Source organism: Malaya genurostris, chromosome 3 (genome assembly GCF_030247185.1).
Source record: "Malaya genurostris strain Urasoe2022 chromosome 3, Malgen_1.1, whole genome shotgun sequence".
Classification (NCBI taxonomy): domain Eukaryota; kingdom Metazoa; phylum Arthropoda; class Insecta; order Diptera; family Culicidae; genus Malaya; species Malaya genurostris.
The window spans coordinates 197,575,822-197,864,179 of NC_080572.1; the positions used below are offsets into that span (position 1 = coordinate 197,575,822).

Consider the following 288,358-nt stretch of genomic DNA (forward strand, 5'->3'; position numbering starts at 1 on the left):
TTCGGTAAATCGTGAAAGAAAAAGTAAACAAAGAGAAACCGTCATTTGCAGTTAGGCCCTTTTGTCGTGGGACGGTCGATATCTCCGGAACCAGAAGTGTCAGCCATTTGATCTTTGAACTTGATCAATGGCCAATAGCACATAAAAAAAATGTTTACCCTTACCCGAAAGTAATTTCTTCCCAAACCCGAACCCGACCCGTACCCGATAAAAAAAATCTATCCGTACCCGTTTGATTCTAAGACAAGACCTGACAACTGGCTTCTTATTCTTCCTTCCGAATCATCCTTCTCGTCATTTTCGCCCTGTGGAATAAATACCAACGTATCGGCTACAGTGTAGCCATATTTACAGATATTTTTTTTAACTGTTCTAGGAAAAAAATATTACATTTAAATTTTTAGACTTTAGGTTTTTGATTTGAAATAAGCATAAAACATGTTTTGGTGAATGCATTTCTTTATTATATATTAATGCTTAAAAACAATTAATTGAGCTTTGATGACAAAACACGAAATATCTCATGTTGAATGAAAAATCGGATCCATTGTTGACGTATTACCGGATCTTTAGGAAACAGGAAAAATTCAGGTTTGGATAGAAATGCTTAATGCGACCACAGTGTGGAACACAACAGTTCATTCTTCTCGTAAAACTAAACACACTTTCGAGTTTACACTAATTTAACAAATCTTTTTTGGTTACACTTTAATTCACTAAAAAGAAAAACGGCTTGATGCCTATTTTAATTACACAGCCTGCCACTATAAACATTTATTACCAAAGAGATTAAAAAAAAAGTGAAACATTCTCCGAAAATTTTCATTTTCATTGGTGAGCTAAAATTATACATTTTAATGAATTTGTTTTCTGATTTTCTTTATACTTGGCATCATTGCTCGCGTACCCTGCAAAAGTTTTTTCTTTTCACAATGTGCAGGTGGCAACATCAAAATCAGCCAATCAGAAACTGGTCCATTTTGGAACAAAAGCAGCCCCCCCAGATGTCAGGTCTTGTCTTAGGTTTGATTGAAAAAAATCGGCACCCGTACTCGACCCGAACCCGACAAATGGTTTTTACTTTTAGTTAAAATTTAATAATCGAGCAGTTATTTTGTCATTGTTCAAAATAGTCTTGTTTGGGAGCAGAGATGCCAGATATTTTCATAGAAAATCTGTATTGCTATGTATAAAAAATCTGTATTAATCTGTATTCACTAATAAAATGAATTTCTTACAACAAAATGATGCCAAAAGATATTATTCCAATAAATTGTGGTTGTAGGATGATACATTTAATCAGTCATTGCTGCGCTCACAAAAGTATTCAACGACGAAATTTCATAGTTTTTTTTAATTTTTTTTTATTCACAACAATTGAATTGTAATTCCATATATTTATCTAGTTTGAAATCGTTGACTTCATAATTTGACATGGAATTTCAACGCCCAATATGCAACAGTAAAATTTCATGATGCCATTACTTCCTTGAATATCAGTTCAAATTGGTTTCAAACAGTGTTGGTGATTGCCAAAAATTTGACAGAAGCTGCTCGATATTTTTCTATATTGTATACAACATTTTCAATCCGATAGAAGATGCTACAAAAACTCGTGTCTCTCCATGCATGAACCGTGAGAGAATTTTTCTACATTTCTCTGCTCCTTGTAGTTTTACCTTGAAAGTTTTGCGAAGAGTAAAGCGTCAAATATAAAATCAGTTCGGTAAATCGTGAAAGAAAAAGTAAACAAAGAGAAAGTGTCATTTGCAGTTAGGCCCTTTTGTCCTGGGATGGTCGAAATGATTCCATCGCAATTATCCACTGCCCATGTAGAATCTGATCGAGAGACGAGAATAAGAGACCGTTTGTTGCTTCAGAGAGAATTCCCACAGCAGCGAGATAACCTTTGATTCTCAGACAGGTCATCGTAAGAAATTCGTTCTCGCACTCGTGTGTTAAACCAACCATGTCGAATTTTTGTTGCTGCGATGATATTCGTCTCTCTTTGATGGCACTGATTGAATCGTGTGAAGAGTTGTTTGATACGATAAAAGCCATCCTTGGTTTCAAATTATAATACAAATGGATTTCACAACTGATTTCCATATTAATTTGTGATTTGTCCGTTGATTGAAAGATTTTTATCTCATCCCTGTAATCAAATACTAAAACATAGCTCAGACAGAAAAGTTGAATTTTTTCGTTCTCACTTTTTGTGAGATCTGTATAAATCTGTATTAAATTGAGGAAATCTGTATAAAATCTGTACTCTGTATTAATCTGTATGAGCATGTAAAAATCTGTATAATACAGATAAATCAGTATAAATGGCATCTCTGTTTGAGAGTATGGTTTTATTGACAGCTCGATAGTTATTTTCCGACACTGAAAAAAAGCCTGCAAAAAATTCTAATTTCAGATTTTTAGTAAAAATTTTTTCTGTAATATTTTTTATACTTTCAGTCAAAATTAATATCCCAATAGAAAGTGAACGCATCATGATTAGAGTAGAAGTTTTTCTAGACCCCAAACGTTTCTGTCTGATTTTTTTTTTAAATTTTGGGTGGTTGTTCAAATTGAAAACTACGATTTTCCACGTTTTGTAGCTGTTAAACTTCCAAGTAACAAACAACGAAGAGGAAAACGTTGAGGTGTGGTTTTTTTTTATAGAAAGTGTTTGCTAAATTTGAAAAAAAAATTGGTGTAGTAGTTTTTAAATGACGATGGACACGGACTTTCAAAACCTGCTTTCGAGGAAAACGCGTTTAAAGGTTTTTGTCTATAAAATCAATGGAAACAATTAATAACTCCAGGGAGCCCGTTGGGTTCTAATATTTTCAAAAAATCATATTTTTTCTTTTATAATTTATTATAACGAAACATTTCAAGAATGTATTGTCAAGTTTTGAAGTCAATCGAAGAAGAAATCTTTTTCGTAGAATGAGATATCCATAAATAAAGGTCCATAACTTCCAGAGTTTCGTTCCAATAGACTTGAAAATCTCGCAGAAAATTCTTCAAATGCTTTACTATAAGAAAATATAAAGAAAATAATAAATGATTTTTCAAAAGTGTTAGACCGACGACACGACCTGCCACTCGCCTATCGAAACTGTATCGCAAATTTAACTACCCCTCAGTAACTGGTAATGTCAAAACGAAATCTCTAGAAAAAATGTTGAAACTGGCAGCACAAGTTGATAAATTATTGATTTTGAATAACAGTTACCATAACCATAAGATTTTACAATGTAAACAAAACAAATGTTGATGCCATTCCACAAGCCGAACATTCGATCGAGGACGATTTTGGCCGCTGCCAGAGGCTTGTTTCAATTGTAGTGGAAAATCTTGTGTCACCGTGTCTTGGAATTTTCCTACCAGCACAATTTTTATCAGCTGTCGTATAAACCGAGCTGAGATGGATGAATTCTGGTCTTAGTCAATTAAGTGTAAAGAAAAACAAGAAAAAAAAACAATATATGTCGATATACAAATCCGATCTATTTCACTATAGCTAGAGTGTTGAATTAACGCAACAACCGTTCATGACTAGCAAAGATCTATTTAGAGCAAGCCCGAACGATTGAAACATCTGGAATAAAGCTCTCCTATCCATGACGGAAGATTCCGAAAATTCTCTGAGAGAATAAAAACAGAAAGCCTACTATCAAATGTTATTACCAGACAAATATTAGCACAGTAATATAAGTTAATTATATAAAAAAACAAAAACCAAACAAATCATATCCATTACACCGATTTCTTGCTTATTATCGTTTACATGAGATATCGATTCAAGTTGTATGTGGAGTGTTTTGAACAATACTTCCAATGCTTTCGGAACCGGAAACCGAGTTTGCCATCAACTAACAAGACCAATTTGAGTACAAAAATCTGGAATAAGTTATTCCTATGTATTAATTAAAATATATTGTACAAAATAAACATATTCGCAAGGGATTTTATAGCATCAAATTATCCTTAAGCTGTAAATGTTCGTAGACAATCCGATTTCACGCTAAGAGTCACTGTTTGTTTATTTTAACACTGGTCACTTGGTAACTAGTTCGTAGCAACTAGAACAGTGTTGCTCAAAAGATTATTTTTTTATATTAGTAAGGGGTCACTCAATTTATGGTAACCGGTGGTAAATCGTTTACGAACACTTTTAATGCCGACTTTTCTTCGGAGTGTCAGGTCGTGTCGTCGGTTAGACCCTACCCGCCCCTTAAGTGACGAAGCTGTCGAAATTTGAGTATTTTTACTCAAAATAAGAATAAAATATTTTTTCAAAATTTGAGTGAGCTTAACTCAAAATTTGAGTTCCTTGCACTCAAAATAGAGAAATTATTCTTCGTTAATATGTATATACATGGATTTCTAGTTAAAGTCATTCTTTTTTTTCTTTAATGGAAAACTCAAAAAAGTGATTCAAAACCATTTCCTTTTGGCCAGTTTGGAGTTAAAATTGAATTATTTTGATATCCTTATGTTGGTAGTTTCAATTAGAATAATTGAAACCACAAAATTTCTATTGAAAACAACTATGATTGATGATTCCTTGTTTCAATAACCGGATCTAGAAACGGTAATGAAAAACGGCGTAATATTGCATTCCGAAATTCGATTAGAATATTCCGATATTGAAAATGCAATAAACTTCAAGAAGCATTTTTTTCTCTCATATGTTTGAAAACTAAACGCTTACTCTAATGTATGAATAAATGCGAGAGAACTCATGGCCTGAGCGAGGGGGACGACAGATCTGGTTTTTTCAAATAAAATACAAAAAGTCAATGGAAAGTGAAAAAAACTACATCTATCCAAACATCTAGATCGATCCGTTTAAAAGCGTTTCTAACCGTGTAAAAGAAAGTCAAAGAACATGTGATCTCTTAAAAAGTTTCTGTTACTGGTCTTGACATTCACTGAGTGTCAACATTGATTCGTCAGCAGATTGGTAAAATGAAATTAGGGTTAAACAACATTGAAAATTTGTTTTCTTGGTAGCTGGGAGCATGAAGATGGAATATAATAATTTTTGGTTCGAGTTGAATATAGAAACTGTTGAAAATGACGCAGATATTAAACGAGAATGGCCAACATTCCGATAGGATATGGCAGATAATCCGGAGCATACGCTCTCGGTGTGTGGGTTAGCTATGCACCAGAATATAACAAAACTGATTTTACAGGACGATAGTTCACAACTCTCCGAGCTGTCTGCATCTGGCATCTTCATGTGACATTTGCAACTTTCAGGTTTCATGGCCTATTACGATACATCATATCTCCATGATTATGTTTTTAACCAGCAAAAATCCATGAAAAGACGATCGATCCATATTCAACCGTTACTATGTGTAGCAAAGAGAAGCAAAGTGTGCATAATCGTATGCAGCGTGAAAAAGTCTAATCGAAGCGAAGTGCAGTTTTTTAGTGTCGTCCCCCTCGGCCTGAGTTCATTTTACTCAAATCCATACTCAATTTTTGACATGAATTTATGAATTTGAGTAGTCGCAACTCAAACCATGAGTTATGTTCAAAAAGCGTGCAGACTTCAACTCCTTTCATAAAACGAAAAATAAAAATTACTCGAAAAACAATTGCCCCAAATTACTGATGTAATATACGCCCTTTTCAAATATCCCAACATAATACATTTTCGTGTGATGATTTTTTCAGTGTGTATTGAAGCGTTATGCTCTTCAGTAACGCTCTATCTAGGGATGCCAGGTTCACAGATTTTAAACTCTTGCACAGATATTATCAGATTTGTGGAAATGATGACAGATTTTCACAGATTCTGAACTTATGTACGATTCAGACGATCCGGCTTCTTCCGTCACCGTCACCGGAACGTCAGCCTCCGTCAAAATTAGTCAAATGAGTTTTCCATTTGCGCATTCACACGATCCAGCAGAGATCCGGAACGTCAACGTCCGTCAACGGCAAGCTCCGTCAACATTTCTCCGAAAGAATATTTGACGGACTGTGATTATCGCACACATGCACGATTCATATGAATACCGTAATCAGCTGACGTTTGTTATGTATGTATTCGGTGTCAAGATCCCACTCTTAAACAAAATATACCACATATAAGTAATTAAACTTATCAGTAGTTTTGCGAAGTACGTTACGTTGTTGAGTGGAACTGATTGTTTTGTTTGTTCATCTTTCTAGTTAATTTTGGAAGTTATTTATTCGATTAAAAGGTAGGAAAACAACAGATCGATTGGCTTCAAAAGCTCCCAGGTTTTGTATTAGTGGAATAAAATTGTGCGAAACTAAGTTCTTCAAATTCTGCGTGTAATAAAATGACATGACGGACACGGATAGGAAACCGGATCGTGTGAATCAGAATGACGGTGACGTTCCGGTGACGGTGACGGAAGAAGCCGGATCATCTGAATCGTACTTTAATCACAGATTTTTTAAATCAAACACAGTTAAGTACCAAAAAGTACAGTGCTATTATGTGCACAGATTTTCACACACTGGTTTTTGGCCTGAGTACAGATTTGAAAAAATGACCTGGCATCCCTGGGTCTAACGGATCGCAATTTCAGTTTATTAAACAAACGTCAAATTGAGAACACGAGAAACTTGTTTTGTTTACTATCTCGCGTCGTTTACAATATCCTTGTTGATAAGTATTCGAAATATTTCCAATTGCCCTGTTTTCAAAACAATAAAAGTTCTATAAATCATGCAGAATATCGTAATTAAAGATATCTTTGATGGATTCAATGATTACTTGAACAAGGAGCAGGAACTTCGAGAGGTAAGTGTGTATACCGGTGTCATGCTTTCTCTTCATAATAGGGTTTGTCAAACCGGCGCATTCTTGAATTAGATTAACATTTTAACATAACTTTTTGAACATGTGTACTAAATATTCTCGCATTTTTACGTTGATGATTCCTGTGTTGAACATGTTTGCATTTTTTCTTAAACCAGCAAATTCGTGAAGTTGTTCGAGAAATAGATCAAGCCGCGAAGGAAGCAGCCATTGCTCTACAAGTAATTCACAGCAGCTTGACGGAGATTTCGGCGGCTTGCACTAACGCCCGTACCCATTTCGAAGTATGTCGCAAAGGGTACCAACGATTGGCCGAACTGATTCCAGACGGACAATACTACCGATATAACGATCATTGGCATTTTCTTACCCAACGGGTTGTGTTCCTGGTAGCATTGACCATCTACTTGGAGAAAGGGTTCCTTGTAAGCCGCGATACGGCAGCCGAAATTTTGGGCAGTAAGTTGAATGAAATGTTTTGTACATTTTCGCTAAGATATAGCTTTCTTGGTTTCAGTGAAGACTAAACAAACGGATGGTTTTCATTTGGACATTGAAGATTATCTTGTCGGAGTACTTCAAATGGCATCTGAATTGGTAAGTTCGGTAGGATTTTATGATCTTTCTTTATATTTATGAAAATTTTATAGAGCCGTTATGCGACCAATTCGGTTACCCTCGGAGATTATGATCGCCCTCTGACGATTTCAAAGTTTGTTGCGGATCTTAATTCTGGTTTTCGTTTGCTGAATCTCAAGAATGATAGCCTACGGAAGAGATTTGACGCACTAAAATACGATGTCAAGAAGATCGAGGAGATCGTGTATGACATTAGCATCCGTGGGCTTCGAGTGGACACCGGAACGACTGCTACAGCTGCCGCTGATGCTGAGCAGTAATATTAAATGCTTCTTGGATGTACATATTCTTGAATCTATATTGCTTTGTCTATTTGATACTATTTGAAATAAAAAGTTGAAACAAATATAAAACCTAAGAAAACAATTTTTGATGATTATGTCACGATTGTCACACAACTGAACTAAATAAATATATTTGGACTTCCGTTGAAACATTCAACTTCAGAGCTCGTCGTTTCTCATTCAGTACAACAAATTTTCACATATTCTACGAAAGAATTTACATTCGTGTTATGATGATGGCTAGTTTTCGCGAGATAAACGGACCTCGTTCGGCAGTGTCAAGTCTAGTCGAAGTTGCTGGACTGCCTACCTTATTAACTTGGAAGATGTTAGCGAATATGAAAGTTCTTCTCGGAAGCAGAATTCGAATTTAACCTTCTTCAATCCGTGAATATGTTAAACCAACGTGAAATGTTTAACATAGCAGTATAGCACACTTATTTCCGGATTTTCAGTTCGGTAATGCTTTTACAAAACAGTTCATCATCATTTCAATTTGGTAATTTTGCAGCGAAAAGTTTTCACTTTGAAATAATTTGGTAAGATTGAAAGAAATCCTTCCACTTATGTGAATTTAATTCGGACAACTACCGACGGAATCGATCACCGAAATATTTAACAATCTATCGATGCAAAGGAATTTCACTATTTGATCTTTCGGTGTATTCAACCAGTTTTTGAGGCTAACGTTCTCGTGAAGGTAGCGGAAGGAGATATATGTAATGACTGCTAGCGGACAACATTTGGGACAATCGTATCCACCTAGATTTCGTTCCGTCGGATCTGAGGGAGATCTGCAATATTGCTGGCAGCCAAAGTGGTGATTTACCCTTTTCATCTTTATTTTTCGTTCATGCTTTTGGTTTTGTTTGGGAAATAAATTTCGGATCAGAAAACAAAAGATATTTATCGTCCTCATACTTTATTTGGTTAGTATTTGTCATCTGTTAAATACTTTAGTATTCATTTTGTCATTAAACTCACATGTTTCGAGTTGCCGCCGAAACATATGCAGCGAAAAAAGTGAGTGGAAATGCGCGAATCACTAAAACACGAATATTTTATCTCTGAAATGGTTCTGGTGGCTTTATAGGGGAAGATGGGGTAAAACGCACCCCCGAGACATAATGCACCCTTTGCTTTTCTCAAAAGTTATCAATTTTTTTCACTGAAATTTTAATGAAACTGAAAGTCCGCCATAAAAACAGATTACTATACAATTTTGGTAGCGATGGTTCAATCATATCTGGAAAACTTAAAAAAAAACTAATTGTGTCTCTGTTATAAGTAATTTTTGATGTTCGTTCCATAGTAATTTTCTAGAGTGAAGAAGCCGATTTTAATTTTGTAACCAGTGAACTTGTTTGCCAATCATTCGAGTTTCTAAAATTAGTTCTAATACAGACGATGTATTAGCAATTTTATGGAAAAATCGTCAAATTTATCGTCTCATATTTTTGGGGACAAAACGACCCGAATTGTGTGAGGCAAAATGCTCAAGAATTCGCTTACAAAAATTATCCATAAGTTATCAATTTAATGAATAATAGTGAACAATCTTCCACCTGGCAAACATTTCGTCAACGAAAAGTATAAAGCTTTCTTTGAATAAGAAGAAGAAGCTTTATAAGGGTGCATATTGCCCCGTGGTTGTCATGAGGTTTAATCCGTGGTTTTGATGGATGTTTACCCGTTGTTCAAGATCATCCTGCCTCTATGTTTAGATAATTGTCACTTCGAGGAATTTAGAATGTATATTTTTCATGTTTTCCACGATCGGGCGTCATGCGCCGCATATATTTCAATAGACAATTTTTAAGGGTTTTAGGAAATAAAATATTTCATGTATTTTTCAATGTATTCAGCGAGTATTGGTACGTAATTTTAAGAAATAATGATTACGGAAGATAGTCATGCATGAAACTCTTCCGTGTTATTCTCTATAGTTAAGATATAGCTACATTTCCTTAGGGGATACATTTTACCCCATCTACCCCTAATGCCCGTGGCTGTCAAGGTATCGAAAAGTTCGTGTGGGTTAACGCTTGTTCGGGACAAAATCTGGACCTCTAGAAATACTTCAAAAAAGAAGAGCAAGTGCGAAAAGCAGTTGTGTGCGGTCGCAATGAAAATCCGGATCTGTCAGTAAGGAATCTTGCAAAAAGGCCTTCCTGCAAGCACCGTCCGTAACGTTCTTAAATCTTTCGATGCACGTTTGACAGTAGCCAAGAAGGTTGGGAGCGGAACAAAAACGGATCTTAGGAACCACCAGAAGGACGTAAAGTGAAAGGGAAAGTGAAGCAAATATTGCAGAAGAGACCTGATCTTTCGGTATGTATTGTGGCTAGAAAAATAAAAATATTTCCAACTTTTCTGCATACTTCAGCACTGGCAAGATATGACGCCGTTCAATGTGAAAACTGTTGGAAACCGTAATGATAAACAGAATGTGACGGCTAAAACCCGGCCCCGCAAGTTATATCACATGTATTTGACGAAATTTTTTTGCGAAATAATGGATGATGAAACTTATATGCTGAAAGACTTGAAGTAGCATCCCGGAATGTCATTTTATACTGCCATGAAACGGTCTGGCAGAACGAATATAAAGGCCAAACTTCCTAAAACCTATTCGGTTTGGCAGGCAATATGCAGCTGTGGTCGAGCAAACCAAAGCATTATCACGACTGAAACGGAAAATAAGGAATATAGGCTAACGGCTTCCTATTTCATCTAAGCTCCTATTTCCATCTCATCCCTTCACCTCATTACTTTGAACATGAATAATTTTACAACCTACCTGAACCAAACTGTGAAATGTTTTAAAATGATTATAAAAGCTATTGTCACACTTTCCTATTGAAAGAAATGGTTTTAAGTTCTTCGTTTATCGTTTTTTGCATTTAAAATAAACTCACTTTTCAATTTAGGACACATTTTCGTCTCAAGATTTACAGTTCATCATGTTTCTGATTATCTACTAATCGATTCGTCTCAAAACATGATCACTTGTTCGCACAATTACACTACCATTGAATGCTGAATGACTTCATAATTAGAAATGATCACTTGCCACTTGTTTAATTAACGATTTAAAACTTCAAAAACTACCCGACAAACAATAGAAGTCTTTAAAAATATGAGATGAAAGTTTTTCACCTAATTCACTTGATTGCGCTTTGTTTTCATCTCATTTGGTTTCGCAAAGTTGCCAAGTTTTCTCAAAATGATACAAAAAATGAATTGTTTTTCTTCTTCAAATTATTATCAAAAAGTATGTGTTTGGTATCCGTGACATTAGTTTAATTATATTATTGATATTAATACTTCAATAAAACTGTTTTTGCTTCGAATATTACCAGAAAGAGCGTGTTAAATACTAATGAAATAACCATTTTGGAAAATCTAGTAGCACTGGTTTCATTCCGCTTTACTTCAACATAACGCTGTAAAGTGTGTGTGTTTCATCGGCTGTGCACCAGGGCTTGCAAATTGTAGCAACGAATATGAACGAAAGGATTTCACCATCTGTGCTATTCACACACATTCGTATGTCAGGTAGAATTCACAGCGCAACCCAAGCCAGGAGAGCTGCTTCGTTCGTTCTTTAGTTCATGAATATGCCCGCTTGCTGAGACCTATGCTTCATGAGGTTAGCATTTGATGAATGGTTCTAATATTGTAGATGCCTATGAGGAAACTAGTTTCATAACTTTTAGTTCCGATGAATATTAACTTAAAGATCATTGCTTTTAGTGTTTCTCGGATATATACACAGTGTAAACTGCCAAGAAACAAATTGATCGTTTTGAAAATGGGCTCAAATGCAAAACTTCTGCTATTAAATGTTTAACGTATGTTTGAAATGTGATCAAATTTGGTCTTGGAATGCGAACATTATGTTAAAAATGATTTCTGTAAATCTACTTTTTAAAAATAAACCGTAAACACTGCCTATATGACTTTGCTTCGCGTCTTGTAGCACACCGTGAGGCAAGGTCTTCTTTCTCGTACAATACTAACGAGAGCGAACCCAGCATTTCATTACATTGTCATGGATTGCTTAGTTCATGTGTTAACTGAGACTGAGAGCACAGACAGTTTACTTGGCAAGGGGAATTGGTCTGCTCAGTAGCATATACTCTCACGCATCCAGTTTCTCTCTAATATAGATCTCTCATTCAGCTATGTCAAGCAAAGTGTTCACAGCAGATATTTTTTGTTGCTTCGTTCGTTTGAGGATTCACAATACAAGCCCTGCTGTGCACAGAGATGCCAGATATTTTCATAGAAAATATGTATTCCATTGCATAGAAAGTCGAGTCTATCTGTTTTCACTAATGAAATGATGTTAACAGATAGTTCTTTATATCTCCGTAAGTCATTGCCCCGCTCACGAGAATATTCAACGAGTTAATATATACAATAACAATATATATGTATATATATATATATATATATATATATATATATATATATATATATATATATATATATATATATATATATATATATATATATATATATATATATATATATATATATATATATATATATATATATATATATATATATATATATATATATATATATATATATATATATATATATATATATATATATATATAGTTATTGTATATATTAGTTCAAATTGGTTCAAAATTTTAATATAAATGTTTGTCAGTGTTCATAATCAATTATCTACATAAAAGATTTCCACTTTAACATGTGATTTGTCCGTTGATTGATAAGCTTTCAAAGAATCACTGCAATCAAACACTAATAGATACTCAGAGAGAAAAGTCTAATTTTTTACTTCTCACTTTCTATGAACCTGTACAAATCTGTATTAAATTTAGGAAATCTGTATAAAATCTGCACTTTGATTTAAATCAGTATGCGAACGCGAAAATCTATACAATACAAATAAATCTGTATAAATGGCATCTCTGGCTCTACACTTTGTTTTAAGAAGGGCTAATGATTAAATAGTAACAATTACATTTTGATTTTTATTTAAAGTTCACCAAATTAACTTTACAGTAAAGTTTTAAATTCAAAGCGAAAGGTTACGGAAACGACCGAAAAATTTTTAAACGTTGAAATGATTTCAAACTAATTCTAAAAATATCGTGTGTTGTCTCATAGTTTGCATTAGGCCGTTTTTAAATAGAATTCTGACATTTTGAACCTGAGAGTGTAATAGTGGAATATTTTGTTTTGATTGCTGTCGCCATTGCTAATTTATAGGATGAATAAAGGATCAACGATAGGATGGATAAAAATCCATTGAGATGGAATTAGGAGCAGAGTAGTGAGCAAATCATACGTGTTTCTAGCTGTTTCATGAATATTAGTTGAATTTTGAAGAAATGTGAATCAATTCTCAACGTGGAGCAAGGCGAATGAAGCAGTAATATGAAATAGTTATAGTGATTTTAGTGGCTAAATCGTGGTTTGAAGGCAAATGGGATGAAATAGGGAGTCCTTGCCCTACATTATGATCAAAAAAGAACCGGAATTTTATTAAAAAACGCAAAATTTCAATTTTTATTAAATTTCTTTATTATCGCCTTCAAAGTACTCTCCTCCTGCGGCAATACATGCATGCCAACGCTCAGGCGCGTAGCCAGAGAAAATTTTCGGGGGGGGTTTTAGAACATGGTGATAAATCAACACATGTACAATTTATATCACAATGTTTCCCATGGGTTATAATTTTTTATTTAGGGGAGGGGGGGGGTTGAACCCCTAAGCCCCCCCCCCCTGTGTACGCGCCTGCCAACGCTTGATCCAATTTTCCATACAAGTTTTATAGGCCGCCGAAGGTATGGCCTTTAGTTCACGCAGCGAATTCTCTTTTATGGTCTCTATGGTCTCAAAACGCGTTCCCCGCAATGGCAATTTGAGTCTGGGGAAGAGGAAAAAGTCACACGGGGCCATATCTGGAGAGTACGGTGCTTGGTTGATGATATTGGTTGAGTTTTGGGCCAAAAACTGCGACACAACAAACGCTGTGTGAGCCGGCGCATTATCGTGGTGTAAAATCCATGAGTTTTCCTTCCATAAGTCTGGCCTTTTTTGCGAATGGCCTCACGTAAACGACGCATAACGGCCAAATAATATTCCTCATTAACAGTTTGACCGTCCGGAAGGAATTCATAGTGCACCACACCACGAATATCGAAAAAAAAACAGATGTTGTTGGGTGGCCAGGGATCTCATCATGATCCAAGCTTGTACGACCACCTTTGAAGCGTTTATACCACTCGTATGCCTGTGTTTTTCCTAGACACGATTCACCAAAGGCCTTTTCTAATATTTTCAACGTTTCGGAATACTTAAATCCATTTGAAACACAAAATTTGATGCACGCACGTTGTTCTAAATTTTCATCCATTATAAAAATCGCCACACGAAATTTTTTCAACTTCTTTGTATAGACGCCAAACAAAAACTAATCGTACGATATGCGTCCAAATTTGACAGAATGTGTATAAAAGTGTTACCAACGTTGAAAGAAGTTTACCGATTGGACAAGCGCGGGAATTTTAAAATTTTAAAATTTTTTTAATTCCGGTTCTTTTTTGATCATAAGGTACCGTGAAGAATGGCCAAAGAAGCGATTGCTATCATTCCTAAGTAATCACGATGCTCTCTCGCTAATCTGGCCTGATTTGGCATATTGTCACAACGCCAAAGATGTTTTTGAATGGTATACAGCGAATGGAGTCCAAGTTGTATCGAAAGAGGCGAATCCACCTAACTGCCCGGAGTTGTGACCTAGTGAGCGACATTGGTTTCACGTGAAGAAAGAGCTCTCTTAATATAACCAACAAGCTATAACTATAGAAACATTTCGAAAATCTTAGACTAAAGCAGCTAAATCGGTTGCTGAGAGGTCTGCACAGACCCTAATGACTGGAGTAAACTCAAAAGCTCATAGTCTCTTACTGCAGCCTAATTAATTGAATTGAATTTTTCAAACCATTGTCAAGGCCGTTTCTTGGCCTGTATAGTATTTTTACCATTCTCATAAATAAAGGTTATGCAATCACTGGGAAACCCGATTTTTAAACCGAAGCCCGGAGATCCGAGTGCCATGTACCATTCGAATAACTTTGTCGAGGTCAGCATGTGTCTGTGTGTGACAAATAGTGTCACTCAAATTTCTCAGAGATGGCGTGACCGATTTTCACGAACTTAGGTTTAGATGAAAGGTTTTTTGGCCCGATACGAAGTTCTTGAACTTTATTCGGGCCCGACTCCCGGTTTCAGAATTACAGAATTACACTTAAAACGACAAGGCACGTGTAAAATATATTCAAAGCTTGGTTTCGGAAGCATCGAAAATGGAACTAGTTCACTTTACTCAAAGATGTCGTAACCGATTTTTTCGAACTTAGATTCATATGAAAGCTCTTAGGGTTCCATAACGTCTTGATTTTTGTTCTTTATCCGACTTCCGGTTCCACAATTGCAGTGTGATGAGTGTTTAAAATTTCAAGCCGTTGTTAACAGCGATGATGCAAAAGGGAGCGAAAAATTCTTAATTGGGCTCAAAACTGTTTCAATTTATGAGTCATATTTGTTGTTGACCATACGAACCAACCAAGCTTTACTGGTCCTCGGAATCCGGTTCCGAAATAACCAGAAATAGTGGTCCAAACCTGCATAAACGATCGAATTGATTCAAATGGAAAGTTTTACAGTCCCATACGGAAATCCTGATTTTGTTACAGACACGATTTCCGGTTCCGGAACTACAGGGTGTTCCGATTTGTAAGTTATGTTGGTTCACGCCAAAGAAAAAAAAACAATACAAAGCGACTCCATTTTTTCCGTTTCCTCGGTTTTGAAAGGAAGCTAGAAAGTAAATAAAAAATATTCGAAAATTAAATTTTCTTTATTTTCCTTATACGCAGTACACTTCTTCAAATCGTTCTAATCGTGTTACCTAATGTTTATATCTCTTATTTGTCACATAGTAGTTCTTTTGCATGATGTTTACACAAGTATTACTTTATCTACGAGCTAAATCATTATTGCAGTTTACTCTTCCGTCACGTCTAGTAGATTGTTGTTTGTTTTGTTTAAGGTTTAGCATTTTGCTGATAGCAATAAATTGCAATACGTCGATATCACCTTTATTGAGTATTTATCTTTAAAAATACAGCAGAATCATATGTACAGATAAGATTTTTTGTTTCAAGAATTTTAGTCGCTTAATTATCACCACCGATTTTTTTTGCTTGGTGGAGCACATTTCTTCCGCACTGACGATCCTCACAACAAGGACTGGCGTCAACTTTTCTGCCCGCACGCAGAAGGTTTGAGTAATAAATAATTTTCTTTTCTTTTTTTTCGTGAAAAAAGGATCGTGGTTTTCAATAAATTAAAAGAGTAGTTTTCTTTTGCGTTTTCTTGGCTCACGAATTCCCGTTTCGTGAACCCGTTCAATATTCATATTCGTACTCATATCGCTGGGCAGGATGTCCTCGGATTTGGCTCACGTACACGGTCGGATGGTGTTGATGGTGGTGCGCGATCATTGCCGGTGGAGGTCGGACAGCCGCTCGTCGAAACTCGGACGGTGCGTAACTGGGTTCGAATGGAACGAAAGCGGGATCTACGCCCTGGTACCGGTTGCGGAAGAAATTATGCGGTGCGCTTCGTGTCAGTGGTTTTAGGGTTGGATTTAAGGCATCGTTCAGTGTGACGTCAAACTCTTCGTCATACAGTTGATCGAGGGTCTTTACGCGTTCTTCATTTGGGCGAGTAGTACTGGTTCGCATGTCCAGCTGAATGGAACTGGGAGGAGAACTGTCTACGTCAATACGGAACGGTGCCGGCCGTTCGGCGTCATTGCTAGTAGGAGCGGGACGTTGCGGTTGACTTGCCACTTGTTTTGCAACGCCTACTGGCTGAAGTCCTCGGGCTGCGTAAGGATTACCTCCACGGCTAGGGAGGAATGGTCGCTTAGTGGCACGAAGGATTGGTCTAGAGACTTCTGGAGATTTATTCACTGCTTCCAAGTCGCGATTGCTTTGAACCGGAGCAGGTTTCCTATTCTCTAGCGAAATTGGAGGTTTTTTGTTTTTGAAATTGTTGAAAACAGATTGGGGTCTAGATTTCGATCGTTCAGCTGGTTCATCGTCGACGTATTCGGGTTTAGAATTTCGCGGAGGTTCGTCTTCGAATTCCGGCTTGGAGACACGTTGAGGGCTTCGAATTTTTTCGTTATATCTATTCGTCAGCTCGGAGTTATCACGTGTGTTAATTCGTTCAATGCCATCAGGCTTTTTTACGTTTCCTGGAATGGGCTTCTGAGGGAGAGATTCTTTCGGCACAATCACGTCATCGTAGTAAACTACATCTGAGGAAGCACTCTGTCGTTTGTCTTCTTTGTAAGTATACGTTCCTCGATTTCCCGGATCCACCGTTTTTGGCATGTCGACGACTGGCTCCGGTTTCTTGGGTTCATCTTCATATTCGTCATAATATTCCGGTTCGGGTTCATTGGAGGAAGCTGTCGTTGTCGTTGGTTTCTTTTTCGGTGCTTCTGGATTTGTGTATGAATATTTGTTCTTCTCATTCAGAGGCACTGGTCGATTAATTTTCGGTGCAGCGCGTGGTCGATCATAAATGGTTGATCCGGAGGGTTTTACGGTCACGACATCATTCAGAGGTTTCTGCCTTTTCTCCGGTCTGCGTGAATTGAAGTCTTCATCCTCCTCCTCATATTCTAACCGACGATCTTCGTTATACGGACGTCTACCACCTGCTCTTTCCTCTGGTATCTTTCTTCTATCATCCTCGGCAAAAGATCTACGATCTTCGTTCACCGGCCGATACTCGTCAGCGATAGGTCTGCGATCAGAAACTCTTCGTTCATCAGCAGGAATCGGTCTTCTTCTTCGCTCGTTCGGCGTTGAACGTTTTTCCTCTTCCATAGCTAAGCGACGATCTTCGTCGAGTGGCCTCCGTCTGTCGTCCTCAATTGGCCTTCGGTCACGATCTCTTCGGCGGTCATCGTATCCGTAACGACGATCTTCATCTTCATTTCTTCTGTCATTGTTACGATTTCTATTCTTCGGACGGTACGGTCTACGATCATCATAGTCGTCTTCCTCTACGGGAGGATCCCGATCACGTTCCCGATAGCGATCCGCAGGACGTCGATCGAATCGTTCATCGTCTTCGTATTCGTCGTCGTAAGTTGGGCGACGATTACGTGGTCGATTCTTCCTACGACGAGGACGTTCCTCATAGTAGTCGTCATCGTATTCTTCATCTTCATAGTAGTAGTCTACCTGGGGACGCCTCCTGCGAACTGGTTTGCGCAAAGGCTTCTGTCTAGAGGGAACAGCCGTTGGTGCCGGTGTTGTTGGTGTTGTTGGTGCTGGCTTTTGGGTAGTTGTGGTAGTTGCTTTGTACAATGGCTCATTTCTACAGAAATACGAATGATTATTTAAGCTGCTTTGGGAATGATAAACTTAATTTTTACCTAAACCAATATTTCGGCGAATTTTTGCAGTCTACTTCGGAAGCAAAATGGCAGATAAAGGTCTTCTGATCAAACGCTGTATAATTGGCACACAGGAAGTCGTATCGAATTCCATGGATGCAGTGATGGTACAGCTGAAACGAGAATCATTCATTCGGTTGTAGCATTGCATTCGCCAATGATGGTTGTGGCGCCCTACCTGGCAATTATATTTGATGGACGCGTAAAAACCGTCATGTAGTTTTGGATCGCAGGTGAATCCTATGTCTTCCTCCGCTGGAACCGAATCCAAAAACGGGTAGGTGGACAAATTGTATCTGCAGGAATCAAAGAAAAACACATATCTTACTACATTCCTTCACCCTAGATTGGTACATCTGGCAATAGTTACCCTCCCAGCTCTCGCGGTAAGTTAGGATCCCACACGTAGTCCACCTGTGGAATGCCGGTAAGTGGCGCTTTGGTGGCCGCTACTTCACCTTGATCGTCAGACTGGTGTTGGTTGTTTTCGGTTTTTGCGAGTCAAGAAAAAAGAAGAAAAAAATAAACGAAGAGCAAAGTAAATAAAAGTGTGGAAAAAATCGAATAAATTACTGGTCGTATTGATTGGTATGTGAGTCGTGTTTGGACCTAAATAAAAAAACAAAACAGTTCGAATACGTAATCGAAAATGGCAATTTGAATGCAACAATATCGATAATTGCGTTAGAGAGAAGCGAGGCGAATCGGCCCGATCGCGATGGGGCCACCGAAACGAGAAACCTTGCGGAGAAATTTCACTTGTGTTGCATCTAAACAGCTGCACTTTCGATCGCGGGTAGGTTTTTTTGATCGTGGCTAAACAAGCCGCACCTACTACGATCCGCAGATGAGGGGTAGCATGCGTCATTGGATTGTGGCGATTGAAGGCTGCACATTTATGTAAACTGATATATGGCCATCTGGATTGTCATATTCTAGCAGAAATTCGGAAAAGTGTGTTGTTGAGTTTATTTATTGGATTTGTCATAGGTATTACCCACATTATCTCTAAGACGGACTGAGTAATAAATTCTTACTCGATTGCTCGATCAATCATACAATGACATTTTAAATGTCATTGAATTAACGCTCACTTTTTGTATATGTTAATGTAAAAGCCAGGCGAGTTAGCTGAAGGAATGGCCGAATGCTGAGTAAGGTAGGTTTTTTTTTTGTAGGTAACCAGCAAATTTCAACAATTTCTGCTGGGAATCGAGGATGAACTGGTCATTTATCTGTTCGATGTATCCGAAAAACTTGAAGATTTAAATTTATATAATCAGTTATGTCTAATTTTTATTTCGAATTTATTCAAAAATCCAAGAAGAAAAAGAATTAATAATCCAGTTCACCTTTTCTCACTCAATTCCTACACATTTCCAAACATCCCAATATCGAAATGACGGAATGAGTAATGAATTCTTAGGCTGAGAACCATTTTGTGGGTAATTTTAAATTTTGGTTGAAATCTGACACTCGAGTGGTTATTTTGATAAAATACATTTTGTATTTGATTTTGATGTTGTCAGCTCGATGGTTGTTTTCCGACACTGGAAAAAATCTTGCAAAGACAATTCTAATATCAATTCTTTAGCCAAAATTATCTCCAGTGCAAAATAAACCCAAAAAACTTTCCATCCGTCAAACTTTGAAATGGGCAGCAGTTTTAGTTAAATTTAACTACTCGACACAAAAAAACACTTTAACCAAAAGTTAAAATTAACCGTGAAATGGGTTACAGCCTTAATCGACTGCTCGTTTCTGGGTGCTGAGGCAACCCGATTGACAGTGACATTATAAATGTCATTGATATTTCGCTCATTTTATGAATGTATTAGTGTAAAAGTTAGGCGACTTACAGCTAGAGGAATGCATGAGGCTGACTAAGGGAGGCCTTTTTGTTAATTTTCTGCGAATTTTAATAGTTTGTGCTGGAATTCTAAGTAGAACAAATTATTTACTAGTACTACATATCCGAAAAACTTGAAGATTTGAATTTATATATTCAGTTCTATAAACTTTTAACACGGGACCTTCGTTTGTCGATTTTGAAACAGACCATTGTACCGAGTGTCATTTTTTTCTTTTAACAAATCTGGCAGACATGAGACATTTTCAATATGAGGCGTTGGAGTCCCGTTGGACTATTTTTCCTGGAGAATCTTGGACGTTCCGGTGACGGTGACGGAAGAAGCCGGATCGTCTGAATCGTACATTATTCGGAATTCATCTAAGACACCCGCTTGTGAGGAATTCTGGCAACCGTCAGAAGGCTGGCTGCATTCCGGCTGCTGTCAAAATTGTCCAGGCGAAATTGCGTCATTGTCTCGCCATACACGCTTAAAAATAATTACTCAAAAACGAGTAAGACTCCACTCATCTATAGAAAAAGTGTAACAACTCTACTTTAGAGTAACTCCTTAGTTCTCAAATTTGAGTTCTTCCACAGGAAACGATTTTTGGATGAAATCTACTCATTTACTGAGTAATGCTTTATTTGCCCATGTGCCAAAAATAGAGTAATTAGTTAAATTCTGAATGAAATTTTATTCCACATATACCAAATTTGCGTAAAATTGCTCCTTTTTTTAATTGTATTGTATTAAAATATTAAGTAATTGACACGCAATACATAAAATAATCATACTGTGTTTATTTAATATTCCGTTTACAATTGATTTCTAGCTTCGAGATATCATATCAAGTGGCGATCGCTTGGAGTAGTGTGTCAATCGTAGCTTAACACACATGTCAGTACTGCTCAGACACTTGTTCCTCATAAATGCCACACTTGAGCATATTTGTTTCCATTCTGAAGCACAGTACGGATCCCTTCTGTAAACAATAACTGTGTCCATGGCACAACCAAGAGGACAGTCTAAAAATTGTGATTTTTGCAGACACAACACCGTTTGTGTTAAGCGACTCACTCTTGAAATACGCGATCTCACTAACAAAAAAGTACGGGTGTGTAATGTCAGACATTACTGGATGTCGTGAATACGAATAAAACTGACACGAATTCAAATTGGTAGTTGATCGATTGTGTGAATTGTGCAACTTTCCCCTTTTTCACTACTAGAATTTTAAACGATGCGCCTAGACTAAATTACAGATTAATTACATTAAACATTCTGAAACGCAATTAAATATTATGAAATAATTAGATAGTTGTTTTTAATAAAAATGGGCCGTATAAAGTACAGTAAAGTAAAATTTCGCATAATTCTTCGGGAGTATTATTATGGTTCTAAAAAACCGATTTGAAGAATTCTGGAATTAGGAACTGGACCTGAGTTCAAGAAATTCAGAGCTCAGAACTTAGAACAGACTCAGAATTCAGTTGGATTTTAGTTCTAGAACTAAAATTTCGAAACTGAAATCAGTTCCGGAATCTTTTTCCAGAATCCAGTTCAGCACACAGGCTCTGAATTCTAAACCCATATTCCGGAACTAAGCTCTGAAACTTTAAGATGATTTCTCTCCACGACCATCAAAATGGGTTGTATAGAGCACAGTGAATCATAATTTCGCATAATTCTTTGAGAGTATTATTATGGTTCTGAAAGGAACCGAATAGAATTCTAGAATAAGGAACTGGACCTGAGTTCAAGAACTAAATTTAAAACCAAGAACAGACTCAGAGATCAGTGGCAATTCTAAAACTATAATTCCAGAATCCAGTTTCAGCACGCAGGCTCTGAATTCTAAACCTGTATTCCGGAACTAAAATCTGAAACTTGAAGACGACTTCTCGCTACGACTACCGAAAAGCAAATAAGAACTGCTCTCATTATTGACGACCGCTGCGCTCCCGACGGTTGAAGTCCAAATGAGAGCACAACCAAAGCGTTTGAGGCTTTATACCACGCAAAAGGTCTGCTTTCATTGACGACTGCTCCACCTGACGACTAAATTCCAAATGAGAGTTGCGACCTGAGCGTTTGAAGTTTTTAACCACTCAGAAGGTGCACTCTCCAAAGCTGCTGGTCCCACGATGTCTGCTTGCATCTTACGCACAAGAAGAAATGATCGATTTTCGACCACCGTTTCTCTTTTTATACGCAGTCAGTTGAAGATATGTGCCTGACTACCTCAAAATCGTCGTCCTTGCGCGGAAAAGCCATGCAAAAGTGAAGAGTTTTCCGCGTTGTTTTCAAAGTTTGAGAAAACCTAATATTTGCATTGTTTGTGGTTATCTCACACTGTTCAAAATATTATCCTAAATTGCTGATCATATTTTTGATGAAACACAGATAAAAATATTTTGTGAATTTACATCTATTTTCATGCACATATTTGGAGTAGGTAATTAAACATAAAATTACTTTACAATTCTGTACGTTTCAATACAATTTATTCGAAAAATAAGCGTTAATTGAAAAATACAGTTATATTCATTGAAAATTCAATTCAATTCAATTTAGTTTTGCATCGATGGAGGTTTTCAATCAAAATTTCGATTCAACCCATGTCTATTCCATGTTACTATTGATTTACATCTCGTGTAAATTTCATTATTTCTTTCTGTGAATGGTGAAAGAATTATCTTGCTGCCTTTAATACAAGTCAAGATATTCACGATTAAGTTCTGCCCATTCTTCCATATGACTAATTTTGAAAAGGCACCCCATAGTAAAGTAAGTCGTATTCACGACAAAAATAGAACCTGTTGCTACAAATGGTTATTACAACTTGCGAATAGTAACTTAAAACGAGTTTTTGCGTTAAACTCAAATTTAGAGTAAGAGTTACTCATTATTATTAATGGTAACTACTCAATTTTTGACGTTTCCATGTAGCATTTGAAAATGAGTTACTAGTACTCAAACTCTGAGTAACTTTTTCTAAGCGTGTACGTACTTCTGAACTGTCAAAATGTGTTCATTCGATTGAGGTCAGCAGTGACGGTAAAAAACCTACTGTTAAAAAATTAACATGATTCATCGGCAGTTCATTCGTGTCGTCATTAGATTTTTTACCGTCACTGCTAACCTCAATCGGATGAACACATTTTGACAGTTCAGCAGTACTGTTTGTAAACATAAATTTCTTTTGTTTGTTTATTGACAATTTGGATCAGATCATTTACGGTCCGTATCGTCTAAATAAAGTTTTAAAACATTTGTTCACGATTGAATACGGTTCGTTTTTGATATTTATCAAATAAAAGTGACTAGTTGCAAAGTGTAAAGATGATTGTTTTAGATGTGCTCTTCAATTTTTGTTTAAGCTTGTTTGTAAACAGTACCGCTGAACTGTCAAGGATGAATACTTGTTCATTTGTGTCGTCACGATAAGAAACCTAATTAGGTTTTGCACGAACATGACATAACCTCACAAAAATGAACAGAATGAACTTTTTTTGACAGTCGAGGTGTACTTGTTTACAGTTTAAAAGTTCATCAGAAGTTCATCGTTGGAATGTAAAAATTGCAAGTCGCCTCACACTCAACAGATTCATACATAAATCGCTCCTTGATGCTGGAAACACATACAGCGCAATCTTTTTAGTTATTTTCACTGTGGAATACGTTTTTAACAGGCACTTTTTCATCATTTTTTCAAATTTTAACTTGCAGTCGCAAAACAAAACAAGTACACGGCAACTGTCAAAGATGAACTTGATTCATCGGCAGTTCATTTGTGTCGTCATCGTGCAAAACCTAATAGTGTAAAACCTAATTCACTGAATGAATATTATTTGACTGGATGAACATCGTTTGACAGCTATCACATATTCATTCCGTTCCATTTCATTATGTTTCATGTAAACAAACTAGCGATAGCTGTCAAAGATGAATTTGATTTATCAGCATTTCATTTATGTCGTCATCTTGCAAAACCTAATTAGGTTTACACGAACATGGCATAACCTCACAAAAATTACAGAATGACCATCATTTAACAGCTAACGGTGTTTTGTTACGTGTTCATCCTAATTGGAATACGTGTTATTAGATTTTGAGTAATTTTTGTGAGTTTATGCAATGTTCTAGTAAAACCAAATTAGGTTTTGTACGATGACCCACAAAAGTCGTGGGTCTGTCGATGAATCAAATGTAGCTTTCGGTGGTTTGTTTTCACTGGAATAACAAGGAACACAATGGAATGATATAAGAATATCATGGAATAGAAGGGAATGATACGGAATGAACAAGTTTTTACAGACCGATCTGTTGATCACACGTTTTGAAGTTTTTTTTTAAATGATTTTCAAGTTGTACGGTGAATATGGATAAAAGGCGAGTCGGTAATCGGTAATCGGTAAATATTTACCGAATTCTGTAAAATTCTTGAAACCATTCCTCATTCTCTGAATTGCAGTACTTAATACTTTTTTCATTGAGAAAAATATTTATTTCATTCAAGCACCATACATTGCACTTTATTGTAAAGGAGAGTCTTTGGAGACTTAAGCAAAAAGGCGCAAAGACCGTCATTATTTCGATCGGAAATGGCAACACTGACGACGCGGTTGGGTGAAAAGCGAACACACGTGGTTGAAAGATTTTCGTTAATCGATTTAGATCGATTTTAAAGTTTTTTTTACAAAATAAACAGTATTTGCGTATGGAACTAAACAGCCGCAGCTTAACATCCGAGGACCCGCGAGCCACAGGTTATCGGTTCCTCATTTAGTGTTATATAATATCCGAAATAAAGGGTGATTTTTTTGCTGGTATCTTTCTGGTAACACTGTTTTCGACAGATCACGCGTAAATCGTGTTTTGTACCATTGTCAAACTTGTTCAGTTTGGTCTACAATTTAGTCATGAATCGTCGTTTGGTTTACAATTTCATCGTGAATGAGCGCTGGAAAAGTTTGAGGAAGACCCACTTTCTTATCGAAAAATTGTGTTCAGCGACGAAGCTCATTTCTGGTTGTACCAACAAGCAAAATTGCCGCATCTGGAGTGGAAAACCATAATTTTTCTTAAGTTTTTTGTGTACTTATTTTTGAAAAACAAATCCTATACCTCTTAAAAAATCACCTTTTAATTTCAGTAAACTCGAAGAATAGAAATCTTCGGGGCCCAAAAAATTTTAACTGCAGCGACGCTGTCAATCGGGTTTCCGATTATGATGATTGTAAGGTTAGGACACGTACATGGCTGCCAACCTGCCCTGCTATAAATAAGCTAACATACACGCCATCTCTGAGAAACGAAAGGGTGGGTACTTAGCCCACAGTGACAAGCTAGGATTACCCTCCCCTATCGATCCAGGTAAACTTAATTAGAATAATCACACATAATGTGATGAAACCTTCACTTTTAAAAAGGAAGATCTTCAATCAACCATTGCCAATGCACACCGCGAAACGTCTAAAATAAACATTTTAGTTAGGTCCGTTTTGCTTGATTCACATCCATCCATCAAATTTGTATTCCTCACAAGACCGGTCTATAAATAATCAGGTGTTACGATAATTGTTATATAAGTCGGTCAGATGGTATCGCACACCTCACGCATATCCGAAGTGTTATTTGTTAGTTTTCCATACTTCAATGGTAGTCATTTTAATTGTTTTTAATATGCAAAAATGGTCTTGAGCGGTCTGACATCGATCCATTTTTTCAGTTCATGTATATTGACATAGTCTGATATATACATAAATAACAGTTTGATGGACTTACTGGTAAGTATCGAATGTGACTCCAATTTAAAGTACCGCTTTCCACTGGTGATGGAGACCGTTAGACTCGGGTGTTGAGCCCAGAGGCTTTCTTTTGGGACAATGGGTGTAAATTACTGCCTGATCACGCTACTCGATTGCACTGAGAAACTTTGAAAATACTCTTGCAATTACCCCAAAAAATGAGCTCAAACACTAACAAACCAAAAAATATTCATGGAGCTGTTTATTCACGCACGATAATGGATCAATTGTGGCCAGTATTGCTTGCATTTTGAAATTAGGCTCGCAATTTCTCATGCGTACCGCATGCATGCATCTGAATTGAATGGCGAATTGCTTTCGTGGAAAATTGTTGCCAAAAGGGTGCGTGCGATCGTATGTGTTATTGACCAAATTCCAACATTGCGATAACATTGTATATTTTCTGCTTGTAACTTTTTCACGTTGGAGCTTTCGATCGTAATCTCGAAAAACCTACTAAAATAGGAACAAGTGTATCTGGAAAACTTATATGGTATAGGTTGTAGGGATGTCCGATACCGAGTCGATACTTTGAGGTATCGATACTTTGTTTCAAGAATCGGGTATTTTTGGTATCGATATCGCATCAGAGCGATACCGTTAGTATCGATACTTTTGGTCTCGATACTTACAGTATCGGAACAGATTAAAGTCAATTCCCATTACGACGGAATTTTTTTTTGTTTCAATTATAGAGGCTTCAACCTTAAGGTCATTCGCCTCTTCGGGCCAGAAAAACTTTCTAAGGCTATGTTCGGGGTTAGGAATCAAACCCAGGTGAGCTGCGTGAAAGACATCGATTAACCCATCCCACTATACCCGTCCCCAATGGAACTTTTTTTTCTTTCTTCGGATTCGACGAAGCGCCAGGCTCGTGCATAGATTGGTATGACATAGACTAACCGTCGTTTAAATTCGTTCTCGACAATTTCGCTTCGTCCCACAAGTGCACTGAAAGAGAGTGAAATGAGCGAAAACTATCAACAAAATACACACATAAAGGCCATACTCTTAGAGGATTCAATCATTTCAATTTTTCTCACACATTGCACTCTCTCTCAGTGCGCCTGTGGGACGACGCGAGATTGTCGAGTACGAATTTCAACGACGGCTAGTCCACGTCATACTAATACATGCGCGAGCCTGGCGCTTCCGTTCCGTCCGTCCCTGGTCCTGTCGTAATAGCAATAGCAATTATTTATATTTCTTTGCGTTTTGCCTTCGGCTCATCAGTGCTTAAAGCAGTTCAAATTGAACGGTCATCTTGCGCCTAGTAGTTCAATTTAAACCGAAAGCTTAGCACTGATGAGCCGAAGAAATAGAAACAAAATATGTGCTTTTTACACAAACCAATAAAACTAATAAATGTTCAATAGGAATTGGATTTTAGTGTAGTATTCGTGTACTGACATAAGGGTTAGTACATGAAAATTTTTAAGAAAAAAAAGTGAAATGTGAAATCATGATGGCTCCAACACTCCAACAGTGGCTTGCGCAAATTCTTTGACTTGAACCAAAAGTTACGAAAGGCGAAGTGTAATCTATGTGGCGTATACTAGTGGCACAACAAATTTATGGAGAAACCTTTCTGTACATCATAAAATAATGCCACAGTCGACAATTTCATTTTATTTCGAAATTATTGCTGCGTAAGTATCAATTGATACTTACAGGTATCGATACTTTATCGCCTTTTGATACCATGTATCGATACCCAAAATTTTGGTATCCCGATACCCTAGGTATCGATACTTGACCTTCCGAGTACCATCCCTAATAGGTTGTACAATGGAAGCTTAGTTTCTAGATCCACACTTGGAAAAGATAGCAAGATTGAAATGTAAACAGAAAAAAGCGTTTTTCGTTCCGGTAAAGTAATTAAAAAAAACTGTCTCTTATTTCAATATGCGCTTGAAAAAAAATTTGCTTATAATTTTTTTTGCCATGACCAATAACATCTACAAAAACGTGCTTAATCCACCTATCAGTGAGATGATACCTTTTTTTTATCAATCCGCATGTGTTTTTTTCATGAATATTCTTCGGTTTTCATGACATTATTTTAATGACCGTCGTTTTAAGCTGCAATTTGACATTTTAATCACTCATTACTCTATCTAAAAAGGTTACAATCGATTAAACTTTTCATGATATGTCGAAGTGAGTTCCACTTTAGAATTTACGGTAATTTAAGGTACTTCCAGAGCCGGTATTCAGGAACCAGCATAAACCAAACCGATTCGTATGGCCATATGACGAATAAATTGCAATAGTTTTGAGTCCAACTTTCAAGCTTTTCGGGATTATCATCTTCTATATCGGTTTGAATTTAAAAATTCATCCTCCTGTAATTCCAGAATCGTAAGTCAGCATTGAATAAAATCATTTAATTTTGTGTGGGACTATAAGTTTATTTTAATTTGAATTTTTTTTTGAAATTCGATTTGGCTTTATTTGAGTAAACGATTGAGCTTTGAGAAACGATTCGATACTGGAGCCGGAATTCGAAAAACGGTGTAGCCGAAGTCAGACAAATTCACCTGATTAGTTTACATTTGTTTCAATATGTTTAAAAATCAGTACAGACATCTTTGAGAAATCGTAGTACGAGTTAAATTGTTGGGTGCCTTCCGAATCGAAAACTGAATACCATTAAAACTGAAATAAGTTTATTTGGTTGTCGACTATTCAAATCAGCAAATCTTAGATGATTCTTAGATATCATTTGAATCTTAGATCGGTTCAGCCATCTACGAGGAAAATAAGTTACACAATTTTAATTTCGTTTCACATATCATCCTGTAGTTCCGGAACCAGAAGTCGGATCCAAACATAATTCAGGAACCTTGTTTAGGAGCATACGAATTTTCATATGAATCTGAGTTTGTAGAAAACGGTTGAGTCATCTTCGAAAATCAGGTAAAAAATTGAGTGAAATTATTTGTCACATACGCATTTGCTGATCTCGACGAACTGATTCAAATGGTATATGGGTGTTTTGTTCTTCCAGCATTTATTGCTGTTAGCAGTTTAAATCAATATAATTATGAAATTGTTCAGAATTCGGAAGTACTGCCATCTTTCCAATATGTCATATTCGAACGATTATGTTGCCAAAAACGAACCGTGCTAAAATTGGTCCGAGGCAAAATGTCATGAAAAATAATGCTGTTCACAGTCTTTTTGGTACTTAGAAACTATTGTATGTAACAGTATAAAAAATCGTGTTTTACGTTGCTCCCAAGCCTTTCTTTGCCATACAGCGCTCAGAACTTCTACTGCTGGAATATGGGCGAAAAGTCGCTTACATAAAAAATTCGATATCTCCGTTAAAAATGGACGGATTTTAGCAATCTATGGCTTGTTGGATAGCTATTACCGTGCGGAATCTAAGAATCATATTCTGTTTTCAAGGTCAATTGTGACAGATACTGTCAAAAAACTGAAAATTTTGACATAAAACTTCGTATAACTCAAAAAGTAAACATCCGATCTCAAAACCATTCAATAGCATTCTGGGTGACGGGGAGACCTTTCATTTGCGACTAGTTTGATCAAAATCGGTCCAGCCATCTCTGAGATCTCGACCACTTAGTTGACAACACACATACAGACACACACACATACACACACAGACATTTCCTCAGTTCGTCGAGCTGAATCGATTGGTATATGACATTCGGCCCTCCGGGCCTCGGAAAAATTTTCGAAAGTTTGAGCGAATTCTATACCTATTTTTTATATATATAAAAAAGGTAAAAAGGCAAAATGTTATATATCATTGAAATTAAGAATTCCGTCTCCAGTTGTGATTATCAAAAATTGAAAGTTTATGGTGAAAATAGATAACATATTGTCATGGTATTGTCTATCGGTAACTAAAACTTTTACCCATCTTCACCGGAAGTCCAACAATTTGATAAATCACCACAACGCTGAACTCAAACTTTCTGGTATTTTGAGTGCGTGGTAGTCAAATATACATGATCGGGTAATCAATTTTCGAGTCCGACCCATACCCGATCGAAAATTTGCAAATTTTCAATGCATCACTTGCATAATTGTAACGGTACAATTATAAAGAGGAACACACGAAAGCAAAATAGGTTTTGTAGCGAACAAAACCGGCCGTGTTTGGGGTGGCAAATGAAACAAAAATGCAATGTTCAAATTCATTCATAAATTGAAAAATCTACATCAATTCGTTTATAGCCATCTCAGATTTCTAAATCTAAGTTGCATAGCGATTTGAAAGAATATCCACAAACCGAGTTTGAGAATTATAAAATCCTCACTTATCTCCGACAGATCAGGGGCTGGAAATCTGTCGTCGGCTGAGCGTGCACCCAGATTGATTCCTGTACCGTTCTCTGTATCTTGTGCTTAGCCATTCAGATGCTCGTCATAGTACTGCTTCCACCTGTCGATCATCTCCCGTTCGTTCGTGAGAAGGTTACCACTGGTATCTCTGCACATTTCGGCCTGTGGCGTGTAGCCTCTACGTGAGCGGTTCATCTTCTCATAAAACTTCCGTGTGTCATTTGCGCGGTACAGCTGTTCCATCGCTTCACGATCTTGGTTTCCCTGGTGGCGCTTTTTCTTCCGGAAAACAGTGTTCTGTCTGTTCCGTGCCTGTCTGTATCGTTCCTCGTTCGCTCTAGTGCGGTGTTGCAGCATCCTCGCTCTTGCTGCATTCTTCTCTTCGACCAACTGTTGACATTCGCCGTCAAACCAGTCAATTCCTTGGTTCGATAACGTTGTACCTAGAACGGTTGCAGCAGTGCTACTCACGGCGGACCTTATATTCCTCCAGCCGTCTTCAAGAGTCGCCGCGCCAAGCTGCTTTTCCGTTTGTAGCACTAGCTCCAGTAGATGCGCGTATTCCTCGGCAGTACGAACGCTACGTTGCTGCTCGAGGTTGAGTCCCGGCGTTCCTGTGCAACGAGTATTGTGCACCGTCGATAGTTTTGAGCGCATACAAACCGCGACAAGGTAGTGGTCAGAATCAATATTGGCACTGCGGTAGGTGCGGACATTGATGACGTCGGAGAAGAATCGCCCGTCGATGAGAACGTGGTCGATTTGATTTTCCGTATGTTGATCAGGTGATTTCCAGGTGGCTTTGTGGATATCTTTGCGGGGGAAGAAGGTGCTTCGGACTACCATTCCTCGGGAGGCTGCAAAGTTTACGCATCGTTGACCGTTGTCGTTTGTTACCGCGTGCAGGCTCTCCAGCCCGATCACGAGTCTGTACATTGCCTCCCGGCCTACCTGAGCATTCATGTCGCCGATGACGATTTTTACATCCCGCCGTGGGCAGCTGTCGTAGGTTTGTTCCAGCTGCGCGTAGAATGCTTCCTTCTCGTCATCGGGTCTCGTCTCATGTGGGCAGTGCACGTTGATGATGCTGTAATTGAAGAAACGGCTCTTGATCTGCATTACGCACATTCTATCACTGATTGGCTGCCACCCAATCTCGCAAGGGCGCATCTTGCCCAACACTACGAATCCTGTTCCTAGAACGTTGGTTGTGCCGCAGCTCTGGTAGAAAGTAACTGCTCGATGCCCACTTTTCCACACATTCTGTCCCGTCCAACAAAGTTCCTGCAGTGCTACGACATTGAAGCCGCGGATTTGAAGCCGTATACCATTCTACCGTTGATTTCGAGTAGTGGTAAGAAGCAAGATCTGGCCAGAAGACAACAGGATCCTTGTGGCTTCGAATCATGGGTAGAAGTCGTTTTTGTAAACATTCCTTAATATATATTTCGCTGTTCATTGAAGCAGTGGTGATGAAGGGTTTCGAAATCTTACCGCAGCTACAAATAGCTTGCCAGACCATAGCTTTCTTACCAAATTTTTCGACTTCAATCGATGTCTCGGACTGGTTTAACACTTGCCCTTCTCGCACCGTATAATATTGTGGCCCCGGCAAGGATTTGTAATCGAGTTTCATGTAGGTTTCTATTGTATATTGAATTCTTATTACTTACACTTTAGAGTGTATTCAGCAACACTTCGGCGCAGCGCGCAACACTGCTGTCATTATGAGCAAACTTAATAAATGAGCTAGAGGCTCACTTCTGTTATTTGCAACCAACTGTGTTAGACGTGTTTTAGTGAACTTAAAAGAAAACCATTATTAGAACGAGCGTTTCTGGGACATATTAGTGGCGACGAGGAAAAGGAAGCTGATTTCGGACACATTTCTAAGGCGCAAGGAAAATTTCGGCGTGAGGAAGCTGTTGGAGTAATTCCGGGCGGCGGATAAATTTCGGAATAGCAGCGGAACGGCGGAATCGATTTCTGGACAATTTTCAGAAGCTGTGGATAAATTCGGTGTCGACGCTTAAGGTAAGCGTGACTTTTTTATTAAAACAAAAGAAACTATTGTGAGGTGGTTTTTGGTTCGCGAATCCGCTTTGTTCGCAAATTATAAGCGCTTTTGTTAATTGTGATACGCCATTTTGATTTTTTTTTCTCGCGGCGTCAGTTTTGTGGACAATTAAAATTTTTTCCTGTAAAGTTTTCGGTGGAAAGAAAAGTTTTTGCACTATATTAAGAGTGTTTTTTTTCTCTTTATTTTGAGAGTTAGGTACAATTTAGCACAGCAGGAGAAATCTGGCTGCGGAAACAATTTAATTGCTGCTTTGGTTCTTCGGAAAAATTTCGTGACTTTGGCATTGCGTTTGTGTGAGTGACGGTTTATTCCGGTGAGTAACAGAAATAATTACAGTTTGTTGTTTTAAAATTTTGACTTTATATAACTTGTAATTTGTGGTGATTTGAAATTGATAGATTTTTGCCTTATATTTGATTTTGATCAGAATTTTGACAAAAATGTCCTACATGGTGGCCCCTAATATTGAACCTTACCGCAAGGGCCAATCTTTTGCTACGTGGATTAAGCGTTTAGCGGTTCATTTTCGTGTCAACAAAGTTAAAGATAATGAAAAAAAGGATCAGATGTTCATCTTGGGAGGAGATTTTTTGTTCAGTATGGCAGAAAAACTCTACCCCACAGAAGCAATGATGGATGAAGTGTCGTATGATGTATTAGTGCAAAAACTTAAGGAGAGACTTGATAAAACTGATTCAGTCTTACTCCGAAGATATAATTTCGGCACAAAGGTGCAACAACCGGGAGAATCGGCAAGCGATTTTATATTTTCGTTAAAACTCCAAGCGGAACATTGCGAATTTGGGGAGCAAAAGAATCGTCTTATTCTTGATCGTATTTTGGTTGGGTTGTCTGATGGCTCGCTTAAGCATCGTCTTTTTACGGAGGATAGCTCCAAGTTGACGCTTGAACAGGCGGAGAATATTATCGCTACGTGGGAAATGGCGGCGATGTCGATTTGGTAACTTCACTGGACACTAGGTACCCTTTGACTCAAGGTAGAGGTGCGGTTATTCAACGGATGAGGAGAGCTCAGCAAAATTTTCACGGTTCGGTAAAAAGTCGGCTTGGTGTTCGACCTGAAATACGACCGGCGGAAGATAGTCAGAGAGTACAGTTTCACTCACAGCGTTTTGAACATCGTGATTCGTCGGCTAGTTCAGCTCGTGGTCAATACAAAATGGACGACCAACAATGGCCGATTGATCAGCGTATCTGCTATCATTGCGGACGTAGAGGACATGTGCGAAGGAAATGCTACAAGTGGAAGAACGAGAGCGGCAAGACGGTTAATCGTGTTGACGCACAGGAATGTATTACCAGTGCAAACCATTCAGCAGAACCATTAGATAGCTTGAGGATCCAAGATTCGGACTCAGATGGTAATATTTCAGGTGATTTACAGTGTATGAACATTTCTTCCATAAACAAGATAAGCAATCCATGTTTATTGGATGTTAATATTGAAAATATTCCTGTACAGATGGAAGTTGACAGTGGTTCTTCTGTTTCAGTAATTGGAAAAGAATTGTTTGTTTCTAAATTCAGCCTTCCTTTATTTGAATGCTCTAAACAACTGATAGTGATAAATGGTTCCAGGTTGAAGATATCTGGGGAAGTTAAGGTTAGGGTTGAATATAAAGGAAGAAAAGCTAAATTGCGATTATTGGTCCTTGATTGTAGTTATCAGTTTATTCCATTATTGGGCCGACCATGGTTGGATGGTTTCTTTCCCAACTGGAGAAATTATTTCCTGGACGATTGGATGCCAGTGAACAATATTACAAAGATATACAATGAAACATTGATTACTGATTTAAAATTTCCATTTTCTGATAAACGTGTCAAGAAACTATGTAAACCGGTAAACAATTTTGGAACTGATTCGATTGGAAAAAGTATCGTTCCAAAGATTGAATCAGTATATGACGTTCGTTTTCTTTTGAAACAAACAGTTTTGAAGTATTTTGATAAGTTAATGGTGATTTTCGATAAAGAGGACATTTATTCAGTATTTGCAACTAGATTTCAAGCTGGGGTGATTATTTCACAAAATAGTCAAACCGATATAATAAAATTGGCAAATAGAAGTAACACTGGTGACGCAAAAATGAAAAGACGCATAGTTTACTGGAATAGGTTAAGCACTACTATTAAAAGGTTTTTTGCTGCTTGTTATGTTTGTGCAAGTATGGCAAGTGTTACAAAACAACAAATTATTTCAAAATGGACACCATATTTCTCTAAATGGGTGGAGGAAGAGATTATAAGAAAAGGAACCAGTATTCCAGAAGTTTTGATGGAACTGTTTGAATTCTTTGCTCGTTTTGGACTGCCAGACGTTTCAGTATCTGACAATGGTCCTCCGTTCAACTCGCATTCCTTTAAAAGTTTTCTGGATAGACAGGGTATAAAAGTTTTAAACAGTCCTTCATATAATCCTGCTAGTAATGGCCAGGCAGAGAGACTGATAAGAACGGTAAAATATGTTCTTAAAAAGTTCTTATTTGAACCGGGAATGCTAGAATTGAATTTGGAAGATCGGATAGATCTATTCCTAATAAATTATAGAAACCATAATATGACAATGGAGGGCAGTTTTCCTTCTGAAAAAGTATTTTTCTATACTCCAAAAATGTTAATCGGTTTGGTTAACTCTAAGAAACACTATAAAAAAATGTTAGCGACTTATATTTTAAATGATGATGATACAAAATCTGATCATGACAATAAGGCGGATCTGCCTGATCTAATAGATACTCTGACACCAGGAGATAGTGTGTGGTATAAACACAATATGTCTCATATACGTGGAAAATGGATTAAGGCATCAGTTTTAAAACATTGCTCTAAAAATTTATTGCAGATCATGGTTGGAAACGAGGCGACTACTACGGTTCATCGTAGCCAAATAAGAATCGTTACGGATAAACAAGGTTCACCATATCAGCCAAGACCATCGATGCGAGTGGTCAAGACTGGTCGGCCAATCCTGACTGTCAAGGAACCTGTAGTGGCAACACAAGATGGAAGCGATGTCCGGCAAATACCAGATCGAAATGCTATTCAACCGTCGAATGATCCTGATACACAAATTTTTAGATTAAGTAGGAAACGAAAATTCCCACCAGATCCGGTAGCGCTAACTGGCCTACCTAGGCGTTCGAAAAGAGCTAGAAAACCTAGAATCGAAAATGAATTCGAATATTTTTGAGTTTTGTTGTTACTTGAATTATTGTTCATTCTTTTTAAAGGAGGAAGAGCTATTGTATATTGAATTCTTATTACTTACACTTTAGAGTGTATTCAGCAACACTTCGGCGCAGCGCGCAACACTGCTGTCATTATGAGCAAACTTAATAAATGAGCTAGAGGCTCACTTCTGTTATTTGCAACCAACTGTGTTAGACGTGTTTTAGTGAACTTAAAAGAAAACCATTATTAGAACGAGCGTTTCTGGGACATATTAGTTTCGTCGTCCATGATTATGCAGTTCAAATTTCCAGCAAGAATCGTATTGTACAGCTTTCGAACCCTCGGCCTGATCGATGCTTCTTGTTTCGGACTACGTTTTGGTTGTTTCTGCTTCTTATAGGCTCGAAGACTCAAACGTTCTTTAGCACGAAGAACATTTGACTTTGAAGTGCCCACTTTTTTGTCCACATCCCGAACTGAAAGCTCCTTCTATTGCTCGAACGCCTTCAGTATACGTTTATCCAACTGAGGGTTAGCAGGACCTTTTTTTCGACCCGTTTTCGGTTTATCCTCAAAGGTGTTATCCTCACCGAACTTCCTGATTGCATTTCGCATGGCTTTTTCACTTACTCCTTCCATTTTTGCTATCTTTCTCAGTGACAGTCCGCGTTCTGTGCACTATTTGTACACAATTTTTCGACGTTGTTCTGCTGAAAGTCCACGCATTTCGAAACAAACTAATGAAAACGAATAAACAACTGCACAAGTGGTTAGAGAAGAGTGTAAACAACGGGACGCAGCCATGAAAATTGACAGATTCTGAACCATTGCGATATGGCAACGGTTTTTGGTTGCGTCCATACTTTCTGGGACAGTTCTTAGGCGAGAAAATCAGTTACAAGAGCATTTTGGTTATAAATTTAGTGAATAATTTGACCGTCTTTGACAACAAATTTTTGAAATTACTAGTGAATAAAACATATCGTAAGCCCACTACACTCAATTACTGAATTATTCCGTATTTCTATGTAGCAGTTGTGAGCGATACGCTTTGTGCGATGACTCGTTCTATTTATGCGAATGAGACTTTGCGCACCGTGTTCAGGCATTGAATTTCACCTTAATACTCGTTTATACCAAACATTTTAGAAAACATCAATTTTAAGTCAGTTGTGGTTATCTCATACTACTAAAAATTGTGTCATAAGTTGCTGACCATATCTTCGATGATATGGAGAGGAAATTATGTTGCTGCGTGAAATACAACGTTTTTGCAGCTTTTTCCCGTTTTTGCACCTTCGCTCTAAGAGATGGTTTATAATTCTTAGCACACTTCACTCTCTAGTTCCGGAATCGCGAGTCGAATCCGGTTGAATTTTAATAGTAGCTCGGTTCAGCCATCTCTGAGAAAATCAAGTGAGTTTTGAAGTTGTTGACCACTATTTCCAGCACATCCCGGATATCCCGTGTGGCGTAACACGAGATTCGGTGTCGGGTGAATTTTGTTCGTCGGGGAACTCTCCGTCGGCGTAGTCTAGATCCTTCGTCGGGGATTAGACGAGTAGATTGTGACGTAGCTCTGGTATGGATGGTCGGAGCGCCAGTGAACCGGATGCCATTCTCCAACCGGAATAACTGGACCGACCCAGGCATCCTGCCGATCGAACCGTTAACGGGTTTCGGGAGCGTCGGTAACGGGAAAACGGGTTGTAGGTTAGACCCATCGTCGGAGACTAGCCGAGTAGTTTCGCGACATAGACCAGCTTTGGGCCATCGAGGCACCAGCGAACCGGAAGCCATGCTCAAACCGGAATTACCTGACGTGAGGCGAGTGGTTTAAAGCATAGGAGAGAACGGTGCAGACGTCCATACTGGCGATGCATAAGGCCGGGAAGCCTTCCAGTCCGAAGTAATACCTAACGGTGGTAACGAAGAGGTAGGGTTGGAGGTTCAAGGTGTTTTAGTAAGTAGTTTCAATTATACAGTTGGGTAGTCCTGTGAAGAGTCCCACACTCTGTGCGTAAATGCAATTCACCTTGCAAAAATAAAAAAACTAATTGAACATTAGTTTGCAAAAATCGATCAAGTCATCTCTGAGGATAGTGAATTTTTTTTCCACTAATCACCCTCTAATTCTGGAACCGGAGATCGGATTTAAATAAAATTCAGGAACTTTGTATGTACTTTTATTTATTTTTGGCACAACACGAGATTCGATTAACTCTGTAATTCTGGAGCCGTCCGATTCGAACAAAATTCAGAAAATTTGTATGGTAGTTTGTCAAAATCCGTCCAGCCAACTCTGAGACCGCACAAAAATGTCAAATGGTATATTACATATTATAAAAGTTTATTGCGGATTTACTACGTATTGCAAATCTGATCTGGCAGGCGATTTGCGTCTGAAATAAGCGCTCCCTTAATGATTTCCGGAACAAGGGTAATATGCGAAAATTAAGTATAAAATGTGCACTCAATTTTTTCGGTAGCTTCTGACCCGATTTTTACAAACTGAGATTCATCCGAAAGGATTTAAAATTATTTAAAATTTTTAGACCATTTTATCCGTATTCGACTTCCGGTTGCGGAGCTAGTATTTTTCTATAAACGATGGAAAAAACAAGTACAAATCCCATGAAACTGACTTATAAATGCTTCTATTTTGCAGAACTTATTAGTTTGTGGGCAAAAAAACTTGCTTCGGCACTAATAATTCCCCATTTCCTGTTCCGGAAGCACCGAAGCTAGCGAAGAAAAACTCCAAAAGTATGACTTACTTCGATTTTTCAGCGATGTTTGAACCGATTTTCACAAATCTTGATTTAAATTGAAGCTCGTATTGTCTCAAAAGCTGCTGTGAAACTTCATCCGGATCTGACTTTCGGTTTCGCGGTTTACAGGGCGACCGCTTTCAAACCGTCGTATAAAATGACAATACAAAACCAGTACGCACCGGTACGAGCTGGCACGGAAGAAGAAAACACAACATGCCTTTACAAACGATGCAGACAGCGGGCTTTGTACTGTTTCGTACATGCTACATGCTTACTCACTTTCCTCAGATATGGCGTGATCGATTTTCACAAACTTAGTTGCAAATTAAAGGTCCTATGATGCCATATAAATCTTTAGAATTTCACTCGAATATAACTTTCGGTTCCGGAATTACAGGGTGAAGAGTGTTAAAAAAAGTAACGTTGAAAAAATCTAAACTGGGCTCGACGATTCCAACCGTTAGTCATTGTTAGTAGATGGCCTATCAAATTACTTCCGACTATCCTGGTTCCCGATTTGCGATTTCGGAAGCATCGAAAAACAGTTCAAATACGCCAAAATGAAACTCAAACTACACAGAAAGCAAAGATGAAACTTACACGACATGTAAACCGATAGTACTATGAAACGAAAATCTGAAAAAGTCTTACGGTTTCATCAGTGTTCTTGGGTCACGTGTTCGATGTTCTGCGAAACTGAACAATTTTGTGTTGTAATCAGAGATGCCATTTATACAGATTTATTTGTATTATACAAAAACTCAATAAAGAATTCTACAGATTTCACAAAAAATATGAAAAATCAAATTAAACTTTTTCGTCTGTGCTCTCTTTGGTGAAGACTGTCCCAGAAAGTATGGACGCACTTTGATTTCGCTGTAAATAATTCACAAGTGTTAGATATTCAAATTTTATTCGACATACTGATAATATCAGACTACAACAACAGAATATTATTCTCAACATTTGCTACTTAGCCATTGTAGACTAGCTGGCGCACCTTCTTGCGAACGTTTCTCATTAAATTCCGTACAGACTCCTTGGCGACAAGTTTTGACACTTTTTTCCAATCTTCTTCGAACTGTTGAATGGTTTCGGCTGCCGAGACATGTTTCCTAAGATGTGCCTTCGTTAATGCCCAAAATTCCTCAATCGGTCGAAGTTGTGGGCAATTTGGTGGATTCATGTCTTTTGGGACGAAAGTGACATTTTTGGTAGTATACCATTGTATTGTTAATTTCGAGTAGTGGTAAGAAGCAAGATCTGGTCAAAAGACAACAGGATCCTTGTGGTTTCGAATCATGAGTAGAATCCGTTTTTGTAAACATTCCTTGATGTATATTTCGCTGTTTGAAGCAGTGGGTTTTGAAATCTTACCGCAGCTACAAATTGCTTGCCAGACCATAGCTTTCTTACCAAATTTTTCGACTTCAATCGATGTCTCGGACTGGTTTAACACTTGCCCTTCTCGCACCGTATAATATTGTGGCCCCGGCAAGGATTTGTAATCAAGTTTCACGTTGGTTTCGTCGTCCATCATTATGCAGTTCAAATTTCCAGCAAGAATCGTATTGTACAGCTTTCGAACCCTCGGCCTGAACGATGCCTCTTGTTTCGGACTACGTTTTGGTTGTTTCTGTTTCTTATAGGTTCGAAGATTCAAACGTTCTTTAGCACGAAGAACATTTGACTTCGAAGTGCCCACTTTTTTGGTCACATCCCGAACTGAAACCTCCTTCTATTGCTCGAACGCCTTCAGTATACGTTTATCCAACTGAGGGTTAGCAGGACCTTTTTTTCGACCCGTTTTCGGTTTATCCTCAAAGGTGTTATCCTTACCGAACTTCCTGATTGCATTTCGCACGGCTTTTTCACTTACTCCTTCCATTTTTGCTATCTTTCTCAGTGATAGTCCGCGTTCTGTGCACCATTTGTACACAATTTTTCGACGTTGTTCTGCTGAAAGTCCACGCATTTCGAAACAAACTAATGAAAACGAATAAACAACTGCACAAATGGTTAGAAAAGAGTGTAAATAACAGGACGCAGATATAAAAATTGACAGATTCTGAACTATTGCGAAATGGCAGCGGGTTTTGGTTGCGTCCATACTTTCTGGGACAGTATTTAGCAGTGACAGTTACAATGAAACATTGGAATAACGTTCTCTCAACATCATTTAGTTTCGTCTTTGACTCATCAGTGCAGAGCAGTTTAAATTGAACTGCTTAGTGCTAAACTCGGCAGTTCAATTTGAACCGCTAAGCAGACGTAAAGTTTCTGTTATTTACAGAATACTTTTTGTTTTGCAAAGGGGTTATGTGCCCTAACACAAAATTTGGCTAACCCCTAAATGATCATTTAGTTGTAAATTTTTTTGGATTTAATAGAGAATACAGAGAAAAACAGATTATCTATTTAGGGTAATACACTGAAGTCTTTTTTATGTGAGTTCATGTACCGCATAAAACAAACCGCATAACTTTGAAAATTCGCATATAAAAAAAACCGCATAACTCTGAAAATTCGCATAAAAAAGTCGCATTAAAAACCGCATGAAAAAGACCTCAGTGTGCAGATTTTGTATGAAAATATCTGGCATCTCTGGTGTTCAATATAAGAATCGATCGAAGGTGGCAAATCTCGCGCACGTACAATATCAATAATTAAGTATTGAAAATATCGCCAAATCAATCAAAATTTGAATGACCTTGTTCTAAATCACTTGTTCAAACAACCCTACATAGCATCTCTTTGTAGCGGTTTTCTTTATTTTATTGGAATTGAATTTGGGAAAGAAAATAGTTTGATTTTGAATGAAGGATTTACACACTTTCTTGATCGTCTAATTTATGATCATACCCTTTTCGTGCAAAAAGGTCCAATAATATTGCACGAATCCTAACGCTGTATTAAACAAATCCTTCAAAACTATTTTGTACACGCAATACCTGCATATGTTGCAATGAATAGTAAGCGTGTTGATATAACCGTGATACAATTTTGCTTTGCCCGTCGGATCGGAATTAGCGGTTCGCTTTAGGTGCTGTATGTCCCACTTCCATTAATATAAAAGACAAACTAGCAGCTCGGGTTGCAAGGTCACCTTCAGTGACTCGTTGATTTGCAATATTTGTACCACCTATCATTGCAATTAGTTACCACCTGGGCACGCTAACCAATTAGCACTAATTGAGTGGCTCACGGGTTCGTCTCTTGATGGATTTTACGTGCGTTGAAGTTGTCCGACGTCAAAAACACGTGCAAATTTTCGGACTCTTTGAAGTGGCATCTGAATTTTCATTCGAAAAACGGCCATTGGTGGCATCAGACGCCAACGTTAGTCGCCAGTCGTTTATTACCAACAACAACAACAGAAACAAACAGCAGCTTTCGGAGATGAGCATTTTTGATGAGAAGAGAAGAGCCGCAAAAGGCCAAGATCATGAAGTACGCTGAAGAACAATGGATCGCCTCGGAAATCTGTTTGATCTCAGTATAAATCTGCCGAGGGAGAGAATGCAAATTAATGTGAAACAATCCCTTGAAATGAGTTCTCAGTGCGAATTGTGATGAAACTGAAACTCACGCAGAAGCAGCTCATCGCATTGCCTGCAAAGATGACATCAAAAGAACACTGAGAAAATGCTCATAAACGCACAGGTTTAGCTGAGGTGACTCGCACCTAACCTTAACCTATAAAAGGGGTTTCGTTTCATAATACGCGCTGATTAAAACCCAAACAAAACTAACACACATTCGAAGTCGTTGGCACTTCGACGGCTACCAACCTCCGTCCAGGCCGGGTGACCACTTCAGTGGGGATCATAGCCGTTGGTAGGACTAACAACAGACTGCCTCGAAATCGTCCAAGCATTCACAAAGATCATGTTTCGTGCCACGGCTGCCACTGAGGTTGAATTTATTAGCAAACACATATCACATCAATAAATGGTAAAAGGTGAACCATTCACTCCATCACTTGCCATAGACGTGTGCTGCCCGATTGTTTATGTTGTGATAATCGAAACAAATTGATGGAACCAATGTAAATCAATGAATAACGGCCGAAGGGTTGATGGCGCGAATACGTCGTACGGGCTATCATAACTACAAGTGGTTTTCCATTCAAGTTATGACACCTTTGTGTGTCCTAAGGCCGCGGACAGTCGAGCTGTCATTTTTAACCACTGCACAGATAAAACGGCAGAAAGGGAATTCGAGGTTTGTTCGAACATTTCCATATTCGAGATAACACGTAATAACACGGTTTCGTGGCACTATTGTGGTGTGCACACATCAACCTTGGCTTTCCCGTTGTTGAGTTATATGCACTACGCAAGGTGACCGCAAGCTGTAACCGATTGCAGCGGGTACTCCGTGCCGAGGTTCCGTTGATGTATGAACCGGTACATTACAATGCTGTCTCCACACTGTCGGATGATGACGGTGATGACGGCGATGATTTATGCTACACACGTGAACCGATGACCTAGAAAGCAAACAAAGACGATTTGTGACGTAAATGGGATCTTTGACTGGTTTAGCCTTGAGCTTGAAATTTTACGAGATTGGTTAATGAGTTGGAATGAATGATTGGAAGTTTACGGTGCTACTGTTGCCGTTGACTGGACGAATGGCTACTACACCCGTACCAAACAATGATTTTACGTGTCTACGAATTGATTGACTGGTAGAAAATTTAGAGCAGGAAATGTTTTAGACTTTGCTAACTATATGTCAAATGCGTTAAACACGATATTAAATATTTTGAAACAAGGAAGAATGATCGTTTGATTAGTTCTAGGCGGAATGAGTTGAGATTGTTTTTATTACTACCAGTGTTGGTGATTGCCGAAAATTTGAAAAAAGCTGCTCGATATTTATCAATGGTGCTCGACCATGTGGATGATATGGCTGTGCAGTTTATAAACCTATTGTTGGAGAGGTTCAATTCTAATTTGCCTTTCGTGAAGCTTCCAATTTCTCCTCCGTGGGCGAATTCTCGTCTCCGTGCATTGAAACGAGAGCGTAATCATTGGCAGCGAAAACACCGTCGATGGCGTTCTTCTGTAACTAAGCAAAACTTCAAAAATCCAGTGATATCGGTTGTTGAATGCTGGTTTATATAAAGCCTATGTAATGCGCGTCCAGTTTGATCTACGGTGGAATCCTAAAAAGTTTTGGAGCTTCGTCAACTCGAAACGAAAATGTTCATCAAACCCTCCACACGTTCGTCTTGATGGGGTAGAATCAACGGGTACATCAGATTCTTGTGAATTGTTGGCTAGATTCTTCGCTTCTGTCTTTGCTGATAGCACCGCATCTGCCAACCAGGCAGAGACCGCCGCGCTGGATGTTTCTGACAGTTTAGTGGATATAAGTACATTTACAAATACCTGACGGTATTCCAGCAGTAGTTGCAGTAGTGCGCCCACGTCCTGACCGATCCTTTATGTGCAATTTTTAATAAGTCGTTTGAGCATGGTATATTCCCGACAATCTGGAAACAATCTTTTATGTTTCCAGTTTTTAAAAGTGGAGATCGCCTGAATTTTCGAAGCTATCGGGGTATAACTAGTTTGCCAGCAGCGTCGAAACTATTTGAGCTAGTAGTTAGCGCTTCCATATTATCTCAAACGAAGACATACATATCCACCGACCAGCATGGTTTTATGCCTGGACGGTCAGTGAATACGAACCTACTGGATTTTAAATCGACATGTATTACGCGGATCGAAGAAAAGTCACAAGTTGATGCAATCTACACCGATCTAAAAGCTGCATTTGATCGAATAGATCATGGAATACTAATAGCAAAATTGTCTCGATTAGGCGCTTCGAGAATGTTTGTAAAATGGTTGAGCTCTTATCTATGCGACAGAGTACTACGTGTGCTGCTTGGCTCTTGTACTTCTTCTCCGTTCACGAATAAATCGGGTGTTCCTCAGGGCAGTAACCTTGGTCAACTACTGTTTGTGCTGTTCTTCAACGATGCTGCATTACTACTTGGCGTCGGATGCAGATTGGTTTACGCTGATGACTTGAAGCTGTACCTGGCAGTTCGTGCTGTTGAAGACTGTCTCCATCTTCAGGAGCTCCTAGATATTTTCGTAGACTGGTGTCGACGAAACTTTTTAATAATCAGTAACGTGAAATGTCAAGTTATAACTTTTCATCGCAAAACAAATCCAATAGTATTCGACTATCAAATTGATGGACAAACGCTTGATAGAGTCGAATTTGTCAATGATCTCGGCGTTTTGTTGGATGCTAAACTCACCTTTTATCTACACCGATCAACTTTAATTGCCAAAGCAACGCGGCAACTCGGATTTATTGCAAAAATTAGGGACTTCAAGGATCCGTATTGTTTGAAAGCGTTGTATTGCTCATTGGTGCGTTCACTAGTTGAAAATGCGTGTTTAATTTGGAGTCCTTACCAACTGGTTTGGAATTTACGGATAGAACGTGTACAAAAAAGATTTATTCCATTTGCTTTGCGGGACTTTCCCTGGCGGAATCCACTGGATCTCCCACCGTATCCTGACCGTTGTCGCCTGATTGGACTGAAAACACTAGAGCGACGTAGAAAGATACAGCAAGCGTTACTTGTGGCTAAAGTAATCAACGGCGATATTGACTCTCCCAAGATCTTATCTCTTTTCGACTTCCGTGCTTCTCAGTGACCTCTACGCTCGACTAGTCTATTTCAGCCCAGGTTACATCGTACTGCATTCGGTCACCATGAACCTATAACAGCGTGTATCCGAGCATTTTCCAAAGTTGAGCATCTATTCGAATTTGGAGAACCATCGCATAAGTTTGCACAAAAATTATCAGGTGTTTCTTTTTTATAAATTGACCGTTTGTACCTTTTTCCCTTCATTCAGACTATTATTTGTCAGATGAATTATTTTAACAAATAAAAAATTTTAACAAATAAACAAATATTGTATACAACATTTTCAATCCGGTAGAAGATGCTACAAGAACTCGAGTCTCTCAATGTATGAACCGCGAGAGAATTTTTCTACATTTCTTCGCTCCACTTCATACTCTGAGTATTTTACGGCCCTTAAAAAAATACAGTTTGATAATTATTGGTGCTGTGTGCAATTTACCAAGAGAGAATCGCAAGTTGACAATTATCGCGTAAAATCGAATCGATGATTTGACTTGATGATTCTCATACTAGGTTGCAATCTTTCAAATCCCACATACGTTTTCATAGACACAACTTTTACAAAGGTTATATGCACATGGTTAGAATAAGCGGCAATAGTAAAATGATTCTATCGCAATTATCCACTGCCCATACAGAATCGGATCGCGAAACGAGAATAAGCGACCGTTTGTTGCTTCAGAGAGAATCCCCACAGCAGCGAGCTAACCTTTGATTTTCAGACAGGTCATCGAGAGAAATTCGCTCGCGCACTGGTGTCTATTCTATGTTAAATGAACCATGCCGGTTTTTTGTTGCTGCGATGATATCCGTCTCTCTTTGATGGCACTGATTGAATCGTGTGAAGAGTTGCTAGTGAGCGTTATTTGATTCGATAAAAGCCATCCTTGATTACTACCGTAACAGTGTTGCTATATTAGCATACAACTTTGCTTACATGGACAGTTATGTAGTTATTCAAGGCATAGCTTTTTATTTTATGTTTGTTACTGATTCGATTGATTTTACCTTTTAGTCTATCATTTGTAATCTTTGTGGTTTATGGGAGTATGACATTAGTAAAATGATGATGAATCTACGGAGAATGGTGCAAAGATTTCTCGGGTATGCTTATGATTCTACAATTGGATAAAGTTAGTTCCGATTAGTTCTGATTCCTGAAATGTCTCACTGAAGTATGTGGTATTTCAAAATTTGTTTTAACAATATCTTCTATTGTTTTGAATGTAAAGTCTAATCCATGTCCTAATTAATGCATGCCGAAATAAACGATTTAGGTTATGTTTCCTAAAACTTTAAGTAACAAGAAGAATGGTCTATGACACACGATTACGTTTCCTAAGCACAGACAAAGGTTTTGAGATATCGAGCGTTTCGTTTCATTTCAATGTATCAATCTAATACTGAGTTGTTTTTGGATTACGGTCTACCTTAAGCGATTTTTTGAAACAAAACAGTTCTGTAACTGGCGACCGGAGAAATGAAATATCCTCGAAATCGGCTAGGTGTGGTCATAATGAGTGAAATTCGCCATCCAGTGAGCGATGCTATATCTACGAATATCTCTGTACGGATTTCAATATTTCAGGAAAGTTTTGATTGTTAAGGAATTAATACACCCAAACCTCCGTTTACGAACACTTTTTATACGTTGCCTGTTTTTACGTAACTCTTTTTACGAACCAAATCTCAAATAACGTTATAATCGTTTTTGCATACAATAGATTTCCAGCTCATTTATATTCCATGGAAACCACTACAATATGGGTATGTTTGGAACGGGTTCAAAGAGTAAAGACTGTCTCAGAAAGTTTGGACGCAACCAAAAACCGCTGCCATTTCTCAATGGTTCAGAATCTGTCAATTTTTATGGCTGCGTTCTGTTGTTTATACTCTTCCTTAACCACTTATGCAGTTGTTTATTCGTTTAAATTAGTTTGTTTCGAAATGCGTGGACTTTCAATAGAAAAAGGTCGAAAAATTGTGTACAAATGGTGCACAGAACGCGGACTGTCACTGAGAAAGATAGCAAAAATGGAAGGAGTAAGTGAAAAAGCCGTGCGAAATGCAATCAGGAAGTTCGGTGAGGATAACACCTTTGAGGATAAACCGAAAATGGGCCGAAGAAAAGATCCTGCTAACCCTCAGTTGGATAAACGTATACTGAAGGCGTTCGAGCAAAAGAAGGAGGTTTCAGTTCGGAATATGGCCAAAAAAGTGGGTACATCGAAGTCAAATGTTCTTCGTGCAAAAGAGCGTTTGATTCTTCGAACCTATAAGAAGCAGAAACAACCAAAACGTAGTCCGAAACAAGAAGCATCGATCAGGCCAAGGGTTCGAAAGCTGCACAATACGATTCTTGCTAGAAATTTGAACTGCATAATGATGGACGACGAAACCTACGTAAAACTCGATTACAAATCCTTGCCAGGACCACAATATTATAAGATGCGAGAAGGGCAAGTGTTAAACCAGTCCGAGACATCGATTGAAGTCGAAAAAGTTGGTAAGAAAGCTATGGTCTGGCAAGCAATTTGTAGCTGCGGTAAAATTTGGAAACCCTTCATCACCACTGCTTCAATGAACAGCGAAATATACATCAAGGAATGTTTACTAAAACGACTTTTTTTATTCGAAGCCACAGGGATCCTGTTGTCTTCTGGCTAGATCTTGCTTCTTGCCACTACTCGAAATCAACGGTAGAATGGTATACTACCAAAAATGTCACTTTCTTCCCAAAAGACATGAATCCACCAAATTGCCCACAACTTCGACCGATTGAGGAATTTTAGGCATTAACGAAGGCACATCTTAGGAAACATGTCTCGGCAGCCGAAACCATTCAATAGTTCGAAAAAGATTGGGAAAAAGTGTCAAAACTTGTCGCCAAGAAGACTGTACGGAATTTAATGAGAAACGTTCACAAGAAGGTGCGCCAGCTAGTCTACAATGGCTAAGTAGCAAATGTTGAGAATAATATTCTGTTGTTGTAGTCTAATATTATCAGTATATCGAATAAAATTTGAATATTCAATACTTGTGAATTATTTACAGCGAAATCAAAGTGAGTCCATACTTTCTGGGACAGTCTTTATACTCTGGGAAATGATGTTTGAGGTATTTTGGAAATCCAAGATGGCGACTTCCGGTTTATTGATATTCTTTAAGAACCGTTACAATATGGGTGTTTTTGGAACGGGTTTGATTGGTAGATGTTGGAAAACGATATTTGAGGTGGTTCTAAAATCCAATGAATAATTTCGAAACTACCATAACAGGTAGACGTCTGAAAAGCTTGTTCGAGTGTCTTGCATTATAATTCTATATTGTTATAGTCGTATTGTACTATTTCAATATTTTATTGAACAACTGAAAGTCTTTATTTAATATTCAAAAGTGACCTCAAACATAAATCATTTGCTTCAAGTCAATGTGTGTCAAGTGTTCTTAATATATTTTATTTTCAGTGTTACTTAAATCACAGTGTTTTTAGTGTACGTGATAAAATCTAATCTAGTATTGTAACTCTCATAACGACATATCCGTTCATCAAATCCTTCCCGAAAATACCCATATTGTAAGGGTCTTTTAAAAGAAATGTCAATAAACCGGAAGTCGAGATCTTGGATATCAGAACCACCTCAAATATCGTATTTTGACATCTACTCATCAAATCCAGTCCGAAAATACCCATATTGTGATGGCATTCAGGTATTATAAATAAACCGAAAGTCGCCATCTTGAAATTCAAAACCACTTCAAACATCATTTTGCAACATCTACTCATCAATTCCGTTCCGAAAATACTCATATTGTAGGGGTTTTTAAGAATAATAAATAAACCGGAAGTTACCATCTTGAGGCTCAGAACTACTTCCAACGTCGTTTTTCCCTATCTTCATATCAAACCCGGTCCGAAAACACCCATATTGTAGAGATTTCTAAGTAATATCAATAAACCGGAACGTGGCCATCATGGATTTTGAAACGACCCCAAACATCATTTTCTTATACTTATTACATCCGTTCCGAAAATGGCTATATGATTGGGGGTTTACACATTCATTGCAAAAAACTTTTTTTTACGAAATAAAATCCAAATAACGTGAACTTTTTTTACGAACCAAATCCCAAATTACATTTAACCTTTTTTTAACGAACTACCTGCATTTACGTACGTTTAGTTCGTAAATGGAGGTTTCGGTGTATTTTCTTGCATTTATCTATCTTCTATATCTTCGATGTATATAAGAATGAATGTCCAAATGTATGCGTTTTTTTTAGATTCCGAAAATACCCGTCCGTTTGACTTCCAATTTTCAGACAATGTTCCAAACTATATGATCATTATACCAATTGAGGGTTTGTTAGTATACACCTAAGCCTTCGTTTACGAACTGGACGGGGTTCGTAGATGGAGCAGGTTTACCTTATTTGGGATTTACTTCGTAAAAAAATTCATGGTGTACAGAACCATTGCAAAGCTGGTGCTACGATCCTACTGACACTACGAATCCTTCCAGGTCGGGGCTCGAACATAACGCAACTGGCTTGTAAGACTAGTGCCCTATGCATTAAACCACCAACCCGGGACGCTTAGGGTGTATGTCATTACTCAACTGTAACGTTTCATTACTGGAAGAAATTGAAGAGTATGCTCCCGATAAATGGACAAAAAGGAGGTAGCCATTATTGAGAAAAATCCCAATCTTTCTGTGCGCAATGTGACTCGCAAAGTTGGGGAGTAAAAATCATACGTAAAAAATTGGAGTAGGCAATATCAGAGACATAGCCGCGAGATTGACGTAGGACTGCATTTGAGATGTGTATAGATATTAACCGATTTGATACAATTTGACCGATTGTAGTCCTGAAAAAGTCTATTCCGTTTCGGAAAATTGCGTTTGTATTCTAGGAATTAGAGCGGCAATTTAAGACATTTTTACAAATGAGTTCTTTATGTTCCATTTGGGGTCCTGAAAATGATCGTTGGTGGCTTTGGAGTCTTGAAAATGCCTATTTGATTACGAACGATTACGTTTGTATTGCAGAAAATACATCTCAATATTTGAGTGAAAGAATCTATCAAAATGCTGGACGGGATTCATTTCCAGCTTTCGGAAGGGCAAAATTGTGCAAACAACCAGCAACTGGATGACGCAATCGCTCGAACTACTAACAGCGCAATTTTGATTTAGAGCTTTCTTTTTACGTGATTTGCTTTCAAGCTTTTTCACAAACGGGCGGTCCTAACGGCCACAAAAATAGCAACATACAGAACTTTGATGTAGATCGTTTCATTTCGGATTTGCATATTTCAGAGAAAGAAACTATCAAAATGCTGTACGGGATTTCGAAAGGGCTAAATTGTGGAATTCTCTACGATATTAAACACTTTAGTTTAATCAGCGTCACTATAGTAATATCGAAAGGAATGAGATTTTTCCCATATATTTTGTTGCAAATTGGTTCGAAACGTGGTTGTTGACAATCCTTTTGATAGTGTAGTGGAAACTACAAAAACCGTTCAATATTACATACAACTCTCCTTTGAATGTTTAGGTGTCGGTTGTAATATTGAATGCTCTGAACGATTGCTTTTGTCGAAAATTGAGGAAAGAACACTCTTTACCAATTGATTGATATATCGAAGCGGTATTGACAATAATAGCCCTTACACGAAAAAAACGTGAAATTTATGAGAGACCGATTGCTTTCAACGAATTCTATAGCGCGTCTCGCCATAGAACACTTGCCAACTGACAAGCTTCTTGGGATAAAGATGATCTGGGTCGGTGGATGCACTCAATTATTCCTAAAATATCGACAAAGGCTTCAGGGGACTGGATGTGAGTAGGGACTCATGTCCAATCACTACACGTTAGATGTACATCTCCTTCGAATTGAATTGGACTTTCCGAGACTAATCATTGTGCTTGTGGCGAAGGTTATCGCGATACTGACCATGTTGTTTGGACATGCGTGGAGTATCGTGATGTCAAATCTCAACTAATAAATTCTTTGCGTACACAAGGTAGACTATCCAATGTCCCAGTTCGAGACATTCTTGCTTGTCGTGACTTTCCTTACATGAAACTTCTTTATCATTTCATTAAGTCCATTGGAGTTCCAATTAAAATTTTATTTTATGTTAGACACCTTCCTCTTCCATGAGTTCAACCAATAGCCAGCTATGTTAAACGAATAAAATAATGAACTGATACAAACAAACCTAAATAGTTATAAGATCACGTACACAATAAATGTATTTTATTTATTGTAATTTATAAAAGCAAATCGCTTGATAAAAACAGTGTTTAGATGAACTAATGAATACCATCATACTAATATGATATTCGAAATGTATTAGGTTTAAAGTACTATGTATTGTGGATGCCATGGCAAAGTATAACTTATATATATTGCCTATGAAATAAACGTATTTATGGAAAAAATAGCATTGTTAAAATGTCGAGTATTGACAATTATATCGCCTCATGTGAGAGCCGCCAACAATATTGATTTGTGTAGTCCCACTAGTGACAAGAGACAAGAGACAAGAGACAATACAAAAGCGGACACTCAAGTCAGCACATGAACCAGCGCACGAGCCAGCCTCAATCCAGCTCAGGAGCCAGCACACGATTCGACTCGCGAGCTGGTACTACAAAGAATACGACAACACCGCACACAAGCGTGTGCTTCAGACTTCGTGTGCGTGTTTCGTATTTGAACGAGCCACGAGCTCTACCGATGCAGCTCTCTTTTCTTGCTAGCACACGCTCATGAGTCTGGCTTGGAAAAGCTCAGCACATGCGCTTCGTAGGCACTCACAGCAGGTACAGCGAAGCTCGTGTGCTTTGAGTGGACATCATTGCTATTAATACATACATTTAATTCATTGTGTACCATTTTTTCGATAGATAGCCGTAATTCTAGCAAGATTTCACTCGATCGCTATCAATCGAATAACAATGACTTACGCGATATGGAGTAATGTCGATGTCTACTCACTAACCAAAATAATGAAATACCAAACGGATCGAAATGAATATAAACTATATTTACATGCGTCCTAGTTAAGCTCGATCGCAAGAACTGAGCGTTTAACCCGAAGAAAAATAGATCCATTGATCAAACGTTCCCCGTATAATTGACGGAGTTTTAGGAAGGAGAAATATAATTAGACATTGTAAATTAGAAAATTGTTATTTTAATATTACATTTTCAGCTTTAATCACACGATTGACTTGTAAATTTTTACACATTCCAAATAGATCTGATAACATAAATCTGATAACATCGACAACCGACAAAATAACTGTTTTGACCAATTACTTTACTATAAGTTGTTTGATACTCTTTGAAATTGGACTGTTTTAAGAGCAACACTTAAGCATCGCCTCGTACTCCCGGTGATGCTAACTCTCTATTTTCATCAATGTGTTTAGGTTTAACGTAGGACAAAAACTCACTTTCAAGAATCACATAATAATCAAATCATGTATATAATATGGCTGAAATTCACTACTCGTGTTCTATAATCTATAATCTTAACAATTTAGACCACCATATTACATTAAAAATCACACAAAAGAACAACTTTCTGGTAGTTTGTGAAATCACGAAGCGGGCCAATTTCAAAAATTGTTGTAAGAACCGAAGTGTTGCTCGGAAAGTTTATTTTTACAATTTGTAAGTTGATTCCACTAGCAAAATGTCCTGCTGTAATTTTATTTTTAGTATTGACCTAGTAGCAACAATTATCAACCGGTAAACAAAAGTAAATCCGAAATGCTTCCGACCTACATAAACTTACCCATCGGGTAATGACATAACACCGAAGCCCGTTGCGTAGCGGATCCATCTGAACTTTAGCCAAATCGAAAACAAGAGCAAACGCACACACACGCTCACGAAATGCCAACCGAATGCATCGTTCGCCAAAACTGCAATACCGGTTACTGACGCAACATGCAGCTTACCTTACCGCCTCGTCTCGCCGGGTGATGTGGGGGTCGCATTTTCATACTGGAAACCAGTTATCGACTGTTCAAGTGCCTCACGACCAGTGACGACACAGCTCGGTAGCGATGGGTTCCTTCCCATGGGTCATATTGGGCATGAAAACATGAAGTGTGTCCCGTGGTTCGACCTCGATGCATAAATCTCTCGAAACAATTATCGTGCGAAACGATGCACACGTGAAGAAGCGGAAAGGTTAAGATTTTCAACGAAATTGTGAATGAGTTATGACCACTGTCAATTACGCATCGTACAAACACTGCTCATTTTTCCTCTGCGGGTTACGCTCATCCCTTAGTGGAAAGGGTTTTCGAGCTTGTAGCTACCTCGAAGGTAACTGTCGGCATTCTACGGTTTTAAATTGGGTCATTGTGCTGTGGTATGCAGTTATTATTTTTCACTTTTCTTTTGTATTTAACCTTGATATTATTGGTTAAATGAGAGCCAATTTCCAATTGAGGTCAAATAAGAGAGTTCACTTTATATCTGAATTCAATTGCGCTACTAGAGATTAGTCGAAGTTTTGTTATCATTTTTTTTTTGAATATTTTTATTGCTAGAAGCCGAATTGATTAAATCAATTATGGAAACAAAAGTTAGAAATCCATCTGGTTAGGTTAAAAAGTGCCGATTTGTGTTTGACTAAATTTATCATGGAAAGTGATCTAAAAACTGTCGTTAGAGAGAAGCACAGTAAGCTTCATAGTAGCAACCACGATTGACTTCTAAAACCAAAAGGTATTTATTTATTCTTTATTTAATAGCTCCATCTGAAATAAAACTTAAAACAATACACTGAAACAGTTTACTAAATCGTGACTTGAATCGTGAAATAAACCGGGATGATGGTTCTTCAAACTCATGAAACTTCTCGATGGTCGTTAAGGTTCAAATCATTGCAGTTATTGGTTTGAAATAACCAAAAGTAGTGCCATGAAACCGTGGCTTAAGTAAAGTACTATTGCGAATAACTTTCGGAGGAACACGAAAATTTAACATGGAGAGGAGCTCAGAGCTATAAACTTCACCATTGAATAACTTAGCCACAAAACTAGCTTGATGAATTCGTCGACGCCGTTCTACTGTATCCATGCTCAATAATCTGCATCGATCATCGAACTCCACGTCAATTGATAGGACAGTCAAACAAACAAAGGGCTTAGGTTACTACCTTGTGGCACATCAGATAAGTTCGTGAAATTCGAAGACGTTGTTGAGTCCAGGTTAACACAGAGGTCCTATCCATCAAGTGAGATTGCAGCAAATAGATAAATCGTTCAGATACCCCAAGCTTCGATAGCTTGGCTGTGAGAATTTCGTGGTTACTTGAATCTAAAGCTGTTTTTAGATTAGTATATATTGTGTTGATCTGGGATCCGAGTTCCAAATGTTCAAAACAAGTAGAAGTATCAATGGCGATTGGAGTAAACCCAGGCTGCTACTACGAACAGAAAACTTAAATTTTCATTGCAAATGAGTCTATGAATCGGAAAATCTTTGAGGAAGCCAAGGGTTGGCGGATCGATGCATAGGGCGCAGATCTTACAAGCCAGTTGTTGTATGTTCGATGTGCCCTGTGGAAGGATTCTTAATGTCAGTTCTCAATCAATGTCCGCGGTTGGGGACTGAACCCGAAGAGACGAGTCGATTTCGATATGTGATTGAAATAAGAATTAGTTCGTTATCTCTAGTATCCTAAATTTAAAGGGCGGGTATGGTCTAACACTTTTGAAAAATGTTTTTGGCATTAAAAATGCCTTACTCTTCACTATATGGGGCCGGGTGTCAATTAAAAGTTTCAAAAATAGTCGCGTAACCTTTTTGTGTCATAATTTAGAACGTTAATAACTAGGTCATTTGTTGATGTATTGTTATAATTTAACAACCAATCGATTCGGAAACTTTTAACTTAAACCTGTATGACGACGTCGTTTCAGTATTTCAATAGCATACTATAGAAAAAATGGTTGGAATCGACCTATGTTTTCATCCACCAATCCCTGTTGTACAAAATGACGTCAACTTCTTGTTCGGCATAGGAGGCTTTGCGTCATGCATAAAAAACACCGCATCGTTATGCGTAGTATGAAGAGAAATCTATAAATATAGGTTGTACAATATTTCTTTGCATAGGTGATGTTTCACTGTGAATGAAACAAGTAGCTTGTCCAGTCAGCTGATGACTAGATTATATATGCGTTCACTTGCTGGATTGTCGCTTTTGCATTATGTCTTGGTGAAATTTCCTGTTGTCTGCGCAACACCGTGTTCGCTTGAGTATCTTATATATCATCTAGCTATTGAAGAACCGAATTAGCGTGGTTACCGATTCTTTTGAAATATCCCTTGTATTCAGCAAATTTTTGGTCGATTTTGCCATTAAAAATGCCTTACACTTCGCTTCCCGAGGCTGGGTGTCAATTTAAAACATGCTAAGCCAATCGCGTAACATTTTTCTGTCATAATTTTGAACGCTTATAACTCAGTCATTTGTTGATGGATTTATATAATTCAACAACCAATCGATTCGGAAACATTTAACCTAAACTTGTGAGATAACGTCATTTGAAAATTTCAATTGCATACCATTGAAAAATTAGTTTGAATTCAGTATTTCTTTCGATTCTCTGGTAACTATCAGGACAATTTAGAACCATCTTATTATTAATCTTTTTCATTGAATGTAACTAAACACAATGAACTATCTCTCAGCATAAGCTCTCAGACAAAAGCAAAGTTTTGGCATTGCATTCCTTTTGTGGAATTTGGCCTTTCTGTTTCAACAGACTTCCCAGCTGATTCATAGCGTACAGGATCATTGCATGGCTAGTACTACGATCCTACTGACACTAAGAATCCTTCCAGGTCGAGGCTCGAACATACGACAACTGGCTTGTAAGACCAGCACCCTATACATTGAACCGCCAAACCGGGCTGGGGCCCTTACACACTTTAATTGAATCAAACAATAATCGTGTAATTTAATTGAATTGTGAGGAATGGATTTAATCTTATGAGGCATAATATTTTAGTCTAAGTTAGATTCCAAGAATCTCATAGAAGAAATTCAGACTAAGTGTAACAAAAACAATGCAATGCAATGCAAATCAATATGCAGTATCAATTTGAACAAGTTATTGTCCCACCAGGAATTAAACGCTTCAAAAGATTCAAAATTAAATTCTGAAACTAGTCTGAAAGTTTACTGGTACAACATTTTTCGTTAAAATAAATAAAATCTTCTCTTGTATCGATTAACTGTTTATAAAATTAATAAGTTTGTACGTTTCTCGAAAATTACTATCATAAAATAAAATAGTTTCATTTGTTCAGGTTTAAATCTTTAGGTTGTTTGTATCTAAAATTGAGCTTTCAAGTAACTTTGAAGTGTAGTGAAGTTTAGTGTATCATCATCATTATAATCTTTATTTTTGTATTTATTATGAAGACCATAGAAACGTTTCATTTTTAATGTTTTTATGCTCGGTCGTGTCTTGAATACAACCCTCTATTTTTTTTTTGTATTTTATGATAGTAAAACATTTCAAGAATGATTTTTTTTATTTTCAAATCACTCGAAACAAAACTTTGGAATTTTACCTTTATTTCCTCTTATCTTACACCTGGACCTGGAAGGATTCTGGATGACAGTAGGATCGTAGCACCAGCCATGCATTGATCCTGTACGCTATGAATCGGCTGCGAAGTCTGTTGAAAAATAAAGGCCAAATTCCACAAAAGGAATGATATGCCAAAAATTTTGATTTGCCCATAGTCATTTAAAAACTACTTCATCAATTCTTTTCAAATTTTGTACACACTTTCTACTTTTAAAATATCCAATCCCAACGTTTTTATTTGTTAGGTTTTAGAGCTTAAAAATGACAGATTTATTCGTGAAAAATCGCGGTGTTAACATCAAACAAGCACAAAACAAACAATCAAACAAATTGCTATGTTGCTTTAATTTTAAAAACGATGAAAAAAACATTTTGCCATTTTTTTAGAACTATCGTTTAAGCATCGTAAAATATTTTGTAATATTTTCGTGGAAAAATATTGAGAATCAGAAGTCAACAAATCAAAGCAGCTTAGATAGAGTAGATGTTTTTCTAGACCCTAACGTTTCTGTTTCATTTTTTCTTTAATTTTTGGAGGTTGTTTAAAGACAAAACTACGATTTGCACGAAAAAATCCGCCATTTTGTAGCTGTAAAACCTCCCCAAAGGAACAAACAACAAAAAGGAAAACGTTGGGGTCTGGTGTTTCACAAGTAGGAAGTGTGTGCAAAATTTGAAAAATATTGGTGCAGTAGTTTTTGAATGACGATGGACACGGACTTTCAAAACCTGATTTCGAGAAAAACGCGTTTAACATTTTTTTGTCTATAAAATCGAAGGAAACAATTTATTACTCTAGGGAGCTCGTAGGTACTTTCAAAATATCACATTTTCGTTTGTATTTAGTTATAATGAAACATTTTGACAATTTTTTGTCAAGTTTTTAAGTCAATAGAAGCAGAAATCTTGGGCCTATGCACCGAGCTCTTGCTTCTTTGCAGTATGAGATAAGTAAAGATAATGGCCCATAACTTGTGGAGTTTTGTTCCGATTGGCTTACCCCTTAATGTCCACTCGAAGAATACCTTATGATAAAAAAAAACCGGAATTTTCATTTTAAAATTCCCGCGCTTGTCCAATCGGTAAACTTTTATTCTCTCAACGTTGGCAACACTTTTATACACATTCTGTCAAATTTTGACGCATATCGTACGATTAGTTTTTGTTTGGCGTCTATACAAAGAAGTTGAAAAATTTTCGTGTTACGATTTTTATAATGGATGAAAATTTAGAACAACGGCTCGCCTTTGAAGTGCCATTCGGTCGATTGTTGTGCGGTTTCGACGTCATATTCATAGATCCACACCTCATCACCAGTTATGATGCATTCGATGAATGTGGGGTCACTATCTGCGTTGGAAATCATCTCTTTGGCCACATCAACACGACGCTGTTTTTGAATGAAATTCAACTGTTTTGGCACCAGCCGAGAAGCGACGCGTTTCAAACCCAAAACATCAGTTAAAATGTGTTCGGCTGATCCATAAGAGATGCTTAACAACACAGCAATCTCTCTAATCGGAACAGAACGATTTTGCAGCACGATTTGCTTCGCCGATTCAATGTTTTCTTCAGTAACAGATGTTATTGGGCGGCCAGGGGTCTCATCATGATCAAAGCTTGTACCTTTGAAGCGTTTATACCACTCGTATGCCTGTGTTTTTCCTAGACACGATTCACCAAAGGCCTTTTCTAACATTTTCAACGTTTCGGAACACTTAAATCCATTTGCAACACAAAATTTGCTGCACGTACGTTGTTCTAAATTTTCATCCATTATAAAAATCGCCACACGAAAATTTTTCAACTTCTTTGTATAGACGCCAAACAAAAACTAATCGTACGATATGCGTCAAAATTTGACAGAATGTGTATAAAAGTGTTGCCAACGTTGAGAGAATAAAAGTTTACCGATTGGACAAGCGCGGGAATTTTGAAATGAAAATTCCGGTACTTTTTTGATCATAAGGTACATCCAAACCAAAGCTATTCCTGGTATAACGACAAAAAGAAGGCATACCGACTTTCGGTGAGACAAACACTATTCACATGCAAATTATACAAAACAAAATGGAAACTGTTTCTAAATTTTTTTGTTTGAATTCCTCATCCCAAAAAGTGCAGCTACTGGAGACATTTTGTCGAGAATCTACCAAGAGTAATTGTTTTACGTTTCTCATTCAACTCATCAGTGCATTAGCAGATTATGTTGGACTGCTAATGCCACCTCGCGGATCAACATAATCCGCTAAATAGTAGACGTAAAGTCATTGCTATTTGCAACGCACTTATTTTGCTCCTGTGACTGACTCATAGATGGTGCTATCATTGTCAAATTCATATGACGATTATGAAGTACACAAAGCATTGTATTGGTGTAGAATGGTCAGTAATATCGATTCTACGTATTTAGAAGGACCGCACGAAACGCTATCATGTTCATTTTACCCCAAGTTCCCTTTTTGTACTGGGTTGTATTCAAGTTTAACTATACACGCAGAGAAATTGAGCATGTTTAAAATAACAAATCGATTAGTAGATTTTTGAACTTGATTTCTGTTTATTTCAAGCTAGATCATGATTGTTACAAACCAATTTCTCCCATCAACATTAAAAATAATCTCTGTTTAATTTGAATCAAAATTTTGGTATAACCAAACGGAAAGTATATTTGTTCCGGCTGAGTTTATTGTTGAAACGAACTAACTATTTATTACGTGTCAACCAAAGTTGAGTTAATGTTATCAGCCATGTCCTTGTTGATTCAATTCAGCTATATCTTCAAAACAGGAAAAAAATTTAGTTCGATTTATCTATGATCTTATTTGTGTTAAGATACAACTAACTTTACCGTTCAAATGAACCGTAATAGTTTTATTTCTTGTGAACCAGAGAATTTTTTTTCCGCGCGAATAAACCAGGGCATTCTTTCTCGCGGATAAAGTTTGTACGCGTTTCATAAGTAAAATTTTATCTGCTTATTCATTCTCGTTTAAGGTTTTCAACAATTCAAGTGTACATTCTCTTCACAAAAAACCGGACTGATGGAGCACCTAACTGTTGGATGTTATAAAAATCGAAAAACCTTGATTATGGTATGTGAATTCGTTCGTTCATTGACAAAACTCTTAAATATCTTGAAAAATTCATAATTGAAAAAAAAAATGTTTTTCAGGAATTTTATAACGAATATAAATCGAAATAGAAGTTGTATCAAAAATTACCTTGTAAATTAGTTTGAAAGAAATCTTTTCATTCTTAAAAACGAACAAAAATGTACGATTCCAACAATCAAAAACGTTAGTTGAAATAGCTAAATTTAAGGTAATTTATTTCAACTAAAAAGTTTGTTAATTTAAAGCGCAACATTTCTTAACTTTATCGAAAGTTCGTTCATTCATAACAAATGTTTCAAATTGAATTCACTGTGAAATTGTTTGTCAAAAAATGACAAGAACGCACAAGAGAAATATTTGTTGTTTTTATCAAAATGTCGCTTGAAACAAACTAACCCACTGAGTAAAATTGATTATCATGTTTTGTAGTTTCAAGCAGCAATGTTTTCTATATCAAACCAGATTTTCTTTTGTCACTATTTTAACAAAAAAAATCGTTGCGAGAAACCCAAATTTGGTTATATTTACAATTTTTTTCTCTGCGTGTATAAAATAAAACCGAAGTACTTGCAGAAGACCGGATAGAATGTTTCTGATGTAAAAAAAAGTCTAACAAATCATTTGCATCTAGCTTCAATGATAGCAGGAATCTCGTTATACTGGTATACCCTTTTTTATTGTTAAAATATTCAGTTGGAAATCAATCTTCAATCTAAAAGCAGATAATCCAATACGATCTATCAATATTGATCCATATTCCTTAAAAAACTTCAACAATCGAAGTTCATACAATGGAAATGGCAGTACAAGCCCTTTCTACCTCAATTTATTTCATAAATTGTATCATTGGTTGAACTTTCTATAGAGTTCCAAAAGGAGGCTGATTGCGGTTGATGAAAATCGACTGATATTACGTGGAATCCCCTAAAAGTTGATTACAATTAGATTGAATAACCGCATGAATCATGTTTTTCTGTTTTACCCCAATATTGGTAGAATAGTTAATTAATTAATTAAATTAATTGGGGTAAAACGGGTTAAATGAGCTCGTACTGTTATTCCCGTTGTATGTAGTTGAATCACTGAAGTTTTTACGTAATATAGACCACTATTGATAGGTCGCATTGAATCTGCTCCAGGATTATAAAGTAGAATGAAACTTAAAATAAAGTTTGAGGGAAAATTGGGATAAAACGATGTTGCACGGTTCATGAGATCATGGGAACAATCTGGTAATTAATTTGTGGGGTTATATACGTAACATAGAACTATCTTGGTTTACCATAATTGGTCCAAACACCCATCAGCAGAACTTTTTTTCTGTAAATTTATTGAAGAAAAAGAATTGGAGTAAAACAGAATACAGTTATTTGCGGTCATTCCGATTAACAGCAATCCATTTATAGAATTTATGGGAATGTCAGGAGTACCATTTTTTTCAGAGTTTTACACCCAGTTTTTTCAAAATAAGGTAAAAAAGAGGAATTCGAGACAAAACGGGCATGATAGTGAATTTTGCGACTTTTCTAATTTTGCGTAAGAAAAACCTACTATGAAAATACAATTTACATAGATTTCTATGAAATTATTGAGTGAAGAAGCGTTTTTATCCTTTTTTCCTGTGCATTGGTTATATTTCATTGTACATCGAAATTGTGTGTAGCCGTAAAGATATCAGAAGGCAGTGCGTTTACGATTATGCATGAACATTTGACCATGAGAAAGCTTTCTTCAAAGTAGGTTCCGCGTTTACTCACAGTAGATCAAAAACAACATCGTGTTTATGATTCAGAGGAGTGTTTGGCAAAGTTTGTAAGTAATAAAACACATTTTTGTCGTTATGTGACAATGGATGAAACATGGATCAATAACTTCACTCTAGAATCAAAACGATAATCATCTGAGTGAACTGCAAACGATTAATCAGGTCCGAAACGTCAAGAGCCACAACTGGATTATGGATTCTGAGAAGGTTATGGATTCAGTATTTTGGGATGCACATGGTGTTATCTTCATCGACTATCTTGAGAAATGAAAAAACATTCAATAATAAATAGGTCATAGGTCGAAGAAAAAATCAATGTTTCACCAAGTTGCATAGACTGTTTTCGGAGAAATTAGCGTAACATAATGTGTTCATGACGCCCAGTGAAAATTCTAGAAGAACGGCGAATCCGCGTGAGTCACAATCGGAATCATTTATACTCAAGTACTATAATAATTGCGACTGATGTTTCCGACGTTCAACACGGAAAATGTCTGTCTGAGGTGGATGAATTCTGCATTCTAATTGATAAATTTACAAATCACGATGACACAGACATCCCATTGTATTGACGGAAGGTTAACGAACTATGTAATAAATGTAGTTGCAATCTACATGTTTTGGTGATTGAAATTTGTGAACTTCCTTGCATTATCCAACATTACTCTTCAAAAACGATCTTCGTGCGGACTACAAACTAATGGCTTCCCTTCTAAACAGTCGTGAAATCTTCAAATGGAAATTTACAACTTTCAGCCATTCACTTTTTTGCGCTGTGTAAACTGATCACATTTTACTCTTAGTCTAGACTGTAAATCAACTTATGTCGTTATGTCAGACGATATTAGTTATTGGAATGGGGAATTATTAAGAACGCTCAACGATTGAAACCTCCCCAGCTACTGACTCATGCGATCTTTGTTTTGGCGGTTCCACGGAGAAAACACGATATAATTTGACAAGCTAAGTATGTCCTAATCATGAAAAATTCTCAGGTACTTGTAAAGTACATTTAACTGAAAATTGATCAATCACTAAGCCGGTTGACCCATATTTACCCTTCAATTTCAACATCCTGCAGCGCACAGCGTTGTGTATCATTACAATTATTGAACTGATTTTCGCTTTAGTACGGGCAGGAGAACCTGCTAGCTATCTATCTAGCTAGCTCTAGCTAGCAATGCATGCCTGTCATGTCTCAGCCGGCAAACGATAATTCGTGCACCACTTTTTCATTATTACGAGCCAGCAATTCCTTTTGTCGGGCCACGTCACGTCTTTTGCAAACACCCTTGGCGGTTTGGAAGTCTCGAAAGTTATGTAATGTACGACTTTCAAACGGCTACGATTTACACCTATGGTAATTACAGATATGCCGGCTGTGAGCAAGGCATATATGTATGAACGTTCATGAATGCATGCAAGAATGCATGATTGATGGGTGGTTGGGAGGATTCTAGAAAAAAAGATCCCTTTTTTTTGTTGCTGATTGAACTCGATTACGTAGTTGACTTCTTTGCATGCGTGCAATTCAAACTCGAAAGTATCTCGCTAGTGCTAAGCATGTTATTGAGCAAATCGATCATAAAAACTTCTAACTTAGGTCACTCACCTCTTCCTCTTCTGATGCCTCCTCGGTGGTAGTGGTAGTGCTGGTGCTGGTGGAAGTGGCCGCCGGTGTTGTGCTGGTGGTTGATGTGCTCGAAGTGGCGGGCCCGCGACCAAAAATCAACGAGGTCGCTTTTAAGCCATCCACCCGTACCATCAGAGCTATTATCACTGCAAAAAAAAGTGATGGAGACGAGAAAAACAAAATGAAAATCAATTGGGTCGAAAATCATGCGTTCGGGAAATTGTCTGCTATCACCTACTCAATCGATTAATGAGCTGTGCTCACATTGCAAGCGCAAAGTGAGATAAATCCTATATATTCTGTAATTGTAAGATTGAAAATATAATAGTAATATACCATTAACGCGCAGGTTATATTAAACGGTTGACAGCTCAGCGATGTAAACAAATATTTGTTCTTAAAGTTTAAAAAGACAGATAATACCAGCACCCTCAGTAGATCATGTGGTTGAATTTAGTTTGGATAAGGAGCATTATTATTACATGACTGATGTGCAATAAAAATTTTAGTAGTTGAAATATTCAAAACACTTTTTAAATGATGTATGTTTAGAAAAAAGTGTAGGCTAATTATTCCTTGTCTAAAACTTACTAAATGGTAAATTAGTAGCAATCAGTGTTTAGAAAATTCATCGAATCAAATTCATAAAACAACTAACAATACCAAAAAGTAAGACATTTTTCAACAAACCTCACTGTGCAAAAGATTGAAATGAAGAGAATGAGAGAGAGAGAGCGAGAGTCCCACAACGAATACACATCCAACCATAATTGATCAAGTCGGCTGTGCACTGTGTAATGATTTGTTTCGCAGCCTAATTAACTGGGTCGATCGTAGTAGGTCAAATGGGGTAAATTTTCAGCTTTGCTTTTGATGTGGTGAGTACGTTTGGCGTACTCGTGTATGGCATCCAACAACCAAAGTGCTAAGAAATTTTACCATCATATATTGACTTGAAATTGCTGTGGTGATAGGGGAATTGTAGGTGAATCCGAAAAAAGGTGATAGGAAACTAATATCATAGAAAATAGTTCATTTTACTACCATTGTTTATATTGCTATTATTTCAGTATTTAAATGGCAAATCAATGATTCAGTTTGGTGTAATTGCTTGCTTTGTTTAAAGACCAACATGTTTAGTAAATTCGTAGCCAATTACTGTGGATTTTGAATTTTGAATTTTGAAGAATTTTATTGGATCAGTAGGGAAATCATTACTCTTTACTCAAAGATAATTTGAATACATTTGGAATTTAGTCACTTTGTTGTATATTTCAGTTTGGTTGTGTGATTGTTTTGGTATTGGAAATAGCTTAATTTTTTATTACTGTGCTCATGTACCCAATAATGTTAGGTATTTAGTTTAACTATTTAACTCTTATTTCAACCAAACGAATTCCATATTTAAGATCTTTTGCAATTTGGAGACAAGAAGCAATGGGGTATACATTTTCTTTTTTCTTCTGATCGGGAGTCCACCAGCCTTGATGTATGAATAAATAACCCTTTTCAATACATTTACAACGCACATTATTCAAAAATTTCTGACTTCTGTTTAAAAAAAAATTGTGATTATCATTTTGGTGGTATCTTTTTGGCAACACTGTTTTTAATAGTTCACACGTGAATCGTGTATTGTATCATTGTCAAACTTGTTCAGTTTGGTCTACAATTTAATCATGAATCGCCGTTTGACCTCAAATTTAATCATCAATTGGCGCGGGCAAAATTGGAGGAAAATCTACTCTTTTTAACGAAAAATTGTGTTCTGGTTGAATGGAAACGTCAACAAGTTAAATTGCCGCATCTGATGTGAAGACCAGCTAGAAGCATTGTAAGAGCTACCAATGCATCCTAAAGAAGCCACTGTTTGGTGAGGATTATGGGCTGGTGGCATTATTCGTGAAATACCGACCGATATATTGGAGAGACCGTGCGAGAATTGGAACTTGCGCATGGGCCATCTTAAGTGGAGCCGCGGCTGTTTATTTCAAGCTAGAATATGATTGTTTTGAACCAATTTCTCCCTTAAATATAAAAAATGTTTAAAGCTTGATTTGAATCTAAGCTTTGGTTTAACCGAACGAAACATTTATTTGATCCCGATGATTTTTTTGTTGAAATAAACTAACTATTTATTACATGTAATCCAAAGTTGAACTGACGTTATCGAAATATCCGTGTTGACTCAATCCTGTTGTATCTTTATTCCAAGAAAGAAATAGATTCAATTTATCTATGATCTTATTTGTGTACTGAAATAACTAAGTTTACTGTTCAAATGAACCGTAACAGTTTTATTTCTAATAAACAAGAGCCTTTTGTCCCGCGAGAATAATCCAGGGCATTTTTTTATCTCCCGCGGATAAAGTTTTTTACAAGTTTTATAAGTAACGTTTACATACGTATGTATCGATAATTAGGAATATTTTGAAAATTGCATAACATTACATAACACATTTTCTTTGCAAAAAATATTCCATGTAGGATCTTCATTTTGACTGATGGAGCACCGAATCGTTGGATGCTATAAAAATTAAAAAATTGAGCTTGATTGTGGTATGTAAATAATTTGATCGTGTAGCGACAAAACGGCCAAAAGTCTTGAAAAAATGCAAAATTTAAAAAAAATGTGGATTAGGAAATTGAAAGCAAATAAAAGTAGTATCAAAATTTACTTTGTAAATTAGTTTGAAAGAAATCATTTTATTCTTGAAATCAGACAAAAAATGGTTTCATGGTTTCAACAATCAAAAGTGTTAGTTGAAATAGGAAATTTATTTCAAGTAAAAGGTTTTGTGAATTTAAAGCGTTACAATTATTGACTGAGTTCGTCTGATTCAAAACTGTTTTTTTTAAATTGAATTTACTGTAAAACTGTTTGTCAAGAGATTGACAGGAACGCACAAGTAAAATATTTGTTATTTTTTATCAAACTATTGATTGAAACAAACCAATCCACCGAGAAATATAAACGGTCATGTTTTGTAGTTTCAAGTAAAAATATTTGCAATATCAAACCAAATTTTCTTTTGTCACTATTTCAACAAAAATATTCATTGGGTGAAACCCAAATGGGGTTATTTTTACAATTTTTTTTCTCTGCGTGTGGTTACACCTGCACCGGTTTAAATGTCTCAATTTTAAAGAAATTTTTTGTAGCACGTGTCTAGACAGAGTATCAAATTTTTATCCCTGTGGGGATAAATAGTATTGGTAGCTTATTAAATAACAGTTTTCAAATGAGACTAAATCTTTCGAAACCTCTTCTTAAATCTCCGAGAAATTTTGGTTCATTAAAAACACTGGGATTTATCGGTTACGTCGCCCTTAAAATTACATCTCTCGAACCGGGAATGTTTTTCATAACACTTCCAAATTTGATTGACAGTGTTAACTTTCAAACAAGCCTAAGTTTATCGAAATTCGTTGAATCATCTTCGAGAACATTCAATGGATGCCAAATGTGAGGTTAGTTTTTTAGTTTTTTCGAGCTTCAAACACAATTCAATAGTAGTCATTTCTGAGAAAATTTAGCAATAAAAAACCGCTTTTTGTCGGTTACGTCACTTATACCATTATATCTCCGGAACGGGAAGTTACAGCTATTTGATATTCAAACTTAATCCATAGTTCAATAGTAGCTATCAAACGTGACTTAAGTGATTTATAGCATTATATCTCCGGAACCGAGAATGACAGCCATTTGATCTTCGAACTTGATTCACAATTTAATAGTAGCTTTCAAACAAGCATGTACTTGTTGAAATTGTGGATTAGGAAATTGAAAGCAAATAAAAGTAGTATCAAAATTTACTTTGTAAATTAGTTTGAAAGAAATCATTTTATTCTTGAAATCAGACAAAAAATGGTTTCATGGTTTCAACAATCAAAAGTGTTAGTTGAAATAGGAAATTTATTTCAAGTAAAAGGTTTTGTGAATTTAAAGCGTTACAATTATTGACTGAGTTCGTCTGATTCAAAACTGTTTTTTTTAAATTGAATTTACTGTAAAACTGTTTGTCAAGAGATTGACAGGAACGCACAAGTAAAATATTTGTTATTTTTTATCAAACTATTGATTGAAACAAACCAATCCACCGAGAAATATAAACGGTCATGTTTTGTAGTTTCAAGTAAAAATATTTGCAATATCAAACCAAATTTTCTTTTGTCACTATTTCAACAAAAATATTCATTGGGTGAAACCCAAATGGGGTTATTTTTACAATTTTTTTTCTCTGCGTGTGGTTACACCTGCACCGGTTTAAATGTCTCAATTTTAAAGAAATTTTTTGTAGCACGTGTCTAGACAGAGTATCAAATTTTTATCCCTGTGGGGATAAATAGTATTGGTAGCTTATTAAATAACAGTTTTCAAATGAGACTAAATCTTTCGAAACCTCTTCTTAAATCTCCGAGAAATTTTGGTTCATTAAAAACACTGGGATTTATCGGTTACGTCGCCCTTAAAATTACATCTCTCGAACCGGGAATGTTTTTCATAACACTTCCAAATTTGATTGACAGTGTTAACTTTCAAACAAGCCTAAGTTTATCGAAATTCGTTGAATCATCTTCGAGAACATTCAATGGATGCCAAATGTGAGGTTAGTTTTTTAGTTTTTTCGAGCTTCAAACACAATTCAATAGTAGTCATTTCTGAGAAAATTTAGCAATAAAAAACCGCTTTTTGTCGGTTACGTCACTTATACCATTATATCTCCGGAACGGGAAGTTACAGCTATTTGATATTCAAACTTAATCCATAGTTCAATAGTAGCTATCAAACGTGACTTAAGTGATTTATAGCATTATATCTCCGGAACCGAGAATGACAGCCATTTGATCTTCGAACTTGATTCACAATTTAATAGTAGCTTTCAAACAAGCATGTACTTGTTGAAATTGGCTCAGCCATCGCTGAGAGGTAAAAAAACATTTTGCCGGTTGCGTCGTTTATACCATTATATTTTCGGAACCAGAAATCACAGTAATTTTATCTTCCAATTTGATCCACAATTCAATAGTAGCTGTCAAATGTTGGTTACGTCACCTATATCATTATAACTTCGGAGCCGGAAGTGACAGCCAATTGTTCTTCGAACTTGATTCACAACCCAAAAGAAGCTGTTAAACTAGCTTAAGTTTGTTATAATTGGTTCAAATATCTTCGAGAAAATTGTGCGGAGAGAAATCTCTGAATTGTGCACACAGAAAGGCACACACGCACTTTCCGCTCATCCTTGATATGATATATGATATGATACCCTTCAGTATATAACACTAGAGTTCATCGGAGCTCCTGTCAAATGCTAATTTTTCCATTAGTTCTCTTACCTTTCTATTGAGAAAAGCAAAAAGTTGTGTTTTATCATTGAGCAATTCCTGAGATTAACAGTAGAAAAAAGGCAAAGGATGTATTTTTACCTACACTTTCTTCAAATCGTTGTAACTTGGAAGCTGCAAATTGTACAAAAATGATGTCAATGAAGAAGCTGTAGGAAATCGATTGAGCACTCTAAAAAATATACACTAATTGAGGACTAATCAATCGAGAATTATAAAACCTACCGAAAAACTATAATTAAAACGAAAAACGTAATATTTTTTTAAATTAATTTTATTTCAAACCTCAACTAAATGTCCACATTTGGTACAAATTTGATTAGTGTGTATTGAAAAATAAAAAACTTAAAGAAAGTTGAAATAATTTAATAATCTTTACAAAACTTCAAGTTTATGATAAAAACTAGTCATTTAAATACTAGAATATAATTCTACGGATTGAAAGGAATAAATTTACCCATAACGACCTTTCTCCTGTAAACAACCGTTCTCGAGATAATGAGAAATTCTTTTGAAAAAATCGACTTCCTGGGATTTAGAAAATATCTCAAAATTAACAGAAAGTCGATTAAAAAAAACAATTTTTTTTTCGAGATGACACTAAATCTCGATGTTTCATGCAATTTTATTCTGACTTTTGGCATGAAAAAAAAATTTCGATTACGGAGATCTCATGTACTATGGTGATTTTTCAAGATCGAACATTTTCAAACCTTTACCGCCGGACAGCACCTCTTTGATCTCCGAACTTGATCAATGGTCTAACAATAGCTTTCAAACGGGCCTAGACTTGTTGAAATCGGTTCAGTCATCTTAAAGAAACTTGAGCGGTAAAAAAACAACGCGTTTTGTCGGTTACGTCACTTATACCATCATATCTCCGGAACCAGAAATCGCAGTCATTTAATCCCCGAATTGATCAAAAGCCCATTACTAGCTTTCAAACGAGCTTAAGGTTGTTGAAATTAGGTAAGCCATCTCCGAGAAAAAGTGCACTTACATTCACATACAGACACTTTCCGATCTCGTCGAGCTTAGTCTAGAGTTCTAGAAAGAGAAAGGCAAAAATCCTATTTTCGATAAATGATTAAGTCACAATTTTTACCATTTTCTTTAAAACAGGACGTATTCAAATAGCTTACAACTGAGAATTAATATTTCCGGTATTTCAACCGAAAAAATAAGTGTGATTAACTTATATCCCACTGTTCCACAAAATTTAGTCTCCAAAGGTGAAAATTGTAAGGATTATGATTTATGCACAAAATATTTGAAACTATATAACAGAATCCGTCTAAATGATGAACTGTCAATTGTTGATATTCGTTAGGAAAGTGCTTTTTTATTAAACCGAAAATACATAATTACTAAAATATAACTTTATATTTGAGATTCAAAGAATCGTAAACTTTGAATAAATTTAAGTATTGTATTATATTTTAGATATATAATAAAAATTGACAATTTAACGATTCACAGTTAAGTGTTCGATCTCCGGACATCTCTCGTCTCGTGGTGCCGGAAAATCAGATCAATATTCCACTCTTCAGACAAAATATCATTTATGGATCATCACACTCACATTATGACCAATCAATTACCGGTTATCAAGTGGTTGTTCCAAAGCCTATAAAACCCCCTTCTTATCAAGCGTTTTTTTACTTCCACGGTGCTTCCACAGACTCGGTGAAAAATAGATTGGTAAGCAAGCCGGTGGAGAGGGGTTTTCGATACAAGCTAGGTCTCGCTCTCGCATGAATACACAGGAGCTGCACAGTAGGCGATTGTTGTGTGCGAGTGCGGATCTCACCCCAACCAATCAGCAATGGTTCAATGTCATTGTCAACAATAAGCGTAAGAAGAAGTCAAACTGGCTTTATTGAAGATAATTTGACCAACAATTTCAGCCGCTTAGCTAATCAAGTGCGAACGAGTCGGACATCTGCCTATGGATTACAATAATGCGTTTTGGAGAAAAAAACTCTTTGGCAAATCAATAATCCTGACCGAATCATAGTCAAATGATATTCGATATCCGGTATAGAGTTGTTAACTATGAAATATTTGTTAACTATTGCTACAAAGTAAAGTCAACTCGTAAAGCCGTCAACAGTTCTGATTCACACACACATATGATACAATGCTGCTGGAGTTATGGATTTATTTCGCAATAAAAGAGATAATTTTATTGTAGGTTTTTTCATGATGACTGTTGCACGATGGTCTTGTCTAGAGTAAGAGGTTACGGTCGTATAAATTTATTAACAAAAAGATCTGAAAGTATAGTAATGTTCAGATGAACCAGGGTCTGGGATCTACTTCTTGTTTCTAGTGGCCTTTGTCCGATTTCCTCTGGTAACGACTGGACAATGCGCAATTCAGGCCCCAATGTGGTTCTTAGCCTCTTGTCCAGTAACCACTATCCCTACCTCCCCGCGGTACCGGCTGGGGTACGAGCAACCATAGGAAAGATCGGGGAACCAACCCCGGTGGGACCTTGGTCGTATGCTGACAGAATCTGTCAATTTTTATGGCTGCCTCCTGTTGTTTACACTCTTCTCTAACCACTTGTGCAGTTGTTTATTAACCAAAACGTAGTCCGAAACAAGAAGCATCGATCAGGCCGAGGGTACGAAAGCTGTACAATACGATTCTTGCTGGAAACTCGAAATGCATAATCATGGACGACGAAACCTACGTGAAACTCGATTACAAATCCTTGCCGGGACCACAATATTATACGGTGCGAGAAGGGCAAGTGTTAAACCAGTCCGAGACATGTTTACAAAAACAACTTCTACCCATGATTCCACAAGGATCCTGTTGTCTTCTGACCTTGCTTCTTTCCACTACTCGAAATCAACGGTAGAATGGTATACCACCAAAAATGTCACTTTCGTCCCAAAAGACATGAATCCACCATATTGCCTCAATATTCGACCAATTGAGAAATTTTGGGCATTAACGAAGGCACATCTTAGGAACAGTTCGAAAAAGATTGGAAAAAAGTGTCAAAACTTGTCGCCAAGAAGTCTGTGCGGAATTTAATGAGGAACGTTCGCAAGAAGGTGCGCCAGCTAGTCTACAATGGCTAAGTAGCAAATGTTGAGAATAATATTCTGTTGTTGTAGTCTAATATTATCAGTATATCGAATAAAATTTGAATATCTAACACTTGTGAATTATTCTGCGTCAACCATCAATTTTCGTTTATCGGAGCGTTCGACGTCGTAAGGTTGAAATCTCCTTCTTTGAATTTTTGAAACAGCGTTTCACAAGTTTGAAGTGTTAGAGCACGATCGCCGTTAGCTTCCACAAGCGCACGGGCACTGTTTTTCTTGAGTGAACAAAAAAAAGTCATTGCATGGCGCATATGCTCAAAATTTAGTTGTACGCCGACATCTTTGACGTGCGATAAAAGTTGACTGTAAAAACTTTTCGTAAAATCGCCAACACTGTTTTGACCATCAACAAAATCGAAATGATACGACACCTATGTTTTATACACAACACAAAACATAGAATGCCACCTATCGGAAAAACCGAAAATAGATATTCTTCGGTAAAATTTCATTTCAATCGGATACCATTAGATGAAAATGAATTTTATGGCCGTTGACTGTCTGCTTGGAGTTTCGCTTGCTCAGTTTGTAGTGCCAAGTACTCTACCTGTTTCATTGTCTTCACTGTGGGTAGTGAGCAAGCGCGAATGAATAGGCATAAACATCAACTCGATAACCAAAATCATAAATAGAGGTTGACGGTTCGCATTTGATTTTCCAATTATCACCAGCAAGTTAAAATCGATAATTTCGATTGTTTGAAATGTATTGAGATGTAATATTAAAACTGGAAAAGGGTAACGATTTATTTATGTTTATTTTGTAATTGATATTTCAGTTATCATGACTGGTTTACCATTCCATACCACTATCTTAAACCAATTCGAATGTTTACATGAACCTCACTTCAAGGCCGCTCTCTCATTTGATTGTAAGAGATATTTTGTTACTTCAAGAGATAAACTGACGGTGGTTAAACTGAGATTCGGTAGAAAGAGAAACGAATGAAGGGTGGGATGATGCGCATTCGGTGCGACGGTGAAGATAGTGTATTAGAATGTGAAGTTTACTGCAGTAGAGTGATCGTCAGCACACATTCGATTACAATTGAATTGAATGAAGTTTTACAGCACTGCATCTGGTGTCCCGTCCTTATTTTTGGATTATAGGCCCTTCAATTCTCATACGTTATTGGCTATCAATAATAGAAATTATTCGACTGTTCGAATTTCAAAATCGACAAACTTTTCTCTAGATATACATGCTTCAGACTTACCCGCAAACACTAGCTGCCATCGTCGAATTTTTTTCATAGCTTCCCCTGCAATGGCGAGAAAATCAAACAAAAAGCAGATTAGTAAACTGTTTCCTGTTTGTAGCTAATACGGTTACGCAACTGATCAAATCGCGTGAATGGGTAATAAACTCAAACAATCAATCCATCATCGATAGATTTACTTTTCTTTTGTTGTTCTCCGTGGCCAACCAAATCGGTTTCCACTGACTGTTTTGTTAATTCTCTGGTGTTACCATCAATAGCACCCGGTCATCATCATCATCATCATCATCATCATCATCATCACCATCATTAACATTGCCGGTAACATATCCGGCGTTAAACCATCGCCATGGTGTTTAATGCAGTTTTAAAGTTTTCGATTTCGGGAAGTTCATGCATCACAGATCCTTATCGGGCGGAAGGGCGTCTCACTTGCCGACGGTATAATGGAGATTGTTACCTCACAACTATCGTTACATAAAATTAAAATAAGTTAGATCGAAAAATGGTAGTTGAAGACAATATTTATTTTTTTTCAATTTCTCCATTAAATTGTTCAGTTTATAATTTCAGCATCTGTTCTGAAGATTGGGTAGTTGCCCAGAGAGTTACCGCGCCGTATTGGACCAAAGAAGGACATGACATCATGAACCGATTCTGTCGATGACAAACTTGAATAAGCACCTGCATAATCAAGAGACCGCAATATTGATCGATCTAAAAAGGTGCAAAATCACACAAATCACACAACATATTAATGATTTCAGTAAACTAGACACTTGGCGTCCTTCGAATTGCACGCTCACTTTTTCCCAAGCGACGACGTGTGTCTTTTGCCATGCTGGTGGTTACCACGTTCTTTCAGTCGTGGTAGCAAAAGTCACACTTTCAATAACTAACCAAACCCAATCGAATCAACAATAATGACGGCGGCTGTAGAATTTGTTTTCCTTTTGTTTGGTTGAGCTACTGAAGCAATAAGTGGGTGGCTATAGCACATTTAGTATGGTATTATACGGACTCATGAGTGCATTTGGAACCGATCGTTAACCTCCAGAAGTAGTTAGCATGGCAGTAATTGAATTGTAGCCACAACGGTGGCTCTCATCAATCAAAATGATTGTAGTCTTTATCGACTCAGCAGGATTTACAGATGACTTAAGTAAATTTACAAGAGCCCCCTGGGCGAGAAAATATAGTTGTTGAAGATTGTTCATACACCAAGGAATACACAAAAGCATTCGTGATGATTGCTCTTTCAACTCATTCCACTCAGTCTGTTAACCATGAGATAGCGTGTTGATAATTCTTTTGATATATCTCATGTATTTAGAAAAATTTTGAACAAATTTATCAATTTAGTTGAGTTTCAACGAATGTAGATGTTGAACCCTAACAAATATTGGTAAAAAAACTTACAGACATGGGTAAAAAAATGAGTTTTTGACTCAATTTTGACATGCTTTTATATGTTAGTATTCGATTTATGGGGAAAATAAACGCTTTTATAGTCATCAAATAGCCAGATCTACACACTTAAACTGGATTACCGATCTCAATAATTCAAAAATCGGTAGGCGATTTATCCAATAAAAATAGCGTTTCATCACAGCGTCAACAAATGTTTATTTGTGCTGATATGTCAGTATAATGTTCGATAGTTCGGCTGTTCAAAACTCGTCAGAAGATGATAAACCTGTTTTAATTCACCTAGTGGTGTAATGATGCCTTTCTCATATATATAATATTGCGGTATTCTTTTTTTTTCTCCTCGATTTTTGAAAGAAACCAAGGGACTGTTTGTGCATTAACTAGTATAACCTACAGAATGAAACAGTGTTTTGTTCGCGTAGATTATCCTTAAGGAAACAAAGAGGGTTCACTATTATATGTAATTTCAGCACCGGAACATGAGAACCGGTATGATCGAAGTCGGTTCGTACGGCCAAAAACCAACATGACGTAAAAACCCTACTAGTTATTATTAAAATTTTGAAGTTTTTATACGATTTTGCCATCGTACTCTAAACGACGGTTTAAATTTTTGTTACATCCGAAAATATGCACTAATTTTTGGTAGGGCTATAAGACCAAACCTTTCATTTGACCCTAAGATTGGAACTATCGGTTCTGAGCTTATGACTATTTTCTCTCGTCGTTAATCAAAAACTGGGATTGTCAGAATCGGTTTGTTTAGCTGCTTACTGATAATGGTTATCGATTTGTATAGTTTTGAGACCAGTTTAGAAATATTTTTACGTTTTTTGTTTAACCGGTTTAAGTGACGGTGTACAATATTTAACACACTTTACTCTATAACTTCGGAACCTATAGTTGGATCCGGATGAAATTCGGGAATTCCTTGTAGCACCGCGAGACCTTTCATTTGAATCTAAATTTATAAAAATTGGATGAGCGGTCTCTGAGGAAATCGATTGCACGTTTTAAGTTCATTTTGCACATCTTACCCCGAAACTATCGAACCGGAAGTCGGATCCAGATGATTCAATAGCAACCTATGAGACTACAAGGCCTTCAATTTAAATCTTAGTTGAAGAAAATCGATTGAGTGGTCTCTGAGAAAATCGAGTGCACTTTTCTTCATTTTTCGCACATTTTAACTCGTTACTCCCAAACCGGAAGTCCGATACGGGTAAAATTCAATAGCACCCTATGGCACCAAGAGACCTTTCATTTGAATCTAAGTTTATAAAAATCGATCCAGCCGTCTCCGAAAAAATCGAGTGTACATTTTTGTTACATACACACATACATACACACACATACACACACACACACACACACACACACACACACACACACACACACACATACAGACACAAACACATACAGACACACACAGACATTTTCTCAGTTCGTCGAGCTGAGTCGAATGGTATAAGTCGAATGGTATATGGTATATGGTTGAAAAGTCAATTTTCACAGTGATTTCTTAACCTTTCTATATGAGAAAGGCAAAAAATACCAAATAAAGTTTAGTTTTGAAATCTGCTTTGAATATTTCGTACTTATCTGTGTTGCAAATTATTAGACGGTTGGACATTTTTACCAACATATAAAAAGTTCAGAAAAATAAAATTCCATTCAAATGTGTTTTATAGATACAAAGATTTTGTTTGAATTAAAGCTGGTTGATTGTACTGTTTCGATTGATTCAATTAAACCAAAATGAAACCAAACGAAAACCCGTGCTCCTGTTACTCCTGTATATAAAATTCAGGTTAAAAGTATTAGCACCCGCACTTTTCGTGCAGCATAGTAGAACATGCTTTGGGATTGTATTTTGATTTTTGTTATTATTATCAATACAATCATTTGTGTTCACAGCATATAAGTAAATATTATTTATTATTTTTATTGACAATATTAATACAGACTAAACTTCATTCGGTAAAGGTTTTTGACGATTTTAGACCTGCCGAAACACCGTACTTTCTCATTCTACTGATGTATCAGCACTTATTAACATTTGTTGACAGAAGTACCGTAAGGTGCCGCTAAGATGAAATGTTATTTCGACGTGAATACGGTTTACTTTATTATGGCGTTCCTTTTTAAATCTCGCCCTGCGGAAAAATGGGTGAAACTTAATCGCGAGTATCTCGAATTGTATTGAACGCAACATCATAATTCTTTCTCTGTGACATCAGAAAAATGATCAGCAATTTACGAATAAATATTCAACCACAAGTTTTTTTTCTGGAATCAATGAGGAAAACTCATCACGCTCGCTTGCCTTTTTTTTGCACTCGGACGACGGCTTTGGGGTAGTCAGGCACATATCAGTCACAATGTTCAACTGAACGAGTATAAAAGGTAAACCATGGTCTAAAATCAATCATTTTTTCTCGTGCGTTAGACGAAACTGAATGTCGTGGTGAGAACTTTCCACCAGCAGCAGAAACAACAGATCAGCAGTAAGCTTCTGAATACTGGATCTGGATTCGGGAACTGAATTCTTAAATTGAATTCAAAACCTAGAGTCTGGTCTACTTGAATTCTGAACTTAATTTTAGTGTAAACACAGGTTCTGAGCTTAAAATTAAGACTCTGGAACTGAATCCTAATTCTGGATAGTGTAACTAAATTTTTAAAAATGATTTCTTGACTAGATTTTGGAACTGAATTCACTTCCTTAATTTATGTTCGAAATTCAAATTGAGACTTTGATTCAGAAATTGATCTGAATTCTAGTGCAAAATTCATGACATGAATTTTGTATCTGCGTTCTGGAACTATATTATAGATCTAATCTCCTGAACCTGATTTGAAACTAGAATTCGATTCCTGAATTCACTTTCAGAACATAATTTTTGAATGCAGTTTCAGAATTTAATTAGTAAATTTTGTTTCAGAATGCATTTCCAGAATTCAGAACCTGCATGCTGACTCTAAATTCGGAGCTTGGACTCTGTACAACGTGGTGTTGGAACTGGATTTTGTCCCTAATATAGATTCGAATTTTGCTTTTAGAATTCAGCTCTAGAACTAAATTTTTAACCTGGATTCATAAAATAAACCCAGTTTTAGGCTTGTAGAACTAAATTCATTATTCAACCTGAATTTTGCCACTGGTTTTTGAGCCTGTCCCAGGTTCCGAATTTAGCTCTTGAATTCAGTTCCAGTTCCTGGATCCTGATCCAGAATTTAGGTTCTGGTTTTAGCATTAGCATTAGCATTAGAGAGCGCCCGTGCGTTGCTACTCCGTTATTGATCTGGACCAATTGAGATTGCAAAATGATTTTTTGAAGTAACATGTTTGGGAATAACACATTGTTTCACACTGTGCAAACTGTATTGAACCATGCATGCTGATCAATACCGACGCCGGCCACGTCCGAATGCAGATCTACTTGGGAGGGAAAGGATTGTTAGTTCGATGCATGTTGCTACTAAGAACCGAGGAATCCTCTGCATTCCCACATGCATCACAGGAGAGGATACTTTGTTAGTAAATGTTTTAATAATGTTATCATGTGTTTATTGCTCTGGGTAGCCGGCTACCAAGAATGTTTTAAAGTATTATCGTTTTATGTGTTACTTTGTGCTGGCAATATAATGCACGAAACAGTCAATCTCCGAAATTGACAAAACTCCGGACAGCCGGCTGTCGAGTATGCAGTCACTCGTTTATGCATCTACCTTTCGCGTTTTTTTTAGTCATGCAAAAATAACACATTCGGATTGATAAAAAAAAAGTATCATCTCACTGCTAGGTGGATTAAGCACGTTTTTATAAATAAAACTACGTGATACAAAATAAACGAGCGAATAGGATTTAGACAAAAAAATTGATTCATTGCATTGAAATATTCTAAACAGTTATTATAAAATCATTTTAAATCACCAAACAAAGGTCAACAGATTTCACACGCGCCTTGATTCTTTATTATTTCCGCTTTATTATTTTAATTATTTATTAAAATTATTAATTGGTTATATTAGTTGATCTGGGCAGCCGGCTACCGAGAAAAATATTAATTTACTGTTTGAAATATTAATATCAAGTGTTTTTTACTATGTATTCAATATACCGATACATGTCATCTCTGTTATTAACTTTGTAATATAAACGGCTTTGCGCAATGGTTGATTTTTATCATTCATTTTATAATCCTGAAAGACAATCAATAACATGGAAGAAGAAATCATTCCTAATAAAACTTTTCTACGAAGCTAGACGGAAATTGATAGGTTGAATAAAGAGATGATTTAGTAAAATAGAGTAATCAGAAGTAAAACATTGAAAATATCTGATAACTGAAAGGAAAAAGAAACTCCTGCAATTGTCGCCTTTTACGACATGGAAGCAGGAACCCAGTGGATTTATTCTTGGTTCATTTTTTTTTTCCGCCGGATTCCACACGGCATCTAGGCTGGTACAGTCCGGAGAGAGCTAATAGGTACTATCAATCTCCTAGTGGACCCCAGCCCCTTGATCCAGAATTTAGGTTCTGGTGTAGATAAATAAATAATAGAAAAAAAGTATTCAACAGCTGCAAACATCGGATGAATTCCACAAAATCGGTTCTTTTTTGAACTACTGAAATATTCCCAAAGATTCCACTAATTTAGAAATCTTCATAATGGGCGGGTGGATAATATCAGAGACATAACTGGTGGAAGTGAATACGAATAAAATTGCATTTTTCATCTTTCCGAAAAGCGACCGAAGATCCGCAGATGGCGAGTAAATATCAATAATTTATAGTTGTAAAATTCTTAGAATCAAAATGGCGGGCTGCGGTCTGTTGATATTCTGCCAAATCGCTATACAATTTGTATTTTCGGGACTGGTTTAGCTCAAATTTTGCATCAGGATTTTTTTCGAGGTGCTTAAACTTTTGAACAATAGCGCTTTACGAAATTAGAGGTGATCCCAAAATATTGGCACCCTTATATACATTAGAGCGATAAAAAACAACGTGTTTTGTCGGTTACGTCACTCATAGCATTATATCTCCGGAACCAAAAGTCACAGCCATGTGGTCTTCGAACTTGATCAATGGTCCGATAGTAGCTTTCAAACGAGCATAAGTTTGTTAAAGTCGGTTCAGCCATCTCTGAGAAAATTGAGCGCGAAAAAATACAATTCTAATACCTTTCTATAGAGAAAGGCAAAAAGGTTGTTAAAATCGGATCTTCATCTCTGAGAAAATGGAGTGGTAAAAAACAACACATTTTGTCGGTTACGTAATTTATATCATCATACCTCCGGAACCAGAAATCACAGCCATTTGATCTTCGAATCTGATTAATGGCCCAATAGTAGCTCTCAAGCGATCCCAACCTTGTTGAAATCTCTGAGAAAATTGAGCCTTATATTCGTTGGAAGGTAAACGCACACACAGGTATTTTCTTATCTCGTGGAGCTGAGTCGAATGGTATATAGCACTATGGGTCTCCGAGGCTCCGTTCGAAAGTCGGTTTTTCAGCAATTTTATTACCTTTCTATAGAGATAGGCAAACCATAGCAGTTGCTAAAAGTAAAACAATTCACTTGATGACACTAAATTGAAGGAATTTCTCGGACTCATTCGCAGTGGTCCGAAACCAAAAATCGAGGCAAGTTCGGTCCTTGATGAAAAATTGGTGCGAACGGAACGTTTGAACTTTCAAAGTAATGTTATACATTATTGCTGTTATTTTCTTCACTCCTCAGAGTTTAATTATTTCAGTTCTAGTTTACGAGCCTGAAAGGATGTTTTTCCATTTCTATAACTTAATCCTTCCGATTATTTCTTTATTGCTCTTTATTACAGAGAATAAATAATCAACACACATACACATTTGGTTTAGAATTTAAATAACAAATGATAAAGTTTGGAAATCATTAGTTTTATCATAAAATTTTCTAATGCTACTTTATGAAACAGACATGACACTTTTTAAACATAATTCGTTTACATTCCAATGCAAAATAATGAATATCGCTAGTTTTTTGTCTTTCTCAGGTAGGAAGGCTATGCAATCACTGTGAAATCCGATTTTTGAACCGAGGCCTGGAGGGCCGAGTGTCATATACCGTTCGACTCGGTTCGTCGATTTTCACAAACTTAGATTCAAATGAAAGATAGTTAGATTCCTATTGAATTTAATCTAGACCCGACTTCCGGTTCAGGAGTTCGGGATAAAATGTGCAAAATGAGTTATAAAAGTCCACTTGAATTTCTCGGAGACCGCTCATCAAAAACCGATTGTATTATTAACCTGGTTCAAAACTGTTAAAAATTTAAAAAAAAAATATGCTAATGTATGCCCAAACAAACTATTTTGTTCTTAGTCAATATTCAAAGAATCCCTTTGTAATATTAATGAAAACATGAGTTATATGAGAAAGGCTTTATAGCACTACTAGGTGGATTGGCCCCGACCTGGAAGGATTCTTAGTGTCAGTAGGATCCATAGTACTAGCCATGCAATGATTCTGTACACTAAGAATCGGCTGCGAAGTCTGTTGAAACAGAAAGGCCAAATTCCACAAAAGGAATGTAATGCCAGAACTTTGCACGTGGATTGAAACAGGTTTTTGTCTGTGTGAATGCATGTCTTTTCAGTCTCGTGGTACTATACGGAATACCTGAATTTTATCCGGACCCAACCTTCGGTTCCGGAATTATACAGTGAAGTCTGTCGCTTAGAGCGCAAAGCAAAAACCTTTTATCAAATCGATCTCCGGTTCCGGTTACGGTTGTGTGTGTGTAGAAAATTTAATACCGTAACTTAAAGCGACAAAACAAAAAAGGGTTAACAAAAATCTAAGTTGGCCTCAAACTATACCAATCGGTAGCTATTATCAGTAAGCAGCCAAACTAACCGATTCCGGCTATTCTGGTTCCAGATTTTCGATTAACGATGGGAGACACTTTTCTCAGAGATGGCAGAATCGATATTCCCAATCTAAGGTTCAAATGATAGTTTTTATACTTCTACCAAAAATTATGCTAAGCTTTCGGATTCAACCAAAATTTACATCGTCGTTTAAAGTACGATATCAAAATCGTATACTATTTTCAAAATTTGATTAAAAACTTGTAGAGTTTGTACGTGATGTTGGTTGATAGCAATACGATTATGCCGATTCTCGGGTTCCAGTGCCGGAAGTATCTACAATAGTGGAAATCACTTCGGTTTCTCGTGAATGGCCAAACCGATCAGAGAACTGTTTCACTCTGTAGGTTATACTGGTTAATGCACAAACAATCTCTTTGGTTTCTTTTAAGAATCGAAGAGAAACAGTTTGAATAGAATTATATTTCTCCTTACTAAAAAGCGGGCTAGATTAAACTCCGTCGAGTATTCGGGGAATGTTTGATCAATGGATCTATTTTGTTCGGATAAAACGCTAAGTTCAAGACGCGCGCTCAACTGAGACGTATATAAATATAGTTTAGATCCATTTGGTATTCTATTTTTTGGTTAGGAAGTAGATATCGACATTACTTCGTATCGCGTAAAGAGTTGTTTGTCAATTGATCGAATGATATCTTACCAGAATTACGGCTGTCTAATGAAAAAAAAAAAACAGAACACAATAAATAAAACAGCCGGCTGTCCGGAGCTTTACGACTTTCGGGAGAAATTTCGTATCTTAGTAGGAAGCACATATTAATACAAAACGCGATAAAATTGCAACGGTTTCTCGGTTGCCGGCTACCCAGAGCAATTAATACATGATAATATTATTCGAAAAGATTCGAAGAAGATCCCTCGGTTTCTAGTAGGAACATGCATTGAACTAACAATCCTTTTTTCCCAAGTAGATCTGCATTCGGACGTGGACGGCGTCGATATTGATCAGCATGCAGGGATCAATGCAGTTTATGCAGTGTGAAACTACGTGCTATTTCCAAGCAACTTATTGCTGAAAAACATTTTGCAATCTTAATTGGTTCTGATAAATAACTGAGTAGCAATACACGAGCGGTCTCTAATGCCCTAATAGCTATTGAATTTCTAACAATAAAATTCTATTGCATTATCCCCCGGTATGAAATATCATACGCTCAAATGTCAACAACAATTTTTTCGTATATATTTTTAGGATTTCGTAACAGAAATAATCAATTTGAATCTCTGGCAATGGTTTGTCAAAAGATGGAAGTATCGACAATGGTTCCGAAAATAAGATTATCAGGTTAGGAAACAAGTAAAACTTGAGAGCTTTCTTAATTCACAAAGGAAATAAAAGTATGAATTATCAGCTAGTGTTCTAGTGAAGCTATCGAACTACTATAAAAAGCATGTATTATAAGATAGGAGGTTTTTCGTATGATATATTATACGCTAGGACATAATGAGTTTAGGGACGAAAACAGATAAAAAAGAGTTTAGCCCTCTTTGTTTTACCGAGATGGAGAACTTTACACTATTGACGTTTGTAAGTTTATTAAATCATGATGTTTTAAAATCTTATCAGTCAGAAAAAACTATCAAGTTCCGAATCTACGCTTTCCTGGAAACAGTAAAAAACGACACCGTCGTTGTAATACTCACTCATTGTGGTGTCGAGTGGTCTATTTTTTCCGAAACACTCGAGGCGCATTATGGCATCAAAATAACGCATGGAAGTCGTAAACGTTGAGTTCTATTCAACGAAACGGTTTGCTGTGCTGCAGTCTTCGAGTCTACTCTGAAACTTCATTACGACAATGTAAACAGTAGGTACTCGTGTATAAAATATACCGTGACGGAAACCCACGCAAATTATCGCAAAAGGCACATCAAAAATTAAGACGAGGTACTGCTCAAAAGCCATGCAATTATTATGGCTGTGCTGTCACGCGAAAAATGTCAGTGACCAGCAAATGCCTAATTATGCTTGAAACGTATCTATTATCGACAGGTTTTCCGGTATGTGCTTTTTTTGAAGTTCGCCAAGAAGCGGCAGCAATTCATTCGACAACTTTGGTAGCCCGAGAGGGATGCTATCCTCGCTTAAAGCTGTCGAATTGGTGGACGTCATCAAGCTACGACTTATTGTAGGACATTCAAGCTGGTGGGCTGACGCGAAAAAAAAATAAACAAGCGCCAGAGCCCTTCACTTCACGACTAGGCTCTGGTAACGGATGTACCTTTTGTGTGTAAAACGAGTCCGAGGCAGAACACCATTCATTTATTTACCCCTGTTCAAGAACTTCTAATATTCAGAACAAATTACGAGTTACCTTCATTATCAAAAGTTCAAATGATTAGAATCATTATTCACTACGATTGAAGCTAAATTTAAATACCCGCACAGCGGATAGATATCATCAAGCAACTTTCAATTCGTAAGGTTTTTTTTTTATTGAAGTAGCAAACCGGATTATAACTCTACTGAATCACGGTGACCGGCTAAACCATGGTCCGTCTTCACTTGAGAAAAGGTCCCACTGCTAAAGTCAAATAACCTTCTAACAGATTATCGCTTCTCAAGTGATTTTGATGAATAATGTTTTCAAATATAGTCAAGCTTTAACATTCTCTCCGAACTAACAGGTTTTGTGAAGTGCAACCGGTAAACTACATCTTCACCAGAACTCATAGAAAAAAGCAGCACAAGGACTTTAATCGACAAACCATAAATTTGTTCGGATAAAGCATTTACCGCAACGACGACCCAATGAAAATAACCTCAACGCGTAACCATCACCAGATACTCGGAAGCTGATCCGTCACTTTTTATACAGTTTATGAGTCAGCATGATAATAAATTATCCATCCATAGCAAATCACAGTGCCGCGAAGATTCCCATTTCCTATCGACCGTATGTCACTGACAGTCGAAATCTAGGCGCATTTAGATCAAAAGGCCTTACGATCTCCTCGATGAGCTTTAATTAGACCTTTAACATCACGAAGCACTATGTTTGCTCTCTTCCGGTTATGCAGTCGATGGAGCGATCTTCATTTTTGAAAGTCAGTAGGTTAGGTGGACACTTAAAATACTGCATATTGCACTACTGTGTCTAAGTTGCCGCTGTATTCGACATCTCGGTGCGAGTAGTGAACGTTAATTGGGGTCCCCCGTACGCTTGACCACCGCTTTGACATTGTTACGTGATTATAGGTCTTGCCGCCTTCGCTGTACACTTTCAGTCGAGTATGTACCTCTAACTCTCTCTCTCCCTTTCTCTCTCTGACTAGACTGTATGCGCCAGGGAAAGGTAACACATTCGAGTTGGTAGATACTTACTGGGTTAGCTGAGCAACGTTGAGTATGTTGACATAATTTCGTGGGAAATGAAAGTCATCATCACGTTACATTACGGTACGGAATTAGTTATCGATTAGTTTTACTGGTTGTTCTATTTTTTTTGTTTTGCTGTATTTTCAATGAAAGATTAAATTTTACTCTTTTTTATAATAAAGGTTTCAACCTTAAAGTCATTCGCCTCTTCGGATCACCAAAGCTTTCTGACCCTATGTGTGAGGTTGGGAAACGAACCCAGGCGAGCTGCGTGAAAGGAATCGACTTACCCATCACGCTATACCTATCCCCATAAATTTTAATTTTGGAATATCAAGATGTACGCTAATTCTAGGTCTTGGTATTTCATTGATTGTTTGCAATAATGGCTAGTGAAACGATCCCGTTGATACTAAGGATCTTTCCATGTCGAAATCGAATATAAGCGGTTTCACCAAAATATTACGTTTAGTTTGGTAAATTATTCTATTGTTTAATTTGACTCAAATTTGGCAATAACAATCAAAAAGGACAATTGGTATCAAGTACACCATTTTCTCCTGCACGTCCAAGTGCATTAGATTTATCTCTTTGCTCCACTTCAATTCGACTAGATTGCACCTGGAAAGTATTTCCTGATTTACACGGTAGCGATCATTTACCAATCATCATCTCAATTAGCAGTAACAAAGGCATTGCTAATTCAGTTAATATTCCATATGATTTGACAAAAAATATTGACTGGATTAAATTCCAAAGTATTATGTCAAGTATCTTAAATTCAATGGAAGAGCTCCCACCACTTGAAGAATGTGAATTCCTCGTTTGAAACCTCAATGAGCACTCTTTGGAATACGGCCAGACGAATGAGGAATCGTAACGTAGGAAATGAGAGTGAGGAATACTCGAACCGATGGATATTTGATTTTACGAGGAAAGTTTGTCCAGATTCTGTTCCTACGCATAGCATTATTAGGGAGTCTTCTCCAAACAATGGTACCATTGATAGCCCGTTTTCAATGATGGAATTTTCCATAGCACTCATGTCTTGTTACAATAACGCTCCTGGGTTGGACAGAATTAAATTCAACTTGGTGAAGAATCTGCCCGACCTCGCAAAAAGACGTTTGTTGGAATTGTTCAACAAGTTTCTTGAGCAAAATATTGTTCCACCTGACTGGAGGCAAGTGAAAGTTATCGCCATTCAAAAGCCGGGGAAACCAGCTTCCAATCACAACTCATATAGACCCATTTCAATGTTGTCCTGCATCAGAAAATTGTTCGAAAAAATTATTCTTCGACGTCTCGACGAACTGTTTGTTGCCAGATACTCAGTTTGGCTTCCGTAGAAATAATGGAACGAATGATTGCCTTGCATTACTTTCGTCTGACATCCAAATTGCCTTCGCTCAAAAACAACAAATGGCATCTGTATTTTTAGACATTAAAGGAGCATTTGATTCAGTTTCCATTGATGTTCTTTCAGACAAGCTCCACCAACATGGACTTCCAGCGGTTATAAATAATTATTTGCACAACCTTTTGTCAGAAAAGTGCATGTATTTTTCACATGCCGATTTGGCAGCAATCAGAATTAGCTACATGGGTCTCCCGCAAGGCTTATGTCTCAGTCCGCTCCTCTATATTTTTTACGGGAGCGATATTGACAGCTGTCTAGTAACCCCATGCACACTAAGACAATTGGCTGATGATGGCGTGGTTTCAGTTACTGGACCCAAAGCTATTGATCTGCAAAAACCATTGCAAGATACCTTAGATAAATTGTCCGTTTGGGCTGTTCATCTGGGTATCGAATTCTCTGCGGAGAAAACAGAGCTGGTCGTCTTTTCAAGAAAGCATGATCCCGCGCAGCTTCAGCTTCATATGATGGGAAGAATGAACCAACAGGTTTTGACTTTCAAATACCTTGGGGTGTGGTTTGATTCCAAATGTACGTGGGGAGGACACATTAGGTATCTGATAACGAAATGCCAACAAAGAGTAAATTTTCTTCGAACAATAATAGGATCTTCGTTCCGCTGCAAACTCTCATATTATCAAACTGGAGCGAATTCAGTATCGTTGTTTGCGAATTGCTTTAGGCTGCATGCATTCGACACATACAATGAATCTTGAAGTTCTGGCGGGAGTTTCTCCATTGAAAGATCGTTTTTGGGAGCTTTCATCGTGACTGCTAATAAGATGTGAGGTACTGAATCCCTGGTTATTAGTAACTACGAAAAATTAGTCGAGCTTCAATTTCAAAAAAGATTTATGACAGTATATTTTAACCATATGTCACAGGAAATCAACCCTTCAAGATATATTCCTATCCGTGACACCCTTCAAAATGTCCCTGACTCAACTCTATTTTTCGACACATCCATGCAGAATCCCGGAACACCTACGCTCGATGGAAATCCCAAAAATATTTACAAGTAAGTTCAGGCATATTGACTCTGAGAAAATGTTTTACACAGACGGGTCACGAATTGAAGAGGATACTGGGTTTGGTATATTCAACAATAATGTTTCGGTTTCATTTAGGCTTCAAGAACCTGCATCTGGGGGACGGGTATAGCGTGATGGGATAGTCGATGCCTATCACGCAGCCCACCTGGGTTCGATTCCCAACCCCGCACATAGGATCAGAAAGATTTTCTGGTCCGAAGAGGTGAATGACCTTAAGGTGTTAAAACCTCTATAATTGAAACAAAAAAAAAAAAAAGAACCTGCATCTGTTTATATAGCAGAGTGAGCAGCAGTTCATTTTAGTTTGAGTGTAATCGTCACATTATCTCCAGACCATTATTTTCTCTTCACAGATAGTCTGAGTGCAATTGAAGCCATTTGCTCAAACGCTGCTGGCAAAAATGAACCGTTTTTCTTGGGCAAAATAAAACAGTGCCTGAACGACATATTGAACAATAATTATCAAATCACAATAGTTTGGGTCCCGGCTCATTGCTCCATTCCAGGCAACGAAAGAGCCGATTGTTTTGTTTATTGAAGGTGAAATTTATGAGCGACCGATTGCTTTCAACGAATTCTATAGCGCGACTCGCCAAAGAACATTTGCCAGCTTCTTTGGATAGAGATGATCTGGCTCGGTGGATGCACTCAATTATTTCTAAAATATCGACAAAGGCATTGTTCAGGGGACTGGATGTGAGTAGAGATTTCATTCGTGTGATGTCCAGACTTATGTCCAATCACTACACGTTAGATGCACACCTTCTTCGAATTGGACTTTCCAAAACTAATCATTGTGCTTGTGGCGAAGGCTATCGCGATATTGATCATGTCGTTTGGACATGCGTGGAGTATCGTGATGTCAGATCTCAACTATTAAATTCCTTGCGTACCCATGGTAGACTATCCAATGTCTCAGTTCGAGACATTCTTGCTTGTCGTGACCTTTCTTACATGAATCTTCTTTATCATTTCATAAAGACAATTGAAGTTTCAATTTAATAATTGACTCTTTTGAAGGTTAGTTCTGACTCCTACTGCGTCCATTAGTTCATCCAATCGCAAAATTTTAATAAAAATGATGTGCTGATAAAAACCAACTTAAAATAGGTTACGAAATCAACAACAAAATGTATAAAAATTTTTATTAGTATTTTATTAGGATAAGTATTCTATGTAAAAGTGATGCTACGGCGAAGAAAAACTTATTTGAATTGCCTTAAGAAATAAAAGTATTTATCGAAAAAAAGTACACCATTTTGACTTTGGGCTCATTTTTTATAAGAGCCTAAACAATAAGATCTCAATAGAAAGTACGGCGCAAGAAACAATAGTTTTCTGGAATTCGTAAAACTCCAGACAGTCGGCTTTTAGGAGATTTGCCACATCATTCAATTGTCAATTTTTCCACTTTTGTCTTTACGATAAATAGCTTATTCCTAATATTATCATATAGCGTGATAAAAAACTGTTTTCAAGCCAATTTTGCTCGAATATCGAAAATGCAACGAACGTCAACGATCATTGTTCGCTTTCCTTCGCCTTTGTTCGATAATTGCTCTGGTATTAGGACTGCTTCGTATATTCGGGAGCGAACGAAGCCGATGCTGCATCACTGCTGGCATGAAGGTCTATTCCTTACAGTTGTTATTCGCATAGAACAAACCCTCGAATGACTTGAGGTGAATGAGGAAAGAATAGGCATTTCCCTGGTGCGACAATTTGAGAGGACGGCAAACGGGGTGAGACCTTTTTTTTGCTCGACAAAGTCAGCTCCGGACATGGGGGCGGCAAATCTCTTATTTTGCCCTGGGTGCCAAATTTCCTCGGTGCGCCACTGATTAGGCTGCTTGGAATTTTCTCATATGTTTCGCTACATCCCGACAAGTTAATCCATGCGAAATCATTTGTTTATAATTGTAAAATAAAGGCGATTTAATTCAATTTCATACTCGACGTACCACAGAATACATAACCTGCTCAGACTAACTAATTGGTTTTCCCTTTGTACATTCGTAATCCGTTGAAAAAGGGAATTTCACCTTTCTGTTTCAACGGACTTCGCAGCCGATTAATAGAGTATAGAATTGCATGACTAGTACTACGATCATAAGACTAAGAATCCTTCTTGGTCGGGGCTCGAATCAGCATCATTAATTTAGTTCTGATATTTCCAGAACTGGATCCTGAATATATCCATGCAAAATATACTTTCAAATGTAACACTATTGTTCTAGCGCTTTTCTAACTTCTTGATGTCTGTAAAATGGTTTGTCACTGACCTTAAAATCATAGGTTTCAGCTGTAGCGATAGCGATAAATCGCTAAATTTGGCCATTGTTTGACTTATGGCACGGTGCATTATCTTGGTGAAAGATGATTTTATTTCGCACTTCAAACGCATCAATAACGCAATGTAATTATTCCTCGAGCATCCCACAAAAATTGATGCCATGACTTCCAATAGCCTGTTGCGTTTTCGGGTCCTTAGGCTGCCTTTCTCCAGCTGCACTTCACTCAGTTGACTGCTGATTCTACTCCGGAGTAAAATGGTAGATGCATGTTTCGTCTATTGTCACATACCGATGCAAGAAATCCTGTTTATTGTGACCAAACAGTGCCAAACGTAGCGCAATGAGTCGTTTATGCGTTGTTGTTTTTGTTTGATTATGAGCGAACGCGGTACCCATTTGAGAAAGACCTCTTTCATGCCCAAATTTTAGCCGAAAAGTTATAAGAGCACTCCAGTTGATGTGCTAACCAACTCAGCAAGCGCACACAATGGGATTTTTCGATAATCCATCTCAATTTTGAAAAATTGTCTTATATTTTTCAGAATATTATGCTTCATTTGCCCTCACTGAGTGTTTTGCATCACTTGTATCAGTACGACCATGTTCAAAATCAAAACATCATCAGCAAATCATTGTTTTTTATGGAGCAGAGTACAGTCTGTCTTTTCAAGCCATCGTTGAACTTGCACGGTATTTTGTTCCATTCAAAAGCAATATTTTATAAATACATGAAATTCACTTTTATCCATTTTTTTCAACGAATGTAAAAGTAACATCACTTATATGTAGATAGTTTTTTTATGGTCCGATTGACGAGAAAACTTGACACATGTCATCTAAAAGCTGGCACTTTCGAAAAATGAAGTTAGTTTGATAATACAAACGTCCGTCCGTCTCGGGATATTTTGAACGAACGATGTGTTAATAAAGGGTGATTTTTTTGCTGATATCTTTTTGGCAACACTGTTTTTGACGGATCTCGCGTGAATTGTGTCTTGTGTTATTGTCAAACTTGTTCAGTTTGGTCTATAATTTAGTCATGAATCGTCGTTTGGTCTATAATTCAATCATGAATGGGCGCTGGCAAAGGTTGAGAAAGATCTACTTTTTTATCGAAACATTGTGTTCAGCGGCGAAACTCATTTCTGGTTGAATGGATACGTCAACAAGCAAAACTTGCCGCATCTGGAATGAAGACCAGTTAGAAGTATTGCAAGAGCTACCAATGCATTCCGAAAAAGTCACTGTATGGTGTGGATTGTGGGCCGCTGGCATTATTCGTGAAATACCGGTCGATATGAGAGAGGTTACCAAAATTAGACCTTGCGCATGGGCCATCTAAAGTGGAGCCGCGGCCAACATTTGCATGAAATCATCTTTAAACATTAAAATCTATTGATTGTTATGTCGATTCTAATAAAGAATTCATCAATTATCTCAATATACCTCCTAAAAACCACCCTTTATTGGCTCATTTTTAAGGTAGTCTACAAAAAGTATTAGAAAATCGACGCCATGATCTTTTTGCTCAATTGAATGAGGGAATTCTATTTACAAACTGAATGAGGGAATTCTATTTACATCCTTTGAATAACCTCTCTTTAAGCTGTACTATCCGAAAATGTAGTCCTGAAGTTTTAAACTCGGTTTTCCCTATCTAACTCAATCATTGTTCATTTCTAAGATTAAAGTCAACCATTGAGGTGTAAAAATTTAAAATCAGTAAAAACGAAAAAAGATTGAAATTTAAAAAAAATTTCACTGTTTTGTACATTTGCGAGATTTAAGCACACAACACAAACCTTACACAGTTAAAAATATTTTGTTGATTTACATCTATTTTTATTCACATATTTAGAGCAGACAATTGAACATAAAGTTACATTATAATTCTGTAGGTTACAATATAATTTATTCGAAAAAGTAAGCGTCAATTGAAAGATACAGTTCTATTAATTGAAAAATTTAATGCAATCCAATTTAATGTTGCATCGATGATGGTTTTCAATCAAACTTTCGATTCAACCCATGTCTGTTTCATATTGATTCTCATGTCATGTAAATTTAATTATCTCTTTCTGTGTATGAAATGAAAAATGGTTTAACTGACTTTCAATAACTGGCTCTAGCGTGACCAGTACAACAAATAATTTAAGTGTGGGCTTTCGAAAAATGGCTGCCGAATTAAAAAATTTACAATAAATTCAAAGTTTTAATTTTTTGTTCAATATTTCTTACATAAAACGATCACTTTTGGAGGAATACCAGAGAGTGTAGAGCCCACCGAATTCCACATTAAAACTTGCTTCATTTAGAATTGGAACAAACTTTTGCTCATATTGTGGCGCTCCTGGTAGACGGATTTGGAAGTTCTTGGCGCGCACGTGTTGGGAATTTTGTCAGGTTCACGTATGATTTTTGACATTCCGCAAATCGACTTACTTTGTAAACAATCAACATGGAAGCCGAAAGAAGGAAAAAAATTGTGCACAGTTATTTGGAAAATCTATTGTGGTCTGCATCTAGGCTAGCTAAACAGCTGAAATAGCCCAGAAATACCGTATGGCGCGTTATCAAATGGTATAAGAAAATATTGACGACGATTCGGAAGCCTCAAGCCAATCGTCGGAGTGGAACTGTCGACCGGAAACTGCGTGGTAAGATTTTGAAGACCAAGTTCGACGGGTGTCTTCTGATGGACGATGAAACCTATGTCAAGGCTGACTTCGGACAAATCCAAGGTCAAAACTTTTACTTGGCAACGGCTCGGGGGGGACGTTCCAGCCAAATTTAAATTGGTTTTTGCGACAAATTTGCAAGAAAATTTATGATTTGGCAAGGCATTTGCAGTTGTGGCAAAAAAATTTTCGTTACAAATAAGGCAATGACATCGGAACTATACCAAAAAGAGTGTCTCCAAAAATGAATTTTGCCGTTCAATCGATCCCACGACCATCCCGTAATGTTTTGGCCAGATTTGGCAAGCTGTCATTACAGCAAAGTCGTTCAGGAATGGTATGCAGAGAAAGGGTTCCATTTTTTTCTGAAAAACCTTGACCCACCCAACTGCCCCCAGTTTCGCCCTATTGAGAAATACTGGGCAATCATGAAGAGGAGACTCAAGGCAAAGGGAAAGGTTGTCAAAGACATTGGGTCAGATGACGACCTGGTGGAATAAGATAGCTGAATCGATGGACGAAGAAGGTGTGCGCCGCCTAATGAGCCGTGTTACATGAAAAATTCGAGAATTTCTTCGAAACCGTGACGAATAATTTTATCCGTATTTTTTCTCGAAAGTAAGAAGAAAATACTACATTTGTATAAAAAAAGATCTTGGCTTCAATAATAAATAACTGAAATACAGACAATTGTGTTTTTTCCAATTCTATCTGAAGCAAGATTTAGCATGTCCAAACGCGTTTCCGACGTGTGTCCGCGTTCGTGTTTTTTTGTGCAGAGTCAGAAGGCGCGGCACTCAGTGGCACGTTAGTGGTTGTTTGAACTGCTAGGGGGCGTAACAGTTAAATACAAACTGTTATCCACTGATGAATAGAAGATGGAATTAGAAACAAATTTTGTTATGTGCCCTTACCACAGAATGAGACTAACTTTTGAATGATCAGCTCCAATGTTTTCAATTTTTAAATAGTTCGGTCTGCATTCAGATTACGGCAAGAACTTTTAGACTCAGGACTTTTAGACTTCAGAACTTTCAGTTTAACAACCTATTTCAGTTCTTTTCTATATGTGCTAATTTCTAGCACCACTGTGGGTGGGAGGAACCTATGACATTGAGGCATGTATAGCAACTTGAGCGTTTTGCTTATCTTTCGCAATTCGTCGTTCGTTTATCTCCCCGCAAGCGCACTCCTTTACAATCATGCATAAGCGCAAGCTCGCATGCATGCTTTCCGAAGTTGTAGTACACTAATGTACATGCATCATGAAGCCATTGTGCAGCGGAAAAAGCGTGAAAATTATGCATGCACCGGACGCATTTGACGAAGCACAGTATATAGGTTTCAGTTTGTGCAACCGATGCCTTGCAGACCGAGATTTGTGCATACTTGGGAGATTGCGAACAATAAGCCGCGCGCATGCTGCTGCGTGTGCGTGTTCCATGTGTACATGAATTGTCTATTTAATATGCTAAACTATGTGGCATGCTGGAGATGCAAGATCCGAGAGTGCTACCGAGCGGTCGGCGGGAACTGCTTTTATCGTCATTGCGATTTTTAATGGCAATATACACATTGTCAGTGCAAACAAACCAATCAGCAGATACGAGGAGATCTACTTTATACGGCGTGAAATCCTTGAAAAAAGTGAATAATTTTTTGAACCAACTGGTTTACGGTTACGCACCGATTGTTGAACCGGACGGAATAAGTGTTGAATGAATGAGAATACTGTACTCAGACGAAGTTTAGCTGTGGGAGGTGACCGAACAGAAGATGCTGGATGGGAACATCGGTCTCCTTCACGGAACGACCGAAATTAGCTCTGCGCCTAATTCGTATTACTGTTTTTGAATTAGTTGATTTTAACAACAAAATTTCCAAAATAACTATAAAATTAGTTAAAATTGAGAATTTACTTTGCTGAAAAAACTCTTAGTTTTAGAGAATGTGTTTAGTTGGTGAATATCCTGGACTCAAACCAGCAATATTTCAATCCAACACGAAATTCTCATTGACAACTAATTTTGTTAATAAAATCAGAAAATTTGTTTCTATTTATCTATCACCATCATTACTGAAGGACAGCACAAAAAAACCAAAACTGAAATGGGTATTATTAACAAGTTTATTAGCCAAAAACTCATGAGAAGTGTCAAAGCAAAACAATCCATTAAAAAGCTAAAAAGGACAGTCTTATTGAAACTGCTTGAACATTGTTTTGATGTTTTTCGCATGTGTTCGATATATCTTTATTTAAATTTCTAAACCGATATGTAAAAATGTCGTAAACTGTTAGTGGAAATCGTATTTATTCAGAATTTGTGCGCACTTGAAGCGATTGTGCGTAATAATGTTTTTACGCGGAACAGTGAAGTGAATTTCGAATGTTTCACTCTAATTGTGATTAAGTTTTTTTGTATCTTCAAACCTTCCGAGCTGCGCCGTCCGGTGTACTATTTGTATTCGGTTTTTGTTTTCCGAGTGCTCAAAGTTTTCAGTGAGAATGAAGAAAACAGTGATTTAGAGGAAAAAAATTCAAAAAGATGTTTACGTTTCGTTCATGTCTTTTTCTCCAACACACCATCGTATTTATACCTGCCAATATAGAAAAGACAACCGCGTCTGAATTTTTTTCGGCAGTAGTGTGCCATCTAGTGGCTAGTAGTCATCAAGGTGTTACCGTTTCGGTGACAGGGCGCCATATAGCTGCAGATTGCAGAAGCCAATTCAACCATTCATATTGGTTGAAAACAACATTATATTTCTTTAATTCAACTAAAAAATTAGTTGACTGGATATGAAGTGTGCCTTAGCTAAGAAATGACAGTACGTTTAATTTGTGAATTCAACTAAAAAAATAGTCATTTCAACAAATATTTTATTATTATTAAGGGAATGAGAATAAAAAATCTAAATCAGCAAAAGTAAGATTTTTTTAGTTGTCTCAAAAAATAACTAACTAAAATCAGCAAATCAACTAAATTTTTCGCGAAAATGCTGATTTCGGTCGTTCCGTGTTGTAATCTCAGCCATCGCAAACGGGAGCCAGTTAAATAGTCACTACTAACGTCAATGTTGCTTTTCCATGACGTATATCTTACGTAGGGGCATCCAGACGTATCGAAAGATAGTGTAGGTGGCTGTTCGCTAATGCAAATGGATAGTTATGCATAATGGGGCAATTATATTCTACGTTTATTTTTTTTATTCGCTTAAAATGTCTAACCGATTTCTTGGGGTGATATACTGTCAATTAGCTGTTGAATAATTGGCTAGATTTCTGTTCAACAAATTGCAAAAAGATGTTACGTTAAGTAGAAAGTTAAGTAGTTAGGTTATAGCAAATTTTCTGCTTGCTGCTTGATCCTTGTCACATTTCATTATTCCGTTCTTCATCATCACATTTATTTCTTGAGTAGTATTATTCTATAACTTTCACTATTCTGGTTTTCATCAAACAGTCTTTAGTTAGCTGAATGTCTCAAAACGATAATAGAATTAATAAATCATTTGCTTAGCTGTCAAAAAGCGAAAAAAGATAATTCAAAAGTTTATCTAGTACGCGAATAGATAGCTAGACATTTTTCAAAGCTTGCTTTGGTGACACAATGAAGCTAAAAAATAAAGGGTGATTTTTGCGGGTATTTTTTTGGCAACACTGTTTTTTGCAGATCACGCCTAGAAAAATTGCCGTATCTGGAGTACAATGATTTTAAGTTATCTGCGATCTGTGAGGTTTTCATTCAAACCTGTTTATTTGTTAATGAATGGCAGGATTTTGCTGACAAAGTGACGAAACATTTCAATTTACAACAACTTAATTTTTTTTTCCTTTTTCATATAGAAAGGCTATGCAATCACTGTGAAACCCGGCTTCTGAAACGAAGCTGAGTGTAATATACCATTCGATTCGGTTCGTCGAATACGCAGAATGTGTGTGTCTGTGTATGTGTTTATGTAACAAAAATGTGCACTTGATTTTCTCGTAGATGGCTGAACCGATTTTCACAAACTTATATTTAAATGAAAGGTTTCTTGGTCCCATAGCCTACAATTGAATTTTATTCGGAGCAAACTTCCGGTTCGGGAGTAACGGGGTAAATGTATTTCAGAGGACGCTTAACTGATTTCCTTCAACTTCAAATTAAAGGGGCCTTATAGTCCCATATCCTGCTACTGAACTTCAAATGGGTCCGACCTCCGGTTACGGAGTTACGAGGTAAAATGTGCAAAATAAATTAAAAAAAGAGCACTTGATTTTCTCAGAAACCATTCATCAAATTTTCACAAGCTTAGATTCACATGAAAAGTCTTACAATCCGATATAACCCTATCGAATATCATTTGGATAGGACTTCCGGTTTCGTAATTATAGACCTACGTATAAAAAATCCATTTTCAGGAGCGTGTTGTCATACATGACATAGAGAAATCGAACCAAAAATACAGTCAAATAGCCGTAGAATTTTTCAATTTGGCAGGTATAATTATTTGATGGCCAAATACACTGATTTAGTGTCTCGGTTATACAGTGTAGTGAACAATAAGCTCAGATGAGCAAACTTAAAGAACAAATAGCGCCATTCATTACGGACTTCAGAAATAACAGTATTTGGCCTTCAGCAAGTAAAATTCAAGCTTAGTTAAAGGAACGAATGCGCTTTGGCCTAGAAAAGGTAGAATTGTTGCAGTTGATCAAATCGGAATATCCAATATACATACTGTTCTTTGCCAAATATGTGGAGGTAGAAAAATTCACGGTATTAAATATAGCCAGCTGCAGTGATCGTGACATTGTCAAGTATAATATTCTCGTGTAGTAAAACATATTACTATGATTTCGTTTACACTTAAAATATACTCAAACAATGTATAATGAACACTCTGTCCCGTACGTAAGACCATAAATGTGAAAACCGGGGTTAAACAGACTTATAAAGGGTGATTTTTAAAGAGGAATAGGATTAGATTAAAAAAAAAGAAGATTCTGATTTATATTATACGAGTTCTCCGTAGCAACCTGTGTAAAATTCAATGGTCATCTTAAGAATGGTTCAAATAATGAAACATAGATGGCACGTCAAGTAAAATTAGTTTTGCGTCAGATTACCAAAAGGTTTATCACAAAACAGTTGGGAATCGATTCTCATTCTAATTTACTTTTACATCGATGATGGTTTTCAATCAAATGTTTGATTCAATTGATGTCTATTTAAAAGTAGTTTAGTCACTGGACGGTGATTTTTTTATCCTTTTGTTGAATCTATGAACATAATGTTTACTCCTATACGAGCAAAATACTATTTAATACAAGTGGCTTTCTTCATACAGCAGAAAATTAGTAGTGAGTATGGCAAGTGGCCAGTGGGTATTGAATGGTCAAGCATTATGTTTAATAAAAAAACTTGTTTTGATCCTTTATGTGATAGTAGTAATGTGCTACTACTACATTATCATCTTGAAAAGAATTCTAAATACGAAATGAAAAAACAGCAACATTCATCGCGTTTCTTTTTACTGGTCCCATATCATTCTTTCCATGAAGGCAGCTTCGTTTGAACATCGCAAACTGCATCAGAAGCTTAATTAAGACCAATTATACAATAAAGATTAATCGGTACACTTGAACAATCTGCGTGTACATATACAATTTTGTTAAAATTCAAGGAAAAAACGTGTTACAACTTAAATAATAATCGGTAACTGTGCTTTTCAGCAATAGATAATATTTGTGTTAGCTTCAATGAAAATTTTCAGCTCCGGTTTCACAATGAGTGAAAGTGTGTCGTTGATTTCTTTCAAATGATTTTATTAGAGTCGACTTCATAAAATATCACTTACAAGTTAGAACCGATATGCGAATGTAACTGAATTTGTGATATCAAGTTGAGTTAATATCAAATACAGGCACGTACCCAGAGGGGGGATGGGGTGAGGGACCTTGGACCATTCCGAAATCGGAGACAAAAACTGTTGATACTGCTGATTATACCGTGAAATAGAGGCTTTGAGAGTATCGCGATGATCCCACACATATTTATATAGGACTAAAAAGACGAACGCAAGCGCACTTCGAATAAGGAGTGTATCGAAAATAAGTTACCCACATACATTTGTGTTGTACGCATGTATTTGTGGTGGTTTTTTATGCTTGGAATTCATCATGACAGTGTTAAAACCACCATTAATAAGTTTGGGGAACACTATTCTTTGGATGAGCTACCAGAAAGAGGCAGAAAACCCGGTTCTTCCAACCTGGAACTGGACCAGAAAGTGTTATCTCTAATCAAATCGTGATTTGACCAAAAGAGCAGGAACGAGTGTCCGAATGATCCAGCGTCTTTTTCAGTGTCCGGATGCATGCGTTTTGATGGACGATGAGACTTATGTAAAGGAGGACTCAAAAATCCTTCCAGCTCCACAATACTTTACTGTCGTCATTAGGGAGGATGTGAGCGATGCGGACAGGTCGATTCAAGTGGAGAAATTCGGTCGAAAGGTACTGGTATGGCAAACAATATGTTCCTGTGGTTTGAAGTCAACCATTTTTTACACTACCGGAACTATAAATGCAGAAATCTATCGATCAGAGTGTCTCCAGAAGAGATTGCTGCCTTTATATAAGAAGCATAGTACACCTCCCCCTCGGCTCACTATTGTCGTTTTTCATTGAGAACACTCGTGGAGTGTTTTGCTCGATTCGTGCACTTTTCGTGCAGTCGGGCAATCAAAATAGGTGCACTGTGTTTCATTGATTTGCACCGCACGAAAAAAATGCACTTTCGGGGCAATTCGCGGGCAACTTTTTTGCACCCGTTTTCTTTTCCGAGCAGCATGCGTGCAAACCAAACTTTGCAAAACCGTTTCATTGATCGGCTGTCAGGGCAAAACACTGGCGCCGAGCGAGTGGAATCAATGAAAAACGACATATGTCAAAACCACTCTCAATTGGCTTGTGGAAAAGGGTTTAAATTTCGTTGAAAAAAATATCAATCCACCAAATTACCCTCAGTTTCGAGCCATCGAACGTTACTGGGCAATCGTGAAGAGGGTCTTCAAGAAGACTGGTTAGGCAGCTGGGAGCATGCAGGAGTTCAAAAAAATTTGGGCTCAAGCGTCCAAAAAATGCGATGCCACACTTGTCCGAAACTTGATGAAGAGCGTTCGATCAAAAGTTCGAAAATTCGTTGAACCTCGTATAATGAAGGATCAATTTTTAGTTTGAAGGAAATGTCGCTTTTATCATAATTTGAAAGACAACTTTGTGGATAGCTTATTTTCGAAACACTCCTTACATGGTTGGGTGGATCCATTATTATACGTCACAGAATAGGATGATTACTCGAAAAAGACCTGAAGTCGTGCTTCGAAGCTGCACGACTGTCTTGAAGGGAGACTCAATGGTTCAGAAAGATAATGTAAAAACTAATTCTCATCATAATATCGCATATTTAGTTAGTTATGCGCATCTGCACGCTTCAAGTAACAGTTAATAATTTACGCGACAAATGAAATCATTTGAAAATGATAAACATTGCATTTTCTCGCATGTTTAAATCGGATCTGAAAATTTCCATTGTTTAAAACAGAATCTTGGGTGCTGCGAAAATAATAGAGGTGAAAAATGATTTTTCTCACACTAAAATTAACTTTTCGCTTGAACAAATAACGTTGTAATAAATTTGATTTTCCTTGGCGGAGCAAGAGCTGTTAAATCGGTAGGAAAATTATTATTTAATTCACTTTAACTTTTTAACGACTTCTTATAAAAACGGTCAAATTCATTTAAAAAATCATAGTTTTTACACTGAGGTGGTGTTCTTAATTTATTGTGAAAAATTAACGTTAATTTAGAATGGAGCATTAAAGACTGTCCCAGAGCGTATGGACGCACTTTGATTTGCCTGTAAATAATTCACAAATTTTATTCGATATACTGACTATAATATTAGACTACAACAACAGAATATTATTCTTAACATTTGCTACTTAGCCATTGTAAACGAGCTGGCGCACCTTCTTGCGAACGTTCCTCATTAAATTCCGTACAGACTTCTTGGCGACAAGTTTTGACACTTTTTTCCAATCTTTTTCGAACTGTTAAATGGTTTCGGCTGCCGAGACATGTTTTCTAACATTTGCCTTCGTTAATGCCCAAAATTCCTCAATTGATCGAAGTTGTGGGCAATTTAGTGTATTCATGTCTTTTGGGACGAAAGTGACATTTTTGGTAGTATACCATTCTACCCTTGATTTCGAGTAGTGGCAAGAAGCAAGATCTAGCCAGAAGACAACAGGATCCTTGTGACTTCGAATCATGAGTAAGTCGTTTTTGTAAACATTCCTTGATGTATATTTCGCTGTTCATTGAAGCAGTGGTGATGAGGGGTTTCGAAATCTACCGCTGCTACAAATTGCTTGCCAGACCATAGCTTTCTTACCAAATTTTTCGACTTCAATCGATGTCTCGACTGGTTTAACACTTGCCCTTCTCGCACCGTGCAATATTATGGTGCCGGCAAGGATTAGTAATCGAGTTTCACGTAGATTTCGTCGTCCATGTTTATGCAGTTCAAATTTATAGTAAGAATCGTATTGTACAGCTTTCGAACCCTCGAACTGATCGATGCTTCTTGTTTCGGACTACGTTTTGGTTGTTTCTGCTTCTTATAGGTTCGAAGATTCAAACGTTCTTTAGCACGAAGAACATTTGACTTCAAAGTGCCCACTTTTTTAGCCACATCCCGAACTGAAATCTCCTTCTTTTGCTCGAACGCCTTTAGTATATGTTATGCCAACTGAGGGTTAGAAGCACCTTTTTCCGTTTCCGGTTTATCCTCGCCGAACTTCCTGATTGCATTTCGCACGGCTTTTCCACTTACTCCTTCCATTTTTGCTATCTTTCTTAGTGACAGTCCGCGTTCTGTGCACCATTTGTACACAATTTTTCGACGTTGTTCTGCTGAAAGTCCACGCATGTCGAAACAAAGTGGTGAAAACGAATAAACATCTGCACAAGTGGTTAGAGAAGAGTGTAAACAACAGGACGCAGTCATGAAAATTGACAGATTCTGAACCATTGCGAAATGGCAGCGGTTTTTGGTTGCATCCATACTTTCAGGGGCAGTCTTTATACTTGGTTCAATACCATTTTCAAATGCCCTGGAAAAATAAAGTATCCAAAATAAATGGTATTCGATCGCTAAACATTCTAGTAGACGAGAAATCAACATTACACTGGATTCTATTTAAGAAATGTTGGTCCGAAAAAACCTAACCTTATAAAATTTCATACATTACTGAAGATTTTCCAGGTTTAATCGTAGTTTACACTAGAAAATGTTAGAAATCACTTCGAAATCGATTTTTTTCTACTTCTAGTTTAGTTTTATTGCGGAATAAAAGAAAAATTCGTTACAAATCACTATTACCGATATGCAAATTTTCGGAAGAACCCTCCTTTTCTTGGTTCCATTTTTACCTTTTTACCTTTTTTTATAAGTATAAAAAATAGGTATAGAATTCGCTCAAACTTTCGAAAAAATTTTCCGAGGCCCGGAGGGCCGAGTGACATATACCAATCGATTCAGCTCGACGAACTGAGCAAATGTCTGTGTGTGTGTGTGTGTGTGTGTGTGTGTGTGTGTGTGTGTATGTGTGTGTGTCCGTATGTGTGTTGTCAACTAAGAGGTCGAGATCTCAGAGATGGCTGGACCGATTTTGATCAAACTAGTCGCAAATGAAAGGTCTCCCCGTCACCCAGAACGCTATTGAATGGTTTTGAGATCGGATGTTTACTTTTTGAGTTATTCGAAGTTTTATGTCAAAATTTTCAGTTTTTTGACAGTATCTGTCACAATTGACCTTGAAAACAGAATATGTTTTCAGACTTAGATTCCGCACGATAATACCTATTCAACAAGCCATAGATTGTTAAAATCCGTCCATTTTTAACGGAGATATCGAAATTTTTGTGTAAACGACTTTTCCCCCTATTCCAGCAGTACGAGTTTTGAACGCTGTACGACAAAGAAGTGCTTGGGAGCAACGGAAAACACGATTTTTTATTCTGTTACATACAATTGTTTCTAAGTACCAAAAAGACTGTGTACAGCATCCTTTTTCATGACAATTTGCCTCGGACCGATTTTAGCACGGCTCGTTTTTGGCAACATAATCGTTCGAATATGACATATATGAACCAGATGATGGCAGATTTTTTTTTAATTATATTGTTTTAAACTACTTACAGCAATAAATGCTGGAAGAACATAACATCCATATACCATTCGAATCAGTTCGTCGAGATCAGCAAATGCGTGTGTGACAAATAATTTTACTCAATTTTCTCGGAAAATTTCTTTTCTGCAAATTCAGATTCATACGAAAAGTCGTATGCTCCCAAACAAAGTTCCTGAATTATGTTTGGTTCCGACCTCTGGTTTCGGAACTACAGGATGATATGTGAAACGAAATCAAAATTGTGTAACTCATTCTTCTCGTAGATGGCTGAACCGATAAGAATCATCTAAGATGCAAATGAAAAGTTTCAAGATTCTTTAAAACATCTTGCTCTTCAGTCAGATCCAACTTCCGGTTTCGGGGATACAGGGTGATTAGTATAAAAATGTCTATTCCACATAAATTAATCAGGTTTATCGGGTTAGCAGATTTGGATAGTCGATAAAAAAATTAACTTTTTTCAGTTTTAGTAATATTCAGTTGTCGATTCAGAAGGCACCTAAAAATTTAATTCGTGCTATGATTTCTCAAAGATGTCTTCACTGATTTTCAAATATTTTGAAACAAATGTAAACTATACAGCTATTCAGGTGAATTTATCTGACTTCATCCATACCAATTTTAGAATTCCGGTTCCAGAATAAAATCGTTTCTCAAAGCTCAATCGTTTTCTCAAAAAAGCCTAATCAAATTTCAGAAACAAAAATTCAAATTGAATTAAACTTATATACAAAATTTATTAGTTTTATACATACATACAAAAATTAATGAATTTTATCCAATTAAGCTTCAAAGTTGTACTCAAAACTGTAATTTATTCGTCATATGGCCATACGAATCGGTTTGGGTTATGCTGGTTCCTGAATACCGGCTCTGGAAGTACCTTAAATTACCGTAAACTCTAAAGTGAAACTTACATATCATGGCATGTTTAATCGATTATCACACTTCTAGATTTAAATTCGATTGTATTTGCAGTTTCGACATTACAGAGTAATGAGTGATTACAATCTCAAATTGTCGCTTAAAACGACGGTCATTAAAATAATGTAATGAAAACTTAAACACCGAAGAATATTCATGCAAAAAACACATGCGGATTGATAAAAAAAGGTATCATCTCACTGCTAGGTGGATTAATCACGTTTTTTATATATATATAAAAAATATGTATAGAATTCGCTCAAACTTTCGAAAAATTTTCCGAGGCCCGGAGGGCCGAATGACACATACCAATCGATTCAGCTCGACGAACTGAGCAAATGACTGTGTGTGTGTGTATGTGTGTTGTCAACTAAGAGGTCGAGATCTCAGAGATGGCTGGACCGATTTTGATCAAACTAGTCGCAAATGAAAGGTCTCCCCGTCACCCAAAACGCTATTGAATGGTTTTGAGATCGGATGTTTACTTTTTGAGTTATTCGAAGTTTTATGTCAAAATTTTCAGTTTTTTGACAGTATCTGTCACAATTGACCTTGAAAACAGAATATGTTTTCAGACTTAGATTCCGCACGATAATACCTATCCAACAAGCCATAGATTGTTAAAATCCGTCCATTTTTAACGGAGATATCGATATTTTTGTGTAAACGACTTTTCCCCCTATTCCAGCAGTAGTAGTTTTGAGCGCTGTATGACAAAGCAATGCTTGGGAGCAACGGAAAACACGATTTTTTATTCTGTTACATACAATTGTTTCTAAGTACCAAAAAGACTGTGTACAGCATCCATTTTTATGACAATTTGCCTCGGACCGATTTTAGCACGGCTCGTTTTTGGCAACATAATCGTTCGAATATGACATATATAAACCAGATGATGGCAGAATTTTTTCTAATTATATTGTTTTAAACTACTTACAGCAATAAATGATGGAAGAACATAACATCCATATACCATTCGAATCAGTTCGTCGAGATCAGCAAATGCGTGTGTGACAAATGAATTCACTCAATTTTCTCGGAAAATTTCTTTTCTACAAATTCAGATTCATACGAAAAGTCGTATGCTCCCAAACAAAGTTCCTGCATTATGTTTGGTTCCGACCTCTGGTTCTGGAACTACAGGATGATATGTGAAACGAAATCAAAATTGTGTAACTCATTTTTCTCGTAGATGGCTGAACCGATCTAAGATTCAAATGAAATCTAAGCATCATCTAAAATGCAAATGAAAAGTTTCAAGATTCTTCAAAACATCTTGCTCTTCAGTCAGATCCAACTTCCGGTTTCGGGGATACAGGGTGATTGGTATAAAAATGTCTATTCCACATAAATTAATCAGGTTTATCGGGTTAGCAGATTTGGATAGTCGATAAAAAAAATTGACTTTTTTCAGTTTTAGTGGTATTCAGTTGTCGATTCAGAAGGCACCTAAAAATATAATTCGTGCTATGATTTCTCAAAGATGTCTTCACTGATTTTCAAATATTTTGAAACAAATGTAAACTATACAGCTATTCAGGTGAATTTATCTGACTTCGGCCATACCGATTTTAGAATTCCGGTTCCAGTATAAAATCGTTTCTCAAAGCTCAATAGTTTTCTCAAAAAAGCCTAATCAAATTTCAGAAACAAAAATTCAAATTGAATTAAACTTATATACAAAATTATTTAGTTTTATACACCCAAACCTCCATTTACGTAACTTATATATGTATATATGTATTATTATACGTACGCATGTGGGCAAATAATTGTATTTCCTAATACATATAAATATTGGTGAAGTAAAAGCGATCATTTATATGTATAAATGTATACACGTATACGCAAAGGAGTGAGTGTGTAAGCATACATACATACATATATAAGGTTCGTAAATGGAGGTTTGGGTGTACACACATACAAAAATTAATGAATGCTATCCAATTAAGCTTAAAAATTGTACTCAAAACTGTAATTTATTCGTCATATGGCCATACGAATCGGTTTGGGTTATGCTGGTTCCTGAATACCGGCTCTGGAAGTACCTTAAATTACCGTAAACTCTAAAGTGGAACTTACATATCATGGCATGTTTAATCGATTATCACACTTCTAGATTTAAATTCGATTGTATTTGCAGTTTCGACATTACAGAGTAATGAGTGATTACAATCTCAAATTGTCGCTTAAAACGACGGTCATTAAAATAATGTAATGAAAACTTGAACACCGAAGAATATTCATGCAAAAAACACATGCGGATTGATAAAAAAAGATATCATCTCACTGCTAGGTGGATTAATCACGTTTTTATTGGTAGGTGTCGCTAATTTAGAGTCGGTAATTCAGTTTCAGGGCAATGTGTCAATTGGAAACATGCAGATAGGAACTGCTTTTGACAGTTCAATTGGAACTATAACAATGTCTCCGTTGATCTCTGTTTGTAGGAACATAATCGTCATTATTCTACAGGTTTGAATAATGAAACTTAGGTGGCGCACCAGATAAAATTAGTCTTGCGTTAGATTATCAATTGTGAGGCGCTACAATGACTCCCAACAATTGATGGAATGTTTCGAAAGATCATTTCTATTGTGCAGTTTCATCAAAGTTTGAGCAAGAGCAATGAAAAGTACTCTAATCCACGGAGAAGTGCTTTACCTCATATTGGAATTATCGATAGTCTTTTAATCACGCCTTCTCCTTTCATTGCAATGGGATGAATCCAAAATCGAGAGGTGTTTTATATAAATCATATCTTGAGAACTCCTAATTGACTTCCTTTCGTGTGAGCTTTTTCGGTGCGTCTGGCAGCCATCAATAAATCACCCTCAATTGGCATGCAGTAAATCGATTTTCAACTCCAACATTTGATCGGTGTCACGATCTCACGATGCTGTTCATCATCTTCCAGCAAAGGTTCAAGGGTTGAAACTTTCCCAAAATGATGGCGAATGTTAATTCAGGGAAACATAACTTTTCGAAAGGACCATTTTTTTACCATTGGTCGTGGATTGCACATTGTTTCATCGTGTGAGGCAACAGAATTGAATCCAATCAGACAGAGAAGCGATATCGAAATTCATTCGACATTTTTGATCGTGTTTACGTGTGTATGTGTGATCTGTGCAACTGTAAAATTGGCAACACAAAAATCAAAACAAAAGCACGATCGAGGATGCAGATGTTGTTAGCTGATCATAGAAATCGATCGCTATTAATCAATGCATGTTGTCTGGCCGTAGATTGTGGAATATTGAACTGGTTGTGAAATGTACCGTTTACGATTTGCTTTTTTTGGTTTTTGTTGGCTTAAAATTTCGTTGTCGGTTCAAGCCTTAATCACTGTTCTACTTCGTGAGTAAGCGATTACCAGATATTGTTCTGTAAGATTTATTGATCGATTGTCTAGTACAAGCGTTGATGTTTCGTTCTGATTTTATGCGAGGGGGCTTGCTTATGACTGGGGAAGCAACAATTTAGCTGGGGTTACTTCTATAAAAATTTATCAACAATTCGCGATATTTTTCAATTCGTTCTGTCAATAGATCAATGTGTTTGGATCTTTCCTGCTTTAAAGGCTTTTGCACGAGAACCTGTAAACGAATACACAATTTTCACAGGAATGAATTAGACGTACTGAACTTCAAATGTTATATTTATCCGTTTTCGAGTAATTTTGAAGATAAATCACACGTTATTACATCGAAACAACGTAATGTTTTCAATCATTACATCACCTTAACGGAATACTGTACATGATTCTCATATTAAATTATGCATTTTTTCGTGTAATATTACAACAGAACACAACTGAAATTGTTGTGATATTATATCGAAATAGCTGCACATTAGTAGTGAGTAGTGATGTGCAGTAATTTTGATGTAATATCACAAATGTGTTGGTGTCGTTCTAAAGGTTGTGATATTACACGAAAAGATGCATAATTTAAAATCAGAATCGTATACAGTATTCAGTCAAGCTGATGTAATCTACTTAATACGTTATCTCGATGTAATAACGTGTGATTTATTTACAATATTTCTCAAAAGCAGAAAATTATTGCATTTGATGTTTAGTACGTCTGATTTTTTTCACATCAATCGATAATCACATTGAGATTGTTACAATTCCGGTTTTTTTGCTGTGCTGCATAATGAACCAATTGCAGCTTCCAAACGAGCTTAAGCTTGTTGAAATCGGCGTAACTATCAGCGAGAGCGGAAAAAAGTGCGTCTGTCGTTTGTTCGTCACTTACACCATCATATCTCCAGAACCAAAATGATCGCAGTTTGGGCTTTGAACTTGATCTATAATACAATAAAAGCTTTCAAATGAGCTTAAGCTTGTCGACATAGGCTCAGCCATTTTCGAGAAAATTAATACACATATAGATATTTTTAGATCTCATCGAGCCGAGTCGAATGGTATATAACATTATGGGACTCGGAAAGGCAAAAAGTAACGGTTTTTTAAATTTTTGAGCAACCAAATTCGCGGCATAAATCCAAATTTTCGTTTGTCACTTTTCAAATAGAATTTATCATCGTAGAGAATCCATATTTTTTTTGTGTGTACTTATGAAGTTTTTAGTTTTTGATCGAATTTTAATCAACGAACAACAACGTTTTAATCATAAACAACGTTTTTTCTTGACTACCTATACTAAACTTTATCATTATTTTTCATTACTGGTTTTGTGTTAATTTCATCCAGATCCAGCAAGATTTTCCTGCACGGAGAAGCTCGCCACCGCAAAACTACTAAATTATTAGTTATTTAGTTTACTTTTTGTGCAACTAATCGATTCTTGATTTTTTAAAAGTACCAAACGATGTTAGAACTAAATAAAAATTCTTATTCCTGAGATTTCGACAATATATAATTTATTTCGCTTTCGATGAGCACGTCTGCTGTGAATCCCGCCGCAAACATAATGAACCAAAATGTCGCTTTATTAATTGACATTATAATTGATGATAACGTCATGACATTCTTCACATCTGTCTATGGTGATAGTAATGCATCTGTTAGCCAGATGATAACGCTAAATGTTCCTGATAGTTTAACGGATTTAAGTAAATTACATTCCATTTTTTGTGCAATTTTACCTTCTATTTCAACAGACTTCCCAACCAGAACGTACGCGAAGACTAAAAAAGTCACACTTTGTGAGACCTGACGTCCTGACCGATTCTCTATGTTTCAATTTAATAATTCATTTGAGCAAGACATGTTCCCGACTCGGGCGGTTCTCAGAGCAGACGCCATGGCCCAAAACTGTTTGTGCTGTTCTTCAATGACACTGCTTCACTACTTGGCGTTGAATGCACATTCGTTTACGCCGATGACTTGATACTGTACCTAACAGCCCGTGCTGTTGAAGATAGTGTTCATCTTCAGGAGCTTCTAGATAAATTCGTTGGCTGGTGTCCAAGAATCTTTAATAATAATTTTTAATAATAAGTACCGTGACATGTCACGATACAATTTTTCATCGCAAAACCAATCTCATAATATTGGACTATTAAATTGATGGACAAACACTAGATAGATTCGAACTTGTCAATGATTTCGGCGTTTTGTTGGATGCTAAACTCACCTTCAATCAACACTGATCAACTTCAATTTCCAAAGCAACGCGACAACTCGGTTTTATGACAGAAATTAGTCGGAACTTCAACGATCCGTATTGTTTGAAAGCGTTGTATTGTTCGTTGTGGCATCCACTATTTTAAAATGCGTTTTGATTAGGAGTCTTTACCAACTGGTTTGAAATTTATGGATGGAACGTGTACAGAAACTCGACCCGGCGAAAGACCATAGTAAGGTTAAAACCGGGTATAAATAAACTTTAAATTAATTAATTAAGTGTACAGAAACAATTTATTTGATTCGCTTTGCGGGACCTTCCCTGGCGGAACTAACTGGATCTACCACCGTATCCTAACCATTATCACCTGATTGGTCTGGAAACTCTTCAAAGATCTTATCCCTTTTCGACTTCCGTGCTTCTCATTGATCTCTACGCTCGACTAGTCTACTTCAACCTAGGTTTCATCTTACTACAGTCGGACTCCATGAACCATTTAAGGCATATATACGGGCACTTTTCGAAGTTGAGTATCTATTCGAATGTTATGGACCATTGCATAAATTTACACAAAAATTATCTAGTATTTCTTTCTTTAAATTGACCGTTTGTACCTCGTGTACAAACGACTTTTTTGTCAGATGAATTATTTTAACAAATGAACAAATATCAAAATTGAAAAATTGATTAAAAGCTAAAACCTACTTCCGTGATCAACTGTCAAAAATATAGAAAGAAATATTTCGTAGAGCAATTTCGTTTGATTATAGTGAAGAAATATCGTTTGCTTATAGTGACGGCAAATACCTTATGATCAAAAAAGAACCGGAATTTTAAAATTCCTACACTTGTCCAATAGGTAAACTTTTATTCTCTCAACGTTGGCAACACTTTTATACACATTCTGTCAAATTTTGACGCATATCGCACGATTAGTTTTTGTTTGGCGTCTATACAAAGAAGATGCAAAATTTTCGTGTGGCGATTTTTATAATGGATGAAAATTTAGAACAACGTGCGTGCATCAAATTTTGTGTTGCAAATGGATTTAAGTGTTCCGAAACGTTGAAAATGTTAGAAAAGGCCTTTGGTGAATCGTGTCTAGGAAAAACACAGGCATACGAGTGGTATAAACGCTTCAAAGGTGGTCGTACAAGCTTGGATCATGATGAGATCCCTGGCCGCCCAACAACATCTGTTACTAAAGAACACATTGAATCGGCGAAGCAAATCGTGTTGCAAAATCGTTCTGTACCGATTAGAGAGATTGCTGTGTTGTTGGGTATCTCTTATGGATCAGCCGAACACATTTTAACTGATGTTTTGGGTTTGAAACGCGTCGCTTCTCGGCTGGTGCCAAAAAGCTGAATTTCATTCAAAAACAGCGTCGTGTTGATGTGGCCAAAGAGATGATTTCCAACGCAGATAGTGACACCACATTCATTGAATGCATCAAAACTGGTGATGAGGTGTGGATCTATGAATATGACGTCGAAACGGCACAACAATCGACCGAATGGCGCCTCGAAGGCTTCCAAGTTGTTTTAAATTTTCATCCATTATAAAAATCCCCACACGAAAATTTTTCAACTTCTTTGTATAGACGCCAAACAAAAACTAATCGTGCGATATGCGTCAAAATTTGACAGAATGTGTATAAAAGTGTTGCCAACGTTGAGAGAATAAAAGTTTACCGATTGGACAAGCGCGGAAATTTTAAAAAGAAATTTCCGGCTCTTTTTTGATCATAAGGTATATTGCGATTCACGAGGGCGGTGGCCAGCGTTGCCAAGTCATTCTTCCAAAAATCTGTATTTGGCGCAAAAATCTATCTGTACCATGAATAATCGGTATTTTGGGAGTACATATCTGTATTGCGGTATAGGTCAAATATCTGTATGAATACCGATAAATCGGTATACCTGGCAACGTTAGCGGTGGCAGAAAAGGTTACTAATACACTACAAATTTTTTAATGCACATATGACATTTCTCCCAATCAGTGCACTGAACCAAACAACTCCAAATATATGTAATATTTCTCGATATACACTGCACGAATAAATAAGCTGTAAATACGGTTTAGAATCGCAATCTGATACTAACTCGGATGAGAAAATTTTGTTTTTATAAAAATTCCTATTTATATAAATATGTGTGAAATATGAACGCAGAACTGAACAAATGAATCTTAATGTTAGTTCCAGAATTTTACCAACATTTCCGAATTATGTACTACAATTTCTTGATTTGAAAAATTACGGTAACGGTGATATAAACATACAATATCAGGTTGTTTGATAAATAAATAAATGCTTCAAAACAAAACTATTTAGTGTATGAATAAACCGTAATTCGCCTCAACGAGAGCTATCAATTGAGGTAAAAGTAATAAGTATAACTTGTTGTTTTGCTTACTGTATTGTACTTAGCATACTGTTTATTGACATTTTTTCAGTGCTAAACAAACTTTCTATTTGTCGAATTGGTTCGTCTGTTGAGTGAAATTCAATTACTTTCTAAAAAATAAATATCGAAATTTCAAATTTTGACTAAAACTCAAACTATTCGCAAAACAGTTCACAGCAAGGGGCAGATCGCTTAGTATATGCACTTTTAATTCATAGACAATTTAGGAAAATGACAATTTTCTTTTACATTCTAACTTTCCCTTAGAGAAAAGATAATGTGCAGTTAATTTAAATTCAATGTCATGAAGCAATGAAAACAAATATCGCAATCAAAGAAACTTGTACATCGTTCATTTCATTTTAATTTTGTTGATATATTATATATATCAGAAGTTATCCCAAAGATCGCCCTTACAGCCTATATGTTTCGTCTTTTCAGCACCATTCATAACAACTATTCGAAACAAAGTTAAATACTACTTTATAACTCTTGAAAGTGAAGACGATAAGTCTAAAAAAGCGTAATTAGACGTAATTATTTATAGACGATATTTACTTTCGTCAGAAAAAAACACACTTAAATATAAAAAAGTTCACACCTCTATGTGGGCATCATACTCAATTATTTTTGACATTTCACTTCTGGATACACGCTAAACGCAAACTGCTAAACAAGACTGAACTAATAGCCTTTTTCGTCACGAGATGGTGTTACTGTAATGTCTTTTCAATTTGTATTTGATTCGTTAAAGTGATCATTATTGATATATAATATATTTGGTGACAGTGTACGAATGAGATTAAATACATAGCGATAAAATGTGAATGCAATTCCACATGAAATACAACTTGTATCAACGAAATTCGTTTAACGACAAGATTTCACAAAAATGATGTATATCTATAGGGACCGTGCACGAGGGCGTGGCTTAGTGGCCCGGCGATGACAGCGCACGAGGTGGCAAGTGGAAAATCTGGAAAATCTTTCTAATCTGATTTTGAAAATACTGTCTAGCGTATTTTCTCTGCGTGATTTTTCCGGAGCCAGGAACTATTCACGTGCGGTGCGAAAGATTGTTCAACATATACTGGCTATTTTTAGTCGAATTATTCGTTCTGTATTTAAATACGGCCACGTCTTTTTCTGTCATTGTAGTTGGATTTGTGTTTAATATTATCACGATATTTTCAGAACATGAAATGATTTTTTTATAGACTGGACTGGAAACACTGAAAAAATCTTGCAACAAAACTCTAATTTAAGAACTTTAGTAAAAATTGCTTCTGTGTAATTTATTTTCATACTTTCACTCAAAGAAAATACCCCAATAACAAGTTATTTGTTAAATGAAGCATGTTTATCTCGATAATCTTCTTAATTTCGCTGAATTTCAATTATTACAACACTTGCTAGTACTTTATTTTCGGAGCAAAATACACCCAATAAACTTTCCATCCGATAAACTTTGAAAGGGGCCGCAGTTTTAAATAAATTTAACTACTCGATAAAAAATAACTGCCCGACTGTCAAATTTTAACTAAAAGTTCAAATAATTCGCAGGATGATTCATATTCTTTGAATGGAGGAGTAAAATAAATTGCAATTGTAAAAATGCTAGAAAATTCAAAGACAGCCAGTTTGACGTATATTGAAAATACGAGTAACAAAATTAACAACAAATAATCATTTTATTGAAACGCTGAACTGTTTTGCCTTTCTCATATAGAAAGGTTATACAATCATTTGAAAATCGACTAGTAAAAATTGGCCAAGTGTCATATGCCATTCCACTCAGTTCGTCGAGCTGAGCAATATCTGTGTGTGTTTCTGGAAAATGACTTAATCGATGTTGACCACGGAATCCCTGAATTTTATCCGCATCCGACTTTCGGTTCCGGAATGGTAGGGTAAAGTGTGTTAAAAATTGTGTACCATTACTTAAAGAGTAGAAACGAAAAAAGTAAAAAGTTTTCTAAATTGGTCTCGAAAGTATTTCAATCGGTAGCCATCATCAGTAGGCAGCCAAACAAACCGATTCCGGCTATCCTGGTTCCCGGTTTTCGAATAACTTCGTTTTCTCATGGATGTCAGAGAACTGTTTCATTCTGTAGGTTATACTAGTTAATGCACAAACAATCTCTTTGGTTTATTTTCAGAACCGACGAGAAATATTTTTAATAGAATATCACAGTATTACATATGCGAATATAAGAAAAGCATCATTACACCACTAGGTGGATTCAAACAGGTTTTTGACTATTTTATTCAGCGTAATCATATGGTAACAGTGGAAAGCTATGGTAGAATTATTTCGCCTATTCGCCGCTAATGGCGCTACTTGTTGTCATGCACGGTCCCTATACATTTAGATTTCTCTCCCAAATATCGGCAAAATACTGTTGAGATTTGCGCTATTTATCAGAATCAGGTTGAAAGAGTCAAAATATTGGCCCTTATTACTGTTCTCACTTCCACTTTCACATTCACTTCACTTACATGTCACTTCACTTGATTTTACCTATTACCAGTTTCACGCATTATGAAGTAATCACTGTAATGGAAAAAACTATTTTTTTCAACAAAATGTTGGTGGCGTGATGATCATAATGACATCAAGTTCATTCAAGTAATTACTTTTGTCTTTGAAACGACTTCCGTAATAAGGACCTTCATTCATAATAAGGGTCACAGTCACTTCATTTTGTTTTCACCGTGTAGTGACACCGGTAATAAGGGCCATCTAAATTTTAAAATTTTAATAAAAAGTTCAAAATATCAACATTTTGTTGTTTTGTTTGAACGAGAAGGAGTTAATGAAAGACTACGATCAGAATTTTTTATTCATTTTGTTTTCAAAATACGATATTCAAATTTGTTTTCGCTTATTTTTCATTCAAAATGATTTGAGGCCCTCGTGGCGAAAACCATCAACTAACAGGATTTTAAGCTTCCGCTACAGCGTTTTTATTTCAAAATTTTCTATTGAACCTCGAAAAAATTGTAATGCCTCCAAAAAACTGTTTTTGGATGTGATTTTTGGTTATTAATGAAAATCAATGTATATTTTTGAGCATTTCTGAGGTTTTACTAGAAGCTAATGCTAGAAAAAAGAAATGTATAACACTTCAAAAGCATCGATTAAGAACTTTTTGAGTGATAATCGCCAACCTAAAAAAGTAGTTTCGAGAAGAACGTGTTTAAAGTTTTGAAACACAGAAACTCTATGATTTCAGCGATTTATCTATTAGTATGAAACTCCAAGGTCATTCATAGCTCCTTTGGTGCATCGAAGATCTCTTTTTTCTTCTTTTTTGTCTTGAAAAGTAAAAAAAAAATTTTTTCTTTTTCTTGAAAAACAAGTAGTGAGAGTCGAACGTTCGTATATAAACTTTTCATCGTTATAAGTTCTCTAATACCTTTATATTAAACATAAAAGATGTGTGCTTATGGATTCTTTTGCATCCTTAAGGTAGCCCGCAAGCCAATTCAGCTCTGAATTACAAAATTCAATTGGACATAAATATATTTCAACATACTAAATACGAGCAGGTTTTCAACTCAACAGGAAACAAGACTAGTCAATTCATGGATAATGGGTAGACCGTAATAAATTAAATCAGCCTCAAGATATCGGATAAATGTCACTACGTAGGAATTGCTAGGATTGCGATTAAGATACTTGAACAGTTTCAACCATAAAGATCAACAAACCAGTTGCTTTTCCTATCTGTTCTGGATAGACCAATCGGTGCGGTGTTTCGCAGCGTTTCAAGCACACTTTACTTCAGTCCTTCGACATAGATTGACCCAGCACAAGTGATTCGTACCGTAAAACGGGTGGGACATGCTCTGGATAGATTTATGTCACCACCTGGTTTGCTGACGTTCGATTCTGTGCAAGAACTGGCCTGTTCCTAGGACATGTCGAATGTAAACCCAGCCATTTAGGTACTGACAGACAGAAGATTGTGCCACTCGATATTTTGGTTTCAGCAGCTGCCACGGCGAACGAAGGTAGAATTCATTCCCCAACCGTCGACGGCCATCAAATCTGGCTGAAACTATAGTCAACAGGAAACGTAACGTTTCTGAACACGACGAGTGAAGGCGTGTCGATGGAAAAAAATACTGAAGTGAATGTAGTGGCGCACGTCTGTCAGCCGTGAATGGAGTTTTGCTGCCTTTTACTATTTGCCGATCAGGTATATCATGCTTGTCACCAGCGGCTGCGGTGGCAAAACGTTGCCGTGGTGATCTGGATTATAAATGAATGGGATGTCCTTGGCTGCGGACTCTATCACTTGTTTCGTGCCGAGCTAGCAGTTCAGCTAAACTGGTTTTGTGATTTCATGTGATTTCAGCGTGGTTGGTTAATTGTATTTTTCATATATTTATTATCTTTATTTTGATAACTGTGAATGGGAAACAATTTGTGTCATCATTTCGTCTTCTCTAAAACGTAGCGCAAAACAGGTTTTTAGAATCAAAGGTCTAATCGAGGATAATAAAGTTTCTAGTGCATATGTTTTTGCCTGGTATTTATCTGGAATACCAGCTAGCTTGCGTCTCCAGAATACCAACTCATTGCCAACTTTATCGTTCGTTTGTAACTATTTTGTTCAGTTTTTGCAATAACTGAGTGGAAACATATATTGGAGAAGCCAAATGAATGAGGAACTTATAGAAAAGATGATTTTCTTGAAAAAAGAAAGGCTCAGAGACAGGACTCGAACATGCGTTCTTATACATTCCGTGCGCTACCATTTCGCCACCCTAAGCCTTGTGATAGACACAGCTCTAACACACGACTGGGTATGATAAAGCGTACATCGAACATGGGCTAAGTCCTAACCGCCTCACGACCGACATCCCATATCCAAACATCTTCTCTGTTCATCAGACAACAAACACTACTCTTCTCGCTCTATACCTATTCTTCCGCTCAAGCACTGGGTAGGAGAGTATATTTATAATCATTTGCTGCCTTCCTATTGTACCTTGCTATTGTTGATTGTAATCTGAAAAATAGTTTGATTCTGGGTGAAAATTTTTTAGTTCGTTCGCTGCAGTGTATAATTAATATGAAACATTAGGGCTTGTTCGCGACAAAATCTGCACAGATAAAATTTGGAATAGAACAAATTTGTTGTTAGTTCAATCCAAGGTGCCATTTTTATTCATTTAATTGTGCAATAAATGGTTATTAAACTAGTCATCTTAAAACTAATTACAGTTAAATTAAGAAACTGCGAACTTTTGAGTTTACTTCAGCCATAACGGTCTGCGCAAACTTCACTGCGACCAATTTAGCTCCTTTGTCCAAGGTTTTCGAAATTTTTCTATAGTTGTAGCATGTTGTTCTCGGTAGGTTGCAACTCCGGGCACTTAGGTGGATTCGTCTGTTTCGGTACCATTCAAAAACATCTTCGGCGCAATCACTGTGAAAACCGACTTTTTAACCAAGGTCCGGAGGGCCGAATCTCATATACCATTCGACTCAGCTCGACGAACTGAGCAAATGTTTGTGTGTGTATGTGTGTATAAATGTAACGAAAATATGCACTCACTGTTTTCAGAGATGGTTAAACCGATTTTCACAAACCATGGTTCAAATAAAAGGTATTATGGTCCCATAGCCTGCTATTGAATTTCATTTGGATTCGACTTCCGGTTCCAGAGTTAAATGGTAATATGTGAAAATTAGAGAAAAAATGTGCACTCAATTTTTTCTGAAATGGCTTATCCGATTCAAATCAAAGATCTTATAGTTTCCTAAAAATTTGTGAAACATTTTATCTGGATCCGACTTCCGGTTCCGGAACTAAAACATGATAAGTGATAAATTACAAATTTCATTGGTATTTGTCCACGAACGATGGTCAAAAACAGGTACAAATCACATAAAATTGTCTGATAAATTCTTCTAGTTTGCAGAGCTCGTTAGTTTGTAGGCATAAAAACTTAATTAAACACTACTGGTCCCCCCTTTCCCTGTTCCGGAAGCAACGAAAGTGGTGAAGAAAAATTCCAAAACTAGAATTCACCTCGATTTCTCTGCGATGCTTGAACCAATTTTCAAAAATCTTGATTTGAATTAAAGCTCATATTATCTTCGTGCTTTGTTATATTTCGTACACGCTATAAATAAAACAAAACGGTTACGAATGTCTGCTACTAGTGTGTGGTATTGGTAAAAGACAATAAAATTTTTAGAAATTTTATGATAACTGCGACCGAAACAATAAGAGAATGTAAAGCCGGGGTAAAATAAATGTTATAAAAAACTACATGGATCAGCCTCATGGGGTTGTTTGAGCCATTGATATGGAACAAGGCAACCAAAATTTCTAATGATCTACAATCAAACAGTTCAATCAATCGTCACACTTGAATCCGCAATTGCACGAGAGTCTGTCTGGATTGATCTTGATTAGGAACCTACACCGAACACTGTTTGTTTTATAGCCGACGAAATTACACCAATATCCCAAATTTATGCAATTATATCTTTGTACATACTTGCGTTACGATTTTCATATTAAAGCTTCACTTCGCCAAGCTTGTGTTCAAGTTTTGTATGCAAACAGTTATTTTTATAGCGTTAAATTTCTCTACCATTCTGCGGTTTCGGTTGAAGCGATAAACTTTTTCTGATTATCAATCGAGTACATCTTATATAAATTAGTAATTATTCTCAAGTACTCAAAATTTACCCTAGGGTAGCTGTCCATTTCTCCGGCGAAACGACATCACATGGAATTTCATCCGAGCTTGCATGACACAAGATCAGAGCATACCAATTAAAGTTTCAAATCGTTTTATGGCACTTTTTGTCTTGCTGTCTAGCAACAACCTACCTCTAGCATGCTACGCATAGGACTGAAACGTTAGCTATACTTTTGCTTCTATTTATAGATTCGCGAGCTTCCAACAGCTTCGCTTTCGCATTGATATGTCGCTTACTCCTTGAAAATCGTCGTCTATGGCAGGGAAATCCGGTATGCCGGAGATTTCTAGCAGACAAAATAGGACACTGCTCGCTACTAATCAAAATTTCAATCATTTGTAATTGAAAATACATGACTTGATACATTCAAATCGAAACTTAGAAATATTTCAAATCAAATGGTGAAATAATATTAATAATTGATGCAAAATTGGCTGAGCTGTAAGTGTTTAAAACCTGACCACATTTCTACATGTATTTTTCCTTGAGTTTCTGATTTGCACCCCTATATAGAAAATAAAGATGTGCTCCACATCAAAACAAAAGAATGTCAATGTCGTTTCTTATTAGTTGTTGGCAAATGATCCAACTTCGGCTATTTCGGTTATTTGAATCCGCTTTCGAAAGAATTTGAAATGGTGAATTAAAACTGCCAAATCGATTTTCACAAACTTATAGGTTCCAAGGAAAATTCTTACAGTTTTATACGGAATTCCGAAATTTGTCGTGGATACTATCTCCGGTTCCGGAACTACAGGGTAAACAGGATTTGAAGAGTTTGTTAGACTAAGTCCGAACAAATTTTCCTTCTTCTATTCAATGAACAGTTGTTTTTGCGAATTCCACGGTAATATTTATGATGAAAAATACGAGAAAGGCATCATTACACCACTAGGTGGATTAAAATAAGTTTTTTCTAGGTTGGTATGACTGTCAGTGACATCTGTGCCGAGTGTCACGTCAAAATATTCATTAGTGTCAAGTATACATCTGTCTTTAAGAAGTATTAAAGGTGCAATCGGCGATTTTTACAATAAGTGAAATTATCTAACAAAAAAGTTTAATTAAATTTGGTGTGCGGAATCAAATTTCTGGTGCCAAAACGTTCAGAATGTTGTAAAAGGCCTTCGGTGATAATTGTATGTCGCGAGCAAATGTTTTTGATTGGTACAAGTTGTTCAAAGAGCGTCGAACACGCGTCAGGCCAAAACAAGTAAAAAATCAATTCTAATATCGAGGTGTGGCACATACCGAATTTCTTCCGATCGGCCAAACTAAAAACATGGAATACTGTTAGAGTGTTATGCGTCATTTGCATTAAGCTATTCGTAAAAAGGGACCGAAATTATTGGTGACAACTCATGGTTTTTGCACCACGATAATGCACCGTCGCATATTGCATTGATTCTTCGTGATTATTTCGCCAATAATTCAACCAATTTCCTTCCGCAACCATCGTGTTCGCCTGCTTTAGCTCCGTGCGACTTCAGACTATTCAGCAAACTCAAACGACCGTTCTAGGGAAACCGATTTGAGTCAGTTGAAGATATTAAACGTGAATCGCTACGTGCATTGAAGGCTATTCCGGAAATTGACTTTAACAACTGTTTCGAGGATTGGAGAAAACGTTGGCACGAGTGTATTGGGGCCGGGGAGAGGGGGACTACTTTGAGGGGAACGAAATAGATTTGGAAGAATAAATAAAGAATTTTGAAATTACGGACAAAGTCGTATTATTTTTTACCCACATTAGTATCCCATTGTTTAGCGTTCTGGTAGTGATGAAGTTTTGGCTTGCTCGACCACAGCTGCATATTGCCTACCAAACAAAAATTTGACCTTTTCCTTCGTCCTGAAATGCTCCTCTACGCTGTTCCGTTGCAAGACAGTTCAAAAAGACATTCCGGGAAGCTGTTTAAAGTCTTCTGTTTATCATTACGGCTCGGTACAAGTTTAACTTTGGATTATTTCATGTCTTGCCAGTGCTTGAAAGTATGCATGAAAGTTGGGGGCATTTTAATGTTTATAGCCACAGTACAAACCGGAAGATTAACCACCAGAATTCCCGAGATCCGTTTTTGTTCTACTCCTAACCTTCCTGGCTGTCGTCAAACGTGTATCAAAAGACAGAACGTTATGGACAGTGCTTGCTGAAATACCAGAAAATTGCTTTTCGCACTAGCCCTTGCTCACTAAGGTATTTGCAAAGTAACAGCAAATTTTATTATTAAAACCGAATATCTCAATGGCAGAAATTAACCTTATTTTGTTTGAAACAAGATTTAAATTTCAAAAATCAAACGAAGTCTGCATGAGAAAGTAGCAACAAAATATGTAAATTCTATTTATTTATAGAAGTCGAATTTTCAGTTTCTTTTATATTCCAGTATTCTGAATAGAATAAAATCACAAACAATGAAGTCAATGACATTTCAGGAGTGTTAGTTTTTGGTACATTTCAACTTGTTATACTAGAATACGCGACATCATATGAAGAAGATGACGTGGCAAAAGTACCGACAGTTTGTTTGATTGCATAGGAAGAAATAGGTGTTTTAGCCGAATCAAACGCGGTAGTAGAAAGTTTTAGCTGAATTTCAGTTTTATTTTAGCAATTCAATTGATGTTGAATAGGCTCGTTGTTGTGTAAGCAAATTATCGTTTAATATTTCGTTTGACGTGAATACATCTTACTTTACTATGGAGCGCTTTTTAAAAATTCTGCCTGTGGAAGAATGGGTAGAGGTTAATCGAGCTATCAGAATATGATCAGCAACTTATGATGATATTATCAACACTGTAGTATAACCATAAATAACTCAAAGTTAAGTTACCGCAAGCTTATGAAAACAATGAGTAAAACTTGCTTGCCTTTCTCGTACCCGCGACGACGGTTTCAAGGTAGTCAGGCACATATAAGCCCCGGTGTTCAACTGGACGAGTTTAAAAAGTAAATGATCGAAAATCAATCATTTTCTTTTGTGCTTTACATAGAATGAACGTCGTGCTGAGGACTTTCCATTTTAGAATTGAATTCGGAACATTTCAGGTTTTGAATTCAGCCTTAGAATTGAGGTCCAGATTACAGGTTCTAGAATTGAAACTATGAATCTGGAAGTGAATCCTAGTTCTTGATTTTGGAAATGGTTTATTGACTAGTTTTAGTTCCTTAATTTGTGTTCGGAATTCGAATCCTGAATTCTGATTTAAGATTCAACTTCAGAGTTGTGAAAAAATAATGGATATGAACTTTAGATCTGGATTCTGGAACTAAATGTTAGATCTCAACCTGAATTTTGGAACTGACTTCTGAACCAAAATTTAGTTCTTAAAGTCATTGTAATAATTTAATTTCTGATTTCAATTTCCGAATTCATTTCCATAATTTAGTTTAAGCATGAATTTTGAAACTAAATTCTGGAAATGATTTTAGAATTTAGTTTCAGTTCAGGGCTAATTTTCAGAATTTAGGAGTTAACTTCTGAACCTGGATTGAAAATGAATTTAGTTAAATAAACAAAAAAATCTGAAACCAAATCCGCCAGATTTTGGCTTCAAATACTTGAAACCTATTCATCTTCTATTTGCAAATTATTAAGCTCGAACTTAAAACGAACACGTTCAAAAATACAAATCATTGCCCGTATCCAACTCGAACCCAAAAAAAATCCCGAACCCTCCACTCCACTACTGAGTAGTGTTTTATACTCGTCGCAACAGTAAACAACCGAATTCGTCAAAACAAATTCCGCTTCATATGTAATGTCTTTTCAATGGCAATGCTTTTAAGAAATTAGAACGGCATTATTTGTTGCCACCAGTCGTCATGCGGCCAAAGCCATCGCTTATTTAATAGCTTTGCGTCGAACATGTAATTCTCGCAAGTGCCGTTGCCGTACGGTTTCTTGTCCGGCGCTTGGCAGCCATGAACTGTCCAATTGGTATTAGGTCCCTCACGATACCGACCGAGGTATCGTGAGGGTGCACCGAGTCACGAAAGAATTTGAATCCATTTTGAAACAGCAATTAAATCGGCATCGCTGATCGGACGCCACGGCAGGTGATTTCGATCGACGAAACTGCTTGAAGATATGAAAATAAGGGGGAAACTCAGATTTTATTACTTAAATGAAATCTCTTTAATATGTAATTGGAGCGATTGATATACTAAAATCACTTTGAAATTTGATCAATTTTTAATAAAGGTTAATTTTTTGCTGGTATCTTTTCGGCAACATTTTTTTCGCAGATCACTTGTGAATAGTGTCTTGTATCATTGTCAATCTTGTTCAGTTTGGTCTATATCTTTCAATCATGAATCGCTGTTTGGTCTATAATTTAATCATGAATTGGCGCTGACAAAATTGAAGGAAAATCCACTTTCTTATAGAAAAATTGTGTTCAGGGACGATGCTCATTTCTGGTTGAATGGATGCGTCAACAAGCAAAATTGCCGCATCTGGAGTGAAGCTCATCCAGAAGCATCGAAAGAGCTACCAAAGTCGTTGTTGGTGTGGATTATTGGCCACTGGCATCGTGAAATACCGTCCGATATGTTGGAAAGAGCGTGCTAAAATTAGACCTTGCGCTTGGGTTATTTGAAGAGTAGCCGCGGTCAACATTTGCATGAAATCATCTTCAAACGTTACTTTATATTGAATGAATAAAATCATCTTCAAACATTACGTTCTATTGATTCCAATAAAGATTTGATCAATTTTCTCAAAATTTGTTGTGATTTTTTTAATAAAATCCTATACTTCCTAAAAATCACCCTTTATATGGATGCGATCAGGAATATTTTTTATATATGTGTATATCAGAACATTTCTGACAAAGATTTTTTTTATCTTCACTACGCTTTGACTTGGACTCGCCAAAGCAACGGAGTCCATATTGTGATGTTAGTGCTTTATAGCAGTTAAACATGAACCATTAGGAAGACGTAAAAAGCACCTTTTTCCCAGTTGGGACTTCAGAAAAGTCATTTAAAAGTGGCACTCAACGTAAAGTTGTATTTCGATAAAAATTGTCACATTGGCTCATATCATCTTTACAATCGATGAGAACGAACAATGGAATCAACAATTAAATTATTCCTTTTATTTCATTCAGATGATTAACCTTTACTATCTTTATTGTCGTTTTGGTATTGACTTGTTCCTGTATCACTGAAAGAGATCAATACATCAGACCACACGTTTTTTTTGGAAACTGGCTCAGATCACAATTTGAAGATCTCACCTTGAACTTTATTACAAAGGCTGATTAGAGAATTGGTTATCGTGGAGAATATCATCCACATCCGTGGGAGAGCAATTAATGGGGCTAAAGCTAGTCGATATTTAGGGATATAAAGTTAATTTATTCAATAACAAAAAAAGAAACACCTTTACATCCTCCTTATGATTTAATTTATACCACACTCATGCTGCGATCAGATAACTGCAAGATGAATATCAGCTCTAATGATCGAAGTTTGACATCTCAAACAAAAGCTCGTAAAATTTTTAGCACAGGTTATGTTCACAGTTCGAAAGAAACCTGTAAATTCCATTGAATCAATTGTCGCAGAAGACATCCATCATATGTATATAACAGAATATTATGTGCGATTTGAAAACTACATCGATTGAAATTTAATGAAATAAGATCAAAAAAACCCATTTTAATCCATCTAGTGGTGTAATGATGTATTTCTCATATTACTCATTACATCATAAATATAACCGTGAAATTCGCAAAAACAACTGTTTATTGAATAGAAATAGGAAAATTTGTTCGGACCAAATCTCACAAACTCTATAAATCCTGTTTACCATGTAGTTCCCGAACCGAAAGTAGTATCCACAAAAATAAGGAATACTGTAAGAAACTGTAAGACTTTTCTTTTGAACCTATAAGTTTGGGAAATCGATTTGGCCATCTCCAAGAAAAGTAAGTGAGATCCTTTTTGCAGTTTTTAATCACTTTTCCAAGTCTTCCGAAACCGGATTCAGATGATCGGAATAGCCGAAGTTGGTTCGTTTGCTACCAACAAATATGACCTACAAATTGGAACAGTTTTGAACGTAGTTAAACCTATACTTACTATCTCATGCTCTATTTCGATTAAACCAATTAAACGAAATCTAACAAACGAAACGAACCTGCGTTTCTGTTACTTCTGCATATGTAAGTCAAGCTAAACAGAATGAATCAGCAGCATAAAACATGTAGTAGGATTATTATTATTTTTATTATTATTATAATTATTATTATTATTATTATTATTATTATTAATAATATATTTATTATTATTATTATTGACATCACTGCACAACGTGTACGAAATAGAACAAAGCACTCCTTGTTCGTTTTGTGTTTTCTTCTTCTTTCGGTGTTGTACATATTGTCACTCTATATGGCGATTTGAAAACTTTGACACTCATCGCCCTGTAACTGCGGAACCGGAAGTCGGATCTGGATGAAATTTCACAGTAGCTTTAAAGACAGTATGAACTTTAATTCAAATCAAGATTTGTGAAAATCGGTTCAAGCATCGCAGAGAAATCGAAGTGAATTTAGTTTTAGGAGTTTTTCTTCTCCACTTTAGGTGCTCTCGGAACAGGAAAAGAGGGGACCAGTAGTGCCGAATTAAGTTTTCATGCCCACAAACTAACAAGCTCTGCAAACTAGAAAAATTTATCAAATAGTTTTATGGGATTTGTACATGTTTTTGACCATCTTTGGTGGAAAAATACTAATAAAATTGGTAATTTTCCACTTATCACGCTTTAGTTCCGGAACCGGAAGTCAGATCCAGTTAAAATGTTCTACAAATTTTTAGGATATTATAAGAACTTTTATTTAAATCTTAGTTTGCGAAAATCGGTTGAGTTGTTCAAGAGATAATTGAGTGTAAACTTTTTCTCCAATTTTCACATACTTACTCTTACTCTTTCAGTCGTAGACCACGCGGGTCTCTGCTGTATACAGGAGGCGTCTCCATTCAACTCGGTTCATGGCTGCTCGCCGCCAGCCTCGGTAGCTGCGAAGGGTCCGCAGGTCGTTAAAATTTTGACATATTACCATATAACTCCGGAACCGGAAGTCACATTCAAATGAAATTCAATAGCAAGCTATGGGACCATAATACCTTTTATTTGAATCTTAGTTTTGAAAATCGGTTCACCCATCTCTGAAAAAAAGTGAGTGCATATTTTTTTCACTTTTTTGGTACATATCATCCTATATCTCCGGAAACGGAAGTCGGATCGGAGTGAAATTCAATAGAAGGCTATGGGACAATGAGACCTTTCATTTGAATCTTCGTTTTTGAAAATCGGTTTAGCCATATCTGAGAAAAGTGAGTGCACACATAAACACACACAGACATTTGCTTAGTTCGTCGAGCTGAGTCGAATGGTATATGACATTCGGCCCTCCGGGCCTCGGTTAAAAAGTCGTTTTTCACAGTGATATCCATAGCCTTTCTATATGAGAAAGGCAAAAACCCTTCTTAATCCAGTGAGTGGTGTGATAATGCCTTTCTCTTTCTTCAAAATAGTCTGATGAAAATATTTATTTTCTTTTTATTAAATAATTTCTGACACTAATTTGGGCTCATTTTTGACACCAATTAATTTAGATAGGTATATTCGAAGAATTTCGAATAAGGAATATTTTAGGGAACCTTTCTGATTTTTTTCAGAATTTTTCAAAATGTATTTCATGTGAAAATTTTTTTCAAAATCTTCGAATTTTTTTTATTTGCACTTACAATTGTGGTACCATTCTAGATTTAATATCAAAAAACAATCATTTATAAGTACATCACGCTGTATTCTTTTCAGATTTAAAAAAAATGTGGGTATGATATCAGACTTAAAAAAAATCATTCGAAAAACCATGCGTCTCCATCAAATTATCATCCGATGGAGACGCATGGTATTTAGCTCTGAAATCATATAGCACACGCCCTTAGAACTGAATACCATGCGTTTCCATCTACAATTTGAGTTCAGGGCTTAAGAAAGAATTTCTTTCCTAAAGTTATTTACACACGCCCGTACGTCTGTCTCGATTTAGCTAGTAATGATGTAGGGAAACAGTTCGTTTGAACGCATTAGTGAACATGTTGCCAGCGGAACCAGTGAGAGAAACATGAATCAGAACTAATGTATTGAAAAATATTAAGGTTTTAATATACGGCATAAAGTTTTTATTTATGAACTGATAAGGAGTGTATCAAAAATCAGCTTTCCACAAATTTTTCTTTCAAATTATGATAAAAAAAGATATTTTATTCAAACTAAAAATTGATCCGTTATTGTACGAGGTTAAACTATAATGAAAACCGAATATAACGTATAATGAAAACCGAATAAAATTTAAGTTATTCCTTCAAGAATTTTCGAACTTTTGATCGAACGTTCTTCATCAAGTTCCAGACAAGTGTTGCATCGCATTTTTTGGACGCTTGTGGCCAAATTTTTTTGAACTCCTGCATGTTCCCAGCTGCCTTACCAGCCTTCTTGAAGACCCTCTTCACGATTGCCCAATGACGTTCGATCGGTCGAAGCCGAGGGCAATTTGGTGGATTGATATTTTTCTCAACGAAACTTATACCCTTTTTCGCAAGCCAATTGAGAGTGGTTTTAGCATAGTGAGTCGACGCTAAATCCTGCCAAAACAGTGGAGGTTTATTATGCTTCTTATATAAAGGCAGCAATCTCTCCTGGAGTCACTCAGATCAATAGATTTCTGCATTTATAGTTCCGGTAGTGTAAAAAATGGTTGACTTCAAACCACAGGAACATATTGCTTGCCATACCAGTATCTTTCGACCGAGTTTCTCTACTTGAATCGACCTGTCCGCTACGCTCACATCCTCCCCAACGACGACAGTAAAGTATTGTGGACCTGAAAGGATTTTTGAGTCCTCCTTTACATAAGTCCCATCGTCTATCAAAACGCATGCATCCGGACACTGCAAAAGACGCGAATACAATTTCCGGGCTATTGTTGTAGCTCGCTTCTTCTGTTCTAAACTTTGTTTCGAAATTTTCTGCTTCTAGTAGGTCTTCAGGTAATTTCGCCTCTTGATATGCTGGATCATTTCGACACTCGTTCCTGCTTTTTTGGCCAAATCACGTATTGACATTGATTTGTTCTTCATGATTAGAGATACCACTTTCTGGTCCATTTTCGGGTTGGAAGAACCGGGTTTTCTGCCTCTTCCTGGTAGCTCATTCAACGAATAGTGTTCTCCAAACTTATTAATGATTGTTTTACCACTGGCATAATGAATTCCAAACCGCTTTGCCAATTTCCGCTTAGTAATACCCTTCTCACTTAGCCATGTGTCCAGAACCTCAAATTTCACTTCCTTTTCAATACTCGACATTTTGAATACGCGGAATTTCAACCGCACAAACAAGTAAAAATACGAAAGCTAACAGCCAAACACACAGCGTGCTGTGATATGAACATGAAAAAACATCACAAATACATGCGTACAACACGAATGTATGTGGATAGCTTATTTTCGATACACTCCTTAAGTCATTTTACACATTCTACATTTATTGTATTCGAATCAAATATCAACAAATACACTGTAGTCAATTTTAATTTCATATTTTTGTTATATTTAATAAATTCTAAATAACATTAAAATTGCAGAGAGAAGTATTCCCACACACCAAGCGCAAAATCAAGAAAAAATCGAAACTAAGCGAAATCTAAAAAACTATCTGTTTTAGAGTAAACTGTTCGTCGACGCTCTGTATCTCATGGTATGAATAGACAAGTTGCCTGAAATTGCTCAACAAGACAGCTGAAGTCAAACGGCTTAAGCTCATAAAGACGGATAAATCAAACTGGGATCGGACTGACAGAGAAATCCGTCGAAACAAAATATTTGAGAAGAAAATTAAAGCCTTTTCCACCCATAATAATGGCGCTTGGCGACGATCGAATAATGGCGCGTTAATTTCAGGCAACTTGGCTATTCATACCATGTGATACAGAACATCGACGAACAGTTCGCCTTAAAACTGGTAGTTGAAGAATTTGTTTTTGGATTTCGCTTAGTTTTAGATTCTTGTTGACTTCGCATGGTCATGGTATCTGTTGAATACTTTTGTCTGCTATTGATAGAAACATTTTTTGAATATTTCTTAGAGCTTTTACTGAATATTAAAAAAAAAAGTGATTGAAGTTAACTGTTGTGTGCTTTCATTGATTTGAATACAATTACTTTTCAGTTCAGTATATAAAAAACTTAACATTTGTCGATTCATTAGTTCTGATTCATGTTTCCCTCACTATTCGTTCCTTATGAATTACAACCGTCCGTTGGCACACCACATAAGGAATGAAATTCTTTTATCATTATTAATTACGTCAATACTCAAACCCTGAAATCAAGTTGTAGATGAAAACGCATGGTATTTAGTTCTGAAGGCGACTGGTGTACGATGTCAGAACTAAATACCATGCGTGTCCATCGGATGCTAATTTGATGGAGACGCATGGTTTTTCGAATGATTTTTTTTAAAGTCTGATGATTTTATTTTTCTTAATTGAATGTAAAATCTAAAGTACCAAAGGTACCAAAATTGTAAGTACAAATAAAAAAAATTAAAAAATTTGAACATTTTTTTTCACATGAAATACATTTTTAAAAATTTTGACAAAAATGAGAAAGGTTCCCCTAAAATATTCAAGATTTTTTTCTATTTTTCTGCTAAAGATGGTTTTGAAAATTTTTAATAAAATTAAAATCAGAAGAACAGCCTTAACCTCGCAAATATGGCAGTAAAAGGGTTAAAATTTTGGGAAAATCATCTCCAATATAAACCTTTTCAAACAGATTATAGGGAAAGGGCTCCCTATTTCATCTCATTTGTAAGGACGTTGCCTCAATACCCCGATTTAGCTACTAAAATCACTATAAATATTTCATATTTCTGCTTCATTCGCCTTGCTCCACATTGAGAATTGATTCACATTTCTTCAAAATTCAACTAATATTCATGAAACAGCTAGAAACACGTATGATTTGTTCACTACTCTGCTCCTAATATCATCTCAATGAATTTGTATCCATCCTATCGTTGGTCCTTTATTCATCCTATAAATCAGTAATGGCGACAGCAATCAAAACAAAATATTTCACTATTACACTCTCAGGTTCAAAATGTCAGAATTCTTCTTAAAAACGGCTCAATGCCAACTATGAGGCAACACACGATATTTTTAGAACCAGTTTGAAATCATTTAAACGTTTAAAAAGTTTTCGGTCGTTTCCGTTACCTTTCGCTTTAAATTTGAAATTTTATTCCAAAGTTAATTTGGTGAACTTTAAATAAAACCAAAAACAGAATTGTTATTATTTAGGCATTAGCCCTTCTTAAAACAAAATGCAGAGTAAGAGATGCCATTTATACAGATTTATCTATATTGTATAGATTTTTGCGTTCGCATACTGATTTAAATCGTAGTGAAGGTTTTATACTGATTTCCTAAATTTAATACAGATTTGTACAGGTTCACAAAAAGTGAGAAGTAAAAAAATAGACTTTTCTCCCTGAGTATCTATTAGTATTTGGTTGCAATGATTTATTAAAAGTTTATTAATCAACGGACAAATCACATGTTAAAATGGAAATCTTTTGAGCAGATAATGCAGCAGATTGATGACGAACATTTATATTAAAAATTTAATCCAATTTGACTTTTTATGCAAAGCAAGACATATTTTCTATGAAAATATCTGGCATCTCTGTGCACAGCCGATGAAACAAGCACACTTCACAGCGTTATGTTGACGTATAGCGGAATGAAACCTGTGCTACTAGATTTGCCACTATGGTTATTTCATTAGTATTTAACACGCTCTTTCTGGTAATATTCGAAACCGAAACAGTTTTATTGAAATATCAAAATCAATTATATAATTAAACTAATGTTACGGGTACCGAAAACATATATTTTATGATAATTTGAAAAAGAAAATCAATTTTTGTTTTGTAACATTTTGAGAAAACTAGGCAACTTTGCGAAACCAAATGAGATGAAAACAAAGCGCAATCAAGTGAACTAAGTGAAAAACTTTCATCTCATATTTTTGAAGACTTTTATTGCTTGTCGGGTAGTTTTTGAAGTTTTTAATCATTAATTAAACAAGTGGCAAGTGAACATTACTAATTATAAACATGGTTAAAGCCGGGGTAAAATAAATGATATAAAAAAAAAAACTAATTATAAAGTCATGCATCATTCAATAGTAGTGTAATTGGGCGGAACAGTGACCATGTTTTGAGATGAATCGTTTAGTAGATATTTAGAAACATTACGAACTGTAAATTTTGAGACGAAAATGTGTACTAAATCGAAAAGTGAGTTTGTTTTGTATGAAAAAAACGATCACCGAAGAATTCAAAACCATTTCTTCCAAAGGAAAAGTGTGACAATAGCCTAAATATTCATTTTTAAACATTTCACAGTTTGGTTCAGGTACGTTATAAGATATTAATCATGTTCAAAGTAATGATGTGAAGGGATGAGATGGATATAGGAGCTCAGATGAAATAGGGAACCGTTACCCTATCAATTTTATTTCTGTTTGAGGGCAGTTTTTATATGCAAACTCGGCTACACCCTTTACTGCAATACCTGTCATCTTGAGTAGGCATATGACGAATTTTATCTCACTAAAATTCATTCTTGGTCTCTGAAACTAGATGCATTCAACAGGTAGGTTAATTTATAAGATCTGTTCTTAAGGCTTCTAATGACATCCGATCCCATCAATCAAAAACACTGACAAGCTTTTCGTTTCAGAGTATACGGGGCATCTAATATTGTAATATGATATTCGTAAATATACGTATTGTTCCAATACTTTTCGAACAATTATCAACTCCACCTTTCAAATTAACAATTTTTTTTCTTTCACTTGAGGAACCGTAAACCGATATTGCCGAAATAAGTTTCATTACCTATCGCATTAAAACATCGGTAAACTAGAACATTTTTACTAAGTAGTCTTGAAAAATCCACTTTCTTTTGCATGGTCACTTATAAGAAACACTCAGGAAATTGATTTAAAAATTTTCTCTGGGATCCCCATGGCTGATATCACCCAGCAGAACTTCGACTTACCGTTACTGCTCTAGTCTTGCGACACTCCTCCGTGCTCCGTGCAGCCTAGCAGCTTTTCCAGAAAATTGTTCCGCCCTTGGATAGCCAATGCGTGTAGTGTTACGCCAACCGAGAGTTGTGCGGCCCTGTGTCTTTGCTCAACTGGCTCTGGCGTGTAAGAAATCGGTTTTCTAAAATGTTATGTATTTGTCCAAATTAAAATTCACTCGCCATTCACACTTCACTGGAGCCGTAGCAAACAGGCCACCACCACGGTTTGAATTGGTTGTAGATGAAACATAAGGCAATCATGAATTGAAAACATAAAAAAAATAAACACAGATTGAAATCACAAAACTGCACTAACACTAGAACATATTAAAGCAAACACCCCAAGCCTTTGTGGCTCATGAAGACACTAAGAAACAAGAACCGGACGTTGGATTCGAACCCGATAACGGCGGCAAACTACGACGACGCAACGACCGACGATGGACAAACGCTCTATCTCCTTCACTCTCTCTCTCTCGCTCTCTGTCGTAGGGCACCCGGCACTGACTTGGCCGGTTGATTTTCATCAATTGAAACAATTAGTTCACTCTGTTACTTCATCCAATGTGATTTATGCACTTCTTCTGTTTTCTTTGTTGTTTCTTCTTGTGTGTGTTTTTTTCTTTCTCCACCTAAATGGTGGGTTTTTCTTTTCCCTAGTAGCTTTCGCTCTTTCTGGTTCGTGGATGGTGATTAATTTAAATGTTTCACCATTCAATTTCCTTCGAAATTCACATTTAAAGGCATATGTGGTTCGACGAACGGGACGGGCGAATCGGTGCCGGAGGAACTGGCGAAACTGCAACTGCAAAGAGAAAACGAACGAATGAAGATGGTTTTAAAACAACGCGAGTTGAATGCATGTACTGATGATGTCTGAAAATGCGACTGGTACAATTTCAACAGACTCAGCAAATATCGGTACGGAAATGTGCTGAGTCTGGGGCACTGTTTCGATTTTCTGGTGTAGTACTTTTTAATAGAATGAGAAAGTGACTGTTTGAGTGTTTCACGTAAATAAAATGGGTATTTATAATGTATTTGCAAAAATAACGCTAATTTAAAATAATCAATTTCGATAACTTCATCCAAGCTATCCAATTTGATTGATAGTCAAACGCAAAAAAAAACCTTAAGCGTCTCAATACGAGACGAGTAAACAATGTTACCCAGCAGCTCAAGTAATGATGTATGTTAAACTGAATTTCCTATGAATGTGCAACAACAAAAAATAAAAAATTGGTTCGTGAGATGTGTTCACGAAACTGTTTGTTCACCAACCGGCCAAGTCCCCAATCATTGTACTTCGTCTTCGATGGTGTAAATGCGCTCGTTGCACGAAGACTCGGACGACTCGCAGCCGCCGCGCGTCTACTGGCAGTGGTTAAATGTTTGCTGGAGGGCTCTCTGCGGGATGCTCTACGATTATTTTTTATTATTATTACACTTGAAACCCTACTAAGCAACCAATGCCCAATCTCGTAATTGATTATTATGATTTCATGGAACCTGAACGAAATTATGCAGTTCAGGTACGGGTGCTGGTTTTTTTTGTTATCTCCTTCGGTCTGCGTGATTTTTTTCACGCTGCATTGTTTGCACTCCAGTGCGACTATTACGAAGCGTTTTAAATAAACTTTCACGTATTGATTCTTCGAACATTATTGCTATTTGATTTTTCCGAGACGTACAATCTAGATTTCGTTTTTGTTTTTCAAACAAAAGCAAACTATTATATGATGAGGTGTAAAAACCCTGGTCATGATTTGTTTGTCTATTTTACATACTTTTATAAGCAATACCTGATTTTGTAGACAGGAACTGAAACAACAAATTAGCAAAAATACCAACTCAACAGGTTGAAAAAGAAATTTTCACGTCAACAAACAGAAGTAACTATAAAAATCCGATGAAATAGAATCATTAGGATGATTCCAGTATCATCAAAGTTCAGGAGAAAGATTTTAAGTCAGTTCGGTTTCACATTTCATCCAAGTCAGTCGATAAATCAAAACCGCTTACGTTCGGGACAGAAGAAACTAAGTACAGTATTGTGTAGTGAACAATCTCGAAATGAGTGAACCAAACGAACAAAAGCTACCTCCGATACGAAAGAATACAATTATTGTTGACTTCAGACAGTACAAAATTCGACCTTCGATACGAGAACTTGAAGGTTTGCTTAATGAGCAAATGCATCTCGACATTAAACGTGTGCATTTACTTCAATGCAATAAGACCAATAATGTTGTTTATATCCAGTTCTATAAAGAGTTGGATGCATTTCAATTCGCTAAAGACAATAATAATGTGCACTATGTGGAGCATGAAAATATCAAGTACAACATTCCAGTATATATGGATGATAGTGCTATAGAAGTGCGTGTGCATGATCTTCCCTCAAGCGTCATCGATCCTTATATTCGCAAAACTATGTCCCAATACGGAGAGATTCTCTCTATCGAAAAAGAATTTTTTCCCCGGTATTCTAAATGGCGTACGTTTGTTACGCAAGCGCTTGAGGAGGCCTATACCTTCTTATGTGACATTCGGTCTGGATACAAGAATACCGTGCAAATCACTTGTTACCTATGACAATCAGATGGCCACATGTCAATATTGCCAAAAAGCTGTTCACTACGGTAAGCCATGTGATAAATTGGACAAGGAGACAACTATACCAAAGGACAACGGTGCTTCCTTCACACCAACCCCAAGCTACCCCAGCAGGGTCGGTGAAACATGTTAAACCCAGGTGGGTAATTTTTCATACTGCGGAGAACAACCCACTATTTCGAAGTATTTCTCTATTCTAATGGAAATGATATTTATTCCTAAAAAGTGCAGTCGGTTTTTTAATAAAATATTGATTCTATAAAACTTTTCATGGAACACGTAAATTAGAAGTTTGAAGAGTTTTCGTTACTAAGTTTTAAAACTAAATTTCGCATCTAAGGTTTAACCTGATTTCAAAATCACCGCCAATATTTGTTTTTAATTCAAAGTACCAACTTTCAAAGAACATTTAACATCAATAGCACCATGAACACTGAATCTATCGACATATAAGTGACGTTACTAATTCATTTATGAAAAATGGAAATAACGAATTCCGTGTGTTGCTAAAATATTGCTTTTTAAAGGGAAAAAACGCACAAGCCCAGGTATAGCTTGAGAAGTGGTTTCCCCACTAGGATCCATTAAAAATGAAGGTTTGTGGTACTCTTATTTTGAACGTGGCTAAATGAAGCAACTGGAAAAAATAAGCAAGTTTTGATAATCGTGATGTATGAACGCAAAATCAAAGTTCGTGAGTTTAGATATACTGAGATCGTTAGCACATGAACTGGAAGTTCTTTTACGATCTTGTACGAAAATCTGAGCATAAAAAAAATCGTCATCAAACGGATCTCGAACACGGTCGCTCATAATCAACAAAAGTCTGCCGTAATAAAATAGAATGCGTTGGTATGGAACAGTGGGCGAAACATGGATCCACTATTTTTATTCGGAGTCATACCAGCATTCAGACTGGGAAAGCCATCTGAAAACGTAACAGGTAGCTGCAACAATCATAACATAAGTTTTTTAAATATTCGAGGTATAATTAGCATCGTCTATCTTGAACAGGAAAGTACCATCAAAAGTGAGTCACCGTTAACCAAGACAATGCACCGTGCCATAAGTCAATGAAAACAATGAAAAAATTAAACCAATTGGGCTGAGATTTGTTTCCTCATCCACCTTGTACACAATTACCTAGTCCCAGCGATTGCTTGTCCTTTGCGGATCAGAAAAAGACACGCCGGCGAAAAATGTTTGGCTCGAATAAGACAGTCATCGCCGCAAAGGAAGCCGATTTTTAGACCAGTGACAAATCATTCTATAAGGATGGTATTGAAAAATTATGAAAAGTGCTATAACGATTGTATGTCATTTGAAGATGATAATGTTGATGAATAAAAAAATATGCCTGCACACGAAATTATGTTTTTCTGGTTAGTTCCTGGAATGTTTGAACGATGTGTTAGCAACTTTTACTTCTTTTTTGAACTACACAGAGTTCAAGTTTATTCGATACAGAATCTTGGTTTGTATGAGTGATTTTCTTAAAAGCGAACACACTCATTGAAACGCAGAAATTTTATGGAAACCGTGAACTTGTATGTATTTGTTAGAAGAAACCATGACAAAGATTTTCGTTACTAACTGAAATATGATTTTATAGATTTAGATTCATCTACTCCAATCGAAGTGTAGAAATATTTTTAATGCAGTTTATGTAATGATATGGAAAATAAATTAAAAATGATTGAGATATGGATGTTCAAAACCTGAACACTGTTTGTACGGTTCTCAGTATTTTGAATTTGTACACCGGTATAAAAAGAAAAACGTTATTTTATTATCCGCCCGATTCTCTCGATCCCCGTCCCTGTCTACAATTTTTATTGGAACTAACAAGATCTTTGTTTTTGTCACTAACTTTTTCGTTCTCCCTTCCCCCGTCTCTTCACATGGCAACTAATTAGATGTCTGTCGTATTAGGACATGCTGTTCCCACATCCCCTTTTTACCTCGTTTTCCACAATATTTACTTACTTCTTTACTCTTCAGTAACATCACCATCACCGACAACGGAGAACCGCTCCAGTCGATGACCAGGCTGCGGGCCACCCGCCGAGTCTTCGTAGCCTGATGATTTTTCCCGCGGACCCACACGGACTGAATGATGCGGCCAACATAGATATTTACCAACGCCATCTGGAAGACTCTCATGATGTATTCAATTCACCGGCCACTGCTGATCGCCACCAGAAAGTTGAATTTTCGAGAATCTGTGACCCCGATACGACTTTACCTAATGATACTATTCTAGTTTTTAGTTAGTCGTTAATTAAGATTAGAAAATACCCTTGGCATCTTAGAGCTTAAGCAGTGTGCCTTAAAATTATATTACATAATTGAATAAAAAAAACGTAGTCCTACGTCAAAAAATTTTGAGTGATTTTCTTCATGTGAAGATATAGAAGGTGAGTTGTGACAAGGTTCATTTCATCATGCAGAAATCTATTAGTAACTTAACTTTCACTTTTTACAACCTTAAACACCTGCCGGAAAATTCCGATGAAGTTCTTCTACTATTTACTATTCCGGCAAAGCTACCAAAAGTTGTTACTTTGTACTTGCTACTGCATTCTTCTTTTGCCGGTTCGGAATGTAAAGAGTAAAAGACCTTTATAGGTATTTTCCGGTATCTCACAGACCCGAGTTATTCGCATTGGTGAGATACTTAAGCTCGACTCCTTTGCTGGAAGGAAAAAGTTACTAAAAGATTTCTGCCTGCTGAAATGTCCCTTGTCACGTCTTACCTTTCTGCGGTATATCTTCACTTGCTCTACCTTGAGAACTAGCATTCTATAATTTTGATTTTATTTATTATTCCGAATTACAATAAAAATATTCTTATTATTATGAATAATGCTAATATTTCGATTGTTTTTTTGTTCGAAATTTCAGGTGGGTAATTACCCATCTTTGGAATTTTCGGGTACCTCTTTCCCCGGCCCTGAACCCCAGTACACCTGTGACAGTCACCATAAAGTACACCAGCTGCAATTAACAGCTTACCATCTAACCAACCAGCAACTGCAAACAATGTACAACAAGGCGCATCTACAGCAACTAGCAACGAAATCAACAACAAAACCACGGCAATGGATGACGAGACGAACCACGAACAAACTGCCCCTCAATCCTCGCAGGAGGAAAATGGAACTTCCTCTCCCCCTAGAAATAATCGGATATGGCTGGGCCGACTTCCACAAACTTAGATTCAAATGAAAAGTCTCTTGGACTCATAGGTTGTTATTGAATTTTACCCGGATCGGACTTCCGGTTCTGGAGTAACGGGGTAAAATGTACAAAAAAATGAAGAAAAACGCACAAGATTTTCTCAGAGACAGCTCAACCGATTTTCTTCAAATAAGATTTAAATTCACGGTCTTGTAGTCCCATAGGTTGCCATAGAATTTCATCTGGATTCCACATCCGGTTTGAGAGTTACGGGGTAAAATGTGCAAAATGAACTAACAACGTGCAATCGATTTTCTCAGAGACCGGTTATCCAATTTTCACTAGCGTAGGTTTAAATGAAAGGTCTTACAACCTCATATAGTTCTACCAAATTTCATACGGATACGACTTCCGGTTCCGGAATTACAGCCAAATAGGTATAAAAATTTCATTTTCAGGGACTTGTTTTTATGCATGACACGGAACATTCAATCAAATACGTTCAAATAGCCGTATAATTCTTGAATTGGACATCCAAGAAAAACTTTCTGACCTTATGTGCGGGGTTGGGAATCGAACTCAGGTGGGCTGCGTGAAAGGCATCGACTACCCATCACGTTGTATCCGTCCCATCACTCACAATTTCTTCGAAACGGCTGAACCGGTTTTCATGATCTTAGATTCGAATGAAAAGTCTCTTGGTCCTTGTTATTGAATATTATCCAGATCGCACTTTCGACTCGGGAAGAACAGGGTAAAATGTGCAAAAATATGAAAAGTGCACTTCTTGGAGACAGGTCAACCGATTTTGTCGTGAATTACCATGGGGCGCCTTTTCAAGATTTACCCTCTGAGAGAGTGTTAAATATTTGATCGTGAATCTCTTGTTGTATATAACGTATAAACATCATTTTTGCCTTTCTCATATTAAAAAGTAGTGCAATCTTTGTGAAAACAGACTTTTGAACTGAGGCCGGTAGGACCGAGTGTCATACACTATTCGACTCATTTCGTCGAGCAGCAAAATATCTGTATGTGTATGTGTCTATGTAACGCTTTTTTGCACTTACTTTTCTCGGCAGTTCGCATTCACATCGCATCCAAGTCAGTCGATATAACAAAACCGCTTACGTTCGGGACGGAAGAATCCAAGTACAGTATTGTGTAGTGAACAATAGAACGACCTCGAAATGAGTGAACCAAACGAACAAAAGCTACCGCCGACATAAAAGAATACAATTGTTGTTGGCTTTAGGCAGTGCAAAATTCGACCTTCGATACGTGAACTTGAAGGTTTGCTTAAGGAGCAAATGCATCTTGACATTAAACGTGTGCATTTACTTCAATGCAATAAGACAAATAATGTTGTTTACATCCAGTTTTATAAAGAGTTGGATGCAATTCAATTCGCACAAGACAATAACAATGTGCACTATGTGGAGCACGAGAACATTAAGTACAACATTCCAGTATATATGGAAGATAGTGCTATAGAAGTGCGTGTGTATGATCTTCCCTCAAGTGTCAACGATTCATATATTTGCCATACCATGTCCCAATACGGAGAGATTCTCTCTATCGAAAAAGAAAAGTGGAAGAATTTTTTCCCCGGTATTCTAAATGGCGTACGTTTGTTACGCATGCGCTTGAAGAGGCTTATACCTTCCTATGTGATTTCCTGTCAATATACAAGAGTTCCGTGCAAATCACTTGTTACCTATGACAATCAGATGGCCACATGTCAATATTGCCAAAAAGCTGTTCACTACGGTAAGCCATGTGATAAACTGGACAAGGAGACAACTACACCAAAGGACAACGGTGCTTCCTTCACAGCAACCCCAACCAACCCATGTACACCTGTAACAGCCACCAATAACAATGAAGCATCCCCTTCAACGAAACCATCATCATCCCCTACAGAACAAAGTACACCAGCTGCAGTTAACAACTTACCCTCCAACCAATCAGCAACTGCAATCAATGTACAACAAGGTGCATCTACAGCAACTCTCAACGAGCCCAAGACTACGATCAACAAGGAAAACGAAAATAAAACGGAAATCACACACAACACCGACGATGAAGCAATGGATGATGAGATAAGTCGCGGACGAAGTGACACCCGATCCTCGTTGGATGGAAATGGAAACTCATCTCCCCCTAGAAAAAGGGTGACAACGAGATCCAATAATAAAAAAAAATTTAGGTAACAAAAATGTAAGCCAATCGGCCACGTAAAGCTTTTACGTAAAAAGGCCAGAATAAAAGTTTTATTACAAAAAAAATAACTTTTCTCGGAGATGACTGAACCGATTTTAAAGAACCAAGGCTCGTTTGAAAGCTACTATTTGGCCATTGATTAAGTTCAAAGATCAAATGGCTGCGACTTCTGGTTCCGGAGATATGTGTATAAGAGACGTAACCGACAGAACGCACTGTTTTTTTACCGCGCAATTTTCTCAGAGATAACTAAACCGATTTTAACGAACCAAGGCTCGTTTAAAAGCTACCATTTGGCGATTGATCAAGTTTAAAGATCAAATGGCTGCGCCTTCTGGTTCCGGAGATATGTCGGTATAAGTGACGTAACCGACAGAACGCATTGTTTTTTTACCGCGCAATTTTCTCAGAGATGGCTAAACCGATTTTAACAAGCTTAGGCTCATTTGAAAGCTACTATTGGGCCATTGATCAAGTTCGAATGTCAAATGGCTGTGACTTTTGGTTCCAGAGATATAATGGTATAAGTGACGTAACTGACAAAACACGTTATTTTTTATCGCTCTAATGTATATAAGAGTGCCAATATTTTGGGATCCCCTCTTATTTCGTAAAGCGCTATTGTTCAAAAGTTTAAGCACATCGAAAAAAGTCCCCATGCAAAATTTGAGCTAAATCGGTCATAGGTAAGGGGTGCTACCCGGCGGTGAGGGTTTGAAAATTTTCGATCTTGAAAAATTACCATAGGTTGTTGATGGAATTGGGTTTGGCTCTGCTCATCCGCAGTCTGGTTACTCCAAATTTTGTTTTGTTCTTTTCCAAATCATCAGACGGAGTTCAGTTTTTTGCCCCGTGCGCCAAATTTCCTCGGTACGCCACTGCGTCGATGAGCAAAAGGTGGAATGAATAAATGATTGACGGTCAAATGGTCGAATACGAAAAAAAATTTAAATAATAAATAAATAATCGAATATAACGAACGGTCGAATTCAACAAATAGTCGAAAAACCATAAGATCGAATACACCATAAAGTCGAAAGATACAAAAAGTCGAATACGTCGAACGAATACGACGAACGGTTAATTTTCCGACCTCGCTACCGCGACCCTAAAAAAGAGCCTAACCCTAACCCTAAACTATGCCTAAGTAAACCAGGCGAATGAGTTGATTACAGGTTTTTGTGCGAGAGGCCGTCGCTTCCAACTGCGGATCGACTTTTTGTTGTATTCGACCTTCTGTCGCAGTCGACCTTTCGATACATTCGGCGATTTATGACTTTCGATATTTCGTCATTCGACTTTGTGTCGTTCGACGTCCACGTCCATCCAGATTTTGTTGCGTACAGGGCTAAAGTTAAAACATCACACTTTTGTACTTTTCTTCCGAATCAGTTGCGAAAATCTTGGGTCTACTTAAAATTGGTTCAAAAACTAGTTTATTGAAGAAAACGTTAGTTTCAACAACAAGAGAAAGGCTTTATCACACCATTAGGTAGATTATGGAGAGGTTTGTAATGTAACAAATTAAGAATAAAAATCAAACATGCATAAACCGAGTTAACTTTAAAAATAAGCCGACTCTCACTAGTTTCCGATTTAGTAATTGTGGATAATGCATACACGTATCATAATCGTCATAAATACCCAGCCATACAGTGATCGATTTGCTGCACAAGCACTAATACCACTACATGTATGCTAGTTATGAACGCCACGGGCTGTATATTCGGACCCAGTGCATCGATCTGACTGGCCTGCACCAGTTCCAAATGACCACTTGTTGCAACCATATCCATATACGCATTATTCCGTCTGGTCTGAGTCTGATTGGATGCAATTTTGTCTGCTTTACCACCAGTTAGCCATCGTCAGACCTTCGGGTTTTCAGACTGGTAAATTTTCCGATGCAGCGACGAATGATCGCATGTTCAATCCTAATACGTCGAAGTCGATGACGATGATGGAGTTTATGAAAGCCCGTTATGACGAGTTCGAACGGTGACGAAATTGTGTGCTGTAGCATGCAAGTGAAAATGTCTGTCAAGCCAACGAGATTAACTCGTGATTATAATTTCTAGGTGTACGAGCCTAATTATTATCGTCCCTTAATCAAAGTAGGGTGGTACCTGCATCGTACATTGACAGCCAATCTTTTGTTTTGGAAATGTTGCAAATATTTCGTTATAAAGTGGGCAGCTTTTATTATAAACAATTTTTTGAATTTCAGACAAGAATATCATTTATTCTTATTAAATTTCTCTTCGTTAAGCATACTTTGTGTCCTTGATTTCTACATCAACAGTTTGAACAACCTCATACAGCTATTCCTTGTTGTTTTTTGGTAATATTTTAGTTCGATCCGTGATAATCATATAAATGACGTAAACGAGAGAACGCCTGACTCGATAATTGCTTAACCGATTGAGAAACTCTTAGGTTCGTTTGAAAGCTACAATGTGACCATAGATCAAGTGTAAATAGATCATGATGGACATTGTTCCAGAGATATAATTAAATATGTGACGAAACTAGTGAAGGGCAAAATAGTCCGGATCGAAGAATCGTTCAGTACTTGACAGTTCTACCGAAATTATTTAGTTCTCTTGAGCAGTTCTTTCGTTCTTTAGAAATTTTGCATGTTTGGACGAAAGTCATTCGAGAGCATATGTTTATATTTCGTTGGTGACATACTGTTTAATAGCAAACAGCTCCCCTTTCCTTACTTTTTTCCATGTATTTAAAGTAGTAATCGTCCACTTTAGTGCACTTTTTCAGAGGCCGATTAATAAATACAATTTCTACTGCAAAATTACGACCTTTTGAAATGCACAGTTATTAATACACTTGTTTATAGTATTATTTCTATTGAAAAGTTTAGAGAACTACCATTCTTCAACAAGATTCATTATTCCTGAAGAACTAGTTCTTTGGAATCATACGCAAACGGATTGCCAATCTCTAGACGAAACAGACAAACTGCACCTGAATTTAAGTCGAAAATTAGCTCAACAAATTCTATACCGTCACTTGTCCGTAGACGGCCAAACAAATCGATTTCAGCTATCCTCGTTCCCGGTTTTCGATTAACGACCGGAAATATCGGAAATAGTCATATATTCAAAAAATGATCTCACTAACTTTTCCCAGAAATGGCAGAACCGATATTCCCAATCTTAGGTTCAAATGAAAATTTTTTATGGTCTTATCATATAAAACATATAAGTTTCAAGTACGATGGTAAAATCGAATAAAATCTTCAGATTAAAAATCTAAGAACCGACCTCGATTATAAAGACTGTCCCAGAAAGTGTGGACGCACTTTGATTTCGCTGTAAATAATTCACAAGTGTTAGATATTCAAATTTTATCCAATATACTGATAATATTAGACTACAACAATAGAATATTTTTCTCAACATTTGCTACTGAGCCATTGTAGACTAGCTGGCGCACCTTCTTGCGAACGTTCCTCATTAAATTCCGTACAGACTTCTTGGCGACAAGTTTTGACACTTTTTTCTTATCTTTTTTGAACTGTTGAATGGTTTCGGCCGCCGAGACATGTTTCCTAAGATGTGCCTTCGTTAATGCCCAAAATTCCTCAATTGGTCGAAGTTGTTGGCAATTTGGTGGATTCATGTCTTTTGGGACGAAAGTGAAATTTTTGGCAGTATACCATTCTACCGTTGATTTCGAGTAGTGGCAAGAAGCAAGATCTGGCCAGAAGACAACAGGATCCTTGTGGCTTCGAATCATGGGTAGAAGTTGTTTTTGTAAACATTCCTTGATGTATATTTCGCTGTTCATTGAAGCAGTGGTGATGAAGGGTTTCGGAATCTTACCGCAGCTACAAATTGCTTGTCAGACCATAGCTTTCTTACCAAATTTTTCGACTTCATTCGATGTCTCGGACTGGTTTAACACTTGCCCTTCGCGCACCGTATAATATTGTGGTCCCGGCAAGGATTTTTAATCGAGTTTCACGTAGGTTTCGTCGTCCATGATTATGCAGTTCAAATTTCCAGCAAGAATCGTATTGTACAGCTTTCGAACCCTCGGCCTGATCGATGCTTCTTGTTTCGGTCTACGTTTTGGTTGTTTCTGCTTCTTATAGGTTCGAAGATTCAAACGTTCTTTAGCACGAAGAACATTTGACTTCAAAGTGCCCACTTTTTTGGCCACATCCGGAACTGAAACCTCCTTCTTTTGCTTGAACGCCTTCAGTATACGTTCATCCAACTTAGGGTTAGCAGGACCTTTTTATCGGCTCGTTTCCGGTTTATCCTCAAAGGTGTTATCCTCACCGAACTTCCTGATTGCATTTCGCACGGCTTTTTCACTTACTCCTTCCATTTTTGCTATCTTTCTCAGTGACAGTCCGCGTTCTGTGCACCATTTGTACACAATTTTCCGACGTTGTTCTGCTGAAAGTCCACGCATATCGAAACAAACTAATGAAAACGCAGCCACAAAATTTGACAAATTCTGAACCATTGCGAAATGGCAGCGGTTTTTGGTTGCGTCCTTACTTTCTGGGACAGTTTTTAATATCACCTAGCACGAGTGTAACGAACTGTGCATAACGTACACGATGCTCGCGCCTGTTGGAACGTTTGTTTGAACGCGTCGGGTTCAGAACAAGTTCAGAAGCGTTCCAACAAGCGCGCGAGTCGAGTGCGCAATGCAAAATGTCACGCAATCGGAGATATAAAATAACGTTTGATCTCATAAAGTCTGAAGTTTGCGGAAATATGCGTTTTAGAACTCTATATTTTCAATTTTTTTCGCTTGGGATATCATTTTTGGGATTTACAATATTCGCATATCTTTCCTAAAGATTTTATGCATTTATTGACAACATATCCAAAAATTAGCAGAATCGGTCGAGTGGTTCAAAAGTTATCAGTTTTTCGTGGAGTTGCTGATTTTTTACATATCACTTAAGCTAGGATAAAACACCTGAATCACACAAAATTTCTCATTTTAACTTATCTAGTAACTTTATATTGGAGTTTTTCAAATTTGCAAATGGTTCAATGAATTTCCAAATTTAGGATATCTCCAAGTTTCAAAAAAAGTCCTTTTAAAAAGATGCAAAAAGTGCAGTATTTCTGATGATCATTTTTTGCCTGTTTTTGGGCGACATTCGGTAACTGTCCGAGCTCCTTGCATAAGTCGCTTATTTAAAAAAATGTTTTCATGTAAATTCTGCTTTAGTCACAAAGAGATTTAATTGATCGCGTTTCAATTGTAAGATGACTTCCTTTAATTTAACGTACAAATTTGCTATGTACGCTTTTTTGCATTATGCATCTTGAAACAAGACCTCATAAATGTTTCCGCAGAGCTTAGTTATCAAAAATCCTACTGTTCATAGCATTACTCCGATAAAATTGTAAATATGGTTACCCTGAACCATGGAGAAAGGCTGATAGGAGCGCTAATTTGAAGAATATTAAACTTGTTACACTGGCAATATTTTGTTGGGCGGTCGACCCGGTGCTGGTGTCTATTGCCATGAAATAAGATTTATGTAATCTCCTTCACTCGGGTGTTTCTGCATCGCATTTCAATTTAAAAATTTTTCTGCTACTTTTCAACAAGGTATCAGTGGTGATTGAATTAATTGTTGTTTAGAAATCCAGGCAACTCAAATCAGCTCAGCTTATAAACTTCTGTAAATCTTCTACAGATTCATGTCCATTCTGATATTGCTGTAGTTAAACGGGCTGAAAAATCTAGAATTATCCATGTGATTCTGTTGTCTTTTGCTTTTTCTCTTATATCCATATCATTCTATTCTTCTTTTCCTGTCCTTTTCTTTCTAGAAATAATGAGAAGACACGGCCAACTCTGAATCACCAAATTACACTAGGAATGTGTTATAATTACGTTGTTATTTGTTTCTATAGAGTAGGGGAGACCGGGGCTGGTTGGCCAAAGGGGTAGGATGGTCGAGTGGCTTTTCTAAAAAGACTGTTATGCACAGTCGCGACATCTATATTGATTTCAGTAGAGTATTAGGTCACCCATATATTGACGTAATTTAAGATGCTTTTGTTTTGTCGTTTGTACAGGAGTACGTTTGTTCTTTTTTCGACATTGGTAAGTAAATTATTTAAATGATTTCTTTTGTCAAGTATACGTGTAACGCAGATCATTTTACATTCGATTTTCCAAAACGTGGTACCATTACTCGTCCACCATGTCATCTTCCCGGAGATGAAAATCAGCCTTGGTTTTCTTTTATCTAAAACCAACGAAGGGGACGGCAAATCTTTTTTTGCCCCGGGCGCCAAATGTTCTCGGTACGCCACTGCAAAAATCTATATAAACTTGTCAGGAATTTATTTGATCTGATCCATTGTGAATCAATTGTTTTGCAGCCTTCTGTCACAAAAAGAGCTTTGCAAACATCGCAACGGACAAGTAACAAATCGAAATCAATCAGTTTGAATCGGTCACGATAAATCGGAACGAGTATCTCCAAGATCGAACCGGAATAATTCGGATTCGAATTCCGTATTTTTTCGCAAAGTATCTTTTATACTATTTCTGCGTTTTTTTCATTTTGTTTCATCTATGGGTATTGATGAAAATTAGTTTTCACTTATTAATTTATTTTTTTCAGTAGCTGAAAAGGGTAATTAAATGAATTGCAAAAAAAGCTATATAACTATGTACATCTTGCGACTTATTGCATATAAAAAACAAGTTAATGAGTTGGGTTTATTATTTGACGTTTAGATAATTTGTTATAATTTAATTTGTTATAAGTTGTAGTAATTTTTAAAATGTAATGTAACTATCATGTTGTTGTTTTTAAAAGATAGTGACTTTTACACCTGTCTGAGAACGACATACTCTTTTTATACACATAAGTAACAGGAGCGCAAACTATCGCTACGCCAATTGAAACGCGCCATTCAAACGCTGCGCCTACTGTGTGTTCAAGGCATTCTAACAATGCTGCGCTCCTGTTACTTCTATAAATAAAATTTATGCAAATAGCGTTTTATTGAATTTAATATAAATAGTGCAGTGTAATCAATCAGTTGAAATTGAAACAGGCTTTCGTCGCTATAATTACTATTTGGAATGTGGACAAAATATCATTGTTCATATTAACCACCCTACGCGCATCGAGATATTGTAGTAACTATTTCTCAGTTGCGAATTTATTCAGTAGAAATTGTTTTATTGATAGAAATATTACAATGTAATCTTGCTCGAATCATTTCGGTGTCTAACTGAAGCGTAGTGGGGATATAGCATCGAAATATCATCAGAGACTCTTCTCCCTTTCGGTTATCTCTTTAGAGATGTTTCTGTGGGTGAAAAAAACCCGTCATCAAGTTTCGCTGACACAAAAAATCACTTGAGAAACCCGAGGTTCAGAGTTTGGTGGATGCTTGTTTCATGAATAAGAATCTCGGAAGTAATTTTATCAGTCACTGAGTATTTTAAGAAAATCTCTTGAAATCTTGTTATAATTTAATTTGTTATAAGTGGCTTGTACTAATTTCTAAAATCTTGTGTAGTTATTATATTATATTCTAATTGATTGTGATCGTTCTTAAAAGATAGTAGTTTTACGCCTATCTGAGATTGACATAAATCTTTTTCAACTGAGGTGGGCTTTTTTCCACTCTGTTAATCCGATCAGTTCGAAGGACTTGGTTTAAAAAATAAATAAATAAATAAATAAATAAACTGAATAACGAATAAAAAACTGAATAACGAATGAACGATGAATTAGTCCATTTTTAAGCTCTGATTTTGTTACTGTTAAATGAATCTGCTTATTTGAGAGTATGTTGTCGATTATGGTTTAGATATGGAAGCTGTCATTAATTTTTGGAAAGCAATTGCGTAATCCATTCAAAAACTAGATACCATCGAAAGTGGTGTTTTTTTCTAGCTCAATCGATTGAATGATCATCAGTAACAGTAACTTTCCAACTCTGACTCAAATAATTATTTCGGATTAAGTAAACAAAACTTGTATAACTCATACATTCAGTTAGCTCGATGTTTAATTGCTGTTTTATACATTTTACATATGCTTCATCACAATTACTCAAACGTTCAGTAAGCGATTCGCGCCTCAGCTGCCCAACACAATTTTCTCCATCATGTTCCTTTTAATAGGTTTTCATAAATAGTTACTGCAGCTTGGGCAGTCGTCTGCAATCTCACTAAACATTACATACAACTTCACTCTTGATTTGCACCACCAATCCAGATTTTCACTCTCGTTTCAACGTCAGCTGATATGATGTGAGAGTGAGGGTGAAGCGGCATGGGGAATGGTGGCGGCACGAATCCGCTGGCACCGGCTCTCACCATCATCAAATGCAGTTAATTTGCTGTTGTCCGTCGGACGGCCGTAGTTCGATCAATCGCATCATCTACAGCTCATGATCGGCAGCTTCCACGGATCGTGATTCCACTTTGTCGTCGTCGTCGTCGTAGGTCCTCATGTACCACTGTACCAGATAGAATATGATCACCGCCAGGACCATGAAACGAACGTAGATCCAGAAGATTTCTTTAACATAGTTCAACAACGTTCGCAGTATTTCGTTCATGGGTGAAGAGTTTCTAGTCAAGTAATGAGATCCGAAACTTTCTTGTGGTACGTAATTAGTATTGCATGTTGTTTTAAACCTGAATGTTAAAAAAATGTTGTTAATTCGATAATCGAGATCTTTGTATTTTCAAAAGATTTGGGTAAACTAACTTATGTTTAAGATAGACATCAGTGCTAAAAACGGGTCATTTTGTAAAAATAACCTGAACAGGTATCATTCTCAGTACATATTGAACGGATATCAAAAATTTAGGCTAAATTAAGATTACTCACAATTTTTTACTTGAATTTACGTTTCGTCTTAGACTTATCAGTGAGTAGCAGTTTATGTTGAACTGCTACCTCCGACCCGACGGTTCAACATAAACCTTAAAATAATGCTATTTGCAGAACACTTTTTTGTTCAACATAAATTACTACGCACTGATGAGTCTAAGACGAAACGTAAATTCAAGTAAAAATGGCTATGTGCACCTAGTATAATTTAGAGGGCCACAATCTGTACGGCTAGCAAGCCGAAACTCCTTTCGTCCGAGACGTCAGTTTTGATTGAGTGTAATTTCAAAAAAGTGTTTTACAAATAGAATTAACTTTACGTCTGCCAGCGGTTTTTGTTGAACCGTCAGGTCAGAGTAGCAATTCTAAGAGTCTATGTTTCGTTCAATGTGCACCTAGCACCATTTGTTTATGTGCACCTAGCATAAATTAGAGGGTAAAAACCCGTTGCCCCTTTGACCCTTTAAAAAAAATGTCACTTGATTTTCTCAGAGATGGAGTGACTGATTTTCACAAACTTAGATTCAAACGAAAAGTCTTATGGTCGCTATTGAATTCTATATTTATCAGACTTCCGGTTCCGAAATTAGAATGTGCAAATCTATGAGAAAATGCGCACGTGAGTATTTTTTCCAAAGCGATGGCGAAACGATGTCCAAATTTTTATAAAACTCACTGGTAAATTTATTTAGTTGGCAGACCTAGTTAGTTAGTGGATCTATAAATCTACTTTGGAACTACTAGTACCCGGTTTCCGCTTCAGAACGTACCGGTAATAGTGAAGAAAAGCTCTAAAACGGAGCTCACTTCGATTTCGCAGCCACGGTTAAACCGATTTTCACAAATCATTATTCAAATTAAAGCTCTAAGTGTCTTAAAAGATACTGTGCGATTTCATCCAGATCCGACTTCGGGGTCCGGTTATAGGGTGATGAGTATCAAAAATTCAAACTGTCATACAAAATTATTCAAAACCGGTAAGCATCGGTACGTGCAGGTACGGAAGTAGAAAACACCACTGACTAGCACACAGCGTGTATGAACTGTTTATAAATTGAAAAGGTTAGTTTATACCAAAGAAAGTTTTTGATTTTATTCCTTAAGTTTGAAGAAAAAATCTTGACAGAATCTTCTAGTGATGTTTTTGAACATATAAGTAATACGAGAAAGGCATCATTACACCACTAGGTGGATTAAAGAGTTTTTTTTTAATATTTTTTATGTAGGATTTTTTTTAATATTTTTAATTTGAATTGCGTACAAGCTTTACGTGACCAATTCAGCCGATTTTTCAATTATTTTTTTTTCATATCCATTGCCGCATCGGTGATATTGTTGTTGTCAAACGTATTATTGTTCGTGGTTTCCTTTTTCTTCTCAATGTTGTTCGCAGTTCTGTGCTCATTCGTAGTTGCTGTAGATACGTTTCGTTGAACATCGATTGCGGTTGCATGTTGATTTGATGCTGGAAGCGTTTTTGAGGAATTACCGTTGTTGAACGGTTGATCTTATTTTTGGTTGAAGATGTCCTTTTTGCTTCAGTGCAAGGCTTGCCGCAGTGTAACCAGCGTTTTACACGGATGTATCCCACCCTGACCGCAAATGATGTAAGATGGAATTACCTTACGTAGTTGCATACGTACCACTCGCACGCCATTCCGGATACCGGGGAAAAATTCGCCATACTTCCCTGCCGATAGAAAGAATTTCACCGTAATGTGTCTATTTTCCTAAACGAACTTATCGCTGGCCTGCGGGGGAAGGTCATGTACACGTACCACGTACACAGGGATTATGCATGTGCACCTCGTTGTTAACCGAAGCGAATGCAATTGCATCTCTTTGCAGTTACATTATTAGCGTCTAGATCCATTCGTTCTTCAAATAAGATTTCAATTTAATTTCCGACTGGTCTAACTTTGCAGCGCTTGAAATCAAATTGAATTCGGTTTTATAGGCCAAGTTTCAGGCTTTGGTAAATCGTATTTGCCCCTTTCGTATACTGTATTGTTCACTGTACTGTACTTGTTTCTGTCGTCTCGACCGTAAGCAACTTTCGACTGTGTCGGATGAGATGCGAGCACGAACTGGTAATAAATAGTTAGTTTATCTCAACAAAAAACTCAGCCGAAACAAATGTATTTTTTCGTTGGTTAGACCAAAATTTTGATTCAAATCGAACAGAGATCATTGTTAATGTGGAAGGGAGAAATTGGTTTAAAACAATCATATCCTAGCATTAAATTTCTCTGCGTGTGAAATAAATAAACCAGACAAATTTCTGTTAAATTGATATTTTAAGCTAATCATTCTGTATCTCCTGATCCGTTTCAGGAGATACAGAATGATTAACTTAAAATGTCAATTTAACATCGGATCTGATAAAAAAATGGGATCTTAAAATCTTTCAAATGAATTCTAAATGGCCATTTCCGAGAAAAATAAGTGACATTATTTTAATTTTCTTACACATATCCATAGTTCCGGGATCCAAATGAAATTTGGGAGCCTTGTATGGGAGCACATGACTGTTCTTGTGAATCCTAGTTTGTAGAAATCAGTTAAGTCATTTCCGAGAAAATAGAGTGAAATCATTTGTCACACACACACACTTGCTGATCTCGACGAACTGATTCGAATGGTATATGGGTGTAAGAAGTTATATTCTTCCAGCAATTATTGCTGTAAGCAATTTCAATCAATATAAATATAAAATTGTTTTGAATTCGAAATCACTGCCATATGCCATATTCGAAGGATTATGTTGCTAAAAACGAACCGTGCTAAAACCGAAAGGAGGCAAAATGTCATGAAAAAAGATGCCATACACAGTCTCTTTGAATTAGAAACAATTGCATACAACAGTATTGAAAATCTTGTTTTCTCTCAAGTAAGAAGGCCTACTACTGGAGTACGGTTAAAGGCGCTTACATAAAAATATCGATACCTCCCTTAAAAAGTGGCTGATTTTTACAATCTATGGCTTGTTGGATAGCTATTACTGAGTGAAATCTAAATCTCAAATGATATTTTGTTTACAAGCACAATTGTGACAGATATTGTCAGAAAATTAAAAAGTTTGACATAAACTCTCCTAAAACTCAAAATCTAAACAGTCAAGCTCAAAAATATTCAATAGCATTCAGTCTGACGAGGAAAACTCATTTGCGACTAGTTTGATCAAAATCGATCCAATCATTCTTCAGTTATCGACCTCTTTGTTGAAACACACATACAGACACACACGGATATTTGCTCAGTTCGTCAAGCTGGAATGATTGGTATACGACAATCGACCCTTCAGGACTTGGATAATTTTTCTAAAGTTTGAGCGAATTAGATACCGATTTTTTATATTTAAAAAAATAAAACAACATGCAACGTCCGCTACGGTTAACAACAACACCAACAATCCAACGGAAGCTGCAACAGCGACGGCAAATCAATGGACGAAGACGCGACAAGCGAGTCGCAAGCCTCTCTGGATGGCGAAAAGACTTCCTCTCCCTTAAGGAAAAGAGCATCGAATAGACCCAGCAAAAGTAAAGACGTTTATCAGTAGCACGAACTTTTAAGAGGTGGCCGTGAGACTGTGAATGATGATAAGAGAAGCGGTAGACCTTCGGCATCTAAAACCGACGAAAAACATCAACAAAATAAAAGAAATGGATTATTACTGGGAACGAAACGTGGATTTACGAGTATGACACGCGATCCAGACATCAAGCGAGTGAATGACGTACACCGAATAAGCTGCGACCGAACATTTTTTGTTACATGAGACGATTGCGTCACGCAATTCGCCGAGAAAGATCAGATTTGTGGGCAAACAAGTCGTGGATCTTGCACCACGATAATGCACCGTCACACAATGCCATTGTATCCGTGAACATTTGGCTAAAAAACGAAACGAATACCATTCAGTGACCACCGAATTCACCTGATTTGGCACCCTGCGACTTTTTCCTATTCGGTCGACTCAAGAAACCGCTCCGTAGAACGTGTTTCAGCACCCGAATCAGATTATGGAAAAAATCGCAGATGGCTCTGATGGCGATACCGAAACCTGAATATAAAAAATGTTTCGAGGATTGGATCAAGCGCTGGCATAAGTGTGTTTGCAGTCGATGAGGAATACTTTGAAGGGACAATTTCGATTTTTATGATTAATCCTGTATTTTTAATTTTCTGAATAAATTCCGGGAACTTTTTGATCAGTGTAGTACAAAGCATCATTCGGTGAAGAAGTATTTTTCAGGAGAGTGGTACATTTCGCTGAATGCCATTTAGCCGAACGGTATTTCGCCGAAACCCGTTTCGTCGAAAGGGTCATTTCGAATACATCATATTATTTTTTTGTGTTATTATGTCTCCTGGATAATTGATGTGGCACAGCCAATAACCGATGCCAAAATGGCTCGGGGGCACATAGCCGCCGAGGCGACGCCAGCTGAGTTGGCCGCCGACCCGCCTTCGAAAGTGGCGGCTTCTCACATATTAACCTACAGGGTCCGGCACTCGAAGTGTAACCAATTAAAAAGGCCATAAATTCAGTTTGGAAAATTACTTTTACTTAATTCAAAGTACAAAATGTGTAAAAATAATACAAAATTCAGAATCAATTCACTTTTGCTCGATATGACCACCTTTTGCCTTGCCTTGATGACTTGAGAGAGCGAAGGAGTTGCTTCGTTTGGCCGAAAGCGGTCAATTTCCGAACATTGTATTTTCTGACGAGAAAATTTTTCCAATTGAGCAATTCGTAAACTCTCAAAACGATAGGGTTTACTTGACCGTCCGTTCATACGAGAATTTGAGTCATCGATTGGCCACCCGGAGGTAACCGCAGATGGGCGCTCTCCAATCGTTTTCATCGAGCCTGGCGTCAAGGTAAATGCGACATATTATCGGGAAAGTATTCTGGAGGTTGCTTTGAAGCCGTGGGCAGACAAACATTTCGGTGGCAGACCATGGACGTTTTAGCAGGACTCGGCACCGTCTCACAAAGCTCGAGTGAACCAAGAATGGCTGAAAAACAACGTTCCGAACTTCATCACGTCCACTCAATGGCTCTCGAATTCACCAAATGCGAATCCAATGGATTATTCTCTTTGGGCCATTTTGGAGAGCAAAGTCCAAACTAAAAGATACACCAGTCTCGAGGCGCTGAGAAAAGTTATTGTCCGCGAGTGGGCCAAAATACCTGCAAGTACATTCGGCCAAACGAAGCAACTCCTTCGCTCTCTCAAGTCATTAAGTAAAGGCAAAAGGTGGTCATATCGAGCAAAAGTGAATTGATTCTGAATTTTGTATTATTTTTACACATTTTGTACTTTGAATTAAGTAAAAGTAATTTTCCAAACTGAATTCATGGCCTTTTTAATTGGTTACACTTCGTGCCGGACCCTGTATAACCGCCTCGTTTGCCCGGTCTACTCAAAGATAGGTTTCTTTGCTTTAGTTAGGTCCGAACGAGCGATAGCGAGGTCAGACAGCATACGAACCAAAACGAACATTAGAGATTTTTTTCACTCAGTAAACGGAAAACACCACAAACATTTGCCTGGGAGATACACCTGTGCAAATGCTTTGATGGTTAGTAGCTAATAAAGTCAACAAGTTTTCTTGGGAACTCCATTCTGAGGTTCATGAATGAATCCTTATTCAAGAGTACAAGAATCAATCTTTACTCAAAAAGTACAATTGTAGGTCAACAAAACGGGCGTTAACACTATCATCTTTCTTTTGTCTTTACTTTAAATCAATTCCAAACACGATATTAAGACAATTGCAGAATTCGCGAAATGATCCTTTCGGCAAAGTGGCCAATTCGGCTAAAGGACACTTTCGACGAACTGGCTTTCGGCGAAACGGCTTTCGACGAAATGACCCTGATCCATTTTTCAGAACGCTCAGCGCAGACTAATCAGAAATCAACAAATCAAAGCAGCATAGTCACAGTAAATGTTTTTCTAGGGTCCAACTGTTTTTCTAGTTTCTGTTTGTTTTTTTTCCTAATTTTTTGAAGTGTTGGAGATTGTTTAAAGTCAAAACTACGATATTGTGCGAAAAAATCCGCCATTTTGTAGCTGTAAAACCTCCCCAAAGTAACGAAAAACGAAAAAATAACGTTGGAGTCTAGTAAGTTACTTGTAGAAAGTATGTTCAAAATTTGAAAAAAAATGGTGAAGTAGTTTTCGAATGACGATGGACACGGACATTTAAAACCAAAAAGCAAAGTCTTGACATTACATCACTGCATAGCTAGTACTACAATCATACTGACACTAAGAATCCTTCCAGGCCGGGGCTCGAATATACGTTAACTGGCTTGTAAGACCAGCGTCCTATGCATTGAACCGCCAAACCGGGACGGCTTTCAAAACCAGCTAAACGCGTTCAAAGTTTATTATCAATAAAATCGAAAAAAAACAATGTATTTTTCAAGTGGGCGCGTAGGATGTAACAGTGTATCGAAAAGTCATATTTTTTATTTGAATTTCGACACAACAAAACATTTCAAAAATGTTTTGTCAAATTTTCAAGCAAATCGAAGCAGAAGTCTTGGGCTTGTGCGCCGAGCTCTTGCCTCTTCGCAGTATGAAATAAGGAAAGATAAAGACCCATAACTTCCAAAGTTTTGTTCCGATAGGCATGAATATATGACAAAAAAATCTTGAAGTGTTTTACTACAATAAAATACAAAGAAAAAAAATGATTTTTCAAAAATGTTAGACCATACCCGCCCCTCAACCGATCGTTTTTGTGTAACAATCGAGGATCCACGTAGGGAGGCTACTGCATCAACGTCCATAATCGAAGCTGACAAAATCGACGAAATAAATGACAAAAATCGATGTTAGTTTAACATTGCTGTCACAATCGTGGCATGTGACCATTGAAACGCTTCAGTTTTTCCCCGAATTGGTAGCTTGACTTAAAAACATTCACCATGACAATCATGGCGCCGAACACACCAACACCGGAAATTAGATGGTGAGCGTTAACTGAATGATATTCTGAATAATGAACTAACTATAAGAGCCTAATTACAACGGATTCTATACCAACCGGCACTCAAAAATATATCACTCAGCAGGTGGCATCGTGCGGTCCAAACGAGGCGCGTAGCAAAGCAATATTTCCAGCATCATCGTATCAATCGCAGTAACGACGGAGGTGGCGCGACGGCCTCAAAAAAAGCGTCTCGTGTCGTGTTGAGCTTTGCTTTCAAAGAGACGCAAGCAACCTAAATCATGGTTTATTAAATGATATTATTATGTAATGTTTTTTTTCTTCTTTGCTTTGTTGTTGCTGTTGTTGTTGTTGTTGATGTGTTGCTGCTGCTGCTGCTGTTGGTTTGCTCAACAAGCAACACACATACGGATATTTTCCCAAACCAAGCCACTTTTATGTGACTTTATGCTATTGCTTTGCCGGCTGGTGGCTACGACGCTGTCCGCTGCTCGTTGTGCCCGGTTTCTTATTATGCGACTGTATTTATTCTCGTGTAAGCATTGCTAAGCTTCGATGGCAAACTGACGGCGAATGCTGCTTACATATTGCCTACAAAGTAAAGTACAACTCGACCGTTCAAGTGGCACCGGGGCGGAATCTGCAGTAAAAATAGGTGTTGTTACGTTTTGCTCAGCTTACGCAGTTCTGGCGGTCAGACCGGGCGGCACACAATGTGCAATTGATATTACCGTCTCGGAATGCTATGTCAGAATAGGCCGTCCAGTACCGTGGGGCTCGGGCTCCAGAGCAACAGGTGATCTGTGAGTTGTGGTTCGCCTCGGTTCGGTTCGGTTTGGTTCGCAACACGTTTGTAAGAGGAAATGAGAATTCATAATCAATTCCAATTTGCTGTGTCCACCCCGCACCTGACCTGTTCAGTATGTTGCTGCTGTAGAACGCAGCTTCAGTAAGTAATAGCTTCAATCAATGCAAGTAATTAAATTTGTAAACACTTACACACCACATTTCGCTTCTGGCGTTCCGTAATTATTTGTTCGATTATGATCAGTGAAAATATATTTTTTCTGAACAACCTCCATTTTTTACCCTCTGCATGGAAATGTTTCTACTCATCGATCCGAGCAGATAAAATTTCGAATTATAGACAATAAGTGGTCGCAACTTCATATTAATAACTTGATCATAACAAACACCAATAATCTAAACAATCCTTTCCTGGGCACCCAAAATAATCCTGAAAGTTTATTTTGCATAAGCAAGTAAGTATGTAAGAGACACAAAAAACTGGTTATCACAATATACAAAACCAAACTTACGGCAAAGTGTTATAATGTAAAATAATATATTTTCTTCGGGAATGTGGGAAATTTCATTGCCATACTTGGTGAGGCCGTGGACCATCGACCATGTCACGAATTATTTTGAATTTTAGTTAAAATTTGATAGTCGTGCAGTTAATTTTGGTCGAGTAGTTAAATTTAACTAAAACTGCGGCCCATTTCAAAGATTGACGGGTGGAAAGTTATTTGGGTTTATTTTGCACTGAAAATAAAATGATATCAAGTGATATAATAATTGCAATACAGAAAAAGAATGTAAGCAGAACTTCGAGAAAAGCGAACGTCGTTTTGCAATATGTTGAAACTTTCTATTGAGGTAATTACTTTGACTGAAAGTATAAATAAAATTACACAGAAAAGTATTTTGCAGGACATTTTTCAGTGTTGGAAAATCACTATCGAACTGTCGAAAATAACCATGCTTTCGAGCAGGACTACTCGACTGTCAAATTTCAACTACATAATTTTTAGTGATTCTGGAAGAAGTGATGAAAAATGATTTATAAAAACGTTTTTTTTTTTAACGAATACATTCTCAGTTTTTACCCCTTTCCCATATAGAAAAGCTAGGCAATCACTATGAAAACTATGGCCCTGATTCCATTATACTCTATCAAATTTCCTCTGAAATAGGACTCCAAAATTATTTACTGATAAGTATAAAAAGTTCGTTTTCAAGAGCGTGTTTTTAAAAATGACTCTGAAAAATCGAGCAAAATATTTTCAACAGTCTTTATGATTCTTAAATTGAACAGTTTTGGTTAGTTTATAACCAAATACAGTGATTTGGGAGTACTGGATCTTCGTTTCCGGTTTCGGAAGTACCACAAAACGTGATCGTGTAGTCCACGGTATGACTAATCCACGTGAAATGCCGCGAGCATGCATACTTGCAAATAGTGCTCTCGATGTTTCTCTCATATCGGAGCTCACAACTCGGGATATTTGTGCTGTCACAGATGGTATGACTATTGATGGCATAGACAGGATATATGTCTGGAAAGTCCACTACAATCCTATTACATGATGTTGTGTACAACATTGAAAAAGCTTTCTCACAAAAGCAATCTTGCTTGGGAGTTTTCCTAGATATTGAAGGTGCCTTTGATAACGTGTCTTTCAATTCAATTCTGGAAGCAGCCCGTGGTCATGGCATACCTTCAAGTATCACAAATTGGATACAAGCAAAGCTGAGCAATCGACTTCTTTGTTCATCGCTTCGGCAAGCAGAGATTAGAAAGCTGAGTGTTTGTGGGTGTCCTCAAGGTGGCGTGCTATCCCCACTTTTATGGAACCTAGTCGCTGATGGTTTGTTAAGGAAACTTAATAGCCTTGGATTTCCGACTTATGGTTTTGCCGACGATTATCATATATTGCTGACCGGTATAAGCATTACCACTCTCTTTGATTTAATGCAGCAAGCCATGCGATCTGTTGAGCAATGGTGTTGTCAGGTTGGATTATCTGTAAATCCAGGCAAAACATCAATGGTACTTTTCACTCATCGTAGGATAATCACAGGAGCTCGTCCGTTACAGTTCTTCGGTTCAGTGGTCACTGTGGTCGATCAAGTTAAATACGTCGGGGTTATTCTTGGTTCAAAACTGAATTGGTCTGTTCACATTGACTTCAGGATTAAAAGAACTTGTATGGATCTAGGGGACGGGTATAGCGTGATGGGATAGTCGATGCCTTTCACGCAGCCCGCCTGGGTTCGATTCCCAACCTCGCACATAGGGTCAGAAAGATTTTCTGGTCCGAAGAGGCGAATGACCTAAGATGTTAAAGCCTCTATAATTGAAACAAAAAAAAAAAAAAAACTTGTATGGCTTTCGGCCAATGCAGACGACTACATGTGTTCCTAAAACAAGAAGCATTATCTTGTGCATACTGTCTTAAGGTTACAGGGCTTTGGAACAGTAACCCATTAGATTATGCTACCAGCCACACTCGCTTGTGGTCTCAAATGGTTACGTGGGATGAGTATTTACTCGCTCCTAGTGACCTAACTCTCACATGCAGTTTTCCTTTCAAAACATTCAATGTGAGCTATCCTCTACGTGAGGAATGGTTGTCTGGTTATTTGGAACGACAACTTGATGAACACATAGTTTGTTATACAGACGGTTCTCTGTTGAATGGTCGTGCTGGTGTCTACTGTCGTGAAATGAGGCTAGAGCAGTCTCATTCACTTGGTAGATACTGTACTGTGTTCCAAGCAGAAATCTACGCGATTTTGTGTGGAATATAATCGGCACTTCAGCAGAAGATCTGTGGTAAACGAATTTATTTTTATTCAGGCAGCCTTAAAAGCACTCAATTCAAATGACTCACGGTCGAATCTAGTGATCGCATGTCGAACTCAAATTGAAGACCTCAGCATTTCAAATGCTGTTTACTTCTTATGGGTACCCGGTCATTCTGGTATTACAGGAAATAAATGGGCTGATGAGTTGGCTAGAGATGGTGCAACGAATGATTTCGTTGGTCCTGAACCAGCTTTACCACTTTCAACTAGTTGGATAAAGCACAATATTCGTTCTTGGGCTGCATCCAAACATGCCAGCTACTGGCGCAGCTTGCAAACTTGCCCTCAGACAAAAGCATTTCTACCAGATTCAAATCTGAAAATGTCAAATTGTCTATCGCATTTTTCCAATCATTGCAGTATTCTGGCCAGAGCTCTGACTAGACATTGCAAACTCAATTATCACATGGCTACTATTCAACGTGCTGAGTATTAGTCGTGTGATTTGTGTGAATGCGGTTATGGTACTTCATATCATGTAACTGTCCCGCATTGACGCAACTACGTATCCGGGTTTTTGGTTCTCCATATATGGTTGAGTCTATGTATGCGAAGCTAAAATTAAAAGATATTCTCTCGTTTCTCACCCAATGTGGTAAGGAGCTATAGTCAGAAGGGTTCATCGTTCTTCCTGGAGTGAATGAATCCTTTCTGTATTCACCTTAAATAGGGTTTAGCAGATTGTTTGGCATCCTTTAGGGGGTACCGAATTTACTTCTGCTCGTACATACTGCGAATCGTTCTGCATTCTTCCGGGAGTGCAGAATGGTGTCGCTTTTGTAAGATCTCTAAATCCTCTCGGGGGTTGGAGGTTTTATTAATAGCAGACTGTTCGGGACCTCGTAGAGGATCAGAATTTACTTCTGCTTCCACTAAATGTGATCCCCAGCAGATTGTTCGGCATCCCCTAGGGGTGCAGAATTTACTTCTGCTTTAATGTGTTTTTGTGTCGTCAATTTTTCCCATCCTCCTAGTCCAACCCTTACCATGTCCTTTCAATCCTTCCCTCTTATATATCGGGAAAATGATGCTAAAAACAAATTGATGGCAAGGCACAAATCTCCAAATATCAAGGGGAACGTGCCATTTGAGCCAATTTGTTCTGATTCCTGATTGTATGAGACCATAAGACCTTTAATTTGAATCTAAGTCTAAGTGATTGTACAGCCTTTCTATATGAGAAAGGCAAAACATCAAATTAAACTTTAAATTCACATGAGTCTGTCGTAAGTGCTTTTATCAGTGTAGGAGATTCATATTACCTATTATCTTTCTCCGAATAGGACCAGCTTATGGCGTTTTTGATTGAGAAACACTGGTGGCGTGGATTGCTCTGGTTTTGCACTTTCGAGCAGAAATGGCAACGAAACACCGTCAAAATATTGCATTTCTGCTCGAAAGTGCAAAATCAGAGCAATTCACGCCACCAGTGTTTTTCAATGAAAAACGGCATTAGAGTCCGTGTGAAATCCATCGGGAAAAAACTTAACCAAGAATAGATCCACTAGGTTCCTACTTCCATGTCGCAAAAGGCAACAATTTCATGAGTTTCAATGTCAATTTTTTCTCGGTAATAGCAATAACAGGTGTTTCTTTAGTAGGTTTGTTTTATCGATAGGGATTACTCTGAAGACGTCTCTACTCAGTATTGTTTGGCAAATCATCATGAATAAGTTAACTCCAGAACAACGCTTCCAAATCGTGACAATTTATTTTCAAAATCAGCGTTCAATTAAAAAGCGCAAAATTCTCTTCAGTGATGAGGCGCTATTTTGGTTGAATGGATACGTCAACAAGCAAAATTGCCGTATTTGGAACAAAGATAATCCACATGCCGCTTAAGAAATACCGATGCATCCCGACAAATGTACTGTTTGGTACGGTCTACGGGTTGGTGCAATCATCGGTCCTTATTTCTTTAAAAATGAGGAAAACCAACGCTTTACCGTGAATGGAAATCGATACATTTTTTATTTACAATGCGAATTTGTGTTGCCAAATCTTCAAGATATGGATGTGGACGAAATGTGGTTTCAACAGGATGGTGCCACTTGTCATACTGTGACCAAAACAATCAATTGATTGAAAGAGCATTTCAACGACAACATTATTTCGAGAACTAGACCGGTAAATTGACCTCCGCGTTCGTTTGATTTGATGCCACTCAATTACTTCGGGGGGATACGTGAAGTCATTGGTTTATGTGGATAAACCAGCAACGATTAATGCTTTGAAAACCAATATTCAACGTGTCATTGGTGAAATATGCCCTCAAATGCGCGATCGAAAATTAGAATGACAAAAAATTGTCTTCCATATAAAAAACAGAAAAAAATGCCCATTTCATAATTTGACATGTGTTTTATTTAAATTTCAAATCAAGCTCTTGAAAAAAAAACACCCTTTATGTACGGCCTCTAGCAACAACAAGTGTTGGACTAATATTGCTTTCCATTTTTTAGACGATCTACGTCCGGGCCGGGCCAGTACCGGTACTGATCAATGAATTTTGGGTTTACCAGAAAAAGCACATTATAGGATGATTTGACAGTCCGAGGTCTGATCATCTAGGTCTGATTTCGTTTCACAATTTCAGGTAATCCCGGTCAGCAACAGAGTAGCTACCAGGGGTGGTAACTCAAACTCAAAAATCAGTAGTTTTTATTGAATTATAGAAAGCATAACCAGCTTGTCTTGCCTCTTCATCAATCCGGAATGATTGAGGTGAAGATTCCTAAAACGAACTTACACGGATAAAAATCCATTGCCGGTACCATGATTAGGAAATTATGAAACGTGACATCAAAAGCAAGCGTCAAAAGCATCTCAGTTCTCACAATTGATTAAGCACAGCATTTATCATATTTTTTGATAAATTTTAAAAGTCTGATCGAAATAATTCTAATTGTATGCATCGTAAGCAGTATGTTTGCCATAGATTAAAGTCACATAAAACCTTTGATGGCTGGTTGCACAAGTGAGCTAAAAGTTTACAGATGTCGCACGTGACACACACTACACTCGGTTACCTATCCCAAACAGAATTGAAGTTGAGAAATTAAATCAAGCACCTTCACAGCAAACGCTACACCACTAAACCAATTCGCAGGTTCGTCGTCGTCCAACGATGCAGTCTTCAGATCGTTGCTTACCTGGAAAGTGGAAAAACAGAGAAAACGCATACAATTAGTACTATTATTACTATTATTATTATTATTTCCAGCTCGCTCTCCGTGATGCGAACAAATATCGATAAATGCAACCGGTACGCAGCCACTGGGGGAAAAGAAGAAAACTGTACACGGGAGATAGAGCAAATATTTCAAATAGTTAACAAGTTTTTCCGGAAGCATCGGCGATGCTGGGTACTGTGCGAGAGTGTGCTACAGTAAGGAAGTAGCGGCAAGGATGGGAACTACATTAGTAAGCGTCTGTGTGTGTGTGTGCGCGCGTGAGTGTTGTTTGGTACGAAAAATTTCTAATCCATCCATGCCTGATGGGCAGAAAAGCGCAGCAAAAGCATTGGCCGTTTAGAGGTGCCGATGAAAATGTGTGGAATAACTGGTAGTCATGTTGTATATGCAAACGGGCCATTTGATGTGAGCACGCATTCATCCGACACAACACGACGACCGGTCCGGATGCGTACTCTGGGATGCTGGAGCCATTACCGGTGGCGATTATGGTGAAGATGATGAAGTGCAATCCACTAAAAAATCGACCAATCCACCAGCGTGTCTTAGCTCGGGGCTTCCCCCGTGAATGCAACGCATGCGCTCGGAAAGGCAACATTCAGGTAAAGCAACTTTGTCGCAAGATGATGGTAATTATGAATAATCAAACAGCTGCTGGCCTAACCCACGGTGATCCATATTTGGTTGGAAAAGCTATCGGATACGGTTATTGATATGACGAAATTGCATCAATTCAGCTTGTGATGTCTGCTAATCACATTCATTTTAGATACACATATAATATGTCCATCCACTTCGATGATGGTTTTTTTTTGTGAACTTGTCACTCAAACGATTTGTAAGAACCACACCGTATTAAGTGGTTTTCAATGTCACATACATCTGTTGACAAATAACAAGGACAAAAAACCCGAAGAATTAACCTTCGACACTCGCTTTTCCCAATATCTGAATGTAGTAAAACAACCCTATATCAGAATTAATAATGATAAAACATACAGTTGAGCGGATGAAACAAATGTTTGTAAAGGCACTTTCAAGAAGTCCAAAAATCTTATTCCGTCTTGGTTTCACTAAGTTAACGAACATCTTCCGAAATATCTCGTATCATCTATTGGATCTTCTCTTCACAGCAAAGATCAGATTGAGGAAACAGAAATCCTTTATTTTTACAGTAGATGGCTGTAGTGATCGACAATACGTAATATATCGATCTAACTCATACGATAATAAAGGGTGATTTTTTGCTGCTATCTTTCTGGCAACACTGTTTTTGGCAGATCACACGTGAATCGTGTCTTGTATCATTGGTAAACTTGTTCAGTTTGGTCTATAATTTAATCATGACTTTGTCGTTGGTCTATAATTTGATCCTGAGAGGCGCTGAAAAAGTTAGAAGAAGATTCATTTTTCATCGAAAAGTTGTGTTCAGCCGGCCGCAAAATATCGGCCGATATGATGGAGAGAGTGTGCCAAAATTGGACCATGCGCATGGGTCATCTAAAGCGGAGCCGTTCAACATTTGCATGAAATCATCTTCAAATGTTAAATTGTATTGATCGTTCTAACGATTACAATAAAGATTTCATCAATTTTCTTATATTTTTTTTTTAAATCAAATTCCTGAAAATCACCCTTTGTTGTGCGAAACGGTTTGAAGCAAACGCCTAGTAGCAAATAAAATAAGATGAAGGCTACCATCTGAGCTCCTATTTCCATTTCCATTCTCATCCCTTCAGCTCATGACTTTGAACTTGAATCATATCTTTCAACGTACCTGAACCAAACTGTAAATCTTTTAAAATGTTTGTTTAAGTTTTTGTCACATTTTCCAATTAAAAAATGGTAATAATTCCTTCAGCGATCGTGTTTCTCACTTAAAAATAAATTCACTTTCCAATTTAGGAAACACTTTCATCTCAAGTTTTACAGTTCGTCATGTTTTGAATATTTACGAATTGATTCATCTCAAAACATGATCACTATTTCACATAATTACGCCATGATTCAATGTTGGATGGCTTTATGATTAGTAATGTTCACTTTTCATTTGTTTAATCAACGGATGAAAATTTCTAAAACTATCCGCAACGCGCAATAAAAAACTTCAAAAATAGGAGCTGAATGCAGAGATAGATGCATTCAATTCACTTGATTGTGCTTGGTTTTCATCTCATTTCGTATCGCAAAGTTAAGTTTTTTTGCTTTTCTCAAATTACCATCAACAAGTAAGAGCAGCCACCACGACTGATCAGTACCCGTCGGGTTTGGGTTTGTATCCGATATTATCACAAATCGTTGATTGAAATTCGAGTTCGGGTTTGTAATCTTATTAGTAAATGATTGCATTCAAAACAAACAAGAAGAGACGAAGTATTTACAAAAGAGATTATCTATTAGGGTGGGACAAAATATCGATTTCAACTCCACCAAACTTTTCTTGTTCCTTTTGGGTCCCATAAGCACCATGCAAAATTTTAGCTCGCAGTGGTGCTAGATGTCTTAAGGAATGAGCCACTGTCCGAACCTTGTGCCGGTTTTCCTTTAATAACTTTTTCTACAACCGTCGGATTGTTTTGCGGTCTTATCAAAAAGACTTGAACGATTGAGTTCCAAACAATCTTCTCTAGCAATAATTTTTTCTCTCAAACGGAGCTCGACTTTTTGGATGAAATATCAGCTTTGATCAATTTTTCACTAATGTTCAATGGAAAATTGCTTACATTTATGAATGTAGATTTTAATTCCCTAATAAAATAGTTGGCTACACTGCTTCAATGCATTTGTATTAGATCGCGCTACACGTTGCGCTGCGTTGCTAATCAAATCTTTCTCCTTAAAGGTAATACACTCAATAACCAAAAATATTATAGACATGAGCACCAACAGGTGAAAATCATTGTGAGTCGTTTTCTATCATTGTTGATTCGCGACACTTCGGTTTTTTTAATGTATTATTTATTGCAATATGAGTTAAATTTAATTTGTTCAGATTTAAGTTGGTTGTTCAGTCACAAGTGGTGACTTTTCAACCCTATTATAGACATGATTTGCTTATTACCATTAAGACATCATTTGCTTCCGCAATTCTGTGATATTTTGTAGAAAAAATTGTAAGCCTAGTTGTAATGTGGAATGGGAAAAAGGAACTTATATACTGGCCCTTATTACCGTTCTCACTTCCACTTCCACTTTCACTCCACTCACATGTCACTTCACTTGATTTTACCTATTACCAGTGTCACGGTCAATAAAATAATCACTGTAGTGAAAAAAATCATTTTTTCCAACAAAATTTTGGTGATTGGATGTTCGTAACAACAACAAGCTCATCTAAGTAATTACTTTTTTCTCTGAAGTGACTTTCGTGATAATGACCTTCATTCACTTCACTTCTTTTTCACCGTGAAGTGATACCGATTATAAGGTAAAAGTCACTTCACTTGGTTTTCACCGTGTAGTGATACCCGTAATAAGGGCCACTAACTTACTCTCGACACTTTGGTTGAATACCTATTCTACACGGTATACGATTTTAAGTGAAAACCGCGTATGAACGAAAGGGTAAACAGAAGAAAAAAATCACTATTTTGAAACTACTATTTCGCTTTTGTAGTTTACTATACATCATAATTTGCAAACGCAGCTGAGAGTTTGAAGTCTTTTCAATCCAACTCTCAAAACATGTTCACGTATGCTGCACACTGTGTTCGGCTCAGCATCCAGTTGTGATTAGCTTGAGGTATTAAATTAAGTACTATGAAATCAAAACTTAGAACCGGCAATACCATCACGATTTGGTGTAAGTGATGATATGTATAGGTGAGCGTGATTGTATAAATCAGCGATGAGTTTCATCGTTTCCATCATTTCACGGGTTGCATCTTAAATCATGAGGTGAGATTATGAATAGAAGAAACTGTCCCTCATGAGTAAGATTTTGAAACCCTTGTTCAGAGTATTAAAAAGGATCAAATAGTTCATAGAATGTTTAAGATAAAATTGTATCGAAATATTGGAAAAATGTAAATCGTACGGCCTCAACCCAGAAACTACTATCCTGACTCAAAATAGACGAAAATGACGAGCAATAAATGTCAAATGTCAATTTATTGCTCGTCATTTTCAGAATTATCGTGCAAAAAAATTAATTCAAATCTTTCGCATGAGAAAAATCATCATTTGAACAACGTTTTGTAATTTTTTCGTAGAAAAAATATTGAGAAACAAGTCGGTGAAGAGATGTTTTTTAGAACGCTTCTTAAAAATCATGATTTGCGGTGTCCACTGTATCTCAGCGCAGACTAATCAGAAGCGAACAAATCAAAGCAGCATAGTTAGAGTAGAAGTTTTTCTAGACCCCAACGTTTCTGTTTGATTTGTTTTTAATTTTTTTTAATTTTTGGTGGTTGTTCAAAGTGAAAACTGATTGGGGTCTGCTTTTTATATGTAGAAAGTGTGTGCAAAATTTGAAAAAAATTGTGCAGTAGTTTTTGAATGACGATGGACACGGACTTTCAAAACCTGCTTTCGAGAAAAATGCGTTTAAAGTTTTCTGTCTATAAAATCGAAGGAAACAATTTATTATTCTAGGGAGCCCGTACGGTCTAATATTTTCAAAAAATCATATATTTTCTTCTATAATTTGTTATAATGAAACATTTCAAGAATGTTTTTATGTCGATCGAAGCAGAAATCTTTGGCCTGTGTGCCGAGCTCTTACTTCTTCGCAGTATGAGATAAGCAAAGATAAAGGCCTCTAACTTGCTGAGTTTTGTTTCGATAGGCTTGAGAATTTTACAGAATATTCTTGAAATGTTTTACTTTGATAAAATATAAACAAAATAATGAATGATTTTTCAAAAGTGTTAGACCCTACCCGCCGCTTAAGGTCATTCGTTTCTGACCCTATGTTCCTGATTCGGAAATCGAATCCAAGTGGGCTACCTAAAAGGCTTTTTTTTCACTAATAAACAATTTTAACCTTTCGCCTTGAGCTCATCAGTGCAATTAGCACATTATGTTAATTGCAAATGCTACGTCAATTGAAATTAGTCGTATGCACTTTTGCACAAACCGATACCAAAAAACCTAAATGACACTAATAAACGTTTTCCATTGATGAATTTCATGTGTTTCTTATATTTTATCAAATTTCCGAAAACAAAACTTGGCCAACCAGCTCCTGAACTGAAAATTAAAACTGAATGTTTTAATGAAATGTGTACTAAAATATTTACTGTTTTTTTTTCAAAGTGTGCTGATTTTCGTCAAAAAATGTATACCAGCGTTAGGGACCGTTCGTAAACCACGTAAATTTTTGAACCCCTCCACCCAACCCCCCCCCACCATCAAAGACTTTCCCAATAGTAAAGTAGAGATAAATTTTGTTGTTGTTTTCCAACAAGATGACAGAGATGTCTATCTCCTCTGTGTGACGAAGAGCAAGCAAAATTTCTCCCCTCGCACTGACAACTTCAACGAGAGTTCTTCTCTTTCACATTTATACACCACTGTTGTATAAAGTGTGCACGCGTTTGTTTATTTCCCTTTACCTCTTCCACTGAATCGCACCAAAGTGCTAGAGCATCAGCTAATAAATTCTCTGAGGTGGATGCAGATACTTTCACAGAGGTGTACACGCCGGTGAGCACTCTGCTGTATGGTTTGCGTAGAAGAAGCGTGGACACGCAAAATCAGCAAAATAAAACAATTTATCGTAAAATTTTCGGTTTTCCTTGCAAATTTTTCATAGCAAGGCCAGATCTACTCTCTATTAATTGAAGTTCACAGAAGTGTTCGCTCACCATCACGCGCCAGTGGTCACTTGGGTGTATTTAGACGAGAGCGCGTGTGAGCGATTCATGCGAAGAGAATGTGTTTCACTCGCGCCAGCTGCTTTAACCACAAGCACACACTCAAATACTGTCTATTCGACACTGAGAAGAAGTGCGCTTTCCTCTTTGTGCGGTGCTTCGTTTTTTGCATCCTCTGTGTGGACAAGAAACTGACTCCAGCGTGTATCACTCTGGTGAAATACCATCTCTGCAAGATGATACTACAAGCCCAATGCGAGCGCAAGAATGCACTATTTGTGTTGAAAGTTTGTTTAGTTATATCGTTAACTTTAAAAGCGTTAGTTTAGTTATATCGTTAACGATTTAAAAATAAACTTAAATTAATTAAGATTGTTCAACAAAAAATCTATTTACAGCGGTAGTTTTTGTGTTTTTTTTTTTATTCAATATTATAGTATAATTTTAAGGCACACTGCTTAAGCTCTAAGATGCCAAGGGTATTTACTAATCTTAATTACGACTAACTTAAAACTAGAAAAGTATCATTATGTAATGTAGCGGTAGCGGATTCTCGAGAAGCTATCGGTAGTGGCCGGTGAATTGAATATCGCATGAGGGTCTTCCATATGCCGTTGGCGAAGATCCATGTTGGCCGCATCCTTCGGTCCGCGTGGGTCCGCGGGAAACACCCCCAGGCTACGAAGGCCCGGCGGGTGGCCCGCATGCTGGTTTTCGACTGGGGCGGCCTTCCGTGGACGATGATGGTGATGTTACGGAAGAGAATGAAAAAAAAAGTAAATATTGTGGAAACGGGGTAAAAAGGGGATGTGGGAACAAAATGTTTGAAAACGATAAAGATCTAATTAGTTGCCATCGAGATGGTGAAGAGATAGGGAAGGGGTAACGAAAAAGTTAGTGACAAAAAAAGATCTTGTTAGTTCCAATGAAGATGGTGGACAGGGACGGGGATCGAGAGAATCGGGCGGATGTTAGTGTCGAACCTGTAGGTGGAGTTTATACTTTCTGAGCGAGGGATAACACATTACACTTGTATATCAATGTGTTTAAGGTACTGGTATATGAGAAGCATATATAAACTATCCCGACTCGCCAACACATCCCGAACCGGAACCTCAGGCGGTCTACCTCGGGCCCTAAGGGATTCCAGTAGCTTCGACCTGGCGTCACGATACTCTACGCACGACCACACGACATGCTCGATGTCCTGATAACCGTCGCCACAGGTGCAGAGACCGCTCTCCGCAAGCCCAACACGCCGGAGATGTGCGTTGAAGGTGTAGTGATTTGACATGAGCCGCGACATAACACGAATGAAATCGCGACTCACGTTCATCCCCCTGAACCAAGGTTTCGTCGATACCCTAGGGATAATGGAATGTAGCCATCGTCCCAGTTCGCCATTGCTCCATGAAGTTTGCCAACTTTCGAGAGTTTTCTGACGAGAGATACTGAAAAATTCATTGAAGCAGATTGGTCTTTCATAAATATCACCTTCTAATGCGCCCACCTTAGCCAATGAGTCTGCCTTTTCATTGCCTGGAATGGAACAATGCGAAGGGACCCAGACTAACGATATTAAATAAGACCGTTCAGATAAAGTTCGCAAGTGTTCCCGTATTTTCCCCAGAAAATATGGGGGATACTTTCCTGGCTCCATTGCCCGGAGAGCTTCTATTGAGCTTAGACTGTCCGTCACAATGAAGTAATGGTCTTTGGGCAAGGTTTCAATGATCTCAAGGGTGTACTGAATAGCAGCTAATTCTGCGACGTAGACTGAAGCCGGATCACTGAGTTTGTACGAAGCGGTGATGTTTTGATTGAAGATGCCGAAGCCTGTGGACCTGTTGATGTTTGAACCGTCAGTGTAAAACACCTTTTCACAGTTGACTGTTCTAAATTTATTATAAAAAATATTTGGGGCCACTTGAGGGCGCACATGATCCGGGATTCCACGAATTTCTTCTCTCATGGATGTGTCGAAAAACACAGTAGAATCAGAAGTATCCAAGAAATGAGCACGATTGGAAACAAACGAAGAAGGATTAATATTCTGAGCCATGTAATCAAAATACAAGGACATAAAACGGGTTTGAGAATTGAGCTCGACAAGCCTTTCGAAATTTTCAATCACCATCGGATTCAGGATGTCGCATCGAATTAGCAATCGATATGAGAGATCCCAGAATCGATTTTTCAACGGTAAGACGCCCGCCAGTACTTCAAGACTCATCGTATGAGTCGACTGCATGCAACCTAAGGCAATACGCAAACAACGATACTGAATTCTTTCCAGCTTGATGAAATGAGTGTTCGCCGCGGATCGGAAGCAAAAGCATCCATATTCCATCACGGACAATATCGTTGTTTGGTATAACCTGATCAGGTCTCCTGGGTGGGCACCCCACCATGATCCGGTTATTGTACGAAGAAAATTGATTCTCTGTTGGCATTTTTGTTTCAGATACCTAATGTGACATCCCCAGGTGCCTTTGGAGTCGAACCAGACCCCGAGATATTTAAATGTGAAGACCTGAGCTATGGTTTCACCCCCTAGTTGAAGCTGTAATTGTGCTGGTTCTCGCTTCCTTGAAAATACAACCAGCTCAGTTTTCTCCGTAGAGAACTCGATACCCATTTGAAGAGCCCATGTCGACAAGTTGTCGAGGGTATCTTGCAATGGTCCTTGGAGATCGGCAGCTTTGGGTCCTATAATAGACACAACGCTGTCGTCGGCAAGTTGTCTTAGCGTGCAAGATGTGTTGATACATTCATCAATGTTGTTCACGTAAAAGTTGTATAAAAGGGGGCTTAAGCATGAGCCCTGAGGAAGACCCATGTAACTGAATCGTATTGTCGACAAATCACCATGCGCGAAATACATGTATTTCTCGGACAACAGATTATACAAAAAGTTATTCAAAATTGGTGAAAGACCATGCTGATGCAACTTCTCAGATAGGATGTTTATGGAAACTGAATCAAAAGCCCCCTTGATGTCTAGGAAAACTGACGCCATTTGTTCTTTACGAGCAAATGCCATTTGAATTTCGGTTGAGAGCAACGCAAGACAATCGTTCGTTCCTTTACCCCTGCGGAAACCAAATTGTGTATCTGAAAGTAAGCCATTAGTCTCGACCCAATTGTCTAGACGAAACAGAATCATTTTTTCGAACAATTTCCGGATACAGGAAAGCATAGCAATCGGCCGATACGAATTGTGATCGGAGGCAGGTTTCCCTGGTTTTTGAATGGCGATAACTCTTACTTGTCTCCAGTCATGTGGGACAATATTATCCTCAAGAAGCCTATTGAATAAATTCAATAAGCGCCTTTTGGCAGAGTCAGGCAAATTTTTCAACAAGTTGAATTTGATTTTGTCTAACCCCGGAGATTTATTGTTACACGATAAAAGCGCAAGTGAGAACTCGACCATCGAAAAAGGTGTTTCGTTTCTGTTTGATGAAGCGACGCGCATGATTGTCTGTTCCGGAACAGAGTCAGGACATACTTTTTTAGCGAAATCGAATATCCAGCGGTTAGAATATTCCTCGCTTTCGTTTGTGGTGTTTTTGTTGCGCATTCGTCGGGCTGTGTTCCAAAGAGTGCTCATTGATGTTTCTCTCGATAATCCGTCTACGAATCGACGCCAATAACCGCTTTTCTTCGCTTTAATCAAGCTTTTCATTTTAGCGTCTAATGCCGCGTAGTTTCTGAAATTATCAGGTGTTCCGTTTTTCCTAAACTCGACAAATGATGCAGTTCTCTCCGCGTTTAATTCTGAGCACTCTTTGTCCCACCACGGGTTGGGGGGACGGATGTTAGTTTTCGCGCCGGGTACACGTTTCGTCTGAGCTTGAGTCGCGGTGTCGAGAATCAAGCCAGCCAAAAACGTGTACTCTTCCTCCGGAGGAAGTTCTTGTGTTGTTACTAGTTTCTCAGATATCGAGGTCGCATAGCTATTCCAATCAATATTTCTTGTGAGGTCATACGAAACATTGATTGTTTCCGATGGTCTTAATCCGGTGGCGATTGAAATTACGATAGGCAGATGATCGCTACCGTGGGGATCAGGGATTACCTTCCACGTGCAACCCAACCGTAGCGATGTCGAGCAAAGGGATAAGTCTAGCGCACTTGGTCTTGCTGGTGGTGCAGGAATTTGTGTCATTTCTCCCGTATTCAAGATTGTCATATTGAAGTTGTCGCAGATATCATGGATCATAGTTGATCTGTTATCGTCGTGAAGACAGCCCCATCCCGTACCGTGTGAGTTAAAGTCTCCTAAAACCAACGTCGGTGCGGGAAGAAGCTCTATGATATCATTGAGCCGCCGATGCCCAACCGAGGCTCTTGGAGGAATGTAGATGGAAGCAATGCAAAGGTCCTTGCCTTTGATTGTAACATGACATGCGACAACTTCAATACCTGGTATCGAGGGGAGGTTAATGCGATAGAAAGAATAGCACTTTTTGATCCCCAAAAGTACTCCTCCATAGGAATCATCTCGATCCAGACGAATAATGTTAAAATCGTGGAAGTTTAAGGGTATTTCAGAAGTTAGCCAAGTTTCGCACAATGCAAATGCGTCACATTTCAGATTATTTACTAGAAATTTGAAAGGATCTATTTTTGGGATGATACTTCTACAATTCCACTGTATAACAGTGATTGTATCCGTGACCTCGGTGGGTGTCTTAGCCATCGAAGGATACGATCGCTGAAAGAAGGGGCCATTTTGCAGTCAACTGCTTCAAGAATGTTTTAACTGTAGGAATAAAAGCCATTATCAGGCTTTTAAGAGGTTCAGAAATATTGAAAGTAGACATGATCCAGTCCACAATATCAGAGAATTTAACAAACCCAGTATTTGGTAAATTTTCTGACTGATCTTTAGGGACTTTCGGGGGTTTTGAAGTCCCAGGAAGTGATGGAAATTCTTGCTCGGAATTTAATTTTCCAAGGCCTGGAGCTTTTTTCTCTGGTTTTTTGCCATCACTACCAGTTGTTGTAATTTTTCGGAACCCATCAGAGGACATCTTCGAACCCTTACTAGGGAGCTTTTGAGAAGATTTATTTCTTCTCTTTCTAATTGATGAGCTATGAGGGACAGCCGAAGATGTACCTTCGAGGGGGTCATCATATTCGCTCTCGTCAGTTGACAAGTAAGCGTAAGGATTTTCGGTAGGTGGCGTAGCACATTTCAACATTTCTGCAAAAGAGCGTTTGGAATGTTGCTTAAGTGAACGCTTCATTTTATCCTTACGCAATTTGTACACGGGACAATCAGAGAGGTCATGCGGCTCCTCCTTACAGTAGAGACACTTTTCATTGTCTCCACTGCAGGAGTTATCCGCATGACTCCCTCCACACTTTATACACCGGGATTTATTGCAACAATGGGATGCTGTATGTCCCAATTGTTTGCAATTGGTGCAGTTCATGACCCGCGGCACAAAAAGGCGAACAGGTAAACGGACTCGGTCCAGGAGGACGTAATTAGGCAAAGCCGAGCCAGCGAAAGTCACCCGATACGAGTCTGATGGGATATAGGACTTAGTCCCATCCTCAGCGGTCGATACTGAACGCAATTGCTTGCAGTCCAGTATCTTAACGTTCTTGAGTAGGGGGTTTTTAAAACCGCCTGCCCCATGCTTAAGAACGTCCTCGCAAGTCAGACTCGGATCGGTGATCACGCCGTCTATCTCGACTTCGCGAGCTGGTACGTATACGCGATACTCCCGCGTGAAATTCTCACTTCGAACGATCTCATTAGCCTGTTTTGCACTGGCTAACAAGACCCTAAGCTTGTCCGGGCGTACTTTCTCAATTTTTTATACAGTGTTGTATCGCGAGGACAGGTCATTAGAAAGTTTTAGAAGGTTCAATTTTTTACCATTCGCTTTGGTCCGGATGTAAACCGCATACGGTCCGGCCGAGAGTGCAAGCCCATCGGGATAGCTTCTAATGCGAGATTTATTGCCATCAGAAGCATCCATTTGATCATCTAGGGGAAGGTCAGGCAATTCTGTGCCTTTTGTCATGGCACGGAAATGTGTCCGTGCGGGTAAATATTAGGGGGCAATAAAAATCTAATGGTACTGAACAACAGGGAAAAAGAAAAAAAATACTTAGCTTTAGCTCTCGAAGGGTGATCGGCCGACAAGGCCCGGTCCTAGGCGACCGGTGAATACTCCAGTTCAATAAAGTGCAAAAAACCTCTTTGAGGAAAAAGCACTTTGTTTTTAGTCTCTCACTACACTGTCCAATGAAACCAATCTTTTTATCACTATATATATTTATCACTGTTTCTAATGTACAACGATATATACGCAGCGCCCAGCGCTGGCGCTGGCTAACGGTACCACACGCAGTGCTGCTTTACACAAGCTCACAGTCGGCCTTGAGAACGGATTAATTAGAACTATCACTCGACCGCACTGATGCACACAATAGACGACGGGATGACCTTGATAACGGAATAAAACAATTCACCACGCGATTGGAGAAAGCAGAATTTACGTCCGATCGATCCGATAGTCACGGCACGAATGTAGTTTTTGTGTTTCTCATTTCTCGAATGGACAATGTATGGAACACTTGTAGGGCAAATTTGAAACTATTATTTTGCTAAAAGAAGTATGTTGATACGTTAAGGCGTTTAAGAGTTATGCAATGTTTTTGAGTTTTTCGAAGGTATTTTTAAGACTAATACAAGGGGCGGGTAGGGTCTAACACTTTTGAAAAATCATTTATTATTTTCTTCATATTTTCCTATAGTGAAACATTTCAAGACTTGACAAAACATTCTTAAAATGTTTCGTTATAATAAATTATAAAAGAAAAAATATGAAAAAAATAGACTCTACGGGCTCTCTTGAGCAATAAATTGTTTCAATTGATTTTATGGACAAAAAACTTTAAAGGCGTTTCCCTCGAAAGCAGGTTTTGAAAGTCCGTGTCCATAGTCATTCAAAAACTACTGCACAAATTTTTTTCAAATTTTGCACACACTTTCTACATATAAAAACGTGATTAATCCACCTAGCAGTGAGATGATACCTTTATTTTATCAATCCGAATGTGTTTTTTGCATGATTATTCTTCGGTGTTTTAGTTCTCATGACATTATTTTAATGACCGTCGTTTTAGAAAGCAGTTTGAGAATTCAGTCATTCTGACATTACCATGTAATGTCGAAACTGCAAATCGGATCGAATTTGAATTTAAACGTGTGACAATCGATTGAACATTCCATGAGATGTCGAAGTAAATTCCACTTTAGAGTTTACGGTTATTCACGGTACTTCAAGAGCCGGTATTCAGGAACCAGCATAACCTAAACGGATTCGTATAGCCATAAATTAATATGACGAATGAACTGCAATAGTTTTGAGCCAACTTTGAAGCTTTCTGGGATGGAAATCTTCTATACTACTTTTCATATGAATCCGAGTTTGTAGAAAACGGTTTAGCCATCTCAGAGAAAATTGAGTGAAATTATTTGTCACACACGCATTTGCTAATCTCGACGAACTGAGTCGTATGGTATATGGAAGTTATGTTCTTCCAGCATTTTTTGCTGTAAGTAGTTTGAATAAATATAGAAAAACTTCCACTCTAACTATGCTGCTTTGATTTGTTCACTTCTGATTAGTCTGCGCTGAGATACAGTGGACACCGCAAATCATGATTTTTAAAAAGGGTTCTCAAAAATACCTCTTCACCGACTTATTTCTCAATATTTTACCACGAAAAACGTTTCACAAAAAAGGTAGACCAAAAACGTGATTTTTCTGGAGCCACTTATCTTTTACTCGGGAAAATTTATGCAACTCGATCAAATGGAAAGCTAGAAAGGTGCTTTCTTCAGCAAAGCTGCTTAAAATAAAATTTCCTACAACTTTATTGTACTATAAAATTGTTTATGAGTTCAATTAAGAAAGTTAGATTACAGATTTCTATCTAAATGAGAACCACTCTAGTAACTTTTTACATCAGAAAGAGCGCCATTTGATAACAAACAACTTTTGTGATGACACTAACTACAAAAAAACTAATATTTAATAGTGAAAATATTTTTATCACGCTAATTTCCCGTTTCGGATCACAGTGCATAGTTATGTTAAATTTGAAGCAACACAAAAAAAACCTACTGCTAGAAACAATTGCTAGAAAATAAGGTGTTCATGAAAATGATTCGCGGCCCTCAAAAAATACCGCGAAGTATTGGTTGGGAATAGCTCTTCTAGATGATAAGAGCAGTTCGTTTTTTCTTAAATGAAAAAAATGAAATTGTTCAAATTTATATATAAAGAAATTAAAACTAGTTGTTTTTATCTTTGAGATACAAAAATTTTCGGTGGACTTATATTAAACAAAAATGGCTTGATACATAGAATACAATAGTTAAGGAGCCTGAGGGTTGTGGATAGAAGTAGATGGCCACTAATTGGCATGTCGGTAAGATTCAAAATACACTCGTCAGATGGACGGAAAACCCCGGCACTAATGCCGTCTGATCAATAAGTATAGCCAGTAAACATCAAATTTAAACATACAAAGGAAAACAACTATAACTCAACTGTAGGGCATTATGTGCACTTAACTACCAGCAGTCTATTACCTTAGGTTTTTTCGTTTCCGTAGTCGATGATCCACTCGTCTGAAGGCTTCTTGTTTTTTGTTTTGTTTTGCTCCTAATGCTTGCAATCAATCAGGTAAATCCGTGTTTACTTCTTCGATTTGCCATTCACAGTCAGGGCAGTTATGGAATTGGACGAACAAAAAAAAATTGGCAGCTCGCCGCGAATGCAACAGAAGACATGTAAAATTCAAATCTTTCAAATTTCCTGACTCTAACGATATCGTTAGTGATTCGTGCAGTCCGAACAGCTCTATCATCAAAGTGAGAGTGCGGAGAAAGAAAAGCACCACCTCTCGAACGTGTGCGGTTATAGTTATTTGCGGTTTGACTGCTTCTGCTGCTGCGGCTCGCTACTCTTTAATGATGCTTCTTAGCTGTGCATATTATTGACTGCCATCTGACTTTGATCAAAGGAAGAACCGGAATTCTAGCAAAGAGCATCGCTCTGTACATTCACTGTCACACACATCAACCAGAACGATTATTTTTGTTTTTCTACTGAGCACTTGACTGCGGCGGCGGTCTACGAATGACCGCAAGTCGCAATTCCGTCCACTTGTTCTGAATCCACCAGCACGTAGAAGGTACTGTTATACTGAAGGCAACCCCGAAGATCGTTAAAAACTTGCCTGGTAGAGGAGACACTCTCTGCACACACTTGGTCACAAACAGACGTGATAAACAACCAGCAGGCCGATCATTGCCTTCGAGTGCCGCTACGAGAGAGCGAGTGAGATCGACCGCGGAAGCAGCGCGAAGGCAAAGGGTAAGACCACTGCATTAATATTCAATCCCGAGACCCCATGGGAACCCCTTTCTCGTCCCCGTCAGCCCCTCCCCGACACACACACCCACACAAAGCACTAACCGTAGCCACTTTTCCCAACTTCTATGACCCACTCGGTCTACTCGGACTGAGACCACCTACAACAACTTGCCTTCAACCGGAAAATCGCACACACGCGCGCGCCCGCAAGAAACGCAACTTCAACTGCAAACCGAGCGAAACTGTGGAGACAACAAAACAACTGCAATGCGAAGCAATAGACACGATCTGCACTAACCGAACGCTACTCCGAAACTGATTTGCCGACGCGCCAGAGGTTGGTTTCAAAGCTGCTCGATCGCTTGATGGTTAGTTGACTTCGCGTTGCTGACTTTTGGTGTGTTATGAAATTGGAGTGAACGACGAATGAATATGAAGAAAAAAAAACTTGCCATGGCGACGGGTGTTCGACGGGGGAGCCACAAACATTACCACCAATACTCGTACGCCCTATGTATGGCAACATTGTACGGGGCGCGAAAAAGCGATTTCCATGAAACATATGATCGTTTCAGTATAAACTCAAGATTTTGAATATATTTGAACATCCAACGATTGAATTAATCTAATCAATTTTTGAAACCATTTCGGAGCTCAACATATTCGAATGCATTTTTCGTACAACATTCGATATTGTGTCGCCGATTTCAATGTCCGAATGAGCTATTTACATGCTGATCGTTTCTGCTAGTATTTTTTTTGCAAACAGCTTGCACACACACATACACCAACTGCATACGGGTGGTGTTGGTTCAGTTGGCGTAGAGCATAAAAATTAAGCTTTCAGTCAAGCGCTAGAAAGCTTCTGCACAAAGCTACTGACGTCTCTACTGGATAATCAGTGGCCGTCAGGCTCGGTGAATGCCATAAGCTTCCTGTTCTTGAGTGATCTAATTTTAAGATCAATATTTTATTTTCCGGTAGCTTTCATGTAAAAATTCTCTCCTTAGATGATTATCGCCACGAAATTTTTTTGACGTCTTACTTCAGTATCGGGCATCGTTTCCTATTTCGACCTGTGCTAGAATGAGTAGGACTTGATCGGAAATACCTCATACTGTAACGAAGGTAACAGCATAATTCTTACTTTGTACATTCGATAACATTTTCAGGAATTTGTGGTTACACTTTAAATAACAAGAAATAACCATTGATAACTAGAAAATTAAGTTTTTGTTAATCTTCGGAGCCTCGGACGACGTTTTCGATGTAATGAGCTATATATCAGTTCAACTTCATGTGCATAAAAGAAAACTTGGTCGCTGTTCGACCAATTCCTTGCTAGGACCAATCAAATTTCACCGAAGAACTGTTTTCGATATTTACATCTATAAAATTTATCAAAAATGTCATAAAACTATACAGGGTGACGATTCCTAGAAAAAACATGGAAAATCAAGAAGTATCAGAGTTTTACCTTTTTTTATATATATAAAAAATAGGTATAGAATTCGCTCAAACTTTCGAAAAATTTTCCGAGGCCCGGAGGGCCGAATGTCATATACCAATCGATTCAGCTCGACGAACTGAGCAAATGTCCGTGTGCGTGTGTGTGTGTGTGTGTGTGTGTGTGTGTGTGTGTGTGTGTGTGTGTGTGTGTGTGTGTGTGTGTGTGTGTGTGTGTGTATGTGTGTATGTGTGTTGTCCTAAGAGGTCGAGATCTCAGAGATGGCTGGACCGATTTTGATCAAACTAGTCGCAAATGAAAGGTCTCCCCGTCACCCAGAACGCTATTGAATGGTTTTGAGATAGGATGTTTACTTTTTGAGTTAAACGAAATTTTATGTCAAATTTTTTAGTTTTTTGACAGTATCTGTCACAATTGACCTTGAAAGCAGATTATGTTTCCAGACTTAGATTTACACGGTAATACCTATCCAACAAGCCATGAATTGTTGACATCCGTCCATTTTCAACAGAGATATCGACATTTTTGTGTAAGCAACTTTTCCCCCTATTCCAGAAGTAGGAGTTTTGAGCGCTATATGAAAAAGCAATGCTTGGGAGCAACGTGATACGCGATTTTGTAAACTGTTACATACAATTGTTTCTAAGTACCAAAAAGACTGTGTACATCATTTTTTATATGACATTTTGCCTCGGACCGATTTTGGCACGGTTCGTTTTTGGCAACATAATCGTTCGAATATGGCATATGTAAACCAGATGATATCAGCATTTTCGAGTTGAAAGTAATTCCATAATTATATTGATTTAAACTACTTACAGTAATAAATGCTGGAAGAACATAACTTCCATATACCATACAACTCAGTTCGTCGAGATCAGCAAATGCGTGTGTGACAAATAATTTCACTCATTTTTCTCTGAGATGGCTAAACCGTTTTCTACAAACTCAGATTCATATGAAAAGTTATATACTCCCAAACAAGGTTCCTGAATTACGTTAGGATCCGACTTCTGATTGCGGATGATATGTGAAACAAAATTAAAATAATGCAATTAATTTTTTCTCGTAGATGACTGAACCGATCTAAGATTCAAATGAAATCTAAGAATCATCTATGATTCAAATGAGAGGTCTTAAAATCCCATAAAACATCTTACTTTTTAGTCAGATCCGACTTCTGGTTTAGGAGATACAGGGTGATTAGTAAAAAATTTCCATTTCACATAAATTAATCAGGTTTATCGGGTTTGCAGATTTGGATAGTCGATTACCAAATTAATTTATTTCAGTTTAAACGGTATTCGTTCTTGGATTCGGAATGTACCCCCAAATTTTAATTCGCACTACAATTTCTCAAAGATGTCTACACACTCCTCAGGTGAATTTAACTGATTTCGGTTACATTGATTTTAGAATTCCGGTTCCAGTATCGAACCGTTTCTCAAAGCTCAATCATTTTCTCAAAAAGGCCAAGTCGAACTTTAAAAACAAAAATTCAAATTAAAAGACTTAAGGTCTCATACGAAATTGGTAAATTTCATCCGATTCTGGAATTACAGATGATGAGTTTTTAAAATTCATACCGATATATAAGATGTAATTTGTTTGGCGTATTAATTTATGATCATTCGAATCATTTTGGGTTATGCTAGTTCCTGAATATTAGCTCTGGAAGTATCATAAACAATGACGAAAAACTCTAAAGTAGAACTTACTTCGACATCTAATGGAATGTTCAATCGATTGTCACACGTTAAGATTGAAATTCGATACGATTTGCAGTTTCGACATTACAGGGTAATGAGTGATTGAAATCTCAAGTTGCCGTTTAAAACGACGATAATTAAAATAATGAGAACTAAAACACCTAAGTTTGTCCATGCAAAAAACATATGCGGATTGATAAAAAAAGGTATCATCTCACTGCTAGGTGGATTAATCACGTTTTTTTGTTATGCCTTGCAAAACCTGAAATTTTTCGGAATACTTCTCTCGAGTCATGGATAAATTCAAGTTATCTGATTCTCTTCACCAAGATTATATTCTTTCATATACAAACTCTTCAGTTCCTAGCATCATTGATTGATAGAGACAAATTTTATCTATATTTGAACTTTTTATTTGAAGAATAACCGACTTCACAATGATGTCTCCTTACAGTGGGAAATCTAGGCTCGCTTCATATATGCATAAAGCATGAAATGATCAATAACGTAGATGGCCACGCTAATGCAGGTTACTGTAAGATTGATGTCAGAGTGAACGCGGAACGCGATGCGAAGCGAAGCGATTCAATGCAGTGTACTGTTATCACATCGCATTCACTCTGATAGGTTTGCTTTGATCAAATGCAACTAGCTCGCACGCGCGCCTAGACGCATCGCGTGACGCTTTCACTCTGACAGCAACCTAAGAACCCAGTAAATCCGAACATCGGACGCATCGTGCACGAAAGCTTTTGATTGCGTTTCAAGCTTACATAATGTATCGGTAGAACAAAAGAATGAAGATATACCTAAGCAGAGAGCGGATGTCTGATACTCAGGGGATGGGATATATCGGGGCTGGATTTCCAACCCCGAACATAGGACCAGAGTTTTTCTGGCCCTAAGAGGTGAATGACCTTAAGGTTAAAGCCTCTATGATCGAAACAAAGAATGTTTAACACTCTTTCACATCCTATCGGTGAGACGTTGGCTCGAAAATGCCTTGTTTGATATTCCTTCGCTTTGTTTCTCTAGCGATACATAATGTAAACATAAAGCTTTTCTAGATCGACGCGGTTGATGCAAATGGTGCAGAATTGTCCGATGACGGGCCGATCGAAGCGCTACGATCGGCCCCATATCGTGCTCAATCGGTCCGATAATCGGGCCGATGATCGGACTAATGCGGGTCGACAAATTTCACTGGGAAGGGAAGCAATGTTATACCGTTTTCGTTTTAGGATCTACGCGCGGGCGACTCTAAGGTTGATGTCAGAGTGAGCGCGGAACACGGACTGAAGTGAAGCGATTCAATGCGATGTACTGTTCTCGCATCGCATTCACTATGACAGGTTTGCTTTGACCAAATGCAACTAGCTCACATGCGCGTCCAGACACTTCGCGTGACGCTTTCACTCTGACGGCAACCTAAGGGTGAAGCCATAGTGGGTGCGTCGCGCGACGCGATGCGTAACGCGAAAGTTTTCCATTGAGAGATGGTAGCGAGTGTCAAAGAGGTGGTAGTAACAAAACCATTATAATTTTTTTATATTCATATTTATTGAAAAGAAAATTCCGATCAAACTCAAACGAAATCATCTTGACTGAATCCATTCTTATTTAATCCATTTATATGCTGTAGTGTCAATTGTCACTGCTATATCCGAAGTTGTAGCTTTTTTTGCAGAATGCAAATCTTTCTAACGCGGCGATGTTTTTTCTCCAGTAATTTCAACTTTCGAAGCTCTGTTTCCAGAAGTAGTGTCCCTCTTCGATGGTAACAATCATGTCGTTGTCTAAAAATTTTCGTTTAAAAATTTATAGTAAGTTTACAGACTTCTATCGAGATAACTCTAAATATTTTCAAAACTCATTTAATGCACTTTCAGTGAATGTGCTTGCTAGTAATTTCTAGTGTATTCGAAACCTCTTCCCATCATTTGCGCATTTCGCTGGAAAACTGTTCCGATTAGAGCTTCGATATCTATACAATTCATTTGTTCCGTCATAACCAAAAATAATTTAGGAAGTCTTTGTTCGCTCGTTCATCGCATGAAAAACTGTGCACGCGCTGCTTTGTTGTTTATCGCACCGAAAATCGCTTGTCACTACGCAACGCCATATGTTTACTATGAAATACATGTTAATATCTTGCTAAAACAAATGTAAACAAATGAACGAAATACAGAACATTAATGATCGTATCGCATCGCTTCGCGTCGCGTGTCGCACTCACTCTGGTTTCACCCTAAAGTTGCTGTCCGAAAGCGTCACGCGATGCGTCTAGGCGCGCGTGCGAGCTAGTTACATTTGATCAAAGCAAACCTGTCATTGTATTGAATCGCTTCGCTTCGCTCCGCGTTCCGCGCTCACTATGATAGCAACCTAACTCCGAGTAAAACGAACACGTAGTGCATTTTCGGGTTGTTTATATTTTGGTTTGGGTTGTCCATATTTATGAATTGATGGATATCCACGGCTACTGATACTTTTTTTATGAATGACCTTTGTGAACAAATTACCATGTTATGTATCAATTCTGTTCTCAAATACAAATTTAATATAAACTAACCATAATGAATATAACTTCATAGTTCGTTTAATTGAGGAAGCTGTTAATGCTACCCAAACTCGGAGATTCCGTAGAACTTTACATTTTTGTGGTATTTTATATCAAATACAAATAAATTTTATGTTCGAATTTTGTCTCTTCTTCCCTATCAGCCGATGGCTAGCTAACTGAATTGCAATAAAAGTGAAGTATTTAAAAATACCAATGCGGAGATAGTTTGTGAGAACATCAATAAACAAATACGTACATAAATCGTCATAACACTACTTTCGGCAGAATTAAATACCTGATGAGGTGCCAGTTATGTGGAATGGAAGCCTACAAAGAAACTTCCATGATGGCCTTCTGGTGAGATCGGGGATTGGGACAGGCCTAACGAGCCGCCCGAAAAACTCTCGTTAACAACAATCTAGCAAGGAATACAAATCGGAATAAACGGTATGAATCCAGGGTACGAATAAAGGACTACGATTGGAAGCTCGGAACATGCAACTTTAAATCGTTGGCTTCTAGGGTGTGATTGAATGCTGCACGATTAGTGACAAACTGGTAAATTAGATGTCGTAGCGCTGCAAGAACTTTGTTGGACGGTACAGAAGTTATGATAAAGTGAGCTTCCGGTGGCTTCCTTCTACCAGAGCGGGGGTACAACTAGTGTACTAGAAACTAGTCTTCCAAAATTATACTATGCTGATCCCATCAAACCGACATTGTGATCATTCCGTCCCATTGAGAAGCCCTCCGAGGAACTCGTACTGCTTCAAAACACTCGTGCTGACTTCAGTCTATTGTCAGGTAATTATTCTGTTTTCCGACGTATAATAATAGATGCAGCCAAACATGTACTCAAAGTACGCTTGCGTTCGTATTTCTAGCTTTAAATAAGTATGTGCGGGATTCAGCGGCAGGATATCTTTCTCATCCGTAGAATCTTCCTCGCGCACTTTCTATTTTCGGTCGTCCAGCACAATTTTGTGTATTATTATTTTTGTCATTTATTTTACCCCGTTTTCATTCTCAATTTTATGTGGTTTTGCCTCTGTTATTCACTTGAATAATTTTTATGCTCATTTTCCTTCAAAATTAGATACAAGATTTCCTTTCCTATAATATATGTCATCGTGCTAGTTTTGATCACACGGAATATCGTTGTGGGATCATTTCTAATCATTTCATAATTTTGACATTTCCAGCAGATTTTGCAAATAAGTAACTCTTCAATATGTTAAAATTGGGCTACCAAAACTTTTGTAAAGCTTTCTAACACCTAAAACATACAAAAAGTAACAAATATAACGCTTCGTAACACTCAAAAAATACAAAAAAGTAACGGATGTAACGCCTCGTAATGCTTATATCTTTTATAAATGAAACACATGTAACGTTTTGTAACACGTAAATATTTCAAAAAAGTTACGCACGTAACGATTTGTAATGCATATAACATTTAAAAAAATAACGTATGTAATGCTTCGTGATGCCTAAAACATACTTAAAGTAACGAATGTAACGCTTCGTAACACCTCTAACTTACAAAAAAGTAACGCATGTAAAACTTCGTAACATCTGCTATTCACAAAAGAGTAACGCACGTAACGCCTACAACTCACAAAAAACTAACGCATGTAACGCTTCGTAACGCCAAAAACTTATAAAGAGTAACACATGCCACTTTTTGTAAAGCCTGTAGCTAACAAAAATTAATGCTTCGTAACGCCTGTACCTTACGAAAGGTAACACTTCGTATCGCCTAAAACTTCCTAAAAAGTAACGCATCGTAACGCTTGTAACTTACAAACGAGTACCACTTGTAACGCTCCGTAATATCATAACTCACAAAAATGTCAAGCTTATAACCTACTAAAAGGTAACGCATGTAACGCTTTGTAACGCCTATAACTTACCAAAAAGTAACACATGTAAGGTTTTGTTTCACCTATAACTTACAAAAATGTAACCCATGTAGCGTCGTAACTAACAAAAAAGTAACGACTATAACCTATAAAATAGTAACGCATGTAACGCTTCATAACGCCTTTAACAAAAAGTAACGCACGTAACGTTTCGTAACGCCTATAACTTGTAAAAACGTAAAATATGTAACGCTTCGTAACGTCGTAACTCTCAAAAAAGTAACGCATGTAACGCTTCGTAACGCTTATAACTTGCAAAAACGTAAAGTATGTAACGCTTCGTAATGTCGTAACTCGCAAAAAAGTTACACATGTAACGTTTCATAACGCCTTTTACTTTCCAAACAGTAACGCTTCGTAACGCTTTGTAACACCTATAACTTACAAAAAAGTTACACATGCAATTCTTCGTAGCGTCTATGATTCACAAAAAAGTAACGCATGTAACGTTTCGTAATACCTATAACTTCCAAAAGAGCGACGTATATAACATTTCGAAACACCTATAAATTCTTTAAAAGTAACGTATCGTAACTCATTTACCGCAAGAATCTAACCCTTATAACGGTTTTTAGCATTCATAATTTCCAAAAAATGAATGTAACGAATGTAACGCTTCGTAACACCTCTAACTTACAAAAAAGTAACGCATGTAACACTTCGTAACATCTGTAATTCACAAAAGAGTAACGCACGTAACGCCTACAACTCACAAAAAACTAACGCATGTAACGCTTCGTAACGCCAAAAACTTATAAAGAGTAACACATGCCACTTTTTGTAAAGCCTGTAGCTAACAAAAATTAATGCTTCGTAACGCCTGTACCTTACGAAAGGTAACACTTCGTATCGCCTAAAACTTCCTAAAAAGTAACGCATCGTAACGCTTGTAACTTACAAACGAGTACCACTTGTAACGCTCCGTAATATCATAACTCACAAAAATGTCAAGCTTATAACCTACTAAAAGGTAACGCATGTAACGCTTTGTAACGCCTATAACTTACCAAAAAGTAACACATGTAAGGTTTTGTTTCACCTATAACTTACAAAAATGTAACCCATGTAGCGTCGTAACTAACAAAAAAGTAACGACTATAACCTATAAAATAGTAACGCATGTAACGCTTCATAACGCCTTTAACAAAAAGTAACGCACGTAACGTTTCGTAACGCCTATAACTTGTAAAAACGTAAAATATGTAACGCTTCGTAACGTCGTAACTCTCAAAAAAGTAACGCATGTAACGCTTCGTAACGCTTATAACTTGCAAAAACGTAAAGTATGTAACGCTTCGTAATGTCGTAACTCGCAAAAAAGTTACACATGTAACGTTTCATAACGCCTTTTACTTTCCAAACAGTAACGCTTCGTAACGCTTTGTAACACCTATAACTTACAAAAAAGTTACACATGCAATTCTTCGTAGCGTCTATGATTCACAAAAAAGTAACGCATGTAACGTTTCGTAATACCTATAACTTCCAAAAGAGCGACGTATATAACATTTCGAAACACCTATAAATTCTTTAAAAGTAACGTATCGTAACTCATTTACCGCAAGAATCTAACCCTTATAACGGTTTTTAGCATTCATAATTTCCAAAAAATGATTCATATGATTTGTAACCCTCAATTTAAGAAAATTATCGTATGCAATGCTTTCTAGCTTCTTCAACGTAACCGGGTATAGCGCGATAGTGGGTAAGTCGATGCCTTCCACACAACCCGCCTGGGTTCGATTCCCAATCCCGCACATGGGGTCAGAAAGTTTTTCCAGTCCGAAAAGGCGAATGACCTTAAGGTTAAAACCTCTATAATTGAAAAAAAAATAGGGTCAGAAAGTTTTTCTAGTCCGAAAAGGGGAAGAACCTTTAAGTTATTATTGTTGCCATCTATTTTTCCTCGGTTTTATCCTTCATGTTATGTGGTTTTGACTCTGTTCTGCTCCGTAGGGTTAAAACCTCTATCTCTCGGTGTAATCTACAGGATCAACAGTCCCATAATATTTCTCAAACTTTGTTTCCATTTCTGTTTCTGATTTCGTTATACGCACTTAACCTATCAATCCTCCAACATTTTGATGCTCTTTGAAAAAAAAAGATTTGTCAAGGCCTTCAAAATAGGCTTCCGTTTCTGAAATGATCTCAGTAGTCGACGAAAATGTCTTTCCCTGGAGAAACCTTTACAGGTTTGGAAATAGATAATAGTCGCTGGGGCCAGGTCTGGAGAATACAGGGGATAGTGGATCAATCCGTACCGCAAATCATTCAATTCACCGTTGACGTTTGATCAGAACCCGAAACTCGTCTTTTTCCATAGCTTGATGAAAACTAGAACTCGTCTGACACGATCAGCTGTTATTCAAACACTGGTGGATAGATTGTCATGAAATTTGATATTGGCCATCTAGAGGTTTAAAAAAATATACACGGTTCGAAACTATTCACGTCTTTTCTGTGAGAGGCCCAAGTCTTTTCATTCTATGTAGTATACCTTATATAGTATGTAACAAGTTGAGCAGTCTGATATTTTCTGACGGATACTCTGCGACTAATCCTCGGAACTCTGGACTGAAAGTCCAATGACCACAGAATAAATTGAAATCCAACGACGAGAATCATGCCAAAAATCATCTAGATAACCATTTGCATAATTTTTCGACTTTCGGTATTAACATTATCATTTAACATTTTGCGTAGGTGACCTTCGTTGATATTCCCAGTGAGCATCACCCACAAAACAAACGTCGTAGTTCCCAGTAAGTACATACATGCATGTGTTGCAGTGTGTATGTGTGAAACAGCGCAATCATTGGCTGTCATCGCCGGCGGCATGACGACTAAGCAGTTGCCGCTGATGGTCAACCTCGTCAAGAGTGTGTTATCGAATTTTTGTGGACCATTATATGCAAATTCTCAATTTACACCCGTTTGCATCATTTCCAAACATCATTTCCAAACACCAACCAACCAAAGTCTGCACTCTGAGCGGACTTGACAGTGCAGTCGGTGTGGAAGGAAGCCACGATCGCCGTTGTGAGGTTTTGCATTTCTGCTTTTCGTAGCTGATAAAAATCAGAGTCACGCATCGTTTTCTACGCGAGAGTTGGACACATAATGTATTCAGTGTTAGCTTGCGATTACCGCTCTTTTGCGATAGGCAAATTTTAAACCAATTTAGCAGAAAAAAATCAGCTTTTTCTCAAGGTACTGTATTTATCCATATCTAATAACCTTATTAGCCAATCAATGAACGGTACAACAGAAAGCTATCTTATTTTTCATACGCAAAAAGGATTCAATTTATCACTTTATCCGATTTTGAAGTGTTAGTCCGCGGTCAGCGGTGTTTAACTCTTCAAATATAATTGCGATTGCATAATACCTTTCGAATTTGCAAAACTTGCTGATCCTTACTTAAGTGTACTGATTAAATAAGAGTACATCATCATCTAAATGATCTAACCAATTTTTTCACTTAAAGTTTTGAAAAAAAGCTCTTTTGGTGTACCATGCGGTGTATCGAAGCGTTTCTCGTCACATGATGCAAGTTCAAGTTTGGAGCTTTCGGCCACTAATTCTAATACTTCCGGAATAAAGTTGCCACCTCAGATGCATCTCTTGTCCTGCAACGATTATACTCAAACTGCTTTTTCAGCTTTCCGAGTTTTCAAATCATGAAATTCATTTCAATCGTGAAATAATTATCACGTAACATCTAATCGTTCTTAACTATTGAATATACCATATTATTTGCACTTTGCTTTAAGTTTATATACCTAACTAAAGATCTAATTACAGAGAGCTCAACAATTCATAGTAGATGCGCCTTGTTTTGTCTGAGTGAGCTTATTGCGTTCTTAACGTTCAATTTTTGGGTCGATCAGTAATCAGCTTATTAGTAATGTATTGTGACTATCGAATGGTAAAACTTTGTTTTAATTTTCCCCCAGAAAATATTAAATATTCGAACCCGCAGTGATTATTATAGGGTTAATTTGAAAAGAATGTTTTAACATCGTAATTTGTTTTTTTTTCAGTGTCAGGAAATAACTATCGAGCTGTCAAAAATAATCATGCTATCGAGCAGGGTTATTTTTGACAATGACAAAATAGCTGCTCCACTGTCAAATTTTAACCCAAAGTTTATAAAAATAAGCGAGCCTAATAACCAAAAATCCCCGGGGACGGGTATAGCGTGATGGGATAGTCGATGCCTTTCACGCAGCCCGCCTGGGTTCGATTCCCAACCCCGCACATAGGGTCAGAAAGATTTTCTGGTCCGAAGAGGCGAATGACCTAAGATGTTAAAGCCTCTATAATTAAACAAAAAAAAAACCAAAAATCTTGATCTCAAGAACTATTTCATACTCTCTTCTTTTCCAATAAGCGAACCTAGAATTGAATAATCAATTAAAAATATATTTTCTATAAAAATTTTGGTTTTTGAGCGATTAGTGGAATGAAACTAAACCGTATTAAAAAAGAGCTTAAATTAATGATAGGTTCCTTTGCATTCCACTATAAAAAAAATTTCGTTGTGATACTAACGTAATAGTGAACGATCATATACCGGTATTTTGAACGCTATTTGCGTTCTTCATCATTGTCTTATAAGTCTGTTAACATTCATTCGTTTTAAGACGATCTATTTGCTATATTGTTGGTCTCGTTAGCCCCGCCTTAATGAATGTAATCGTGGATTGACACAAATATTTCAAGAGTATGATTTCATTCAGCTAGCGTTAGTATTAATGCAATTCGCTTCGTGTGCTTCGTTCTGCGGTCGATAAATGTTATTGCCTTACGTTTTCCAGACTCCAGCGAGGGAACCAGTTAGAAAATGGGCTTTGTTATCCGTTCGGACCGAACAAGTAGCAACAGTATTTTCATCAATCAATTCAGTAGCGGAAGTTTCGCATTCAGTACCAATTTTAGAGTAACAGTATAGCACCACAATCACACAGATCAGCTGGAAAATTGATGGCGGCATTCATCGCAACTCGTTATCTTTAATCATTAACCCCCACATGGAAGGTTCTTTTCATAGCTATTGGATCGCGAATTAAACATAATTATAATTAGTTACACCTTAGAGTGTATTCAGCAGTAGTTCAGCGCTGCGCGCAACGCTACTATGATTAGTTTGCTTTATAATAAATATATAAGCTATGGCCTTCAGGTGTCAGGTCGTTAAAACGAAGGTCACATAAACCTAAGACAAGACCTGACAACTGAGGGGGGCAGCTTTTGTTCCAAAATGGACCAGTTTCTGATTGGCTGATTTTGATGTTGCTACCTGCACATTATGAAAAGAAAAAACTTTTGCAGGGTACGCGAGAAATGATGCCAAGTATAAAGAAAATTAGAAAACAGTTAAACAATTAAATTATTATAATCTATAATTTTAGCTCATCAATGAGAATTAAAACTTTCAGAGAATGTCTCACTTTTTTCAATCTCATTTGTAATAAATGTTTATAATGGCATCACTGTGTAATTAATATCTCGTGTTTTGTCATCAAAGCTCAATTAATTGTTTTAAGTGTTAATATATAATAAAAAATGCATTCTCCAAAACATTTCTCATGTTTATTGCAAATCAAAAACTGATTTCTAAAAATTTAAATAATATAAATATTTTTTCTCAGCATAAAGTTATTAAAAAATCTGTAGATATGGCTACACTGTAGCCGATACGTTGGTATTTATCCCACAGGGCCAAAATGACGAGAAGGATGATTCGGAAGGAAGAATAAGAAGCCAGTTGTCAGGTCTTGTCTTAGACATAAACCAATGAGAGTTTCGGTTTGTTTCCTTACTCTTTTGTTAATATCTCCTTAATTTTCACGTGTACTTACAAATATTCGTGTAGAATGAAAGACAATTTCCTCATGTTTCTACCAGTACCAAATATGTAACGAACGATTGCATAATAACGCAGATATAGTCGAAAGAGGAAGTAAACGAAGAGAATCTGACAATTGTTTTAGGCCCGTTTGAAACGTTGACGTCGATTTGTCTACAAATCTGCAGATTTATTATATAGTGCTGCAGATATTTTTTGTTGCAAACTTTTGAAAATCGAGTTTTTTACAGACTTCTGAAATTGTTGCGATGTTTTTTTTTACTCGCCAAGCCAGTTTTGTACATCATACCTTATAGAGAAATTGAAGCCCGCAGACATTTTTTCTGTTTGATGATATTTGAAATTTTTTCCTGGTATCTCTGTCTGAGGCTCTCTTTTGTATTTATACTTAGAACTGACTGGATCTGATTTATTACCGAGTAAAGAAACCCCTTTCCGGATATAGCTGGTGAACCTACATACATATTGATAGCTACTGTTATGATTCTAAAAAAATATTTTCAAATAGCAAATTTTTTAATTGTATTTTATATTATGTTAATTCTGGACGCAAAGAAGTGAAAGTCTCCACAATTAACAAAATCATTCAACAACGACAACTTGCTTTAAAACGACTATCAATAATCGAAATTGTAATGAAAGTTTATCAGTTTAATTCGTATTCACGCTATCCAGTTATGTCTGACATAACCCAACTTTCTTATTCTTTGGTAACATCCATTTCGGCAGCTATGGTGTCGATAATTGCCCACAATTTTTCGATGGAGTAAATATCTTGGCCTTGTGAATGCCGTTCTAGTGGTTTGATGTGACAAGATCGACGAAAAGATTTGGTTTTCTTAGCAGCATACTTCGAATCGTTGTCCTGTTAGCAATATGAATTTCTCTTCAAGACTTTCTACTTCAACCCTCGAAAACCGCCTCTAGTCGTAGAACAACAATTCGATTGGAAATTGATAGTTGAATGGTTTTTTGGATCTTCGGATGCTTCATGATTTCGCACATAATCTTGGAGTTCGTCTTTGCATTCGCCTTCGCCATTACCGGAGCGATTCATCACTGGTTCGAACGTTTTTTAGTCTCAGAACTACACAAACAAGAGAATTACTTTTGAAATCTTTGCCAACTTCATTCAACTAAAAGGTCAAGCTTCTTGCTCCAAAACAACTTTGTCTATTCACATTATGCTGACTGAACTATCAAACTCAACCAATTAGAAATCGGAAACATTCTGAAATAGCATTGTTGAGAGGGGAAGCGAAATTGTTTACAACTTTTCAGATAATTGCTAATCACAAAACACAAAAAAATCGGAGCTACACGGAAGTGTTGCTAACCCAACCATTTAACAGTAGAAACATAGAATGTTCAGGGCATATCACGAAGAGCCCTAACATGAAACCCGTTACTTTGCGTCTGCACCGGCAAACCGGTCATCATTTAAATGTCATCTGACAAACCAGAAATGTTAACCTTGTCGCTATTGGAGATTACCAAATAATCATTCGACAGTCGGCACCAACGCAGCAAATGGTGGCGGTGACGGCGGTGACGGCCACGGAGGCTGACCAGGCTTGGCTCCGTTACTCAACTTTACTCGCGTATAACGACGTGTGCTGGTGATGGAGGCTGGTGGTGGAAATACCGTGAAAGGAGCCCCATAATCGAAGCCAACAGAGTGGGACGACACAAAAGCGCAACGGCTAAAAGATCACGATGACCGCGCTGCCGCACGACGCTCTGATTGATCGTTGGTGATCATCTGCTTGAAGCACCAAGCGCTGGTTTGCCAGCTGGAAAATAAATACGAAATTGAACCCATTTTCAGCGATTCTTGTCAAAAAAAAAATTGATATTTATTTTGCAATATCCAGTTGTTGACTGAAGTGACATATGCACTTTAATTTTTAGATTGCTTTCGAGTTGGTCCTGCTTCCGATATATTAAAAGCTGAATATGAATCAACCTGTTTGTTAAAAAAACGAGCAGAGATAATCTGAAGAGTGATTGGTCTTGCGCAATTTGTTTGATTTCAGTTATAACTGGATTGTAGTTTAATTCAGAGCACGATACGGTTTTTACCCGGTTTGGCGGTTCATTGCATAGGGGGCTGTTCTTAAAATCCAGTTGTCATATGTTCGAGCCCCGATCTGAAGGACTATTTGTAACAATAGAATCGTATATTAGCTGCAATAGCTGCAAAGTTTATTGAAACAGAACGGTCGAATTACACACATGGAATGTAATACCAAGACTTTAATGTGATAATGTGCACGGTATCGTGCGTTTGAACTCAGTGAACGAAAGAGACTGTGCTATAGAAGAGCTGTTGCACCGTTTTTTTAATTAAATTTTTATATTTTTAGATGGGTTCTAATTTTGCATATGCAGTCTTTTTAACAAAAAAGAAATATTTGTATCATCAACTCACCATTATATCTACAACCCTAATTTTGAAAAGAGCTCAAGTAAATGTCCCCAGAAATGTTAAAATGAACACATCTCAGGAAAGAGTTGATTCGGTTATTGATAAAACTCCTGTTTCAAATTACTTCCTCACTTTTATCTGAGATGGCGTGACCGATTGCAAAAAGCTTAGGTTCAAATGAAAGGTTTCATGGTGGCATACAAAATTTCTAAATTTCATCCGGATCCAATTTCTGGTTTCGGAACTATAGGGTAAAGTGTGTAAAAGACATATAATAAGAAGTTTTAAATTCTAAGACATTTTGTATAAAAAACAGCATACCGTTCTAAGATAACGCAACGTTTTATCCAGAATCATAGCATGCTTCGGGAAGCTTGAACGATGAATTAGGTAAAATGATTATGATTTTGAGGTACTTACATCACGACACGAGAAACATAATTGAAAAGGTTAATCGAATGTAAATGTAAACTTTCAAAAGAGCTTTAAATGAAAACGATTCTGCCTAACCTATACCTAAATGTTTGGCAATTTGCGATCAAATTTTCAGTAGTATGAGAATCGTAAATAATGAAAAAAAAAATATTTGCTAGAACTTTTGGTCCTGGTTCAGATTTCAGCTCTGGAATTCGGGTTTAGAATCTTGGTTCCAGATTTCGTTCCCAGAACCTAGGTACGGATTCAAGATGCAGTATTCAGGTTCATAATCCACGTCCAAAATTCATTTCCAGAATCCTAGTATCGGGCGAAAGTCTAGAATTCATGTCTAAAATCCAGTTTTTTATTCAGATCCAGATCCCAGGTCTCGAATGCTGGTCCAAATTCTAGGTTTAAAATCCAAATCCAGAAATCAGATGCAGAGTGCAGGTTCTGAATTAACATACAGGAGTCAAGTCCAGAGCTCTGGATTCTAGATCCAGAATCCAAGTTCAAAATCTAGTTCTCAATTCAGAATCCAGGTCCAAAATTTATTTACAAAATCCAATTCCAGAACAGATTTAAAATTCATGTCCAGAGTTCAGATACAGAATCCAGTTGTGGAATTCTGGTCTAGAATTCAGGTACCGAAACCAGATCCAGATTTATTTTTAAGATCTAGAATTCAAGTCCAAAATCCAGAATTCTGGTCCAAAATCCAGGTTCACACACTTAGAACCGATTCTCGAGCTTGACATATTGAAATTGCCGAATTAGATCGGCAACACGACATTTTACTGATTCATCAGAAATTCACATGTTCTTTTCCGAAATTTGTTAAAATAATATGCTGATATCTCGGTAAAGCGCATTCTTTTGTCGAAGTTTGGCATAATACTATGCTGAGCTTGTCAGTAAACAACAAATATACCGAAATCAGCAAATTTGCCGAGCTTTTACTGAAACTCGGTGAGGCACTTATCATCTAATGTCTCTTTTCGATTTACTCGTGGAGCTTGAAAAAAATTGGAGGGAGGAAATATATTTTTTTTTTTTTCAATTATATAATTTATTAAGGCACACTGCTTAAGCTCTAAGATGCCAAGGGCTTTTTCTAATTTTAATTAACAAATAACTTAAAACTAGGATAGTATATTAAGATAATGTAATGACTTTGGCAGATCCCGCCTTCAGCTGGCAATCGGCACCGGCCGGCGTACTGAATGTAACACGTTGGTAAGTATCTTGGTATTAGCCGCTTTTTTCTGTCCGTGTGGGTTCGCGGGGAACACCCCCAGGCTACGAATACCAGGCGGGTGGCCCATATTCATCTCATAGACTACAGCGGCCGTCCGTGGGCAATGATGATGATGTTACGGAGGAAAATGAAAAAAAAGAAATATATACAGAGAAGTAAATATTACGGAGAACAGAGTAAAAAGGGGATATGGGAACAAAATGACTAAGAACGACAAAGATCTAATTAGTTGACATCGAGATGGTGAAAAAACGTGGGAGGGGGAAGCAGAAAATTTAGTGACAGCAGGAAGATCTTGTTAGTTCCAATGAAGATGGTGGACAGACGAGGGATGGGGAGATTCGGGCGGATGTTAGTGTCGAACCTGTGGGTGGAGTTTCTTCTTAGCATCAGTCGAGGAACAGGGGTAACTAACGCAGATTACACTTGTATATTAATGTGTTTAAGGAATTTATATATGAGCAACATATATGAAATATCCCGACTCGCCAACACATCTCGAACCGGAACATCAGGTGGTCTACCTCGGGCCCTGAGGGAGTCCTTTAAAACAGACCTGGCGTCACAATACCCCACACATGACCATACGACATGCTCGATGTCCTGATAACCGTTGCCACAGGTGCAGAGACCGCTCTCCATGACCCCAATACGCCGAAGATGTGCGTTGAATGTGTAGTGATTAGACATGAGCCGAGACATAACACGAATGAAATCGCGACTCACGTTCATCCTCCTGAACCAAGGTTTCGTCGATACCCTAGGGATAATGGAATGTAGCCATCGTCCCAGTTCGTCATTACTCCATGTAGTTTGCCAACTTTCAAGTGCTCTTCGACGAGAAATACTGAAAAATTCATTGAAGCAGATTGGTCTTTCATAAATATCACCTTCTAATGCGCCCACTTTAGCCAATGAGTCTGCCTTTTCATTTCCCGGAATGGAACAATGTGAAGGGACCCAGACTAACGATATTGAATAAGACCGTTCAGATAAAGTTCGCAAGTGTTCCCGTATTTTCCCCAGGAAATATGGGGGATACTTTCCTGGCTTCACTCCGCGGAGAGCTTCTATTGAACTTAGTCTGTCCGTGACAATGAAGTAATGGTCTTTGGGCAAGGTTTCAATGATCTCAAGGGTGTACTGAATAGCAGCTAATTCTGCGACGTAGACTGAAGCCGGATCACTGAGTTTGTACGAAGCGGTGATGTTCTGATTGAAGATGCCGAAGCCTGTGGACTCGTTGATGTTTGATCCGTCAGTGTAAAACATCTTTTCACAGTTGACTGTTCTAAATTTATTATAAAAAATATTTGGGGCCACTTGAGGGCGCACGTGTTCCGGAATTCCACGAATCTCTTCTCTCATGGATGTGTCGAAAAACACAGTAGAATCAGAAGTATCCAAGAAATGAGCACGGTTGGAAACAAACGAAGAAGGATTAATATTCTGAGCCATGTAATCAAAATACAAGGACATAAAACGGGTCTGAGAATTGAGCTCGACAAGCCTTTCGAAGTTTTCAATCACCATCGGATTTAAGATATCGCATCGGATTAGCAATCGATATGAGAGATCCCAGAATCGATTTTTCAACGGTAAGACGCCCGCAAGCACTTCGAGACTCATCGTATGAGTCGACTGCATGCAACCTAAGGCAATACGCAAACAACGATACTGAATTCTTTCCAGTTTAATGAAATGGGTGTTCGCGGCGGATCGGAAGCAGAAGCATCCATATTCCATTACGGACAATATCGTTGTTTGGTACAGCCTGATCAGGTCTCCTGGGTGGGCACCCCACCATGATCCGGTTATTGTACGAAGAAAGTTAATTCTCTGTTGGCATTTTTGTTTCAGATACCTAATATGACATCCCCAGGTGCCTTTGAAGTCGAACCAGACCCCGAGATATTTGAATGTGAAGACCTGAGCTATGGTTTCACCCCTTAGTTGAAGCTGTAGTTGTGCTGGTTCTCGCTTCCTTGAAAATACAACCAGCTCAGTTTTCTCCGTAGAGAAGTCGATACCAAGTTGAAGAGCCCACGTGGACAAGTTGTGGAGTGTATCTTGTAATGGTCCTTGCAGATCGGCAGTTTTGGATCCTATAATGGACACAACGCTGTCGTCGGCAAGTTGTCTTAGCGTGCAAGATGTGTTGATATATTCATCGATATCTTTTACGTAAAAATTGTATAAAAGGGGGCTTAAGCATGAGCCCTGAGGAAGACCCATGTAGCTAAATCGTATTGTCGACAAATCACCATGTGCGAAATACATGTGTTTCTCGGACAATAGATTATATAAAAAGGTGTTCAAAACCGGCGAAAGACCATGCTGGTGCAGCTTCTTAGATAGGATATTTATAGAAACTGAATCAAAAGCCCCCTTGATGTCTAGAAATACTGATGCCATTTGTTCTTTACGAGCAAATGCCATTTGAATTTCTGTTGAGAGCAACGCAAGACAATCGTTCGTTCCTTTACCCCTGCGGAAACCAAATTGTGTATCTGAAAGAAAGCCATTAGTTTCGACCCAATTGTCTAGACGGAAGAGAATCATTTTTTCGAACAACTTCCGGATACAGGAAAGCATAGCAATCGGCCGATACGAATTGTGATCGGAGGCTGGTTTCCCAGGTTTTTGAATGGCGATAACTCTCACTTGTCTCCAGTCGTGTGGGACAATATTACCCTCGAGGAACTTGTTGAATAAATTCAGCAAGCGTCTTTTGGCGGTGTCAGGCAGATTCTTCAACAAGTTGAATTTGATTCTGTCTAACCCCGGGGCCTTATTGTTACATGACAAGAGCGCAAGTGAGAACTCTACCATCGAAAACGGTGTTTCGTTTGTATTTGATGTCGCGGCGCGGGAGATCTTCTGTTCCGGAACAGAGTCTGGACATACTTTTTTAGCGAAATCGAATATCCAACGGTTGGAATATTCGTCGCTTTCGTTCGTGGTGTTTTGGTTTCGCATTCGTCGGGCTGTGTTCCAAAGAGTGCTCATCGATGTTTCTTTTGTTAATCCGTCAACAAACCGTCGCCAGTAACCTAGTTTCTTTGCTTTAACTAAGTTCTTCATTTGCTTATCTAGCGCTGCGTAATTTCTATAATTATCAGGTGTTCCATATTTTCTGAACTTTTTGAATGCTAAAGATCTTTCCGCGTTCAGTGATGAGCACTCTTTGTCCCACCACGGATTGGGGGGAAGGATGTTAGTTTTCGCGCCGGGTACACGTTTCGTCTGAGCTTGAATCGCGGAGTCGAGAATCAAACCAGCAAAAAGCGTGTACTCTTCCTCCGGAGGAAGTTCTTGTGTTGTTTCCAGTTTCTCAGACATCGAATTTGCGTAATATTTCCAATCAATATTTCGTGTGAGGTCATACGAAACATTGATTGTCTCCGATGGTCTTAATCCGTTGGCGATTGAAATTACGATAGGTAGATGATCGCTACCGTGGGGATCGGGGATTACCTTCCACTTGCAATCCAACCGTAGCGATGTCGAGCAAAGGGATAAGTCTAGCGCACTTGGTCTTGCTGGTGGTGCAGGAATCCGTGTCATTTCTCCCGTATTCAATATTGTCATATTGAAGTTGTCACAAATATCATGGATCATAGCTGATCTGTTATCGTCATGAAGACAACCCCATCCCGTACCGTGTGAGTTAAAGTCTCCTAAAACCAACGTTGGTGCGGGAAGGAGTTCTATGATATCACTGAGCCGCTGATGCCCAACCGAGGCTCTAGGGGGAATGTAGATGGAAGCAATACAAAGGTCCTTACCTTTGATTGTAACATGACATGCGACAACTTCAATACCTGGTATCGAGAGGAGGTTAATTCGATAAAAGGAATAGCACTTTTTGATTCCCAAAAGTACTCCTCCATAGGGGGTTTCTCGATCCAAACGAATAATATTAAAATTGTGGAAGTTGAGAGATATTTCAGAAGTTAACCAAGTTTCGCACAATGCAAATGCATCGCAATTCGTGGTATATAATAAATGTTTGAAGGAATCAATTTTTGGGATGATACTTCTGCAATTCCATTGTAAAACAGTGATCAAATCCTTGACCTCATTGGATAAATTAGCCATCGAAGGATACAATCGCTGAAAGAAGGGGCCATTTTACAGTCAACTGTTTCAAAAACGTCTCAGCTACGGGTACAAAGGTCATCAAAATACCTTTCAAGGGGTCAGAGATATTGAAAGTTTTAAAAATCCAGTCCACTATATCAGAGAATTTAATAAATCCAGCATTTGGTTGATTCTTTGACTGGTCTTTAGGGGCAATTGAGTTTTTGTTTGTCTTAGGAAGTGTTGGAAACTCCTTATCAGATCTCAGTTTTTCTAGATCAGGAGCTATTCTTTGCTTCGGTGTTTTACTAACACTACCATTAGCTGTTACTTTTGGAGGCCCCTCAAGGGCAACCTTCGAACCCTTACTAGGTAGCTTATGAGAGGAAATATTTCTCCTTTTCCTGTTGCTACGAGGGATGGCCGAAGATGTGCCTTCGAGAGGGTCGTCTGAATCGCACTCGTCTGTTGACAAGCAAGCATAGGGATTTGCAGATGGGCTTGGTGGTGTAGCACTCTTTAGCATTTCTGCAAATGTGCGCTTGGAGCGTTCCCTCAAAGAGTGCTTTAGCTTATCTCCACGCAATTTGTAGGTGGGACATGCTGAGAGATCATGCGGACCCTCACTGCAGTAGAGACACTTTTCAATGTCTCTTCCGCAAGAGCCATCCGCATGACGCTCTCCACACTTCGAACAACGGGGCCGATTCGCACAATGGGAGGCTGTGTGTCCTAATTGCTGGCAATTAGTACAGTTCATAACCCGCGGCACGAAGAGACGTACGGGTAGACGAACCCTGTCCAGAAGGACATAATTTGGCAAAGCCGAACCAGCGAAGGTCACACGATACGAGTTCGATTGAGGATAAAATTTTGACCCATCCTCGGCGATCGATACTGAATGCAAGCGTTTGCAATCCAGTATCTTCAGATTCTTGAGTAAGGGGTTTTTGAAACCGCCAACCCCGTGCTCAAGAATATCTGCGCAAGTCAAACCTGCATCTGTGACCACGCCGTCTATTTCGACTTCGCGGGCTGGTACATATACGCGATAATCCCGCGTAAAGAGCTCATTTCGAACGATCTCATTAGCCTGCTTTAAGCTGGTCAACGAGACCCTGAGTTTGTCGGAGCGCATTTTTACTATTTGTGTGATAGTCGGGTAATGTGACGTCAGGTTCTTATTTAATGTCAATAAATTCAATGTTTTATCTTTAGATTTGGTCCGGAAGTACACCACATATGGACCGGTCGATAGCGAGGGTTCATCGGAATATTCCTTAATCCGGGGGGTTTTATTACTGTCAACAACAGGCGGATTAGGATCTGTCTTCATTTCTTCGTCTGGAGGGGGAGGACTCATTGTGCTTACTGTAGCACGAGGTTATATTTAGGCAAGTGGTAAATTATAAGAGGGATGCAACAATAAACTGTAATAAGGGCAGAATAAAGAAAAAAAGCAATACTTAGCTTGTTGTACAGTTGCAAGGAACGGTCGCCAAAAAACCTCTACGAGGAAAAGCACAAAGCACCAGCTAACGGTTCGGTGCGAAGGTGCAAAAAACCTCACCGAGGAAAAGGCACAAATAAACTGTTTATAGTTTGTATGGACTAACGGTATCACTTCACTTCAATGTTCGATCACAATCGACACAGGGAACAATGGCCGCTTGTTTATAATCCGCACACTTGGCCTTGATCGGCGGAACAATAACCGGCTAACGGTACCGTTTCGATCGACCGCTCACAATAAGGCACTGTTCTATTATATAATGCGAAAAAAAACCTCTCAGAGGAAAAAGCACTATTGTCTATCACACAATATCGTCCGACCACTTTATCACACACACACAACTGGTTTTCAATGCTTTCGCAGTAAATCCAAATCACGTCTGTTCGCTCGGAAGGTTGAAACGGCAATGAGGAAATATATTTGTATATTTCGTTCAAAGATAAGTGAAATAAAAAAAACTATCTACAATGCATATATACCTATAAATATCTGCTTATGTATGCTAGATGCTATGCTAGATAAAAAACCAACATTATTAAAACACCCTGTTTCATACACCTTAGCTTTTATGATATTTATTTTATACAATAAAGAAGAGCATTTCTCAATTCATTTTCTACTGGCTAGTTCGGCAATAATTCATAGTTCACAAATTTAGGATTGCCGAGATTCTCAGTAATTATACATTTTGCCGAGACGATTACCGAGCACTCAGCTGTGCAAGTCTCGGCATATTTTTAATAAAATTTGATAAAATTTAAGTGTGCAGAATCAGTATCCAGAATCAGAGTTCTACTCCGAAGTTTAGTTAAGAATAAAGATCCAAAGTGTATGTGTAGAATTCAGACCTAAAATTCAGATCCAAAGTTAATGTTTAGAATTGAGATCCAGAATTCATTTCCAAAATTCAAGTGCAGAGTTCAATTTCATAATTCATGTCCAAAATATGTTCCAGAATTCATGTTCAAAATACATTTCCAGAATCCAAGTACTGGTGCAGAATCTAAGATTTGTGTCCAAAATTCAGCTCCTGAGCTCATGTCCAGAAATCCAGTTCTATAATACCTTTCCAGAACTCAGCTCTCAATTACAGGTCCAGAAACCAGGTCCTGAATTAAAGCTCTGATCTCAGGTCCAGAATTCATTCCCAGACGCTAGAACCAGAATCCAGCTCTGAAATTCAGTTCCTGATCCAGAATTCATTTACAGAATCCTATTCCGGAATAAAGAACTGAAATTCATGTCCAAAATTCAGATACAGAATACAGTCCTAGCATTCTGGTCCAGAACCCAGGCTCCCAATTCAGGTCCATAATTCAAGTCCAGAAATCGGATGCAGAATCCAGTTCTGGAATAAAAGCTTAGATCTAAGGTCCACAATTCATTCTTAGAATCAGAATACAGCTCCAGCATACAAATTTATAATTCAGATATAGATGCAGAGTCTAAAATTCCGATCCTGAATCCAAGTCCAGAATGCAGGATTAAGTCGAGAATTCAATATTAGGGCTCAGGTTCATAATTCATTTCCAGAATTCAGCTTTCCATTCGGGATTTCTGAGGTAACACTCAAAAGAGCTACAGTAAGAGTATTTCCTAAAATTGAAAATGTTACTTCAAATAACTTTACAGGAAAATGAAATAATGTGTGTTCGTCTTTATGGTGTTTGATAAAAAATTGGAAGGGGCGATTATTTTTGAGTTCGCCTCGGGCGCCAGAAATGTTCACTACGGCTCTGGGTTACCACACATTTTCATATAAGAATAGAAAAGGCCACTAGATGGCATAAAACAGGTTTTTGGTAATGTTACAGGTATTTTTTGTAACTATGAGAAAGAAGCATACTCTGAGGGAAATTGTTACATTTTAATTTCATTCGAAAGAAACGCTATAGCATCAATTTTCTCATAAACGGTATCTTCGGTAACGGTCAATCAAGAAAATAAACAACTATTAGGGGTGTAAATAAGTTCGTGCCACTTTCCTTTCGAAATTTGGAACTTTGTTGACAAAAAAAAGGTTACTAATTCAATATTCAAAGTGTTGTCCATCGCAAGCCACTACTTTCGAATTCACGGATACTTCTTTCAAAGAATTCGACCGGTTTGACCGCAATCCACGAATCGATCAATTTTAGACTTTATCATAATTGGAGAGGTGGAATCTGATAATCAAAATAAAAATATACAATTCAATCTTGTTTAAACTAACTATGTCTACTCAAAATCTATGTGCTATTCGCTATTTATAATGAAGTTGATAATTGTATTTATTGAAAACGTGCGCGCTTTCAGCGTTGTGGGTTTTAGAACATCGACATACAAAATAATATTCTTATTTACATTCCCGTCATATGAAATTTAGAGCTCAAAAGTCGAAATGTGTTCAGATAGAGTATTTTTGTGATTAATATTAGTTTTTGATATACCAAAGCTAAAACAGTTGACCAAACACAATGAAAAAAATGCATTATTTTTAATTTAAAAAATATTTAATTCACTGATCATAATGGTAGCAATTTGCATAAGTTTTTCCATGCATACAATTTCACTTAACATCCTAATTGACAATAAAGCAATGGATGAAAAGACAAACAAAGTGCTTCTCAACCCTTGCTGGATGGAAATGGAAGCTCCTCTCCTTGAAGAAAAAGGGTGACCACGAGATTCAAAATTCAAAATTGAAAAAAAATTAACTAACAAAAAAATGGCTCAATCGGCCACGTGAAGCTTGTACGCAACCCGATCAGATGGTATTAACAGAATTATAACAACTGGAGTAATTTATTTCAGAAATATTTTGTAACAAATTTTGAAATATTTTTGGCTGGTTAAAATAACAAAAATCATAACAAAAAAGACTAGCGAGAACAAAATCGTAACGAATTTTGAAACGTTTGTATCATAATTATTATTGAATTTGATATAACTACAGAAGTCCGAAAGCAAAAACTTATAACAATAGTTGTAATAAATTAGAAAGCAAATTTAACACAGAAAAACTATATCACAGCCAACTTTTAGCAACGTTTCAATCCAAAATTGTTGAATGATTTTTTTCATTAAATGAATAATTTATTAAGTGATCTGGTTTCTTCTTTTATTTTTTGAGATTCTGATCGTTATATTTCGATATAAAGTAACGGAAGAACTCATTTTTCCAATTAATGAATGTTATCATGAGTCTAGCAAATGGAAATGAAACATCATAACTGATTTTGTTATTATATTGTTATCATAAGTTTTAACTTTCAACTGTTTTCATTTGTTAAATATCTCAAAATAACACAATTTGTTATGCATATCAACCGTTGATATACTTGTGTTATGGTTTTGCTATGTGCATCTGATAGGGAAATGAGTTTGTTTTGTATTGAAGTACCAATTTTCACCCCCATATAAAAACATAGATGTTATGTTCCACATAAAAAAGTGGTATGAGTACAAGAATTTGCATTACCATACCAACTTTATGGTACTATCAACTCTTAGATTAAATTTGCACTTCACGAAAATTCAAGCATGCCGTAATTTCCTGGATGATTACAGTATTTTACATCTATTAACATGTAAACATTTTTTTTGTCAAATTCGGTGTGAATTTCAGCTAAATCAACTTAAAGTGTTGTTGATATGATTCATTCTTATAAACGCTTTTAATTGTAAATTTGAGTGAATTGAGACGCTCCTTCTGTGTGCATCTATAGAGACGTAAATTTACTTAATTTTTTTTTGTGGTGTGCATGCAACGAACGTCCAAACAACTAAACTTTTCGATAATAGTTGAATCAATAACTTTTTAATTGAAATAACCAAGGCAGGAAGCAACAATTGCAATATTGAAATTTTGTCATCGATGGGATCTCCGTGGCATACGCTGGAAAGAATTTTGAATGAATTATGCCAACATTCCCTTCGTTCTCCGGTAAATCAGTACCCCTACTTTTTCATCTGCTCAAAATTTCAAAAGAGCTTCCTAAATAGTGCGATGAACGAACGATGAAAATCGTCATAAAATGCATATTTGTACAAATTCATTCAAGTCCATTTTGTAGTTTTAGGTCTCAACTATTCTCTTTCATGCAGCACCAATTCCAGGCAGGCGGATCAAACGATTCATGATTGTCATATTATAGAAAGCATTCCGGCTTCAGTGCACAACCTTCTCATATGTTAATCCAAATAAACACAACCTGTTCCAGCGCAACGAAACCGAAAGTTATGTTGCTTGCATTGCAAGATTTCGAATCTGGTTCAACTAGTTTTGCTAAATTTATTCTCTCCCGAAGGCAATGTATTTCACTTACTTGGGGTCCGTTTGTGTGCAGTGTGAGCCAAAGTAGATGAAGAATTCTTCGGTAATTAAAAATAATAGTTCGATTTGGACAGTCTATTAGCGGTATAACCACCACGAGCGGTGCCACTGACTGGTTGACTGATTTGGTTGATTGTGGTTGTGATGGCGATTGAGCTAGCCTCCATCAAGACAACAGGGTTCCAAGGTATCGGAATATTGCAAACATTGAGTTGAGGTTGACGAATACGGTTCAGATTTAGTGACCTTCAATAACACATTAATATAGTTAGCTAGTAGACACTTTTATGAGTGACATATAAACATTATTATCACTAATCCCGATCGTAACGATCACTTACTATTTTGTGATAGGAAAGCATTACTCATTCACGCACACGTAAGTCTTTTTACTAAGCTACCTAGACAGATGGTAAACAGTAACCGGGGAGAAGTTTACCTAAAGCTCGGAATAAGGTTTTCATCGGCGAAAAGCTCAAAGCAATTGAGTATAATCAAGCTTTTCGCTCTACGTGATTAACCGTCCCATAAAGTTATGTTGAAACCAACCCGACCAAAATTTCAAACGGTCTGACATTTGTAATCGTACAATATGGGATATCTCTTACAGGTAATCATTTATTTAGTCAAGATTTTTTTTAAATTACTATTTATTGGAATATGAGTTAAAATTAAATTATTAAGATTTAAATTGGGTGTTCAGCCACAAATGGTGACTTTCCAGCCCTATTATATACATGATTTGGTTATTACCATGAAGACATCATTTGCTTCCGCAATTCTGAGATTTTTGTGTAGGGAAACTTCTAAACCTACTTGTATTGTGTAATGAGGAAAAGGAACTTATATACGAATTTACTAACTAGTACAGAGAGCGAATTGATTCAATTGAAGATTGCATCGATTTTTGTCTGAATTTGCATATAATATTATGTGATATTCTATCTAATGATTCTATATTTGTGAGTCTGTGTAACTCATTTGTACTAAACCAGGGAGGACGCTTCAAAATCATTTTCAGAATTTTATTCTGAATCCTTTGAAGTGTTTTCTTCCTGGTGGAACAATAACTTGACCAAATTGGTGCTGCATAAAGCATGGCTGGTCTGAAAATTTGTCTATAAATTAACAATTTGTTATTTAGACAGAGCTTAGAATTTCTGTTTATAAGAGGATATAAACATTTAATATATTTATTACACTTTGCCTGGATTCCTTCAATGTGATCCTTGAAAGTGAGTTTTTGTCGTACGTTAAACCTAAGTATTTAGCTTGATCAGACCATGTCAATTCCAAGCCATTCAATTTGAGAATGTGATCATTGTTTGGTTTAAGAAAAGAAGCTCTTGGCTTATGAGGAAAGATAATTAATTGCGTTTTTGCTGCATTTGGTTTAATTTTCCATTTTGACAGATAATCACTGAAAATATTTAAACTTCTTTGTAGGCGACTGCAGATCACTCTTAGATTTCTACCTGTGGCTAACAGACTTGTGTCGTCACAGAATAACGATTTCTGACAACCAACGGGTAGATTTGGAAGATCAGAAGTGAAAATATTATACAAGATTGGAGCTACGCTCGAACCCTGCGGAACACCGGCTCTTACGGGTAGCAATTCAGATTTACAATTCTGATAGCTAAACTGAAGAGTACGATCAATTAAATAATTTTGAATCGATTTGATCAAATAAATAGGAAACTGGAAATCAGACATTTTTGCTATTAATCCTTTGTGCCAAACACTGTCGAATGCTTTTTCTATGTCTAGAAGAGCAAGTCCAGTGAATAGCACAGAGGATTTATTTGCTTTTATCATGTTCGTTACTCTGACAAGTTGATGAGTAGTTGAATGTTCATGACGAAATCCAACTGCTCTGGTAAAAAAATTGAATTCTCATTTATATGAGACATCATTCTCAACATGATAATTTTTTTCAAAAAAGTTTACTGATAGAAGAAAGTAAACTATTCGGTCGATAACTTGATGTTTCTGCTGGCTTTTTATCAGGTTTGAGGATAGGAATTACTTTAGCGTTTTTCCATCTTTTTGGGAAGTAAGCTAATGAAAAACACTTGTTGAAAATTTTAACCAGGAGTCTCAAGACAACATCGGGAAGATTTTTAATAAGAATATTAAAGATTCCATTATTACCAGGAGCCTTCGTGTTTTTAAGTTTCCTAATAATTGACTTAATTTCATCAAAATTCGTCTCAATAATGTCATCGTGTGATAACACTTGGGTTGAAATTGTGACCTGTTATTCTCTGGTCACAATGTAGTTCCTTTGGTCACTGAGTCCAGCTTGTATATATTTTTCAAATAATGTATATTTTTGTTTATTTCATTGTCAGTAAATGTCTGAGTAGAATTTAAACGTCAATCGCGTTCATACTCCGTGTTTACATGTTTGAGTCACGTTTAAGTTCTGCTCAATAGCAAAGGTTGGTGTCAAAAGTAGGGTTTTGTTGATTTATTTATTTATTTCCATTTATTTATTTATTAATTATTTATCCTATTTATTATTTATTTATTCTATTTATTATTTATTTATTTACATTTATTTATTGTTTATTTATATATTTACAATCATTTATTCACACTATTTATTTATTTATATTATTCATTTATTTACATTCGTAAGTTCATATATTTCTTTATACAAATTTATTTAATAAATTATGATTATTTCTGCAAAAGGAAACAGAATAGCAAATACACTTATAAAAGTACTAAAATTCAAATACACAGTTCATGACACCAACCATAATAAAACGATAAAATATTGTAACCGTCATCTGTCTGCACACTGTCATCGTCGTCATCATCGTCATCATCGCAACATAATATGCGGGGTGGCATGCTTTGAGGGTGGCGGTGGGTATGAGATGGAAAACGGGCCCCAAGCAGATAAAATCCGCGGGAATACCTTCTCGGAGGACGAGTATTTTTCAGACCCGGTAGAGTGAAGATCGCAGCAGCGAGTCCCAGGCAAGAAGTGACAGTGCGTTTCAAAAGTTCAAACTAGATCCAAAGGGATCTTAAACCGTTCGGAAGATCCACACGAGCGTTAGTTTCTGTTCGGTGAGTCGAGTTGGGATCAGTGTGGTTGCCGTTTCCTTGAGTCGTACGCCGCGAGTGCAATAGACGGTCAGTGTTGGCAAAACCAAAGACGCCAATTACGTCGCCACTACCCACGTATTGGCAGGGTTTGGCGGGAAAGACCGATCAAGTTGAAAATCCCACTCGACTTCGCGTTAGACACTCGTGATAATCCAAATGCACGTGTACCACTCTCCGGGTTGTTTGTGAAACGCAGGCCTCCGTTACAAATAGGCCGAGTTGCTGCATCGTCTGGATACCCTGGTCATCACATCACGGTCCCATCGCCCCGAAGTCAGCGCCGTCCCGCCCGTCATCGCCCGCCGAGATCACCAAAGTCGACCAACGATCATCACGGCCGCAACGGAGCGTCGAAACTAAGACGTTCACCAAATAAACTTGCGCAAGTAGTAAAAGTATATTCTTTTGTGTTTATTTTATAAAATATAGTGTTTAGAGTTAAAAAATTGTACGATCTTTCCTTCATATTCAAGCTGTGTCGTCCATTTTGTTTTATTTGTTACTTGTTTCCGCCGAAACGATTTACTCAGTGGCCACAGGTTGGGAAGAAAGTCCGCCCAAATATAGTGAAGTGAAGATTCTCCAGGAGACCAACATGGTAAACGACCCTTAACTGGTGGTCCGGTGCTGAAAAGCAGCCACCAGTAGTGTATGTACAAAACGACACGTAACAAAATATGCTCATATTTCAGTGAGACTTCAGCAAGTTTTTGAGCTTTTTCGCCATTTGTAAGAAGTATTTGATTTCCTTCCTTGAGAGCAGGAATTGGTTTCTGAGGTTTTTTCATAGCAGGATCACGAGAACGTTGATATTGTCGTCGACGAACATTCTTCAACCGAATGAGCAGTTGAAGATTGTCATCGATGATAAGAGAATTTAATTTAGTTTGAGCTTTGGGAACTGAAAGATTTATAGCTTCGATAATATAATGATTCAAATTATCAATTGCTGTGTCGATGTCCGCAGAATTTTCTAAAATAGTTTCATGATCCACATGATTTTCAATGTGAGATCTGTAATCCAACCAATTAGCTCTATGATAGTTGAAAATAGAACTAATTGGATTAATTATAGCTTCGTTGGAAATTCTGAATGTTACAGGAAGATGATCTGAGTCAAGTCAGCATGTGTAATCGGTTCACTACAAATGTGACTATGATCTGTTAGAACCAGATTAATTGTAGACGGGTTTTTCACGGAAGAGAAACAAGTCGGATTACTGGGATGAAGAACTGTGAAGTAACCAGCTGAGAGTTGATTATGAAGCATTTTACCATTACTGTTATTTTGCCTACAATTCCACTGGACATGCTTTGCATTTAAGTCCCCTATTACGAAAAATTTCGGACGATATCTTGTGAGTTTTTGCAAATCGCCTTTAAAGAAATTTCATTGTTCGCCGGTGCATTGGAATGGCAAATATGCTCCAGCGATAAAATAAATTCCATGAATGTTTTCAACTTCGATTCCCAAGCTTTAAATAACTTTAGTATTGAAAGAAGGTAAAATTCTATGTTTAATTTACCGTTGGACAAAAATGGCAACTCAACCACCCATTCCAGTAAACCTGTCAAATCGATGAACCACATAATGTGGATTACTTTTCAATTTGACATTTTTTTTTTTTGTTTCAATTATAGAGGCTTTCATTCAGTAAAAACCATTCAAGCGAAGAGGTTGTGTTTCGATTGTACTGGCTCGTGAGTCAACGGCTGCTACCGAGACAATTCTAAGCTTCAGGTAGTTAAACTGCCCATAGCAAACGCAATATTCGGGGCGTTTCCCGACTGGAAAGCTAGCAACGAAGGCCATCCCGTTCATACGCACAGAGGTGTAGAGACACAGAGGTGCGAGAGCATAGAAGTGACGAGTCACAGAGGTGCCATCGCATAAAGGTGCGAAGACGAAGGGGTGCAAAGGCACAGAGGTGCTAAAGCAACCCAGTGCTGATCTACCAGGTACCAGAATTTGTACGCTGCGTAGGATCAAAAGAGACGGCATATATCGCGAGGTGCTACACTGCAAGCATCGCATTTGATCGCCACCAAGAGCAAAAGCACTGTACCTGGGGTCAGGTACAGCAAGTGCAGTGGTGTTCACAACGACGGCAGAGCAACTGAGATAGCAGTAAACGACAGAAGACTGCCAATTGGAAACAGCAAAAGACTGCCAATTGGAAATCGTTGGAAGAGCTTCACGTCGTTCTTCACGATAAAGGAACAGAGACATCAGCTACAAGGTAGATTTAATTTAATTTATTTTTTATTTCTTATATCTGAAATTTTACTAAACATAAGTTTTTATTTTGGTATTATTAATTTACAAAAAAATTTAATGTAATGGATGATCTCATGGAAGATCATCCGAATCCGATTCCGGATACTAGTAAAAGTTTAAATACTCCGAGGGCTAAACATTATCCACAGGGTACCACTGGGCCATGGATAGTCTATCTTCGAAAAAAAGAAAAGATTTTAAACTTGATGCAAATTACAAAGGATTTGACATCACATTTCTCTGAAGTTAAAGAAATCTGTAAGGTTAATAGAGATAAAATTCGAGTTGTAGTTAACGACTTGAAACAGGCAAACGATATTGTAACCTGTAAATTATTTGCTATTGAATATCGAGTTTACATTCCATCGAAGGAGGTAGAAATTGACGGTGTTGTGACTGAAGCAAGTCTGACAGCAGATGATTTACTTAAAAATGGAGTTGGCCGTTTTAAAAACTCCATGCTTGAGGGAGTTAAGATACTCGAGTGCAAACAATTGTACTCAGCATCTATTGTCGATGGAAAAAAGTCTTATCGTCCCTCAGATTCGTTTCGCGTAACATTTGCCGGATCTGCATTGCCTAGCCATGTCTATATCGATAAAATTCGTCTTCCTGTTCGGCTTTTCGTACCGCATGTTATGAATTGCACGAACTGTAAAAAATTCGGACATACAGCTACTTACTGTAGTAATAAGTCCAAATGTATCAAATGTCAAGGGCCTCATAAGGATAATCTTTGCGATAAAGATGTTGAAAAATGTGTTTATTGTGGGGAAAGCCCTCATGATGATCTTTCAGTGTGCGCTGCATTTAAGCTGCGTAAAGACAAAATGAAGCTTTCTTTAAAAGCACGGTCTAAGCGCACATATGCAGAAATGCTCAAAACGGTCATACATGTCTCCCCTTTGGAAACCGAAAACGGTTTTTCAAATCTTGCGGAGCCAGAGGAATCTGACTCTGACGGAAATAGTGAAGATACCTCGTTTGTCACTCCTCAAGGGTCTGTTAAGAGGAGATTAACAAACCACAAAATACCAAAAAAGACACCTAAAATTATACCTTCAAAAAAAGATCCCCGTGTTAAAGCTAAAAAGCCAAATTTAAAACCAAAAACTGTGCCTCCTGGTTTGTCAAATTCACAAACCAATCCAGGAACTAGCTCAAGAAAAGACAATAATCCAGTGGGCTCCATTTCACATTCACCAACAGGATTACTGAAATTTTCGGAAATTGTAGAATGGATTTTCGCTGCATTCAATATTTCTGAACCTCTAAAGACCATCATAACAGCATTCCTTCCAATAGCTAGAACTTTTTTGAAACAGTTATCAGCTCAATGGCCAGCTCTTACAGGTTTTGTATCATTTGATGGATAATTTATCATCCGCCGCAAATGATTCAATCACTGTCCTGCAGTGGAATTGTCGAAGCATCATGCCAAAACTTGATTCATTTAAAGTTTTGTTGCATAGTCAAAAATGTGATGTATTTGCTTTGTGCGAAACATGGCTTACATCAAACATAGCCTTAAATTTTAATGACTTTAACATTATACGTCTCGACAGAGACTCCCCGTATGGTGGAGTGCTTTTAGGAATTAAGAAATGTTATTCCTTTTATAGATTAAACATTCCTTCGACTTCTAGTATAGAAGTTGTTGCTTGTCAAATAAACATTAAAGGAAAGGACATTTGCATTGCTTCGGTATATATTCCTCCAAGAGCTCAAGTTGGACAACGACAGCTTAATGAAATTGTCGAAGCCCTTCCTGCTCCACGTTTGATTTTAGGAGATTTCAATTCGCACGGAATGATGTGGGGTTCCGTTTACAATGATAGCAGATCATCTCTAATATATAATATTTGCGACAATTTTAGCATGACGGTACTAAATATGGGTAGCATGACACGGATCCCAAGACCTCCTGCACGTCCAAGTGCATTAGATTTATCTCTTTGTTCGACTTCAATTCGACTAGATTGCACCTGGAAAGTATTTCCTGATTTACATGGTAGCGATCATTTACCAATCATCATCTCAATTAGCAGTAACAAAGGCATTGCTAATTCAGTTAATATTCCATATGATTTGACAAAAAATATTGACTGGATTAAATACCAAAGTAATATTTCAAGTGTCTTAACTTCAATGGAAGAGCTTCCCCCACTTGAAGAATATGACTTCCTCGTTTGTTCGATTCTGGAGGCCGCAGAACAAGCCCAAACCAAACGATTTCTTGGTCCATCGTCTAACAGAAGACCTCCAAATCCTTGGTGGGACAAAGAGTGCTCAGATGCTAAACACGCGAAACAAAATGCTTTCAAGACGTTTTTAAAACGAGGAGGAGGAACTCCTCAGAATTTTGAAAAATTCTTGGTTTTAGAAACCAAGTACAAGAACATACTTCGGGTTAAGAAATGCAGCTATTGGAGACATTTTGTGGAAGGTTTGTCAAGAGAAACCTCAATGAGCACTCTTTGGAATACGGCCAGACGAATGAGGAATCGTAACGTAGGAAATGAGAGTGAGGAGTACTCGAATCGATGGATATTTGATTTTGCGAGGAAAGTTTGTCCAGATTCCGTTCCTACGCATAGCATTGTTAGGGAGTCTTCTTCAAATGATGATTCCATTGATAGCCCCTTTTCAATGATGGAATTTTCCATAGCACTCATGTCTTGTAACAATAACGCTCCTGGATTGGACAGAATTAAATTCAACTTGGTGAAGAATCTGCCCGACCTCGCAAAAAGACGTTTGTTGGAATTGTTCAACAAGTTTCTTGAGCAAAATATTGTTCCACCTGACTGGAGACAAGTGAAAGTTATCGCCATTCAAAAGCCGGGGAAACCAGCTTCCAATCACAACTCATATAGACCCATTGCGATGTTGTCCTGCATCAGAAAATTGTTCGAAAAAATTATTCTACGACGTCTCGACACTTGGGTCGAGACGAACGGTTTGTTGTCAGATACTCAGTTTGGCTTCCGTAGAAATAAAGGGACGAATGATTGCCTTGCATTACTTTCGTCTGACATCCAAATTGCCTTCGCTCAAAAGCAACAAATGGCATCTGTATTTTTAGACATTAAAGGAGCATTTGATTCAGTTTCCATTGATGTTCTTTCAGACAAGCTCCACCAACATGGACTCCCAGCGGTTATAAATAATTATTTGCACAACCTTTTGTCAGAGAAACGCATGCATTTTTCACATGGCGATTTGGCAACAATCAGAATTAGCTACATGGGTCTCCCGCAAGGCTCATGCCTCAGTCCGCTCCTCTATAATTTTTACGTGAATGACATTGACAGCTGTCTAGTAACCCCATGTACACTAAGACAATTGGCAGATGATGGCGTGGTTTCAGTTACTGGATCCAAAGCTATTGATCTGCAAAAACCATTGCAAGATACCTTAGATAAATTGTCCGTTTGGGCTGTTCATCTTGGTATCGAATTCTCTGCGGAGAAAACAGAGCTGGTCGTCTTTTCAAAAAAGCATGATCCCGCGCAACTTCAGCTTCATATGATGGGAAGAATAATCGAACAGGTTTTGACTTTCAAATACCTCGGGGTGTGGTTTGATTCCAAATGCACGTGGGGAGGACACATTAGGTATCTGATAACGAAATGCCAACAAAGAGTAAATTTTCTTCGAACAATAACAGGGTCTTGGTGGGGTGCTCATCCGCAAGATCTAATAAAATTGTATCAGACAACGATACTTTCAGTGATGGAATATGGATGCGTTTGTTTTCGTTCCGCTGCAAATTCTCATATTATCAAACTTGAGCGAATTCAGTACCGTTGTTTGCGAATTGCTTTAGGCTGCATGCATTCGACACATACAATGAGTCTTGAAGTTCTGGCGGGAGTTCTTCCATTAAAAGATCGATTTTGGGAGCTTTCATCACGCCTGCTAATAAGATGTGATGTGCTGAATCCCATGGTAATTAATAATTTCGAACGACTAGTCGAGCTTCGATCTCAAACAAAATTCATGACAGTATATTTTAACCATATGTCACAGGAAATCAACCCTTCAAGATATATTCCTATCCGTGTCAGCCTCCTAAATGTACCTGACTCAACTTTATTTTTCGACACATCCATGCAGCGCGAAGTGCGTGGAATCCCGGACCACCTACGCTCTATGGAAATCCCAAAAATATTTTCAAGTAAGTTCAGGCATATTAACTCTGAGAAAATGTTTTACACGGACGGATCGCGAATGGAAGAAGCGACAGGGTTTGGTATGTTCAACAATAATGTTTCGGCCTCATTCAAGCTTCAAGAACCTGCATCTGTTTATATAGCAGAGTTAGCAGCAGTTCATTATAGCTTGAATGTAATCGTCACATTATCTCCAAACCCATATTTCCTCTTCACAGATAGTCTGAGTGCAATTGAAGCCATTCGCTCAAACGCTGCTGGCAAAAATGAACCGTTTTTCTTGGGTAAAATAAAACAGTGTCTGAACGACATATTGAATAATAATTATCTAATCACAATAGTTTGGGTTCCGGCTCATTGCTCCATTCCAGGCAATGAAAGAGCCGATATTTTAGCCAAACGTGGTGCTATTGAGGGTGAAATTTATGAGAGACCGATTGCTTTCAACGAATTCTATAGCGCGTCTCGCCAAAGAACACTTGCCAGCTGGCAAGCTTCTTGGGATAAAGATGATCTGGGTCGGTGGATGCACTCAATTATTCCTAAAATATCGACAAAGGCATGGTTCAGGGGACTGGATGTGAGTAGAGATTTCATTCGTGTGATGTCCAGACTCATGTCCAATCACTACACGTTAGATGCACATCTCCTTCGAATTGGACTTTCCGAGACTAATCATTGTGCTTGCGGCGAAGGTTACCGCGATATTGACCATGTTGTTTGGACATGCGTGGAGTTTCGTGATGTCAGATCTCAACTAATAAATTCCTTGCGTACCCAAGGTAGACTATCCAATGTCCCAGTTCGCGACATTCTTGCTTGTCGTGACCTTCCATACATGAAACTTCTTTATCATTTCATTAAATCCATTGGAGTTCCAATTTAAATTTTATTTTATGTTAAACTGTTTTCTCTTCCATGAGTTCAACCAATAGCCAACTATAGGATATTGAATATAAGTGGTGAACTGATACAAACAATCCTGAAATAGTTATAAGATCATGTACAAAATAAATGTATTTTATTTAATGTAATTTAAAATAGCAACTCGCTTGATAAAAACAGTGTTTAGATTAACTAATGAGTACCAACATACTAATATGATATTCGAAATGTATTAGGTTTAAACTACTATGTATTGTGGATGCCACGGCGAAGAAAAACTTATGTATATTGCCTATGAAATAAACGTATTTATGAAAAAAAAAAAATTATAGAGGCTTTAACATTAATGTCATTCACCTCTTCGGGCCAGAAAAACTTTCTGACCCTATGTGCGGGGTTGGGAATCGAACCCAGGCGGGCTGCGTGAAAGGCATCGACTTACCCATCACGCTATACCCGTCCCCAATTTGACATTTGGTTTAAGAAAAGTTTCTGTCACAATGGCAACATGAATTTTGTGAACTTTGAGAAAATTATTAAATTCATCTTCACTCGATTTCAAAGATCGAGCATTCCAATTTAAAATATTCAAATAATTATTTAACATCACTGTTAAATTTTAAATTCATTATAATATTATTCGCAAATTGCATCCGATTTGAAATGCTTCAAAAAGTGATTAAATCGAATTCATTCGGATGATCATTTGAAAAAGTTGATCGCCTGATCGAAGCGAATGGCATTGAAGAAATATTGGTAGGTAGACTGTCATTAGAACTGCCATTAGAAGAAGGTTATTTGTCTGATCTACCTATTAATAATTTGTTTTCGTTAGAAGATGAACTGCAAGGCGGTCCTGTATTTTGATTATTTACATTAGAAGAATTAAGTGGTAGATTTCTACCTGTTATACTAGCATAACTGACATTAGAAGAAGATGATGACGAGGTCGATCTACCTGTCAATAAATTGTTTTCGTTAAAAAACTAATTGAAAGGCGTACCTGTTTTTTTGTTTTAAATTCGAAGAAATAAGTGCCTTAGAAGAATTATGCGTGGCATTTGTAACGGTTTTTTTTATTATCAGGTATGTTCTGTAAATTTAAGGTCGTTGATTTGACTTGTTGTCTAAGCGAACGAGCGTTTAAATATTTTTTCCTTGACAAGATATTTCAAATAATTGGATTTATGATTTCCATCGCAATTTGAACATGAAAATTTATCAGTGGTTTCATTCATTGGACAAACGTCTTTCGAATGCGATTTACCACAATTCAAACACCGTATATCCATATGACAATTTTTGGTTCCATGGCCGAAGCCTTGGCAACGACGACATTGCGTTAAGTTTGCAATACGGTTATGCCGTTTATGATGTTCCCAATGAATGTGGGAAATGACGTAAGTTTTCAAATTGTTTACGTTACTTCGATTGAAGTGTATTAGGTAAAGTTCATGGGAAATTCCAGAGCGTGGTTTAGAAGTACCATTCGTTTTTTTTTCATAGGTATTACTTGGAAAGGGACAAAACCAAGCAATTCTTTTAGTTTATTTTTAATTTCATCAGTACTTTGATCAATTGATAAGCCTTTCAAGACAGCCTTGAAGGGTCTGTCTGATTTTATATCATATGAATAAAATTTATGAAGTTTCTCGGACAAATATCGGATAAGACGTTCATAATCTTCCAATCCATTAACCAAGACTCGACATTCTCCTCTTCGTCCGATTTGAAATGAGACTTTTACTTCCGGGAGAAAAGTAGAAAGCTCAGTACGGAATGCTTTGAAGTCGGAAATCATCACCGTCACTGGTGGCATAGATTGATGTTTCTTCCCAGAACGACAAGCGTCCATTTTGGGAATTTTTGAAGAATTTTCTTCTATGTCGCTACAATCGGATTCAGGAAGAATCTCGTAAATATTGTTAGACGGCATAGAATCAACGGAAGGGAAATCCGTCCGTTGTCTTTTATTTTTACATTCAGATTCTATAAGATCGTGAATGTTATTAGAAAAATGTTGAATAACGGATTGAGATTTATTCCGTATTGAATTATTTTTAGCCTTAGGCTTGTTGCCTTTCTGATTGGACGCAGGCATTTTTTGAAATGAATCAAATTTTTAAATTAAATTAACTAGGCTAATTTAGTCTTCGAAGTTTGGAAAAGTCTTGATAAAGACTGATTTTGTGGTAGTCTTAATAAAGACTGATAAGTTCGAAGAATAGTTCTTTGAATAGCTAGCCATAAAAAAGGATGATTAATTTCTTAGTCACTCTAATATCACTCTTTGTATAGCCTTGAGAAAGGCTGACTAATTGTTAGTCTTTAAAAAACTGTTAGTGATTCAGGTAGCCTTGAAAAAGACTGAAGCCTTGAAGCAATGAAACTCTAGGTAGCCAGAAAAAAAAACGCGTGCGGTGCGAACGACTGTTCAACACCGACTGAATATGCCAGAAGTTGATTTCCTTAACCATATACTGTGAGTTTCAAATTTTGTTATATAACTTTTTTTCATACTCGGCTTTAACCTACTAACGATCCCCGGGTTGCTCTTCAAAATGATATGAACATAGTTTGATGTATTGTTGAGCCAGCATCCATAGTAGGGAGTTGGTAAAATCCCAATTCCCCGTTCGTTTTCGGCATCTTTTTTCGTCGAGATCAAAATTATGTTTTAAGTGTGTTGAAACGTTAGCTTTGGACCAATTTCTCAATAAATAACATTAATCGTATAATTTTTAGTTTTTATCATTATTCACTCTATGTATATTTACAACAAAAACACTGATTTTCTCAATCTACAAAACAAAAAATCTCATTCTTTATATTGGTTCATTGTAATTTGTTGGTTTGTTAGTTCAAGCATGTTAAATGCATGAAACAATCGATGAAATGTTCAATTTACTGTCCTGTAGTAAACGTTTGTCAGGAGAAAATCACTCGAAAAAAAAAAGAAATTATCGTCAAAAGTCTTGTCATATATGAATTACAGATTAATAAATTACAACAGTTTTGAGGACTACAATCTACAGGAACTATCCCGCTATCAGGTTCCCTTCCACGTCCCTGTAGAGCTCGTTGTTGTTGCCGTACAGTCCTTCCGAATCACCGCAATTCACGTTGGTCCACCAATCGCACACCCGAACGGCCTAAAATGAGAAAATAAAGTTTTTTTTGTAGTAAGACATTCCGAACCGAACTAGTCTTCGCCAAGCCAATCGGCCAGGCTTAGAGAAATACTTGATTGAATACGGTTCCGTTCGGACACAGGAAGGAGAACATGTAGCCATTCGGGAGGCACCAGTGCCAAATTTGACAGCGCGTTTCGACATCTGCGTAGTAGCCGGGCATCCTGTCGGAGCATCGGAATGTTAGCCCGGAGGGAATCTTCTCGTAGGCCGGATAGTCCACGTCCGGTTCGTAGCCGAAAATTTGCTGTGAAGAGAATAGTACAATTAGTAATTACAATTAGAGGATAATTTTCTGTTTATGCATGTATTTTGTTTTGATATCCACGACTGCAAAGCTCAGTTAGAAAAACTGTGGTTATTCAAATTGATTGATTAAGGGCTTGTTCGGGAGTGTTCTAGTTCTAGATGTATAATTTATGTCAGTTTTAATATTTAAATCCGGAAATTATAACAAAAGAAACCGGCAGCTCCAGTAGCGTTTTATTCGTGTTTCAAATAAAGAAAAAAAAATTACAGTAAAAATTTGACAGTATAACTGTTCGAATAAATAAAACTAGAACGGCTGGCTGGGGATACATTTGTTTCAGTTTTAGTTCTATTATAGATCGCCCATATAAAACTTCCAGCTGCGAAATTTGCTCTAAACCATCACTTATCAAATTGCAAATCTGCAACTAAAGTATACAATATGAAATGAAAATAATGGTAGATCGTGTTGAAGAAATTCGTCTGGCTCTTGCATTGAATACGCTTAGCGATATTTAGACACAGAAATCAACTCCTCACAATGGTAAGGTCCGGCGCTCAGCAAACAAACGCATCACCATGGGAAAATGTTGTGGGCGTAAAATTAAAACCATGGCGATTGCGTTAGACGGTCAACATGTCTCAAGGTCAAACCTGGTTATTGTTTACAATAAGGTCATTGTTGAAATGTTAACGAAACCGTTTTGACCACCAGACTACTCCTCCCCTTTCCAACCCATCGCCATTGAAAACATCAACTGTTCCACCTAGCCAACTTGGATGCAGGTTAAGGCGTAACTCGACAAAGACAATAGCAAATTGCAGTGTAGTCTTTTCCTTTTTCCAGCGTCTCTGTGGAAATGGTTTATTAAAGTCCATTTTCTGATGCAATATATTTTAGCTGTTTGTGATACTCTTTAATTATTTAGGTTTACATCAATTACGATTCATCTGAAACAACAATCGTGCTACACCGATTGTAATGTGTTCATATTATTCTGTACAAACAAAGACAAATTTATCCAAATTTTAGATTTCCTGTTATTAATGTGAAACATTCTGTATAAGCAATAATCGACCACGGAAACACATGTTCAAAACAAAAATGATTCACTAGACTAGGTCTCAAAGCAGCCTAGATGTCATTTATCTTTTATTTATACCCGACTTCAACCTTATTGGTCGTTCGCCGCTCAGTCTAGTAACGTTAATAAACCAACAGTCATTTGTTAGTCACCTATTAGGGTAAGGGAGGTATTTAGGCCACTCTAACATATTTCGGCCTGGCGTACATATTTCTGGATGTAATCAAAATAAAGTACATCGTGTCTTATAATTTTAACGATTATTCCACTCTTCAACATATTAGATAAGAATATGTACTTGTGATAATATCAGATACAATAATAATGTAATAATAATCAGATACAATGATGATATCAGATACAATAACACAACGTTCAAAAACTATGACCAAGATATTACGTTTGTAATTTCTAACTACACTCTTACCAACCGCTTCCTAATTTTGGGTCAAAACCTACCCACAGTCAACTAAAGTGCATCTCCACAATTTTTGGTAACTAGCGTATTACATAAACCATAGTAACGAACGATGACCTCAATGTTTAAGTAAATGTGAGATTACACAAACTAATCAATGCAAACAACTTTTCTTCTTCGCAACTGTTAAAATCAATTTTTTTTAATTTCCATCTCAAATAAAATTTCTACTCCAAGATATCCGCAACTCTGTTTCATTGCGTACTGTTGTCTGGGCCGGTGAAAGAGGTGGGTACGGTGGGTAGTACTATCCACCCGACGTTTCCAAAGGTGGGTAATTACCCACCTGAAATTTCGAGTGAAAAACAATGGTAATATTAGTATTATTTATAACCACAAAAACAAATAATAAACAAGGATATGCAGATATACAACAGAAAGGTGAGAGGTGACGTGAGAACTCTTTGTGTACGAGAATTCAGTCACAGGCAGTGCGGTAAAATTTCATTTGCAATCGAATGATATCAGATCAAATTGAAATTTATGGTCACTGACCGTCAGCATATCGATACAAATTCATATGACTTTTGCTGCCATTTTCAAGTGAAGCTTCCAGAATTCATCGTCAGTTGAATAATCGTACCTAGTCCTTTGAAGTTTTGCTTGCTCAGTTTCAAGTGCCAAGTAGTCTATCTCCTTCATTGTCTTCGCTCTTGATAGCAAGCAAATTCGAAAGAATAGAATTATGAATGGAGTAAAGTAATAAAAATGAAAACTGGAGGAGGAAACTACTAATTTGTGTACTCTATAATTGATATTTCAGCTACCTGGTTTGTCTGTTATCTATTATCTTGAACCAATTCGAATGTTTACAAAATCCTCATTTGAAGGCCGCTCTCACACAATTGAAAGAGATATTTTGTTACTTCAAGAGATAAACTGACGGTGGTTAAACTGAGCTTTGATTTGAAGAGAATCGATTGAAGAACTGAATGCGGCCGGTTCGGACCGTCAGCGAACGTTGTGTGTGTCGGAGTGTGAAGTTTACTGCAGTAGAGAGATCCCAAGTAGCAAATGTAACTTATTGAACTTTCAAGATGTTTTACAATTGATTAAGAAATATTATTTATGTTAGATATGTTTAGAAATATGTATTAAAATTGGTTGTGCAACTTATCAATGTTAAGTTTCACAATACTACCGAAAAAATCACTGTAGAATAACTTTAAGTACATCTAAAATAATTGTGCAGTAAATCACCAACTTGTTAATGTTTCACTAGAAGCTCTACAAAAAATTTCACATCATCATGTAAAACGGGAGTAACTATAACAATTGTGCAACTTACCAAAAACTTTCCAAACCGCTGTCATAATTGTTCCGGGCACAATATACATCGAAATTGCTATAAATCTCTTGTGGAAGAAAAATTAGTGAAATGATTGATGCTCTCCGCAAGGCTAAGCCGACTTTTTTTTGTTTCCATTATAGAGGTTTTAACATTACGGTCATTCACCTCTTCGGACCAGAAAAGTTTTCTGGCCCTATGTGCGTTCCCTATAGGCCGACTTGATAACCTTGCTGTAAAAAATATATTTCCGCAGAGGCCGCATTGTTTTGGCTGCCTCATGATTTTTTAGATCAGTGTGCGCAGTTTTCTTCAGTTTTAGAAAAAACATAAATATAAAATTCGAAACTTGCAAAAAAGTTGTGCAAGATGTTTGAATTGAACGCAAAACTTTCAGCCATGAGACTATTATCATAAAAGTTTCAGGAATACAGCGTTATATACGCAATGAAAACAAGAATCAATCAGATAATTTCTATTCGGTTTTCATCTCGCGAAAAAAAATAAGCAGACCTGACATCACTTTTCAAATATATTGAACGAAAAGTAAATTTCATCATAGTTACTCCCCTAGTTATATATTACCGCTTGTGCAACTTGTTTTTGCAACTCCAGCACACGGACTTGCCAAAATAATACCTACAGTGCGTATCACAAAAGTCGGACCCTCTAAGATAAATGACTATACTGTATTGTTGTTTAATTCAACTGGAAGATTAAAACTGATAAAAAAACAAAACGTAGAGAATTTCTTTCCGAAATATTAACATGTTAATGTTTCCTGTTATTTAGATAATATATGTCTTTACGGTGGGTGAACCATTTTCTATTCAACTCACTGTTACAATCCACATTATTTTCACAGAAATTTGTGTACAATCATCAAAACACGTACATTCAAAGGCGCTTGAAAATTTCAAGCGTACGAAGACATGTTTAACCATAAAAATGCAGTTCGTTGTCGATTTTTCATTTACAAAAACACAAAAGATTAATTCTACAATATGTAGCATTATAATTTTTCATGTACAGATTATTTAACGAGATCCATATTTGTGTTAAGAGCAGTCGTATTGAAAATCAAGTGTGAAACTTATTCATTCGAGATTAAGTTTGCATGTTTTTGTAAACGTCATTTCATTTCTTGTTTACATTACGTAGTAGATTGCACGAGTTTCACAATTGTTTTTTCGCTGATTTTATTACTACCTTTTTGATGGGATCGATGCATTAGTTTTTGTATCAGTTACACAATCGTTGTGAATAAATGTTCGTAATAACGGATGAACTTGAAAGTATGTTACACAACACAGAAAAAATGCGCTTTTTCCATAACACAACAGTTACTAGAATAGTGATATAAACTAACTTGATAAATTGCACAATCAGTAGAAATATACAGGACAGCAACTTAACATGCTACTTGGGATCATCAGTGTGTTTCAGAGTCGGTTTCATTTGAATTTAATGAAGTTTTACTGCACTGCACGGATAAAAATCTATTCCCGGAACCATGATTAAAAATCATGAAATCATGAATCATGTCTATCATGAATAATAAGTCATAATTTCATGATCAAAACGTGATTAATCCACCTAGCAGTGAGATGATACCTTTTTTTATCAATCCGCATGTGTTTTTTGCATGAATATTCTTCGGTGTTTAAGTTTTCATTACATTATTTTAATGACCGTCGTTTTAAGCGACAATTTGAGATTGTAATCACTCATTACTCTGTAATGTCTAAACTGCAAATACAATCGAATTTAAATCTAGAAGTGTGATAATCGATTAAACATGCCATGATATGTAAGTTCCACTTTAGAGTTTACGGTAATTTAAGGTACTTCCAGAGCCGGTATTCAGGAACCAGCATAACCCAAACCGATTCGTATGGCCATATGACGAATAAATTACAGTTTTGAGTACAACTTTGAAGCTTAATTGGATAAAATTAATTAATTTTTGTATGTATGTGTACAACTAATTAATTTTGTATATAAGTTTAATTCAATTTGAATTTTTGTTTCTGAAATTTGATTAGGCTTTTTTGAGAAAACGATTGAGCTTCGAGAAACGATTCGATACTGGAACCGGAATTCTAAAATCGGTATGGCCGAAGTCAGATAAATTCACCAGAGAAGCTGTATAGTTTACATTTGTTTCAAAATATTTGAAAATCAGTAAAGACATCTTTGAGAAATCATAGCACGAATTAAATTTTTAGGTGCCTTCTGAATCGACAACTGAATACCACTAAAACTGAAAAAAGGTAATTTTTTTTATCGACTATCCAAATCTGCTAACCCGATAAACCTGATTAATTTATGTGGAATAGACATTTTTATACTAATCACCATGTATCCCCGAAACCGGAAGTTGGATCTGACTGAAAAGGAAGATGTTTTAAAGAATCTTGAAACTTTTCATTTGCATCTTAGATGATTCTTAGATTTCATTTGAATCTTAGATCGGTTCAGCCATCTACGAGAAGAATGAGTTACACAATTTTGATTTCGTTTCATATATCATCCTGTAGTTCCGGAACCAGAGGTCGGAACCAAACATAATTCAGGAACTTTGTTTGGGAGCGTACGAATTTTCGTATGAATCTGAATTTGTAGAAAAGAAATTTTCAGAGAAAATTGAGTGAAATTATTTGTCACACACGCATTTGCTGATCTCGACGAACTGATTTGAATGGTATATGGATGTTATGTTCTTCCAGCATTTATTGCTGTAAGTAGTTTAAAACAAAATAATTAAAAAAAAATCTGCCATCATCTGGTTTATATATGTCATATTCGAACGATTATGTTGCCAAAAACGAGCCGTGCTAAAATCGTTCCGAGGCAAATTGTCATAAAAAAGGATGCTGCACACAGCCTTTTGGTACTTAGAAACAATTGTATGTAACAGAATAAATAACCGTGTTTTCCGTTGCTCCCAAGCATTGCTTTGTCATAACTCCTACTCCTACTGCTCCTAACTGCCAAAAACTCCTACTGCTGGAATAGGGGGAAAAGTCGTTTACACAAAAATTTCGATATCTCCGTTAAAAATGGACGGATTTTAACAATCTATGGCTTGTTGAATAGGTATTATCGTGCGGAATCTAAGTCTGAAAACATATTCTGTTCTCATGGTCAATTGTGACAGATACTGTCAAAAAACTGAAAATTTTGACATAAAACTTCGAATAACTCAAAAAGTAAACATCCGATCTCAAAACCATTCAATAGCGTTTTGGGTGACGGGGAGACCTTTCATTTGCGATTAGTTTGATCAAAATCGGTCCAGCCATCTCTGAGATCTCGACCTCTTAGTTGACAACACACATACAGACACACACATACACACACACACACACACACACACACACACACACACACACACACAGAGACATTTGCTCAGTTCGTCGAGCTGAATCGATTGGTATATGTCATTCGGCCCTCCGGGCCTCGGAAAAATTTTCGAAAGTTTGAGCGAATTCTATACCTATTTTTTTTATATATAAAAAAAGGTAAAACGATTGATATCACGAACAATAACACATTTTTCAGGAAAATTTTCCTGATATCATTCATTTTGCTCTTGAAATTTCATGTGAAGGCATGGTTCATGCCTTTCATGATTGAAAAATCATCGATCATAGACTCAAGTGATTTGCATTGATGAGATGCTAGGGATAAACAATTTTGGAAAAACGTTTCTTTTTTTACATTTTCTTGTAATTTAACATTTCAAGAATATTGTGTCCAGATTTCAAATCAATTGAATGAGTAAGTTACCAAAAATATTTGTTTGCTCACATTTTGAGAAAAAAAATTAAACGCGTTTTTCTGAAAACCAATTTTTCGAAGTCCATGAACACGATCCTGTAAAATCTACTGAACCGATTCTTTTCAAACTTGGAACATAAATTCTTGGTATAAGATGCCTCCCCCAACGTTTTTGAAATTTTTCCGTTTTCATTTTATGGCAGTTTTTCACCTCAAAATTTGCGGAAAATTTAGCGTAAAATCGCGTTTTTTTTTGCTTACGTATGCCACGAACTGTTAAAAATTCAAAATAATAATTTGAGAACGACGGAGGGAGCAGAAATAAGTCGTACTTCAAGTAAATTTAGGAACATTTTTGATTTCAAATAACTTTACGCCAAGTTATCGTGTTCACCGCACAGCGTAATACTCAAAAAAGGTTCTGGGGAATGCTCTGTGACCGCCTTATTTTTCAATATTAATGCGCGGCAATTTAACTAAATATTCTTCAAATCATGCTTTAAAACAAATAAAAAGTTTGAATAAATTTGCTTTAGCTGTTTCTCGGTAAAAAAAATACAATCGTTCTAGAACTTTTCTAACTTTTCGCTGGGGGCTTGGTTATTGAGAATATGGTGGGTGAAAAAGCAGATCGGAGCCCAATTCGTTCGATTGTTCGTTGGCCATTGTTTTCATTGAATTGTAAAATTGTGCATTGTCTTGGTTAGGGGTGATTTCTCTTCTTTATATGACGCTCTTTTTTGGATTTCGCGCTTCAAACGTATTCATAACTCAATGCATTAATCACTTTTGATGGTACCTTTCTTTTCAAGATAGTCGATGTTAATTAAGGAGTGTATCGATAAGTAGTTAGCAACATTCCAACAGTTATTACACTGAAATGACTTAATTTTTTGCAGCGTGTTTTGCGGTGACATGCTTATTTACATGTCAATAACAGCTGCGCAATCGATTGGTTTCGGTACGGTTTATCGTTTCAATGATGAGTCGAATTGATCCGGAAACGCGAAAGAAAATTCTGCACACTTAGTGCTTAGAAAGTGGTGTCACGTACAACGAAATTGCAAAACGGGTGAAAGTGCACCACACCAGTGTCAAAAATATTATCGAGAAGTTCGGTAAGACCCTTTCCATGAAGGATTTGCCCCGATCCGGTAGGAAAACTTTGGATTTGGCCAAGCAGTTCAACACCAGCGTCGGGATGATTCAACGGATCAAAGTTCGGAACTCCATGAAAACGTACAAGAAACACAAGGTGCCGAAAAAGTCCCTGGTACAGCAAGTTCAGGCCAAAACAAGAGCGCGACAACTGCATAACCGGATTCTACATAACAAAGACAGATGATCGACGACGAAATCTACGCCAAGGAAGACTCTCGAGCGCTGCCCGGACCGCAATATTATACGAGATCGGTGTACCAGGACCTGGACGACGCTGACACCACGGTGACGATGGAAAAGTTTGGGCAGAGGGTGTTGGTCTGACAAGCAATTTGTACCTGTGGTTTGCGGTCGTCGATTTTCTTCACGAAGGGCACAATTAACGCCAAGGTGTACGAGGAAAAATGTTTGAAGAAGAGAATGTTGCCACTGTACAGAAAGCATAAGGCTCCTCCTCTCGTCTGGCTGGATTTGGTTTCAGCCCACCACGCCAACTCCGTTCTACAGTGGTTGTCAAAAAATAATGTACAATTCGTGGAAAGGGACATCAACCCACCGAACTGCCGGATCTTCGGCCAATTAAAAGGTATTGGGCAATTGTCAAGCGGCACTTTCGGAAGGAAGGTACAGTGTCCCATAAACATGCAGGGGTTAAAAAACAACTGGACAGCTGTCACCAGGAAAGTCACAAAAGTAACTGTGCAGAATTTAATGAAGAATGTCACGTCCAAAAAGCGAGCGTTTCACAGAAACTAGGGTTTTCTTCAATATAATCAGTGAAATGCATAAAAATGTTATTTTTCTACAATATATCGAAAACTGATGTCAAAATATGTTTTTTTCGCTTTTTTCTTCAATAATCAATGTTGCTAACTACTTTTCGATACACTCCTTATTCCTCGAGCCAGGGTTGCTGAAATTCGCCTCACGCAACTCATTAACGTTCACCGCCTGCGAACGATTCAAGAACGGAGACAGCAAAGCATGTAATGCCGGACGAGGCAAAAGCTATGCTTAATATGTGACTGCCTGAGCGACTCGCAAGAGAGAAGAGATCTTGCTTTTTCATACTGGTTGCTATTCCGCCGTGAGCCATTCTCTACCATTTCAAGAGCAGGTATCATCAGGCACGAATAGCTCTTACATTGAGTCAATTTTTGAATCACTGCGAGTCAAAATGCCAGCAATCATGAATGCAAGTGTACGAAAAAAATTGAAGGCAAAAATTAGCGATGCGATGGAAGCAATTTTTTATTTGGCTTAGTTTAATTGTCTCGTTGATACTGCCCTGATAAAAAGTGTGCGTTGGACATCACAAATTAGCTTGGAAAACTTTAAACGTAATATCATTACTTATCATTGGAAGATGGCGAAACGATTGGGTTGGATAAAAATTAAACTGATAAATAAAACTGATAGTCCACTTCAAAACGTCGTTTAAAATCGTCGTTCAAAACGTCGTTTAAAATCGTATACTAACGTATTCAGATTTCACCGAATACTATTCTCACGTTCGTACTCCGTGCTGTTGAAATTTTGCGGCAAGTAATGGCAGATAGATTTTAAAAAAGCTGGAGTTGAATCACCTGAGGACAATCACTTTAGTAAAGTGAAAATTTTGCAGTTTATATGGCTTATATAAGAAATAAAATAAAAGGAATTATTTTCCACATATAACTGCAGCAACACTTTTGATTATCTTTCGGGTTGGTTTGATATTTATTTTATTTATGATTTTGAAAATGGACTGAAATATCTACAGTGATATTTTTTAAAATCACATATGATTATGAATGATCAAGTCCAATACGCAATATCAATATGCAATGCAAATAGAGTGACAAAAATATATTCTGAATATTGATTATAGAGGCAAGTGTAATCTTTTAATTCCAGGGATGATTTATTTTCTCATGTTTTTATTATATTAAACACAATTTAACGCTTCTTCGCATAGATTTGATTTATAGAAGTAATAGGAGTGCAGGGTTGTCCACAACGTTTGAACGTACTGAGACGCCATGTAACTGCTTGCTCTGACAAAATCAAAGCAATTAAGAAGAATGGCTAACAAAGAAATAGTCATTACTAACTAAATACTCATTCAGCATCTTTTACCATACATCTACGCAAATTATCGATTAGAATAACTGTACTACGATCAGGAAATTAACTTTTAAATTAAGAATCACGGTTGTGGTTCCGGCCAACTGCCACAGGATGTCGAAGCATTTTGTAAAACGCAACATAAAATTGGAGGAATAGATGTTCCATTGAAATTTACTTTTGCATTTTTGTATCGCCTTATTAACTTAGTCCTATTTTAATGCATTCATTAAATTTTTGCATTTAATATTATCATTTTTGGAGTTCCACAAAACTTTTGCCTCGTAAGTTTTTTTTTTTCCAAAAGCAAACAGCAAAATAATAACGTAATGTGATATCAGTTGAGAAATTGATGAGCTGAAATCAAATTAAGATTACAATCTGATATTGCTGTCAAAAATGTATTGAAACTAAAATGTTCTACAATTGACTCCCGAAGTGATCGGTTTAGTTTTTTTTAAAAAAAGAACCTCCGCTAGAAGCAATTGTAAATTCAATTTCATAACATTTTACAATATTCATATTACAGAGGAAAAGATTTCAATTTGAAAAATATTTCATTCAGTTTTGAAACTACTCATTGTATTATTTACCTTAAAACTATGTTGAGCAAAAAAAATTTTTACGTGAATACTTCAAGGATCACATACAAAGAGTCCAAATGAAATATAATTCTGTTATCACATAATCAGGAGATAGTAGGAGAATATACGATCAAGAAATAAAATTATGCATTTAATTCCACTTTATTTAACGTCACTAATGTCACGAGACAGATAATTTTGTTGTGTTTGATTGTATGATACTTGATTTTTAGATATTTATTTCGTTATTGGAAACTGCGGAAGGTCTTCATTGCACGATTATCCATGGCACAGTTTCCAACAAGTAACTGTAGAGAGTTTGTCTGTTTTTGCTAATAATAGAAATATCATTCTTCAGAAAAATCTTATGTTGGCCTTAAAATTAGTGCCTTATACAAAATTATAGAAGTTCTATTTCGGTTTTAGTTTCTATTATATTGTAGCTCTAACGCCCTGTATATTGAATGTGACGGAATTATTTGGTGTTTATGTTTCTTCTATTATTTTTACGAACTGATAGTGTTTATCATCAAAGTTGGTCTCAATCTTTTTGGTAGTTGACTTGGTTCGACACAACTTGTCTCGAAGTCAATACAAATACTATTAGTTTATTATGAATGATTAATATGAAATTAAAAGCAATTATTAGTGTCATCACATATGTTTATAATTATTAAGGTAACGATCGTCGAATGGCTTTGTAATCGGTATATAAATAGTTTCACGATCATGAGAAACAATAATAATTGACAAAAACTTGGGACTATTACTTCTCAGGCATAATAAACAACCCTACATTCGACCGAATGAAAAATACCTATTTGGCATTTCGAATGAGGTATAATTTGTTTGGAAAAGTCGAACTCGATCGAAACACAAAATGAATTTATTATAGAACTACAGAATAGGAGTGAAAGTTACATATTTACGACACACAAAAACGCTCCATTAATAACCCTTTACAGTTTGATGGTTAATCAATAACATATTCTGGCAGGTATCAAAGGGGCTGGGGTCCACTAGGATATTGATAGTACCTATTAGCTCTCTCCGGACAGTATCAGCCTAGATGCCGTGTGGAATCCGGCGGAAAAAAAACTGAACCAAGAATAGATCCACTGGGTTCCTGCTTCCATGTCGTAAAAGGCGATAATTGCAGGAGTTTCTTTTTCATTTCAGTTATCAGATATTTTCAATGTTTTACTTCTGATTACTCTATTTTACTAAATTATCTCTTCATTCAACCTATCAATTTTCGTCTAACTTCGAAAAAAAGTTTGGAATTTGGAATGTTTTCTTCTTCCATGTTATTGATTGTCTGTCAGGATTATAAATTGAATGATAAATAAATAAATAATCTATAACTATTGCGCAAATCCGTTGATATTACAAAGTTAATAACAGAGATAATATTGAACACATAGTAAAAAACACTTGATATTAATATTTCAAAAAATAAATTTATATTTTTCTTGGTAGCCGGCTGCCCAGATCAACCAATATAACGAATTAATAGTTTTAATAAGTAATTAAAATAAGAAAGCGGAAATAATAAAGAATAATAAATAATAAATAAAGACGCGCGTGAAATCTGTTGACCTTTATTTGGTGATTTAAAATGATTTTATAACAACTGTTTAGAATATGTCAATGCAATGAATCAACTATTTTGTCTAAATCCTATTCACTCGTTTATTTTGTATCGCGTAATTTCTTATATAAAAATAGGGAAGTTTTCATTCTTTACGCGATAGTATTGCGAATTTTTCTTCAGTTTTCTAAAATAAGAGCTGTGAATCAAGACATGCCGGGACTTCAATATAGGATATTGTTGAAACGTTCACTCGGGAAGTCAATGAGTTTAGTGTTACATCCGAGCATCTTGAAACCGGAACATACTAAGTCGCCCGAGAATAATACCAATACTGAAACTTTTACTAACAAATATCCTTCTCCCGTGACACTTGTGGAGTGCGCAGTAGTATATACGGCCTCTAGTAACAACAAGTGTTGGACTAACATCCCTTCCCATTCCTTAGACGATCTACGTTCGGGCCTGGCCGGCGCCGGTACTGATCAATGAATTCTGGGATTACCAGAAGATGTACATTAAAGGATGATTTACCAGTCCCAGGATGGATCATCTAGAAACTCCCTGTACAATTTCAGCTAATCCCGATCAGTAACGGAGTAGCAACCAGGGGTGGTCGCTCAAGCTCAAGCTCAACATATTCTGGCAGGTATCAAAGTTGTCCCTAACGCTACAAATCACGATTGAAGTATAGCAAACACCGAAGAAATGTGCAGTGAAGATAATTCAAAACAGATTCGATATCTTTCTTATAAACTTCATTTAGGAATAAAATTTTATCCTGGGCGGTCATTCAGTTGTACCGCCATACATCACAGAGAACGAATCACCGTGAGTAGAAAATTCGACTCAACGCGAGTCATCAGCACCACTGAATAGCTTTCTACCTAAACGCTTCGAAACGAACTCACTGCGAGCCAACAGAGTACATATATGATGCTTGCTTGCTTTGCCAAGCGGTACAATTCTCTGAGTGGAAGGAAAGAATGAATGAAGCAGACACGGAATATATAAAAACTGCTCTCCGCACGGGTAGAGCATCGCCGGTGAAAAGAATAATTCACGAATGTTGTTTCATTGATAGGATCAGCAACCTTGCCTCGAGCATCTTAAGTCTGACGCCATGATTGTTCCAGCTACCTGTTGCATATTGTAACGGCTTTCTCCGTCTGAATGCTGATGTGACTCCAGAGAAAAATGATGGATCCATGTTTTGTCCACAGTTTCATACCACCGCAAGAAATCATTTTATTGCGACTAAACAATGACGAACAGCCTTCTCTCGGCCTTCAATTGACCACGTTTAAAATCAGAATACCACAAATCGTTGTCTTGATGAATTCGAGTGCGGTTAACACTTCTCAAACCATTGCTGGGCTTACGCAGGTTTTCCTTCAAAAAGCAATGTTTTATTTATACACGGAATTCGTTATTTCCAATTTTTTCAAAAATGAATATGTGACGTCACTTATCTGTCGGTAGGTTTAGTGATTGTGGTGCGAATGACTTAGAAAATTGACACATGTCGTCTGAAAGTTGGTACTTTAAAAAACCAGACATTACTAATGTCATCTCTGGATCTGATCCAGGACTTTTTGAACAATGTGTTATGCACATCAGTGCCTGGACTGTTTATGGATTATTTTTGTGCACCGTTCGATTCGCACGAGACACATTTTGATCGAAAACCGGCTGTTTCTTCATATTCGAGGATATGCAGGATGACTTCGATCATAGAGTACTGGATGAACGAGTACAGCACCTTCCATCATCAACCCCAACAAATTAATCGGCCAGCCAGCTGGCAAGCTTATTGGGATAAAGATGATCTGGGTCGGTGGAAGCACTCAATTATTCCTAAAATATCGGCAAAGGCATGGTTCATGGGACTGGATGTGAGTGGGGACTACATTCGTGTGATGTCCAGACTCATGTCCAATCATTACACGTTAGATGCACCTCTCCTTCGAATTGGACTTTCCGAAACTAATCATTGTGCTTGTGGCGAAGGTTATCGCGATATTGATCATGTCGTTTGGACATGCGTGGAGCATCGTGATGTCAGATCTCAACTAATAAGTTCCTTGCCTACTTAAGGAAGACTGCCCAATGTCCCAGTTCGCGACATTCTTGCTTGTCGTGACCTTTCTTACATGAAACTTCTTTATCATTTCATTAAGTCAATTGGAGTTCCAATTTTACATTTTATTTTATGTCCCAGAAAGTACGGACGCACCTTGATTTCGCTGTAAATAATTCACAAGTGTTAGTTATTCAAATTTTATTCGATATACTGATAATATTAGACTACAACAACAGAATATTATTCTCAACATTTGCTACTTAGCCATTGTAGACTAGCTGGCGCACCTTCTTGCGAACGTTCCTCATGAAATTCCGTACAGACTTTTTGGCGACAATTTTTGACACTTTTTTACAATCTTTTTCGAACTGTTGAATGGTTTCGGCTGCCGAGACATGCTTCCTAAGATGTGTCTTCGTTAATGCCCAAAATTCCTTAATTGGTCGAAGTTGTGGACAATTTTGTGGTCTTTTGGGACGAAAGTTACATTTTTGATAGTACACTGAAGTCTTTTTTTATGCGAGTTTACGTACCGCTTTAAAAAAATCCGCATAAAAAAAACGCATAACTCTGAAAATTCGCATAAAAAACCGCTTAACTCTGAAAATTCGCCTAAAAACCGCATAACTCTGAAACTTCGCATAAAAAAACCGCATAACTCTGAAACTTCGCATGAAAAAAGTCGCATAAAAAACCGCATAAAAAAGACCTCAGTGTATACCATTCTACCGTTGATTTCGAGTAGTGGCAAGAAGCAAGATCTGGCCAGAAGACAACAGAATCCTTGTGACTTCGAATTGATGTATATTTCGCTGTTCATTGAAGCAGTGATGAAGGGTTTCGAAATCTTACCGCAGCTACAAATTGCTTGCCAGACCATAGATTTCTTACCAAATTTTTCGACTTCAATCGATGTCTCGGACTCGTTTAACACTTGCCCTTCTCGCACCGTATAATATTGTGGTCCCGGCAAGGATTTGTAATCGAGTTTCACGTAGATTTCGTCGTCCATGATTATGCAGTTCAAATTTCCAGCAAGAATCGTATTGTACAGCTTTCGAACCCTCGGCCTGTTTCAGACTACGTTTTGGTTGTTTCTGCCTCTTATAGGTTCGAAGATTCAAACGTTCTTTAGCACGAAGAACATTTGACTTCGAAGTGCCCACTTTTTTGGCCACATCCCGAACTGAAACCTCCTTCATTTGCTCGAACGTATACGTTTATCCAACTGAGGGTTAGAAGACCTTTTTTCGACCCGTTTTCGAAACAAACTAATGTAAACGAATAAACAACTGCACAAGTGATTAGAGAAGAGTGTAAACAACAGAACGCAGCCATAAAAATTGACAGATTCTGAACCATAGCGAAATGGCAGCGGTTTTTGGTTCCGTCCATACTTTCTGGGACAGTCTTTATTTTTCCCAAATCCTGAAATGTTGCGTTAGGCTTCTAGTTTAACCTTCATTTCTCCAAATTACGTACTTCGGGCAATATTGTATTGTTGGAAACTTTCCTCTAAAAAGGACCTTAAATTCTACAAGGTGTTCAAATTTTATTTTGCTTAGATTCAGCGAAAAAAGTGTGTATATTCTACTGAACTCGACAATTTGTTCTTTTTGTCGCCTCCAGTCACGAACTAATCTACACGTAACAAGTCCAACAAATTAATAAATTATTTTCAATTACATGTTAACCAATTACAATATTCTCTAACGAAATGTAACTTTGACATGAAAATATCGTTAACCCGTATCTAAGCACATTTCCAGACGGAGTGCTCATCCTGTAGGTATTATGAAAACGATTATTTCAAAACTATGCCACAACAATCACGTTTTGTTTGCGAGAGCTCACGACTCCCGTAAAAAAATAGTCCAATTACGTCTCTATAATTGAGAGAAATTTATCTCGTCATTCAACGGTACACGACTGTTTGGTGGTGAACTACTGACTACTGGTGATATAACTACTATCGAATCTTCTTTGCTGAATAATTTTACATAAAGAAGGTTTAAGGTAAGTAGTTTTGTAATCGAACTGCATGTCTGCTTTTGATCGATTAAAATTAGTTATCGACAATTATTCTGAATTTAATCGCAACAAATATTAAAGCTCTTGTGAATGATGACTCAATTTCCATAATTGATATTCTACCAGGCAACAGGTAAAAAGCCCCCTACAGCCTAATATGAAATCATTCCAACTGTTTTGGCTACCATTGCAATAATTTCACTAATCAAAGCCACGGCGATACAGTCTATCTGCAGCAGATCTTTCGTGATCCTCACTCCAGGCCGATTATGGAATCTATCAGCATAGACGCTGAGTCCTGGAGAGCCTACATAAAATGAGCAATCAATATCAGATTTATCGATTGAAGATGAAACGTTATTTCGTCATTTCATAATTGTACTGATTTTCGAATTGAAAAACAAATTCTTGATACTGCTTTTTATTACGAAACTGTAGAGTAGAAGACACGACACGACAGTGGCATAACTACGTCGAAGGGAACCCGAGTTAATTTATGGAGCACTTTGAAAGATATGCGCAAGCGGCTTACGAGCGGGGTGTGCCGGAAATCTGGAATCCAACTTATTTAATTGAATTTGAAAATACGTGCTTAATCCACCTAGCAGTGAGATGATACCTTTTTGTATCAGTCAGCATGTTTTTTTACATGACTACCTTGATCAAAAAACTCCCGGAATCACCCCCGTGTGGCGCTCTCAGTTACCCGATTAGATTTTTTTACGACCATTATTCAATGTTACCCAATAACATGCATCAAACATAGGAAACAAATAACCGGTCGCGCGTGTTGTGCACTGAAATATTTATATTTACGAACGAAAGCGGAAGCTCGCTTTCATAATAATATTCAATCGCATTTCACAATGATATATTAGTAACGGAAGGTTCTAGTTTCCTGCAATCCTATCATTAACTTTAGAACCCTAGATAGTGTATTAAAATTATAGGTCTATTTTTCAAATTTAAATCTGTTGATGAGAATTTGAAAATTGCATGTTTAATATCATCATGGTCACAACCCTGCAATTTGTTTAATGGTAGCTTATATTAAAAAACATAGTTAAGATAAAATTGTGCGTAGTAATTAGTTTGACAACTCTTCGGGAGACAAGTTGATCACAAAAAAGTTAGAATAAAAAAGTATTTTTTTAAGAACCACCCTACTTTTACTCCGGAAAATTGATGTAACTCGATCAAAGGAAGTGATAGAAAAGTGGGTTCTTCAACAAAGTTGCTCAAAATAAAATTTCCTACAACTTCAATGTAAAGATCAATAATTTGAAGTCAATTAAATCCACTTTACTACCCTAATGACCTCTTACATCAAAAGATGCGTCAGTTGATTACAAACATCTTTTATAAACTACGAAAAGCTAATATTTAATAGCGAAAATATTTTTGTCATGTTAAATTCCGTTTCGGACCACTGTGTAATGTAAGAGGACAAGTGGTTATGCAAAGGGCTTTTAAGGAAGTTGAGTGATCACAAAATTTATTTGTGTGTGTATGTGACAAAAATATGCACTCGTTTTTCTCCAAGACGGTTGCACCGATTTATAAAACTTTCGACTTTTGGTTCCGAAAGCTCAATGAAAAATCTGCTCTCACTCTTCTTAGAGACGACAACCAATTTTCACAAACTGAGGCTCAAATGAATGGCTCTATTATCGCTAAGAATTTCTTTTATTTGTTTTTTATTTTTTAAATAACTATTTATTGGAATATGAGTTAAAATTAAATTATTAAGATTTAAATTGGGTGTTCAGCCACAAATGGTGACTTTTCAGCCCTATTATATACATGATTTGGTTATTACCATGAAGACATCATTTGCTTCCGCAATTCAGAGATTTTTGTGTAGGGAAAATTCTAAACCTACTTGTATTGTGTAATTAGGAAAAGGAACCTTTATACGAATTTACTAACTAGTACAGAGAGCGAATCCATTCAATTAAAGATTGCATCGATTTTTGTCTGAATTTGCTTATAATATTATGTGATATTCTATCTAATGGTTCTATATTTGTGAGTCTGTGTAACTCATTTGTACTAAACCAGGGAGGACGCTTTAAAATCATTTTCAGAATTTTATTCTGAATCCTTTGAAGCGTTTTCTTCCTGGTGGAACAACAACTTGACAAAATTGGTACTGCATAAAGCATGGCTGGTCTGAAAATTTGTTTATAAATTAACAATTTGTTTTTTAGACAGAGCTTAGAATTTCTGTTTATAAGAGGATATAAACATTTAATATATTTATTACACTTTGCCTGGATTCCTTCAATGTGATCCTTGAAAGTGAGTTTTTTGTCATACGTTAAACCTAAGTATTTAGCTTGATCAGACCATGTCAATTCCAAGCCATTCAATTTGAGAATGTGATTATTGTTTGGTTTGAGAAAAGAAGCTTATGAGGAAAGATAATTGCGTTTTTGCTGCATTTGGTTTAATTTTCCATTTTGACAGATAATCACTGAAAATATTAAAACTTCTTTGTAGGCGACTGCAGATCACTCTTAGATTTCAATCTGTGGCTAACAGACTTGTGTCGTCACAGAATAACGATTTCTAACAACCAACGGGTAGATTTGGAAGATCAGAAGTGAAAATATTATACAAGATTGGAGCTACGCTCGAACCCTGCGGAACACCGGCTCGTACGGGTAGCAATTCAGATTTACAATTCTGATAGCTAACCTGTAGAGTACGATCAGTTAAATAATTTTGAATCATTTTGATCAAATAAATAGAAAACTGGAAATCAGACATTTTTGCTATTATACCTTTGTGCCAAACACAGTCGAATGCCTTTTCTATGTCTAGAAGAGCTACTCCACTGGATAACCCAGAAGATTTATTTGCTTTTATCATGTTCGTTACTCTGAAAAGTTGATGAGTACTTGAATGTTCATGACGAAATCCAAACTGCTCTGGAAGCAAAATTGAATTCTCATTTATATGAAACATCATTCTCAACAAGATAATTTTTTCAGAAAGTTTACTGATAGAAGAAAGTAAGCTAATTGGACGATAACTTGATGTTTCTGCTGGGTTTTATCAGGTTTGAGGATAGGAATTACTTTAGCGTTTTTCCATCTTTTTGGGAAGTAAGCTAATGAAAAACACTTGTTTAAAATTTTATCCAAGAGTCTTAAGGTAACATCGGGAAGATTTTTAATAAGAATATTAAAGATTCCATCATTACCAGGTGCCTTCATGTTTTTAAGTTTCCTAATAATTGATTTAATTTCATCCAAATTCGTCTCAATAATGTCATCTTGTAATAACACTTGAGTTGAAATATGATCATATTTCAGTGAGACTTCATTTCCAAAAGGACTCACAACGTTAAAATTGTGGACACTTTCGAACTGCTGAACAAGTTTTGGAGCTTTTTCGCCCTTTGTAAGAAGTGTTTGATTTCCTTCCTTGAGAACAGGAATTGGTTTCTGAGGTTTCTTAAGAACCTTAAATCTATGTTTAATTTCTTTTTGTAAATCCTTAACTATGTTTTTCATAGCAGGATCACGAGAATGTTGATATTGTCGTCGACGAACATTTTTCAACCGAATGAGCAGTTGAAGATTGTCAACGATGATAGGAGAATTTAATTTAGTTTGATCGTTGGGGACTGAAAGATTTCTAGCTTCGATAATATAATGATTCAAATTATCAATTGCTGTGTCGATGTCCGCAGAATATTCTAAAATAGTTTCATGATCCACATGATTTTCAATGTGAGATCTGTAATCCAACCAATTAGCTCTATGATAGTTGAATATAGAACTAATAGGATTAATTATAGTTTCGTTGGAAAGTCTGAATGTTACAGGAAGATGATCTGAGTCAAAGTCAGCATGTGTAATCGGTTCACTAAAAATGTGACTTTGATCTGTTAGAACCAGATTAATTGTAGACGGGGTTTTCACGGAAGAGAAACAAGTCGGATTACTGGGATGAAGAACTGTGAAGTAACCAGCTGAGAGTTGATTATGAAGTATTTTACCATTACTGTTATTTTGCCTACAATTCCACTGGACATGCTTACCATTTAAGTCCCCTATTACGAAAAATTTCGATCGATATCTTAAGAGTAACCGACAAAACACGTTGTTTTTTTACCGCTCTAATGTTTATAAGGGTGCCAATATTTTGGGATCACCTCTAATTTCGTAAAGCGCTATTGTTCGAAAGTTCAAGTATCTCGAAAAAAGTCCTTATGCAAAATTTCAGCTAAATCGGACATGCGTAAGGGGTGCTGCCCAGCGGTTAAAGTTAAAAAAAAGTACATGAAATTTCCGAAATCGAAAATTTGTTTTGATGCCAAAAATCTTAAAATTGCATAAAACGTCGAGATTTAGTGTTATCTCAAAAAAATTGTTTGATGTGGAACACATCTTTATTTTTTCTATATAGCGGTGCAAATTAGAAACTCAAGGAAAAATACACGTAGAAATGTGGTCAGGTTTTAAACACTCACAGCTCAGTATATTTTGTATCAATTATTAATATTACTTCATCATTTGATTGGAAATATTTCTAAGTTTCGATTTGAATGTATCAAGCCACGTATTTTCAATTATAAATGATTGAAATTTTGATTAGTAGCAAACAGTGTCCTATATGTCTGCTAAAAATCTCCGGCATGTCGGATTTCTCTGCCATAGACGACGGTTTTGAAGGAGTAAGCAATATATCAAAGGTAAAGCATCGTTCTGATTGGTCAATCGATTCAAAAGCGAAGCTGTTGGAAGCGCGCGAATCTATAAATAGAATCAAAATTATAGCTAACGTTTCAGTCCTACGCGTAGCATGCTAGAGGTTGGTTGTTGCTAGAGGGCAAAACAAAAAGTGCCATTAAACGATTTGAAGCTTTAATTTGTATCTTGTGTCATGCAAGCTCGGATGAAATTCCATGTAACGGTATTTCGCCTGAGAAATTGACATATCGTTCCAGTACTATGCTTCTGGAGATCCATTGCACTTTATCGTGAAGGAGGAGCTCGGAAAATTCAGTAGTAATTTCTATTAAGAATTCTACGAAATATGCGGTAAGCTTCATTATTTCGACCGGAAATGATGACATTGACAACGCGGTTCGGTGAGAAGTTAGTACACGTGGTTGAGAGATAGAAGATAGATTTTGATCGATTTTAAGTACATTTTTGTAAAATAAACAATATTGGTGTATAGAACTAAAGAGCCTCAGCATCATATTCAAAGAGCCTTGGGCTATCCTGATTCCCGGCTTCCTGTTCCTGAAATAGTGGTCATATACTCAAAAATGGAACTCACTCACTTTTCGTAGAGGTCGCTTGACCGATATTCACAAATTTAGGTTCAAATAAAAGGCCAAAACTCCTGAGCTCCTGAACTTTGCGCGGATGCAAGTGGTTAAAGTTTCATTTTTACCATTTCTAAAATTATAAGTATTTAAAATTTAAACCGTCGTTTAAAGTACGATGGCCGAATCATATAAAATCTTATAAAATTGACTAAAATCAATACAGTTTGTAAGTCATGTTAATAGATGCTGGTAAATCGAATCGACTTCATTTGCACCGGTTGCAGGAGTACCTACGATAGCAAAACTGTTTCATTTTGTTGGTTGTTGATTGTGCTAATTGATTTTTTTTGTTTTCTTTCAAGAAGCAATAAAAATTATTTCGAAAAGTGCCACATATATGAGAATGTGAGAATATGAGTAATACGAGAAAGCCATCAATACACCACTACGTGGATTGAAACAGGTTTTTTATTACTATCTGGTTTCTACACATTAGAAAAAAAAATGATTTGATTGAAACCAACCCTCTTGGGGAAAACCACGTGTACCCACTTCTCACAATGCTGCTGCAACGTTTTGCTTTGTGTTTGGATGAAATAAACAAGTTTTTGGTTGTCATAGATTCTGTGGCAGACAACTTCTGCACAATATTTTCAGAAACAGTCAAATTTGTCAGTACAGTCATCAACTGTTTGTCTGTCGACTATGATCACATTGCATAGTGGTCCGCCACTTTTTAGGGGGACAAAAACAATGTGGCTTAGCTTTATAGTTTAGAGCTATGATGTCTTCAGAACAAATGTTCAGTGAAAGATAATCCATATTTTGAAGTATATGGTATTAGGGTGGTTCTTATTATTAGGGTGATTCAAAAATTATTTTCCGTATGTGTTGAGATAGAGAACTGCACCCTTCGGCAAAATTGTAGGAAAACTTATATCAAACAATTTTGCCGAAAATACTATTGTAGTATCTCAAATGGCTTTAGTGTTCCAGCTATTTTAATAGAGCAACTTAGGGTGATCCTAAAAAAATCAGATTTTTTGCTCTAGCTTTCTTATTTTTCACTTCTCGTTTTTTGGTGTCTTTGAATATCTTTTAGAGTTTGTTGAAACCAATTTTTTTATGGCTAGCGCATTAAGGTAGCGTTTTCTGAACCGAAGTTATGAGCAAAACTAGTTCAAAAACAGATCATTTTTAAACTTCTAATACTAATAATCTAATAATCGGGAAGATGGAGTACACTTACGTCGGTTGTTACTCTATTCGATAATGCTATTACAGGATCAGACGTTATAAGAAATGTCACAGATAATCTGCACACTTTGACTGCATACAGATGGACAGTCAAGCCTATTTTGACTGCTTGCAGACAACTGCGAACCGATTACACTGTGATACAGTCCAACTGCACAAGTTTGTGCAGATAAACTGGCTAATGTAATCGTACCTAATGTTAAGTTTGTGCTACCGTTCAGAATTTTTTAATTTAGAGGGGTTAATACTTTTTTCATTACTTCTTTTTTCGTATTTATTTCATTCAAGTACAAAGCAAAATATTCCAGTACCATGCTTCTGGAAAGCCAGTGCACTTTACTGTGAAGGAGGAACTCGGAAAATTCAGTAGGAATTGAGAAATGAACGATAAGCTTCATTATTTCGACCGGAAATGACGACATTGACGACGCGGTTCGGTGCGAAGTTAGTACACGTGGTTGAGAGATAGAAGTGGGGTCTAATACTCGTTAATCGATTTCGATCGATTTTAAGTACTTTTTTATGAAATAAACAAAATTTGTGAATAGAACTAAGGAGCTGCAGCATCATATTCAAAGAGCCTTGGGCTACCCTGATTCCCTGATTCCTATTCCTGCAGCACTGGAAATAGTGGAAAAAATGGAAATCACTCTATTTTCGTAGAGGTCGCTTGACCGATATTCACAAATTTAGGTTAAAAAACCTGTTTTAATCCACCTAGTGGTGTAATGATTCCTTTCTCATATCAATTATACTATCAAATATAATACTGTGGTATTCTTCAAAATAATTCTCTGCGATTTTTGAAAGAATAACCGAAATCGGTTTGTTTGACCGCCTACTGATAAAAACTATCAATTGGAAAAGATTTAAGGTCGATTTAGAAATTTTTTCAAGGTTTTTCCCCATTTTCAGTGATGGTATACAATTTTTAACACACTTTACCCTATATTTTCGGATCCAAAAGTCGGTTCCGCATGAAATTCAGGGATTACGCATGGGACCACAGGACCTTTCATTTGAATCTAAGTTTGTGAAAATCAGTCGCGCCATCTATGAGAAAAGTTAGAACACATATTTTCTTTTTTGCACATTTTACCCCATAACTTCAGAACCGGAAGTCGGATCCAAATAATATTCAGGAATTTTGTATGGGACCACAAGACCTTCCATTTGAATCTAAGTTTGTGAAAATCGGTCGCGCCGTCTATGAGAAAAATTTGGACACACATTTTTTTTTTGCACATTTTACCCCATAACTCCCGAACCGGAAGTCGGATCCAAATAATATTCAGAAATTTTGTATGGGACCTTAAGACCTTTCATTTGAATCTAAGTTTGTGAAAATAGGTTAATCCATCTCTGAGAAAAGTTAGTACACTTATTTCCACAATTTTTTGCACATTTTACCCCATAATTCCGGAACCGGAAGTCGGATCCAAATAATATTCAGGAATTTTGTATGGGACCACAAGACCTTTCATTTGAATCTAAGTTTGCTAAAATCGGTTCAGCCATCTCCGAGAAAAGTTAGTGCTAAAAAACGTTACATACACACATACGCACATACACATACACATACACACACACACACACACACACACACACACACACACACACACACACACACACACACACACACACACACACACACACACACACACATACACACACAGACATTTTGCGTACTCGACGAACTGAGTCGAATGGTATATGACACTCGGCCCTCCGGGCCTCGGTTCAAAAGTCGCTTTTCACAGTGATTGCATAACCTTTCTATATGAGAAAGGCAAAAAGGCCAAAACTCCGGATATTTGCGTGTTTAAAATTTCATTTTTGCAATTTTTTTAAATTATAAGTATTTCAAATTTTTTTAAATTATAAGTATTTAAATTTTACACCGGTTGCAGAAGTACTTACAATAGCAAAACGGTTTCATTTTGTTAGTTGTACTATTTGATGCGCAATCATTTTTTTTGTTTTCTTTCAAGAAGCAATAAAAATTTTATCGAAGAATACCACACATGTGAGAATGTGAGAATATGAGTAATACGAGAAAGCCACCACTAGGTGGATTAAACAGGTTTTATATTACTATCTGGTGTTACTTTCTACACATTAGCAAAAAAATCGATCACGAAATCAAACCTCTTGGGGAAAACCTCAACTGTACTAACTTCTTAACGAGCCGCGTCGTCAATGTCGTCAATGTTTCCGGTTGAAATAATGAAGCTTATCGTACATTTCGTGGTATTCTTATATGAAATTGCTACTGAATTTTCCAAGCCACACAATAAAGTGCAATGGCTCTCCAGAAGTATGGTGCTAGACCGTGTTTGGATGAAATAAACAAGTTTTTGGATGTCATAGAATCTGTGGCAGACAACTTCTGCACAACAGTTTCAAAAACAGTCAAATTTGTCTGTACAGTCATCAACTGTTTGTCTGTCGACTATGATCACACTGTGATTACATTGCCACAGATAATCTGCACACTTTAACTGCATACAGATGGACAGTCAAGCCGATTTTGACTGCCTGCAGACAAATGAATGTACAAAAACTATCGAAAAACTGTAATAAAAGATTACGTTACCCCACTGATCTGATGATTTCGTAGCAGGCATACTCCAAACGCCATCACGATGGTTATGTATTTCCACATGCTGTAATGTGTTGTTCTGACGTTCCAAATGAATACGTTGAATTATAATTCCTCTTCGGTGCGATCCGCAGCGGCTGACTTAGTATCACAAAGTAAACAGTTTGTTCAAGTTCACTCAGAGCTCAATAGAGACAGAAGATCCCGATATTTTCTACTTAACGGAATGTCAGTTGGTCACACTAAACCGACCGCAGTTTGCTATTCGACCAAAGACTAGTTCACTCAGTCACTGCAATCCAATCCAATCCAGTCCAACCCAAAGAAACAGGAAACACCTATTATCGGTACTGCCAGTTGAATTGAGCAAACGCGCACTTCAAATTCACACGGATTCGTTGTTTTTTTTATTTTCTTTCTATATTTAGTTCACCCAAACGATGCCTCTGTCGGTTCCTCACTTGCACTAACGTACGAATCTTCACGTAAGAAATTTATATAATAATTAAACTTCAACTTTAAACTATTTACTATTCCATGTGCCAGGGCTTGCGGAGGCCACTTCTTCAACACATAATCTTCATAATACTTTTTTGTTGTGCTTCTTATGCACTTGGGTTTAGTTCCCGCCACTCATCGACAGCAGTCTTTTTTTTTGTTTGCCGTTTGTGTTGTTACTACTTCGATGAATTATGCTGCGGCTGATGATGGTCTATCTTGTCGAGATTCAATCAACATCTCATTTGCACAGTTTTCATCTCAAACCGCAACACGAATGCTATCTTGGCGGCGTAAATCTTTTCTTCCGATTTCCGAACAGCGTCAACTGAGAGACCCACGAAACTCCTTAACCACTACATCGATTCACTGAATTATTTTACTTCAATACACAATCACGGCTTGCAGTTATTCCTTCTCCAATCGTTGGATTCACCTTCGAAAAACGGCAACTAAACACTGTGTCCAACAGAAACCAACGCACTAGGTCAACATTCGGAACGCATCAATTTGATGTCAGCTACGATTCATAGCATAGTATGTATACCAATCCCCGGCGCGATTAGCAGATTGAATGAACCGGCAGCATGGCTAAGCGGAGGAATTTATACACTAAAACCCCACGCCACCGACCGACGGTTGGATGCTGAGGGCTCCCACGCGATGAAATTTTCCATCGACCCGAAGGTCCAAGTTCGGGTGGCTTCGAGTTTTCCGGCAAGAATTCAGACAAATCTTCGCGAGGATGGTTCTACCTTGAGACGGGTGTCGTTGGGTTTATTTTACTAAAATGTCTTTCAAGGAGGGGCGCTTCCTGAAACACTATAAAAATGGTCAAATTTAGTTGCTTCATTGTGAAGCAACAGAAGGAGGCAGGGAAATTAAGCATCTCCCATGGCTAGTTGTAAAAATGTGATCTTTCTGATAAGAAAACTGAAGTCTCATATTTAATAATGATGTATTAAATAACTCAGGACACTTGTCTGAATTGTGTCAGTCTCAAAAAGTATATGATTTTTCGAAATTTAACAACATATAAATAAAGAATCTGCTTTCTTTGTTGATTTAAAAAAAATAGTTCACTTCTGCGATCAATATTCTAAAAATGAGTCATTTCAATTGGTCTAAAAGTTTTCCCTTTCTCTATTGAAAAATATAGAATTGCCTCGGAGATAGTGTTAAAAGCTGAGTCGATCTCAGCTCGGCGAGATCAGAAAATATCGGTGTGTGCACTTTTCAAAACGCTGAGCTCAATTTTCTCAAAGATGTCTGAACCAATTCCAATCAGTCTAGGTTCGCTTGAAAGCTACTATTGGATCATTCATAAAGTTCGAAGATCAAATGGCAGTCACTTCCGGCTCCGGAGATTAAGTGTTGAAAGTGACATAACCGACAAAATGAACTTTAATTTTACCGCTCAATTTTCTCGGGGATGGCTGAATCAATCTAAAAACCTGTTTTAATCCACCTAGTGGTGTAATGATGGCTTTCTCATATCAATCACCTTATCATATATAATGCTGTGGTATTCTTTAAAATAAGTTTTTTCGATTCTTGAAGGATTAACCGGAATCGCTTTATTTGGGCGTCTACTGATAATGACTACCGATTGGAGCAGCTTTGATGTCGATTTAGCATTTTTTAAGTGTTTTGCTTCGTTTAAGTGATGGTATAAAATTTTACCGTAAGTCGAATCCAGATGAAATTCAGAAGTTTTTTATAGATAATACAATAAGACAATTAACTTGAATTTTAGTTTGTAAAAATCGGTCACGCCATCTTTGAGAAAAATTAGTACGCTTCGATGAGCGGTCTCTAAAAAATATCGTTAAAACGTTTTTAGTTCACTTTGCACATTTCATCCCGTAACTTCCGAACCGGAAATCGGATCCAGATGAAATTCAATAGCAACCTATGGGACCAAGAGGCCTTTCATTTGAATCTAAGTTTGTGAAAATCGGTCCGGCCATGTCCGAGAAAATGGAGTACACATTTTTGTTACATACACACATACATACACAGACATTTGTTCAGTTCGTCGAGCTGAGTCGAATGATATATTACATCCGGTTAAAAAGTAGGTTTTCACAGTGATTGCATAACCGTTCTATATGAGAAAAGCAAAACGTTTGTTTGTGCATCAACTAGTACAACCTAAACAATGAAACAGTTCCACTATTTCGGGTGCTTCTTGAATCGGAAACCTTGACAGTCGGACTTGCTTTGTTTGGCCTTTTTCTAAAAATTGACTATCTATAGGGACAATTTTGAGACCTGTTGAAATATTGTTTTACGTTTTGCTTTCGCATTCAACAACTCGTCGGTTTAACAAAGCCGGTTTTTTAGGAGGGCCGAGTTATGTGCGTATGTGTATGTAACGTTTTGCCTTTCTCATATAGAAAGGTTATACAATCACTTGAAAAACCGACTAGTGAAAAGTGTCATATACCATTCGACTCAGTTCATCGAGCTGAGCAAAGTCTGTGTGTGTATGTGTCAAATAATATCACTAGGTTTTCTCGGAGATGGCTGCACGATTTCGAAAAACTAAGATTTAAATGAAAGGTCTTCCGGTTCCATATGGAATTCCTGAATTTCATCTGGATCCGACTTCCGGTTCCGAAGTTATAGGGTAAAGTGTGTTCAATATTGTACACCGTCACTTAAACCGGCGATACAAAAAACGTAAAAAAATTCTTAACTGGTCTCAAAACTACACAAATCGATAGTCATTATCAGTAGGCAACTAAACAAACCGATTCCGGCTATCCTGGTTCCCGGTATCCGGTTCCGGAAGTACCGGAAATAGTGGTCATATATACCAAAATGGATCTCAATCATTTTTCTCAGCGATGGTTTGACCGATTTCCACAAACTTAGATTTAAATCAAAGGTCTTCCGGTCCCATACGGAATTCCTGAATTTCATGCGGATCCGACTTCCGGTTCCGGAATTATAGGGTAAAGTGTGTTCAATATTGTACACCGTCACTTAAACCGGCGAAACCAAATCCTTAAACCCGTTATTTCAAATCTTAGGCTCAAATGAAAGGTCCTACCACAGATTACTACATATTTTCGAATACAACAAACATTTAAATCGTCATTTAGAGTGCGATGGCAAAATTGTATAAAATCTTCAAAATTTGAATGAAAACTAGTGGAGTTTGTACGTCATGTTAGTTGGTGGCCGTACGAACCGACTCTGATTATACCGGTTCTCGGGCTCCGGTGCCGGAAGTGCATATAATAGTGAACCCACTTCGTTTTCTTAAGGATGACCTACGCAATCAAAGCACTGTTTTATTCTGTATGTTATGCACAAACAATCAACTCTTGGTTTCTTTCAAAAATCGAAGAGAAAAATTTTGAATAGAATACCACAATATTATATGTACATGAGAAAGGCATCATTACACCACTAGGTGGATTAAAACAGGTTTTGTTTTATGAACAATTTTGTGATTAAAAAAAGCGCCGAAATAAAAACGTTAAAAAATTTCTAAATTAACATTTGAACTACTCCAATCACTAGTCATTATCCCTATATGGTCAAACAAACCGATTCCGGTTATTCATTCGAGAATAAAATAATCTATTTTGAAGACTACCACAGTATCACATACAGTGTTGCTAAGCTCACTCATATTGTGCAGATAATTCTCACTCGTTTATGTTGTTATCGCAGTGCTCTTCTGTGAGTGACAATGAAGCACCGAGCACTCCTATCGTGCATATTCCACCCCTCATTCTTTCGTTGGCCAACTCGTCGGCGTGCACACTCTTACTTACGCTGTTCCTCATAAATACTCGCACTCTTGCTCCCACTCAAAATTTTACTCCTTATATTACATTTTGGTGGGGAAAGGGTTCCAATCAGCTTTTTACAGCCCTGTCCAAAATGTATTGCCCTCCCCGTTAATTTGTATCAGGCCGAATTAGCGCATGCGCGCCATATAAACGCCTCTTTCAATATGAGGAAATTACATTGTTACCCAGCAGTTTCTATTATTTCTTCATGTTGGTTTTCTTACCTTTGTTCATAGTTTGTATTCTGTTTTACCTTAATTCCAGTGTTCTATTCAGCTGTGATTCGTGTCTTTTGTTGTCATTTTTCACTCCGTACTTTTGCTGGCATGTTATGTTGCTTCCTTAAATGTAAAAGTTAGTTGTATGCAATGGTGTTTATATTCTTACCAATATTCCTTTCTAATTCTTTCAGCATTTTCGTATTTCTTGTTCCTCATCCAGTCATCCGTTTCCAAAAAAAAAAAAAAAAAAATTGTGTTTTATTGATCTTTGTAGAGCAGCTCATCATGGTTTGACGGATAAGAACTGAGGACATGCGTTTTTATTTGAATGATAATAACACTTGGGTTTAATAGTATTGCTACAGCATGTTCACATTTCGTTATCTTCGGTTGATTCTTGACAGTATATTACCATCCGCTCAGGCACTTTTGAACATCTGGTACACTGACTCGCAATCGAAATGTGTCACAACCAATTTGATACAACACACCCGAGGGAACGGTATAATGTATGTTGTACACACAAAAACACATACATACACACAGGCACATACGCATACACACATGCATACATACCTACATGTATTCCACAAGCAAGCATCACAACATTGAGTTACTATTTCTATTCTAATAGATTCTAACTAAAATTTGTGTGCCAATAGTCATCTCATTAGTAGAGTCACCATGTTATTTTACCGATTACTCGACTTTCAATAAATTTATTGAGATAAAATCGAATACAAAATCTTTGCCTCGTCTGTATGAAGCAATGGCACATAAAAGTAGTTCAGAAATGATTCAATACTGCTGTTTTAACGAACAAAAAAAATGCTCCAAATTTCATGTTATTCTTGAAATTAATCTATCAAACAGAGATAACAGATCTCACTCTAACTAATGGTTTTCGTACATGAAATGACTAATGGATTTGAGATGAATGGGGGTACCGTTACCCAATTTCTATCTCTTCTATTGGTCGATCGTTAGTCCTGAGCTGAAACGGTGGCCTTTATTACCGTTCTTGCATGCACTCACTCTTACATTTCATTCACACATCATCTCACCCATCAGGTCCCAAACGATACATCCTCACAATATAAACTGGATGAACATCGTTTGACAGCTATCAGTGGTTTGCTCATTGGTTCGGTCATTATTATTATATTATATTCTACAATATTCTATTTCATTCCACAGTATTCCATGGTACACAAACCACCAATAAACGTCAAAGATGGATTCGATTTACCGTTCATTTATTGTCATCGTGTGAAACCCAATTGGGATACGTTTACTCTACTTAATTTTCACTTCACACTGGTAATAAGGGCCGGTAGTATGAAAATAAAACATAAAAAAGAGCTCAGTTAAGCCCTACCGGCCTCTCCAACCCCGGATGTTGGAGCGTAATGCAATCAACATCTTATTCAAGTCGTTCCATATATTATTCATTTAATTCAATTATGAAACTAAAAACTGTAACGCATATCTTTATCAAATTGTAACGCTAATTGATTGTATGTGATGATGTTTGCAATACCGTCAAGCCCACCAACCAAAGGGAGGGCTCCCACTCACAATTTTACTCGTACTCTTATGTCGTTTTTCTATGGGCGGAGGATTAATATGCAATCTGATCAAGCTCGATCATGGTGTGATTAGAAGCACATACAATGACAATAAATAAACAACAACAAAGCATGTTTCATGCAGCAGTTTCAAAAATATCCATACATAACATGAATTTCATATGCAGAGGTAACAGGAGCACAGTACTCGGCTAGAGAGAACACAAACAAGCTTTCAAACCAGCCAAGAATAGAAGCGTCCTACCAAGTGCTATTGTAGCCAACATTTCGGACGTTTAGTGAGCGATCAGACATAATATGAAATAAAGCGAGCTGACTCGCAGCAGTAACCCACTCGCAGTAAGTGTTTACTCCTGCTGACTCTCACTCATCGTATCCAAAAGAAAACTCCATTCGTGTTTAAAATGCACCTTTTTGGGAGTGACTCATAAGCGTGCGCGGAGGAGTGCGAGTAAGATAGAATACGCCTCGCACTCGCTCGAGAATGTGCTGCATGCACTGGGTTCTCGCTCTATTAGCAACACTGATCACTTATAATAGTATGATTAATATGAGAAAGGCATCATTATATCACTAGGTTGATTAAAGCAGGTTTTTGTACGATTTTTCCTTCCTAAAACCAGGAACAAACAAACGACAAAATATTTTTTTTGCTCATTTTTATTACACTTCACTCTCATTGGCTTGCTTAAAATCGACTAAAAGGACATTGATCACATTTAGAAGCTTAATTGAATTTAGAAATGACTGCACGTTATAGTAAAGTTGCGAAAAATTTTATTTTTTTATGTAGGGTGTCTCTTGTAATACTCACATTTTTGTTATATTTTGTTATGAGCGAGAAAGTCATTTTTGGAAGAGTTGTCAAACTAATTATTTCGCATAAATTTGACCATCGAATTTATTCTTTTTGTAGTATTGATTTAAATGAGTTTTAAACCAACAAATAGTCAGAGTCCTCCTCAATTTTTTTTATTTTAATCTTTCAGAAGAAAAATTATACTTTTTATTTATAACCTTTCAACTATAGAATATTTAGATTGACTAGTTTTTGATTGAAAAACGTAATTAATCCACCTAGCAGTGAGATGATACCTTTTTTTCATCAATCCGCATGTGTTTTAGTTCTCATGACATTAATTTAATGACCGTCGTTTTAAGCGGCAATTTGAGATTTCAATCGTAAATCGGATCAAATTTGATTGATTCTAAGCGAGTGACAATCGATTGAACATTCCATGAGATGTTGAAGTAAGTTCCACTTTAGAGTTTTTCGCGATTATTTACGGTACTCCCAGAGCCGGTATTCAGGAACTAGCATAACCAAAAATGATTCGTATGGCCATACACTAATACGCCAAACAATTTACATCTTCTATATCTGTATAAATTTTAAAAACTCATCATCCTGTAATTCCAGAATCGGATAAAATTCACCAATTTTGTATGTGACCATAAGTCCTTTAATTTGAATTTTTGTTTTTGAAGTTCGGTTTGGCCTTTTTGAGAAAATGATTGAGCTTTGAGAAACGATTCGATACTGAAACCGGAGTTCTAAAATCGGTGTAGCCGAAATCATTTAAATTCGCCTGAGTGTGTAAACATCTTTGAGAAATTGATTAAAATTGAAATTAATTAAGAATTAAATTTTTGGGTACCTCCCGAATCGAAATAAATTGAATAAACTGAAAAAAATTTATTTAGTAATCCACTATCCAAATCTGCCAACCCGATAAACCTGATTAATTTATGTGAAATGGACCTTTTTATACTAATCACAATATATCTCCTAAACCGGAAGTTGGATCTGACTGAAAAGCAAGATGTTTTATAGGATCTTCAGACTTTTCATTTGAATCTTAGATCGGTTCAGCCATCTACGAGAAAAATGAGTTACACTATTTTAATTTTGTTTCACATATCATCCTGTGGTTCCGCAATCAGAAGTCGGATCCAAACGTAATTCAGGAACCTTGTTTGGGTGTATACGACTTTTCATGTGAATCTGAGTTTGAAGAAAACGGTTGAGTCATCTCCGAAAAAAATTAAGTGAAATTATTTGTCACACACGTATTTACTGATCTCGACGAACTGATTCGAATGGTATATAGGTGTTATGTTCTTCCAGCATTTATTGCTGTAAGTAGTTAAAATAAATATAATTATGGAATTACTTTAAACGTGAAAATGCTGCCATAATCTTGTCATATTTACATTATTGTTTACATGGCATATTTAAACAATTATGTTGCCAAAAATGAACCATGCTAAAATCGGTCCGAGGCAAAAAGTCATGAAAAAAGATGCTGTACACAGTCTTTTTGGTACTCAGAAACAATTGTATGTTACATTATAAAAAATCGTGTTTCACGTTGCTCCCAAGCATTGCTTTGTCATACATGTACCCAAGTAACAATTTTTGTTACGCTAGCTTGTTTGTGACTAGTTTGCAACCAGATATTTGAGTGATTGTTACTAACATCTAAACACTTGCATGACTCAATAAGCGCAGTTTCTACTAGTTGTTAAATCGGCTAAAAATATGTTTTCGTTACGTTGCAATGCCATACTGAAATAACTTATCTTTTCATAACTTGAAAATAACTTGTTTCTAAGTAAACTAGTTGAAACTTAGTCACCATCGACATTATGAACATTGAATGAATCCAGAATACATTTCTATCTTCAATAAAAAAGCAGAAGAGTACTTTAAGTCACAAACTTGATACAAGGTACTAATTTCACAACGATCCAAAAATTGTCGAGCGGAATTCAATTTTACTTAACTGTTTTTTATGCGCCTTCAATCAAAATCTGTTTATAAAGATATAAAAAATAAACAAAATAATAACCCTATGTTCAGAATGCTCAAAATTATTCCAAGTAGAGTGATTTCTCATCATTTTAAATTCATGTATCATGAGAACTATAATATTATCACAATCGATGTTCAATCCCTATATTATTTTCTTCGTGTTTATGACAGTGCATAGAACAAAAATGACTATTCTGCCTTTCACTATTTTCGGCAAAAAGTAGTTTTTAATAAAGTAATATCCTGGTTTTATTTACGTTTCATACACTTCTTGAGACTCCATATTGTGTTCGCCATATTCAAGCCAACAAAGGTTGTTTTGTTTGCATTTTAGTTATCATAACATTGGGAAAACTTACCGATAACTATCTGAATTAATGAAGAAATTATATGTTATAATCTTATAATATCTAAGTTATTGCTATATCAATTCACAGTAACGATTCACATATAAGCTAAGGTATTTATAATGGTTTCACAACGGAAAATAAACCTTTTTTCAACAAGTAGCTAAAAGCATAGCTGTGATTAAAGATATGTTAGAATCAAGTAACGATAACTTACAAATGATAGTTAGTTTAATGTTTACATTATAAAGAAACACTGCTGTCACCTTGTTTTAACCAGTATAACATAAAAAACATGTTCGTGCTCTTGTTGCAACACAGTTGGGTTAAGTGGTATCAAAACTTGTTATGGGTTGCTACTATTGACGTCAAATAAACTTATTTTCAACTAGTGGCTAGAAGCGTTGTTGTGATTAAAAATATTTTTGGCTTAAGTAGCGATAGCTTATAAATTATATTTAATTCAATATGACACAAAGATGTTATGATTGGAAACCTAAATTACTATTTCGTAACTAGTTATGTTATGATGAAACATTGCTGTCACCATGTTTTAACCAGTATAACATAAAACACATATTTGTGCTCTTGTTGCAACATAGTTTGGACTTTGTCGTATCAGAACTAGTTGCGGATTGCTACTTGGGTATGTATGTATGTATGTATGTTTGAAGCCACCATCAGTTCAAGGCATTACCAGTGTATGCGGGTAGACTTACAGCAGATCCGAATTTGATTATCAGATAGCTTTCATATAATTGCTGTTAAGAAGGCCAAAATGGGTTTTGAGGACCCGGCGCCTTCCAGCAAGAACATCCGGCCGTATAATAAAAGAATTCGCTGTACCAGCTTACACCCGCCTGATGGTTTGTTTGTTAGAAGGATCATTTCAGACCTTCAGGGAGAAACACAAAGCTTCCCCCACGTGACTCAGGTTGGAAATTCACTCCATCATCCAGTCATTCACTTGTAAGATACCCTGATGCCCCCTGCCCCCCCCCCCCTTTGTCGATATACTTGAGCATAATACAATATAACACGGGTAAAAATTCATTGCCGGTACCATGATTAAAAATCATGAAATCATGAATCATGTCTATCATGAATAATAAGTCATGATTTCATGAGCAAAATGATTGGTATCATGTACAACAACACATCTTTCATGAAAATTTTCATGATATCAATCATTTTGCTTATGAAATTTCATGAAAAGGTATGGTTCATGATTTCATGATTTAAAAAGCATGGTACCGGTAATAGATTTTTATCCGTAAATATAATATAATATAATGTAATATAATATAAATTTATATAAAAAATTTTATATAAAACAGTACAATATAATATATCACATCCTAATGCAATACAAAACAATATAATATGATATAATTCATTAAACATAACACAATATATCATAATATAATATAATATAACATAATTTAATGCAATACAGTATACTACCAAGCTAGTACAAACTTTTTTAAAAAGCTGTGTAAAGCATACAAGTGATAATCCGTTAAAAATCACCGTTGCACACGACTTTGCACGTATGAATGTCTGTTGGATATCTGTTCTCTGTGATATAACATAATATAATATAAGGTAATGTAATAAAATATAACATAATATAACACAGTATAATATAATATAATATAATATAATAAAGCACAATATAATATAACATTACACAATATATTCTAACAATATACTATAACATAATATAATATAACACAATACATATACTTATAATATAATATAATACAATATAATATGATATAATGCAATGCAGTATAATACCATACAACATAATATAACATAACAAAAGATACTATATGAAATAATATGCTATGATACAATGTATAACAGTTGATGTCGCAGTGTAAGTTACGCTTTTCTTTCGTCGCAGTACTGCAGGAAATATAATATTTTTTTGTTAATCATAATAATAATTTAAAAAATAGTAATAATAATAATAATAATGATAATAATAATGATAATGATAATAATATCAATAATAATAATAACAACAATATATAATACATTGTAATATAATTCAATTCAATATATAACAAATAATGCAACAAACAACAGAACCACATGTGGCAATATACTACCATAAATATTGCACTTTAGGATGAGCTTCAAACTACAAGCCATTTCGCACCATCTCATTCTGCTACTAATGCAGAAGGCGATAGAACCCAGTCGACGCCATTCTCTTGAACAAATGTCATCATAGACGCTCGGAGAGGCATGAGATAGGAACTTGTGAGAACTTAGTTACCTCACCATTTGACGACCCCCAAGCATTGCTTTGTCATACATCGCTCAAAACTCCTACTGCTGGAATAGGAGGGAAAAGTCGCTTACACAAAAATATCGATATTTCCGTTAAAATGGACGGATTTTAACAATCTATGGCTTGTTGGATAGCTATTACCGTGCGGAATCTAAGTCTGAAAACATTTTCTGTTTTCAAGGTCAATTGTGACAGATATTGTAAAAAACTGCAAAATTTGACATAAAACTTCGTATAACTCAAAAAGTAAACATTCGATCTCAAAACCATTCAATAGCGTTCATGGTGACGGGGAGACCTTTCATTTGCGATTAGGTTGATCAAAATCGATCCAGCCATCTCTGAGATCTCGACCGCTTAGTTGATAACACACATACAGACACACACATACACACACGGACATTTTCTCAGTTCGTCGAGCTGAATCGATTGGTATATGACACTCGAGGCCTCGGAAAGTTTCTCTAAAATTTGAGCGAATTCTATACCTATTTTTTATATTTATAAAAAAAGGTAAAACAATCATATCCTTTTAAAAGAAGCTTATTGAACAAAAATATTTTTTTTCAAACACTTTTCCGTTTCCGACCACTCTGCAATGTCTGATTTTCCATGTTTTCCAAGCCATTATCATGGTTTTCCTAACAGAGACGACAGTTCCGTACAATGAATGTGCGTTGGAATTTGCTAAAAACACCTGTAATCGAAAATGAGTTCAAGGGGAAAGTAAGGGATAATTTGAATCAAAAAACACTTTTTTGTAATTTTTTACGGAGAAACAGCTTATTTAAATTTATTCAAACTTTTTTTACATTATAAAGCATCATTCGAAGAATATTTAGTTGAATTTCCGTATATATTAGGTGTACAACTTTGCTTCGCCGTTTTTTCTAAAATTTCAAGCTTTATTGCGAAAAAGTGCTTTATTATTCAAAATATTGTCCGTCGCTAGCGACAACTTTCTCCCATCTTTCCGGAAATTTTCGGATCCCGGCTCGAAAAAAGGAGTCCTTTTTTGACGCTATCCATGAAGCAATCCATTTTCCAACTCTTCGAAGGATTGAAAATGTTGATCTACCAGGCCGTGTGCCATCGAACGGAATAGGTGGAAGTCAGAAGGGGCGACATCTGGGCAATACGGCGGGTGGGGCAAGACTTCCCATTTCAGCGTTTCCAGGTACTTTTTGACCACTTTTGCGACGTGAGGCCGAGCATTGTCGTGTTGGAGGATGACTTTACCATGTCGCTCTTGATACTGTGGCCGCTTTTCTTTTAGCGCGCGACTAAGACGCATCAGTTGCTTTCGGTAGCGATCTCCTGTGATGGTTTCACCCGGTTTTAAGAGCTTGTAGTAAATTGTTATTCATCTTTGAAGGTTTTTTCTCTTCCACAATCATGTTTGTCTTCGACATCGAAATCACCATTTTTAAAACGTTGAAACCACTTCCGACACGTTCTTTTACTCAGAGCAGCATCACCGTAAGTTTCTGAAAGCATTCGATGCGCTTCAGTTGCATTTTTTTTCGAATTGTAACAGAAGAGTAAAATAATACGAAAACAAAAACAACTGTCACTGAAACGGCGATGACAATTCGTTAGGCACTGTACACACTCACTTTAAAGGCATAATCATCTATGTATTTTAACCAGCCTTAGCCGATACAGCCACCTATCGGAAAACGACGGAAGTAAAGTTGTACACCTGATAAATATTGAAAAATAAGGCGGTAATTAATCATTTCCTTAAACCTCTTTTGAGTATTACGCTATTCGGTGAACACGATAACTCGGCGTGGAATTATCTGAAATCAAAAATGTTCTTAAATTTACTTACAATACTAGTTGTTTCTCTACCCTCCGTCGTTCTTAAGTTATTATTTTGATTTTTCAACAGATCGAGGCATGTTTAAGCAAAAAACGCAATTTTACGCTGAATTTTTCGCCAATTTTGAGGAGAAAAACTGTCATAATATGAAAATGTAAAAATTTCAAAAATGTAGGGAGAGACATTTTATACCAAGAAAGTATGTTCCAAATTTGAAGAGAATCGGTTCAGTAGATTCGTGTTCATTTCGAAAAGTTGTTTTTTCAAAAAATCGCGTTTAAATTTTTGTTATATAAGTGAGCCAAAAAATATTTTTGGTAACTTATACTGAATTGAATATTAATTGAATAATTGAATAATTGATTTGAAATTTTGACACAATATGTTAAACCACAAAGAAATGTAAAAAACGATTTTCCAAAACTGTTTATCCCTGTAGGTGTTTTTGTTTTCTTTTTAGTCTTGACGATTATCACTGCTTGAATGTTCTCGCAAGCACCGAAAGTCACATCAGAAAGTAATGGTACACGTTTGTTATACATACGCTTAGAGAAGGCATTATTGTCTGATGTAACTTTAAGCCAGGACACATGAATCCCAGAGAGAAATCAGTCTTCAGTTCAGATACGCCATCGCATGACATCACATTGAACATATCATGTCAATTGTATGGGTGACGAGTGCTGCTAAAGCTGCTAAGCCCTAAAAATATTCCTATTTTTATGAAAATTCATTCATTCACAGTTTCTTTATAACGTTTCAGTAAGGTCGGCGTTGACCTTGCCAATTATTCTATCAAGCAGAATTTCGAAACAGATTTCTACTGCAATGAGCTAAGTGTTGAGAAAGATTGGGTTTGGCTTTAATTTAATTTAAAGAGCTGCATGCAATCTTAAATTATTCCAACAAATACCGTTGAAACATAACCTGCACCGCTTGGGTGAAAAAGTACAAAACAATTGCGGATGTATATATTTGAATAAGCATTATTGTAGACGGCATAGAATTCATCCGAACGCCAATCACACACGAACACGGTAAAACTCTTGAGCAAGAACAATTGAAAACGGCAACTAGAACAGTGCTAATTAATTAGTTGATTCGAGTGATTTAATTATGAAGCGACCATTGAAATATTGGACGCTGTTGAGTAATAAATGGGGAATCTCCTTATATACGCAAATTAATTCTATTCCCACCGCACCAAGCTGAACCAGTTCAAAAATGTAATTTCCTTCGCACAGTCGAAATCAATTATCAAAACCAACTTTACCAAATCTGAGATCGTAAATTGCGAGAAACGGTGCATCATGAACCGAAAATCCGATTAATCTCACGCCGCTGACCGATTCGTTGCTGTTGCATCGATGAGAAAAAAAATCCAAACAGATCCCACTTGATCTCCGATGCGTTTACCTTCTGCTGTCAGCAAAGCAGTCACCGTGGCCACAGCATCAGCATGACGAAGGAAAATGGAACGCTTCATGGAATTGCCAAATTTCTGTATCGCATTCCGCCGGACAATGTGGCATTAATCATCCGCAACAATACCGTGTACAGTTTCATCAGATCTGGTCATTTTGGTTCAAACCATTGTAAAGCAGATGTAAGCAGTATGTGAAGAATGTTGCACCCAACAGAGCTGGAAAATAAATGGTTGGGATCTGAGATATTTAAATGAAGTGAGTTTTGTCTATTTTGCTATTTCTTTCTGTCTTTCTGTCTTTCTGTCTTTCTGTCTTTCTGTCTTTCTGTCTTTCTGTCTTTCTGTCTTTCTGTCTTTCTGTCTTTCTGTCTTTTTGTCTTTCTGTCTTTCTGTCTTTCTGTCTTTCTGTCTTTCTGTCTTTCTGTCTTTCTGTCTTTCTGTCTTTCTGTCTTTCTGTCTTTCTGTCTTTCTGTCTTTCTGTCTTTCTGTCTTTCTGTCTTTCTGTCTTTCTGTCTTTCTGTCTTTCTGTCTTTCTGTCTTTCTGTCTTTCTGTCTTTCTGTCTTTCTGTCTTTCTGTCTTTCTGTCTTTCTGTCTTTCTGTCTTTTTCTGTCTTTCTGTCTTTCTGTCTCTCTGTCTTTCTGTCTTTTTCTATCTTTCTGTCTTTCTGTCTTTCTGTCTTTTTCTGTCTTTCTGTCTTTCTGTCTCTCTGTCTTTCTGTCTTTTTCTATCTTTCTGTCTTTCTGTCTTTCTGTCTTTTTCTGTCTTTCTGTCTTTCTGTCTCTCTGTCTTTCTGTCTTTTTCTATCTTTCTGTCTTTCTGTCTTTCTGTCTTTCTGTCTTTCTGTCTTTCTGTCTTTCTGTCTTTCTGTCTTTCTGTCTTTCTGTCTTTCTGTCTTTCTGTCTTTCTGTCTCTCTGTCTTTCTGTCTTTCTGTCTTTCTGTCTTTCTGTCTTTCTGTCTTTTTGTCTTTCTGTCTTTCTGTCTTTCTGTCTTTTTGTCTTTCTGTCTTTCTGTCTTTCTGTCTTTCTGTCTTTCTGTCTTTCTGTCTTTCTGTCTTTCTGTCTTTCTGTCTTTCTGTCTTTCTGTCTTTCTGTCTTTCTGTCTTTCTGTCTTTCTGTCTTTCTGTCTTTCTGTCTTTCTGTCTTTCTGTCTTTCTGTCTTTCTGTCTTTCTGTCTTTCTGTCTTTCTGTCTTTCTGTCTTTCTGTCTTTCTGTCTTTCTGTCTTTCTGTCTTTCTGTCTTTCTGTCTTTCTGTCTTTCTGTCTTTCTGTCTTTCTGTCTTTCTGTCTTTCTGTCTTTCTGTCTTTCTGTCTTTCTGTCTTTCTGTCTTTCTGTCTTTCTGTCTTTCTGTCTTTCTGTCTTTCTGTCTTTCTGTCTTTCTGTCTTTCTGTCTTTCTGTCTTTCTGTCTTTCTGTCTTTCTGTCTTTCTGTCTTTCTGTCTTTCTGTCTTTCTGTCTTTCTGTCTTTCTGTCTTTCTGTCTTTCTGTCTTTCTGTCTTTCTGTCTTTCTGTCTTTCTGTCTTTCTGTCTTTCTGTCTTTCTGTCTTTCTGTCTTTCTGTCTTTCTGTCTTTCTGTCTTTCTGTCTTTCTGTCTTTCTGTCTTTCTGTCTTTCTGTCTTTCTGTCTTTCTGTCTTTCTGTCTTTCTGTCTTTCTGTCTTTCTATCTTTCTGTCTTTCTGTCTTTCTGTCTTTCTGTCTTTCTGTCTTTCTGTCTTTCTGTCTTTCTGTCTTTCTGTCTTTCTGTCTTTCTGTCTTTCTGTCTTTCTGTCTTTCTGTCTTTCTGTCTTTCTGTCTTTCTGTCTTTCTGTCTTTCTGTCTTTCTGTCTTTCTGTCTTTCTGTCTTTCTGTCTTTCTGTCTTTCTGTCTTTCTGTCTTTCTGTCTTTCTGTCTTTCTGTCTTTCTGTCTTTCTGTCTTTCTGTCTTTCTGTCTTTCTGTCTTTCTGTCTTTCTGTCTTTCTGTCTTTTTCTGTCTTTCTGTCTTTCTGTCTCTCTGTCTTTCTGTCTTTTTCTATCTTTCTGTCTTTCTGTCTTTCTGTCTTTTTCTGTCTTTCTGTCTCTCTGTCTTTCTGTCTTTTTCTATCTTTCTGTCTTTCTGTCTTTCTGTCTTTTTCTGTCTTTCTGTCTTTCTGTCTCTCTGTCTTTCTGTCTTTTTCTATCTTTCTGTCTTTCTGTCTTTCTGTCTTTCTGTCTTTCTGTCTTTCTGTCTTTCTGTCTTTCTGTCTTTCTGTCTTTCTGTCTTTCTGTCTTTCTGTCTTTCTGTCTTTCTGTCTTTCTGTCTTTCTGTCTTTCTGTCTTTCTGTCTTTCTGTCTTTCTGTCTTTCTGTCTTTCTGTCTTTCTGTCTTTCTGTCTTTCTGTCTTTTTGTCTTTCTGTCTTTCTGTCTTTCTGTCTTTCTGTCTTTCTGTCTTTCTGTCTTTCTGTCTTTCTGTCTTTCTGTCTTTCTGTCTTTCTGTCTTTCTGTCTTTCTGTCTTTCTGTCTTTCTGTCTTTCTGTCTTTCTGTCTTTCTGTCTTTCTGTCTTTCTGTCTTTCTGTCTTTCTGTCTTTCTGTCTTTCTGTCTTTCTGTCTTTCTGTCTTTCTGTCTTTCTGTCTTTCTGTCTTTCTGTCTTTCTGTCTTTCTGTCTTTCTGTCTTTCTGTCTTTCTGTCTTTCTGTCTTTCTGTCTTTCTGTCTTTCTGTCTTTCTGTCTTTCTGTCTTTCTGTCTTTCTGTCTTTCTGTCTTTCTGTCTTTCTGTCTTTCTGTCTTTCTGTCTTTCTGTCTTTCTGTCTTTCTGTCTTTCTGTCTTTCTGTCTTTCTGTCTTTCTGTCTTTCTGTCTTTCTGTCTTTCTGTCTTTCTGTCTTTCTGTCTTTCTGTCTTTCTGTCTTTCTGTCTTTCTGTCTTTCTGTCTTTCTGTCTTTCTGTCTTTCTGTCTTTCTGTCTTTCTGTCTTTCTGTCTTTCTGTCTTTCTGTCTTTCTGTCTTTCTGTCTTTCTGTCTTTCTGTCTTTCTGTCTTTCTGTCTTTCTGTCTTTCTGTCTTTCTGTCTTTCTGTCTTTCTGTCTTTCTGTCTTTCTGTCTTTCTGTCTTTCTGTCTTTCTGTCTTTCTGTCTTTCTGTCTTTCTGTCTTTCTGTCTTTCTGTCTTTCTGTCTTTCTGTCTTTCTGTCTTTCTTTTGTTTACCAATCAGTCTCCCAAGCAATATTGTTACTACTCTTTCAATACATTCTAACAGTGGTCACAACTCTTCGGCAATTTAGTGGCAACAAGAAGAAGCTCTAAACAAGCAGATCATCATCCGGTTACACAAGATCCCTTTCAGTGGAATGTGGCAGTGCATGCTGAGCCAAAGATACATAAGAAGAAGAAGAAGAAGAAGAAGAAAAAACGCATCAACAACAGCTCATCCAGTTCTAAAAGACCCCTCCCCTCCTCTCCTAATAAATTACCCCGTCGTGCGAAAAACAAGGGTGGTCGATTGGGCCATTTCCTTCCACGGGCGCTCAAAATTATTACCACTGGTAACCCGAAGCGTGCATATTTGCCAAAGACGAAGTGCGGATAATTTCCCATTCTCATTCCTTCTCCCTTCAGCACATCTCTCTTGCGCTGTCGGGCTTCGGAGGGCATTTGGAGATTCAGTCCAGTGCTTTTCTTTTCGCGTCTTTGTCTTTTGGAGTACAACAAACAACAGCAGCGTTTTGAAATCACTTCACATTGGCCATTTTTAGTCGGAGACTAGCAGATGATGACGGGAGGAGAACCTGATGGATGCAGAGCCCACGTGTGCAAGATGGTCACCACCTCTAAAAGACCGATTGTCTCATTGTGCATCGCCAACCGTCGACCGACCAGCCGAGGCGAAGCAACCCTTTTCGGTTCGGTTTCGGAATTTACAAAGTTAATGGTTTATCGGTTTGATGTTTTTTTCTTGTTGTTGTTGTTGTTGATGGTGCGATCCAACAGTTGGCATCTGGCGGCCCCGGTGCCCTCCCCAAAATAACAACATACCAAGAGAAGATGCAACTTCTGAAGCGCTGATCTACTTCGAGCAGTTTATTTGATTTGAATTTGGCGATTCATGGGAAAACTGTTACGCTGGTAGGTGCTTCTCATTGATCTGTTTTTCTTGCAAATATTTGAAAGTGCCACTCCAGCGAGGGTAAGCGTTTTGTTAGGGAAGGCCGAACGCAAAAAAAAAATAGAAGCAGAAACCGTCTTTCTATTATGTCAGATCAATTAACACATCGATGAATGTAGGTTGGTTTCTTGGTTGTTTAAACTCAAAGGGTCAATTGCAAAAAATATGAGAGCTTCTGACAAAACTTTGGTGTTGAGTAATAAAAAACATAGTAAAACGAAACATTTGTCACTGTATCGTTTAGCGTTGTTCGGTTCATTTTTTGAGTAAAACTGAGTTCATCTAGCGTCGACTAGTGTGTAATTAACCAATTTTCGAGCTCGGCATAATAAAATGTCGAATCAGATTGGCAACAAGAAATGACACTTTTATTCTTCAGTAATCTACATGTTCTTCCCCGAAATTCGTTGAAATAATATTCCGATATCTCGGTATTCTCGTGTTATTTTTTTACCGAAACTCGGCAAAATATATTATCGAACTTATCAGTAAACAATAAACTTACCGAGCTCAGTAAATTCGTCTGCCAATATTTCGAACAGTGGGTTATTTTTTACTGAAATTCGCCGAGACACTTCTCATCTAATGTTAACTGTCGATTTTGCATTACCCATTTCTCGTGGTGCTGGAAAATATATAAATTGGGTGAAGAATTATTTTACTCGTTTCTTCTGATTAACACAATAATTGAGCTCACAAAGCTTTCTTCATTAGCAGTTAGAAAATAACTAGAACCCGCGAACTCTGCCTTTAGAGAAGCCAAGTATAAAATTTGATATTTAGAAGAAAAAGAAATCTGTTTTTACGAAATACTGTCTCTAGAGAATCTTTATTGTGCCAAGGCTGTAATTTCCTGTGCTGTTAATTCAACTGTTTTGAATATTCTTCAAATGCTTCAAACTACATCAAAACAACAATTGTTATCTACGTGACAATTCAGAAGGCCAACCCTTGGTGAGACAAAGAGTGCTCAGATGCTAAACATGCGGAACTAAATGCTTGCAAGACGTTTCTAAAAATTCTTGGTTCTTGGAAAGTTTGTCCAGAATCTGTTCCTATGCAGAGCATCATTCGAGAGTCTACTCCAAATAAAGGTTCTATTAATAGCCCCTTTTCAATGTTGGAATCAGGCACGTACCAAGAGGGGGGGGGGGGGGCGCGAGGAGCCCTGGCCCCTCCCGACATCAGAAACCGAAACCGAAACAAAAAAAGGTTTGACGAATATTATGGGGCAGATTACACAACAAACAGTGGTTTCAAAAGTTTCGTAATCGAAACTCCGTTGCCGCAGACAGTGTCAAAACTACATAAAATGGAGATTGAAACCGGGTCAAAAAAAAACGACAATAATGATAATATATAAAATTGTATTGGATGACGGGAAAGAGAAAGTGCACGAGCATGTCATAATTGAGTAACATTCTGCAGATGAAAAAAAATCCACATAGTTATTTAGCCCTAGAAAGACAAACGCAAGCACACTTCGAACACATGTTTGGCTGGATCCATTATGACACGCCAAAGAACAGAATTATTACCCGACAATGGACTGAAGTCGAAACGAGCGCTTCAAATCGGCATGAGTGCCTCAAAAAAGGTCCAATTAGTCGAAAAGATCATGATGTCGGTTTACTGGGATTGTCACTTTTGGAGTACTGCTTCAAAACAGATCGCAAGTAGTGACTTGAAGTGATGGAGCGATTGAGGAACGTCCACCTTGTTCACCTGATTTTGCTCCCTCTAACTATTATCTGTTCCCGAACCGCAAACCATCTCTGAGAAATCGATGTGAGCTTCGTTTTGGAATTTTGGACCACTACTTCCGGAACCAGAAACCGAAACCAGTATAGCCAAAGTTCGCTTGTATGGTCTTCAACTAGAATGACATACAAATTTAGAAGATTCTTTCCGTTCTTCACGAGTCGGAGTTCCACCTCTCAAAATCTATCCACCTTTAAAAAACTATCGCATCATCACAAGTCTTGTGGCTTGTTGTCTCAAGAAACATTATATTTCACAAGTACGCAGTATTCTTGAATACGGAGTTAGAATTTGGGCTCATGTTCACGTGATTCTGCAAAAACACGAGTACTTTTTCAACTCTAATAGAAGTCAATGATGAAACATAACCATGTATAACTGTTTGAGATTTTGAGCACTGTATTTCTGAAACCAGAAGCCGGATTCGGATTTGAACCATTCTATCATTTGTAAAAATCGGCCTAGTCAACTCTGGTAAATCTATGTGCGTTATGTTTTGGAATTTTTGGCCGCTACTTTCGGAATCGAAGATCGGTAAAACCAAGTTTGTAGAAAAACAACATACAAGACCATAAAATTGAAACAGTTTTGAACCATGTGGAGAAGATTTTTCTGTTTTGTTGACTCGTTACTTCTAATGGGGAATGGAAACTCAAGCGAGGAAATTAAATGTCATACGGGATAATAACACCTTTTATTCAAATATAAGTTCGTGAATAGACTAAGCAATATCTTAGAAATCGGTTTTGCCACTTTTTCGGTGTATCCGGAATTTGTAAAGTCAGCCGGGCCCTTCCGAAACGAAATCCTGGTTACGGGCCTGGATGGAATCTTCTATAGCACTCTTGTCTTGTAACAATAACGCTCCTGGGTTGGACAGGTTTAACTTGGTGAAGAATCTGCCCGACCATTATTGGAATTGTTCAACATGTTTCTTGAGCAAAACATTGTTCCATCTGACAAGGACGCAAGTGAAAGTTATCACTATTCCGAAACCGGGGAAGTTTCAAGCTTCCAGCTTCCAATCACAACTCATATAGACCTTCTATGTTGTCCTGGACCAGAAAATTGATTGAAAAAACTATTCTTTCACGTATCGACAGTTTTGTCAGAGAAGCGCATGCATTTTTCACATGGCGATTTGGCAACACTCAGAATTAGCTACATGGGTCATGTCTCAGTCCGCTCCTCTATATTTTTTACGTGAGCGAAATTGACAGCTGTCTAGTAACCCCATGCACACTAAGACAATTGGAAGATGATGGGGTGGTTTCAGTTACTGGACCCAAAGCTGTTGATTTGTAAAAACCATTGCAAGATATCTTAGATAACTTGTCCGTTTGGGCTGTTCATCTGAGTATCGAATTCTCTGCGGCGAAAACAGAGCTAGTCGTCTTTTCAAGAAAGCATGATCCCGCGCAGCTTCAGCCTCATATGATGGGAAGAATGATCCAACAGGTTTTGACTTTCAAATACCTCGGGGTGTGGTTCGATTCCAAATGCACGTGGGGAGGACACATTAAGTATCTGATAACGAAATGCCAACAAAGAGTAAATTTTCTTTGAACAATAACAGGATCTTGGTGGGGTGCTCATCCGGAAGATCTAATAAAATTGTATCAGACAACAATACTTTCAGTGATGGAATATGGATGTGTTTGCTTTCGTTCCGCTGCAAACTCTCATATTATCAAACTAGAGCGAATTCAGTATCGTTGTTTGCTAAGCGCCTTAGGCTGAAAGCATTCGACACATACAATGAGGCTTCTTCCATTGAAAGATCACTTTTGGGAGCTTTCATCGCGACTGCTAATAAGATGTGAGGTACTGAATCCCCTAGTTATTCATAACTTCGAAATGCTAGTTGAGCTTCAATCTCAAACAAGATTCATGACAGTATATTTTAACCATTTGTCATAGGAAATCAACCCTTCAAGATATATAACTATCCGTGTCAGCTTCCTAAATGTCCCTGACTCAACTTTATTTCTCGATACATCCATGGAGCGCGATGTTCGTGGTATCCCGGAACACCTACGCCCGATGGAAATCCTAAAAATATTTTCTATAATATCTGTTTATATAGCAGAGTTAGTAGCAGCAAACCTGAAATAGATGTTTAAAGATTTTACTTATTCTCTAATGTTAAAGAGAACGGCATATGGCATTCGTACTAATAATAGTGTGTGAGCAAAAAGTTCTTGTCAAAATTTGTATCGCTAGAGTCTAGCTAATTGTAAGCTATAAACTCATAAATGATTGATTGATTTCTCAGAAATGGCTGGACAAAATTTTATAAACTTAACTTTTATGAGTGTTTTTAATAGACACTTTAAACTTTTCACGGGAACTGTCATTATGGAGTATTCAAATAAAATTTGTGACTGTGCCCGAGATTACATTTACATTTATTACATTTCTTTACGTTTACTGTCTTGTTATTTCTGTAACACATGTCTAAGACCTTCTAAATATTATATTCTAAATATATATATATCTACAAAACTTGTGACGTTGAAAGGAAGCCAAATCAGCCAACCGTTGGTTTTAACCATAGTAGCGATGCTCATGTGCTTCATGTAAGGCCATTTCACAGCGATTTCGGTCTTCAATCGCTTCATTAATGCACGCCAAAGCGGGCTTTTTTCTGACTTAAAGTAGTCTTCCAAAAGCATACTATGCCGATCCCAGGAACCGACATTGTGATCTTTCCGTCCCATGGAGAAGCCCTTCGAAACACTCGTGCTGACTTCAGGCTATTGTAGGGTAATCATTCTTTTCTCCGGCGTATAATAATGGATTCAGCCAAACATGTACTCGAAGTGCGCATGCGTTCGTCTTTCTTGCTCAAAATAAAGTATGTGCAGAATCCAGTGGCAGGATATCTTTCTCATTTGCAGAATCTTGTTTAACTAAGGCATTTATCTAACCCCGGTCTGGAGAGTTGGCATCACTGGGAGTGCGATTCGGTGTCCTGGTGCTGGTATAATTTCAATGTGTTGTTTGATACGTATAGTTAAAAATTAGGTAGAAACAGTTATTTTTAGTGATAATGCAGCTATGGCAAGTGTGTGTTTAGTAGTGAGAGTGATATTTATTGAATAATATTGATCCGCGAGACTGAAGATGCTCAAATGGCGGAAACTGAGAATTCACCACCCCAAAATTCAACGATGTTAACCTATTAACCGATTGAAGCGCAGTCTGCATATCATTGTCGGTGTTGTCGGATTTCTGTGGAATGTGTGAAAGTTTACAAGTCGATCGTGTCATTCAGACTGAAGGTCTAGAGATTGTTCTGCAGAGGACCCATTCGCGAGTGTTTATTTTATTCTTTCAGTGGTCTTTTTAATCTTGCATTGTTGACAGCACAGCGAGTGGGAGAAAAAGAATACTGGTGAGATCGTTCCTTGGAGATATTTTATATTTTTCTTACTTATTATATTTCTCCTGAGTATCGAAAATCAGGTTCTGTTGAGATCATATTGTTTACCAAAACATATCCGGATCTCTTTCCCTCCCTACTATCCTATCCCGTGATACTCGTAGAGATACAGTGGTACCCACAGTCTCTAGAAATAACGAGTATCGGACTAACATTCCTTCCCTTCCTCAGTAGCACAGCCTTTGGTCGTGGCCGGCGTCGTTATTGACCATGTTATGTGAAGTTTCGAATCAGTGGGTATGCACAGTGAGAATGATTCGCCTCTCCCAAGCATCATTTTGTTGGTTCATTGTGCATTTTTATTCATCCGGTCAATCACGAAGTGTAACTACGGGCAGTCTACTTCAACTCAGCTCAGCTCAGACATTTATTTAACCCCGGTTTCATCCTCCATGTTATGATGTTTTGACTCTGTTCTGCCCCATAGGACCTGCCGCTGCGTGTTTTATCGGTTGTAAAGTTTGGACCATCACGTATCTCTCAAAACCTCTATTTCACGGTGGAAACTTCAGGATCAACAGCCCCATAATATTTCTCACACTTTTTTTTTGTTTCTGTTTCTGATTTCAGGAGGACCCCTCTGGGTACGTGGCTGTTGGTAATATTGAAAATATTGAATCCGTTAAATCTTGTGAAATAACATTTCAATTAACTGAATACTCTCATATAAAAAAAAACTAATGATGCCTTCATGGATAGAATAAAACAATTATTTCGATTGAATAATATTTATGCTCATTTTCATTCAAAATAAGATATAAATTTTCGTTTCGATAAGATCAGTATATTTCATGTCGTTGTAGGATCATTTCTAATCATTTTATAATTTTGACATGTCCAGTAGATTTTGCAAATAAGTGATCTTCAATATGTTAAAATTGGGATGCCAAAACTCCTGTAACGCTTTTTAACGCTTATAACATACAAAAAATAACAAATGTAACGCTTCCTAACGCTTCGTAACGTCTTGTAACGTTTCGTACGTCTATAACTCATAAAAAATAACACATGTAACGCTTTGAAACGCCAATAACTTCCAAAAAAATCGTATGTAACGCTCCATAACGCCTATAATTCACGAAAAAGTAATGCATGTAAAACTTCGTAACGCTTATAACTTACTAAAAAGTAACGCTTAGAAACGAATATGATTCACAAAAAATGTAACTCATGTAACGCTTTGTAACACTTCAAACTTACTAAAAAGTAACGCTTCGTAACGCCTACAACTTACATAAAGTAACGCTTATCATTCACAAAAAGGTAACGCATCTAACGCTTCGTAGCACTTATAATTTACTAAAAAGTAACGCATATAACGCTTCGTAACTTACATAAAGAAGCGCCTATCATTTACAAAAAAGTCATTCAGTAAAAACCATTCAAGCGAAGAGGTTGTGTTTCGATTGTGCTGGCTCGTGAGTTAACGGCTGCTACCGAGACAATTCTAAGCTTCAGGTAGTTGAACTGCCCATAGCAAACGCAATATTCGGGGCGTTTCCCGACTGGAAAGCTAGCAACGAAGGCCATCCCGTTCATACGCACAGAGGTGTAGAGACACAGAGGTGCGAGAGCATAGAAGTGACGAGTCACAGAGGTGCCATCGCATAAAGGTGCGAAGACGAAGGGGTGCAAAGGCACAGAGGTGCTAAAGCAACCCAGTGCTGATCTACCAGGTACCAGAATTTGTACACTGCGTAGGATCAAAAGAGACGGCATAAATCGCGAGGTGCTACACTGCAAGCATCGCATTTGATCGCCACCAAGAGAAAAAGCACTGTACCTGGGGTCAGGTACAGGCAGCACACCAAGTGCAGTAGTGTCCACAACGACGGCAGAGCAACTGAGATAGCAGTAAACGACAGAAGACTGCCAATTGGAAACAGCAGAAGACTGCCCATTGGAAATCGTTGGAAGAGCTTCACGTCGTTCTTCACGATAAAGGAACAGAGACATCAGCTACAAGGTAGATTTAATTTAATTTGTTTTTTATTTCTTATATCTGAAATTTTACTAAACATAAGTTTTTATTTTGGTATAATTAATTTACAAAAAAATTAATGTAATGGATGATCTCATGGAAGATCATCCGATTCCGGATACTAGTAAGAGTTTAAATACTCCGAGGGCTAAACATTATCCACAGGGTACCACTGGGCCATGGATAGTCTATTTTCGAAAAAAAGAAAAGATTTTAAACTTGATGCAAATTACAAAGGATTTGACATCACATTTCTCTGAAGTTAAAGAAATCTGTAAGGTTAATAGAGATAAAATTCGAGTTGTTGTTAACGACTTGAAACAGGCGAACGAAATTGTAACCTGTAAATTATTTTCTGTTGAATATCGAGTTTACATTCCATCGAAGGAGGTGGAAATTGACGGTGTTGTGACTGAAGCAAGTCTGACGGCCGATGATTTACTTAAAAATGGAGTTGGTCGTTTTAAAAACTCCATGCTTGAGGGAGTTAAGATACTCGAGTGCAAACAATTGTACTCAGCATCTATTGTCGATGGAAAAAAGTCTTATCGTCCCTCAGATTCGTTTCGCGTAACATTTGCCGGATCTGCATTGCCTAGCCATGTCTTTATCGATAAAATTCGTCTTCCTGTTCGGCTTTTCGTACCGCATGTTATGAATTGCACGAACTGTAAAAAATTCGGACATACAGCTACTTACTGTAGTAATAAGCCCAAATGTATCAAATGTCAAGGGCCTCATAAGGATAATCTTTGCGATAAAGATGTTGAAAAATGTGTTTATTGTGGGGAAAGTCCTCATGATGATCTTTCAGTGTGTGCTGCAATTAAGCTGCGTAAAGACAAAATGAAGCTTTCTTTAAAAGCACGGTCTAAGCGCACATATGCAGAAATGCTTAAAACGGTCATACATGTCTCCTCTTTGGAAACCGAAAACGGTTTTTCAAATCTTGCGGAGCCAGAGGAATCTGACTCTGACGGAAATAGTGACGATACCTCGTTTGTCACTCCTCAAGGGTCTGTTAAAAGGAGATTACCAAACCATAAAATACCAAAAAAGACACCTAAAATTACACCTTCAAAAAAAGATCCCCGTGTTAAAGCTAAAAAGCCAAATTTAAAACCAAAAACTGTGCCTCCTGGTTTGTCAAATCCACAAAACAATCCAGGAACTAGCTCAAGAAAAGACAATAATCCAGTGGGCTCCATTTCACATTCACCAACAGGATTACTGAAATTTTCGGAAATTGTAGAATGGATTTTCGCTGCATTCAATATTTCTGAACCTCTAAAGACCATCATAACAGCATTCCTTCCAATAGCTAGAACTTTTTTGAAACAGTTATCAGCTCAATGGCCAGCTCTTTCAGGTTTTGTATCATTTGATGGATAATTTATCATCCGCCGCAAATGATTCAATCACTGTCCTGCAGTGGAATTGTCGAAGCATCATGCCAAAACTTGATTCATTTAAAGTTTTGTTGCATAGTCAAAAATGTGATGTATTTGCTTTGTGCGAAACATGGCTTACATCAGACATAGCCTTAAATTTTAATGACTTTAACATTATACGTCTCGATAGAGACTCTCCGTATGGTGGAGTGCTTTTAGGAATTAAGAAATGTTATTCCTTTTATAGATTAAACATTCCTTCGACTTCTAGTATAGAAGTCGTTGCTTGTCAAATAAACATTAAAGGAAAAGACATTTGCATTGCTTCGGTATATATTCCTCCAAGAGCTCAAGTTGGACAACGACAGCTTAATGAAATTGTCGAAGCCCTTCCTGCTCCACGTTTGATTTTAGGAGATTTCAATTCGCACGGAATGATGTGGGGTTCCGTTTACAATGATAGCAGATCATCTCTAATATATAATATTTGCGACAATTTTAGCATGACGGTACTAAATATGGGTAGCATGACACGGATCCCAAGACCTCCTGCACGTCCAAGTGCATTAGATTTATCTCTTTGTTCGACTTCAATTCGACTAGATTGCACCTGGAAAGTATTTCCTGATTTACATGGTAGCGATCATTTACCAATCATCATCTCAATTAGCAGTAACAAAGGCATTGCTAATTCAGTTAATATTCCATATGATTTGACAAAAAATATTGACTGGATTAAATACCAAAGTAATATTTCAAGTGTCTTAACTTCAATGGAAGAGCTCCCCCCACTTGAAGAATATGACTTCCTCGTTTGTTCGATTCTGGAAGCCGCAGAACAAGCCCAAACCAAACGATTTCTTGGTCCATCGTCTAACAGAAGGCCTCCAAACCCTTGGTGGGACAAAGAGTGCTCAGATGCTAAGCACGCGAAACAAAATGCTTTCAAGACGTTTTTAAAACGAGGAGGAGGAACTCCTCAGAATTTTGAAAATTTCTTGACTTTAGAAGCCAAGTACAAGAGCATACTTCGGGCCAAGAAACGTAGCTATTGGAGACATTTTGTCGAAGGTTTTCAAGAGAAACCTCAATGAGCACTCTTTGGAATACGGCCAGACGAATGAGGAATCGTAAAGTAGGAAATGAGAGTGAGGAATACTCGAACCGATGGATATTTGATTTTGCGAGGAAAGTTTGTCCAGATTCTGTTCCTACGCATAGCATTATAAGGGAATCTTTTCCAAATAATGGTTCCATTGATAGCCCCTTTTCAATGATGGATTTTTCCATAGCACTCATGTCTTGTAACAATAACGCTCCTGGGTTGGACAGAATTAAATTCAACTTGGTGAAGAATCTGCCCGACCTCGCAAAAAGACGTTTGTTGGAATTGTTTAACAAGTTTCTTGAGCAAAATATTGTTCCACCTGACTGGAGGCAAGTGAAAGTTATCGCCATTCAAAAGCCGGGGAAACCAGCTTCCAATCACAACTCATATAGATCCATTGCGATGTTATCCTGCATCAGAAAATTGTTCGAAAAAATTATTCTACGACGTCTCGACACTTGGGTCGAGACGAACGGGTTGTTGTCTGATACTCAGTTTGGCTTCCGTAGAAATAAAGGGACGAATGACTGCCTTGCATTACTTTCGTCTGACATCCAAATTGCCCTCGCTCAAAAGCAACAAATGGCATCTGTATTTTTAGACATTAAAGGAGCATTTGATTCAGTTTCCATTGATGTTCTTTCAGACAAGCTCCACCAACATGGACTTCCAGCGGTTATAAATAATTATTTGCACAACCTTTTGTCAGAGAAACGCATGCATTTTTCACATGGCGATTTGGCAACATTCAGAATTAGCTACATGGGTCTACCGCAAGGCTCATGCCTCAGTCCGCTCCTTTATAATTTTTACGTGAATGACATTGACAGCTGTCTAGTAACCCCATGTACACTAAGACAATTGGCAGATGATGGCGTAGTTTCAGTTACTGGACCCAAAGCTATTGATCTGCAAAAACCATTGCAAGATACCTTAGATAACTTGTCTGTTTGGGCTGTTCATCTGGGTATCGAATTCTCTGCGGAGAAAACAGAGCTGGTCGTCTTTTCAAGAAAGCATGATCCTGCGCAGCTTCAGCTTCATATGATGGGAAGAATGATCCAACAGGTTTTGACTTTCAAATACCTTGGGGTGTGGTTTGATTCCAAATGCACGTGGGGAGGACACATTAGGTTTCTGATAACAAAATGCCAACAAAGAGTAAATTTTCTTCGAACAATAACAGGATCTTGGTGGGGTGCTCATCCGGAAGATCTAATAAAATTGTATCAGACAACGATACTTTCAGTAATGGAATATGGATGCGTTTGCTTTCGTTCCGCTGCAAACTCTCATGTTATAAAATTAGAGCGAATTCAATATCTTTGTTTGCGAATTGCTTTAGGGTGCATGCATTCGACACATACAATGAGTCTTGAAGTTCTGGCGGGAGTTCTTCCATTGAAAGATCGTTTTTGGGAGCTATCATCGCGACTGCTAATAAGATGTGAGGTACTGAATCCCCTGGTTATTAATAACTTCGAAAGGCTCAAACAAGATTCATGACAGTATATTTTAACCATATGTCACAGGAAATCAACCCTTCAAGATATATTCCTATCCGTGTCAGCCTCCTAAATGTCCCTGACTCAACTTTATTTTTCGACACATCCATGCAGCGCGAAGTGCGTGGAATCCCGGAACACCTACGCTCGATGGAAATCCCAAAAATATTTACAAGTAAGTTCAGGCATATTGACTCTGAGAAAATATTTTACACGGACGGATCACGAATTGAAGAGGCTGCTGGGTTTGGAATATTCAACAATAATGTTTCGGTCTCATTTAAGCTTCTAGAACCTGCATCTGTTTATATAGCAGAGTTAGCAGCAGTTCATTATAGTTTGAGAGTAATCGTCACATTATCTCCAAACCATTATTTTCTTTTCACAGATAGTCTGAGTGCAATTGAAGTTATTCGCTCAAACGCTGCTTGCAAAAATGAACCTTTTTTCTTGGGCAAAATAAAACAGTGCCTGAACGTCATATTGAATAATAATTATCAAATCACAATAGTTTGGGTTCCGGCTCATTGCTCCATTCCAGGCAATGAAAGAGCCGATATTTCAGCCAAACGTGGTGCTATTGAGGGTGAAATTTATGAGAGACCGATTGCTTTCAACGAATTCTATAGCGCGTCTCGCCAAATAACACTTGCCAGCTGGCAAGCTTCTTGGGATAAAGATGATCTGGGTCGGTGGATGCACTCAATTATTCCTAAAATATCGACAAAGCCATGGTTCAGGGGACTGGATGTGAGTAGAGATTTCATTCGTGTGATGTCCAGACTCATGTCCAATCACTACACGTTAGATGCTGTAACCATCGGTTACAATTGGTTTATTTTGGGCTTTGCCTCAAAACGTTATCAACGATGTTAGCTCAGATCCTGTCCCCCCTCTTTTACAATCCCTGACTCCGATTATGGTCATTACGTCTATCAGAGTGAGTGATAGCCTTCCAAGTCCATGATCCGCTCTGAGACGGATGGGTCACTCACGATTAAGGGCATGGTCGATGTACTTGCTAGGTGTCACGCTGCTACGGTGTGAACATGTCGCGCAACATACCATCCATAGCTGTTGCAGCTAGGGGAAGGGCTACCAAACTTGATTGGTCAAACGTCAATTCGGTTGGTATCGATGAAGCTTCTGGGTTTTGTCGGTGTCAACCTTGATAAACTTTGCTTAAGCTGGAAGAGTTCTTTCTATTTCCGACTACCGAAGAAATCAGTAGTGCGCGCCGTTATCTCTAGATTTTTGTAAAGTTGGTTAAATTGGAAATAAGAAAAATGTGCTAATAGTGTTCTATTTTGTAGATGCCGGAGTCTAAGAAAATTGTGAAAATCAAACAAATTAAAAATTGTGTAAAAATAAAACGGTGTTAGTACGGTTAGTTTGACGAGTTAGTTAAAAATGTTAATGTCAGAATATTAAAATAACGTTTATTTATAACAGTGTGATTATTGAAAGTACAGCACGACAGGAAAACACATTAAAATTGAAAGCAATTATTAAAAAAGGTAAAATTATTAAATATAATGAATCAAATGTTGGGTTATGGTAGAGAGCGAAAAACACGTGGCCAGAATGCTAATATCTACTGGGCAGGTCCCCAGTGGACCTTTTTGTTTCGGGCTTCCACTGCATTATTCCACAGATCGAAGGGAATTGTTCCAACAGTATCGAGTAGCCACCGTTTGACACCAGTGTGACTACGCCAACGTATAATCGTTCGGCTCGGCTGCAGCAGATGGGCGTTCATTATACGGAGCCGACAGTTCCGTTCGCCATTTTGAGACACTTTAACCACCCTGGCAACCGAATTAGTTGCGGAGCATCTTCGCCATCCCGTATTCAACAGCGATCGATCGGAGAGCAGTCCCAGATAGGAGCTTGATTGCTACGTATTGCTCAGGAGTATCCGGATACCGAAACCCCAACGAAAAGCGCAAGTAATAGATATAAGGTATGGTGACGTCACTTTACATAAGTTATGCTAGTTGTTAGGCCTAGAATAAATAGTAAATGTTTGTTAAAATGAAAACTTGTAGATGATAGACACTGTCAGCACATTCATCCTTTCTTTCGGTTATTGATTCAGTTTACGGACTCGAAAGGAGTCGCCAGCCCTCGTCTTCGGTAGTACATTTGGAAGGATTTTCCTAGGTTTGTTTCTCAGAGGAGAAAAACTGAAATATGTTGACCTTTGGTATGTTCCACCTTGGTTTTCAGCAGGGATGGATGGTTCGTTTCCAATAGTTCCCGAACACAGTGAGTTCCGTGGTGAGTATCGGCCAAGCTCTGGACGGGTGTCTATGATAGCAAGCCTACAACATACCGTTCCACCCACTGAGTAAACTAGGGGGTAACAATGCACATCTCCTTCGAATTGGACTTTCCGAGACTAATCATTGTGCTTGCGGAGAAGGTTACCGCGATATTGACCATGTTGTTTGGACATGCGTGGAGTTTCGTGATGTCAGATCTCAACTAATAAATTCCTTGCGTACCCAAGGTAGACTATCCAATGTCCCAGTTCGCGACATTCTTGCTTGTCGTGACCTTCCATACATGAAACTTCTTTATCATTTCATTAAATCCATTGGAGTTCCAATTTAAATTTTATTTTATGTTAGACTGTTTTCTCTTCCATGAGTTCAACCAATAGTCAACTATAGGATATTGAATATAAGTGGTGAACTGATACAAACAAACCTGAAATAGTTATAAGATCATGTACAAAATAAATGTATTTTATTTAATGTAATTTAAAATAGCAACTCGTTTGATAAAAACAGTGTTTAGATTAACTAATGAGTACCAACATACTAATATGATATTCGAAATGTATTAGGTTTAAACTACTATGTATTGTGGATGCCACGGCGAAGAAAAACTTATGTATATTGCCTATGAAATAAACGTATTTATGAAAAAAAAAATTTACAAAAAAGTAATGCTTCGTAACACTTATAACTTACTGAAAAGTAACGCATTTAACGCTTCGTGACGCCTATAATTTCCAAAAAGTAGCACATGTAAAGCCTATAACTTACAGAAAAGTAACGCATATAACGCTTCGTAACGCCTATAACTTACAAATAAGTAACGTATGTAACGCTCCACAACGCCTATAACTTACATAAAGTAACGCTTAACATTCACAAAAAGTAACGCTTAACATTCACAAAAAGTAACGCATGTAACGTTTCGTAACGCCTATAACTTACATAAAGTAACGCCTATAATTCACAAAAAAGTAACGCATGTAACGCTCCGTAATTCTTATAACTTACAAAAAAGTAACGCATATAATGCTTCTTAACGTCTATAACTTACAAATAAGTAACACATGTAACACTTCGTAACGCCTATAACTTACATAAATTACGTCTATCATTCACAAAAAAGTAACGCATGTAACGCTTCGTGAAAATTCTAACTTACTTAAAAGTAACGCATGTAACGCTTTGTGAAGCCTATACCTTACAAAAAGTAACACATGTAAGGCCTATAACTTACAAAAAGTTAACGCCTATCATTCACAAAAAAGTGACGCATGTAACGCTTCGTAACACTTATAACTTACTTAAAAGTAACGCATGATACGCTTCGTAACGCCTATAACTTACATAAAGTAACGCATATCATTCACAAAATAGTAACGCACGTAACACTTCGTAACATTTATAACTTCGTAACACTTATAACTTACTAAAAAGTAACGCATTTAACGCTTCGTAACGCTCATAACTTACAAAAAGTAATACATGTAAGGGCTATAACTTACAAAAAAGTAACGCATATAACGCTTCTTAACGTCTATAAATTACAAATAAGTAACGCATGTAACGCTTTGTAACGCCTATAACTAACATAAATTAACATCTATCATTCACAAAAAAATAACGCTTCGTGACACTTCTAACTTACTTAAAAGTAACGCATGTAACGCTTCGTAACGCCTATAACATACATAAAGTAAAGCCTATCATTCACAAAAAAGTAACGCATGTACCGCTTCGTAAAACTTTTAACTTACTAAAAAGTAACGCATGTAACACTTCGTAACGCCTATAACTTACATAAAGTAACACCTATCATTCACAAAAAAAGTAACTCATGTAACGCTTCGTAACACTTACAACTTACTTAAATGTAATTCATGTAACGCTTCGTAACGCCTATAACTTGCATAAAGTAACGCATGTAACGCTTAGTATGAATATGATTCACAAAAAAAGTAACTCATGTAACGCTTCGTAACACTTAAAACTTACTAAAAAGCAACGCATATAACGCTTCGTAACACTTATAACTTACTGAAAAGTAACGCATTTAACGCTTCGTGACGCCTATAATTTCCAAAAAGTAGCACATGTAAAGCCTATAACTTACAGAAAAGTAACGCATATAACGCTTCGTAACGCCTATAACTTACAAATAAGTAACGTATGTAACGCTCCACAACGCCTATAACTTACATAAAGTAACGCTTAACATTCACAAAAAGTAACGCTTCATAGCACTTATAACTTACTTACATAAAGTAACGCCTATCATTCACAAAAAAGTAACGCTTCGTAACACTTATAACTTACTAAAAAGTAACGAATTTAACGCTCGTAACGCCTATAACTTACAAAAAATAACGCATATAACGCTTCGTAACGCCTATAACTTTCAAATAAATAACGCGTTTACAGCTAGAATCTAACCTATATAACGGTTTTTAACATTCATAATTTCCACAAAATAGCTCATATTTTTTTTATTTCCTTAAAACAATTTTTTAAAGGCACACTGCTTAAGCTCTATGATGCCAAGGGCACAAAATAGCTCATATGATTTGTAACCCTCAATTTAAGAAAATTGTCGTATGCAACGCTTTCTACCATCTTTAACTTAACGTAACGATTTCCATACCACGATAATATCGAGAGAAACGTGAAAGGTAAGTCGATGCCGTTGATTATAGGCCGACTAACCCCAAAATGGTTTGATGAATCGATATATGATATGGCTATTCGTACCAGAATACCTATGGGCATATATGAGATAGCTAAACCATAATAAAAATGTACAATTATCCAGTCCATAAACAAATCTGTTTGAATTATACAAAAATTTATTATTATTATTTTTACTTATTGAAAAAAACAGAGAATGAGCTACAATTTACGATGCACAATTTGAAACCAATTAAGATACAACAATAATATTTTACATAAAAATAAAATTATTTAGAATATCAAAATTTGATACAATTTTGATAATCACATCTGATCGGGTACCCTGCACAATTCACTTCAAAGTTCTGTTTCTGGATAATCACTTAGTAGAAAAAGGCAAATGTTCGCAATTTTAGTCATTGAAGCTTACGCTTGGTTCCATACTCTCTCGCATAAAAGCTAAGTGTCTGGTTATTCAGTATAGGATTGCATGCTAACATAGCATTTGTAGAATAGTTGCAAGTGAGCAGTATCTTGATAAACCAGTATAATTCTGTCAAAAAAAAAGATATACTGTGTCGGAATGTGTTAACCTCTACTGAAAGATTACATCAATGCTATCAAACGCGTCGAGTTCAGGCAGATTAACGGGCGCCTGTCCACCTTCCGCTTTAGCTAAGTGGCAATGGATACCAATCTATGCGAGGTGTTGCACGCTTGCGTCCGATGATTTAAGTGTATACTATTAGTGCGTGTGTGTATAATTTAACATACCACGATATATCTGGTGGTGATTTACAGATTCGGCATGCAGTTGTATAATGAAACACAACAATCGGCACCACATCAAACAGCAATTAGCTCTGTTACCACAACGGGCCTGCCCCCAGAAAAATTTTCCCCAACGCTAGCCACTGTTATGTAGAACTATGATTCGCTGCTTTTGTCACATGTCTGCTCACCCCACCCCACTCACTGGTCCACAAGTCACACACCTCGAACAAATACGAGCGGCAGGCATGAAACTTCCCAACCCGGCCGAGACAGGTTCCATTGTAATCAACTAATCACTCCATTATATATGCCCAATTGTCTATGCTCTATTGGAAGTATTCCACGAGAGTCCGCCAAAGTCAACTCTCCTCGAACGGGAGCCACTCTCTGTCACTTTAAAAAACCATGTTCTTACCTTAATTGCTTGTGAAAAACCATCGTCCCAACAACACCAACCACGTTTTGTGTGGGAGAACTATGAAAAAATTTGCACTGGACATTTAAAGCTGAGCACAGTAATTTTGTATATACTCGGAGGCTATTCACTTAGCAAGAACGTTAGTACCATTGCAATTTGGCAGTAAGTTCAGTCCCTTAATACAATAGATCATTACGATGCGTCCAGCCCGGGCCTATTAAATATACCGGTCAGAGATTTATTGTATTAAAGTTTTCGTTCCATGGAAAGTGAATAAAATATTCAAACTTCTGAAAGCGACTATATCACTTCCTTCTGAATTCTGAATTGTTCTTTTACACTCATGGTACGACCAAACCTCCATTTACGTAATAACCGTGGGTTCGTAAGTCGAATTATGATTCGTAAGTCGATGTTATTCGGAATGTTTACCGTTGAAAAAGTTTTCCTTTTATATATATATATGTATATATATATATATATATATATATATATATATATATATATATATATATATATATATATATATATATATATATATATATATATATATATATATATATATATATATATATATATATATATATATATATATATATATATATATATATATATATATATATATATATATATATATATATATATATATATATATATATATATATATATATATATATATATATATATATTCCACCACGTGCATCTCCGATTTCGATGAAACTTTATAATATGATAATCTGAACCAAAATAAGATGTTTGCTGTACTTTTTTAATGGGCGGAGTTACACAATTGATTTTCGGCGCGCGATTGAAATTTCGACTAATTGAAAAACAACACTTTTAATTCGATTTTTTTCGACCTTCAAATTAAGTGGAAAAATTTTATAATATACATGTTCTTATGTAAGAATGTTCCAGCTTATTGATAAAAATATTTTGAGAACTTAAAAAATATTTTAAAATACAGAAAAAATCATTTTTTTTTCAAAAAAATTTTATTGTTTGCTTTTTTGCAAACTTCATTTTAAATTAAATATTTTTATTCGATTCCTCGTACTTTTTTACATAAGAATCAATTTTCAAAACTATGGGACTCTTTTTGTATCAACAGCAGTTGAAACGCAAAGAACGCCGCTCCACGGCACGGATTGATCATTCACGACGTTACGAATTAGCGAGGTGATTGTCAAAATAAATAAAGGTGTGGAAAAACCTTCTTATTATTTATTTATTTATTTATTTGTCGTCAATCAAAAGTAGACCATAAGGATAATTACAATAATCGTCTTAAATTAGTAAACTATTCTAAATACAAGGTGAGATGAAAAAACTGCAACAAAGTAAAACGCCATAATTTTTTCATTTTTTTTTTAAATTTTATTGAATGAAAGCAAAAAATGTCGGAAATAACATCAAATTTGAGAATCGGTTTAGATTTGTTCGAATTGGCCACCTTTGGCACGAACTATGGCCTTCAAACGGCCAATGAAACCATCACACGCTGCCCGAAAGTGGCTCTGCGGTATTTTGTCCCATTCTCGGCGAAGCGCTTGCTTGAGATGATCGACACTTTGGTATTTTTTAGTGCCAACCTTGCTTTCCAAAATACCCCAGGCACAATAGTACAACGGATTGGCATCCGGAGATTTTGGTGGCCATTGTGCGGTGGAAATGAAGCGAGGAACCTCATTTCTTAACCATTCTTGGGTGGCGCGTGCTGAGTGCGATGGTGCTGAGTCCTGTTGGAATGTCCAAGGTCTGCGGCCGAAATGTTTGCGTGCCCAGGGCTTCAGAACTCCCTCCAAAATATTTTCGCGATAGATTTGCGCATTTATTTTGACCCCACGGTCGATGAATACGAGCGGCGAGCGACCATCGGCTGTTATGGCGGCCCACACCATCACCATGGCCGGCTTTTGAGTTCTGGTGGCCAACCGAAGTTGCAAATTTTCAGCTGACCTCTCTGGCAAGTAAACACGATCATTTTGTTTGTTTACAAACTGCTGGATAACGAATGGTTTCTCATCGGAGAAAACCAAATTCGGCAGTTCACCACTTTCGGCCAAGCGAAGCAACTCTTTAGCTTTTTCGAGTCTAACTTTTTTTTGCGCATCAGTAAGATCTTGCACTTTTTGGAACTTCAATGGCTTTAGTCCAAGCTCATTTTTCAATATTTGCCGAATGGCATATTGCGATATGTTCAGCTCACGAGCATTTTTTCGGCCACTGCGACGCGGATTTCGTTCAATTCGCTTCTTCACTTTTCGAACCATTTCTGCCGATGTTGCTGTTTTTTTTCGTCCACTTCCTTGACGTCGGGCTACGCTACCAGTATCACGGTAACGAGCGATGGTACGAGACACAAAAGCTTTATTCACTTTTAAATGCTGGAGGGCTCTAACGATAGCCACTTGTGGTTTTCCAGCCAAATGCTAAGCAATCACACTATCACACTTGAATTCCATCACAAATAACTTTTTTTCTGAAAAATTCCCACCAAAATGCTTTTGTGCGCTTGTAAATAATATAATGAGCTGTCACTAGAATAAATCTGACAGCTGTGGGACGAGCGGTTTAGAAATGACAGCAGTCTGAAGTTGGTTGCAGTTTTTTCATCTCACCTTGTAGATCACTAAATAATGTATAATTTATTATGAGTTAAATAATTATAATTGGCTTACCGAATAGAACTGAAATATTGCTTTAGTTTGTTTTTTGACATAGTGAAATCGACTGCTTCTGAATGCTTGTTGTATACAGCCATCAATTGATTTATTGGCCCATTTTTTGCATAGTTTGTTCGCTGGTGGTTTGTAATAAAAATATTTCGATTTCTTAAAGGCCGAGATGGTATGTAAAAATATAGTTTGGACTGGAGTTGACTGGAATCTACGCGATTCGAGACAATGTCATTTACAAATGAGACCATTGAAAATTCTCTGCGTTCTTTTAATGTTTGAATACTGATCAGCATACAGCGAGCTTTATAGGATGGAAGAGGAAGTCTTGTCCAACCTAATTTACGAAGTGCAAATAACAAAAATTGTTTTTGAACTGATTCAATTCGATCTTCCCATGTGATTAAGCAAGGTGACCAAACTAAGCTACAGTATTCTAGTACTGACCGAACATAGGCAATGTATAATGTTTTAATTGTATACGGATCGTGAAAACAGTAACAAAATCGTTTTATGAATCCTAGCATGTTATTGGCTCTGTTTATGATTGTATTATAATGGTCAACAAAAGTCATTTTAGAATCTAGTATTATTCCTAAGTCTCTAATTCTTTCGCATTTTTGAACTGTTTGACTTCCAAGAGTAAGTATCAAGTCAGGTGTATTTCGTTTTTTACTGAATGTTATTCTACTGCATTTTTTCACATTTAGTTGAAGAAGACTTTTGTTACACCATGTATAAAAAGAAAGAATTTCTTCTTGATAAACCTTGGCATCCTCACTTTTCTCTATTTCTAAAATTAGTTTTATATCGTCTGCGTATATTAGAATTTTTATTTTTTTTAAAAGAAAGGAAATGTCGTTTACAAACAAGATAAATAAAAGAGGACCTAAATGAGATCCCTGGGGGACCCCGGAACTGACGTGAATGGAGCTCGACTTTTTACCCTTAAATTTTACAATTTGTTGACGATTTGTTAGATAAGATTCCAACCATTTAGGAAGACCTGGTAAGATTCCCAATTTCTGTAATTTGAACATAAGCATGGGTATGTCAACACGATCGAATGCTTTGCTGAAATCTGTATAAAGAGCTTCAATGTAATTTCCCTTGTCCATAGCGGTCAGGGTATAGTGGACGAATTCAAGCAAATTAGTAGTAGTGGAACGTCCTTTGAAAAATCCATGTTGCATGTGAGTAATTCTATTTTTTATTTGACTAAACAGTTTGTCATTAACGATCGCTTCAAAGAGCTTCGGAATGCAAGAAAGAATAGCAATCCCGCGATAGTTGCATATGTCTGCTTTTTTCTCATTTTTGAAAATTGGTATAAGGAAAGAGTTTTTCCACGTATCTGGAAAAACTCCAGACTGAAGCGAATTATTAAAAAGCCAGCACAAAGGGGTTGCAAGATCTAATGCTAATTTTTTCATAAATATGGGTGGAATCCCATCAGGTCCGGCACTTTTAGAGACATCCAATTTGTTTAGGGCATCTATTATGTCTAGCACTTCGATTTGATTTACATTAATATCTTCAGTAAACTCTGGAAAGAAATTAAAATATTCACGATCGCGGTCATCATCAGAAAACTTCGTATAGATTTGTTGAAAAAATTTAGCGAAAAGATTACAAATTTCTTGTGAGTTATTACCAATGTTTTCCTGTAAATACATTCTTGACGGAGAGTTTTCTGATTTCAATTTGTTTCTAACATAACTAAAGAATTTTTTTGGGCAAGACTTTATTTCCTGTTCAGTTCTTGAGTTATACTCTTTGAATGCAGTATCAATTGCTAAACTTAGTTGGTCACAGATGTGTATGTAATTCGATAAATTGTCACTATTATTTTCTCTTTTGTACTTTTTATGAGCTTTTTGTTTTCGATTTCTTAAATTTCTAATATGCTCGTTATACCAAACAGGATACTTTGAATTATTTTGTCGCCTAATTTTCTTTAATGGGACATGTTCATTTATTATGTCGTACAGCCGTGCGTTGAAAATATCGACTGAAATTTCGACATTTCCTTCGTTTCTAAGGAGTTCTTGCCAATCTATTTCTCGTAGCTTACGACTAATACTATCATAATTTGCTGAGTGGTAATCGAAAATCTCCTCATACTCGTAGTCGTCGGGTCTATTAATCTGATGTATAAATATTGAGAATTCGATTGCTGTATGAAACACTTCATTTTTCCACAATGGAGTTGGTGATTCTATTACACAAAAATCATCGTGAATATTAGTAAATAAAAAATCTAAATAACAGTTTTGCTGATTTTTTACATGATTAATTTGATTAAGACCTAAACCAGATATTTTGTCGAATAAGTAATGAAGTGTTTCATTCTCCCCAACGAGAGGTAGTAAAATGCTATCATTTTCAGCGTCTTGAATAAAGTCGATATTGCGCTGATTAAAGTCTCCATATATATGAACTTTAACTTCCGATGGAAGCTTAGTAATTATTTCATCAGCAACATGCAAAAACTTTTCATATGTGGCTTTTTGGGCATTGTTAGGAGGAAAATATACTGAAACAAAAATATGTGTTTCACCTGCTAAATGAATTCTTACCCATACGTGTTCAAATTCTTTAAATTTCGTAGTGGTTATCATTTCGGCGTCAAATTCTGCTAAAACAGCAATGAGAACACCTCCCCCCGATTTTTTATCAGATGTATGGAGCTCACGATCGTTTCTAAAAACGTTGTAAATGTCTCCGAAGACTTCCGTGCTGTTAACGCTATCATCCCAACTAGTTTCGGTTGCTAGAATAATTCCATACGAACACCCTAAAATATTTTTATGGATTTCATTAATCTTAAGTGCGCTCTTCATACGGTTAAAATTTTGACAATATGCTACGATTTCTGTCGACGACGCTAGATGAGGAGATCTTATTGAACATGATTGTTGACTTATGATAATATTGTCATTATTCTCTTCTTCTGGGTATGCGTCTGGGATGCGTTGAAAGAATATTGGATCTGTTATTGTAATTTTTTGTTGAATTTCGCTTTTTGCGCCTTCTTGACTTGTCAGCCTCATTTTGCTGACGTCGGAACCAAGATTGGCGTGCGTCGTACTCACTCCAATCTGCTTTCCATACTTTTTTGGTGCCTAATAAACGCCATCCAGAATAGTCGGGTTTTTTACAGTTCAATTCGTCATCCAAACTGGGGCATGAGTCAGGTGTCGATGATGATGATACAGCAATTTGGATTCCAGCAATATTTGTTGATAAAGACTTCAACTCCTCTAGAATGTCCAACTCGACCATAGAATTCGGATTGTTAGGTAAACAGGTTGCTGTGTCAAGTGATAGCTGGCTGAGTTGACTTATTTCGTTACTCAGGTCTCGCAAATTTGTAGAAAATTCTGACGTCACGGTTTGCAGTGTCGAGAACACACTTTCCTTTGTCGACTTTAAAGCTGTATCTAGCAGTGCAGTCATGTGATTTTTAATACTTGTCACACTTCCCGGCAAACTGCTATTTTTATTTAGTGCGATCAACTCATTTTTTATGGTAGTGAGTAAAACTTCTAGTCCGTCAATCGCCTCATGTATTACAGTTGGCTTCTCCTGTTGGAAAGCAAACTTATGCAGCACTTCCGTGTTGGCCTGAAGTGGCTTCTCCAGCAGTTCTTATGCATTACCCCGGGGTAAAATGAAGGATATATCTAACTTCTTATGCATTAAAAATATTATTATTAACAACATTCATAATATATTTGAACGAAAATTTACATTCATTTAAAAATTTTAAACTGTCCGACAACTTGTGAGCTCGAAATAGTTTTAACATTTACATAGTTTTTCCGATCAACTGAAGGAATGACAGTGTGAAAACGCTGTGTTCTCTTAAATGTTACTGCTTTTGAGAACCGATGTTCAATAATTCGCTTTTTATTTTCGTATATATCACAACCCAAGAAGAAGAAATTGATGTTTTAATTGAACTCCGTGCCCATCCAAACAGTTCCATTGCGGTTAAAATTGGCTGTTTATTTCCCCTTCGAAGACTTTCTCTCGTTGCAAGGCGCTTTACACTCCCAGCCACTCCATCACAAGGTCGTTTTTCATGAGCAGTCGCAAAAAAGTGCCATTCGGCGATTTTTTTTTAATTTTTGTACTACTGTGAATTTTTTTTTTCAAATGTTCGATCACTTTTTCCTGGAACATAACAGTCTAAAATTCTAAGCAGGCAATGGTGTTTTACTTCTTCATTTTCTCTGTAATATATTACTATTGGAAATAACGTGGCTTGATTGTTGTTCCAGTGGAAGGCTTGCGCAGCATCTTGAACTACGAATGCAAAATCTTCGGTAAAATCTTGCACCGCAACCATTTTTCCGGGAGCTAAATTTTCCTTCAGTTCTGTGAAGTATTTGCTTTGTTTCGAAGCCACAAAGTCATGAAGTAATAGTTTCTTGAGATCTTTCATGAGGGTGTCAAGAAACTCTTCAACCTCAGTGCACACATCGAGAATAGTACAACGATCAGTTGTTGTCCATTTTTTATAACTAACTTCATCAATACCATTTTCATCCAAATAAGATTGAAGTTTATCATGCATCGGGTGGGTTTTTGGACACGATTTGCAATTTTGGCTGTAACACAATTCGTTCGGTTCTAGGCAAATCAATTTAGTCAATAGGTCCTTGTATAAAGGGTGTTCTTTATATTGATCCACGAGCTGTCTTTGGAAATTTTGCTAAATTTGAATCCTGCAACATGAAAAATGTGTTACTGACAAGGTAATCACTGAACTTATGGCTGTTTCTAAGAAGTACTTCAACATATGTATTTTAATAAAGGATAACTAACCTTCCAACATTAATTTAACGTTTTCATGACTGATGCACACGCATACAGTATGAGTTCCACTGCTACCTGCCAAGACACAGTGTTGAGGTCGAAGTGAAGCAAATTTCGAAAATCCAATGTTGACGTGTGGATATTTTTCTTTAAATTTTGCGTGTAATTCCGAAAGATTCATCATAACTAATTTTGTTTTCTACATGGTGCCTTCTACTATCGTCTTGAATCACTGATTTAAAGTCTTTTTTACCTGGAAGTTGTTTTGAGTTTTCTTCATTTTCATAAAATGCAACAACTTTTATTTTAGTAAAAGTATCTAAAAAATTTCTTCCTTTCATATTCAATTAAGCAGTAATGGTATTATTTTGTTTTTTTTTTGCAGTTTTAATTTGCCATTTGACCATTCACTGGGTAGAAGACTCAAAAGTTGAGCTTTCCGAAATCTGAAGTATTATTGTTATTGTTTGTATTAAAAAAATATCTCGTACAATTATACCTGTTTTTCTCCAACTTGAAAGCGTTTTTGATATTTTCGATAATTGAGGAATATTCTCGAGTCAAAATATTCGTATATGTTGAAGGTACAATACCGAAATCTTTCTTGAATCGCTCTTTTACTACTTTCGGCTTTTCTTCCAGCTTAATAGACGTATAAGAATTTTTATTCAAGCTGTAATTTGTTATGAAGTGAAACTTATGTTCTTTTGAGATGAATTAAAACAAACAATTTTAATGATTATATGGTCAATCGAATAGTTAAACGATTTATTTTCAAGAGAATAAGTTATCACATCTTTTGGCAT

The 288,358-nt window shown here is 37.1% G+C and overlaps 3 protein-coding genes across 4 annotated transcripts; 1 reads left to right on the plus strand and 2 right to left on the minus strand.

Moving 5' to 3' along the window:
• The first annotated feature begins 6,576 nt into the window (after positions 1–6,576).
• LOC131436136 (translin) lies at positions 6,577–7,797 on the plus strand. The gene is made up of 4 exons (XM_058604651.1): positions 6,577–6,793; positions 6,970–7,270; positions 7,329–7,408; positions 7,462–7,797. Exons 1-4 carry the CDS (start codon positions 6,719–6,721, stop codon positions 7,708–7,710), a joined length of 705 nt encoding a protein of 234 aa, XP_058460634.1. The 5' UTR covers positions 6,577–6,718; the 3' UTR covers positions 7,711–7,797.
• A 7,824-nt stretch (positions 7,798–15,621) lies between these two features.
• On the minus strand, positions 15,622–177,352 carry LOC131439438 (zinc finger CCCH domain-containing protein 18). 2 transcript variants are annotated; one of them, XM_058610433.1, is made up of 8 exons: positions 177,091–177,352; positions 131,022–131,244; positions 72,826–72,870; positions 63,118–63,284; positions 18,633–18,733; positions 18,441–18,558; positions 18,242–18,375; positions 15,622–18,183 (listed from the first exon to the last, which is right to left on the minus strand). In XM_058610433.1, exons 3-8 carry the CDS (start codon positions 72,860–72,862, stop codon positions 16,191–16,193), a joined length of 2,550 nt encoding a protein of 849 aa, XP_058466416.1. In that variant the 5' UTR covers positions 72,863–72,870; positions 131,022–131,244; positions 177,091–177,352; the 3' UTR covers positions 15,622–16,190. The 2 variants fall into 2 exon arrangements, with proteins under 2 accessions (XP_058466416.1, XP_058466417.1); XM_058610434.1 differs by having other exon boundaries at positions 177,287–177,305.
• Positions 177,353–217,913: 40,561 nt separating this feature from the next.
• Positions 217,914–244,055, minus strand: LOC131436928 (U-scoloptoxin(01)-Er1a). The gene is made up of 3 exons (XM_058605924.1): positions 243,771–244,055; positions 218,241–218,435; positions 217,914–218,149 (listed from the first exon to the last, which is right to left on the minus strand). Exons 1-3 carry the CDS (start codon positions 243,837–243,839, stop codon positions 218,036–218,038), a joined length of 378 nt encoding a protein of 125 aa, XP_058461907.1. The 5' UTR covers positions 243,840–244,055; the 3' UTR covers positions 217,914–218,035.
• Between the last annotated feature and the right edge of the window lie 44,303 nt (positions 244,056–288,358).

Excerpts from the sequence above, each read along its gene's own strand:
- LOC131436136 (XM_058604651.1), top strand. The coding sequence starts at position 6,719 with ATGCAGAATATCGTAATTAAAGATATCTTTGATGGATTCAATGATTAC. Across the intron at positions 7,271-7,328 it reads GGCAGCCGAAATTTTGGGCA|TGAAGACTAAACAAACGGAT; the intron begins GTAAGTTGAATG and ends TCTTGGTTTCAG. Across the intron at positions 7,409-7,461 it reads TTCAAATGGCATCTGAATTG|AGCCGTTATGCGACCAATTC; the intron begins GTAAGTTCGGTA and ends AAAATTTTATAG.
- LOC131439438 (XM_058610433.1), bottom strand. The coding sequence starts at position 72,862 with ATGAAAAAAATTCGACGATGGCAGCTAGTGTTTGCGG. Across the intron at positions 18,734-63,117 it reads AGGCATCAGAAGAGGAAGAG|TCTGACGATCAAGGTGAAGT; the intron begins GTGAGTGACCTA and ends AACCAACACCAG. Across the intron at positions 18,184-18,241 it reads TCGCCGAAATATTGGTTTAG|AAATGAGCCATTGTACAAAG; the intron begins GTAAAAATTAAG and ends GTATTTCTGTAG.
- LOC131436928 (XM_058605924.1), bottom strand. The coding sequence starts at position 243,839 with ATGTGGAAATACATAACCATCGTGATGGCGTTTGGAGTATGCCTGCTA. Across the intron at positions 218,436-243,770 it reads GAAATCATCAGATCAGTGGG|CAAATTTTCGGCTACGAACC; the intron begins GTAACGTAATCT and ends TTCTCTTCACAG. Across the intron at positions 218,150-218,240 it reads ACGGAACCGTATTCAATCAA|GCCGTTCGGGTGTGCGATTG; the intron begins GTATTTCTCTAA and ends TTCTCATTTTAG.